The sequence below is a fragment of the Nymphaea colorata genome, chromosome 10, assembly GCF_008831285.2.
Source record: "Nymphaea colorata isolate Beijing-Zhang1983 chromosome 10, ASM883128v2, whole genome shotgun sequence".
Lineage (NCBI taxonomy): Eukaryota > Viridiplantae > Streptophyta > Magnoliopsida > Nymphaeales > Nymphaeaceae > Nymphaea > Nymphaea colorata.
The window spans coordinates 21,338,201-21,597,048 of NC_045147.1; the positions used below are offsets into that span (position 1 = coordinate 21,338,201).

General features: G+C 38.5%; 24 protein-coding genes, 2 long non-coding RNA genes, 1 other non-coding gene and 1 pseudogene across 41 annotated transcripts; 15 read left to right on the top strand and 13 right to left on the bottom strand.

The window, feature by feature from the left end:
- Positions 1-649: 649 nt before the first annotated feature.
- On the bottom strand, positions 650-5,602 carry LOC116262928 (uncharacterized). 2 transcript variants are annotated; one of them, XR_004174538.2, is made up of 5 exons: positions 5,244-5,602; positions 3,796-4,405; positions 3,640-3,700; positions 3,426-3,503; positions 650-1,503 (listed from the first exon to the last, which is right to left on the bottom strand). It is a non-coding gene; the product is annotated as an uncharacterized LOC116262928 (long non-coding RNA). The 2 variants fall into 2 exon arrangements; XR_007574504.1 differs by lacking the exon at positions 650-1,503 and adding an exon at positions 2,908-3,162.
- Positions 5,603-9,020: 3,418 nt separating this feature from the next.
- LOC116263212 (uncharacterized) lies at positions 9,021-11,448 on the top strand. 2 transcript variants are annotated; one of them, XM_050080234.1, is made up of 3 exons: positions 9,021-9,655; positions 9,780-9,852; positions 11,167-11,448. In XM_050080234.1, exons 1-3 carry the CDS (start codon positions 9,062-9,064, stop codon positions 11,265-11,267), a joined length of 768 nt encoding a protein of 255 aa, XP_049936191.1. In that variant the 5' UTR covers positions 9,021-9,061; the 3' UTR covers positions 11,268-11,448. The 2 variants fall into 2 exon arrangements, with proteins under 2 accessions (XP_049936191.1, XP_031498719.1); XM_031642859.2 differs by having other exon boundaries at positions 9,780-9,848.
- A 397-nt stretch (positions 11,449-11,845) lies between these two features.
- LOC116263318 (transcription elongation factor TFIIS-like) lies at positions 11,846-15,389 on the bottom strand. The gene is made up of 2 exons (XM_031643009.2): positions 14,980-15,389; positions 11,846-12,863 (listed from the first exon to the last, which is right to left on the bottom strand). The coding sequence occupies exons 1-2, from the start codon at positions 15,154-15,156 to the stop codon at positions 11,928-11,930; spliced, it is 1,113 nt and encodes a 370-aa protein (XP_031498869.1). The 5' UTR covers positions 15,157-15,389; the 3' UTR covers positions 11,846-11,927.
- Positions 15,390-21,380: 5,991 nt separating this feature from the next.
- LOC116262088 (phospholipid-transporting ATPase 1-like) lies at positions 21,381-32,424 on the top strand. 3 transcript variants are annotated; one of them, XR_004174413.2, is made up of 9 exons: positions 21,381-21,733; positions 21,941-24,675; positions 26,864-27,194; positions 27,287-28,154; positions 28,588-28,711; positions 29,057-29,276; positions 30,537-30,995; positions 31,117-31,430; positions 32,014-32,424. XR_004174413.2 is itself a non-coding variant. In XM_031641157.2 (8 exons), the coding sequence occupies exons 2-8, from the start codon at positions 22,917-22,919 to the stop codon at positions 31,316-31,318; spliced, it is 3,963 nt and encodes a 1,320-aa protein (XP_031497017.1). In that variant the 5' UTR covers positions 21,381-21,733; positions 21,941-22,916; the 3' UTR covers positions 31,319-31,607. The 3 variants fall into 3 exon arrangements, 1 of the variants encoding a protein (XP_031497017.1); XR_004174412.2 differs by having other exon boundaries at positions 32,022-32,424; XM_031641157.2 differs by lacking the exon at positions 32,014-32,424 and having other exon boundaries at positions 31,117-31,607.
- Positions 32,425-32,871: 447 nt separating this feature from the next.
- LOC116262565 (uncharacterized) lies at positions 32,872-42,382 on the bottom strand. The gene is made up of 6 exons (XM_031642040.2): positions 41,951-42,382; positions 39,919-40,852; positions 38,156-38,251; positions 37,079-37,215; positions 35,806-35,959; positions 32,872-33,350 (listed from the first exon to the last, which is right to left on the bottom strand). Exons 1-5 carry the CDS (start codon positions 42,169-42,171, stop codon positions 35,845-35,847), a joined length of 1,503 nt encoding a protein of 500 aa, XP_031497900.1. The 5' UTR covers positions 42,172-42,382; the 3' UTR covers positions 32,872-33,350; positions 35,806-35,844.
- Positions 42,383-45,499: 3,117 nt separating this feature from the next.
- Positions 45,500-47,721, top strand: LOC116263057 (uncharacterized). The gene is made up of 2 exons (XM_031642638.1): positions 45,500-45,738; positions 46,883-47,721. The coding sequence occupies exons 1-2, from the start codon at positions 45,571-45,573 to the stop codon at positions 47,393-47,395; spliced, it is 681 nt and encodes a 226-aa protein (XP_031498498.1). The 5' UTR covers positions 45,500-45,570; the 3' UTR covers positions 47,396-47,721.
- Positions 47,722-48,250: 529 nt separating this feature from the next.
- On the top strand, positions 48,251-48,359 carry LOC116263470 (small nucleolar RNA snoR100). The gene has a single exon (XR_004174676.1). It is a non-coding gene; the product is annotated as a small nucleolar RNA snoR100 (small nucleolar RNA).
- A 4,999-nt stretch (positions 48,360-53,358) lies between these two features.
- LOC116262247 (trans-cinnamate 4-monooxygenase) lies at positions 53,359-55,733 on the top strand. The gene is made up of 3 exons (XM_031641421.1): positions 53,359-54,222; positions 54,503-54,636; positions 54,891-55,733. Exons 1-3 carry the CDS (start codon positions 53,438-53,440, stop codon positions 55,487-55,489), a joined length of 1,518 nt encoding a protein of 505 aa, XP_031497281.1. The 5' UTR covers positions 53,359-53,437; the 3' UTR covers positions 55,490-55,733.
- A 342-nt stretch (positions 55,734-56,075) lies between these two features.
- On the bottom strand, positions 56,076-60,201 carry LOC116262248 (adenylate kinase isoenzyme 6 homolog). Of its 2 annotated transcripts, none has more exons than XM_031641422.2 (4): positions 60,110-60,201; positions 57,592-57,809; positions 56,558-56,703; positions 56,076-56,471 (listed from the first exon to the last, which is right to left on the bottom strand). In XM_031641422.2, the coding sequence occupies exons 2-4, from the start codon at positions 57,781-57,783 to the stop codon at positions 56,279-56,281; spliced, it is 531 nt and encodes a 176-aa protein (XP_031497282.1). In that variant the 5' UTR covers positions 57,784-57,809; positions 60,110-60,201; the 3' UTR covers positions 56,076-56,278. The 2 variants fall into 2 exon arrangements, with proteins under 2 accessions (XP_031497282.1, XP_031497283.1); XM_031641423.2 differs by having other exon boundaries at positions 57,592-57,804; positions 60,110-60,195.
- Positions 60,202-61,473: 1,272 nt separating this feature from the next.
- Positions 61,474-66,105, bottom strand: LOC116263122 (transcription factor WRKY19-like). 2 transcript variants are annotated; one of them, XM_031642725.2, is made up of 4 exons: positions 65,958-66,105; positions 65,468-65,806; positions 63,493-63,606; positions 61,474-62,344 (listed from the first exon to the last, which is right to left on the bottom strand). In XM_031642725.2, exons 2-4 carry the CDS (start codon positions 65,779-65,781, stop codon positions 61,867-61,869), a joined length of 906 nt encoding a protein of 301 aa, XP_031498585.1. In that variant the 5' UTR covers positions 65,782-65,806; positions 65,958-66,105; the 3' UTR covers positions 61,474-61,866. The 2 variants fall into 2 exon arrangements, with proteins under 2 accessions (XP_031498585.1, XP_031498586.1); XM_031642726.2 differs by lacking the exon at positions 63,493-63,606.
- Positions 66,106-75,395: 9,290 nt separating this feature from the next.
- LOC116263395 (rhodanese-like domain-containing protein 7) lies at positions 75,396-80,697 on the bottom strand. Its single transcript, XM_031643132.2, has 5 exons — positions 80,165-80,697; positions 79,540-79,791; positions 79,336-79,434; positions 78,112-78,375; positions 75,396-75,983 (listed from the first exon to the last, which is right to left on the bottom strand). The coding sequence occupies exons 1-5, from the start codon at positions 80,681-80,683 to the stop codon at positions 75,621-75,623; spliced, it is 1,497 nt and encodes a 498-aa protein (XP_031498992.2). The 5' UTR covers positions 80,684-80,697; the 3' UTR covers positions 75,396-75,620.
- A 6,667-nt stretch (positions 80,698-87,364) lies between these two features.
- Positions 87,365-94,711, bottom strand: LOC116263327 (protein FATTY ACID EXPORT 3, chloroplastic-like). The gene is made up of 6 exons (XM_031643018.2): positions 94,395-94,711; positions 92,636-93,029; positions 92,359-92,526; positions 92,176-92,222; positions 89,483-89,520; positions 87,365-87,628 (listed from the first exon to the last, which is right to left on the bottom strand). Exons 1-6 carry the CDS (start codon positions 94,638-94,640, stop codon positions 87,547-87,549), a joined length of 975 nt encoding a protein of 324 aa, XP_031498878.1. The 5' UTR covers positions 94,641-94,711; the 3' UTR covers positions 87,365-87,546.
- Positions 94,712-102,314: 7,603 nt separating this feature from the next.
- LOC116262275 (probable LRR receptor-like serine/threonine-protein kinase IRK) lies at positions 102,315-107,231 on the top strand. The gene is made up of 3 exons (XM_031641486.2): positions 102,315-102,859; positions 102,988-104,642; positions 105,487-107,231. Exons 2-3 carry the CDS (start codon positions 103,267-103,269, stop codon positions 106,952-106,954), a joined length of 2,844 nt encoding a protein of 947 aa, XP_031497346.1. The 5' UTR covers positions 102,315-102,859; positions 102,988-103,266; the 3' UTR covers positions 106,955-107,231.
- Positions 107,232-113,465: 6,234 nt separating this feature from the next.
- On the bottom strand, positions 113,466-125,524 carry LOC116262276 (probable methionine--tRNA ligase). 4 transcript variants are annotated; one of them, XM_031641487.2, is made up of 12 exons: positions 125,367-125,524; positions 124,243-124,350; positions 123,997-124,167; positions 123,003-123,068; positions 121,671-121,736; positions 120,946-121,103; positions 120,782-120,872; positions 120,349-120,417; positions 117,080-117,171; positions 115,556-115,619; positions 114,173-114,323; positions 113,466-113,999 (listed from the first exon to the last, which is right to left on the bottom strand). In XM_031641487.2, the coding sequence occupies exons 1-12, from the start codon at positions 125,442-125,444 to the stop codon at positions 113,986-113,988; spliced, it is 1,128 nt and encodes a 375-aa protein (XP_031497347.1). In that variant the 5' UTR covers positions 125,445-125,524; the 3' UTR covers positions 113,466-113,985. The 4 variants fall into 4 exon arrangements, 2 of the variants coding, with proteins under 2 accessions (XP_031497347.1, XP_031497348.1); XR_004174440.2 differs by lacking the exons at positions 113,466-113,999; positions 114,173-114,323 and adding exons at positions 117,560-117,691; positions 117,892-118,034 and having other exon boundaries at positions 115,574-115,619; XM_031641488.2 differs by lacking the exon at positions 114,173-114,323.
- Positions 125,525-127,191: 1,667 nt separating this feature from the next.
- On the top strand, positions 127,192-132,278 carry LOC116262274 (probable LRR receptor-like serine/threonine-protein kinase IRK). Its single transcript, XM_031641484.2, has 2 exons — positions 127,192-129,598; positions 130,430-132,278. Exons 1-2 carry the CDS (start codon positions 128,208-128,210, stop codon positions 131,907-131,909), a joined length of 2,871 nt encoding a protein of 956 aa, XP_031497344.1. The 5' UTR covers positions 127,192-128,207; the 3' UTR covers positions 131,910-132,278.
- A 7,397-nt stretch (positions 132,279-139,675) lies between these two features.
- On the bottom strand, positions 139,676-142,281 carry LOC116262070 (receptor-like protein 20). The gene has a single exon (XM_031641109.2). It carries the CDS (start codon positions 142,227-142,229, stop codon positions 139,851-139,853), a length of 2,379 nt encoding a protein of 792 aa, XP_031496969.1. The 5' UTR covers positions 142,230-142,281; the 3' UTR covers positions 139,676-139,850.
- Positions 142,282-158,613: 16,332 nt separating this feature from the next.
- On the top strand, positions 158,614-161,226 carry LOC116262750 (two-component response regulator ORR5-like). Its single transcript, XM_031642241.2, has 5 exons — positions 158,614-159,142; positions 159,607-159,668; positions 160,399-160,476; positions 160,588-160,658; positions 160,764-161,226. Exons 1-5 carry the CDS (start codon positions 159,004-159,006, stop codon positions 160,888-160,890), a joined length of 477 nt encoding a protein of 158 aa, XP_031498101.1. The 5' UTR covers positions 158,614-159,003; the 3' UTR covers positions 160,891-161,226.
- Positions 159,150-167,267, bottom strand: LOC116262751 (uncharacterized). 2 transcript variants are annotated; one of them, XR_007574377.1, is made up of 6 exons: positions 166,951-167,267; positions 166,728-166,866; positions 165,301-165,481; positions 164,768-164,890; positions 159,587-159,644; positions 159,150-159,491 (listed from the first exon to the last, which is right to left on the bottom strand). It is a non-coding gene; the product is annotated as an uncharacterized LOC116262751 (long non-coding RNA). The 2 variants fall into 2 exon arrangements; XR_004174522.2 differs by lacking the exon at positions 165,301-165,481.
- A 2,597-nt stretch (positions 167,268-169,864) lies between these two features.
- Positions 169,865-173,706, bottom strand: LOC116261912 (uncharacterized). Of its 4 annotated transcripts, none has more exons than XM_031640850.2 (6): positions 173,253-173,699; positions 172,620-172,768; positions 171,907-172,068; positions 171,716-171,831; positions 170,317-170,366; positions 169,900-170,117 (listed from the first exon to the last, which is right to left on the bottom strand). In XM_031640850.2, exons 1-5 carry the CDS (start codon positions 173,659-173,661, stop codon positions 170,336-170,338), a joined length of 867 nt encoding a protein of 288 aa, XP_031496710.2. In that variant the 5' UTR covers positions 173,662-173,699; the 3' UTR covers positions 169,900-170,117; positions 170,317-170,335. The 4 variants fall into 4 exon arrangements, with proteins under 4 accessions (XP_031496711.1, XP_031496710.2, XP_031496708.2 ...); XM_031640848.2 differs by having other exon boundaries at positions 169,900-170,243; XM_031640849.2 differs by having other exon boundaries at positions 170,302-170,366.
- A 3,036-nt stretch (positions 173,707-176,742) lies between these two features.
- LOC116262691 (agamous-like MADS-box protein AGL80) lies at positions 176,743-177,468 on the top strand. Its single transcript, XM_031642173.1, has one exon. The coding sequence runs from the start codon at positions 176,743-176,745 to the stop codon at positions 177,466-177,468; it is 726 nt and encodes a 241-aa protein (XP_031498033.1).
- A 2,289-nt stretch (positions 177,469-179,757) lies between these two features.
- LOC116262764 (glutaredoxin-C1-like) lies at positions 179,758-180,503 on the bottom strand. The gene has a single exon (XM_031642257.1). It carries the CDS (start codon positions 180,291-180,293, stop codon positions 179,982-179,984), a length of 312 nt encoding a protein of 103 aa, XP_031498117.1. The 5' UTR covers positions 180,294-180,503; the 3' UTR covers positions 179,758-179,981.
- Positions 180,504-188,588: 8,085 nt separating this feature from the next.
- On the top strand, positions 188,589-189,186 carry LOC116263015 (putative glutaredoxin-C14). Its single transcript, XM_031642580.2, has one exon. It carries the CDS (start codon positions 188,723-188,725, stop codon positions 189,035-189,037), a length of 315 nt encoding a protein of 104 aa, XP_031498440.1. The 5' UTR covers positions 188,589-188,722; the 3' UTR covers positions 189,038-189,186.
- A 4,152-nt stretch (positions 189,187-193,338) lies between these two features.
- LOC116262692 (glutaredoxin-C1-like) lies at positions 193,339-193,650 on the top strand. The gene has a single exon (XM_031642174.1). The coding sequence runs from the start codon at positions 193,339-193,341 to the stop codon at positions 193,648-193,650; it is 312 nt and encodes a 103-aa protein (XP_031498034.1).
- Positions 193,651-197,436: 3,786 nt separating this feature from the next.
- On the top strand, positions 197,437-203,235 carry LOC116261781 (membrane-anchored ubiquitin-fold protein 3-like). Its single transcript, XM_031640636.2, has 4 exons — positions 197,437-197,627; positions 199,173-199,701; positions 201,175-201,345; positions 202,731-203,235. The coding sequence occupies exons 2-4, from the start codon at positions 199,572-199,574 to the stop codon at positions 202,784-202,786; spliced, it is 357 nt and encodes a 118-aa protein (XP_031496496.1). The 5' UTR covers positions 197,437-197,627; positions 199,173-199,571; the 3' UTR covers positions 202,787-203,235.
- Positions 203,236-214,776: 11,541 nt separating this feature from the next.
- LOC116262253 (serine/threonine-protein kinase PBL27-like) lies at positions 214,777-219,705 on the top strand. The gene is made up of 5 exons (XM_031641430.2): positions 214,777-215,384; positions 215,990-216,180; positions 216,477-216,666; positions 217,976-218,367; positions 218,613-219,705. The coding sequence occupies exons 1-5, from the start codon at positions 215,258-215,260 to the stop codon at positions 219,219-219,221; spliced, it is 1,509 nt and encodes a 502-aa protein (XP_031497290.1). The 5' UTR covers positions 214,777-215,257; the 3' UTR covers positions 219,222-219,705.
- Positions 219,706-220,662: 957 nt separating this feature from the next.
- On the bottom strand, positions 220,663-228,104 carry LOC116262537 (lipase-like). The gene is made up of 11 exons (XM_050080150.1): positions 227,779-228,104; positions 226,936-227,005; positions 225,940-226,019; positions 225,719-225,784; positions 225,550-225,597; positions 224,212-224,279; positions 223,198-223,270; positions 222,949-223,110; positions 221,853-222,047; positions 221,164-221,252; positions 220,663-221,067 (listed from the first exon to the last, which is right to left on the bottom strand). Exons 2-11 carry the CDS (start codon positions 227,000-227,002, stop codon positions 220,851-220,853), a joined length of 1,065 nt encoding a protein of 354 aa, XP_049936107.1. The 5' UTR covers positions 227,003-227,005; positions 227,779-228,104; the 3' UTR covers positions 220,663-220,850.
- A 2,727-nt stretch (positions 228,105-230,831) lies between these two features.
- Positions 230,832-244,703, top strand: LOC116262210 (ISWI chromatin-remodeling complex ATPase CHR11-like). 2 transcript variants are annotated; one of them, XR_007574407.1, is made up of 25 exons: positions 230,832-231,238; positions 231,862-231,990; positions 232,464-232,570; positions 233,498-233,610; positions 234,567-234,664; positions 235,835-236,014; positions 236,620-236,841; positions 237,316-237,450; positions 237,544-237,826; positions 237,907-237,980; positions 238,497-238,717; positions 238,808-238,895; positions 239,014-239,107; positions 239,202-239,390; positions 239,577-239,608; positions 239,753-239,829; positions 239,938-240,027; positions 240,122-240,191; positions 240,299-240,356; positions 241,241-241,299; positions 241,381-241,546; positions 242,198-242,376; positions 242,473-242,688; positions 243,222-243,410; positions 243,557-243,664. XR_007574407.1 is itself a non-coding variant. In XM_031641347.2 (25 exons), the coding sequence occupies exons 1-25, from the start codon at positions 230,927-230,929 to the stop codon at positions 244,100-244,102; spliced, it is 3,321 nt and encodes a 1,106-aa protein (XP_031497207.1). In that variant the 5' UTR covers positions 230,833-230,926; the 3' UTR covers positions 244,103-244,703. The 2 variants fall into 2 exon arrangements, 1 of the variants encoding a protein (XP_031497207.1); XM_031641347.2 differs by lacking the exon at positions 243,222-243,410 and adding an exon at positions 244,082-244,703 and having other exon boundaries at positions 230,833-231,238.
- Positions 244,704-247,588: 2,885 nt separating this feature from the next.
- LOC116262775 (protein argonaute 4-like) lies at positions 247,589-256,960 on the top strand (annotated as a pseudogene).
- Positions 256,961-258,848: the final 1,888 nt, after the last annotated feature.

Sequence of the window (258,848 nt, forward strand, 5' to 3'; positions counted from 1 at the left end):
ACGAAAGAGCCCCAACGGAAATTGTCCGTGGTAAAAAGTCGGACCTCCTCAGCTCCAACTTTTTTTCCGCGCTAATTTTTCCTCTGTCGTACAACTTTTGCGGGTTAACTTTTTTTTATGTTTGATGCGCTCGTGTCAAACCAGCTTAAAATTTCCTTCGTCGTACAGTTTTCAGCCGTCAAACGGGGCCTGAATTTAGTAAACAAATATCCAAAAGAGGATGTCCCTTCCCTCTTTAGTTCCTTGAATGAAGAAATTCATTGTGCCAGAATGGTCTCATGCTTCGAGACTGAAATTATGGTATGTCAACAAAGAATTTGTTTAATCTTTGAATCTCCAAATCATGTGCAGATCAAGCTTTGAGCAAGCGCTAGGTTGGGGAAAACGCTATGAAACAGTAACTGGCATCGATCGAGGCCTTCAATAACTCCACCAACAATCAAGGCTGAAAGTGATTCCCAGAGACCTAAAGACCAGCAACATGTTGTCGGATACCATGATGAATCCAATGATTTTAGGTTTTGGATTGGGTAGAACATTTGGTGGAGACCAAACTCATATTGGTACCAATAAAGTGAGAGGGACATGGTGAGTGGGACTATATCTTTAGTCAACATTATACAAATAAAATGATCAGTTCTACATAAATTACAATCAGATAACAGGTTCCATTCAAGAGCCAGACAGTGCTTCCAAAAGCCTTCGTATCTCTAATCCGAATGCCACCATACAAAAAGTTGAAATCGAGCACTCCTATTAACCATCTAGACTTCTTGTTGCAGCAATTTCAAATCCTCATCCTTCCTTCTCCAAGCTTACTGTGATTCATTCACAAACATGAGGAGAACAGAAGACATGGTTGGTAACAACCACCGTTATAAATCTATACCGGTGAGGTAAGCGACCGCTAGTAATCTACACCGGTGACTTTGGTCGTCGCCATTCTGTTTTATATCGGTGAAGAGCTTCCCCGCTGTACGACCTTATACCGGTGCTTTATGTCACTGGAATAAGCTATCACCGGTACAGGTCTATAACGGGGCAATTTAGCACCGGTATACGGCGCTATAACCGATTAAACCGCCACCAACACATGCTCCATGTGTTGTTTGAGGCGTTTGAAGCGCACGGCTCAAGCGCGACCCTCAACCACGGCAAGGCACACACATGAACTGCTCACCTCAGGTGCCTGCTTCTCTCTCTCTCTTTTGTGATTAAAGCTTATACCCTTTTCTATTTTCATATAGTTATATTTTTGTTTATTTTTTGTTACAGCAATCATGAAAAGGGATGCTAGCATATCCTAGGAGGTAGAGGGAGCATGTTGCATTTTCTATTAGTTATCAAATCAATCTCGCTCTCTCTTCCGTTGGTTTCTTCAAGTTTCCTTCCACTTTGCTGCTTGTGTGCTTTGTTGAGTTGTTGTTTTATTATTGCTGGGACATTGCAGGTTAGATCTTGGGTGGAACAACAAAGTTCCAACATTAGTATCACAGCCCTAGCCTGCAGGATCAAAAGCAATGAATCAAAGCCTCGTATCCAAAACCAAAAAGCAATGAAACAATAAGTTAATAAAAAAGCCTCAGGCGAATGATCAAGGAACTAGCATGATCAAATATGGACCTCACATCTTTGTTTTTTCTTACAGAGCTGCACATGAATCTAAAAGCAACTATAGTACAGGAAACGACACATGACCAAAATCAATGCATCATCTATCAAATGGATAAACCAAATCCGTAGTTTACCTTAATTTATGATTTCAAAATTGCAAAAACAAGAGGTTTCTTAATTAAAAAGTTAAACATTAAACAGACAATCTAATATATCATAAAAGACCTTGTCATTGTAAACAGAGGTCCATGAATTGAAAAAAGTTACACATGCTGGGTTCTGGTTCCTGATAGTTGATTGAGTTGCGGTTCAACATCAACCCAACAAAATTTGGTCGATTTTCAAGGCACTCATAAAGCATTGCCAAATTGGATAATGGAGGTTACATTCAAAGTCGCATATAAAAAATAAGAAAAATTTCTCTCCATGAACGTGCATAACAGGTAAATGCTGCCTATGCTACCTACTGAATGCAAAGTCCCATTAGAAGAATAAAAAATGACCAGTAAAATTACTCTCAGTACTTAACAGTTACCGAAACAAATAAGTTCTTATTATGAATGATTACTCCTCGTAATCTTCAAATAACTTAATGATAAAATTTGAACTTCTATCAAATCTTTGACAACAAATATAGACTCTTATATACCATGGAAGTTTTGTGTTAGCTTAACCTTATAAGTCAAAGCCCCTTATGAGTCCCTTATAAGTCATAAATCATTATTGAAATAAAAAAAGTAAAAAAATGAATTGCAATAAAATTAATTTAATAATTTTAAAAACATATAAAATAGTTGAACTATCAACTGCTTTCTGGTACACATATTGCGTGAAGGTAGATCCCTTAGTGTGTTGATGGTCATGGTCTAGCTGATTCATATTGCTATTGCTATGCAATGTTTATTCTACTGTGCACGGACGCACATGAAAGAAGAAAAACCAAGTACACTTGTTGCTATTTGCTGGCTTAGAAATTTACTAGGGACCAGATGAATGTCACCATTTCAAATGCATTCTGCACACAAAAAAACTACGGATAAACACACTGACAAAATTTGAACAGGAGGACACTTACTTCAGGTTAAAACAGATTATATACATATATAATATATTATATATATATATGACATGATTTGCATGTTGTTTTTAGCTTTTAGTGTGAAATATAGGTCAAAAAACAGGGCCATTAGGAAATCAATTAGTCAGAAAATTAATTTTCCATGGGAACATTCACACCATTTTCCATAGGAATATTCACACCATTCAAACATATGTTTGTGCTGCTGGAGACATCTAGAGACCGAAGTGATTGTTTATTATTTTGTTTCCATCGCGCAACAAAAGTTATCACCTTTGGCAACAAAGGTCGAAGCGCCATAGCTGTATTATATGGACAAAAAGGGTAAAGCAGCAGAGATCGAGCCATCTCTTGTGCTAATATAGCAGCAGAATCCATCTCTTGCGCTCTGGCGCCATGCCAGCGACATGTGACACGAGCGTTTGTTCCACAGTAACCCGTTATAGTTCATCACTGATATGTATTCAATCCTAATCCCAAACAAAATCCAATCAAATAACAAGTCATGCTTGAAGATCTCACATAACAAGCATAACATAATTAAATTGTTGGCAGCACCTCTCAAAGAAAAACTAATCTGCCAGAAAACACTAAAGAAACAACCTATTAAACTCATATCCTATTAGTCAAAAAGCCATTAACCCAAGTGAAGTAAAAAAGAAACAAATTACCATCATAAATCCACAGAAATAAATGAATATAATGCAGCAGCAATAGAATGGAGATTGCTTACCTGACAGATTTTTACGTGGAAGAGTGTAGGTCTAGGCATTGGTGCATTCATGTGGAAATGCCATACATCAGACACAGACTAGAAAAACAATCAAAGCTAAATGTTAGTTTCATCCATTACTTATTCCAGCAATTCAGCATAAAGCTACCAAAGCATAGAATTGAGAAATAAACAAACAAATAATATCTACCAATCATTTGCATATGGCCCTTACCTTAGCAGCATTTCAGACAATTTTATTCTTCTTTCAGAGAAAAAAATGAAAGTGAAAACACCTAAAATTTTAGACGATTCATATAGTTAATTACCGATGTTATCAGTAATGAAAAAAGAGACAAACAACTCAAAAACAACGATAGATAATCAAAACCTTCCTTCTTTGGCGCTTGCTTCTTCGTCGCCTTCACGTATAGCTTCACCTTCTCAAGCAAGATCGGAATGCCAGTAGCAACAAACACCTCCTTGGTCCATCTCCCGATGTCGTCCTCATCCTTGATGCTGATCTTGATCTCACATTCATCATCTGTGTTCTTGTCGGCAATGTAAGGAAGTCGACGAGGCCGTCACCCTTGAGAAAAGTGTTAGCCCTGCCCTCAAAAGAAGAATCCTGGGCCTCGCCCTCACAGGAGAACTGGATGGAGAGCTCGTACGGGATGACCTTGCGCTTGCGGATGTTGACGCAGGCCTCACCCTCCACCATTAAATCCCTTTTGTAAAAAGGATTTCATCAAGGATATAAAGCAGAGACAAACATAAAGTCCTTACACAGCTGAGTCGATGAACAGGTCCTTGAGATCACTTTTAAAAGCCAGCAAGGTGAGAAATGGTTACAGCTGATAGGTAGAATGCTTCAAGTCATGCCTTAAAGTAGCCACACAGTTCACATTTTTAACCCGTGCAACTGTCTCCTCAAGGCTCAAACACAGAAGGATAAACACCCTTGTCTTCCTGAATTTTCCTCCTTGCTGTATACATTCTGACTGCAATTAACCATTCAATTTAGAACATTGGGAATGGGGGCTAAACATAAAAACAGAAGATAAATGTCCTGAAAACCCAAGATAATCAAAATAAAAGCCACTTCAACTTCAAATAAAGACACCAATGTGTTCTACTACCTCAGGAACGGTAAATATAAAAAGACAAAATCCACTGCAAGGCACCAAAAGGCAACAGGTTTTTCAAATTCTTCAGTATTCCATTCAAATAATCACCACTCCCTGAAAATTTTCGTCAACACAATAATAACCAGATGATTGTAAAGCTGTTATCAATATGTGATGATTCTGATTGGAAAAGGGTCCGCCATGGTGCTCAAATACTTAACGAGAACTTCAAATAAAATGGAACGTTCTACATCTTGCGAGAAATTAAAAATTCAATAGAAATCGGTACTACAAGATAAATCAATTTTTCGTGGTCACATGTTCAGCGCCTTTTTCTTTCTTTTCGGCTTATTAAACCAAGCCTACATAAAAAAATTGTTCCAGAAAGAGTACATACAGGAAAAAAAAAAGAAACCCTAATCTTCTTAGACTAAAAATCATATAGTGTCCATAGTTTCTTCGGTCAAAACAGATAAAAAAACTTAGCCATCGAGTTTCATAAGAATGACTCAGAAACAAGCCGCGGATTCGATGCTCACAGCCTTCTCCGACTCGAACGTCAACGTGGCCTACCAGAGATAAAAGGGTCCAGAATTTGCTGCGCAATCGAGTGCCAGACCAGCCAAAAGGAAAGAAAACCAAAATAACCTCAAAAACAAAAGCATTTGATCCATGAAAGGGTTTTGAGGGGAGGGGGGAGAGAGAGACACACCTGATTTGGCGAACTTCAGGAAGGGGTTCGCTGCTGCAGACGAGACGACGACTACGCACTCGGCACTCCGGCTCGGCCTCAAAATAAGAAGAGGAGAAGATGACATAGGAGGTGCGACGCGCCTCTCGCGGAGATCTCCAGATCGCTGGGGACAGACGGAGGAATGAGGGTGGCTACGGTGAAGCTGCTGGGAGAACTGTTCTCTCTCTACCCAGCCCTAACGGGCAGAAAAAAGTTTTCCGGGATGTTCGTCCCACCGGAAAACCTTTTTCTGAAATGTGCTCAACAATGTCTCCTATCGTGTGTAGCGGCGGCCCACCATTTCTAGTACTTCCTTTTCTTGGACTTGGACTGATTGCAATCGAAGGACGTTCCAATCCCTGCTCAAACAAACCAATTGTTGCTCCCGCAATTCAGGTTGCATTTGGTATTTCCAGAAAATGTTTTCTACATTTTCAAATGTTTGGTAAACATGGAAACATTTTGTGTTTGATGCACCCAAAAAAAATTATGGATTTTTGTACCTTGGATTTTTTTTCCATAGAAAGTGAATGAAAATTTGTTTTCCATGAATTCTGATTGCATTTTGTAAGTCCAGATAATATTTCTACAAAATATTTCAAATGTTTGAATCTCTACTCTTATTTAGTTCATTTTGTGTTTGATGCATCTGAAAAAAAAAATCTCTGGATCTTTGCACCTTGACTTTTTTTTCTTAGAAAAAAAATTCTGAAATAAGGCGAAAGGAAAATTTTTTCCCATGGATTCTGATTGTGTTTGGTAAGTCCAGAGAATATTTCTACAAAATATTTCAGGTGTTTATCAAACAAGGTAAAATTTATTGGACAAAAAATTAAATCACCTCTTCAAAGAACATTTGGATTCATCATCTTTCCAGCAGAAAAAGGGCCGATGCTTTATTCTTACAAGCATTGAACTGCATTCGATATGAGAGTGAAAAAGAAATGTTTTCGTTAATAAACTTATGTCAGCAACAAGAAACAAGAAAACGTTTCCTATGTTGTTTCTTAGGCTATCTAATAAGGAGATTGTGTTTACTTAGTTAATTTTGTGAACGGATTCTTGTATTTGTTCATTTAATAATTTAGTTTTCAAAATATTTTTTTTTTCTCCAAGTTAGTATAAACTCATCCGACGCATTATTTTTCACAAAATTTTAAAACGGCGCAGCATCCCTTTTAAAAAATTACCTCGACATCCCACTACTTCTTAGACTTTTAACAATACTCTTAGTTCCTAACAAAATTTTACACGAACAACGTACGACCTATAAAAAAAAAATCATATTTAAATCTTCTGTTATTTTTACTTGAAAAATACATCTCAAACATGTTCCCCGTTTACATGATTTTGATATTGATTTGATAAAAATATTTAACAAGATGAAAAAATAACTTTTTCTAACCCTTGCATCCCCCACTTGGTTTATGGTAAAACTCATTTATGTTATCATTCAAACGCGCCTGAAATGGCGTTTTGGAAGCAAAACTTTTTTTTTTTTTTTTACCTCTGAAAACTAGTTATGCTATGTCATTCAAATGCTCCCTAAGACTTGGATCATCTGTAGACATTACTAAAATGAACTAAATAAGAGTAGAGATTCAAACTAGAGTTTCCGAACCTAATTTCAAATCGAGATGCTCTCATGTGGATGAGATTTCCTACATTGGGACTTGATAAAGTATCTTGTATTAAAAAATTCATTTCCTTGGTATTTATTACAAGAGCCCTTTTCTCCCCAAACGGAAAATGGTGTCAGATCACCACCATGGCGTCGGTCTCAAATATTTAATGATTTTTTTTCTACCCCCGTAATATGATTATTTATACATAGAATCTCATTATAAATTTTAAACTTTTATGCTCAGACTTATAAGTATAGAGTTAGTCATGTGAATCACCCAAATGTGAGGTGCGTGCATCAGAATTTGGTTGGTACTGAAATGCGTAAAATTTTGTAAGATAAAAAAAGTAGATGGATTTTCGGACTTGTTGAATATATTTATGCCGTTGGATTATACATATATAAACTTTCCTGGTAGTCATCCATCTTAGGTGTGCATATCGATAGCTGTTAAGATGGACGGTTTGTATGTGAACCTCCAGGTGTTCCCGCTCCAAAAATTATGAAAACTTCAAATCTTTTGTTGATGATGTGTTTACTGTGAAGCCTGTTTTGTTGAATTATATATATATAGTTTTGTCAGAATTATCCAGCCATCCATCATTATAGATGGTTAAATAAAAAAACAAAAAGAAATAAGTGATGAGCATTTCCTTAATCTAATACGATTTTATACCTTTTTTTTGTTTTCTCTTAATTATTTATAATCTTATATAAAGCAGATGGATTTGATTAACTGGGTAGGTGACTCTAGTTACCATATATATATATATATCAACGAAAAGACATTTAAAAATCCGTTTTTAACAAAGTTATGTTTCCATTCTGAGTAGAAGGCAAATTAATTACTTTTGACCGCAGTAGTATCTTTCTGTTGTTTTTCTGTTTTTGTTTTCTTGTAAGTCCGGCCGACTCTACGTCTGGCCTAAAGATGAAATGTGGTCCAGTCGACGACACTTCTCAAAAAGAAATGGAGAATTTGACGTCTAGCCACCGGTGGCGGTGGGGCGGACCATATCCCTCCGCCACTGGTGAGTCTGACACGCCATGCAAATGCATGGCTTGTGCGAATCTGCTTTCCTTTCTCTCTTTCTTGAACTAAAAAGATTCTGCTCCGATAGTCGTTCCGACCACTTAGCTAGAGGTTTTGGACTTCAAAATCGGAAAAAGTTCAAGTCTTGCCCCATCTCTTGGTACAAAGTCACATACAAAGTGTGACGATGCTTTGCCAAGAGAAGAGAGTTGCAGAGAATATCATTAGTGGTTTTCAGTGTTCGTTTCAGTCTGTTTGTTTTGGAAAAAACCGTGGATTGGCAAGGCACAGTTGTTGTCTGCAGCTTTTTGGCATCAGGACGAAGGATGCTGCAAATACAGTAAACCTTCTCCAGTCTGGCCTTCTGCTCAATGGTGCAGGGAGAAGCACTTGTGGGTATGAATTGATCATACTGCTAAGCCTCAACCTGGTTAGTGGTCGACGCTGTGATTTTCTGAAACTGAACCCCAACTCAAGCTATTTAAGAACTTACTTCTACATTAGATTAAGATTCTTGCAAATCTCAGAGCAGTCTAGATTTGAGCTCAACTACAAACTATAACATTATAATCCACTTATTGATCCAATAAGCCTGAGCAATCGGATCCAGCCTCAGGTCAGTGGAACGATAACTGTGGCCCATTTGCATCTCCATCTTTAAAATCTGAAAGTCCTGAAAAACGCATATTCAAATTATTTTACCACGTACTAACATGGTTTAACCAACTCATCCTTTCGAGTCCTGGATATGGTTCTGACTGGATTTTGATTTGGACCCATGTTAGTACTTTGGTCCGGCCTGGATTCACCCGTGTCTGATGGAGGCTCAAGTTTGGGATTGGCGCCTGGTTAACTCTGCTGTACCATACCGGATCTGAGTCCGGATCTTTTATTTGAGGGGGCTGTATTTAGTACAAGGGTCCATCCAACCACTAATATTAAGCTAAACTGCCAACAATGGACCTGGTTCAAAATTATTGCAGCCCCACATTCTGGGGCTTCGGTTCCAAAACCTGCTGAAGTACGGTTCGACAAAATTCAAATATAAGTAGCCGTTGCCGCCTCCCCTTTATTTCAAACTACTGACGGTGGTTGACGATCAACCTCCTTGACCCTCCTTCAAGCACTCTGCAGAGAAACATGGCCTCAACCAGATCTCGCATTACTCCAAAGGGCACTTTCAAGCCTAAAATCCGACGAATACCATTGGCCCCAAAGAATATTCCGGCTACCAACATCAGTAATCTTGATGGAAACTGTGAGACAGACTGCAAATGGATCACCATTGCTGTTGCTGCAACCGCAGACAAGGAGAACAAGGATGTTGGTCGCATTACGGCATCTGCTGGGAGAGATCTCCAATGGAGAAAACGTGAGGATGCGTCACAAATTGGTCCTGCAGGTCGTCGGTGCTCAGATGATAAATGGATAATCATTTCATTGGCTGAAGACAAGGGAAGCGGAAAATTTGTCTCCAATGTCGATCCAGGGAAGGTAGCATTTCTGCCGAAAAATGACATGGATGCATCTCTAGCAGAGGAACTGGAGATGATTCGGCAGAAAAATGAACGTCTTCGTGTTGAGAGAGCGAAAACGGATGATATTTTTAAGGCGAAGGATCAAGTGATGAAGAGGATGGAGGAACAGTTGGAACTGAGATGGAAGGCACAAGAGAGGCTAGAAATGGAGCTCGAGAGATTGCTGAGTTTGAAGGAGCTGAACGATTGTTTGTTAGTAAGCATTTAACTCATGAATGAATTTCGATGTTCTGTTCTATGAAAACCAGTTCAGTCCTACATTCTGTTTGCTGTTTAATAATCAATCTGAGTTTGATTCCTTTTACCTTTTTCTTTTTCAGGGTTTCCAACCAGTAGTTCCACTTAGAGAGAAGCATCGACCAAAACCAAAAACAGGAGACCCGTCGCAGGTAGGTACCTAAACTACATTCTCTTCGACAAGCTGAACCTCACACTGTAGTTTCTTAGACAATAATTTTAGCTGCCTAATTGGTGAAAAACAGGGCGTCCGTATCCCATAAGTTTGATAAACAAGAAAAAAAAAACTTCTGATGATGTGGTACTAGAGTACATCTTGAGCTGCCCAAGATGCAAGCCCACTAATAGTGCCGAACATGCTGTAAACCCACTAACTGAGATGATCCACCCCATGCCCTCATGAATTTGATGATGGTTGATCCTCTTTCTTGTTGAATGCAAATGGATGCCTAGTTTACAGTTGACAACCAGAAGAGAGAGTTTTCTAAATTTCTTGGAATTTGTCACCACACTAGTTTAAGTGCACGCCTGTAGGGTGCCAATGGCTCTTTGCATCATCAAAATTTCATGCTAGACCCGGCACGTGCTAGCCCTGCAGTTTCAATATTTAAAGCTTGTTTATATGTAAACAGAGGTGCCAACAGTTCTTTCCATTTACCCCAAAAGAGTTCTCAAGTTGAAATTATTTTTGGAACAGCCTCAAGAGAGGAACAATAAAAGAGGCCTATTTATTTAACCTGCCGGAAAAAGGGCAGCAAGTGGATCAAGTTTCCCCCCCTGCACCAGCGATCTCGGCACAAATTAAGAGAACTGCTTCTTCAACTGCAACTGGACTCAGACCTCCTCTTTGGCACAGCCGTTGAGGAAATTCAAACTTTGTCTGCTGCACAAATGTGAATTTTTCACCATGGCAAAGTTAACTATGAGAAAATATTAAATATGTCTTTTCGATTGAAGGCCCCGGAAAATAAAACAGTGATTAGGTTATAGTCTTCCCCATGGCTCTTTCCTCATAAGTCGTAACCCCAGGGCATCGTCACCGCAATAGAGCTTCACCACCAAGTACAGGACGATTAGGTAATAATTTTCTAATTTAGCAAGACATGAACTGTAGAATGAAGAAAGACGGGAAGGTTACTATCTAGAAAAATTTAACTTATTTTTAGTGCTCGCGACGAATGTTAAAATAGAACCACATCATGTTTTCTGTTGGTAGATCAGTGTCAACGAACAAGGTACCCTTTGTCCAACTCGTCTCACCATCAGATGTTCTACTACACCTTAAACTATCTCAAAGAGATGTTAGTAGCGACCTTCTTTTATACAATTTCTGTTCATTAACTGCTGCAAATTTTAGCTATTAATGGTCTCTGTTTTGGAAAGCCCCGACCAACTGCTTGTGAATTCTCACAGCTTCTTATCTTCTTTGAGGGTATCACATAATCACAAACCACTTTTTCCTTTAATCAGGTAAAGCTGGAGAATGCAGAAAATCGTGTGGCGGTGGAAGCAACAGGAGACAGGATAGATCAAATTCTGTAATTTCTTTTTTCTTTTTTGCCTCTGCTTGAGGCTTTACATGGCCTACCCCTTTCATATCACGGTTTCGCATTTTTTATACAAAGCAATGCAAATGTTTTCTGCATATTCTTCAGCACTTGAAGAATAAAGAACTTTTTTTGTTTTCATTTGTATAAAACATGAATTTTCATGTTCATGCTATACGTGACTTCCCTTTGTTTTTTCTGAAGTGCCAAGAAGTTGTGAGCGATTTCTGTTGGATTTCCATTTTATGCAAATGATAGGCCAGCAGAGTATTTTCACATCTATTGCGTCTCACTCTCCCATGTGATTTTCAAGCCATGGAAAAAAAAGGGCTCCCTCCACCTGGCCTTAATAGTTGGATTAATGACCTTCAAGAACGTCGATAGCCATCTGAGTCTTTATTGCATACCCTGGTAAGAATCCTAGCCTCGACTTGCCCATCTAAAATTTGGAATATATATATATATATACCGAGGCACTGGATTCTCACGGCCCACCGGGCAGCTGTGTAAGAGGGCGGCGGAATCCAACTATATATATATATATATATATATATATATATATATTGTGGCTCGAAGAATGAAAGGGAAACAAAAGACCAGGGTAACCCAACTACAAGTGCCGAACAATAATAAATTCATTCTTTCACGAGTGAATTAACAAGTAGCAAATACACTACAAAAAAATTAACAAAATTTCCAGTGATTATTACAGTTCACACATGTCACAAACGTTGTCATTGGTTCGTCGGCACTCCGAGTTTGCAACTGGTAGTATGTGGTTTTCCTCTGTCCGCATCGGCCGCATTTGAACTGATCAGTTGTGGCTTTTGCAGGTCCTCCACGTTGACAATCAAAGAGTGCCTTTTCTTTGATCTGTTTGTTCTCTTGTTTTCTCCTTTCACTAGCCATTTCTTCTGGCGTCATAGTAATAAGCTTTTCTGGCTTCACCTCTCCTAGAAGAACTTTCCTACGCAGATCTGGGTTGTTGGCATCTTTCAGATTAAACATGACGGATCTGTACTTAAATTTTTGGGCACCATTAGAGCGACCTAACTTCTCAAACATGACAGACTCAACAGTTACAGCAACACGAATGGGGTCACATTTATTCACTTCATCGATCGTATCATCTTCAGCTTCACTTGCAACCTTTGTGAAAGCTTCAGCAAGAAGTTCCCGGAGCTTATCACGCACAGGATCATTGCATTTCACCATGGCTGACAGCTTAGGCGGAATGACAGAAGAGGAGGCGGGTTTCTTGTCGTTAACCAGTCCCTTGTCCTCCTTGGCCACCTTCACGACTTTGACATTTTCAGGCCTTTCCAATTTCTCCACCTTACTTATTTGTGGTTTCAGAAGCTTTTCATCTCTCATGGCTTCCACACTCGAGGTGGTCTTCTCAGCCTTGTCATTCTTCAATTTCACAACCTCTACCTTTTCAGCTTTGTTACCAGATTTAACTGAACTCTCACCTTCTGAGCTCAGTGAGCTGCTACTTTTCCTATTGTTTCTTGCTGTCTCCTCCATGACTACATTTTTCCAGAGCTCAATCAACTCTGAAGCCTTTGACTGGATTTTCTTCCTAGGGTGCTTAGTCAAGCCTCGAAGCCGCTTTCCCACCTGAAATTAAATAAAATACCACAAATACATGAAACAAAATCAATCATTAGAATTTAAAGAGAAAGATGTATCAACAACCCTTGGCTCAAAAAGACCTTGTTAAAACCCACAAGATATCTTGCTGAGGAAAAATCAAATCCAAACATAATTTATGCAGACTTGGACTCAGACCAGACTCCCTACATAACCAACCAAGTAAACCACAGCCCTACAGATCAAATTTTAGATGCATAACTAGGGGGATCCAAAACGAGATATTCTACCAGATACGCATACAGGACTACATTTAATTTCCTCTATGACTCTCTTTAGGAACCCATCTTCATCCCCATAGAGTATAGTGAACTCCCCATAAGATTTCCCATCATAGTAAATTTCAAAATTTCAACATCGCCCACAGAGTCATCTTTTCAGTCAGAGATCCTCAGAGCATGGATATTCAACTTATAACTCTTCTCCATTGATGCCAACATTGCTTACAGATATTAGTCCTTTTGACCCAAAAGTTTGGAGTCACTGATGGAATTTTAAGCTTTTGCCCAATCTGTGCATTGGTTCCTGGCACTGAGGAGACATTCACACGTAGTCTTCCTAAACTTAGATCAAGTAAATGCACAAGAAAGCATGATGAATGGCAGAAATTATGGACTTCAATCGCTAAATTTCTCATCTGCAGGAAAGAGAACAAACTAACCCCTATTCCTCATTCATCACCATGGCGTCCTCCCATAGGTAGAATTGTACTTAGCCAAAACAATTAAAGGTTTCTAAGACATTACAATGAAACGAGAACAAAAACGTTGCTACGTTCCGGCTATTATTTATTATTTATAATTTGCCCACCATGGAATCGGTTCTCCACAGTCTTCCTCATGTAAAACTACTCCAATGTGAGTGAGGGTCGGACTGAAGTTACCAAAAGAGACGAGTAGCATTTAGGCAAACAAAAAGCCAAATCAAGAAGAGCTCACAGCTAGAGTCTATTATAATAGCAACATTGAATCTGAAGATCCTAAGGTTTAAACTCCATGGGCAGTAGGAAGCCAAGTAGCCAACAAAGCTAAAAATTTATGATGAGGTCTCCAGCATGCATCAACGGACAACGGTCTCAAGTTCATATTCCAAAACAAGCATCTTTCTAGCCGAGCCATTGACAATTTTAGAAGTACAATAAAATAAACATATTAACACTAAAGTTCTACTTGTGGAAAATGTGACAGCAGCGAAACGAAGATGTTATTCTAATGATTGCCCTGTCGATTCATGGAGATGGAAAACTGATTCCCCTTAAAGGTTTTCCATTAAGCAAGTTGGAAGAAGTTGCCAATAATAGATTACCGTCACAGCATTTGAATTCCAAATGTAAAATGAGAGGCAATGGAAATTTTACCTAACAATTGAACATTGCTACTTGGTTATCTTTTGGTCCATGTTATGTGGTAAACAACGTAAAATCGAATTCCATGGATTGCATTTGCGCTTCCGGTTCCTTCAGCCAGACACGCTTAACGGGAAAGTAGCTGTAAGGGAGAACACGAGAAGCAAATAGTCCGATGATTCATTGGATCAGACGCAAGAACTGAACGAGCTTGATACTAGTTTTCACAAAAGATTCAGAATTTTCTTCTCGAAACACCTCATAATGATACATAACTGGATGACTGAAAAGATGTGTTGGATAATCAGAACTCGAACTGAACCACAATTGCCTTTAAAAAAAATGAACTTCCATTACACGGAGGGTTTACATTTGATGCACCTAAAGAGTTAGAGAAGTGGACAAATTGGGGCATCTACAAACGAGATGCAGTCAACAAACGATATAAAATCTTAAAACAAGTAGAGCACTTAAAGGGAACGCAGAGGAGACAACTTAAACCATGCCAACAGCTCCCGTCAATCACGCACTCAAGCACGCCACTCAATTTTTGGAAAAGAAAAAGGCACCAAAAATCCGCAGGCCGAATGACTGAAGCACATCCAATTTGCAAGAAAAGATCCTCCCCAATCAATTTGCATCGAAAGAAACGAAAGCAAACGAACAAAGGGGAAAATTCATAATTCCTCGTTTTCCCAAAGACTGACTGTTAGAAGTGTCGATTAAAGAAATCCTTGCCTGAGTGGATACTAGGATCGACATGTTGACGGGGAACTCCTGGAGCAGGCGGAGCGCGTCCAGGCATCGCACCTCATTCGCGTCGACCGATCCGCCGCCGGACGCCGCCAGATCGGCCGCTTTCTTGGCCTCATCGAAGAGGCTCACGAGCTCCCTCTCGGCAGATTTCCCGGCCATCCTGCCCTCCTCCTCCTCACAACCTTAATTGGAGGGCGAGAGAGAAGGAGCAAAGAATTTTGCCCTAATTGAAGAGTCAAATCGGCAGGACGGTGAATAACTCGAAACTTCGCTACCAGGTGATTGATTTGGTAAACATTGTCCGATTTGACTTGGACGAAAAGAGCTCGTAACTCATCAATTTCCGTAGAAAAAAGAAAGCAGAGTAAGTTCCATTCGGAAATTGGAGGAAGTTGACGGCTGGAAGCTTTTGAATAGACGGTAGGCAACGTGATCATGTAGTTTTCTCTCCCCCGTTTCCAGAGAAATTCCATTTTCGTGCTTAATTTTATTGGTAATATTTTTATTCTCTTTTTATTTAAGGGTGGTGTCCAAAAAGCCAAGCTTTTTCATTTCTGTGAGTTCGAGATTCATGGCTGTTTAGGAACCTAGAATGAAGCACACCTGTCAACTAAATTGTCGCTTTTTTTTTTAGTTGTAGAAATATTACTAAACTTCACTTAACTTCTCTTTTGAATTGCCTAATAAAGTTCCTTAAACCGGGTTTTTCTGAGAATAACTTTTCCCAAATGCTTGACATTTGGTCTCCAAAATCTTTACTCGAAAAAGAAAGGTTATATTGCACTTGTTACATATAAGAAAAGGGTAGTTTTGCTTCTATAATTGGGTCTCTCAATTTGGAAAACACTTTAAATTGTCCCAAAAAAACTTTTTTCTCGCTAGTCTTTCAACTCTATCTGAATTTTCAACGTTTCAAACTTCTTCTTTGTTCTTATCAAATAAATATTAAAAAAGATTCTTCTTAACTTGGGAGTGAGGAATATGTCGCCTGTCCAGTAAACATTGACACCCTTGGCCCCTCCTTGTCCCTACAAAAATCGACATGATATTTACATGCATTTCAAAACTACTTTTACATAGTACCCAAACAATACCATATAAAAATGTAACTTTTGTATGCATAATTCGCTAATTTTTTATAAAACCGCTCTATAATATTTTACGTGGAAGGTGAAACTTAATTTTTCTTTTTTCAATGGGACTAGAACATCTATATCCCAAGAAGACTCCTCCCGATATTTGTTTCTTCTTTTCGAAGGCGTTAATTTTTTTTTTTTTCATATTGTTTGAAAAAAGGGGTAAAGATTATCATATTTAATTCCATTGAATCGGCATTTAAACTAAGTTACGAGACAATGGTGAAGGTAAACCTTATATGCCTGTGCCACTAGCCAGCTAAAGTTAGATTCTTCGTAAAAGTATACAAAACATGTACTTTTCGCCTTTAAAAACAAAGAACAACATCACAATCTTTTTTCTGTATAATATAATATAATATAATTCCTTTATCCTAAACAAACATAGAGAACCCCCAATTTTTATACTAAAAACCTGTTTATAGTTTGACTAAAGTCGGCGTTAGTGATCCGATGGTGTCGAGACCTGAGCTAGGCTTGTTCACGGCGACTGTAAAATACCCTAATCTTGATTTTGCCACACCAACAAAATGCTTTGCTTTATATTTTTTTTTCTGCCATGTTTTGTGAATCTGAAACCATCAAAAGAATAAGAGAAGAAAATAAAGGCGTTGGTCTCATCAACATGCACAAGGAAAAGGGCCAGGTCATTTCAGAAAAACCGACAAATGAGAGAGGTTGATAGTGACAATTGAGCTTTTCACTAAAGCATGCTTAATGTTGCATTTCTTTCGTTTAACAGCCTTTTTTTAAATGTAATTTAGAGAGCGTAATGAATTAAACCATAACTTAAGGACACCTTTTGTTATTTCAACAAAACTTGAGAATGTTTTTGTAAAATTTCGGATGACAATTCAAGAAATGGAAAGAACAAAAGAGAGCAGATGAACTGAACAAGGAGGTGATAGTGAAGAATGAGCAAGTTCGTGGCTGGAAGTAGCCAGGGCGCTTTCCCGTGTTTGGTCGGGGGAAACCTTATTCCACCATTTTGAGTAGAGGGGTAGTTTTGTTATTTTATAAGGGGACATTTCAGAGAAGGGTCTTCTAGTTTACCATTAAAGATGTCTGGTCATTTATGGTTCCAAACATGTTGCTCAATGAGTCTCGCTTTAGAAACTTGACTCACTCAAACTTGACTCGTTCATTAAACCAGTCGAGTTCGAATTAAGAGTTGAACTCAACAACCTAAACGAGTCGTGGGCGCAGCTCAGTTAAGCTCAAAAAAGAGAATATATAAAGTACGTTTCATAAAACTGTCAAAAAAGTAAATTGCTCAAATGGGTATGCATTCGAGTTTGTTTCAAGACACTCAAAGCTGAATTAGAACTGGCCCAACTTGACTTGAACTTGCTCGTGAACTAGCCCTAAATGCACAGTCCCTGCTATGGGCCATAACATATAAACAGCTCCACTAGTAGCGCCCATCTTGATGACATAAATATTTTTCAGACAATGCTTGACTTATCAGCTATTGCAAAACCCTGCTGACTTTTGAACCTTTATTGCAGTTAACCACCTGCATTTGTAGTTGAGGTTTGAAAAGCATTATTATCGATTGTCACAAGAAGGGTAGCATCGCTAGTGGTGCTGGTGCTGGCGGTGAGAGCCTATCGGTCAATGCGATTTTTGTGGACACTATTCCTTTAAACTGCAAAAGATAGTAAAAACTGCTTTCAAATTACTTTTTAACTTTTGAACCCAAAGACAAGAAGGGGGCTTCGGCCTCTTACTCAGCAGTGGAATTGCCTCCCTCTCACCTAAAAAAAACACTATTATCAATTCTAATATTTAGCTTCAAAATAAGCGTTTGTAGATCAACTACTTTCAACTTAAAGGCCTGTTGGTCAAAATGAGCCATATGTCTAACGGGCGCGTAATGAGATATGAAAAAACTGCTGGCTTGTTCAACTTCCTAGTTCAACTTCCTAGTTTAAATTTCTAATAGGCGTATCGATAAACATTGATATTGCTGAATTATATTTTTCATTATTTTAGCTCAAGTTTTAATTCATGTGATTAAAGTAAACTTTCTTCAAACTTGTATTCGATAGTCTATATGAAACATGTGGACTTTATTTAAAAAAAAAAAAGGATGCCCTTGCCAGTGGAGATGATATTGTTTTATACATTTTTATTTTAAATTATTTTAAATATGAAAATAAAAACGTCAGTGGTACGTGGACTAATGTTGCGACGACGATCAAATAGAATTATTCCGTATCGGCGGCAGATACAACCCGTATCGGTCCTCCGTCTCATCAAACAATCATCATAAATAATATTAAAGCCTTTTTCCAACTTAAAATAAGGAAATGCGTATAAGCTCGATTCGATACAATCAATGCGGGCTGTATCGCTTTGCAAAATGGGACACATAAACTATCCGATACGGTGCTGTACTTGCGATATTTTATGTGGTGAACAATTAATTTGGGGCTTGTTGGGACACAAAACGGATTGATATTTTATATGATCCGATCCAAGATCCAAATCCAGACGATTGAGCAAGCAAGCAGCCACGCCACCAGTAGGCCTGGGCATCGGCCCTGCCCGACCCGAACGGCCCAGATAAGAGTCTGGTTCGGACTGGTCCGACATCTGAAAATTGAGTTCGAGCCTGACTTGATACCCGATATTTAAACTTATATTCAATTCAAACCCAAATCCAAACCTGATGGGACTTACTCGGATATCCGATGCCCAGGCCTAGCCACGGGTTGTGACCAAAGAGGCACGTCGCTGATGCAAACGGGGTACTGTGTAGTGTCAATTTAAACTGCACCGGAACCCCAGTTCTGGGTCTGGGTCATGAACCGGGTCTACAGTGTTGTCTTATCAGTCAAGTAGGCAAGCTTTGAGGGGGAAGGCTGGGACGTGGTCATAGTCACACGCTTCTTTTTGTGGACTCTTTACGTGGACTCCACTGCACAACCATAAACCACCGAGCGACGTTGCGGGCCCGGTTTGAAAGTTCCTCTCCCCCCTTTTAAGGCATGGCCTCCATGTCGCGAGGAGAGAAGTGGGATCCCACTCTTCCTCAACTCAACTCTGTTTGGAGAGTTATGGCCAATTTGAGGGTCACACGCAAACACACACAGGCGTGCAGGCGGTAACCTTAGATCCGTAAGAATGATCTTGACTTGAATATGCATTTTGTATTAATATGAATTAATATTAAACGATTAAAAAGGACTTGGTATCTTCTTCCACCAAATATATATATATATATATATATATACACTCATGTCTATATTGAATTACGCTTTGTTTATTTATATATATATATATATTTTGAGCGAGAAATCATACTACTATGTAAATTTAATGTACGTTCGTCCGTTGTTGTTTAGTGAGAGTAGACGTTCAAGGAGAGGACCACTTAATGGACCCACTTGGCAAAGGACCTGACTTTGTTGCAGTCAGCTTGCTCAGTTAAATGATCATATCGCTCCTTACGCATTGGACCCACTTAGCAAACGGCTTGATTTTGTTGGGGGCACGATGTCGAGGTAAATGATTGTATCACTCTGTATATGAATGTATCTTCTTGGAAAACTCATGTGGCCGCACATGCTCAGCCTTGGATGGCAAATTTCTAGACGTGCCACTTGACCGACTCAAAAGAGAAACACTTTGTGAACTCGATTGCGGTACTGAATTCTATGAACATGGCTGCACAGCTTTTCTTATAATTAGTTTATATAATTCGATGGGTAGAAGCTAGTTTATATAATTACAAAAACAATGAGAAGAATGAAGTATATATCCAACATTTGCATTGAACTCCCCTATGCATATCCAAATAACCTTGGGGCACCAACTTATGAACCAGTAGGCGGTTGAAAGAGTCAACCACCTAACATATGCGGCGCCAAATGCCGTTAACCGGAATTCATGGCGATCCCTCGTAATACACACGACACGAAAAGGAAGAAAAAATGATACAAGCTGATGCCGCTATCGCACAAAGAAACATAAGGACTTTTTTTCCATCTCAAAGCCATTTGCAAGAACCCGAATTCAAGATCGTTCGGTTGACTTTTACAATCTCTTGTCCAACGAGTCTTAATTATTTAAAATAAAGTTTCAAAAGTATCTGAGTCCCTTTTCGTTTAGAAGAAAAAAAAATCACTTGTGAAGTCTAAAAATCATAGGCAGAGTTTTTAATGCAATTTTGATATTTTTATTATTGAGGAATTAGTAGTTCTACCTTCAACCTAGGTAAAGACATAGCATTCATGAAAATCGAACTAGAGACATACCTTGTTACATGTTTCTAGCCTGACCAATTACGCTATGCCATGGAGGCTGTCATCGAGGGACTTGGCACCAGTACGTGCCAGTGGTTTAACCTCTCAACCCAAAATGGCCTTCCATACACCCAAAAAAAAAAAAAATCCAGAACTTCTAACATGGTTTTTTTATGCTTTAACCTAATGCTTCAATGCTTCAAGTGGACGAAAGTAAATTAAATGGTCCTTGCAGCTGCACCAACCAAATACAACATCTCAATGTCCCACCAAGCAACAATCATGCTTAAAAAGTCTTCAAAAATTATGATCATGGCCCCCCTTATGACCGATCCTACGTGGCCACCAACTTTCCCGATTAATTTTATAAATCAAGATTAAATTTACATAGAACAATCACTAATCCTCCTTGCTACAAACTTTTTATAAAATTAATAAATAAAGAAAAATTGTCGGTTCATCTTCTAGACGGCCAACACGTCGCTATCTAGGAGAAAAGTAAAGCTAATAGTATAAGATCAACTAGCTATTTTAACAAATAAAAATTTGGTATTTATTCAAATTTCTATTTGTTGAAGTAGTTGATCTTGTATGTATATTGTTAGCTTCATTCTTCATCTCAGGGGTTTTACATTATAAAAATGATGATCGTGAGCACGTCGCGCTAAATTAACGCCACTTGGTTTCTCACCTTGAACATGCTTTTTGTTTTTGGGGGCAGCAAAGTCGTTAAAATAAATGAAACTAAAGCTTTAAAATAACGTGAAAAAAGTTAGCAATGTCGTGGGGTTTCGCTACGACTTGCTGGTTGAACCAGCAAGCGATTAAAGCGTAAAAGGCCGTCGCTAGTTCTTTACCCAACCCCAACAATTTTGTCCGAGTGGCCGAGGACATGATCGTCGTTGATCCAAAAGATTTGGGGTGTCTTCGTATTTTTGGCTTAATCCAAAATATAAAAAAGAGCGAAAAGGAGAAAAGGGAAGACGACGCAGACGCCGTTCCGCATCAAATACGGACGCAAGAATTGTGCTTCGCCACTCATCTCTCTCTCTCCCTTCCTGTCCGTCGCTCTCCTGCGATCGCTTTCGCTTGCTCTCCCTTGCTCGCTAAGGTCTCTCTATCAATTCTTCTCAGACTTTTGCAGCAAAAACCCTTAGTTCCGATTTCTGGCCATTAGATCCGGAAGAGAGTCGAATCGGAAACCGAAGAGTTTCGGATCGATTGCACGATAAGGGAGAAGGAGACGGAAGGGAGGAATCGGTCGGATCTTCGTTCTCCTTTGGTGTTTTTGCTGCTCGTGCAATGCTGATCTCTTGATCGGCTCTGATTTGTTCCCGGCGTCGTCTCGAGGTACTGCATTTTCTTAGATTCGCATCTAGATGCTTGATTTTACGGGGATTTCGATGGCTGTGCGGTTAATTGTATGCGCGTTTCCGGACTCGGCGTGCTTGATTGCGGTTTCGTTCGTTTTTTCGTGTCGATTTGGGTAGGTTGTTGTTTTCTTGCCTTGATATTTTTTCTTTTTGTTTTTCTTGGATTTTATTGTGATTCTGACAGATTAGAGATCGGGGAGACCGAATGGAGTTTGGATTGGGAGTTTGAGAGACTCAGGTGGATCCGTCTTGGTCTGCCTCACCCTCGTTCGTCCGGTGCTTTTGTTTCCTTTTTTGCGTTCTTGGGCGAAAAAGCAGGATGTGGAGATGTTGATTATCACTTGCGTTACTGAGTCACCAGCATTGAATGAAACGCATCGAGCATGTAGACAGAGTTAAGTGATACCTGAGCCTTTTCTTTTCTCTGCACCCTTGGTGTTATGGTTTTCTTCTGAAGCAATTCTTCTCTCCTGGCGCTTCGTGTCCCGCATATATTTATTTCTCCCCAAGACAGTCCAGGGTTTAGCGATAAGTATGCTTAACGATATGTTTTGGCGATGTTTTATGGTTAAGGGGTCCTGGAAGGTATTGGCTACTGGACAATCCTGTGTTATATTTGCTTATATTCAGTAGTCAGCCGACTGAAGTCAGGGAGCTAGTAAATCTGTGGAAATTAGCTACTATTTCTTATTTTAGCAAAAGTGCATGATACAGATTAGTAGTTCCTCTTCGTGAAACAGATTTTGTATGCCATCGTTGAAATCCATATTTGCGTGCCAGCTCAAAGGGGAACTCTTGTTTCCTGATTCGTTGTATCTGAAAGAGTAGGAGATCGGATATCTTTTTTCAGAGAAGCAGCGCCAAGACACTCATATACTGTACATATCTACTTTACTGGAAGAGCTGATAGGTTTTCAAATTGGTGTTATCTGTGAGGAGCTCTTTGAGAAGTTAATATGGTAGACTAGATGGAATGGCTTGGTATCTCCTCGCAAAGGAACATGAAATTCCCTTGGCTAATGCATTTTGGCCAAGGACCGAAGGAGAAGAGATTCACTGGGGGCCTCCTATCTTCATAAAATTTAGAAACCCACTAGCTCTTTTGCTCCAAATGATCTGCATTATTTGTTCATTGAGTTCTTGCATTAAATTTAAATATTATGACTTCCAACCAGCCATTGTTATGCTCAAAAGGAAGTGCTGAAGTATCTTCTAATGGATCTTCTCCTCCGCTAAGACGTGGTTCATTCAGCTGCCTCTGTCACACTGCTTCTCATTCATCTTCCCACTTTAATTCTTCAGCTTCTGATTTTGAAGACACACACAGTAATTTTGCTGATTCAGTTGTGTCTGGGTCAAGGTTCCAATCAGCAGACTCTCAGTACTTTCAGGGTATTTTTGAGTGCCCTTCACAAAAGATGGTCACAGAACCAAATAAATTGCTGGATGTTGTCAACAAAAGTTCCCTTGAGATATCTGGGCCTGCAGTGTACATTTCACATGAGAAAAGATCTTCTGTTTCAGGTATCGAAAAGTCAATATCTCAAAGGACCCGCCATAGAAGTTTGGAAGCAAATGAATTTCTATCTTCAGAAGAGAATTCAAGATTGATATATATCAATGATCCAAGGAGGACAAATGACAAGTATGAATTCACTGGGAATGAGATCCGGACCAGTAAATACACTGTAATCACCTTTTTACCAAAGAATCTGTTTATTCAGTTTCATCGGTTGGCATATCTATACTTTTTAGCAATTGCTGCTTTGAACCAGCTTCCACCCCTTGCTGTGTTTGGTAGGACGGTGTCTCTCTTTCCACTTCTCTTTGTTCTATTTGTTACGGCGATCAAAGATGGATACGAAGATTGGAGAAGGCACCGTTCTGACAGAAAAGAGAATAACAGAGAGGCTGAAGTACTTCAAGGTGGTTCTTTTCATCATGAGAAGTGGAAAAAGATAAGGGCTGGTGAAGTCTTGAGGATCCATGAAGATGACACTATCCCATGTGACATGGTGCTTTTGAAAACAAGTGATCCAAGTGGCATTGCTTATGTTCAGACAATGAACCTCGATGGGGAGTCGAACCTAAAGACCAGATATGCAAGGCAGGAAACCACAATGATGGATTTTGAATCTGATGCAGTATTTGGACTCATTAGATGTGAACAACCAAACAGAAATATTTATGAATTCACAGCTGCTATGGAACTTGAAGGACAGAAAATTCCACTGGGACAGTCTAACATAGTTCTGCGAGGTTGTCAGCTCAAGAATACAAAGTCGATTGTCGGTGTAGTTGTCTATGCTGGTCAAGAAACCAAAGCGATGTTGAATAGTGCAATTTCACCATCAAAAAGGAGCAAACTGGAAGGTTACATGAACAGAGAAACATTGTGGTTATCTGTATTCCTTTTCGTCATGTGTGCTGTAGTGGCTATTGGAATGGGTCTTTGGTTGAAAAATCACAAGAATGAGCTTGATACAGTGCCTTATTACAGGAGAAGATACTTCACAAATGGAGCTAATAATGGAAAAAATTACAACTATTATGGCCTTCCCTTGGAGACATTCTTTTCCTTTCTAAGTTCTGTCATTGTTTTCCAGATTATGATACCAATATCCCTTTATATATCTATGGAGCTGGTACGTCTTGGGCAGTCATATTTTATGATTGGAGATAGAAGGATGTATGATGATAATTCAGACTCTAGGTTTCAATGCAGATCATTGAACATTAACGAGGACTTAGGTCAGGTACGGTACATTTTTTCTGATAAGACAGGAACTTTGACTGAGAACAAGATGGAGTTCTGCAAGGCTAGCATATGCGGGAAGAGCTACAGTGGTGGCACTTATGTGATGGATCGTTCAGCTCATGATACTTCAGACACTCATTTGGACAAGATAGTCATCTCAGGTATTTTGATTGCCCGAAGAGTGAAGACGTTAACACTGCTCCAATTTTGTACAATTTACCATGAACGAAAAATTTATTTTTTTCTTTTAGATCTTATAGATCTTAAATTAAGAATTAAGATGCATCCAGCTTATGAGATTGTTATTATTTATGCTTTATATTTTTCCATATTTTATGCTTTCCATTTTTCCATATTTTATGCTTTCTATTTTTCCATAATCATTCTTCTTTTCGTTTGCTGAACACATTGGCAATGGCAACCCACTGTTCTGGGATGCTGTTGCTGAGGCTCAGCCACTCTTGAGTGTGGAGTTTCCATCTTCCACTGACCAGGCATAACATGTGCTTCCATATAACAAAACTGGTTCACATCGATGGAATTGAGAGTATAAAATTTGTTTGTGGAATCACATGAGGAATGGGAAGTGGTGATTGGGGCCTTCAATAACACCCTTTGGTTGTTTGTACTTTGTGCAGCATATTAAATGTTGCTAGTTTTGCATTAAGATCTGATTTATGTTATAACTTCTCCGTGGCATGTTCTGCTCATTTTTCACAAGCAAGCAGTTAATATTAAAGGTGCCTTTGTGCCATTTTGCTAATGAGCCGAAACCTTGTTTATCAGTGTTTAAAACTTTAAAATGTATCGGCTTTCAAACTTGTTGCTGCCTTATGCTTTGAAATAGATGAGTTCAAATTTTGTAAAACATGGACCTGTTGGGCAGGTGCTTTTCTGCCTGTATAGCTGAATATAGTGGAAGATTTCGTCCTTTGAGAATGAAACTTGGACTTGGGCTATAAGTTGGCAGAAAATATTCTAGGATGTTGAAACTGCAGGTTGGCTGGTTTTCTTGAAGCTTTGACAATTATGTATCTATGTTTCCTTATTGTTGTAACTTGTAAGGATACATAGCTTAAAAAATGTGCCTTCTTTTTTCTGCAGAAAAACGGATACCCTGTAGATTCAATCTAGTGGGATCTCTTTGGCAGCTATTGTTGATGCTTGCTAGCTAATTTTTAAATTTTTTAGGGATAATTGGTGATAACAACTCATTCAAGTCTTGTTTGTTACTCCCATTAATAGATATCTCTCTCCTTGCTTGCTGACAAAACAACCTTAAGCACAGTAGTTGCTTTTATGGGATGGCCCAATAATATTTATTATATAAGGTTTGATATTTTTCAACAGATTTTAGTAAATGGAGAACTTAATAGAATCCAAATTGAGAAATTGATAAAATCTTCTATTCTTATTTGTAATAAACTTTTACATTTCTTGACCTCCAATAAGATCCATCTCCAGCTAGAAACTTAAAATGACAACTGGCAAACATGACCTGTTATATCATATTGTTAACGGTATGTATGCATTATTGTGACCAATGCAGATTCATATGCACTTTGGGACTAATAAGAAGTAGTGTTCCATTTTCTCTCCTTAGTACCAACTTGTGTTTCTACTATTCATAGCAAAAGCAAAAAACATCACCATTTGTTGGACGTGGTTCAGGGTGTCTTCCATCCATGTATTAACTTGATCAGAAATAAGCTTCATGTATCTCCGTTTAAACTAGACACATATTAAAAATGGACTCCAGCTAATTGTAGTGGTTAGCCAGATTAGTGGCACTAAAAACGAAACAATGGAGATGACCATCATTAAGATATGCAGACTTACAGTTTTGGCCATGGGGTTGTAGGTCCTAGAAATGCAAAGGCATTTTAGATGGTGGAGATTGAGCATTTGTTGGTTGTTGAATTTGCAGGTGGATAGAATTGTGAAGATGGTATTTACTTATCAGACCACAGTTGTAAGACTTTTCTATGACCTGATGATATAGTTGGTGAGCTCCTATTGGAGGGTGAAACTGTTTCTTGTAAACTGTGCTCAGCCAATGGCTGCTTCTAGGAACATGTGATATACATGTGATTGTAGCTTATGTTGTCTTGTAGTACACATGCCCACTTATATGCTTATATAACCATGATGTGGAAGCACAAATCGACAAAATTAGCTGTTGAAACTTGAAAGGAGAACTAATGGTGCTCCAATAGCTGCAAATATTATGTGCTTATATACGCCAACTTTAAGAATATGCACATGAATATTATATATTTTTGAAGCTTTTACTTAGCGGCTTGGCAATGGTGTTGATATGTGGATTATTTTATATGCTTTGTCGAACAGAAGCCAAAGAAAGACACAGATGGAAAACCAAGGCAGAAATCAAGATTGATGCTGAACTTGTCTCACTATTACAGAAAGGTTTAGTTGGAGAGGAGCGGAAGGCTGCACATGAGTATTTTCTGACTCTGGCCGCTTGCAATACAGTAATACCTATCATAACCCAAAATGCAGCTTCTGAAAATGGTGCTTCCGTTGTTGATGAAGTGGTTGATTATCAAGGGGAGTCTCCTGATGAGCAAGCTCTGGTTTCTGCTGCTTGTGCTTATGGATACACCCTTATTGAACGCACATCTGGGCACCTAGTCATTGATATCCATGGTGAAAGACTAAGGTGGGCATTTTCTCATTAACCAACACTTTATGTCTCTTTATTTGTTCTTTATCTATTATCATTGACTTTTTTCCTATCTGTTTTGTGAATAGGTTGGATGTACTGGGCTTGCATGAATTTGATAGTATACGCAAAAGAATGTCTGTCATTGTGAGGTTTCCTGATAACTCTGTGAAGGTTCTCGTAAAAGGTGCTGATAATTCCATTCTCAGCATTCTTGCTAAATCTTCTGATAGGACTGGTTCCAATGGAGCTCTTTGCAGTGGTATTAGAAATGCCACTCAGAACCACTTGAATGAATACTCGTTACAGGGCCTGCGGACACTTGTAATCGCAGCAAAGGATATCACTGAGTTAGAACTAGATGAGTGGCAGTGCAGTTATGCAGAGGCAAGCACTTCGCTCAATGATAGACCAGCAAAACTCCGTCAGACAGCAGCTCTAATTGAGAGTAATTTAAATCTTCTTGGGGCAACTGGAATTGAAGACAAACTACAGGAAGGTGTCCCAGAAACCATAGAATCGCTTAGGCAAGCAGGGATCAGGGTTTGGGTTCTCACAGGTGATAAGCAAGAGACTGCAATTTCTATTGGCCTTTCGTGCAAGCTTCTGACACATGACATGCAGCAGATTATTATCAATGGGACTTCAGAAGAAGAATGTAAAAACCTTTTGGCAGATGCAAAAACCAAATACAGAATCAAAACTGCAGGTTGGGCGAAAGATGTCAACAGGAACAGGAGTATCCATGGTGATCATCTGGTTACGCATGATGGTAGTGTCTCTTCTAGCATTGGCATTGTTGAAAACGAATTTCAGTCTTCTAGATTTAGTAAATCAATTAAAGATCTTCCTGAGGAGCAATCTAGGAGAGTAGCAGCCACGAAGAGGTCCTCACTGGCACTCATAATTGATGGTACTAGTCTTGTTCACATACTAGCAAAGGACCTTGAAAATGAGGTTTGTCTTTCTTTCTTCAATGCTTGTTTGCATCTGAAAAAATATATGATGGTAAATTTGTCATTTTATTTCAACATACCTTTCAATCCCACATTGTAGTTGTGGTAGTTGACTTGCTTACACTAGTTGGTGCTGGTGTTCCTGTGTACTGCACTCACCCTTCTTGGAGGCACACATTCTGTCCATATTTATATTTATCATTTAAAATCTGTCATTCAGTAATTAAATCAAATTTGGAAAACCATTTTGGCAAGAAGATTTAGAGAGGTGTGGTTGCCGAAGTAGGTCTCACTTTAGTATTCTGAATTTATGGGACCTGTTTGAGGTGAATGTTCATGAACTAGAGTATTGTCAATTGGTACATCTTTTGTCTACCTGAATATCTGATTTCTGTAATTTGTCTGTCATTCTGATAATTTGTTCCTATCTGCAGCTTTTTGACTTGGCCATTTCCTGTGAAGTAGTGGTTTGCTGTCGTGTTGCTCCTCTACAAAAGGCTGGGGTTGTTGATCTAATTAAGAGTAGGACCAATGATTTGACACTGGCTATAGGTGATGGTATGTAGCTTGTAAAATGTATCTCCACTGCTGATGAATTTTTAAGTTCATCTGTTTCCTGCATGGACTTGTTCATTTTTCTGGGTGTCCTTGCATTGACAAATGCTTGCGTCCCTTCTGAGTTCTGAGGAATGAAACAGCTGGGTTCAGGAACGCTGGCAATATAGTGGTGGACTGATTCTTTCCTCCTCAGATTAGTCTTGATTCAGTTGATTGCTGATGTGTGCATGATTTGCAGTGTTATCTTACAGTGACTGTGTCAAAGTGTTCATTGATTCTTGTGGAAAAAAAATTTCATTGTCCAACCTTAGAGAGTTACCCTCATTCATCTATGGTCACTTGCAGGGGCAAATGATGTTTCAATGATCCAAATGGCTGATGTTGGAGTTGGGATATCTGGTCAGGAGGGGCGCCAAGCAGTTATGGCATCAGATTTTGCAATGGGGCAATTCAGATTCTTGAAAAGGTTATTGCTAGTTCATGGGCATTGGAATTATCAGCGTGTTGGCTATTTGGTTTTATACAATTTCTACAGAAATGCTGTGTTTGTCTTGATGCTTTTCTGGTAAGTTATTTTTCCCTATGACATATCTACTGGAAATCATTTGATTATCAGTTTCTTTTGATATGTTGTGTTTCTGGAACCAGAACCTTTACAAATTCGAAATGTTATATTTTCTGTAAATAACCTAAGTATGGTTGGACTAGCTCCGTTAGGTGTATGCTAGCTTGATGAAAGCCATATCCTTTGTTCTAGGGAATAGCATTTATTAGTGACTTGTATGTTTGTAAATAAAGGTGCTCCTCAATGTGTGTCCTTAGAAATGCTCTCTGTAATATACTTGTGCCTAAAATTCTTCTAGAATTCCTCTTTTAATACCTTTTAATAAATATATATTTTTTATAGGACTTCTCTTTATGAATTCTTCAGGAAAATTATAACAAGTATCACTATTACAAGCCATAGCCTCTTCTCCATTTTAAGTTCTATTGTAGAGCAGGGTAGATTGTAGGGTTGGTGCAATTGGGATCTGTGCTTGGAGATGTGTGTGTGTGTGTGTGTGTGTGTGTGTGAGTGTGTGTTATCGAGTATGGGGCAATATATCACCATGGCTGCTTCCTATCAATCTGAAGTTGCACCGTCCCATTTTTTCTGAGGTCATTAAAGAAGATGAGGATTAGTTACTTTCTTAGGATCTCTTGGTAGTTTCATGCGAGAGATCAATTTGTAGATTTATTCAAGTGAGTACCATTAGATCCTTCAGCTTTAGTGTTAGTCAAACCTTTTCACAATGAATTAAACCTTTGACATCCCAAAAAGTTTTCATGATCAAGAAGTCTGGGGAGCATATTGGGAACATTAGTTTTTTGAAGTGAAATGTTGAAGCTATACACACTGACAATTCAAAAATACTACAAAAATGAAATTTACTGCAGTGTTAAGTAGGAAAAGTGTTCTGTCATATTTTTTTCTTTGATTAAAACTGAATGATTACTGTATCTGCTTCCAGTGTGGCTTCAAGAGATCCAGTGAACTCTTAAAATTCTACTTAGATAAAGTCATCCCCTATCCTGGAAAGGTAGGCATTAGATCGCCTCATTCATTGAGAATCTGAGATACTTTCTTTGCTCCTCTTTGACCTCTTCTACATGCTTGATCATTGCATATGGTATTTCATGAATAATACTTTGTCTATCTATTTTTCAATTCACAGAGAGTTCTGTATGAGGGTTTACAGACTGGTGTTTCTGAATTTGTGCTAATAACTCAGGTCTCTTTTTTGGCATATCCAGTGCAGTAACCTGTACTCCATTTTATTTGTAGGTATATCTTGTATACGGCATTTTCAACTACTTCTGCATTGACAGATTGGAGCAGCGTCTTCTATTCTGTCATATATACCTCTGTGCCCACAATAATTGTTGGCATTTTTGACAAGAACTTGAGTCACAAGACGCTGCTTGAGTATCCAAAACTTTACAGGGCTGGGCATAGACAAGAGAGCTACAATTCACGTCTTTTCTGGCTCACGATGATTGATACGGTTTGGCAAAGTCTTGTTCTTTTCTACGTTCCATTTTTGGTTTACAGATTCGGGCCAATTGACATTTGGAGTATTGGAAGCCTGTGGACGATTGCAGTTGTTGTTCTTGTGAATGTTCACTTGGCTATGGACATACATCGATGGGTATTCCTTACCCACGCTGCTACCTGGGGCTCCATACTCATCACATATGTTTGTCTGGTGATCCTGGACTCATTTCCCAGCTTTCCTAATTACTGGTCAGTGTCATAATTTTAGCCTTAGAGGATATATCCGAAACTTATTACTGACTCTAGATACTGGTGCCCACAACAAACTCCTGTTTATTTGATCTGCCTAAAATTTTGCTTATCCTTACAGGACGATCTACCATCTTGTGAAGTCACCAACCTACTGGTTAACCATTTTGTTGATAACGATTCTGGCTCTGCTTCCACGGTTTCTTCTGAAAATCCTCAAGCAGACATTTTGGCCGTCAGATATCCAGATTGCCCGTGAAGCTGAAAAATTCAGAAAGCCACCATACTATGTGGCTGAGTCGGAGTCAAGACAACCAGCTTGATATATACTGCTGCTGCACTGAGACAGTGAAACACGACTCCTGTGTCATCTCTATCGACTCAGTGGTCACTGGTCAGACGGCTCTCCTGCCGGTCGGGAAGTTGTGGATAGACGTAAGTAAATTATACACTTTTTTAGCACATATTTACACGTGTTCTTTGTGGAAAAAAAATTACACTAAGCAAAATATTTACGGAAAGGGTTTGCTCCTGGGAGAACGGAAATTGATTTCCAGCTCCCATGTAATCAAGAATTGTATCATAATAGAAAATGTTGGATTTTCTGGCTAATCTCACATCCTTCATTGGAAAGGTTGCGCGATTTACATTTTCTTCTCCTCACTGTCGTCCGATGTGCGACTGCAGCATTTTTTGGTGAGGTTGTTTTTTCGAATTGTTCAAGTGTGAGGGCTTGTGTAGACAATGAAGCTTTGAGATATTGACTATAATGAATCTCAAAATGATGTCCATGCTTCCACCGGCCATTGGCCACTGAACTTTTGTTCGCAAGTGGCTGCAATTTAAAGGTGATTTTTTTCAAACAATTTGCAAAAACATTGCATATTTTCTTTGTAAGGACCAAGGGTCTCTTTTTCAAGTACTTGTAAAGCTTGCGGAAGTTCGAGAAAAGTACATGTTTTAATAGGCGAGAAAGCTTATAAAGATGCCAGCGTTTTTAATTTTAATATCTGCATAGTCTTGCAGGTACAGCAAAGTTTCCGGTCCTTGCAGATGATTCTATGCTTTTGACAGGAGAGCCCATTCAGAGAAGAGCCATGGTCATCTGCTAAAAAGATTGTATAGATCAAGATGATCCTATGCTTTTGACAGGTGGGATCACATTCAGAGAACAGCCATGGTTATCTGCTAAAAAGAGTGTATAAATCAAAAGGTGCATCGAGGCTAAGGGAGTCGCTGGCGTTCCAACTGCAGGACTTTGTTCGTCGTAAAAAAATTGTACCAATTGTACCATATAAATGGAGTTATAGAGGTACGCTAATGGCAAAAAGAAGTTGGAGGCAATTCGATTTTGTATCTTCGTGGATCCTTTTCTCAAATCCACTTGTATGTAGAAACACTAATTGAAACGCGAAAAAGCTTCATTCGATCAGGCTATTGCAATAGCTATGGCTTCTTTCTTCTATCCCACGTCAGAACCATGAAAAAATACCGGCAGATGGATGTTGTTGATTGGAAGGATAAAAGCCTCCTGAATCATGGCAAAAAAAAGCCTCGTGTATGCCTGGAGATTCCTGTTGAATATTATTGAACGAAGACGTCCAGTGCATGTTCAGCATTCTAAAAATACAAATGTTACACTACTCACACAGATCTGCTAAGCCTGCCTTCTAAATAATACCGACTAAAACGAAGGCAAAGATGATGAACATGTTAGACTTTCCACAGACCACACGTTCATACTATGCACCCATACATTTCAAAATTTATAGACATAGAGAGCTTTATGAACTACACGTACAGCCAAGAAAAGGGAATCATGATTAACTTCAGACAACATTTCATGTGGGATTCTGCTCACTTTTGGTGGCATCCGTTGCGGTAAAAGCAATGCAAATAGCACTTTCTCTCCCCGTGTAAGACTCTTGGTCAAATAATGAATGTTTACATAGGCTATTAAATAAAAAAAAGAACTTTACCCATCTAGTCCTACAAATACAAGCTCAAGGGTATGCGGAAATTTGCTTTGAGAAAATATTCTTATTTTATGATTCCCTGAAAACCTTGCCTTATGGGTGGTTGGGTAAAATGACGAGATGCCAATAATTACATGTAACACAACGTTACAATGAAACATATGAAAGAACTCGGACATTGTGAGCATGTAATCAAGAGATGTGCTGACTTGGAACAGTGGATCATATAAAGGCTGAGTTCCTCAGCTTGCCTCAGTGTTGCCCTCAGCCGGACATACGCCATTTGCTACAACCAAATGGAAAGAAGAGGATCACAATCCATCAACCAGCCATTGATAACGTCACACCAACATAATGGAACTTGGAAGTTCCTCAACCCCTGAAACAAAACAGTGGTCAGGATGCAAAACCATATCAGAAATGTTCATCCCTAATCCCACCACCAGGTATCACAAACTTTGAGGTCCTCCAAATCCTAGCATCGCAAGCACAACCTCAGAAATGGAATAGATTGTATATAATTTTCACGCAATCTCCATCCAGATAATATGCACAAACACTATAAATCAGCAAGTTCTGTCTTGAATAATGTTAGATATTCACTAATGAAGCATCCACACTCTATCAGAGATCCAACTTCAAATTTAACATGCGATGAACAAATTGTGCAGTATAGCACAAGATACTCAAAGAAAAAGCCGTATGGGACTACTTGGCCAATCAGGTCAAAGTAAGCAAAAGGATGCTGCATGTTCCCTACTTGTACACCCATTACAGGGCATCGGTGCGGTCACTCATACCATTTCCAGAACCAAGGTCGAAGACCCTCGTGACACATGTTTGACGATATATGTTTTCTTCCAACTGATAATAGATGACCATTTTGCCTACCAAGTCCATCCTTTTAGTATTGTCTTCATCCAAAACCAATGATGATAATAATTCACATTCCTTATTGTGTTTGACCAACAAATTCCTGGACCATCATGTACCTATCTATGTTCCTTTGAGACTATCATTTCTATTGCTTCATATGTGAAAGAAAATCCAAAAAGAAAGATACAGGTGCTGCAGATTATGCGCTTTTTCATTTCTCTGATCCATGTAGTCAACATTCTTTAGAGTGTGCATAACTACAAAATGACATGCAAATGCATTGGAATGAATTAGTTCACTCAGAAATGACTTACAAACCAGCTTTGAGAATTGCTCAAGGCAGTAAAACCATTACCTGTGACCAGGGCAACCCAGAAAATAGCAATTTAGGAACTTCTGAAGCTTATTCCTTCAGTAATCATATCACTAGAAGCTCTTGAAACTGGTTCACTTTCAGACATGCAACTTATGGTTCTAATGGTACAACTCTGCCCTTTTGAAAACTTATCAATACAGCTAAAACACCTAGGACAGAAATGTTCTGTTAACCTCCTCATAATCCTACTCTAAAGGCCTCAAATATTTTAGCATTTATACCAGGAATAGGGTTAGCATCAAATATGTGTTCAGAAACCAGATCAAAACTTTCACGCAGTGTAATAACCTGGCCCAAACTGACCGAGTATCCAATCTGGAGGATCCCAAACTGCCCATGGCCGGCTACTGTTTGCACCAAAAAAGAAAACTCCAAACCAAAATAACTGGCAGCATGAGATACAGGTACATAAGCCCATATAAGTTTCTATTCTCAGGTCCTCTCAATGCACGTGCAGACTGCACAATAATGCACATATACAGACACCCAGTTAGGGTTTAATGATCCACCCCCTCAAGGAAGATAAGTTTGAACATGTTGGACCTTGAGTCTGAGTTTTGAACTTGCTTTTGATACCAACTATAATGACCTGGTCTTAACTGACCTGAGTGTTTGATCTGGTAGACACGAACCCATAAACTAGCTAGCTTGGGTTCATATGGAAAAGGGCTGCTAACCAAGACTAGTTAATGTGAGACAGGTATATATTACACTTAGGTGATCTCTAAATGCTTTGCAGTGACAACATTTACTTTAAATTAAAAAATTAAAACAAATCCTTGAGAGGCAACAGATGAACTCTCACCATATTGCAAGTTGCAACACAAAGAAATTGGTACAAGCACAAAAAGCTATGTCACATGGGTGCAGGATGTGGGTGCCAGTCAGGGGTGGAGCCGGGAAGGCCTCATGAAAAATTCCCAATGGTAATCTAGCTTTTGTCAATTTTATTGATCTTCGTGATTTAATCTTCGTGATTTTGATCCGTATATGCAATCTAGCTTTTGCCAATTTTATTGATCATATTTGGGCTATATTACATAGACCTCCTGAGTTATACAGTTAAATACAACTTAGATGTTTGATTCATGCATGCCATGGGCTTGATCTCTGGGTGAACAGAACTTTGATACAAGGATTATCAACATCATGAACTCACTCTAATCAACTGGTGAAACTGTAAGGGAATACATCCCTTTCTACTTACTACCCATTCTATGCACCATATGGAGCCTATGGACATGGTCAGCTTGATGAACCTTAGCAATTTGCACAATGATTTACATCAATTTGTTCATTTCCTTGTTTAACTCTAGAACAAATTATTCTGAGAAACAACAGACAGCTTTGACATCCATCCTCCAGAAAATTCAACGAGAACATATACTTGAATTATGGGAAAAATCAACCTGATTGGCATTCTTTCTTTTTCCATTATTGATGTCCATTAAAATAGATTTTCATCATAGTTATGGCTTTCATTAAAAGCATGGATACTGCTATAACATGACCATCATTTCTTTCATCTCCTGTTTGTAGTGATTTTTCCTTCTTTAAAAGACAAGCAAGTCAAGAGACTTACCTTCACCAAATATGCAACACTTTGGAAATATGCTGGTATTTATGCTATCTTATCCTCCTCACGGACTTCCCCTGAAGCTTTTGAACCACTTCCAGTCAATGCAATTGCCTCTTCATCGTCAAAGTCGTCCCCAATCTCCTCAGAGAACGCATACCTAAAGATCGGTCAAGAACGTCTAAGTTATTTGAAGAGAAAGGTTACTATTTTCTGCACATACAGGATAACCACTCCAACAATACAACAAAAAGGAGACAAGGATACTAAAAAGATGCCTGCTGCCTTGCAGAACAAAAACCAGAAGAGTGAAGAAGCATCTTTTATTCTGCTCAAAAGTCAGCACATAAATCTCATATGTATAATTGCAAAAAAGCATCTTTTTTCTCATTCATCAGTAAGTTTGCCATGCACAAAGAAATGCAACCACAATTCAAGATCTCTCTAACAAGAAGGAAATATTTATAAAAAAGGAAATTTTGCTCCTTATGGTTCACTTCCATGAAGATAGTTAAATTAAATGAATCACTTCGGGTAAGTAGGAACCCCAAATTTTAGGAATTAAGAAGTGGAATCCACTAGGAATCCTGATCCATCAACATAAGGCTAATTCCCAGCCACAGGAATCCCGTTTCTTATTCTCACTTACACAGCTGTGGCTGTTGTATCTCAAATTGTATTTTTATTTTTAAAGTTTTACTTATTGATAGCAATTTGCTATTATTTCTTATGACACAGTCACACAAGATATTACCTCCTAAACAATTCCAAATGTCATTTCCAACTTGTTTCCTGCCTCTTGAAACATACAAAGATCGAACTGAAAGCCTCCAACCTCACCTGCCTCTGGTATACAATTCCCATGAACAGTTCTAATAAGATCTCATTATTAAACAGAAATACATCTTGTGATTTATTCTACCTATTACATAACCAAAACACAGGGAGATACACATCACACCATGATTTTGGATCAGAAGGGACATTTCGAGAAACAGCAGATGTATTCATTTTATCAATAACTGAGCCTGATCTGGTGTATCGTAACGGATTTGCCTTTCTCGTTGATCCCTATGGGTTAGATAAAAAAAAAAGAGTGAGGCATTCAACTCCAGGGATGAATAGAAAAGAAACTCATTCTGGCAATTAAGGTCGTCACTAATTGCAAACTTCTGATAGTGATGCTACAATGATAACATGAATGAATATTAAAGTTTCAACAATAATGTCAACATGAAGGAAATACAAAATTAGATCATGTGAGAATCATAGTGTGTACCTGGTAGAGTTCTGAGATGGGGCCCAAAGGACGCATATGACTGCAAGTAATAAGTAAGCAAGAATGTTCCAGAAAGCTGGAATAAGCCATGCCCTTTCCCAAAGCTCACCAAGTGGATCTGATGCATTGAAGTACAACTGGAAAATGACAAAAGACATGATGATGCCGTATTGCATAAGAAGTCCCTTTCAAAAATTGGGCTGTTTGACCAATGACAAGCCTAAAACTTGGATTAAAAGGAAAAACATGTGCAAGGCAGTAAATAGAATGTACTAGTTAGAAAAGGACAAAAGGAAATCCCAGTTTCACAAATTTATGCAGGAGCAAGTTTGTATGCCTGTGTGCGAGTGAGAATGTGTGTGTGTGTATGTAAGGGAAAAAGGAAAAGAAAGAAAGAGAAAAGGCCACATCAGGATCAGGACAAGAATATCTTTAATAGTGCTACTGTTAACTAAAGGATACCCAGAATGTTGTTCATCTTGGCAATAAGCTTAGTGCAAGCCCTGCCTTGGATGACCTTGGTCATCCATTCACAGTAACATTAATATTTTGCCCATCCAAATCATGAATGGAATAAGGAATGAAATTTGAGTGTCATCTGAAAGAGGGTACATGATCCACACGTTTCAATTGCATGCAGAAGAGCCACTGGGGGGCAACCTAGACCAGGTATGCTCTTAAATTTTAAAAATAATAGGTACACACACATAAACACCTATTTTTTGTCCACCAGAAATAGAAATATAAACTGACAATTATTGTGGGATACTGGGATCACTGATTCAAGTCTTGAGATTACGCTGTTTAGATTTTAAGGAACTTTCGAAAACTAAAAAAATATAATCCACTTTCGTAATTCCCTCAGTGGACAAAAATCTTTATGGAAGATAGTTACAACTTACTGCACAGTTCACAGAAAACCTATACTCCAACCATGTAATATAACTTAACGCATGAAAGCCAGCTATTGATGATTGTGCACAAAAAGTTAAAAACAATTGCATAGTTGGCATCTATTTACAAAAATTCATGCCACCAAGATAAAAAAGGAAAAAAAGTGACTAATAATTCTTGTACCTCGTAGCCAATCCAAGCAACAGATAGCAACACCGATATAGCCAGGCAATTAGTGAATTTCCTGTACAGCTCAAGTTTTGCCGTGCTTCTCCGCATCTATAGATTAAAAAAATTATCCTTAAGACATGACTAACTTACTAAGGAGCCAGTTAAATACAGTATAACTAGTTCCATTTAGCACCCAGTCCACTTAAAATACTTGCACCACAAAAGAAAAGATTGCCAATCATGAAAGACAAATAAAAATATTCTTCAGATATGCAAAACAAAAGTAAGAAAACTAGTGGTTGTTTTCCCTGGTGTAAGGGTATCATGCTCCTGCAGACTAGGATGACTGGCTAGAATAGTACAAGTGTTTGTTTCCCTTCAGCAACAGAAATAGGACATTTACAGATCAAAAGAGGACATATAATTACCAAAGACAAAAAATGGACTCTCTTCTGGATACTAACATGAAAAATAAAAGGCATGGTTCCTGTTCCAATAGGCTTATGCAAAAGCACAGAAATATGCATTTATCAAATATCAACCCAAAGGTTGTTTGAACATGTTTCAGAAGATGAAAGAGTACACACATGCATTTTCTATGAAGTAATATGAAAAAAAATGTCTCAAAAAAGGGAAAAAATGTCTCACTTAGATTCCAAACATTAATTAAAAAAGGTGGTTTACTATCTTTAACTAACTGATGGGAAGAGCAGTTCACTATATGCATTCCTAGTCAGTCAGGTGTGAACTAATCTGTTTTCTTAGTTAATATGCATTCTGCCATTCCCTACTCAATTATGAACTAATCTCTCCTTAGCTTACTATGCCTTAGAGAGTTTTGAACTAAACTGATCTTTCTTTTTTCAAGCAGAAACACCTTTCATCTAAGGAAAATTTTCCTCATACAGCCCGTTAAAATTGGTGCATCTCTTTTCTTAGTTTACTATGCACCCCCAAGCCAATCAGGTATGGATTTACTATGCCTTGGATAGGGTTGCACTCTACGTCACATGGATGCGGGTACGGTGGTACGGGTTCAGACACGGCAAATTTCGAAAATCGTAGGTACAACAAATTTTATGTTCTCAAAAATGATAAAATGAGAAAAAAGACATTAATAGTTCACACTTACAATCTCATAAGAAAGTCCCAAACAAAACATTGTTTATCATAAGAACCCATACAAATGGTGCAGGACCCATACAAATGCAGTTTACCGAGCAAGAATTTTTAGAAAATTCGGGTACGGGGTTACAACAGAGTGTATATATAAATATATATACTATATAATAATCCACAAAAATTCTCAAAATTAAAGAAAAATGGGAGGAAAATATAGGATCTTAATGGAAGGGAAATATAAAAGAAGGGAAAAATCAAAATTAGAGAAAAAAATTAAGTTTAAAAATATAATTTTAAATGTTTTAAAATGCAGCCATACCCTTGTACCTGTGTCGCCATACCCGCGTACCGACACGGGTACCTGGGCAAATTACACATACCCATGTCACATAGGTTGCACTAAACTGAAATTTTCATTTTTCTGTTTCCTTAGTTTACTATGGCTTAGATCACACTAAACTGAACTTTTTGTCTTTTCAAGCAATAACAAAATGGAAACCACTGCCATAAAACCAGACAAAAATTGGTGCATGCTGAAGAGGAACTGAGAAAAAACGCATGTAGCATATCCACAGAAGCACAGAACATTAGCACATTGTCTTCAAGACTGGAACGCAAAAGTGATGGTACTTTATCACCAAAGTCAGAAGTACCTGAAGCTTTTCCAAAGTCTTCGATAGTGAAGAGAATATCCAAAGAATAAAACAAGCATCTAAAACTGCAACAGGGAGCACAAAAAATAGCCTAACTTTTCTGGAGAAATCATTGATATTTCCCAAATTCTCGAAGAGCTCAAGAGCCTCTGATGCGATGAAGTATATAAATCCAAGAAGCGCAACTTTAGAAGTTATACCACCCAAGGTTGGTCGCACAACACCAAATCCCATTGATACCACAAGAAGAAGAAGGCGAGACACAGTCTTCCTCACAGCACTAAAAGTAACTGCCCAGACTGTAATGCCCATAGGCCGGGTACCAGTAGAATTAAAATTTACATATTCGAAGTACCAAAGAGCCATTTCACACATTCCAAGGGCAATAACCATAGTAATGTAATACTGCAGTGGCAATATGTCTTTCCAGAATCGAACAAACTGCAGGAACCAAATCAATCCTAGCACAAGATATGCTAAAGACATTGAGCCATAGAATGTCATCAATGGTGCCATTTTTCCTGGAAGATAACCTGTTGGGTTTCTCCAAATTGTTTTCCCACTAATCACAGTTCCCTTCAGTTTTGGGTCACAAAACATAAAATACAAATAATACATTCCTGTGTGGTTTATGTACACAGTTGTTGTCTCCATTTTAGCCTCGTCATCAGATCCAGAAAAAGATGTCCTTATACGCATTGGCCAGTCTGGGTTGTCAGAATTCCGATGAATGATCACCTCTCCTTTTTTACAAGAACTATCCTTTGCAAGCTCAGACGTACAGCATATTGCATCAGAGTTAAGGTAATTACCACCAATCCTTTCCCTATCCCTAATTTCAACTATTATTGCTTCAATCAGGCCATTATTCTGCTCCATCTCACCATGCTGAGCAGCAGCCTCTTTTGTCCTCCTGAAGGTGACAGACTCAAACCTGAAAGGATAATTTTAACTTTTTTATCAGTAAAAAAGAACTGAGGTTTCATGTAGCGACTGAAATGATGAAATCCTTGCCTTTAATTTGTTTTAAATAAGAGATCACAATACAAGGAATTCATACAAACTGTTTGCAGTGAAAAGAAAAAGATAGGGACGAGCAATAAAAGCTAGTATGTCAATAATATACAAGCTATAGTCCGAAAAGATCAAATTACAGACTTTGAAATGTGAACTTCTTGATAAGAGTAGAAATATTTTTCTATTGTCAAGTCACCCATAAAATGATTCCATATTATCCAAATTCACGTTGGAAAACAAAGCACCTCAACTAAAAATTTCCAAAATACGTTTTGTTTATGCAAGTTACTGAATGCACTCTTCCTCCTCTTAATTGTCGCATTAGCATTCATTACCGAGAAATCCTACCTAAGTCTTATTTAACAACTTGCATTTTCTACATATATGTACGAAAAAAAAGGAGCAGAATCCATAATGTGTAAGAGTTCCTTTTCAACATGGACAATACAGTGCCAGTGATCCCCTCTTAGGATAAGATACGGATGCACTAAATTGATCATACTGCTGAATTGAGGATAAGAAACGAATGCATTCGCTCGCTGATGGTAATGAATTTCACCATCAACATTAGACCTCGTATCAAAAGCAGGCAACTTATCACCTGACATCATCAGGCTCCCAAAGCGAAAGAAACGTATCATATCTCAAGATAATCATCAACCGAAGAATGAAGCACGCGAATCACCAAACCGTCAACCAACTGTACAGATCTAACGCAGAACAAGAAAAAATCCCATCTACCAAAAATTCACATTGTCCGACTGACCAGAAATAATTAAAATGCAATGAGATGGGAAGAAAACATGAGGCTAACACAAGGAATGCAAAGAAAACGAGATGAAGACAGTGAGACGCGAAGAAAACGCGATCGGTCCAACAGATCATAGATTTTTCCTGCTGTTCGCACAAATCGAGATCCTTCCGAACTCTCACCCCCGTTCTTCCTAGAAAACAAGGCAGTTCCGAAGGCAAACCCAACCCTCAAGAGAGAGAGAGAGGGAGGATCGGCGCTTACTGAATGAATGATCTGCCACTGGGCGAGGTGGCGTTCTTCGGCGCGTAGAGCCCCTCGCTCCCGCCATGGAAGAAGAAGGAATTCGTCTGAGGCGTGAACGTCCCTTCCTCGTACTCGTGGATCGAACCCTCCACGCCCACGGACAGGGAGAATATGAAAAACCCTAACAGTACTGCCGCCGCCCCTAGCGCTCCCCTCCCCCGCCGTCTACCTCCCGCCATTCCTCTCTCTATCTCTCTCTCTCTTTCTTTCTCTCTGTAATAATTCTGAGCAATCTTGACGTCGAAAAAGCAAAATTCAGCCGATACTCGGAAGCAATCTCTCCACCCTCCTCCGTACTCTGCACGACGAAGATCGCTCTGAAAATGCCACAATATTCACCTTTCTTTCAGCATTTCCACGGCGACAAGGAGAACGCCCTCAGGTCAAGCTCTTCTTTCCGATGCCGTCGGTTCCGAGTTATTATTCTCTTCGGTCACAAATGAAAGTGCAATAAAAAAAGAGAACATGTTATCGATTTCAACGTGGCACACAGCGGGGTGAGAGCTTGAAATATACGTTACACCAACTTCAATGGTTGTCTAACATTTTCACGTTCTATGACATCGCCCCCTATTTAACGTTAAAATTCAAAGTCCGCGTGGTTGGGGGCGATGTCATAGAACGTGAAAATGTTAGACAACCATTGAAGTTGGTGTAACGTATATTTCAAGCTCTCACCCCGCTGTGTGCCACGTTGAAATCGATAACATGTTCTCTTTTTTTATTGCACTTTCATTTGTGACCGAAGAGAATAATAACTCGGAACCGACGGCATCGGAAAGAAGAGCTTGACCTGAGGGCGTTCTCCTTGTCGCGTGGTCTCCTGCCCCTTGTTATGGGCGCATTGACCTTGATACCACCGCTGCCGTTGACCCTCTTACACCATAAATTATTTTAGCCGATTTTTTAAGTATAACAAATTTAACGCTATAATCACGATAACAATCATTCCCGCGAAAAGTTTTACCGGACGAGCTGGAACTTCTTTCACAGCGTGCTCGTTGCTTGCGTTAAGGTGTCATGAGATGCTCTGTCTCGGACAATCAGTCATGGTGTACTTTTCAACATGAAATGTCTCAAAAGTATATAAGATTTTCCTGCATGTACTTCTGAGACATTTTATCTGCTCATTCGACAACGCATAAGAATCGTGCACTCGTATTCAAGTGGTGCTTGGAGCTCGAAATTATTTTATTTTAACTTTGTTGGTTTTTTCTAAAACTAGTTTGGGTCATTAAAATTTTACAAATCGTATCATGAATATTAAATCATGTCTTTCAAACATTAAAAGGGTGTTTGAGATTCTCGAGTGGGGTGTCAAGAATACTCTGTTTAAGACTTCCTATTTAAGACCGTGTCATCCAATCTTGTCTTTTTTATCTTAAAAGTGGAATTCCAAAAAAAAAAAAAGCGAGCTATAAGTAAAAAATTGATTAAAACGTCAATTTAGTGCGATTCACGTTTAGTCTAGTGTTTGTTTATTCCTTTTTGCTCAACAAGAAATTTTGGGTGTTGACCAATCACATTTGCACTTAGCTAAGAGATCATTCAATTTATCGTACGATAAAAACTAAGAGAGAATGGTCTTAACATAAAAAATGTTTCGCACATAATTACGGTTAATAAATGAGAAACTAAAAGTGTTCAAAGAGGTTGGCGCAACAATCGGGGCAAAAGCTGGTAGAGAGTTAGTTCTTGTTTCGAATCACTGAAGCGTCAACTCTCTCATGTTGTAAACACGAGGATAGAGGGAGAGACCACAACGTGCGCCATGTACCTTAAGAGACACGGAGTTGGGTGGGAGTTTCAGTTCTCTCTCTTATGGTAGGATGAAATACTCTTCTTACTCACTCAAAAATAAAAAACCAAAAAAGTTGAGATGATTTATCTTGAGGTCTATGTAAACAAATAATCCCAAATACTTCTAATGCCAAATATTATATTTAAAATAATAAAAATGCAAGTTTGTTCATATCATGTCTTCTATCTCTCGAAGCAAGTAACCATGTGAAACCCTATGAATAATGGACATGAATGGGTCATGACCTCTCTTAAGGAGAGTGGAATGAGCCACTCACCTTTAATTCTTAAACTTATGTAATTGACTTTTAAGTCTTTAATAACTTTTTAAAACTAACTATGGTGTTTTTTTTTTCCAATGGACAGAGTCAATGAAATTAAATTGCTAAAGACTAACACTTGCAGCAATAGCAACTGAAAAGCCAATGTTGGTGAGTCGGCCAATTCAGTTATTCAGCCCAACCAGCTGTGGGTTGGTAAAAAATATTAAAAAAATAACTCTTAAAGATAATGAAATATTATATGAATACTTGAAAATAGGAATTCTTAAAAGGAAAAGGCATAAAGTATCTTAAAAGGAAAACTCTTAAAAGTATCATGAGAAACAATTAAGAAACATATGGCGCATTGAAACAAATTGGTTTGAAAATAGTTTGCGACCCGAACCAGCCAATTTTTACTAATATTTCTCGCCCTATACCTGTATCACAAATTGTGGAGGGGGGGGGGGGGGGGGAGATTCTCCGAAAAGGCCGCAACCCTTCTCCATATCTCCTTGTTCTAGGTTCATTATTGTTTCAGAACTTGGTTGAAAAACGAGACACCCGTCAACTAAGTGTGGTGCACCCACGTTTGCAGTTTAGAGGAGTAACACTCATGGGAATTAAAATATTAACATCTTATACAATGTTTAACAATAAAAGTTGTAGCATTAGATGCATACAATATAATAGACTGCTTTCAAAAGCGATATGCGAGATTGTATGATTTACTTGTCTATAAAGCATGATCATGGTGTGTTGGGAACTTCTATAGCATGCTTTAGTTGCACCAATTTCATTACTAAAGAATTGTTAGTTGGTGATTATGTGTCAAACTCCACTACCCAATGCACCTAGATGCCATCACGGCCAAGTTACAGCCAGGGCCCAATGAGAGAAACAAAGAAAATTGCGTCACATGCGACCTCATCAAAAGGGCTACATGCATGTAAAGTTTTCAAGTAATATTTGTCGATATATTGCATGAATAAAGGAGACATTTACATTGAAAATTACTAAATATAACAGTTAATTAAGACCTTAAACTTAGCAAGATTGACGGTTCATGATCTATTGGAATAATCTCATTACTTTAGATCTCTAGACCTAGAACGCGGGCCCCTTCGATTTTAAGGTCTAACACATCACGTTATCATATATATGAGAAGAGCAAGGGTGTGTGCGTGTATATATATATATATATATCATGTGTGAGAGGCCGAAAGCATACGAGTCCACATGTTTTGTGCATATGTGTGATAATACCTACCTATGTGTTAGTGGATATTGCAATATCGTGGACGTGACACCATTTAGGGTTTCTGTCAACATTCCTGAATAGAATATTTGGTGAATGACGCATTCCACTAGCCAGCATTAATATTTAGGACCAGAAGGAATGTTGGTCATTTACCAATTGAAAGCCATAAATACCGGTGACTCTGCACTGCCAAAACATCGTTACAGCTTGAGAGAGAGAGAGAGAGAGAGAGAGAGAGAGAGAGAGAGAGAGAGAGGATGGGATTGATGAAGTTGCCTCTAGACATAATCTTGGTGCCTCCAAGCGTTGCCCTCATCATTGGCTACCATGTAGTCTTGTGGTGCATTCTCAAGACACAGCCTCTCCGCACCAGAACAGGCATCACTGCAATGCGAAGAAGAATGTGGGCTCTCACTCTAATGGAGGTACTGTAATAGCATCGTCTTGTTACAAGCAAGATAGAAAGAGATAGTTACTGTGCTGTTGGCAGTTTCTTTTCATGTCTTAAAACTATTGCTTCTCGCATACAAGTCGAAACAAACGGATAAATTTCATGAAGGTCGGGCAAAATAATGTGATTTTTTGCCATAGAAACGGCATCCGTCTAATATCTTTGGTGTAAGCAGTTGGTAGGATCTCCTTTTAGCAGTAACATATCTGATATTTATCTAGCTGGTCCGAATATGAACCTTTCATTCTCAATCCCATACCATAGGGCTATTTTCTACTTTTAGGGTGATACTGAGTGAAAGGGATCCATATCATATAAATTTCCCTATCACAACCTTCTAAAGCTAGAGGGCTTCATACTTAGAGGGGTCTAATATCCTAAAGCACCCGCCTGTCCAATCTTAACTTATCTTGATCTCTTTTTTTTTTTTCTTTTAATGGTGGGTGGTTCATTTCACCACCCCTAAGAGAGGCCGCCGGCTTCCTCTTTGTGCCGCTCTTGGGTTTCATAGAGTATGCTTCGAAATCTTTTACGGTCCAGAAATAAAACGCACTGGGACGTGATAGTGACCACTCCAAAATTAAAAACATGAGTCCTTAGAAGAGTCAGACCACCCATTGCACTTAAAATAATAATATGAAAAACAAGCATGTATCAAACCCCCTTCTACCAAACTTGATGGGAATAATTTAGGCTAACGATTCAAGGAAATTAAATGATAGACATTCAGATGCAATTTTGAGAATGATAGATATTCAATTGCAAATATAAAAGACAGGTTTTTTTTTTCTTTTTTTCAAGAGGCTAAATACTCTTCAAATATCAAAGGATGAGAGGGAAAACTAAAGAGAGAAACAAGTTTGTCTCTTTAGTTTTAGGGCTATTTTAAAATCTTAAAAAACAGTTTGTCTTCAATATTTGCAACTTACCTTACTGCTTGAAAAGGTAATTTTGTTTCGTTAATTGAACTCCAATTAGATATGCTTATACATAGAGATGCGCGTATGTGTATGGGGTGCATATTAGAGTGGTTGAAACCCGATAACCGAGGCTGCAATCTAACGTGACAGAAGAGTTTCAATATGTTTTCAGTTTTTGTATGGTTTGAACAATTTCAGAATGGCTCCGAAGGCATGTTGGGAGTTCAGTCACTCAGGAACAGTTTAATGGCAGCCATACTGGCTTCGACCATAGCAATATTCACAAATTCAGCCTTGGCAGCAATGATGAACAACATCTACAATGCTCACAAGCTGCTCCATCTCTCCCCGTTTGGCTCACAAGGAGACTCCATTATTCTGCTGAAGTACTCGCTGTCGTCCATCTTCCTGCTGGCGAGCTTCTTCTGCAGCTCCTTAGGCATCGGCTTCTTGACGGAGGCGAACTTTCTGATCAACGTGACAGAGGGAGCTACGGCGAAAACTGCACATACCATGCTCGAGCTAGGATCCGAGCTCGCCTCTGTAGGTAACAGAGTGCTCTTTGCTGCAGTGCCCGTGCTGCTGTGGATGTTTGGTCCTGTGTCCATGGCAGTATCGTCCGTGTTGCTTGTTTGCTTCTTTTATGATCGTGATTTTAACTCTGGCTGTCGCAGTGGGGATGCGAACCACGATTCGGCAAGCCAGTTTTAAAACGACCATGCGTGTTGACTGTGACAAAGAAGAATTTGTTTCTTTTTTTTTTTTTTCATTGAACTTGGTGGATTTCATTGGATCAAGAAAACTTAGTAAAACCAGTTTAGAATGCGATTGAATCATGGCATATCTTGACTATGAATGGGATCTGCCGATTTCTCCATTCAGATTTCAGCTTTTCACAGCATGAATATCCATTTGTATGTGTGTAGGCACTGGTTGTGCAACGAAGCCGATCAAGTTCATAACAATATATATGGGTATGGTTCCAAATAGGCCATATATATATTATTGATCTGTATTTTTTAATAGTTTTCTTTATGAAAAACCAGAAACCAATCAACCATAGAGTAACGTCTGAAGGCAAAAATTCAATTTCTCGCCCGATATTTATGGATCTAAAGGAGCGAACTAGACAGTTTCGTGCACATGCCAGCAGGGCGTGCCCCTTATGGTAATTTAGGTCTGCCAACATCTCTTTATAAAGTCCTCATCGTCCCTCTAACCCTAGTAATCTCCCTTCTCTTTGGTTTCCCCTCTCTTTCTGGTTGGTGGCCGTTCTTATCTAAGGTTTATCGGCTCCGTGAATGCGGAAAGGAGCAACTTCGGAGGGGACCCCGTTTCATCTTTTCCTCATTCATGGCGTCAATGAGCCTTTCTTCTTCTCCTGGTTTCTTGTTCAAGGGTTTTTCTTTTACTAGGGTTTTGGTTGTCTTCCTTCTCTTTCTTGGTTTGTGGTAGTGGTTTCGACTGCGAAACGGAGAAGAAAATTGTTTTTTTTTTTTGCTGGGGTTTTTAAGTGTTTTGGATTCGCTGGGTTCTGTGCACAATAAGCCGATGCTGTGGATGAATAAATGAAATAAGCATGGTTAGGTGCACAGAGAGTAACCTTGAGTCATCATGTCTGCTCACTTTGATGCCTTTTGGCTCTGATAAGTGGGCCTGGATTAGACTCACATCATTTGATTACAGCTCTTGTTTATGTATTTATGAATGCTTCTTCTTTTCTGAGATTCAAATGCAATGACGGTGATTTGCAAAGCCGCTTCATTGTTATAGTTGTCTGTATAGTCTTATGTCTTGGGGTTTATGTCCAAGTTCTTCTGTGGTCAAGTTTTATGACTTGTTATGGATTTCTTTGGCTTAATCGTATTCAAAGTTGTGGTTTTTCAGTTGTCATACGATTGCTCTGTTTTTTCTTTCAGCGTGCTTCTTTTTTCAAGTTTCTGAGGTGACTCTGCAACTACAAATTCGTTTGGGACGTGGCTTTCTCTTTCATTCTATGTTAAGTGTCAACAGAATAGTGGGTCAGTTGGCATCAGATATTGAAACCCTAATTTTTTTTTTGCATCATGTCTTTCCATCTGGAGAGTGAATGATTGGATCAGGGTGTAGAAGGGATGGACGGATTAGCGTGTAGAAGGGATGGACTTATCTCAAACTGGCCAATTCATCTTTTCCTACTGAATACCACCATCAATTTCAATTATTCAATTCGATTCTTTAGCACCAAAAAACTCATATAAAGTACCTTAATAAAGATCCATAAAGAATTGTGCATCTTTAGGCTGTATTGGGAAACCACATAAAAATGGAAAATTGTTTAATTGTTCTGTTCATTTCAGAATAATGTTGAGAGGTTTCATGAAGTCACCCAATTGCAAAAGAAAATTGTAACTGTGTTTCCAAAGAATATGGGTTCAGTTTTGGTAAGTTTTCCTCCAACAGAAAATTTGTCACTGTTTCCTGACAAAGAAAGTTCATTGGAGAAATTGGTAGGTTCAAGACTTATATATATGTGCTTAGACACCTAACAAGCAACGTGGAAATAATGCTAAATTACTGAAATTTTTTCTCATTTTTCTTCCAAGTATTCATCTCCATCTCAAGATGGGTCGCCAAATTATTCCTTTTGGCTAAGATTTCTTTCAACTTAAGCTATGTGTCGCATGTTTATACTCTACGGAAGAACTATGTTGAAGAGGAATTTTAACCCCAATTTGATGATCTATTGGCTGACCAATATAACATATTTTCCAACTCTGTAAATGAGAATTGGGCTCAATGGAAGTTCCCTCCACACAACCAGTGTTTTCATTTTATGACATTCAACTTTATATTTCTAGCAACAAATTCTGGGGGCTAAAGATTTTGAAAATTTTGTAGTTTGTAATTAATATACATGGGAGTTGGACAAAGCTGGAGTTAAGTTTTTAAGGGCCAAGAGTTGAGCTTGAACCCCGACTGCACATGGCGATGTTGGGACACAAACAGACCATGCACTTGGTGCACGTAAATTGCTGTTTGATTCAAGTAAATTCGCTATTCAAAATTACCAATCTGAAAAAGTGGGATGCCAACTCCTTACATTGGGTTCAATTGTTTGATCACGTTAATCGGGCTGTAAGCGGACTTATTCAAACAAAAAAAAAAATCATTCTTTCTGTGGAAAGTTTTCCAACTGCTAAAATCAGACCACTTTAGGATGAAATAAAAAATATATATGTACTTGCAAAATGGGTGAAGCTGGCAACAGATTCCAGCAAATTCATAGGCATTTGAATTTTGAACCCGCAAATAGGGACGTCCCAAACACTAGACCCTTCGAATGCACCTGCCTGCGTCCCGTTCGTCCTGAATCCTGTTCCCACAGGAACCAACGATCCCGGAGCATCCTGTTCCGCTCGGCATGCGTTTGCTGTTTTGGTTCGGAGCCACAACACAAGAACAGGAAATCAAATGTGCCATGGGGAAGGGGTACTGGGCTGCAGACTTGGGCCGGCGGCCAGTAGGCTTAGTTCGAATCGCATGAGCACCCAAACTCATTGTGTTACACAATGGGAGGAAGGAATGCATGAGCTCAACCCTAGTGGTAGGCAGGGGCGGAGTTAAAAATTTTGATGAAAGAACCAAATTAAAGTTTTCAAATTTTGAGACGAATCGAAATATCAGTTTTCGAATTTTTATATAAGACAAGTAAATTTTTTTAAAATTTACATGTAATTCTTTTTTTTAAGAGGAGACCAAGGCTCATGCGGACCTGCTCATTTAAGAAGAGCATGCAAACAATTGAAATTTCCTCCCACCCACTAGAAAAAGAAAGGAAAACATATATATAAATTTGAGGGAAGCCCTTGCTTTCTCCTACATTGGCTGCCTCCACTTATTATTGACACCATGAAAAGGCAGGTATTTGAGAGAAAATCGGGGGATTTTTCTGTGTAATCTTGATGAAGAAATCTAACGATTTATTTTCCTCTCTCTTATATATATATATATATATATATATATATATAAAAGCATCGATATTTTTTACAAATGGAGAGGGTGATCGGAATGGTTAGTTGGATGACATTTTCCTGACTTTCCGAGATGGCAAAATCTGTTACCTAATTTTATAAGGTAGGAAACTTCTACCAATGACAAGGACATTTTTTTTAATAGTTGGATTTTTGTGGCATCGTTATGAGCACTTGGAACCATAGAATCCTGTTCATATTTGAAGTACCAACAAATCTCTTTTTATTGATTGTGTGTGTGTGGGCCTATTCTATCAAATGTTGCTGGATGGATAAAAAATAATACTTAAAAATACCATAAATTTATTAAAAATACAATGGACTACAACTGCATCATAAAAAGAACCGGTAACACTTAGGTGATGGTTTTTTTAGTGATAAATTTTTTATTTTTAGTGATCAGATAACATCCTTTTATACGATTCTCGTTAAAAAGAAAAGGAGTATTTACAAAGAAAAATGTATACATCTTATATTATAAAGAAAAAGTAACATAAAATCATCAAATTCCAACCCGGAAACTTATCTTTCCACATCCGCCATTTTAGAGAGAGAAAAATTTTCCAATTTCTTATGGGCCCTGCTCGGATACACGTCGCTTCGTGAGCAGAGGCGTTCCTACCACGAACTCTTTCCTTCGGTGACAAACGGCGTCACTTGACGCTTTCCGTCACGCCCTCTACTTGCAACGCATGCTACCTACCTCCCTTCTCTTTTATATTTATGATATATTTTACTCTTTGGCCAGGAAAAGTTTACATTATTCGAAAACCTTAACAAACTTTTCATGTTTACTATTTAGAGGTTAGGTTGCCCTTAAAAGGTAAGGGAGTGAACACCAGCCCAGTCGAACGTGAGTTCAGCTCGACTCGACGTGTTAAGCTTGAATTCGACTGGATTAATGTTCGACAAACTCGTTTGAATGTAATTGATATTCATCATTACGTGTTGAGTTTGAACTCGACTTGATTAAAACTCGACAAACTCTTTGAATAAAATTGATATTCATTGTTAGGTGTTGATCTCGAGCTCGACTTGGTTAAGGCTCGACAAATTCGATTAAAGCTCGAGTGTGATTGGGCAGTTACGTGTTGAGCTCAAACTTAACTCGAATATTTGAATGAGTGGACTTCGACTCGTTAAGCAAATGGCGAACTCATTCATTAACCGAACTTTAATAGCTTGATGAATTTTCGGAAAGTTAAATGGATGGGTTGGAAAAAGTAGGAAAACGAGAAGCAAAAGTAAAACCTACCACGATGGGACGTGGCACCTGATGCATGGGAATGCGTCAGCATTACATGTAAGCGCTGGTGTCAGTTTTTCTCTTGCAGTTCAAATGTTCGAATGTCCAAGTGGTTCCATCTTCCATGTTGCCAAAAGAGTCCTATTTGGTGTTTGCTTGGTGTTGTCCAACGGGTTGATATGAATTAGATTTAATAATAAAGTCTTTTTATTATTTTAATTTAATATTTGACAGTACATGTTCTAAGAACATTAAGTCGATAACGGCATGGCATCATTAAAGTAGAATATGTTGGTTTTATCAAATGGATTGTGACATTTAACTTTTTTGTTACAAATTAAAATCCTGCTAGCCCTAACTACTTTGGTATAAGAGGTTAGATTTTGATACAAAAGCCAACAATGATAAAGCTTGAGAAACTGCGCTTTGATTACCAAGAAAGTGGTTCAAGCCCATAGTCCATGGTTGCTTCTTTTTGCACATATCCAATCCCAACTCAGGTGGCGGATCTAGGTGTGGGCAGTTGCCCACACAGACCCACATAATCTGTTTTATTTACTTGTTAATTCACTTACGTATTTTAGTTTGTTCCACATTTCATCCCCCAAATCTACAATTTCTTTCATTAATATTTCTCAATCACAAATTTCTAGGCCCACCACCACAATTTCAACTACAAGTTGATGACCAAGTAAGCCTGAGTACTAAATACTCATTGGGTATTCTTGAATTTTGTGGTATTTTATATATAAACCAGAATGATAGGTTAGAGATAAAAACTAGACGCTTTAATTTTGATGTTTAAAATGTTTTTTTTTTCTATTATTGATATATTAACATTATCATTTGTTTGGCCTCCAATAGAATCAAGATTTAATAATAAAATGATTCATAAAGTTGAATCAAAGCATGCATTATATCAAAATAGTTCTATAAAAATATTAAAATGTTTGTACTTTTATTTAAAATAATATTTTAGCAAAAAAATAAACAGCCTGACTTGAGCATCTAATTTCTACCAATTTCTCTCTCTCTCTCTCTCTCTCTATATATATATATATATATATATATATATATAAGAAAAATATAATTTGAAAAACCTTTCAACCGACCCAGAAAGCAAAACATCATATGAAATGTGGTTGCGGAGTTGTTAGACGTTGCTGACCTCGGGTTCGAGCAGGTTCGTTGGCGACGTGTGCGGTCCACATGAGGGTATCACCATACTTGGGTGATAACGCATACGCAGTCCCCCAGCTACAAACATCACTATCCGCTGACCCCAATTCCAATTAGATAGAACCGGGCACGCCCCAACTACCCGCAGCCGTCACCGTTAACGTTACCGTCACCATGTAACGCCGTTAACATCCCCTGCTCTATAAGACATCCCCCACCTCCTCTTCCTCCTCCCAACTCTCGGTGACTCCGCCAGCTTGAGTGCAGAGGCATCGAGAGTGGCAACTTCGCCGAGAAAGTGAGGTCAGTGGAACCATGGACTTAGTATTAGTAGAAAAGACCTTACTGGGTCTTTTCGCAGCGGCGGTCCTAGCCACAGTAGTGTCGAAGCTCCGGGGAAAGCGGCTCCGGCTGCCGCCCGGGCCGCTTCCGGTGCCCGTTTTCGGCAATTGGCTTCAAGTGGGCGATGACCTAAACCACCGGAACTTGACCCAGCTCGCACGCCGGTTCGGCGAGATTTTCCTCCTCCGAATGGGCCAGCGCAACCTGGTGGTCGTCTCGTCCCCGGAGCTGGCCAAGGAGGTGCTGCACACGCAGGGCGTCGAGTTCGGCTCCCGGACCCGGAACGTCGTGTTCGACATCTTCACCGGGAAGGGGCAGGACATGGTGTTCACGGTGTACGGGGAGCACTGGCGCAAGATGAGGCGGATCATGACCGTCCCGTTCTTCACGAACAAGGTGGTGCAGCAGTACCGGCGCGGGTGGGAGGATGAGGCGGCACGGGTCGTGGAGGACGTGAGGAACAACCCGAAGGCAGCCACCGAAGGGGTGGTGCTCCGCCGCCGGCTGCAGCTGATGATGTACAACAACATGTATAGGATCATGTTCGACAGGAGGTTCGAGGGGGAGGACGACCCGTTGTTCCTCAGGCTCAAGGCGCTCAACGGGGAGCGGAGCAGGCTGGCCCAGAGCTTCGAGTACAACTACGGCGACTTCATTCCCATAATGAGGCCATTCCTCAGAGGTTACCTGAGGATGTGCAAGGAGGTCAAGGAGATGAGGCTGAAGCTCTTCAAGGATTTCTTCGTAGAAGAGAGGAAGTAAGATTCTTTCTCTCTCTCTCTCTCTCTCTCTCACACACACACACACACACAGAGATTGCTTAGAGGAGTTTTGATTAGAAGTCTGAAACGCCTCTCTTTATAGAAGCGAATTCATTGTCACTAGTTTACCTGCTCCCTCTGTCTGTCCCATTGATGGGTAGTCCTTCAAATTTGGAAAAAATAAGTAATTTAAGGATCATGTTATTTAAAGATTATGCAATTTGTTCTTACACTATTGAAAGATCTGAATTATGGAAAATTTTTGGGCGCTATTTAGGAGGCTGGCTAGCACGACGACCTCTACTTCAGGCGAACTAAGATGCGCTGTAGATCACATTCTTGAAGCTGAGAAGAAGGGCGAGATCAATGAAGACAATGTTTTGTACATTGTGGAGAACATCAACGTTGCAGGTATTTTTCACATTTATTAAGGCTCTATTCTTTCTTGTTCAATTCATTGTTGTGATGATTACTATCAAAGAAGAGAAAAATCATGGGGGTGTATGAAGAGAACTGCAGTTTTTTAAGGTGTAACTTGGTGGATTCATCCAAGACATTGAATACCCTATGTTAATACGCCAATAATATGAATACAAAGAAAGAAAAAAGAACTAAACTTCTACAAATATAATAGCTGATGTTATGCTTTCTGGTGTAACTTACAGCAATCGAGACAACCTTGTGGTCAATCGAGTGGGGGATTGCAGAGTTGGTGAACCATCCGGATATCCAAAAGAAGCTCCGATCCGAACTGGATTCAGTACTGGGAGCTGGGGTCCAGATTACCGAACCCGATGTGGCGAAGCTGCCATACCTCCAGGCAGTTATAAAGGAAACCCTCCGGCTGCGCATGGCGATCCCCTTGCTCGTCCCTCACATGAACTTACACGACGCCAAACTCGCCGGCTACGACATCCCTGCTGAGAGCAAGATCCTGGTCAATGCGTGGTTCCTCGCAAACAATCCGGATCAGTGGAAGAGGCCTGAGGAGTTCCGACCTGAAAGGTTCTTGGAAGAGGAATCAAAGGTCGAAGCAAATGGGAACGACTTCCGGTACCTGCCTTTCGGAGTCGGCCGGCGGAGCTGCCCGGGGATCATCCTGGCATTGCCCATACTAGGGATCACAATTGGGAGGCTGGTCCAGAACTTTGAGATGCTGCCACCACCAGGACAGAGCAAGGTGGACGTGACTGAGAAGGGGGGGCAGTTCAGCTTGCATATATTGAAGCACTCTACTATTGTATTGAAGCCCAGAGCTTTGTGATTCATTTCTTTGTGTCTCTTTTGTTTGTCTATATGTGTTTGCTTTGTTGGTGTAATGGCCTAAAGACGAGAGAGAAGTATGAAAGGCCAAGCGAGTATCGAGTGGAGGAGACAGAAGGGATGAAGATAGAGAAATGTGAAGGGAGAACGTTCATGGGTGGGCTTGGTCCATAAACTTTTTGTATCCAGAGGAGTTCTTTCCGCAAACTTCAGTGAATTTATAAGGTCTGGTTAATGAGTTGCAAGATTTGTGTCGAAACCGGCAGGTTGCAATTCTGGGGTTTCGGTTGTATCCAGTAGCAGAGCTACTGTGGCTAGTGTGGTCCAATGTCCACACCAGACCTTCCAACATCCCATTGCAGCGAAGTTAGATCCAAGTCCAGTTACATGCAGTGCCTACACCAGACTCGGGTTTGGTGACTCAAAATTGCCCCTCGGCCATCTCTAACAGTGTTTCCTAGCCTCATGGCCAATCTCAGACCTGCAGGGCTCAAGACTGAGTTGCAAGCAACAGCAACAATGGAACTGGACGGCTACACCCAGCATTGAAAATCGTGAGCACAAGTGCCATGTAGACAATTTACCACTAACAATAATAGATGTTTGGCATGTGCATATTGAACTTCCACAAAATACATAGCTCGAGTAAAACTGCCTTACAAAACTCATTAACAACATGAGCATAAATTTGGAAACCTGATATCAACTTTAAAGGATTAAAAAACAAACTAGGCATTTTGTCAGCCAGACATCCCAACATACCCGAGAACATTTTGCACTACAAACTATGTTACTGCATTGACTTCTGCGTCCAATTCCTGATCCATTCCACTAGGGTGTTCACATTATTAGTAACATCATCTACGCAATCACTCCTTAGGGCCATTATAATATCTTCTGAATAGTTCTCATGAGCCTCCTCCAAAAGCACTTGAAATATTTCACATTCTATGTTGTTTGCAAGCTTTGCTCCAGTATAACCTCTGGTAGGACATTGTTCACAACCAACAGATGGAATTAACTAAACAATAAGAATGAAAGGGGAAGGACCTGCGGCAGGAACACTGACCTTTTCTCAAGACGATCATAAAGTGCAGTATTATCTGTTTGCAGAACCACCACGCAGTCGAACCAGCGCTCAGGGAAGAAATCACAGCCATGGTAGTCAACAATGTTTCCACCTTCTTCCATCAGGTTTTCAATCTCGTCACACAACTGCCATAAAAGCAGTACAATTAGATGAGAACGGGTCACAAGATGTAATCAAGGAGCAAACCTCACAAGTGATCAACTGACGACCCCATTGACAGTAAACTCAGCCTTTCTAGCTTACCAAAGATCAGGACAGACCAAAAGGAACAAAATGGATACACATGCTAATTTCCCATCTAAGCTTTTAGTTAAACCCAAAGGATAAGTAAGCTCAATTGAAAACTCTAAATAACCAAATCAGAATCAACTTTATAAAGCAGCCACCATAAGCCCAGGTAACATTCAAGCCTGTGGTACATGTCTAGTGGGCAAAGTCACAGAAGCCTGCAGCTATCTTTTTCCTTTTCAATAGCATCTTCTTAGTAATAGCTCTTTGCTCTGTTAAGGGGAATATTGACAACAATATATGATTCATTAGATTCTATTTTCAACAAATGTGCTCCTTTCAGGTTACAAAGTAAAAGATATGCATGTTAATTAAAGAATGATCAAAATAACTTGAAGAAAAACCATAGGAAGAAGATAGAGACACATCTAGGACCACAATAGAAAACCAAGGAACTGGAATGTGCCTTATCCTTTTCCCCAAGTAGCCCTTGTTTAAGATGCTGAGACAAGTTGTTTGTAGAAGTTTGCATGTCACAAACTTATGGAAGTGATTCAATTTAGGTGAAAGAAGCCCACATAAATATCAGACGAGCACAACAACTGAAAATCACCAAATGCTTGTAAACATGTATGCACTCCACATGTTCGAAGGGGCTGTTGAAAGCTATGGGGGTTATGCTATCAATTTCTCATATTGTGAAATTGAACATTATTTGACCAATTATAAATAACAAGTGATATCCATGATTGTAATTAAATTAAAGAGATGAAGAACCAAATTACCGCATCTTCATCAATGACATGACATTCAAGCTTCTCATCCCATCCATCATACAAGTTCTTTTCCTTTGCCACTTCACCAACATTAATATGGCGAAAGTTGGTTGCTTCAGAGAGCAAAGAACAAGTTGTGGTTTTGCCAGTGCCAGGAGTACCTGTAACGAGTATATTAGGCTTGCTGCGGTGCCTACTCATCTCCTCTTCTCTTACAGATGCCTATACTGCAGAAAATTGACAAACATATCTTGATCAAAGACCAATTTACACAATTGGGAAAGCAACCACGTGGAGACAAATAACAGAAAAGTCTAAGAAAGAAGCAATTATAGAGAAGACAGGTAACAAAAAGGACTAGGGAAGGAGCAATTAGTAGAGTGAGATCGTATTAGATATTTTCATTGAGTAAGCACATAAATATGAATTCAGGTTGGTTCAATTCCTTGACATAGAAAGTTAGAATGTGGTACATGTTCATCTGGTTAAAAAGTAAGAAAGTTCTTTCTGTCATGGATTACCATTGCCTCGGAAGCTATTTATTGCTAAATGCGAGCAGTTTCCTGCAGCAAGTTTGTTTCAGCAAGTTAAAATTTAATGCCTAAGACAGTTCACACCACTCTATAAGACGCACAATACATGTAGAAACAATTGGCAGGGCTGGTTACTCTTTCCTAATAGCAGCCATATAAAATGAAAAGAAATCACAAAAGACAACAAAAAGGAAAAGGCATAGAAAAGGGTGAAATCATATGATGATCACCATGTGTTTACTGTCTTACGACTAGAGGAAGTAGCAGAAAGAGAGAGAGAGAGAGAGAGAGAGAGAACCTAGACTTCTGCCTTCTTCTCCTTCTTTTTCCTAGGACAAACGACACAAAATGCAGGAGGGAGGAAGGAAAAGAGAAACCTAAGGAGCTTCATTTGTTGATTCAGATGAGTAGTGACTCATGAGGTCGGCTTTGAACTTGGACTGTCCAACATGACTCTTAATGGGCATCAGGCTGGACTCAGTGCCAAAACAGATTAATTGTTTGGACTGGATCATATTCAGCCACTATTTTTTACTAAGCTTGTTAAAGGCAATGAAGTGCTAGGAGTTTCTCGTACCAATATCTAGGAGATTCATCCCCAAATCGCAGTTTGCTAACAATACCTTCTAAATACAAAAAATTTTCAATCTTCAAGTTAGACAAAATGACTCCAAAATGACAAGCTCACTTGACATTCCATGTCTCAGAACTGCCATAACAAGAGTTTCTTTTTATGTATCTGAATAAAGCCGTGCAAAGATCAAAATTAAGAAAATTATATCTGCCAACATGAATCTTGACTTGGTTTTCTGAAGAAAAAGCTGATATATGTGGAAGATAGATGTAGCTAGAATTTGACTCCAGAAATTACTCACAAACAGATACCCTACAATAAAAGCAATGCCATCAAAATGCTTTTCAAACAGAGCGCCTGAAATTGAAACAATTACTAGAGCGAGCTTTTCTGTAGATACTTTGAGAATAACAAGGTGCACCAAGCATTCCAAAAAACATATCCTAGAGTATTCTAAATTGGAACAAATTCCAACAAAATTATGGTAGGACAACCTGTCTACTGTACGTGCAGCTTTATAAAATCCAAGAAGCTCAATTCAAAAAACCTTAAATTGTTTTTTTGAAAATTTTGAGCAGCTAAGGGTCTTAAACCAATAAGGACAGCATATTTTTGAAAACTCACCCAAAACTTAGATGTTCAGATCAAAGAATTCCGGTTCAGGAGCAGAAATACATATTCAGTTAATCGTAAGGCAGGAAATTAGAAAGACAAAAAGAAATGCAGTTTAATGTAAAACGAGCTTCAGCAACAAAAGAAGAACCTTTAGATTGTGCAATCAAGAAAGCCAGAACCAGTCAGATACACATTGATACCTTCTTCAATAACATGTGTAATGGATTCAACTCTTCAAATACAGAAGGACATATCCAATAAACAAAATAATCAGTTAAGGAGAAAAAACGATGGCAAAACATAATTAGAATAGCTTTAAAAGTATCAGAGGAGACTTTACAAAAGGTGCACGTTTTGCTTTAACGGAACCAATATTTTTAAATGCGTGACCAAAAAAAATCAAGTCCTTCGGTGTCAATAATGGCAGAACAGGAAATTAACGGTTTTCCAATAACAGGAAATTGTCTATAGATTAAAACATCATGATTAATTGAAAATAACAAATTACAAGCAACACAAACGATAAAAACACTGCAAAACGAGTTGTTTTTCAGTTAGCCAGGTGAGTTGAGGGTAGGGATTCCTTGCAGCTGTATCTGATGCAGTGGCAAGGAGACCCTGTTCGGGCAAGAGCGAGAGAGAGTGGCGAGAGCTGTCGGGCGGCCATTGCAGGCCGGCGGCCTTCGTTCGAGAGAGTGAGGGCGAGGGGCAAGAGCGGCAGCCTTCGTTCGAGAGAAAGGAAGGAGAGGGGTGGGCGCACCCTTGTCCGAGAGAGAGAGAGAGAGAGAGAGAAAGAGAAAGAGACCTGCGCACACAGTCCGGCGCCGGCGTGAAGCTCGTGGATGCAACAAAGAAGGGGGGAATACGATGCGCAGAGGGCTTCGCGGAACAGAGGCCACGAAGATCGAACGTTTCTTTATAAACTTATAGGTCGCTATTTGTAAATTATTTTATCCCATGCCGTTGCTTGTGATTTCCAAAATCCTGGGGAGTTATTTGTAAGCACATCAAAAGTTGAGCTTTATTTATAAATTCCTCGTTCTCAATAATTAGTTGTAAATATTTTTCATTAACTAAATATTCCAGCCGCTTAAAGGGCGGTTACAAATGGATCAAATCAGCGTTGAAATAACCCGTTTCTGTTTTAAGTCGCAAAGTGCCGTATGTGGGGCATTTGGATCCGTATATGATGGCATTTTAAAACTAAAAAATATATTACAATTTTATTAAACAATGTATGTTGTTTGTCATAGCATTCTTCTTCCTACGATGATGAAATATGTAAACCACTTGATGGAAGGTGCCCTGTAACACTTAAAAAAAGGAAAAATTAAAAGTCGTTTTTCAATATAATTTTATTAAAATATATGCTATTTAATAAGAGTGGAGTCAAAATAATTTATAATTAATAAATTTTCAATTGATCTTAGAATAGTGACCCAGGTCTAGTGGAGCTGCCTCAATAACTAGACTTAGATCCACGTAAATCCAACATATAAATTTAAGGTTTAGATTTCACAAGATATGCGCCCTATAGAAATCCCACCTGTCTCTGGTTCTCCGCCCTTTAAAACTTGATCAAGTAATACAAACGAATACAGCTTCAATACCCTAGGCTCTTCTTCATTTTGAGAGGTGTAACCAAAATATTTAAGATAAAGATTATATCGTATATCACCAAAATAATTTGAACAGATGACATTGCATTCCAGATTGCGTGGTATGGCTGCTTGCATGCACATATATATATATATATATATATATATATATATATATATATATATATATATATATATATATATATATATATATATATATATATATATATATATATATATACATGTGTGTGTGTGTTCCATTTTGAGGGGTCATATTTTGATTACGATTAAAGTTTCAAGTTCTCCATTTCCTTCAAAAGACGCTGACTTTTGCTGGTAGTTAACTGCCAAATAACGGGCGGTTGAACTGCCATAGCTGATGCTTCAAATGATACCGAATGACTACCTTGTTTAAGTATTGCAGGTTGTTCACAGTGTCATAACATGATAACGAGGCCTGATCACCCACCTCTTTCACAGAAATATGATCGATCACCCTGTTGAAGAGCGAAAAAGACAGAAACTATACACAATAGGGGAGGAAACAATGTTAAGTAATTAGCTCCAACACTTTGCATCGCGTCAAGCTTCTTCTGCAAGAGAGAGGAGCACCCTTACTAAAGACTAACCAGAACAAGGCTTTGTAGAAATAACTCCGGTACAGTGAACGAAGTAAACGCCTTATTCCTCACAAACTTATCATTTAGCAGGAGAACTAAAACTTAAAGTTGAAAAGAACAGGCTTTAATTGCTGCTAATGGTACACACAGATTCTCTTCACAAGCAGTTTCTGGGGTGCCCCCAAAAGCACTTATGGTAATTGGGTTCCACTCAAAACCAAGAATTTGCTCATCATTTCCACTGCTAGCAGAGCAGTTCAGTAACTCCAGGAAACTCTCAGATTGTGTTGGATGAGATTAATACATATCTTGCTGCATAGTACTGAACAGGGCCATGATCTCACTTAATCGATATCATCAAATTCCACAAGCCTCGCCAAGCCCATGTCAAACCCCGGGAAACTGAAGTCCCCCGCACCTACTTCACCACCGTAGGAGCCCAGTCTCAGCTGTTTCAAGAGATCAAAGGGCCCGTCGGCACCGAGATGCAGCGAAGAGTAGTGAGCGGCCGGCCGGTGGCCGTGTGCAGGCTCGTTCGGCAGGTCTTCATTGTCTTCTTGCTTGAAGATGGGAAAGGAGGAGTGGGGAGGGAAGCAGGAGGAGGGCATGGAGTTGGTTTCAAAGTTTAGAAAAAATTCTTGCCTATCGGCTGGGTCTGCTGCTGCTGCTGCTGCTGCAAGGTCCGGACTGCAGCGCGTGGGCTTGCAAGTGTGGCTGCTCATGTAGGTGATCTGCAGGAGCGAAGGGTTGTGGTCTAGCCTTTGCACCTGCTTGATTGCTGGGCAGCCTTGGTCGAACTTGTGGGTGCAACGGAAGTAGCTCCTGATCAGTCAAAATTTCAGGTCAGGTCGACACATGAGAGGTATTTAGAAAGAGAGAGAGAGAGAGAGAGATCATGCGGACTTTCACTTTATACAGTCACCGGATCAGAGAGAGATTAGTTTCAGGACAAATAGTACATGTCCAGTGTATTGGTTAATAATTCTCACCACATAAATGCTCTCATGTTCGAATATTTTAAATGCAGCTGCTTAAGTTAAGGTATATATCACAGAAAAGAGACTGTTACATGAGAACTTTTGTTATTTCACAAAAGGCCAAACTTCTCTACGTGTGTGTGCACACGATAGATGTTCTAGGTACACCTACACCCACTAAATAAAAATATATATATTCTTCATCATAGATGCCTCTACATACTGTTTTTAGTAAAGAGCAAGTTTATAAAACGTAATGTATGGCTTCGCATCTCAAACATCAGCTGGTCGTGTGCCAATTATTAAACAACGGGCATGAAACAACGACATTATTCCCAGCAAACAGCACAAATTCAATGTACATATAAGATCTGACAACGCAGTCTCACTAAGGTTTCAGAACATAGATTTAAGCACTTTAAGGGTCCAAAATAATAACTATCAAATAAAACACGTCTCTCTCTCTCTCACACACACACACACACATACAAAATTGAAATTAATTATTCTTGGGTGGTCGAATCGATTTGAGGAACTCAATCCAAAAGGAAACAGAAGTAGACGAGCCCTGAGCAATCATTTCGTCTCTTAGGCTTTGCATGGAGGAGAAGATATAGTTTAAGGACAGACGCAACGGCCGTTTGTTGAATGCATACTATTGTCAAATCATCACCAATTACTTGTGAGGCTGTTGAAGAAAATTTTGTGAAAAACGTAGGTCGATTTTGTCATTACTTTGGATCACTCAAGTAATCAAAGTTAGCTCACCAAACAAGTAATTGCTTATAACACACATACAGACACACATAAAATAAATTTTATATATATATATATATATATATATATATATATATATATATATAGACAGGCACACTCTCTGATGATCTGAGATTCCTTAATTTTCTTGAGTTGGAAGCGCAAAGCTTCTACGTTTTAACTCTAGATTTGACCTTAAACATGCTTTATAGATCAAGATGAGGGGAATGAGAAAACCTTGGAAATTTAGACCCCAGAATATCCTTTTGTCCGTACTTTCGCCACGCATATCCATCCTCCTCATGGACTGCGGAGATCGTTGTCGTAGTTGCTGGAATTTGTGACGGTTTCCTGCCATGCAGAATTCGTGAGGAAAGGGAAGACAAGGTTTAAGTGAAAGACAGAAAGAGCAAAGCCGCTAAAAGACTTCTGCTACTAACGTCCATGGCAAATGAGAGCAGCATGATCTTCTACATGAGCCGCGTCCGTTTTAGATTTCCAGGGCATCTCCTTGGTTAAGCTAGAACCCATTTTTCTTTAGCTTTCATTTATTTCATTGTGAGAGAGGAGGAAGAGTTTGGACGGGAGAAAAGTATTCTCTGAGAAAATATATTGAAGCTTTGCCAAGAAAGACAAATATGCTGCTGCTGCTCTGCCAAGAATGTGGAGCTACAGAGAAAACATAAGTGTCTTATAATGGACTCCAAGTAGGGAAAATGTGGCTTCTAACGTTCGTTTACTCAAGAACAATCACCATTTTTCCTGGAAACCAGAAGATTTTCATGGCAAAATAGTTGAAAAAAAGGGTCTTTGTGTATCATTCAATGAAGGAGACTCTCTCTTGTTTAAATCTTTTCCCTTGAAATATTTCTTCTTGAAGCTTCCCGATTCCGGGGCTTAGGCGAATTGTGAGAAAAAACTTCACCTCGCCTGATTGAGAAAATAAATTATTTCCAGAACTAAATTAACTCCGAATAAACTTTTACTCCATATGTTCAAGCATGTACATGCGTTTAAGACGAACAATTCCTCATGGCGTTCGTCGTTCTTGCACCAATCTAATGCCTATGGAACATATATATAGTGAAAATTTGGTATGCAAATGCAAGGAAAATGTTGTCTTCCAACAATTTATATCCTAGCTTCTTCGGTTTTTGTTAACCCAAAACGACGTAAGGTTGTGCCCACTTTGAGTTTCCATCATTGTTTTGGAGAGTGAAGCAATTTCCACTGATCAGGATCGCCCTTCCCCCGCCCTACCTGACCAGAGGCTGATCGCCCGCCTTTGATAGAAATTTTTTATTTATAAAAGCATCTTATGTTTAGATGGATTTTTAGAACTTAAAAAGAAAAACATTTTCTGAAACACTGTTTCACAAAAAGATAAGGTTGATCTATCATAAATGATTGAGAATGAATGCATGCATAATGTTCGGAGTAAGTAAAAAGTACTCTTCAATTGTTTTTTTAATTAAATGTGTCAAACTGAGATGAATTGGACTGAAACATGTGCCTGCAGGCGCGCGTTATCTAGATTAATTGCAGTGCATAAGGTGGCGAGTTCAATTGCTTTTGTGAATCTAAAAACCACATCAGACCTGATCGATCTGTTTGCAAACGGTTTGTTTAGGTTAAAAAATATATCAAGATAAAGAAAAACTAACATGTCCCAGCTCTTGAAAGTGGGCATGACCTAAATACAACTGCTTTATTGAATTAACGATGTATAATTCATAAATTTATCACCAATGTGATAATTAATTTTGTATAAACCGAGTACTTTCCACTATATGGAGTTATGATTCAATGTACCAAAATAAAATGCTAAAATCCACCGCTTTTTCAACCTCACAAAACATTTGTTGAAAACAAATAAAGGATTATAGCCCCACTAGGACTAGTTCATCAAGGAATGCGAATTTAGAACCCTGAAAAAGGTGATGCGATTAGGTTTAACTCTCTATAGTAAAACCACAATGCCCACTAATTATCTTTACAAATAGTTAGCTATATGCCTTGAGTTGCATACGGAAGAAACCTTGATTTCATTTTAGGCATTTAGACTTCATCTTAATGCATTCATAACATGAAATCAGCTAAAGAAAGTTTCAGTAAGATACCAGAAAGATCGCTAATCTGCCTCTATGCACAGTTGGTACATAAGCAAACTAAACTATACCATGATCACCATTGTAAGAAGCGAAAACCTCACCTCTTTTTACAGCTTCCCCGCACTTGAGCCTCTGCATTCTCCCTCGCAGGGCTCTCCGAGAGCTGGACAGCAAGAACCGGCTCTCCCGCCGTCCTCCGGCCGCCCTCGTCGGGCTTCAGGATGCCGATGGCCGACTCGAAAGAGTGGACGACGGCCTCGATGAGGACCCTCTGCATCTCGTGCCGGCCGTCGTCGTCCGACGGTGCTGCCATCAAACTCAGCAACTGTCGTGCATACCGGTGCCCTTCGCTCAGTTCCCTGATCAGCTTCCTTTGTTCTCTAAACTCTTCGTCCTCTCTTGACATCATCGTCATCCTCTCTCCCTTCAATTATTGCTCTCTGAAACAAAACAAAACCATATTGAATCGACAAAAGATTGATCTTCGAAGAAAGCTTCCGAGCATGAGATCAGCAGGTTCCTGGAACGAACTGATCACTCTTGTTTCTTCTCCAAACGCGAACCTTTTTCATCACAAGCAAAAGAACATACCTAATTGCAGTTCGGTAGCGTTGCCGTCTATATCACAGACAAGTCACAGTCCCTTCCGTTTACTTCTTCTGTCCAAAAACCGACTGCCCATTAAAACTCAGAACTCCATCACTCTGCTGACAGCTCAACAAATTTATTCAGAGCTGGTATTCCGCTGCATCCCTCTCTCTCGCCATTCATAGAGAGAGGAAGGCAAGGCAGAGGAAGACAGATGCTCGAGTGTGATGTAAGCAACATGACGTCATGGAGACCTAAGGGTCGCCATATGGGCGGTGGACAATTTTGCCCTTTGACTTTTATGGGACAAAACTGCCCATGCTGCGCTTATACTCGTTGGCGTGATTTTGATTAGCGGAATTAATAAAGAGAGATTAGGAAGGTTACTGGATAAGCATGCAGTGTGGACCATCCAAGTTGGAGATTGATAATGGAGAGATGTGGGTGGTGGTGGCGGGACTCTATGTTTCGTGAAAAGTAGTGGCTTTATAAACTAATCCCTTAAATCCCCACCGTCCGATTCCAACGTGATCTTTGTCACGAGCTCTCAGGATGATGCACATTTTGGGCCAGGTTGTCGGACCAATAAGATGCTAATTACCCGGTTTTCAAACTTGTTAATGTTGCAATTTACTATGAAAACAACCCATGTGCCTCTCTTAAGAAGGGGGTGCAATAAAGGCCCAAAAAACTATATACATATATAATATATATACATAAAGAATCTTCGCAAAGCTGAGTCCTTGTTGAGGTTGCTTCCTAAGAGGTAAACCTTGTGTAAAAGCTTTGATCATGTTAATGAATTTGTGACATGACCTATCATGTTTGCTTTTACTCCTGCCAGCTTAAGTTTATCGTTGTAGTACATTGAGTGGTAAGGTCGTCTACCTCCTAAAGCAAATTGTATGCAAATCTTAAAGTGGTCATTGTCACGGTTCAGTATGCTCCTTCTTTGGATCGTAATAGGTTTTAAACCCTGTAAACATAAAGGTGGCGAACTGAAGGTAGTAATCTCTCTTAAAAACTGACCTTAAAAGAAAAAAAAAATTCATCCATTTGTGGTGGTACGTTTTAGACATTGTGAGCAATATAACGTGATCATTGGAAAGGAACATCCATCCTCACATTCTTATATGATGTTGTCTACACCAAAAAAAAAAAAAAGGAAAAAAAAAGAAAGGGTGTCCGTATCACAATGTTTGGTTTTATATTAGCAGGACGGAAGGAGTTTGCAATCGAACATAAAATTTTGTTATAAATGTATTTCATGTTTGCATGTTCTACTTAGTTTCTTTTGTTAACGAGGAAATTTATTCTACGGCCGGATGGCAAAAAAAAACTTAAAACTGTTGCTAAAAGTCTTTAGTCACATTGGCATCAGTGACAGTCATTTATCCCTCGGGATCGTGTTTGTCATGCTTTGATGTATCTGCAAAAAAATCATCAATTAGAAGTCTCATTGGGCTGGGCTACGTGCCCACTATTAGAACGGAAGAAGGTGTAGAAGTTAACACCTTTGAAAAACGGGGAATTTTATCAGGCATTTTTATCAATTTACAAGTATATATCGTGTCTGAATACCGCGATACCTTGAAATACCGGTTCCAGGTCGTTGTTTGCATGATGGAAAAAGTTGTCCCGTAGCGCCTTGCCCAGCCTGCGAAAATACTAAAGCCGGAGCCGGAGCCGGAGCCGGAGCCGGCGGGCTGGCCTACGTGGCTGAGCCCAGCCGAATCGACGTGATGTGCGGCCACGATGCGCCTTAGCTGTTGGATGGACGGCTCAGGAAGCAATACCAGAAACGGATCTGGCAAGCGGTTCTTCAGGAAAGCGCGTTGCTCGCCCAGACGCAAAGTTACGGAAATGCAACAGGTGGATTCGGTCAAGGACGAAAAAGGGTCGCACGAGGCCGCTTGGCTGGACAACCCGGAGGGTCCTCCTGATCAGTTTTGACTTTTGAGAGGATCGAGAGGAATTTGCCATGGCGCTCCCCTGGCACGCCCGCAGGTAGGCGCAAAGATGTCGCCTCGCTTTTGATTCTTCTGCGAATCGCAATTAGTGGTCGCCATGAGCTCCTTCACAAGTGGGCCTCTTTAATTAGTTAACTAATCAAAGCCAGGATCCATAAAAATACTCTATTTTGGCCCAGTGCAGCGTGCACCTCCTTCTAAAAAAAACAAGCATAATAAATTTAATTTTCATGAAATTACCAACGTTTGTAACATATATATATATATATATATATATATATATATATATATATATAAGACCAGCAAAAAAGACTGTATTTTCAGTTCATAATGTGAACTAAAAAGAGAAAGTCTATAAGGTGCTGTCAAAATGCATGTGAATCGGCCAGCCTAACTCAAGACCATTTATTTCCACATATGAATTATGAAAGACATATGGCCCTCAAATTGCCATCAATTTAAAGAAAAGCATGTCTATGGTCCGTGCTGTCGAGCTTAAGATCCCTTTATCTTGTAATATAAAATGTTCTTAAATTCAAGACACCATTGGGCGAGTGGATTTATTGGCTCCTGGGATTTGTTAAGAACCTTTATACACCTTGCAATCACATGGTTAAAAAGCTGCTGCTTGTTAAAATAATTCACCAAGAATGCATCCATATGGTTTTCATATGCAACATGTCAATTGCATGCAAAAATTTTAAAAAAAAAATGTCGTGATTTTGTATATTCGATTTATGTTTTCACACAAAAGCCACTTACAGAAGTTGGTAGGTGCGAGGAATTAGTAGCAATTAACTACTAACAGCTTGTGCACAGCAGATTCCTGTAGGTATTAGAAAAACACATTCTTGTATATATATATATATATATATATATATCCACGTGAACAGTACACCGTAATAGGAAATTCTTGAATCAAGTCTCAATTCCGTAACCTTGTATCATAAACAAGACGTTCCGTTCAGTGTGTTCCACAGGGATAACGGAGAATGCCTTCCAGTAAGGAATGGAGCTAGAAAAAAAAAATTATGAGGCACTAAATATATAATTATCAAATTTTCAGTTGACCTTGAACCAGTGATTCGGATCTTGTAGAGTTGTCCTATATAACTAGACCTAGATAAGTGGCGGAGGTAGAAAAATTGGCTGGAGGGACACTTGTTTAAAAATACTCAAATCTAGAGGAACACTTATATATATATAAGGACAAATATTTAAGATTTTCATTTAAAAATAAATAACTTTTAAGAGACTCGTGTGGGCTAAATTACCCAGGTCCAACATGTAAATTAAAAGTTTAAGTTGGGCTCAGTATGGCATATGCCGGACAAAAACCCAATGTATCACCACTCCTGCCTCATAGACCTTCTTCTGTTGCTTAATTTCACCTCTTGGTCGCCCTACCATGAACGCATTAGTAGTAGCGGAATTACATGTGGACTGGTGTTGCCTACACCATCCCATTATATTGCAATAGGAGCTGGAGTTAGGTCCCGACACATGTAGTACCCACACCAAGCTTGGGTCCGTGACTTAAGTACCCCATTAAGCCAAAAATCCTGGTTCCGCCACTGTTCACTAGTGAAATAAACGAATCCTACTAGTGTTTATGTACTCAATAAAATTTGAGCTCCCAAATCTTTTATTTTGCTTTATTTGTCACCTGAAAAGATCTTTGAGCCCGGAAGTACAAGTAGATCCCAGATCACTCTTGATATGGTAGATCTCTTCCGCTAGAATTCTTTCTCAGTTATGTTTGTACAAGATAATGTAAGAAATGATAAAACCATGACTACCCATGTGACGGCTATAGAAAGCCTATTTCCAAAGCTTATATTAAATAATCCTCTTAACAGATCAAACACGTACCATGGCTACCCATGTGACAGTTATGGAAAACCTACTTTCAAAGCTTATTTTAAAGTATACATTCTCCTACCTATAAGAGATCGTACACGTGTTAAAACCATGGATGCCAATTTGACGAATTACTCCCCAAGCTTTTATTTGGTACGATCTTGCATAATAATGCGAAATTAACGAGTTATAATGACTGTCAAATATGACTAATATATATATATATATATAGACTCTCTGCCTCCAAAGTCTACCTCCAAAGTCTATGTTAGAGGATCATCTTCCATATATATATATATACCTCCAAAGTCTATGTTAGTAGGATCATCTCCCATAGAATGACACTCATGAGAATATATATTTATATATATATATATATATATATATATATATATATATATATATATATATATATATATACCTTTGGTCATAGACCTTACGCTCCAAAAGTTAAGTCGGTATCATCCATCTTGCAAGAGAATGACATTCATGAAAATTGAACAATGACTGCCATAGAATGTACTCTTGAAAGGCTATATTGTTACTATTTCAAAGGAAAATAACGCCCATGAGAATTGAACCATGACTGTCCAAATGGCGGCAGCAGTCATGGTGGCCGCTCCCATTAAGTTGACTTGCCTCTAAGGGCTCCCCATCTTTTTATTTTTAACATTTTAAATTGAAGTAAGTACTTACATTTGTTAATTAATACAACTATGACTTGGCTGCTTTTAGTTCTGATATTTTAACTAATTAATGAACGCATCCCTTCTATTTCAAGTAAAACAGCCCAAAAAAGTGAGTGAAGTAGACAGGTGAAAGAAGTGAGGAACGATGAGGGAGGAAGCTCCTTGGGCCTTGTTTTCCTCCTGAGAGACCGTTGCATCCATTATTAGGACGTTCATTGACGCAACAACTACTTAGATCGTGGCTTCATTAATGTTTGATGATAGAAAACGCGTTTGGTAGGTCTCGTGTCTGATGTTCTAAAATATTAATCCTTCCAATCTCCATTTAAATTATTCAAAACTAAATTAAGAGAGATCAAGGATCTTTTAAACTACAAGCAATTTTAAACTACAAGCAATTGACATGATACATATTTAGCCAATTTATACATTGATACTAACCTATTTATACATTTAAAATAAATTTTCAGTTTTTTTTTTTGCTACTTTAACATTTGCGGATCTATCTTAAGTGAGTAGAAGGGTAACAACCCACCACCCAAAAAAGAAACCAGAAGGTCTCTCCCATTCCCTCTACCTTCTGGGTCTTGAATCAAGACCCTGAATGTGGTACAATACACACTTAATTGAATGCTGTAATCCATTGTTTACGATTTTAAAAGAATAGTACCCACGGGAATCAGACTCCATCAAACACAATATTTCTGTTTCCAAAAACAAGAAAATTCTTATTTACGAGCTTTCAACAGTTTACAAGTTATGAAAAGCTCACTCTTGACAAGATTTCATTTCTAAAAGGCATGAATCACCTGTCCCCCTCCCTTCTAGTTATTTGCAGAAAGCCTTGTAATTCAAATACAAACCCATGTTTTAAAAATTGATTGAAAGATAAGGTTGTCATAAACCCTGGTTTTAAATATATATATATATATATATATATATATATATATATATATATATATATATATATATATTTGAACGTGTCGACCAAACACAACATTAATTGTTTCTTTGAAACATCAGTTATGTTAGTGTGGTTATATTTTATCAGGAAATTCGACCAGCATTATTATATCACCATTCATTCTTTTACAGTTTTTCAAATTAATTTTTCTTTAAACATTCGACGACCTAAAAATATCGGGTGTTGTTAAAATCCAGATTCGGATTCAGGTGCGAATATAAAAATAAGATTGGGATTTCGGATACAACATTTCTTCATTTGTATTCCATTCGAATTTGTGAATATCTAAAAAAAAACTTAGGATATGGTTAAGAGTATATTGGATTTGGATCTGATCCACGGACGCTTCTCAAGTTCGAACCAAGATAAAGTTCAGTTTGCAAATGGAACCGGCAGATCTGCTGGGTTTCAGGTGAATCAGCTGTGGATTAGTAAAAAGAAAACATATTAATTTTTAAAATAAATAAATTTTAAAATCTTGGAAAAATATTTAAAATAAGTAAGTATTCCCCATGCAAGTACTTTCGAGTTGGCCTCGCAGATGAATCGGTTTGCATATTCGGCTTAGCATTTATACACGAAATCAGAAATTAAAGCTTGGTGCGGCCGAAATTTTTTAAATAAGTAAGTATAACTTGTACTGCAAAGTTCTACCTGAAGTTGTACTGCAGATTCTAATTTGAGGAAGCATTGTACTCTCCCTTTCTCTCTCTCTTGAAGAGGAAGAAGATAGGTTTGCCAGCTTGCCGGCCAATGTGATGCGGTCAGAAGCTCCGCAAGCGCGAACTCCAACGCGGGAGAACTGGCCGTAATATTCCCCGGAATTTCCTTCCAACTTGTTCCGCGCCTGCCGCCGGCCGGCAGATTCTTCGCCGCTACTTCGTCGCCGTCACTCCCCCTTTCACCGTCCTCTGAAAGCTAAGGCCAAGGCCTCGAAGCCTACGAGATGCTCCCTAGCAATAGGCCCTGCGAAGAGGGCAAACTAATCGAGAGGGAAAAATTTTCGTTTGAAACCTTTCGGTTTGATCGTAATTTTCAAAGAGGCCTGAATTTTTTTAGTTTATTGTACTGAAATTTGCGAGAACAAGGCCGTGAGACGCGCGAAAGTTACAGCATTTTATATTTGCTCGTTTTAAATTGTAGAGTGCTTGTTTGTTTTTATGGAAAAATTTAGTTCAACATTCTTTTTAACCAAATTAATCGCAGTGGTGATGATAGTTAATTAATTGTTGGACAAGCGCCGGGGAAAGCAATAGCTGCACAAAAACGAAAATGAAAAAAAAGTGAGGCCCTATTTTATTTTAGGCTTACAGGAAAAATAACGACGTAAAAAAGAATTAAGTAAGATTTTTATTTTTATTTTTGGGCTTCGCTATTAATTTTAGGGGACTTTCCATGAATCTTCAACTTTTCGTAAAAATTATCAGAATTTCTGATTTGAAGTAAAATCCAATTACCACGACAAATAAAAAAGAGTTAGTTAACATTCTTTAAGGGGGCATTTGATTCACTGGCAACCAGTGGAATTTGATTATGAAATGATATGCATATTCAAAAATCAAAATTCCAGAATTATGATCTCAATCTCGAAAGGTGGAATTATAATTCCAGAATTTTACATTTTTTTCATTTTTCTTTGGAGCAAGGCATGAAGGTTTTAATTCCGTAAATTCTAGAATTTTATTTTCATCATAAAATTAAAAATTTCATGCTTCCAAACTTCAATGGAAATTGGAACTATAATTTTCATTCCAATTTCTGATTAGACTGAAATTTGATTATAAAATTTTGATTCCAAAATCGAAATTCTAAAAATCAAACGCCCCGTGAATTATATCGTATGAGATAGAGCACGGCACCAAGTGGATGGTTTCAACTAAGCACCCTGAACTTTTGCTAAATTACATTCTGATCATTTGGACTAACATTTTTTTTCATTTCTCTTGCTATTAGTACGTAGCAGCCTTTACAAAAAAAAAATCAATATCATTAGAAAAATTACAAAAGACGGTTCTGTTTTTCGAAAATTACAAGCAAAAAGCAAGCCCTTAGAAGGAATAAAAGTAAAATGATGATGGTTATGAAAGTTTAAGCCCGTGGGTATTAATTGTCCCGGAAAGAGTCGAAAACAAGGATCCTAATTGATCATCTCGGATTGAGTTGTTCCAAATTGGTAAAATAAGTAAAACTGACGCTCGCCGTAAACCCGAACACCTGCAAACTCATTATTTAATTGAATTCCGCCCTACGAAGATGGCTCGGCCGGCAAGATCCCATAATCAGGCCACTCTCTACTTTAAATGCAGAGAAAAAGAAACCGAAGATCACATTTAAAGCATTCACAGAATAACGAGAATGGTAGTTAAGTTTTCGATTCAATCAAAACTCACATGCTGCCTTTCTCACAATTCTCAAACATTTATTGCGGGGATATTTTATCTCGCGATGACTTGTCGAGGACAAGTCCGTCCGGTAGGTTTGACCTCCCAAAACAATTCATTCTTTTAATCTTGTACTAGACTCCAAGTAGGGAGCAAGCTTCTCACATGACATGACATCGTTGATTTTAGGTGGGGAGGTCCACATCGGAGGAATTGGTGCGAACACGTAGCTGAACTTTCCACCACACAAATTCTAGGTTCTTCCACGTGATGGATTTACGTGGTTTTCTAATCCCAATTTGAGCTCCCAACAGTTTCAAGTTTTATGTATTATATGCTTATAAGATTCTTGCTTAAGAATCGTTTTTTGTTTCTAAGTTGGTAGGAGAAAAGTTGGTTCAAAACCGATAGAAGTAACTTTAAAACCTTTTGAGGTCCTCCTGAACTTGAGGAGTTGGCCTATGAAATCATTTTTCTTTAATATTTGTATATGAATTTACATATGCCAGTACATGTACTGGAAACTTAATAATTTGATTATGTTATCCCTTCACAATGTTAATGAAAGTGAAAGGCATATGCTAGGAAAGGTCAGCAGAGAGGTGTGGCTGTTAAGGAGGTGTTTGATTACTTCAAGTCTCAGATTCGAGGGTCTAACCTCACGTGGAATGTACCTTAAATTAATTGTTCTAGCAAATTTGTGGATTTCGGAACCATAAACTCAAGATCTTCAATGAATCTCAAGTTTGAAAGGGGGAAGAGGAGGGATATTGGCGGATGTTTGATTAACTTTGGTATACTTTGATTTAAGATCCTTAGGATTTGAGATCTAAGGATGTAAGGTCAGACCCCTCGTCGTTGTCATCTTAAATCAGACTTTATGTCAAAGCAAAAAGTAAAATGAAGAACTTAAGTGTGGAGTTTAGGTCTAAATTGAGATCCTTAGTTTGATTAACCATACAGACTTTAGTAGGGATCTTGTGCCGCATCAGCAAAAAAGAAATGTCACATCATATTCATGGATCTAAAATTTGAAGCAACCAAACATCGTCTTAGATTTTAAGATGCATGGATTAAAATTTTAAGATACAATTCAAACAATTTTCAAACAAAATATTTCAGATCCTAATCAAAAATCAAGGGTTTCAAATCATGGAACCGGAGATCCTAAGAACTTAGGTCACCTCGAATCTATCTACACACCCTAGGCATCTCACAGCATAAGTGGTGTAAACATTTTATTAGATCGTTACATGAGAGTATGGTTTATGTATAAGATTGCTGAAACACTAGATATCTCAAAGCCACAAGATATGACTGTATGTTTTAGGCAGAAAATACCAGAGTGAGTTTTGCACCATAACACATTGGCTTGAGCTTCCTTACTCTCGTTATTGATTAATCTTCACGAGGTGCAGAACGCCATGTTCAAAATTTAATAATAGCCACATCGATGCAGCATTTTTTGGACAAGCCATTTTTACATGTTCGTCTAAAGAGTAAGTAATGTCTGGATAAGCCTGTGTTCACAAGTTCCCATTGAAATAAAAGGACAAAATCTCACTAATACAGAACAATGGAACCATAACGGGTGTTACAAAACTTTGCATTGAGATGAAACGAAGAATTCATAATACACAACAATGAAAACAATGAACACAGAACACAGACACAAAATGTTCACAATTTACCAAGCAATTAATCACTAAGACAAGTTAGCAACTTCTACAACCAAATATTTGTCATGATTGAAGCTACATAACCCAAAAGAGAACCAAAATATCATGTTTCCGATGCTTCAACTAAATTGATCTGGGTGATTCAGACAGATTCACTGGAACATGTTTACGGACACCTCTATCTGGACCACCAATAATTCCCCATGTCTCATACTGCCTTTGTCGGGCTCTTGCCCTCGCTACCTCTTCAGGAGATTTTTCTGAGATGCAATAAGGACATGAAACACCCTCCTCCCATTCAGAAGATTCCATGTCCACATCACTAATGGGCTTCTTGCATCCATAGCATAGCTTGTATGTCCCCTGCTTCAACCCATGTTCCACAGCAACTCGCTTGTCAAACACAAAGCATTCACCTTCCCACAGGCTCTCTGTCTCGGGGATTTCTTCAAGGTACTTCAATATTCCACCCTCAAGATGGTAAACCTAGCATGCAAGGGGCACGTAAAACAATAAAGATACAAAATAATTGCAGGCAACCTTCACATTCTCAAAAAGACAGTAGCAAAGGAGTCAATGCCAGAACTTGTATAGTTCTGCAGCAACAAACTAAAGCAAGAAATTTATCACCTCGTCTAAAGACATTGGCCAAATCCTCGACCCTAAGACTTGTTAAGCATACCATTTAGACTCTCTCATTTAACGTCACCACTAGGCCAGGGGACAACTGGTATCATTTATATGCCTTCAATATCAGATGCCAAACCAACAAACCACACCAAGTTTTTCCAAGTCCATGAAAGCTTGCTTACGATTGACGTTCAAAAACCCATCCGAGTCAGCCAACTTGACTCGGTAATCAACCTTGTCAAAAATGGAAAAACCAGGAAGTGTCAAGACTTGGCTGAGCCACCCAAGTTTTGGAAGAGTTGGAGGTGGGTTTAACTGAATCATTCATGGATAGAATCTAAGTGCACGTATTATACAAATATACTTGTAAATGACACCAAAACTTATATATATATATATATATATATATATACAGACACTCTACATAACTGTAGTAAATATATTACTAAAAATTTGTATCTTATATATCCATATACATTATTATACATGTTATGTGTAATATATCAGTCTTATAATGAATTGGAAACACTATACTTCATGCAAAAGTAAAGTTACCAAAACCAGGACCAGTGACTGAGTTGACCCAGAAAGTCACAAGTCAATTTATTCCGACTTGAGTCCTAAACTGGGTTCTAAAACCTTGCTTAGGATATATTGCAAGTGGGAGTCACTTTCCACTTCGCATCCCAGATTAGTGAATGGAATTGACCACAGAAACACCAAATATCGAGCTATTTACAGCAAATCTGCATAATCCAATCCATTGCAAGAATCAACAGTTTGCTATTCTGGACTTCACCCTTACAACCCAGGAATATTTATGACATAAAGTTCAACCTCACACTTAAAGCAAGGTTAACTGCATGTAGTAAGTCCTTCCTCCACCTACATGTGTGTGATAAAAAAGGCATTCACAAGAAAAGGAGAGAAAATTCCTTTTAAGCTAAAGCCAGGCACAGTTTCCATCAAAACTCTCGTTGTTGGATCTGCCTCTTCCAGCCTTAGTTTTAGATAACAGCAAAATCCTTTGCTTAGTTTTCTTTCCTGATGGAATTTGAAGTTGATATTGCCAGTAAAAGCTAGTACAATTGATTCAACATCTACAAATGATCCAGTAGATTCAGCTTTCATGACAGACCATGGCATCAATTTTCAAATCATTGACACTGAATAACACTATTCAGATTTTCATTGGCCTAAATTTTAAGATGTACACAATGATATGACACATTGAAAATGAATACTAAACATTTCATGTATTTTCTATGTTAATACAATCAAAACGTTGGTCATGGAGGAATAGCAAGAGCAATCATACAGAATATTACAAACTAGTCCACATTTATTTGATTGCTTTCTTTAAAGAGGATATCTGTTATTGATACTGTTGAATTACAGCATATCCCAGGTCCCAACTCCAAATTTACACCTGTATAGTGCAGCAACAGAATGAAGGGAAGATGCCAACGTTTCACCTCCAATTTAAGAAAGACTCCATTACATGACATTGATTACACACATATTTTGGATGAAACCACATGAAATTCAAATTTCATTACTTGATGTGGCAAACATATACATGCAATAGTAAACATACCCAAACATAAACATGATGACACATATTAATTGCCAAATCAAGACATATATACGCATGGTTTTCATGTACAATCGTTCGTCTTTTACAAAGATCTCATCCTACTATGTCTGCAACTGGCTAAACAATGTGAACTTCAATTTTTCAGGATTAGACTTGATACACCATGAAAAGGAATACAAATTAAAAAAATGTTCTCTATGAACAGTATAAGAAAGAATAAGATTTTTTCTATAACGGTAAAACCAACATTCGTTTGGATGTACTAAAAGCAATATTGTGATCGCAATAGGATAATAAATGAAATACTCTACTTCTGATATTTCTCAGCAGGATTAGATGTCAAGAAATTTGAACCCACTAAGTAACTGACTCTGAATGGCAACTTACCTCTTTGAATCCTTTGCTTAGGAGAAAACTTGTTGCTTTCTCACATCTGATTCCACCAGTGCAATACATGGCAACACGACTGGGAAGTTTGACTTCTCGGGACTCAGAATTTTCTGCGGTAGCATTATCCTGTTCATGTTCAGCTAGCTGAAATTTCTTATCGACCCATGATGAGAACTCACGAAATGAAGTAGTACACGGATCAACCGCTCCTTTAAACGTTCCAATGCGAGTTTCATAATCATTGCGTACATCAATGACCATCTGCAAGAAGATTAAGATAATAATATATTATCAAAGGAAATACCACATGCAAATAAGGTGTGGATGCTAAACCGAAATTTGAAACTTCAAGAAGTACAAAATTCAAACACAAAAAAAATCTCAAGTTTTGACCAAAACAGTTTGATCCAAAATGTTTTCCTAGTAGATAATAAATGAGAAACTGATAAGCATATTCACGAGTCTATATTACATATGATCCTTGTAGACAAGTTCACATGCTTTAGTCCTTGCATCTCTAGATTAAAATCTTTATTTCATATCCTGTCTTTTGAAGTCTCTAGCTTTGGGACTGGCTTCAAGCAAACTAAAAATTGATATCATGTATCACCTACCAAGTCTGCAAAAACTAATGTCAGAAACATGACAGAAGTGCAAATTTATTCTTATTATCAAAGATAAGATACATATATGTTATGTTCAAGTGGGCATCCTTGTACGAGATTGAGTTCAGACTTGACTGGTTACATGTAAATTTTGAACAGGTGGTCCAACATGTGAGCATCCTCTCGCATGTAGGCAAAAGAAAAAAAAAATGCACATGATGCGCATGCAAAAGCAACAGATGCACAATTTATATTTGGTTGGTTGCATGTATTAATGATTTTATTTGCCACACACAGACACACAAACTCAACCATACCCTCCCAGTGAAACTACAGTTTTGTTAGCAAATTAGACAAAATCTACACCTTTTTAATGTCTGAATTTATTTCTAAGCAAGAGTCATTTATCGTCATCATAAAGAATATTTTGTTTCTCCAGAACACATTACTTTAACAGAAACATATTCAAGTTCATATCACTAGACGCTCAGAAAGACGGGTTACTGTTGTCCTCACACCAATCATATGCATCCAAAAGGTTAAGTACCGGTAATGGAAACTCATTCTTATTTAACAAGAAAAATGAAACATAATCATTCCAAGTAAGAAAACTTACAGTGTTCGGATCGCTGATCAAAGAATTCCATTCCTTCGGCTTCACATATGTTCCAACTTGTTCAATGGGCGAAACTTTTGGATTCCCAAAAGTAACTATCTGTAATTTAAAGTTTAGACAATCGGTTACTGCATAACATGAAGATGACTAAATGGGACAGATACAAGAGAAGAAACTTGTGCCCATCGATTGTCATAAACTTACTTCTTTCTTAAGCTTGACTCGCACATGATCCCACCTAAAAGGTGCATCGTCGCCAGCCCCAAGAGGGGACTTGCTTGTATGGCCATGATGAATAGCCTCCTCCTCTGGGCCAACAGGCGATTCAATCTGTCGTAGACCACTTAGGCGCTTATCCGATTGTATAAATCCAATAACCTTTTCCACTGATTCACGTGTCCCACAAATGCTTCCATTAATCCCTTCTGGAGCAAGAATTATACCCCCTGAGACACGCTGACAAGGATCAGCTTGGTAAGAATAACCCATTGTAGTATGTATTTTACAGACAAAGGATCATGATGGATGAGAGAAACCTCGGAATGTCGTTAACCAAGGGGATACCAAAAGTAAAGAAACCTAAAGACGAAAAGAAGATGAAGAAAAGAACGATCCCAACGAGGTCGGCAGCTCGTGGATAAGGATGTGCCCCTTATCCGAGTTCAAGTTCCCTAACAGCGGAAGTTTTGCCGGCTGTTGGCGACCCCCTTTCAGTAAGTCCATCGTCTTAGGCGCGGTTTCTCGACATAATAAATAAAAAAAAAAGATGGAGGAAAGCCGGAGAAAGGAAAAGAGGATAGCGAAGGGTGACCGAGAGTTATATTGTTACCAGTTCTTCGCAGAGATTCCTCAGCGGCTTCCTCAACGACTCGTAGTCAGGGAAGTCGGCAAACTTGTAGAACGAAACGACCACCAAAGACTGAGACCATTCTTCCGTTTCCGGCACAGATTCGTTGGGCTTCTCGAGAGCAGACGAAATGGGTGAGAGAGCGGTGAAGATGGGCAGACCAGAAATGCGTTTTGAGAGAATATCGACATGGTTCTGTGGTCTCTGCTGATTGTTTGGAGGGTCTGGGGAGTTGGGTATCTGCGAAAACATGCTCATGGAGCTGGTTAAGGGCATTTTGGAGACCCTAGATAGCGACGAAGAGATGGCAGGCAGCATTGCTACTGCTGATACTGCTGCACTTGCTCTATAAAGAGAAAATGGAGGGAGCGATGGCATTATCTGCCTTCGGAAGAGGCATAGGCCCGTCGGATGAAAAGGGTGAGGAAGGAAGAGAACGAAATTTGGTGTTTGGATCAGGAGAATTCCAATGACCATCGACTTTCCTGTCGCGATGCACATATACAATGGGCTCGACTTACTCTTTGAAAGCGATCAACGATCTCAACCGTTCATACCTAAAGTTGCGCCAGCAGGATCTTATTTCATACAAATGAAACATTAGAAAATGTATAAACGATACCAATCGGCGATTATCTAAGACGCGGGATCCCTTTTTGAAATTACAATTTGTGATATGGTTGGGTTCGATTTGCAGTAGAGGCAAACCAAACCGATCCAATTAGCTAAACATTCACATAATAATACATTATACATTTCCTTCGGACTCGGTACAGCGAGCCCGACCTGTTTAGGTCCTTGCACATTTCATTTTGAGGATCGGTTCAAGTGGTAAATCGTTGAACAAGCCATGTTGATGTTAGCAACATGGGCACCAAACAATTGGATCAATTGATGAATCGTTTCTACGAGAAGAATCGGTTAAAATGCACCTGTTCTTCTCAGGCCATCCAGATGCTTCTGCTCCTCACACGCATCCAAATGGCCAGAACATTATCTATATGTGGAAGTAAAATAAATATCCAAACAAGATTGAATTGACAATCCTCCATCCCTTTTTGCGATCAAAAAATTATAAAATAGAGACTATGGATGTGAAAACAAGAAAAATAATTAGGGAGCTATGAAAAAATAGGTGAGGTGAAGAAAAAGGGGAACTGAGGTTTTATTTGTTTATTTACTATCTGGGATAGGTGAAGCCAATCTTAGAATGGTAGTGATTGAAGTCATTTTTCACATTGTGTATGACATCATATTTCTGATGTTATTATGTTTATGTAAAATTAGTATATTGTGTTGAATTTTAGGGACAAACATAAAAGGTGCACTTTAGGCGATAGATTTCTCATTCTCACATAAGTTTGCAGGTATGAAACTCAAGCCCGAGATTTTTTTTTTTTTTAATATATCAAGATGAATAGGTCGTTGTCCAATCGTGTGGACTAACCTTCTAAAGTGTGATTTTCATACAAAAAAAATATGGTTAACGGTCTTATTTCAGCCTTCAAAGAAAACCATAATATTTATTGAAGTAAACGAATAACAATGATGTTGAACCCCAATCTTAGCTAAGTAAACCTTATATAATATCTATACGTATAATTCAATTTGATCGAAGCAATGCCAAGTACGAGTATAGAGGGAGGACAAACTCAAAGGTACAAGATGAAATTCATACACAAACCTACTGGAAGAGCTGGAGGCATGAAGCAATCGTGATAGAACAGACATATTTTTAAGGGTAACATTTTTACTATATTTGGTCTTAAGACAAGTTATTGTTGAAGTATAAGATAAAAATGTCTTATGAGACGTTCTGGTTCATTACAAACTTAGTTACATAGTAATTAAACAGATGTTATAGTATTGAAATAGAAATTAACTTTCTTCATGACAAGTAAATTAGAAACATGCTAACGTGTCATGTGACATGGATTTTTTTTCCCCTTTCCCGGCAACCTGTCCTTGTCGAGGGGATCCAACCACGGTGAAATTATACCCATCGGACGGGATGGTACGAAGTAAATTAGGTTCCTGGTTAGGAAGACAAGCGTCATTTGACCGAAGGAGGAAGGGCGGCTAAGAAACCAAAGTTTCTTGGAGAAGACGGTGAGATTTCCTTCTTGCTACTTGCTAGGGTTTCTTTCTCTGCTGATCGGGTGGTGATCGAGAGGGAAGAAGACGATGGCTGGTAATGCTGGTCTCTTCAAATTCTTGAGGCCGAGTCTCCGTCCTCAATCAACTGACATCACGGCTGCCGCCATGTGGGGCGTTGCCTTAACCTCCGGCGCAGTCTGGCTCATCCAGGTCTCTCTTTCTCTCTCTGTCTGCTTCTCTCTGTCTTATAAAAGAAGCATTTGTGTAGCTTTGAGCTAGTGTGGTCTAGAATTTGTGGTCTACAATTCGATGAGATATCTCGCATCTGCTGTTGTTTCTGGTTTATAATGCTTACTGTTGATTGGTGCTGTTCCTTTTTTTTTCTTATTTCTCATCGTTTTCCCTATATGAAGTTCCTGCGTAGGAAGAAGGCGATCTGATTTAGTCCTACGGTTGATAGTTATGAAATTATAGAAACTGAAACGTCTGATCGTGCCTCCCATAAACCCCCTTACGATCCACCTATTCCTTCACAAACTAATCAACAGTCACTAAAATGGACAGTCGAAGGATTTGGCCAATTGAGGCACCACAACGGAGATGATGAAATCGTGCCTCCCCCATATCTCCTAGCCGCGGATCTTCCAATTCACAAATGATTCATGAATCAACAAACACTAAGAACGGGCATTAGCGGGATATGGTGTTCTTTGGTAAAAATTGATAGAAATTGTTTCCTATAGATCAAGCCCCGTAATATTTCACATTGGGGGCCACGTTCTTGTGGGCATTTCAAACACCTGGGTATCTTGAAGCTGATTCTGAAGAGAATGAAATATCAAAACTGATTCCTTTTTCTCAAAGATGTGCCTATGTTTGTCAGCGAAGCAGGTTTTCGGTCCTTTTCTAAAAGAGGGGCCTTTTGCTCAAGCCTGCATATCAGTCATGTTTAATAGGCAATTAACTTTAGTACGCCAATTGCATGTCACATGGATGTTAGATTGCACTTGCTTAGACAGAAAGGTACCACGAGTCGGGGAACTGCATACTGGAGTAGGGGACAATTTCCAACTTGTCTAAACGCTCGAGCCAAATTCAAGTAGAAAACTAAAATCGAGCTCGTCGAATTTGGGCTCAAGTAAGCTCATTTAAGACGTACTTAGAGAACGTTTTTCAGAATGTTAATACAACCCGACCTTGTCAGTTGTACTCATGGTCTCGTTTGCCTCTTTAAAATGTCAATATTTGAAATTCGCCTTCTGCTGTTCTATTTTTAAATATGCTTTTTCAATGCTTGGAAGGCTCGAGTGTAGCTGAGCTGAGCTGAGCTCAAGCTCGAGCAGGTTGAGTCAAGTCAAGTTCAAGTTGGTGAACTTGAGCTGGACTCAAGTCTGACTCATGAATACCGAGCAGCACTGTTTGGACATTGTACGCAATGTTGAGTACTCTTAAAGAAATGACTACTGATGTGAACATCATCCTAAAATGTGAATGGTTTATATCATTCACACAATCTCTCTGTAGGATAATTGTCAATGTTTTTCTCCTTGATCGACAGTAAAAACAAAATCATTATTGTTTAATGATAGGCCCAAAGAGACGGTTTGCATTAGATTTAAAAGCTTAATTGGCAAAACTAGGTCAGACTCTGGTTGGATAAGGCCCTAACGAGACTAGTAGGGACTAGTTAGCTTGAGTCAGTCCAAGTCCTTTGACTAAAATAAAATTAGTAAGGAGTTAGAGAGACAGAGACAGAGAGTGAAAAGGAAATATTAGAAAGAGTCAGTGCCAAGTGAGATGCAGTGAGATCAACTCATCAAAGTAAGGGAGGTTGTATATCAACTTGTACTCCAAATCTTTTCCCTGATGTGAACACTTAGTTACAAATGCTTACTCCTGTGGCTGCAATTATCCATATATTTCAGAGCCTGCCCACTGCATTATCTTCTGACCATGAATAAGGAATAATCTCTGGTTTGTGTTACTGTCACTTTTTATTTTCTGTATGGCTCTTAGAATATAAGTTTTTTTATACAAGTTGATATCTTGGTGATAATTATAACGTGAATGGATATCTATGTTCCAGAGTCCGATACGAAGTGGCCTTTGAAGCTCATTTAGTGTCAAACTTTAAAAATTGTCAAAGCTGAAACATCAGTTACATGTGTATCGGTTATGAATTCAATTAAGTTGTGTTGTGTATGGTCGGATAAAACTGTCTGATCCAAGGGTTTGTGAAACGTAGGTTCGAATGGAAGTTGGATTATCTTCTAAAAATTTGAATTTCAATAGTCTTCGACTGGATTGAAAGTATATAAAGATGCTTATGTTATAACTGTTGCTTTAGATGTTCAGTGGTGTTGCCTAGATATTTCTGTGGATTCCGTCAATTAGATTGATTGCAAAACTATATGCATTTGATATAGATAAACAGCTCTTAGTGTTTGGTGATGGTGTTCTGATGGGCAAGCAAGGAATTGTTATGCATCTTTAGACCATTTATTTTGGCTTCAAATGTTTAGATGAGAAGCTCATTTTGTCTTGAAGTGGATATGATAAGATCACCAATGGATAGAGCCTAGTTTCTTAATCTCTTTTTACACTCGAAGATCATGGCCTTAGAGCTTAGAAGCTTCCTATCCAGAGACAAGATTGTTCATTTAGTCTGTTTGTCATTCTGCTTTATGAGCTAGAGCAACTTACCAACCATTTCCTCCTTGTGGTCCATAAATCTAGTAGATTCAGTCATGTCAGCACGGGATTGTGGATGCTGATTGCAAAGCACGTAAAAATTACCAGTACTTCTAATGCAACTTTATTCTTCCTTGCTAGGAACTTCTTGTCCTTTCTTTAGAAAGAAAGGGAAAGAACTCACTCGTGAGGGATGGTCTTTAGGTTCAGGGCATGCTTATTGCATTTTTTAATGATGCTTCTAAAAAATTTCTTACTTTTTGGCACCCGATACATGCTTTTGTGCTTGGAATGCTGTAATGGCATTTTTTTGGAGCTGTTGAAGCATAAAGACCCTTCCAAAAAACACGTTCACAATTTGAAGCAGAAACACGCATGTCCATGTTTGTGGACAGACGCATGTATATAAAATTATAAATATATGCTATGCAGCATATACTTCAGACAAATTCAGCTTCTGAAAATACATACATATGTTCAGTATTGCTTGTTATGAAGTGTGCTTTTGTTTGCATACATTTGACAATAAACTTGAATTTTGAACGTCAAGCTTTCAACATGTAGTGTAAGCTGTTGATTTGTTTTCTTACTAAAAAAATCTGAAGCATGAACATCATCAATTTTTAACATGTTTTCTCTAATAAATCAATGACCATAAAGTTAAATTACATTAACGACATGCAAAACCATATAAAAAAAGGTGCTTGTATTTGTCCGAGATGGTGTAACGACTATCTTAAAAAAGAAAAAATCCTTATACAATTTATTTTGCTTTGCCGTCTTATTTTCTTTCTCCTGACTTTAACTCATTTCACTTTTTCATTTGGATGCCTTTGCAGCCATTTGATTGGTTGAAGAAGCAATTTGCTTCTCCACCTGCAGAGGGAAGCGCATGAAGCTTCTGGGTATCTTTTGGATTGTCAAGTTTCTTGGATAACTCAGACTTGGATATTCTCAAATAATTTTGGTCCTTGAGGTACAGAAGTAGCTTTTGGAGCCTGTTTAGGTAAATAGGATATGATCCAAGGCTCCTGCTCAATTGCTTTGAGAAATTTGTGTCCACAACTTTGTTCTCAATGCTTGCCTCTGGCTGCTTCTTTGAAAATTTTCCGAGTTGATGAATAAATTCACATTCTATTTTAAGCTTTACTTGTTTCTGTCTTTTTTTTTTACTGCAAAGTCTAGCAGTTGGACATTCCTTGTGCCAATAAGCTCGCGCTGACGGATGTTGAGGTTTTGCACCATCGCGTGTCAATTGTTTCACACCAGTTAGCAATTGTGTGGATGATCTCTTAAATTTTCTACTCTAGTGCCTTCTGTCCCTCTCTCTCTCTCTCTCTCTCTCTCACTCGCACATGGAGGGAGGAACATGCATTGACCAGGCTTGCTCTCTTTGAAGTTCCCATTGATAAGCCCGCATGGGTTAAGCTAAAAGGTAATGACAAACTGGGATGAGCAATAAACAAGCTTGCTCTTAGTATTTAGGCCTCCTCATGGTTGAGCTGTAGACGTGTTCGTTAAGGTTTAGTAACAAATCTCGTTAAGCATGACTGAGTCGAGTGCATCCATGTTAAGCATGTAATGGCTCGTTTCGTTTCCATGACTATTTCAGCTTCCAGTGGATGATAAAAACTTAAGAATGATAATACAGACGGCAACCGATGCGCTTTAACTGATAGAGGGTTTTTACGGAGGATCAAGAATGGACTGTTTTGATAGTTTGATGTTTTTGACCGTGCGCCTTGCAGCCCGTCTAATACGATACAGACGACAACCAATCGACAATATTGGAAAGTAAAAATATTACGAGTTCCAATTTCATGGAGAATGAAAAGAACATTTTGTTTGTCATATTTCTTTTTGTCAATAAAACTACTTAAAATATCCTTTAGCTGACTGCTATAGATGAGAAAATAAGAAACAATTTGGTTTCCTCACGTTGTAACAGACAGAATGGGCTCTTTTAAGAATTCAATGAAGAGAAACATTGCCAAAATTTGGAAGAAAAAGAAAAAGGAAATCTAAGAAACCTTTTGTAAATCACTCTTTCAGCTCACATAAAAACTCATAACCTGTATCTTATCAGGCATCAATTTTTTTTCATATCCGATTTATTTAAAACAGTTCAGGTGGATATCCGGTTCAAATCGAATATAAATAACATTTTTATACCAGCAAAAGAAAACGTCGTGCAACGTCCCCTATGTTCCGTTTAGAAGCTCGATACGGCTTCAAAACCAAGCACAAGCCAACTCCAGTAACATGTCTCTGCATTATTCATGTCCTCTTGAATAATATTTTACTACCAGAAAGGGAGAAGAAAAAGAACGTCGTGCATCGTCTTGTCCCACGTTCCGCATGAACACGATATAACTTGAAACTCAGCACAAGACGGCAGGGAACACATCCAGCACACTTTCTAATTATTTATGTATAAGGGGCAACAATTACATGAAATTATGAACTCAAGTGAAAGGTATAAGGCACCCAGACTTCAGGAACATAACCACGCACCAATTAGGAAAAGGCAAATAAGATCCCTTCGGAGTGACGCTTATTTACAACGTACCCTCCAATCACACCAACTTCTTGCTTTCACCACCTTCTGTATGACTCTCTACTTTGATTCTATATGCATAAAAGGCAAGGACGGAGCCACTGCATGAAAAGCATTAATTTCTCAGAAACTGCGGACGATTAACAAGCATTATGTTTGAAAATTGGGAAACCTCAGAAGCACCCATCTATTTATAGCGCATGACGGATGGAACACAGAAGTTAAAGAACGCAAAAAGCTACAATAGCTGCCATCATGCATTACTCGGAAAAGGTACCCACAGTTCAACCAGCAATTGACACGCCTCAGTTTTACCTCATTAGCTGCATATGCAAAGATGGTACCCATGCCAAAGAATTTCAAGGTAGTGCTGTATCACAACAATGATGCCTGCTTGTAGGTCACAAACTTCAGTAGAACTCGTGCACATTGATCACAAATATGAGATGGCAAGATACAATGTGATTATTTTCATGCCCATGATAACTGACTTGATTGTGTCAAGGCTCAAAAAACAGTAAAAAGAACACACACACATACATAATTACATATATATCAAACAATATAGTCAGTATTTGAAATATATGTGAAATCACGTGAATACTTTTGTAGAGAATACTTTTTTCTAATATGAGAAAAAATGAGAAGATTTTATTAATTATTTTAATTTACAAGTGAAACCCTCATGGCACCGTCTCTCCCCCTTATCTCTCACTCTATCTGGTGATATTTTTTGCCTCTCTATCCCGCCAATCATCCTCCAGCCAGAGGTCTTTCTCTTGCCCACAATCTCTCTCTCTCTCTCTCTCTCTCTCTCTGGTCAGCTCTTTGGTCACCAGAAACCAGTCCACCTGCACTCTGGCTGCCGAAATCCTCTCTCTCTCTCTCTCTCTCTCTCTCTCTCTCTCTCTCTCTCTCTCTCTGTGTGGGGTAAGTTCCTATTGATGTGGTTTCTTCACTGTCGACATCCATCACTGAATGTCGACCACCTCCTCCATCGCCATGCAACGTTTGTCAACTAGGTGGAGCATAACGTAGGGAAAATGACACTGTAAAACTACAATGGACTGTCAACTTAAAACACTTAAAAAGGTTTTCCACGTTAATGTTTGGAATGGGTCTGAACCAGACCCTATCCAAACATACCCAATTGGTCTGACATACCCATCTCAAAGAGAAGCCATATCAACATGGGTACACCAGGTCAACCACCGTACACCAGCCTAGTCATGAGGGTTACTAAGCTTAGTACATATTATCAGTTTATATGTCAATTCCATCAAGTTACATCACCTTTTCTGTTGATGCCTGTTAATCAAATTACACGTTTCACATTGATAGAAACTCTTATTTGTTATTATCCATCCTCTTCCACATACAACACATTCAAAACGACATTTATGCCAGACATATCTAATAGATGCTTTTATTCTCCAAATTATCTCAGTAAGATTAATTTAGAAAAAACATCTAGTTACAGAAGAAGCACTCAGTGTCACCTATATATGTTCTCCACCAGCACCTTTGTACAAGAAGTCCTCAAACAAAATTATTATTCAATGCAACAGAAGTTATGGTTTATCTAAACTAAATAATGCCTTTTTCTTGAGTAAAGAAACCACCTTAACCAAAATCTACAACATGCAAATTATACACGCAAAGAAGCCCACGCCAGTAACACCATCAATTAGGGCATAAGCAGGAACAGCAAAGGCCAAAGCTGACATAAGCAAAATTGTTCTACCATGCTCTAATGGAACTTCTGCAAGCCTATGCAATCAAAATTCATCAATATGATGAGTTTATACTAATTTTACTACTAAATAAAGATGATAATCCTTGCATCATTCTTCTGAATTGATAGGAACATGAATAATTTGCTGAGAAAACCAATAAATCAGCATCAGCGCGTAAATCAAATATAACAAAAAGATTGAGAAAAGGCATATCAGGACCTGATAAGAGCCACAGCTGCAGTCCAAATGCATGGTCTCTGCAAGAAGGCGCTACAAATAATGAGTTACCAGGTACTTTATTTTCCGATATAGTAGAGTCAATAAAACACATGTACATCGAGACATAATCTTGGGTCAAGTCCGGATATGCATGTGTCTGTGTATGAGAGAGAGAGAAAGAGGAAGAGAAGACCAGGAATCAACTACAAGAACACTGAAAAATAGGTGGACAATAAATTCGATCAAACTAAATAAACAGGTACTTGCATTGGCCAGGATTGTCAAGACCTGCATCTATCCCTAGATACTACGAATTTTTGGCTCAAAAAAGTCATTAAGTTCATCCAAGCTCGTCTACCAACCTTCTTAATTCATATGGTTATGACAACCATGAGGCTTCACCAGCAACTTATTGCCAAAACTTAATAAACTACAAGGCTCAATCCTCCTTTGAAGCTCTGCAGCTAAATCCATGTTCCCCATACTGGTAGGCACATTGGAACCACCAGGCCCACAAGAAGAATATATTAAGAAGGTGATTTTCCAAGTCATAGCTACCAAATGCAAACAAACATGACCTTAGTCAAGGTCAACATCAAGTCAATAGAACTCAATTTAGGGCCTTAGTATCATCTTCCTTATTAGAAAGTTGAAACTAGTCAGCATGCTATAGCTGGACCTCTACAATTTCTGCATGCCAACTTCCGAAGCTGAGTCTTCCTTACAGTATGTTCCTGATCAGCCATGAGATGCTCAGGGGAGACTCTAAGCTTTTCCTTAGTATCATCTTCCTTATTAGAAAGTTGAAACTAGTCAGCATGCTATAGCTGGACTTCTACAATTTCTGCATGCCAACTTCCGAAGCTGAGTCTTCATTTCAGTATGTTCCTGATCAGCCATGAGATGCTCAGGAGAGACTCTGAGCTTTTCCTAAGAACAACCTATTTTAAGTTCCTTGGAAATTGGCATGAAAAAACATTACAGAAACAAACTACATGAGTAAAAAGATGAAAATATATAAAGACCCATGAGATTTTCTCTTATGCATATTGGAGATACTCAGTTTGCTATACCCAGGAGATCTGAGGTAAGCAAATGTAGCCTAAAAGAATTTTGATACATCATATCAAAATCACCTTAGATAAATCATTTGATAATGATATGGCATGCTGATATTCTTTGTGAATGATGCAGTCTTCTTGTTCCTTCAGTTTCTCCCTTTAACTACTACTGTTATACCTTTAGCTTTTCCCTCCTATGACTAACAGTCATGACCATAGCAAGAAAATAATGTCAATTGTCACCTACTTGTATCAGCGCCATCAATTATTATATAAAAGATATGTCACATGGGTACTGCTTTTTATGGAGCAGTACCCGTACGATACGGGTATGATACCATATGGGTACTGGTCCACCCATCGATATGTCCCGGGTACGATAAACCATAACAGGTACAGTCAACATACCCAGGGCCAATTCATCTTTTTTTGGACTCGGTCAACATTGACCAAGTCCCATCTCTGTCTGAAAATTAGGGTTTTCTTTTTTATTTTTTTGCATTTCTCTCTCTCTCTCTCTATATATATATATATATATATGTGTGTGTGTGTGTGTGTGGCCATACGCATGTTTTTTGAAAATGGTTTGTACCAAACATCAGCACCCGTAACCGCACCCAGTGCTATCTGTATCGCACGATACGGACCCATATCGTATGATACGTATCGAATAGGTTTGAAAAACCTATTCGACATGCCTACAATACAAGGGCCCATATTGTGAACCGATACACCCTTGTATCGTATGATACAAGGATAAAATGACTTTTTTGTATCTTTTACAAAAAAACCCTCGCTTCATCTTTCTAAACAAGTCTAAAAGTTGTGAGGGGGAAGTTTTACTAGTTCTTCTACAAAAATTTCTCATTTATGTGATAAATCATTGATTTAGGGGAGAACTCACTGGTGGAGAAGAAGGTTTACTCATGGCCCCATGGGAGAGACCTTGAGTGATGATAATCACGATATATTATATGTTGTGAACTTGTAATGTAATCTAAAACACTTTAAAGTTTAAAATTTAAACATTAAACTTGTGATAGACGCTTATTATGTTATTATGAATTTCTTATTTCTAATTTCTAAATGTGTTAGATGTAATGGTACGCTACATTTGTGATACGTTACAATAGAGTGCATAGGTCGGCCCGACCGATACACGTTATGATACGCCTTTTACAACATTGACCGTACCTATGTGCCATAGCATAAAGATCATTGATGAGCAGCACCCTAGAGAAGCCACTTGAACAACATTTGATCCTAGCAAGCAATGCAAATCATTCATTTCCTAGTAAAGTATGAGATCATGTACAACCATCCCAATTTAGTGGAAGCTGTTACAAACTTACAACACAACTGATTTACCACCAAACTCTCAGCTCAAAACTGAATTTAGTTTTTATCAATTGTCTCGAACATCCCATCCCACCCATTTCTACACAAACCAACCACACTGTTTCCTACGAGAGCCATCTCATAGTTTTCTACACTTTTCCAGTTGCCAGCTTTGTCACCTTCTTTTGTAGATTCAAGCACAAGCGAAATTAGGTATGCTGTGGCTACAGTCAAGCAATGAACTAAAAAACTAGTGATTTTGGTATGACTAGCTCAAAAATCAGGATAATATACCTGACAAAACAATAGGAGCTCCCGAACAAAAAGGATAGCTGCAATTCCTGTAGAAACAACGCAAACTTGTAAAGGCTTCTGACACATAGTATTTATCACATGCTTTCACCTCTAATGCATGTTGCACTATCATGCATGTGGACGCAACTTATGTGCTATAAAAGTCCAGGGAAATACACCTACCTGTTTGACCCTTCAAAAATAAAGGAGAAGATTTTCCCTCTTTCCATGCTCTTAAACTTAATATACTTAATGACAAAAGAGCACCACCCAGAACCATGCCGAACCGAATAGAAGGAATGCTTCCAGTAAGCATAAAGGAAAGAAAACCTCCAACAGATAGAAGTGCACCTGAATGACCATAACAAGTTTAGCTAATAAATCATTTTCAAGAGGGCCTATCATTAACAGCTTTTGCAAAAAAGCAAATAAACTGCACAATAGATGTCGTCATCAATACCATAGGGAATGCCGATGAAAAAATCACGAACTTCAGATATTTCTCTGAGTTCAGGAGCTTGAGAAGCAAAAGTTTCTACAATATCCTTCACTGGCTCTGGAGAATTCTCTGCTGCAGTAGAAAGATATTGTTTGCCCTCTGTGCTAACTCCTTCTGCAAGGATAGCCATATCTTGTCTAGCTTTCTCTGCCTGTCCCTTCAACTGCTCAGACATTTGCTTAAGGATTACTACCGCTTGCTGTGAGTACAGCTCATATGCCTCCTGCGACATGTTCTGCATGTTTATTGCATACGATTTAAGGGATTCTATTGTCTTTATCCATACTTCTTTTGTTTCCTCTGCCTGCTTCTCGATCTCGCTCTTAACCTTTTCCACATCAACATCCGAATGCTCCTGGGCAAACAATTATGATCACAAACACTAAACAAGAATATTTTGAACAAGAAACTCAAATATTCACAACTGAAAATGATCAAGTTAGTCCTGAAGACCTCTGTATGCACCATAAGAACATATTCTTGAAAAGGCCATCAAAGATAGAAGGGATTCTAAAACCAACTCCTGGTACAAACTACAAACACATGGGCTCCAGCACATTCATATTCACTAATCCATAAAGGCAAACCCCAGAAATCATATATACACCATTTAAGCATCACATGACGAAAGTATTGAGAGAATCCCCATCAGTAACCAAATTATAAATAACTTTTAGCTCTAGTCAAATTTAACAAAAAGGGAAAAAAAGGGTGGCAACATGCCTATTTCTAAAATAAACCAGCTCAAACTTATCAGCCTTAAAAACACCCCAAAACAAAAATCCTTAGTTTGACATAACAACAAAAAACGAATGTAATCATTCAAACGGAAAAGATGTATAATTCGTTTCATGTTACACTACACATACAATTAGTATTTTTTAAGCTCATCCGTTAAGGCGTTCGCAATTTACATGGTCCATGCAACCCACCTGTCGGAATCATAACTCCTGACTCAGTTCCGTATCCCCAAAACATGTTAGGAAAAAAAATCGAATGCTAATCAAGTGGATATTGGACAAAAAATGCCAAAATGGAACATATGTTGGGCTAAAGATCCAGCTAACACCAAGAACAACCTAAAACCTTAGCGCGCAAGGCAACCATGATTTATTTACAGTTCCAGCAAATCAAAAAGGAACTGTCACATCACTTCCTGCAAGGGAAGAAAGCAGTTTGGCTAAACTTACGCTAGCAAATACTTGAAAGCTATTAAAAGTGTATCCGTTTAATTTACGTAGTAATCCCACAACAAAAATCTCCTTAAGTAACCAAGGAACCGGTGCATTTCATTTCCTTTTATCGCCAAGGGCTTCGTTTCGAGCCCAAAACTCAAACAAACGAAATCTTGAATCACGAAAACCCGAATGATCTTTCCCCTTGCAAGCGGCAATGCATCCCCGCCTCATTTGAGAAGCAAATCATGCCCATTTCGGACCAACCAATGCATGAACACAATGCACGTGAAGCATTACTAAAGTCAGGATACTCAAGAAAACCTAACAGAGAAGCAACGGAAATTATAATCCTTCAACTGCAAAGACCAAGGCAAGAATCACAACACTATAATGTTTCCTGAGAATGAGAATTCAATAAATTATACCACACCCTTTTTGGCTCTTTCTTCACAAGTGTAGTAAAATAACGTTCGAAGAAATGATTGAAAGTAAGCAAAGCCGAAACCCTGCACCTAACGACGATAAGAAACTAGAGGTGATACCGATCCTTCGCGGGAAGCGGTGGCCGGAGGGATCACTCGACCATGAAAGAGCGTCAGCCTCCGGGTCGGATTGACTAGACAAAGGCGACGGTACTCTCCCACGCCCTTCCGCTTCAGAAAGGATCCGGCGCCGGGGAAGGCGAGAAGAAGCGGACCGCCGCTCGCCCGTGGCAGAGCAGGCCCGGTTCCTCTCGCAGTCAAACCAGGGTTTCCTTGAGAGACGAGGAACTCAGAGACGGCGGTCATGGCGACAGACAAGAAGAAGACTGAAGCAAGAGAGGGAGGACGGCTATGCTGAGATCTCTCTCTCTCGGGGTTTTACTTGTCGAATGGGCGGGCTCCATCTTGGTCGCTTTCCCTCCTGACAACGACAAGAGTCGTTGCAACCCAACAAAGAGAATTTATCCATCAGGACCAAAACGTTTCTACAATTTAAAAAAAGCGCGCTCCACTTACATTTATTTTGATGTAACACAGTGCATTTTGAGAAACTCCTTTTTGCAACTTCTGCAATCATCACCAGTTCTTTAAATGAATATGGAGCAGATCTGGACCTTAGTTGAACCCGATACAGTCGTACATATATACGATTAACCTCATCTCCCAAGTTGAGGCTTAAAAACCGATCTAGGATGAAGAAACAAAACAAATCGCATCACCTATCTCACCTTATTATGGTAAATCTTTTATGAAACTTAACAGTGTTTTCTTTCAAAGATAATTGTTGCTTTTGATAGGCCAAATGTGTAGTAGACCTCATCACATTTCATGATGAATCCCCGAGTTTCAAACAACTTTGTCTCCCTGTTTTCTCTCACGAAAGTCGATCAAAAGCTCTCTACAATAATGTGTATACAAAAAAAAAAAAAAAATGTTGTTAAGGAGCATTAATCCCAAGGTGTTACTAAAGATATAACTATTGTTTTTGCTCCGTACTCACCCCTTGTACCAAATAACTAGGTTCATGATGTATCAAATGTTTATGGCGTTTTCAGTGACAATTTTAGTGTTCTAGTCATAAATTTTTTATTTTTAATCACTTGACAAACAGCTACATATAATATATATATATATATATATATATAATGTTCAATACTATTATTGTTGCTCTAAATCAGTTATTATATTGGTATCTGCAATGATGTATGGCGTGGGAAACTTTTATAGTAATTTATCGATTACTATAGAGAGAGAGAGAGAGAGAGAGAGAGGGAAAAACTAGAAAAGAAAAACACATCTTGCATATAACCTTTTTTGGATGAATACATTTTCTCACAGTTCCAAAGAAGGTGGAAGCTCCATCCAACTTCTTATATTTTAAGAAAGATGATCTGCTTTCATTGTCTTGAGGTGTAGCCCTCACTATGTAAATTAAAAATATAGTAAAATTGCACACATTTTTTCTGTAAGTTTGCCCAGCACGTTTTGATACGCGTTCCCCAAAAAATGGCTTTCGTAGCATCAACGTTTTGATAATAGAAAATCCAATATTTCTCATAAAAACAACTTGATTGAAAACATGTTTTATTTCAAAATAACTTTTATAAATATATTAGGACATTTATATTTTATTTAAAATAACTTTTTAACAAAAAACTAAAAGGTCTGTTTTTTTTTATCCCTGACATAATTGTTATGTATTCGAAAAACTACGAACCCAACAATCTTAAATAGTTTTTCTTTTTATCATTTCCTCCATTGAATATTTACTATTGAGCTTTGATTGGATACGCTCTTCCTTGGATCAAATTTTTCGTGAGCTTGATCTCGGCTTGACACTTTGTGATTTTTTTGGGGGTTAAACTTAGAAAATGGGTGAGTGATTTGAATTTCTGTATTTTCATAGGTATCATTCAAATACGTCAAATGAAAAACAGAATAAGTTTCACGTGTCACCAACGAAGAAGCAAAGGCAAGCGACCCTCTTATTCCATGACGGCGGACCCCGTCTCTACAATACATACGGAAAAGCTCAAGGCCAAAAGCCTATCATTGCCAACAACTCTGGACCACAAGCTTCTCAATAATCGCAACTTTAGGTTGTTTTGGGGCCCCGTGGTTGGGGTTCACCATATATCCGAGTCGTGAGTCGCCGGATTTCGTCGTAATTGAAGCTCATCTTTTTTCATCTGCACTATAAAATTTTATGACCTAGCCCAGTCGAGTCACCGAATCAACTCTCTGATCCAGTAACCTAGTCTTCAGTCGATTCGAGTCCGAGTCACAAATTTGATTTTTACTTCTCTAAGTCACTCACGGTCCGCGATTCGTTCAAAAGAGTTTCTTAGCATAAAAAAAAAAAAAAAAAAAGAGAGAGAGAGAGAGAGAAGTTCAATAATAGACCTTTGCATAAGTTAGCATGAGAAGGAATTTTTTGAGTAATAAGTCGCTCACGCTTTGGCTTTTCCAAAGGCAACAAAGGTAGTATGGGCTGGTAAGGCACCTAATGCTTGTCATGCTTTGCAAGTTACAACCCCACATGTCACTGCTCAATTTTCACTTTTAAGTCAGGACATGTTAGCAATGGAGATTAAGTCACCATCAATTTTACTTTAAAGTGTAATCATTGTCATATATATATATATATATATATAGTGTATGGGTATTATATGGTGAAAATTTTCTCGGGTATAATACAGCAAAGTTGTATATATCCATAAAATCTTGACAACTTTTTAAAAAATTTAAAACATTTAATAAATCTTGAAAAAATATAATAAATAAAAATATTAAAAACACCAAAAAACATGTATAATATGTATTTTTTTCACGTTTTTTTATTTTTTGAAATTAAAAAAAAAAACATGTTTTTTTTCACGTTTTATATGACTGAGTTGTTTTTCGGTGTTTTATGTGACAATGCATGTAACCCAACCATAATCATGCAGCTGACATTGTACTCTCATCAATATACTACCGCCTTTGTTGGGGACACGATACATGTTACTCTCCTATGCTTTAAATGGTGGTTGCCCAAGCATAATTGCCTATTTTATTTACATAATGGTTTTTTTATATAATGTACTCTGTATTATATTAGTGCCATTTGAAGCTACTTCGATACCATATATCCAATAAGCCACTGCAGTGAATATATATCTCTGCTATTAGTTGTCTGAAATATATTTTTTTCCTTTGAAAATTGCCTACCTATTTGACTTGTTGGACAATTCCGGACAAGAGATTACGTATTAGGCTTGTTAGACGATTGATAGCGTGCATGTAGGCGTATATGACAATGGATAAAAGCGTACAAATTTACAAATTAGTTAGATCTAATCAATTTTTAGATTGATGCATTGGACAGTGCTACTATTCTCAAATAGCCATTTAGGGAAAACTTCATTCTCTATTATAATTTTGCTTACAATTTTAATAATAAATTTAACTTTTGCAACAAGTGGCACACATTGATCAAAGGTATCAAGTAGTTAACGAAGGTAAGCTTTGTTTGAGGATTATATCTCCACCATTTTAATTATCTTAATTTTTTAAATTATTTATTTGATTATTCTTTAGAAAAGTACAATTATCACTAGAAAAACATGACAAAAAACTATGCCGGCAATTTTCTTGCATGATGTCGTTGCCCTTGAGCCAAGCTAACGTAAAGTTGTTTTTGTTTGATCGTGAAACTCATATCCACAATAATTTGAGATATGTTCTTAGGATCTCAGATCCATTTCCTTTTATTCCCTTGTTAATCTGACCTTATAAATTTTATGATTTTTAACATGTATTATAAACCGATGACCTCTCAACTAATAATTCACATCCTGATGACCAAAATCACGCAAATTTCGGAAGCCAAACAGGATTTCGAATTTTCTCAAAATTCAAAATATGGTTGGAGGTGGAGAATATTTCGGTACTCACGTAGAATGATATTATAACAAGAAGGGCATTGAGGGTGATGGCGGCCACGACCGAATGAAGTGAAAATAATGTTGTTGGTCTTTGCTTTAACGGCCGGCTAATTGGGGGCAGCGACTGCAAAGGAAAGAAAAACCAGTCCCAAAAAAGGAGGAAGCCGATCCCGCCATCCTTCCGTGTTTGATTTTGGTTCCTCTCTCTCCGCGCCAGCGACGGCACTCCGCGACCTCGTGCCTGCGGCTCGTGACCACCAAAAGGAAGAGAGAGAATGACGGGACCTTGGAATTCTGAGAGGCCTCAATGACGGCAACTGCGTCGGATTTAAGTGAGATGTCGATTCCCTGCCGTTTCAGAAGATTCTGATCCCCGCGGCTTGAACTGAAGAAAGTTACATCGATATCCTCTCCGGGAATGCTCTTGAGAATCATTTATTAAGAGCAATGCCGCCGGCCGCCGGTGACTCGATTCCAGGGATGCTCATTTCTGCATATAAAGGTAAAGCAAGTTTTAGTTGTGTGATTTTATGTGTCTACGTCAAGACGATCTCCCTTTACTTATACCGTCGTTTTCAAGTAGAAGAACGGGAGACAAAAAGGTTAAATGACATATATGTGGAAAATAAGAAAATTCGGTCTCTTTTTAGTACTGTTTTTCTCAAGTTTCCGCTCATTTTTAACCCGCCAATTTTAACGTAAAACGTTTGTTAAAGAAATGAAAAAATCAGGAAAAAAACTTGGTTTTAGTTTTATTTTGTTTTTCCGCAATTTGTTTTTTAGGAACAAAGTAATATCTAGCTGATTGATTCATTTTTCCTTGTTTCAGAAGTTTGTCAACTTTTATTTTCAAATTTTCCCGGGCTTCTAAAATTAACGATGTAAAAAATTCAGTTCCATTTTGCGGTTCAGCCTTGGAGGGCATTTTTTGAAGTGACATTCACGTTTTACCCTAAAACTTTTTTTTTTTTTCAAATGAACGGCGCTGCGACTCAGGAACGCAGTTGACTGGTGGCCAGGCCGCCAGAGGACGGGTCGTTACCGAAACCCTAACGGCAGGGCACCACCCTCGATATAAAAATGCCCTTCACTTATGAAAATCGGATTGTTAAACGTATCGGCCAGGGCGCCGTTCCGGTTAGTCAGCCAATGCGGCGAATCAATTGAACCGATGGAAAAAAAAAAAACGTAAAGTGTATAAAAATTAATAAAACCTTAAAATATTATTTAAACAGGAAAAGGTTTTCAAAAAAAACAAGTGTATTTTTTCTTTTAAGTGTATTCAAACAGCCCCCACCCCAAAGGTGTTGTGAGTTTATGTTTATGGGAGCAAGTAGCTTTCCATCGACACCGATATATTAATAAAATAATGATAAATGTCTGACTTGATTCGATACACCAATACGTTTTAATCAACCGATATGGGAAATCCGATACTCGAGCACTGCTTCTAACCGAGACATGGTAACCGAGTCCAACAAGAAAGGTGAAGCGTATGTGAGGGCTAATGGCGTTTTGGGTATTTCGGCACAACATGCTTCCCCCTTTTCAGGCCCAAACAGCAGAGCACCGAGAGGCACGGCGGGAGAGCGTGGGGCCCACGGCTAGGGGTTAATGCAGTTTCCCCGCATTTATTAACCCCCTTTAAATGCGCCTCAAATAAAGTTGGGTTGGCGTCTCCATTTAATGGGATTTAAGAGCGAAGCCTTTTCATTGTGAGCCCTACTTTTCACATCTAATTTCAAATAGGGGCTTCATTTTTGCACTGAAATAAAAAACTTAACACGCGGTTGCTTTTATAAATCTTAACAACTCTTTCCTTCAAATTTACACATTTCATAGAAATTATTTTGCATAATTCAACAGCAAAATAAGCAACGCTGTAAATATTAATGAATATCGGCTAGATATATTATTTTATATAAGTTGTGCAAATATTAACGTGTATTGGCTCCCTTTTGATGTAGTTGGGAGCAAGAAGAAGCTAAGATTTTTTTCAGGAGCGGGCCAAACAGTTCATAGAATTTGTCAGGACAGAGACAAACTAAATCCGAATATAAAAAATATATTATTCAATAAAAAATTTTCAATTTTTGTAATATATATATTTTTTTTCAAGTAGTTGGAATGAAGCCATGACATAGGCGACCCCCCTCCCTTCGCCCTTGAATACTAGTCTATGCCGTTATGACTTTTAACTTTGGTTTTTACACAAGTAGGAAATTAATATTTACAAATAGGTGCAACACATGCTTATAATTGAAAACGTGTTTTGGCTTATGTTTCTAAAAATAATTTCATATTTTGTATATGTCTTTGATTGTTTACTACACATAAAAATGGTGTGAGTTCAACTTATTTGTTAAATGAAGTATGTAAATCACATCTATTAATTTACTTTAATCCTCTATCAGTTTGTAACCCATTCTATACACGATATTCACTGTTCAAATATTTTAAAACAGCTCACTCTTTTCTTAAAATTTTTATTACAATTATGATATTTTACGTGATCTATGTAGTCAGGGTTATTAAAATTGCAATAGTCAATACCTAGGTTATATATATATATATATATATATATATATATATGTCGGCTGCACAAATATACGTGAGTTGTTTATAAACAAGTGGAGCTCGAATTCAAATATATGCGGAAATGTAAAACCAGTCGAGTTCTTTAATAACTCAATTTTGAACTCGACTTAATAACATTGAACTATAAGGAGGAAATAATTAACAAATAGCAACTAAACAGGTCAACTAAATGAGATATGCTTAACATAAACAAGTTAAACAAATCAAGTTTAGGCTCGACGTTGTATCAACAAGTCAAGGTCGAGCAAGTTCTGTCGAACTTGACTTGAGTTCGAGCTCGAGCAAGTTCTGTCAAACTTACTTGAGTTCAAGCTCGATTTGGTGAGTTAAGTCTAGTTTGAAACGGGCCCAATTCTAACTGGACTCAACTTGTGTGCAGCCCTTAATCTGTGTACGTGCCAGTTGAACAAATATTCTTAACCAACGATATGATAACGTGTTGAGTACCGATCTGACGGACCTCCAAAAGCAGTTACGGTGGATCAAATTCTAAAATGCATAGGCCTTCTTTTGTTATTTACATAAAGATATGTACTTTAATGTCAAATTTCTATGTACAGATGAGAGTAGGGCTATAATTTGCTCCTACCTTCTCTTTGGTGGCATTACTGACGGAGTCGACCCTTATTGCCCGCCCTCCTGCCATAAATTTCAGGAGCGCCACCCGCCGGCGTCTTCCTCTTCCGGCCACTTCATTTCATGTGGAGCCTGCCTTGCTCTTCGAAACGCTAATCGGGTACTTATTTTTTAAAGGAAATTTGGAAGCAAACAACTGACTGATTTTTACCAAAGACTTGTTTATTTGTTCAAATAATAGGGTTTTAAGGAAGAAAGGGCAATTAAATAAACCATAATATAAACTTACAGTCGACGCATGGATAACGAAATGAAGTAAACGGATCGGGTTACCAGATTAACGGTGTGATTATAGATCTATTGGACAGAATTGTAATATGTAAATTCAGATCTCTTTATTAATTGGATTCAAATTCGTCGTGTGGCTTCACGGACCAATCCGAATCTGAGTAAGACAGGGAAGGCGTGAAACGGCGGGGGTATTTTCGTCAAATGGGGGCCACATTATTCAACCATTCAAAGGCCACCTGTATACACATGGCAAATGCCCACATCAAATGACCGCTGAATATCACATGCCACGTGTCTGCCAGCTCGGACGGAGCCAGTGGACGTATTGGCAATATTATAATCAATTTTTGTTTTCAGTTTTCAGATTTATGCCTTCATTTTTAAATATCTGGTCACGTCTTGGCATTGATATTACATTGCAGTTTACCCCTCGAATACACTAATGCATAAGTTTAGCATTGTTAGGCAGAGGTAGTGTGTAGTTAAGCAAAGGTAGCGGCCGGATTAAGAAAATTTTTAAAGTGAGGGACCTTTTAGGTAAGATTCTGCATTATAAGAGAGAACACGACGAGAAAGAGAGAGCGAGAGCATTCACTACCTATTTTTCCGGCCAATGCAGCGATTTGCCGGCGAGTGTGTTATCGCCAAAAGCGTCTCTCCTCTACGGCATTTGTGACCGAGATCTACTGGCATTTCAGTGCACTCGGAGGCACGGACTCAACTGAAGGCGAAGCTGTTTAGTTGCGGGCCTTCCCCTTTTCTTGCCTGAAATATTTCGACTCTTTTCTGCGAGTAGAACGGGTTTTCTGGCCGTAGGGGTGCTCGTGGAGTCAAATGGTGCTCCGAGGACAGGCATTCGCGTGATTTTCTCGAGTTTAGGTGTTCTGAAGAGTGGCGTTTCCTGGCCGCGGAGGAAATCTCCAGCTTCCTGCATTTGCTCATTGTCCGTGGACTGGAGCGCAAGGAGATAACCGAGTTACATAGAGATTTTCCGATTCTGCGGAAATCTGAAGGTTCAAACAGGGGAATGGAATGTTAAGAGTCGCTGTCCTTACAACACGAGCTGTCTCTGTTTCGAATAGTTCCTTACAGTAACCCGGTACTGTGGAGTACCCTACCGCGCCCAAAATCTCGGTAGGTTCTTGACTCATCCCAGTCATTTTCATCATCGTTCTGAAGAGTCGTCGCCGAAAATATAGGTGATTTTCGTTGTCGGAAAGTTAAAATCTTATCCGTTTCGTTGAATCCTTTCTGTTCTACAGTTGCGTGTTTCAGTCTTATGTTCTCATCTGATGATTGGAAGATCTCCGAGCTTCTAGAGCCAAAACGTATGAGCAATCGCTCTTTGAGGTAGTTTATTCCGTTTCTTGTTGCTCCAATCAAGCTGAAACTCACAGAATGACAGTATTCGCTTTCTCTGCGAGCAATAGAAACCTCACCTCTTTGTAATCTTGGACACTAGGAGAAAATAGTGGAGGATTTTTCTTTTCCTGGTCGTTTTCAGTTCCCGCGAGTCCGACTCCAAGTTGATGGAGACCTAGATGGTCATCGTTACCTTCTCGACGATGGGAACAATCTTGAACACTCTAGAGCTTTTCTTGCTATTCTTCCTCCTCGGCGTCCTTGCTGTACACCCGGCGATCTCGGCCGTCCCCTCGCTTAACGATGACGTTCTTGGTCTCATCGTCTTTAAGGCTGATCTACACGACCCAAGCTCTGCCTTGACGACGTGGACAGAAGATGATGACTCGGCCTGCAATTGGGCAGGAGTGACGTGCGATCCCCGTACAGGCCGAGTTACTGAGCTCGTTCTCGACGGCCTCGCCCTGAACGGAAAGATCGGCCGGGGTCTCTCTCGCCTTCAATCCCTGCGCAGATTGTCTCTTGCTAGGAACAACCTCACAGGAACTATTAGCGCCCACCTTGCAATTATTGAAACCCTGAAGATCATAGACCTGAGTGAGAACCAACTGTCGGGGACAATACCCTCCGAGTTCTTTGAACGATGCGCATCTCTTGAAGTCCTATCACTTGGCCACAATGCCCTACAAGGTCAAATTCCGGCGAGTTTGAGTTCGTGCCTGACTCTAACTGTTCTCAATTTCTCCTCCAATTCTCTTTCTGGTGGGCTGCCCGATCGCATTTGGTCGCTAACTGCGCTCCGAACATTGGATTTGTCCGGAAATTCTTTTGAAGGCACGGTCCCTCAGGGGATTAAAGCTCTTAGTAACTTACAGACGTTGGACTTGAGCGGGAACGGGTTTTCCGGCAATATCCCGGACGATATCGGCGGCTGTTCGTCTATGTGGACCTTGAATTTTGGCGACAATGTGTTCTCTGGTGTGTTACCAAGTTCGATCCAGAAGATTAATCTGACTTCATTCAGAGTGCACAAAAATCGGTTGAATGGTGAAATCCCAAGATGGATTGGGGACCTCAAAGCATTGGATACATTGGATTTTTCAAGCAATGGCTTCTCCGGCGAAATACCGGACGTAATCGGGCAATTATTAGCGCTCAAGACGTTGAATCTTTCAGGTAACCTATTAGTTGGCAGTATACCAGAGAGTTTGAAGAACTGCGACAAACTTTCGGTCGTTGATTTTAGCCGGAATCGGTTCGTTGGAAAAGTGCCGGCGTGGATTTTTAGCTCGGGTTCACAGGGCTCTCATTCGGGCAATACCGGGAGTGTTGAGATCTTGGATTTGTCAGGAAATGGATTCTCCGGCGAACTGCCAACGGAGGTCGGGTTTTCGCTGAATCTGGGGCTTTTGAATGTGTCGGGGAATTCACTTGGACCAAGTATTCCAGTGAGCATTGGTGAACTGATGGTCTTACAGAAGTTGGATCTCAGCAAGAATCAGTTTGGTGGCAATATTCCATCTAGTCTGGGAAAATGCTCGTCGTTAACTACATTGTGAGCCTCTCTCTCCCCCTTTTCCTCCCTCCCTCTCTTTCTTTCTTTCTCAATCACACATTACGGTACTTGTCTTTACTTTGAAAATGTTAGATATATTTTCTGGTTACATATTTTATCGTTTGACATGCATAGAAAATTACAGTTGCTGCATTGTTTCTTTTCATCTAAAACGTGGATTTTGTTTGTGTGGTTACAATTTTCATCTCTTTGGCCTGCATAGGACAATTTGGAGCACAAATCACGATTGCAAGAGATGCTATATGGCATGATGCTGCCATCTTTTAAGCATATAATCGGTCATTCAGTAATGGGACCAAGTCTATTTGGCATTATCTGAGGAGTTGTTCTGAGTAGAACACCTGAATCTATGGTTGTTTTAATATAGTAAGAAAAGGACCACCCTGTTTTATACCACATGAAAAAATTCCTTTCATGTTCTGTTTAGGCGTTTAGTATGCAGGTGCAGCATAGAACTTGCTAGTTCCCGAATTTCAGTTTGATGGCATTTGCTTGAAATACACTGGCAGTTTGCGTTTTTACCTATGGCGAATTTTGTACCCTAGTAGCTGCAAGCAACCAGCTACGTGCTCCAACTTTCACCATTTACCAAAAGCATTTTTTGTTTGCCTTGACCTCTATTAGGCCAGGATTCTGTAGCCTGTGGCGGGTTTAACTTGATGACTTTCAATCGCATCATGTTGATAGATTCTCATTGACTAATTTCATATCTTTCTGACTATGTATAGTCTGTTCTCACCAGTTTCTTGCCTAAACAATTTTAGAATTGATTGAGAATCTGATTTTCTATTTTATTGTTTCTTATTTTCTCTGGTTTCTTCAGGATTTTATCACACAACAACCTCACTGGACCCATGCCAAGTGACTTAGGCAACCTCTCCCAGCTCCAAATACTAGACCTGTCTGACAACAACCTCACTGGCCAAGTTCCTCAACAGCTTGGAAATCTTTCCCACCTGCAGTCTTTCAACATCTCCCAAAACAATTTTCAAGGAGACCTCCCAGACTCTGGCATCTTCCCTAACCTTTCCCCGGTGGATTTTTCGGGTAACCCTTTTCTCTGTGTTTCTCGCTTGAACAAGTCCTGCCCTCCTGTTCTTCCCAAGCCCATTGTCCTCAACCCAAATGCCACAACAGATGCCCCATCCTCAACTTCAGAGGCCAGGAATGCCTTTTCTGCTATCCGACACAAGAAGATCATCTTTAGTATCTCTGCTCTTGTTGCAATCTCTGCAGCAGCAGCAATTATTCTTGGTGTTATTGCTGTCACCGTCCTCAACCTCCGTGCACGCACTGCATCTCCTACTCTTACACATGCTAATCTCGACTCGCTTAGTGGCTCTCCAAGTACGGATGGAACTGTTGGTGTTGCTGGTGCCTATGGGAAGCTTGTCATGTTTTCTGGTGAAGGTGATTTTAGTGCTGGTACTCATGCTCTGCTTAACAAAGACTGTGAGCTTGGCCGTGGAGGTTTTGGCACTGTTTACCACACTGTTCTTCGTGATGGTTGCCCGGTTGCGATCAAGAAACTGACAGTTTCCAGTCTGGTGAAGTCGCAGGAGGATTTTGAAAGGGAAGTTAGAAAGCTTGGAAAAATCCGTCACCCAAATTTGGTTCAGCTCCTAGGCTACTATTGGACCCCTCAGTTACAGCTCCTCATCTATGAATACGTCTCTGGTGGTAGCCTTTATAGCCTTCTTCATGAAGAGCAAAATGGCAATTGTTTCACTTGGTCTGAAAGGTTCGACATAATCTTCGGCATTGCCAAGGGCTTAGAGCAGCTTCACCAATCTTGCAGGCCACCAGTCATCCACTACAACCTTAAATCCAGCAATATACTCATTGATGGCCGGACTCGCGAGGCAAAGGTGTCGGATTTTGGGTTAGCGAAGTTGCTGCCCATGTTGGATCGCTATGTGCTTAGCAGCAAGATTCAAAGTGCTCTTGGATACATGGCACCTGAGTTCGCCTGCAAGTCGGTGAAGATCAATGAGAAGTGTGACGTGTATGGCTTTGGAGTGCTAATTTTGGAGGTGGTTACAGGAAAGAGGCCTGTGGAGTACATGGAGGATGATGTCGTTGTGTTGATTGATGGGGTTAGGACAGCTCTAGATGAAGGGAGAATTTCAGAGTGGGTGGATGCTAGAATGGCTGGGAAATACCCGGCAGAGGAAGTAGTGCCTGTGGTGAAGTTGGGCTTGATATGTACCTCACAGCTGCCATCAAACAGGCCAGCCATGGGGGAGGTGGTTCACATACTCGAATTGATACGTGGTCCGGCAGAAAGCTGAGAAGGATTATAATTAGTTAAAAGAAGAATCTGGGTTTTCCGGGGAAGCGGAATCCGAGATCTGCATTTCAGCCACGAAGTCAACTGTACCAAAATTTTTTGGATCATAGAATGGCTGGTCAATGAAGGATGACCTGCAAATTGTGTTTGTTTGTAGCCAAGTTTGTGTTCGTTTTTTACTGGTTTTCTCACCATTTTGTATTTCTTTTTTCCTTCCGGAATGTGTCTATTCCGACTATCGGATTCCTTTTCACCGGATGAAGGCCCTTTTAGTTCTACTTTTCCGTTTCTGATAAAAGTTTCTGCTAGTGGCGGGGTGGACGGTCTTCATATGTTTGGCTATTATGAGTTGCAATTTTACAGGCGACAAAGTGAGTAGTAAAATGTGCGTCTGCGTCTGCATCTGCAACAAATGCTTCAAGAATCTCTTTTACCACTTGGAACCTTTCCGTGTACTAACTAAACTTTTTTTGCCTCTTACCATCAGGTTGCGAGGCCGGACGTAATAAATAGATTGGGGAAAAATTAACTTACGGTGGCAGCATGTGGCTTCTTTAATGATTAAAGTATTCTCCCTTGAAGGTACTGGAAAACCTACTCATGACGCACATGGGCGTCTTTTCACCAAGTAGCTTGGGCATTGAATGGCTTCTAATGGACAGCAACTGCCTAATAAATGAGTATTTCGCAAAGCAACGATCTAAAAGAAGCAAGGATGATTTATTTTCACCTGGGAGTGGGGGTGTTGGTCTTGCGTAGCGGCAATTTTTCCCTTTACGGATCAGCTGGGCTCTCAATGGCTTTCAAGATGATAGCAACTGCGTGTTGAGTCCACCAAAGTTCAGAATCCTTAGATATCGAATCTTCTTGTTTAGGTTAAGACTTTCAAACTTTTGATACAGTATATAAGCCAATTGTATACGTGAGGGGGAGAGGGCTTGCAAATGTGTAAAGGAACAGCATTTGCTGGTGGAATCATTGTGGGTGGTCCCCTTGCAGGTGCAACTGTGAATTTTTTAAGTGGGTTGGGCCACTTTATTTGTTGGTCTCCCAAGACCAAGCCCACCTGAGCCCATAACTAATTCTCTTGTCCATGACCTCTCTACATTGGAAATTCGCACTCTGGCAATGCGCCAAAATTGATTCCTCAACTTTTTTAAGTTTGTTTGTTCTTGCTTTCTTGATATGATAAATATGGACAACCGATCTTTTTTACTTTTGAGAAATCCAATCCTTGAGTTCATTTGCCAATGCATCCCAGATGGATTGCTCAAGTGGGTCTGATTTGGTTTTGTCTTCACATTTGGAAGAACCGACTTGCCTCCTGGAACAACGTTAACTCGCGAGCAAAAGTTTCACTGATCATGGGCTACAAACACGGCCCATTGTGGCCCGTTTGAGAGATGATGAAAGCGTCTACCTTTTGGTCCCCTATCCATCTTCTTGCTTCAATTCTTTTTCTACTAGAAAATTTATGATCAGATAGAACCCTTTAAGATTATGCGATAACTGGAAAGAGGCGTGGTGGGCATTCACGTTACTGAACTTGAAGATGCTGAACGATCCCCATCAGGATGATCAAAGCTCATGTTAGTTTTCATATAGTATTAAAACAGAATTCAAAATGGAGAAAAGATGAGATCGTGCTGTTGGCGAACCTAAGGCCGTGTCTGTTAACCGAAGGTCTGAGATCCGATCGAGACTGTTGACATGAATCTGAATCTTCATTTTTACATGATGTGAAGTTCAACTGTCTGTTTGAATATGGATCCCTCCAACGTGCGGATTTCAGATTCCCTTGAACATCAGAGGAAACAAACATGCTCTAAGAGGTTGCCCAACAATTTGAGTCATTCACAGAAGATTACTTCCATTAGTATATTGCGAACTTGGGCCTCACCTCTTGCGTAGCTTAGATTGCTGGGCGACTCACTAAATGTTCTTCATTCATTTGAGCCACTTACCTCATGTATGGAGTGCATGTGAGGGCAATTAGCCCTCACGCTATGCTAAGGTGGCACAAGTGCCCGACAGCCAAGTTGAAGGGTTCTCGGGTCAGGCGTTCACCTAGGTTTCGAAGCAGTTCTGGACGTTGGACATTGGAGAGAGGGAAAAAAAACGAGGTTTCTCCCTCTCCATGCACTTCATGTTTTTTTTTTTTCTAAATTTTTAAGAAAGAAACATGTATGTATTATTTTTTCTACCTTTAACTGCTATTAGACTGGGATGATAGGATGCTGACTAACGAATAAGCTCTAATGTAACTGTTTTGCCAGCAAAATTGTGATTCATATCCGTAAAGAAAAAAAAAAAGATGAAGGTGAATGTGAATAAGATGTGGCTCCAATAAATACAAAATTTCCCAATTTCTAAAGAGAAAGGTAAAATACACCTTTCTTTTCAAGGATAGTTACTCTCAAGAACTTTTGAGAGAAAAACAATCAAGAATTGACGTGTCAGGCCAGCTCTTTCCCGTGACATGGAAGAAAAATGAGAAAAATTATTCTCCGTCCGGAACCTGCACAATCGCATGTATCCAACAGTCCCCTCCCCTCTCTCTCTCTCCTCACATTTCCTAAGCAAACAAATTCCACCAAACCCAGTCAGAGCCAAACATGTGAAGTCCAAAAATTTTCTTTCCCTTTCCTCTTTGTTTTTCTCCCTTGCATCTTCCCAAGAAAGACGCGTCCTTCGAGCCCTTTTGTTTCTATTCCTCCGTCTGTTCCATTCTTTACTAATTCCCCGCACGCCTTTTCTCGTCTCACCTCGTTACTTAATTCGAATGAGTTAAACACATACCTGCGTAAATAATAAAGAGGGCAAATGTGGGGGGCTCTCCTCTCCGGCCGTTGACTGTAGAGATTCTCTCTCTACACTCCCCAACAGCAGGACGCTGCTTGTGACGACTAAATAAATCCAACCAGGTGATTTTAAATTTTTTTTTCCTGACTGCCACTTTTTCTTTGTTAAATTTCCAAGTAACTCTTCCGTTCTGCTTTTGACTCCTTCATCACAGAAGCGATTCCCTGCGCCTTAATTGTTGTTTAATTTAAACATGATTAACGACAATGAAAGGGGAGTAAGATTCTGCAGTGTGGGGCAGAGGGAGCAGCAGTCTGCAACTGCTGTGTTGTCTTGAACTCCTACCAATGTGAGAGAGACAGCCATGGATGTTTCTGAGCTTTTTCTCAGTGAGGAAGAGAAAAAATCATCAGTTTAGATGAACAGCCGAATGAATCAGATCTTCGTTGTATGCTTTGAAATGACGGGTGTAATGTAAAGCGCTGTGGCATACTTTTCAACAATAAGGATTCACTATTGCTTGAGCCTTACTGAAAAGAGGAGGGTGTGTGAAAGGTGCCATGTTGAAATTTTTTGATCAAGTTTCAACCCTACTGCTAAAAAGAAAGAAGGAAAGACCATTGCATATGGTTCTGAAGTTAAAATTATTCGTGAATTCTTTGTAAGAAAGCAACTCGCTCGCAAAGGATTGCATTTTGAGAAGGGCAGATTCGTATGGAACCTACAAAGTAAGGGAAGATTCTGCTGCGGACACGATTTTCACATCCTGCGAGCACTCCATGCAGCAGACAGAAAACTTTAAAATCCCACTGCGCTAGCTTTGAAACCCAACCGTCTTTCTAATGTCCAGCATAGTCAGTTTAACCCTTTGAGGAAATGCCATCGGATATCCATTTCTTGACCATAATCACAAAAACCATCTCATATATTTTTTGAATCCTTTGATACGGGCCCTCGTTTTACAGAGAACTATTCAATGAGAATCTCCCTTTCACCATATATTGCCCGTTTAGCTCGAGATTAAAACTGCCAAGCAGAGTAAAACGATTTACACCTTGTTATCAGTTGTGGTAGTAACTAAATGTTCGGAAAATAGCGCTCCTCCACCTGGTCCTGATGCAGCTATGGACGCCGGAAAAGGGGCTTCTGGCCAGATTTTCACCTGTTCACTTCCAATTTGGTGGTTCAAATATATCAGGTCCAGGCATCGGCTTTTGGAAGTTTTTGCTGGTGTTAGTGCATCCAGAATCCTATTCCCCCATGTGTTTGACTCATTCGAATCTGATCCTCTTAGCACCTGTACATGCGGTGCTTTGTCTAACATTTTAAATAAATGAGGATATTTCTGTCAGCTTAAGAAGCAAAATCATGGCCTCCAGTGGACACCAATGACCCATGCTGCAGTCCTTGAGTGGGTGACACTTAGATTCTCATGGCCACTCAAGTGGTAGAGGCCTTTAGCTGCATAGGCAAAATGATATAGTGCAATGATGTTGATGGCTGAGCACTCAAGAACTCCACTCTCTATGGGTTCCCTCCATAGACTCTCGCTCTCTTTTTCTCTCTACTGTATACATTGGAGGGAAACCAACTCATTTGAAAATGGGGAACCCAGACCTTCCTGTCCAACCAAAAAGAAGAGGAAAGGAAAAAAGAAGAAAAGGACACCAGACATATGGTTGTGCTTCAGCTTTTCCTTTATTAATGAGGGAGACTAGAGAGTACAGTTTGAGTATTCCTGACTCTTTGGTACCCAAAAAATTCCAAAGCAGTGGCATCAAAAGGTTCAAATCTAAGAGGGCAAACCCCATTGTCAGACTAGATAATGTTAGATCTGTGTCATGGCCTAAGCCTCAATGCAATCTTTTTGCATTGGGTTCTCTGCCTTTGATCTTTTAGTATCTGTCATTTTCTTTTATGCTTTTGGGTAGTGAAGAACTAGACCATATCATCCAACAATCCTTTCTGAAACTGTTTTTTACAAAGAGGATTTATCATTATGAGCATTAACCATATATTTCTGGTGGCCTTATATGATGCATTGTAGTGGCTGAATGAGACCAACCGACGTTGAGGATGTCAGATCACTTAAACAAAGTGATTTGCCAGGTGAGGGGATCTGCTGTCTTCTATCGCATGCTGAAGGAGAATCATGGCCATGCCTTGACGGTGAGGCTCAAGTAACAAAGCTAGTTCTGGAATCAATGCTCTTCCTTTTAGGAAAAGCTTTTGGTTGCTTTGTGGTAGTTGTCCCCTCGCTACGGTCTGCGCCATAATGCTTTGCCACATTATCACCAACACATGGCATTGGACAAACAAGTAAACCTTCAAATGTACCATGCCCGCTTTAGGGTTGGGACCAAACCTCTGAGCATTACATGGAAAGGAGTCACAGGACCATGGGAATGCTTAGACAACAGAATGGTAGGGGTGGGACTCGATCCAAGGTCTTCAAATTTACACTTGTTTCGAAATAAAACAGGAACACTGGTAGAAAAAAAATGTTTAAAATGGATTTTTCGGGTTTTCTCAAGATTTGGATCTGAATCTCAGTATTGGATATGGATATCCACGTAGCTTGGGCCCCAATCAATAAACTTAATGGCATGTTTGAATGATGCTAAAATCAGGCTTGTAGATTGGTATTTAGGGTCATCCTGACTGTCCTTCAACCATTTAAATGGTCAAAATAAACGCCAGCATCACCGACAGGGGTGAACGAGGCATCAATAATCCTAGCCCTCTGAGACTGTTGACCATCGTTTTGCTCTTAAAGGTTTCTAGTCATTCGGTTTACTGAGTCACATGAGCATTCCTTGATGGGCTCAATTGATCATTCAACCAGGGTTCCTTTCTCAACTACAGATTTGGCCCCTAGACTTTGCCTGCGCGCAGGTGTATATGCACGTATGCGTTGCATGTTCATACATGTGAGGGTGTCTTTCTCTATCCATTTTCTCTGCTTTCAAAATCTTTGGAACTTCATGTCCAGGCATTGAGCGTAGAAAGGAAGTCATGCCCATATTTAAGATGCAAAAAGAGCAGATCTTTCAATATTTACGCACTATCAACCAACATCATCAGATTTTTGGTCCCACATCTGCATGTGGGTCTAGCTTTCTCGGACAAGGATTTGATTCTTATCAGTAGTTTATGTCCAAGTTCATTGGGTTCAGGTTGAGCTATCCAAAGAAATGTAAACATGTATGTAATAAATGATTGGCCCTCTCTCTCTCTCACTCTCTCTTCTCAAGAGTACCTTTACAATTACAATAGTGTAAAGTGTGAGGTAAATCCCAGTTGGCTGCCTTCCTCACTAAGCAAATTCAATTTCCGTGCTTTTAGTATGCGGGTTTCAGGCCTAGTGATAAGTGAAAAAAGTAGACATGGAAGACATAAATGTCAGTTCTCTTCAATATAACATCGCTGGCCCACGCCCTTTACAAGCACCTATGCAGCGCTAGGCAGAGGAGAAAGCACCACGGCCAACAATTGAATCGGCACGCCATTCAGGGCAGGCTGGACAGAAAAGGGGCCATCAGGCCTCAACCAGAGACCGCCTCAGTTAATTGGTCTTGGGCTAGCACAGGCTGCGTCGGCCGCAACATATCAGGTGCTAAGTTTAAAATGGATACAGACTAAATATTGATTAAAAAAAGGATAAACCCATCAAAGTTTGGAAAAATTCGTATTCTACTATTTCTAACTGCTGAAAAATATGGATCGACCGACTTTTCCTTCAAGTGAAACAGGAACTGATAACAGACAGCACATACGGAGACCAGAAGGTAGACACATGTTCGCTTAACTGATGACGACCACTGAAATGGGGAACTACACAATACTTCCAGATAAAGTCATCTGATGCTGGAATTTGCCATAAAAACTTGGAAGCAAAAAACTACCATGGCTACCTTCACCATCTTAACAAAGTAATACAATTCTAAGATACATGCCTTTCTATTTCTTCCACAAACGTGACCGCACAGACATGAGATCCACAAATGTGCTAGTCCAGGCAGGAGAGATAAGTATGGATCTAGATTGCGTCAAAAGCCCATAAACAACAAAAATCGACAAAGATGATCAGAAAAATAGTCGTCGCCATCTTGTTTCACTCATCTCAAAAATCAGCATCATCACTTTATGCCAACCTTGACAAGAGAGGATGTACAAGGCCCAGCAGACGTCATGAAGGGGACCCCTCTGTATGTTGCAACACCATTCTCGTCAGTGTAAAGATCCTGCACCATTAAAACCCACCCCAACTTAATGTGTTTACCACATCCAGACAAAGACACCAACAATGATAACGAAAACCTTACAATTTAGTTCTTAGAATGGCATTTTATAAGAATTCTGATCACTGACATGCATGCAATTGACGATGAGAATGCAGAACTACTTGTTTGCTCACCAAAAATACCATCTTTTTTTCTGGGAAGATATCCAACCCCAAAAAATGACAGCCCATTTGGAAGTCCGTCCCTACCGAGAGAAGTGGGAAAATGACTTAAGAGCAAAGCTGCTGTCTTTTGTACGCAGTGCTTTGTCAGCAATGGGCATTCCTTCGTAGTACATAGCAGTAACGAAGTGGTCAGCCCATTAGATATGGTGGTGGGTCAACATTTTTCACACGACGTTCAAATGAAAATTAAAAAAGCTCAGCCTGGTCCTAAAGGAAACGCATGGACCGGACCATTCACTTGTGACAAAAACATTTAGTAAAATAACAATCTAAATAACGTGAAAAAGCTCAGGTACCTGAGTGCAAGAACTAGGCGCTCGCACGCTCATCGACACGATGTGCGTGTGCGGATTTGCCTCGGATGCACCACAGACGCAGCACGGGTTTAGACTTGAGTTTTTTTTTTTACGCACATCGACTCGGGTGAGTTCTGTTCGCGCGTGCGCTGAGGACAATTTTCCCCCTTTTTTTAACTTAAAACTTTTAAGTTTGATTTTTTAAAGCTCACGCGTTTAGGTGTAACCCTTTCACGTCTGATTTTTCAGGCAGTCCTCCCTCCATCCCCTGGCGACCTCAGCGTTCGACAACGGTGATTGAATCGGTGACAGCACCGGCAAGCATCAAATCAGCAACAGCACAAGTGATTTTCAACAGAGAGTTTGTGAATCGGCAAAAACGACGTGATTTACAAAGTTTTTTTTTTTTTCAGAATGTTTTCATGCTTAATATCTTGTTTATTTCGTTTTTTTTCATATGTTGGCCTATTTCCTACTGATTTGCCCCAACTTGTGCATGCTGTTCTGCTGTTTTTCACTTTTTCATTGTTGTTATTTTTTTTTTCGTTAAGATATATTGTCTTCTTTTGCTCCTTTATGTCGTAAGTTGTAATAATATTATTTGTTAACTTATTTAGTATTTCTGTTCTGTCCGAGTCATGGCTTTTCTGTTGAGGAATGCTGTTCTTAGTTATATATTAGTTATTAGCTTTTTTGTTTGTGCTTGTATGAGTTTTATCTGGCAGCCGTGCAGCTAAGAAAGTCATGTGAGATGCTGCTTTTGAGTTATATATTAGTTTCCTACAAGTGCTGCTAATATATATTAGTTACTACCAAATGCTGTTTTTTAGTATTCTCTAGAGTATTTTATATATATATATATATATATATATATATATATATATATGCACCCGCACTGAAACTTTTTTGGGATTTGCCACATCCCGCAACCGCACCCTGCACTCAGGTGACAGAGACTTTAACACACATAAATTGTGATATTAGCAGCCAATATACAAGCATCCATACAAGAATTATGTTTAAGAAAGCAACATACCGTTGAAATTTTCTCAAATTGTTTTTTCTTGGGATTTAGAACATCTTCTGGCTTCCCATCAAACCTAGATAATAAGAGAAATATTATTAGTCAATAGTTATTTCACCAAGCTTGATGAAAGATACAAGGAAAATCTTGTACCGTTACATATTGTCCAACTTCTATGTCAAATTCATGGAACGTACTTATTGTCAGTATATGAAAGGGCAACATACAGAAACATTAAATGCTCCTTTGAAACCAACATAACCAACCACTCACTAGGAATTGGGAGATCCAAACGTTGGTGAACTAAGGGATTGCCATGAATACGAATATGGTGTTGAATACACTAAAGGTAAGAATGAGAACACACAATTAAAGCGTAGTGCATCATAAGTAGTAGGATTTACTAGTGAGGAAAGTTTTAAAAAGGAAGTACTAAAGCTTTTATGCTGAAACACACAACTAGAATAACCTAACATAAACATGTGGCCCCTGCTCACTAGTTCCTAAACATCCCTCATCAGCTCTCCTCACCTCCCACTCCTCACAACAAAAAAACGAAAAATGAAAGTTTCCAACCCAAATACACTAAAAATGCATTATTTGAAGTTTTTGAACCTTTAATACTCCAGTCATGCCATATAAAATCAAGTTGTCGCTGAAATTGAATATCGATCTATGTCCATACCATCGCCATCCTTATTTCTAATCCAAGTACTAGCTAACTCTTCTTGTTCCATCATTCACAATACCAATAGATCATGAGAGGTTTGAAGCAACGGTTGGGGTGAGGGCTGATAAACGATTAATTACCATTTCAAATCTTTTAAGCGTCAACTCTTTCATACAACAAAAAGGAGACACTGATGCGCAAGTTGAAGCATGGAGGGGATGACATCTCGAAACATCGAAAGTAGGTCCTAGACATAATTAAATTGAAAAGGACACAAGAAGCAACTTTCATACTTATTAGCAACAGACAATTATTCAACAAACATTATAATGGCCGCCATAACAAATTTCCTTGGCAGTAAAAGCACAGAGCTACAAGAGACCAATCTTTAACTAGAAAACTCTGTAGATGCTCCAGTGAGGAAGAAAGTGAAAATCTCCAGAGGAAACAACTGCCTGTAAATGCTATTTTACAAAACCTTACAAGGTCAAATGTGTCACCTAAGCCACAGAAAGCTTTTGGACAGCCTGGAAAATTGTGACACTTTGTAATGTAATCTCAATTTTTGCTCTCTCCCTCTCTCTCTAACCAGGCATACCCTAAAAAATGCACAAGCAAAATCATATCCTTTAGGCCTTAAGTATTGGACCGTGCCTCAACATATAAGCAGGATGAGGACAACCAAATCTTAGCTCTAAAACAGATCTACCGAGGCTGACAATCAAGGGTGACAACCTTTTAAGTACAAAGCGCATATAGTAAACAAAACAACAAGCATTAATACACCAGGCAATAAAACCAAATCATAAATGCCATCAAGAATGGAAATGCATCACAAATGAAGGAAGCATGAGCTTGACATGTACCCTGCAAATGTAACACGTTCTCCAATCTTAGTCCCCTCAGGAGGTACCAAAGGCTCCACGGTAGTATGATCTGCATTAGATGCACAAAGGACCTACAGGACACATTCAAGTAATAAAACTGTTAGATGAGAAAAAAAAAACTTAATTCACTTAGACAACTAAACATTATCTATCAATATCATGGAAGAGATGTACAGAAAAGACAAATGAAAGATGAATTTAGTAGCTTATTGTAGTGCAATAAAAAATAAGCTTCATAACTACATGGTGAGATAGATGCAACTTAAAGCTAGAAACGATGCGGCTTCATAGATTATGCACAACTTAATGATAGAAACTACTATTAATGCAAATCAGATTCATCACATCACAGGCAGTCCAGAAAAAGTTCAATTTCACATACACAAAGTTGAGGATATAAAGAACTAAACATTTAATAGGCATAAAACAAGTACAGAACTAGCAAAAATTACAATGTACCATGTGTGCATGTGCGGTATTGATTTGCATGCTTATGCTTGCTTGCATGTATGGTGTTTACAGATCAGCAATATTGTTACTCTCCTAGGCAACTGAACGAATTGAATCATAGAATTGTAGATAGAGATTATCCTACAGGACAGACAAAGATATTAACCACAAAATGATGGCAAAAATTCCTAACCAACTCTACATAAGGAATTCAGTTAAATAACTTAAATCATTTTACTGGTTACAAAAAATAGAAGCAAAACAATACTAATTAATGAAAAGAAACCAAGGGTAACCAGTTTGACAAAAGCATCACAAATCCTATAGAAGGGTTTCATTACCTCTTGTCTTAAATACCTCTGGATTTGAGGTCCATGAATTTCAGATTGAACCCTCCCCCTTCAGATCTTAGATCAAACCTCTTTGCCAGTGTCAAATAATAAAATGAAGACCTCAACGGCTCATAGATATGGCCTGCAATCCTCTATTTGATAAACCATGGTTTTAGCATGGACACTTTGCAACATCAGCAACAGCATGCCAATCAGGACTAAGGACCCAAAATCAAAGGTAATAAAATGCCCGGTAAGGTTTTTGTGTCCTAAAAAACCTGATTGAGAATATGCCTGAATCAAGGACATAATTACTCACTGTTGGGATCTGTGTTCTACTTTTTTGAATTTTCAGACTCACCAAAAAGCCTCAGAGCATAGACCTAAAGCTTTGAAGAAAAGGAAATGAGACAGCCATCTATATTGCAAGATCTCAATCCTAAAATCAAGCAATTTTCTTTGGACACCACTGGAAATAATAATTCACGGCCACAGTCAATACCTTACTATACTAAAATGAACTAAATAAATTATAAGATTTTCCTGCACCAAATCAGAATGGTCAAAAACACACTACAAGAGAGTTTTTCCAAGATGATAGCGTACTGACCACAACATCAGAGAAGGACGACATGATGCATGAGAATGCTCAAAATATGAAAACATCTTGAATATATTGAGTAAATCTCCTTATGATGCCACCATACTCTAAATCCCACCAAGATAGAGTTCATGAGAAATGGTAAAGTTTAGTTGGATTGCCTAAAGCCCTTCCCTGAGCCAAATTATTGTCTATAACTTTCTGTCTCAAAAATGTTTCAGCAAAGTTTTCCGTGCTCTTCTAGACATGGCTTCTTTCAGAAAAATTTCAGAAGATTTTAAGAATTGAAAAATATATAAAATAATCTCAAAAGAATAATAAGTTTTGATGTAGCAGGTTTTCTAGTATTTTTCTTGCCAAACTATAAATAAACAAGTAAAAAAACTTTTTGAAAACATGACACAAGTAAAAGAAAAAAAAATCATATGTTTAAAATATGATCAAGGGGCTCTTTGAAGATCTCAAGAAGATAATAGGATAGTATTTGTATATGACAATATTTTAAAAATAACACGACCTTTGCCAATATTATCAGCTGCCTCCAAAATGGTGCAAATATCATCGTCGATTTTCATAATATTGGAAATATATGTGACTATGGTGTAGATTCCATATATCCAAGATTCCAAAGTTATGCAACACCTCTATACTCATGGAAACGGATCATGACACAACTGATCAGAATGCTGACAACAAACAAATCATTTCTCCTCTCCCAAGCTAGTAGACGTCAATGGAGTCCATAGTCAGCAAGCATCAACCGTAAGCATATACAAACTTTCGGTTCTGATGAGGAAAATAGAGATATTCAACCAAGGAAAATTTGGCTTCCAATCGCCATCCTTTGAAGTTTGAACTCCCTCATTGGAGAACAAAAGAATTCCATTAAATTTAAGTCATCAATTTCCCCAGAAGAGATACAAGAGCTTACATGCTAGATTTAAGACAACCTGGTGACACCAACACAGATACCCAAGTGTCTCCAAGGCAACATCCAAGAGAACCTGGTACACCAGTACAGAGATGCCCTACGTCTAAAGCAATATCTCAGGTTGATGGTCTTTCCCACTTCATTCTGTGTATCCAAACGATTTCACCTAAGCTTGAAGCTTAGCAAATAATCATCATGATGGCTTCAACCAACGTGATGGGCAACACAGGCATTATGTCAATCTAATTCATTGGTTAGTGGTCATTTCACAGAGGTAATTCAATAATGAGTCACAGGCAAGTCCTAAATGACCTGCACAGCCTTTCTCAAGTTGTCTTCCACTGAGTCAGTATACCTGTGCATCACAACTGATTGCACATAAAACCATTTAAGCAAACAACAGGCTACCAGGGAAGGGAAAAAAAAAAACAGACTTATGTTACAGAAAGCACTCTAGTGAAAATACCATGTCAAGAATATGATTATGACACAAAATAATTACAAAGTGCAGTCAGCACAAAGGCATATAAAGCACCATGCAGTTGGCTATTTAATTGAGGTCAGGATTATAATTGGTCTTTGCAATCAAAGCTGATCTACAAATTCTCCACCTATGATTGATCAACTCCATGCTTAAAGAATCGGAAGCTCAAGTATGCAAATAATTACATTGGAACTGAGTATGCTTACAATGCTAGACATGGTTACTATCATTCCTCAGAAACTATAAGCGTGAAAAAAAAAATGCCAAATAATTATTTTGGAACTGAGGATGCTTTATATAATAGACATGTTTCTATCATTCCCTAGAAAATAGAAGCATGAAAAGCAAGAAAGAAAAACAAATAACTGAAAATCTGGAAATCCAAAACGATCAGAAGGTCATCAAAAAACAACAAAGTAAAAGACCCGTTCCTCAAAGGTAGAGTAATACCAGTCCAGCTGAAAGGACGTCTCTCAATTTCCCAGGCTTCACATTGGTGATCAATACTACACGCCGATTCTGCATAGTAAGTAAACTTTTACATGAATTTAAGAAAACAAAAAAGTCAATAACAAATAAACCAAAAGCATACAAGTAGAAATTATGAATAAATAATTTACAATCAGCTTATTTTCGCCCATACAAATTCACCGGTTAGCTTAGCTGGTTACCAACCATGCTTTCCAACATCAGAAATCCCATAAAATCTTTAATGTCGTGTAGTTGTTCCAGACTTCCAGTAGTTTTTGGAACATTTCAATCATGCGCCAAGATTACAAATAATCAGACTACTAACTGACATTAACTTCATCTTTGATGTCATTCAAAAGTTACATAAGGATGATACACATAAAATGTACAAAGGATTCTCCGAGGACCATACCAGCAACTCATCAGCATTATAAAATTTGGCAAGACCACTGACAACCTGCCGAGTAGCGTCCTCTCCCACATCTATCTCCTCAACTAGCAAGCTTCAGAGAAAATAACAAGTGTAAAATAAAATATCTCAACAAAAAATAAAAACACATTACTCCTGTTAAATACCTGTCAGCAGATGGATGCTTCCAAGCTTTACGGATGACACCAACCTGAATATTAAGTACTGAAACACTAACTTCAATTTCTTTTTCAACTTTCTCCTTCTCCGGTTGTTTCTTCTTCTCTTCTGCCACCTTCTCGCGAGCATTCTTTTTTGGAATGCACTAGAGGAACAATGTATGCCAACACAGACGGTTTTCAGCCAATAGAACAAATAGTAATTAAATTAGATTTCTATCAAATCAGAGGATCAACCACTAGATAGTTTGTATGATCATAACAAAATATGCTAAGTGACATTGTCAACATCGCTTGGTCGTCTATGCATCAATTAGACATTAGGTGATAATGTGGAAAAGACCCTTAGTGTCCAAAGACTCCAAACCAAGAAGTCTCTGGTTTCAGCATGATGGGTCATTACAGTTCCATAATCTACAAACGTAAGCTAAAAATTTTCCGAGATTGGGAGCTAATGAACTTACAAGTGATCATTAACCAGCCATTTATGAGGATAGAATATCATTTATTAGATTCATATAACATATTCTATCCCAAAAACATTAGCCAATACACATCGTGAAGAATTAAATGGCCTGACCCATATCTAACCAAAGGCCCCATGTCAAAGTAGTTAATTCCACAATGATTACCAGTGTGGAACAGGATTTCTTATGGCTACAGAAAATCACATGACAACCTACCCAAAAAAAAAAATGAAAATAAAGACTTACACGAGGCTCAAACCGAGGCTTCTCCAATTGAATAGTTGGGAATGCTCCACCGAAATCTTCCTTGTGCTACACAGGAAAAAGTGCAGATCCAGAGTGCATGTACAAAAAAAGAAATGCACCATAAGGTTCAAAGAAAAGAACATCCAAACAAAAGGGCAATTCAAAAACTCCAGACCCATATTTGATGTAAAAAAATTTATTTCCAAAAAAAATTGCTCAAATTTACACACATCTCATTATCCAAAGCAAATAAACCTCACACTATCCCCAGGAAATGCAAATATGACATAGGAGAGCTTAACCCGTTTTAACTAAATAAGAAAATAAAACAAAGCAACTATTCTTCTCAATTTAAGATTGTAATAAAAGGCATATAATCCAAGTTGTTTTGACTTGCCACAATGGTAAATGTGTCCAGAATGATTGAAAAACCCATAAATCAACTATTAACTCATGCTTTTTTAATTTTTACCTTTCTTTCTTTTGGCATGAAAGCTGATACTGGATCACCAATAAAACACTGATACACCTAATTTCCACTAAAATGACCTATAGATCACATATATAGGGTTGAATTTAAGGAAAAAAAAATGAAAATGTGAAAAAATATATAAATACACAATATAATACACACACAAAAAACTCAGAAACAAACTTATATTCTCCTACAAACTTATAAGCATAAGTTCTTTCTAAGGTCTAGCATTTATATCCTCAAATACTAATTTGAATTCATAGCAATCCAGAATACCATAGAATTAGCATCTGGGTTCCTACTTTTCCATACATTGGCCAAGTTAGAATTTTTTCTCCTTTACTAATTAGTTGGTTTCTCTGCCATTACATGTGTAAAAACAGGATTACTTGGTTGCTATTGACTTATTGTATATCAGAAATTTGAGCATTAGCAGATACGTTTTATTAGATGTGACTAAAGAATTCTAAGTCCTGCGGGAATTTTCATCTTATCATTTACTTCTTTTTTCCTTTTAATATGTGATTTCCTTTTTGAGTCACATTGTCCCAGGGTCTCTCCTATGCAATTTTTAATTTCCACAGAACAGTTAATGACATTCTACATAAACCTGAAAGTACATTGGACTTCTTACAAAACAGGGGCGATATAGAAGCTACCAAACTAAGAAACAGAAAACCCTTGAAAACAAAGAGAACAGCAGTTTATCTTATTTCATACTGGAAACAACGTTTGCAAAGCAGTGAAACACATGTGCAGGAATTCAATACTCATAAATCACAGCGATGCAGTTCAAACTTAAAAAATCTCAATTTGCGCAGTCAAAGTATCCAAAAACCACTGGTCCCATCAATTACCTGAATGTAGTCCATCCACCTCATCAAATTTGGGATTCTCTCTTTCTCCGTGCTAGACAAACCAGACTGCAATAGTTATAATAGCACAAAATTAGAAATTTGTGTCTAAAATCCCCAGTAAACAACAGTGCTTTTAACTACCCAAAAGATTATTGTTGCAGATTTTCTTGCTATATATCATCCACAGTAAGCACCTTTTTTTTCACTGGAAGTAGTCTGATTGCATAACCTATGGTAAGCTGATAATATATTCTGAGCCAATCTTTTCAAGTACGTATGTAAAATGATAAAGGGACTACCAAAGCTACCACGTTGCTTGCTTCAAAAAGTTACACACATAGATGCATGCTTCCATGCTAAACCAAGCAGACTCATACAAGCTATGTGAGCACATGCATTCATGTAAAAATAAATAAGAAAATAAACAAAAGTTAAAAAAGTCTTCGTGCAATTACCTTATTGACAGTTGACAATTCTATTCAAAGGAAAGGTCATAGACTCATAGGTAGAAGAAAGAACTAAGAAGTAAATCATCAAACCAAATGGTCTGTGTCCTCTCTACAAATATAAAACTTTTCAAACTCCATTGAATTGTAAAGGCTATAAAAAATAATTTTCTTGAGAAAAAAAATATTAAGCCGATTTTGATGCAATGATGTTGGTGGACGCAATCAAAAGCTCCTATTTAAAAAACAACGATCTGTTTATCATGGAGTGAAACAATAGCAAGGTCCAGAGGCACATAGGCCATAACTTCCTTGCGAAAAAAGATAAGTGGGTCATGGTGTTGGCCACTGGTCAACTCCGAGTATCTTCTCCAAACTATAATTGATGAAGACGGATAACAGATTACTCTACAAGATTACATGGAACGAAACACATTGAAAGACATGTACATATACCATAAAGAATAACAATTCCATATAAAAATTGAATTCATTTCGTTTTAATGCTCACGGCAAAGAACAATATAACTAACAATTAAAACACATACTATTATAGGAACTACGACTGAAAAGACTACAGTATCTGCTTCTGAAGGCTCGAGTCCATTGCCCAAAAGAATGGACCCCTGACTCAGTTTTCCATCCAACTCCTGCAATGCCTTGATTTGTGCTGTAGCATCAATCGGAAAAGTGTCTGCAAATGTTATCCATTCTGTTACCTACAGAGGAAAAATCTCAGACAAGGAAGTAAGGCAAATACCCAAAATAGTTAAAACACTCGAACAGTTTATTACCCCATCACCATGATCGCTAGGAGCCTCTTTTGATCCAAATTGTAGCAAATGCAAGTACAAGCTCTTTATGCTTTTCTCTTCCAAGTTTGCCACTGCAAGGAATCCAGCCTGTGACAATTCACTTATAGCTTAGTTTCTTTATTATGACTAAAATGCACTGGAAAACCACAGTCGGAAACAAGTCCACGAGCATAAAATGCTGAAACCTGAACCAACTTCACAGAAAGGTGCATAATAGAACTAGGGTAAGCATTCTTTTGGAACATTCGAAAAACTAAACCAATCCGAAGTGGGCGCCAGAAGGACAGCAACATTTGTAGGAACAAACCATAATGCCTAGCGGATTACGAACTCAGTAAACAACTGATGATTATACAGCATAATAAAATGCAGAATGATGGCCCAACTTCCATGTCCCATCATGCAAGGGCCAATCTGCGTTGCCATGGATAATGCAGTACATATCATTGACGCAAACCAGAGTTATGTCCAAATACCATTTCAAAATGGTTAAAAAACTTAAAACTAAAACAGCAGTCACCGATACCTTGCTCGACTGTTCAAATTTCACAAAATGCTGGTACCAAGACTGCCGCCTAACTTCTTTTTTGAAATCTTTAATGCGTTAAACTTGTCACGCGTCCCAGATAACCCATTACTCGATTGTTCAAATTTCACAAAAAATCATGAAACCAAGACTGCCGCGTAACTTCTTTTTCGAATCTTTAATGAGTTAAACTTGTCTCGACAGGCATCCGAGATAACCCAATTCTAACCATCACTAGCGGTCGATATCTTGCTCGCATTTACTATTTCCACGAAAATAAAAATATACATATATTATCCAACATTGCCGCCTAACTTCGTTCAGCGTTCAAACTCCACACTCGAATTCGAGGAAAAATATAGTAGAACCTGAAATTTACGAACAATAACTACGGAACGATCAAAACAAGATAGGACGAAAAGATTGCTATCTTGATCGTCTTCGACTAGTTAAAACCCTAATATTACATTCCAAGAATGCTTCGAACGATTGACTTCTCAGAGAGAGAAGATGTATCGCCGATCGAACCAACAGAACGAGGCTAGGGTTTCTTGAATGAGACGCAATTCTCACTTACAGGGTCGAGGGAGAAGCGTCTGCATAGCGCGAAGACGACGGCCCGGTTGCGCGCGGGAACGTCAGCCGCCACCGCCATTTCCTTCGCCTTCAATTGGGTCGCCTTCCCTCCTGATCCAGTACATTTAAAGCCTGACAAAAGGATCGGGTTTGTTTCGCTTTTGAACTAAATCCCAGATAGTAGACCCGACAGATAAGGCTCCTTGTAGAATGTAAATGTATACATTCGACGCTGCCGGATGTAATGAATGGTTAAAATTTTTAAAATTTATTACTAGAAAAAATTTATTAAATTGGTATCAACCACCGTTTATGATACAATATCCTTGTGGTCTTAGCCATGATTTATTGCATTTAAATTAAATCATTTTTATTTTAAATATGTAAAATATATTATTTTTATAACGTTGTGATTTTATTAGTAGATAAATCAATATTTTTAACAAAAATAGCATGAATAAACCATGTCTTATGTTAAATTGATACTAATGGTCGCGTTAGTATGTTCATATTTATTTAATACGAATTAAACAACATTTAAATGGTCTATATTTATATATCTTAATACATTTTAGAATGCTTATAAACACTAACTCAGCATAGAATGAGTATTTGTTCAATTAGCTTATATAAAAAAAAATAGATTTTTTTTACTTGGGAAATTTTGACACTGTAAGAGCCGTTGATTTTTATAGTGTTATAGAAACATTGTTCAACTAAAAAAATTGACTTGGCTTAATATATATTTTTCAAAATATTCTTCAATGAACAAATCAAATTTTAGGGGTCTAGTTTTTATCCCTAACACAGACAAGTACTTATATATGGTAGGTATTAAACCATCAAGTATAAAAAATCATTATGAAGATTAGACGATAAAAATTAAATTGTAAATTTAAAAGTAAAGTTGTTATCTCAAAAGTCTAAAATACAGTAAAAAGGAATGAGAAAGATTGAAACAAATAAGTTTTTAAAAAATATAAAACCCTATGTCTCTTTTAAGAGGTATTTTAGACTCTTAAAAATAACGTTACTTGTATATTTAGATAAGCAATTTCCAGCCATCTGACCTCATTAGAATCTGCAACGAAAATGGTTTGGGTTTTTAAGAAATAAAAAAATGAAAGTAAAAGAAAAAGTTGAAAATAGCAGCGGATATGAGGGAGAAAGCTAATACCGTTGAACATAAAATATTTATTTCAAATATTGCCATCCAGACCCGAGTTCAGATCCATTACAAGCTCAACTTGGTACCATTTCGGATCTGAAACGAGTCCCTTTTGGGGTCCGAACTCCGAGGCGCAGTGGTCTCGAATGACAACCTCAATCAAGATGCAAAATCGTGTCCGTTCGATTCAGCGATGGACGGTAGACGATCAAGAGCATTGATGCCGCAGGACGTAAGTTGGCGGTGGGCTCGCGGTTGAACGGCATTGAAAGCGTGATGCCAGGTCAGCACAACGGGGTCCCCCACTTCCCCCCCCGACCCCTGACCGCGGTTGAACCCTGGTCAAGGAAAAGTGGTTGCATTTATTAACCATGGTAAACGCCCTGGAGAAGTTGAGTTGCCGCTCATTTAATGGAATTTAAAGAAAAAGCAAAAGCCTGCAGTACGGCTCTTATTTATTTCTTCCCCTACCTTCTCTTTTCCTCGCTTTAATACCTCTGGGCTGCAATTTCGTTGCCCCTCGTTGTATAGAAAATTTCATTACCGCCATCACTTTTCTCGCTTTGGAGAATGTTTCTCAATTTTTTCTGGCGTTTGGTTCGTCTCATTTCCTAGGAAATGTTTTTACCTCCATATATAAATATGCGAGACGAGTGCTGATTTGCGCTGTCCCCTGACGGGAGCATTGCTCTCTACGGACACACTCTTTACACTGCTGTGTCTCTTTCCGGCGAGAGCTAGCGTTTTTTCCGGCGTGCGTTTTGCCGGGACTGCTTCCCTTCTACTGCATTTGCGGCCGAGATCCGCCGGCATTATATGTTCTTCGGAGCCAGGAAACCACCTGCAAGGGAAAGCTGCTTCAGGTTGATGTTGCGGTTTCCGGTGAGCGCCGGTTTTCTGGCCGCAGAGGTACCCGGAAGGGAAATGACGCTTGGCAATGCAGGAGTCTCGCGGTTTTCTTTACCTCGGGTGCTCTGAAGGTGCGCATTTCTCCGCTCGGTTGAAGAAATCCGCGAGCATTTCGTCTTCTTCCGCGCACAAGGAACGGGGCGAAGCCGCCGTGCTTTACAACGACACCCCGGCGTTTCGATATCGTTCCGTAAAGCAGCTCCGCATTGTGGAATACTGGTGGTTGCCGGAAAACGTGTCGCATATTGACTCTTCTGGGAGGTTTTCGTACTCGGTCTGAAGAGTCGCCAGGGAAGGCAGGCGTTTCCGGATCTCTGCGAGACGAAACCGTCGCCATTGCTTTAGATCATTTATAGCCCAGGCCATTCTTTTGGCTTATCTCGCAGGGCCGGGCGAAAAGAAAATCGTCGCTATCCGGATCCTAAATCAGAAAAAAGTAGCCGTTTCTCCTTGCTTGACTTGCAGTTAAAAAAATCAGCATTTTCGTCTCTTCTGAAGACTGGAAATCTTCAGCCCGAGGGGTGGAGAAATCTTGATCTTTTCAGGAAGTTTGTCTGTGTTTCCTTCCAGCCAAACAGGAACTTATGAGATGACCTTACTCTTTCAGTTCGGGAGCAAAATCTCATCCGCTTGCAAGTTCTAAACAACCAGGAAAGTGGAGAAAGGAGGTGAGGGACTTCCCGTTCTGGTTGGTTCCTGACATATTTTGGGAATTCTGGGTCGGGAAGATGCAGTGGTAGCTGGGGCCGTGTCAAAGCCTTGACGATGGGAACACTTTGGGGCCTTCTACAGCTCTTCCTCCTATCCCTCCTCCTTGCAGTTCCCTCGGCGATCTCGGGTGACCCCGCGCCTGCGCTCAATGACGACGTCCTTGGTCTCATTGTCTTCAAGGCCGACCTCCACGACCCGAGCTCTGCCTTGACCTCCTGGGCCGAAGACGATGACTCGCCCTGTAACTGGGCGGGAGTGTGGTGCAACCCTCGGACTGGGCGAGTCACGGAGCTCGTCCTTGAGGGCCTCTCCTTGAACGGGAAGATCGGTCGTGGGCTCGCTCTGCTTCAGTCGCTGCGCAAACTGTCGCTCGCCAGGAACAATCTCACCGGAACGATTAGCCACGACCTCGCACTACTCAAATCCCTAAAAATCGTGGACCTGAGTGGGAACCGGCTCTCTGGTTCCATTCCTGCCGAGTTTTTTGAGAGGTGCTCCTCTCTCCGGGTCCTCTCCCTTGCCCATAACGCCTTCGAGGGTCAGATTCCAGAGAGTTTGAGCTCCTGTTTGACGCTAACCGATCTCAATCTCTCCTCCAATTTTCTCTCCAGTGAACTGCCGGATGGTATTTGGTCCTTAACCGGTCTCCACACACTCGATTTGTCTAGGAATTCTTTGGTGGGAGCAATTCCTCCTGGAGTTAAGGCTCTAGGTTACCTACATACATTAGACCTGAGTGGGAACAGGTTTTCGGGCAGCATTCCTGACGACATCGGTGAGTGTTTGACTCTTAGAACTCTGAATCTCGGTGATAATGGGTTCTCTGGCGTCTTGCCAGACTCGATGCAGCAGCTATCTGCTCTCAATTCAATGAGAGTACATAGAAATCGATTGAATGGTGAAATTCCATCGTGGATTGGAGGACTAAAGGCGTTGGGCACACTGGACATCTCAAGCAATGCGTTCTCCGGCGAGATACCAGATATGATTGGGGAGCTTGCATTGCTCAGAAGGTTGAATCTATCATCTAACCAACTTATTGGCAAGATACCGGATGGTTTAAAGAATTGCCAGAATCTTTCTCATGTTGATTTTAGCCGGAACGGCCTCATTGGCAAGGTACCAAGTTGGATGTTCGGCTCTGGATCGCTGAGTAGCTCTCGTTTGAGTGAGATGGTGAAGGGAGAGATTCTTCCTTCAGCTCCGGGGTCTGGGACTGTTGAGTTTTTAGATTTGTCATTAAATAATTTATCTGGTGGGCTGCCATCTGAGATTGGATTTTCGCCGAAGTTGGCAGTTCTGAATGTCTCAGGAAATTCACTTGGTCCAAATATTCCAGCGACGATTGGAGAATTAATGGTCTTACAGATACTGGATCTTAGCAGGAATCAGTTTGGTGGCAGTATTCCATCCAAATTGGGGAAGTGCTCATCTTTAACTACACTGTGAGTTTCCCTCTCTCTCTGCACACGCACACATCGAAACATTTAGGAGTTTAACCGTTGGGGAGTTTTCCCGTTAGTATGCGTCTTTGAGTATGCGATTTTTAGTTAATATTTTGTTTTCGCAAATTTTATTAATTATTCATGCATAACGTTGATTTTTCCTTGTTACTTCCTATCCAAACATATAAGCTGTTTGGTGGTCAAAACTTGCATTGCTTTGAGTTGCATAAGACGATTGTGGCTTCCTTCCCAAATAACGATCGGTAGAGCAACAAAATGACATCAACCTTTCCAGCTGTTGCAAACACATTCTGGCTTTCAACTATAGAAAAAAAAAACATTTGATTTAGCCCACTTGGCGTTTTCTGCTACTTGTAGCATAAACCAAGAACTTAACATCAGTCAACTACGTCGAAGCAGCAGTAAGAAAATAACAACCCTGTTTTAAAATTTACAAAACGTCTTTCTTTTACAATCCGCTCATGTGATTAGCGTGTTCAATATAGTCCATGCAGCTTGCATGGCCGTTTTGATGATATTCAGTTGACACACAATGATGAATTCGACGAATTTGTATTTTAGTTGTTTTAAGAAAATGATATTCAACACTTGAGACAAAACTTTTTATCCGTTGTTTATGCGATGAATAGGCCCAGCTGTATGTTCAGTTTGCGGGTATTCGATTTTTGGATGTGGGTAAATGCTTATATCTGGTCGTTCTGTTGTGCCTAAAAGATGCTCTGTGAATCAGTTTCTGATTAATCAATCTAGACATGACTGAGGCTTTGTTTTTTTGAATTTTCTGATCGTCTTCTTTCTTCTGCATTTCAGGAGCTTATCCCATAACAGGCTCACTGGGCCCATTCCTAGTGACTTAGGTAACCTGTCCGAGCTACAGATATTAGATCTCTCTGTCAATAATCTCAGCGGCCAAATTCCACAGCAGCTTGGAAATCTCTCGTACCTGCATTTTCTCAACATATCAGGAAACAACTTTCAAGGAGATCTCCCAGCCTTTGGCATCTTTTCCAAGCTTTCTCCTTTGGATTTTGCTGGCAACCCTTCCTTATGTGTCTCTCGCTTGAACAAGTCCTGCCCTCCTGTTCTTCCCAAGCCTATTGTCCTCAACCCCAACTCCACAAGTGTTTCCTCATCCCCTGCATCGGGCACCACAACTGCCACCTCTGCTATCAGGCACAAGAAAATCATTCTCAGCATCTCTACCCTTGTTGCGATTTCTGCAGCAGCTGCGATTATTATTGGTGTTATTGCTGTGACCGTCCTGAACCTCCGTGTACGTTCCTCATCTCCTACCTTTATGCATCCTCCTTTGGACTCACTCAGTGGCTCACCAAGTACGGATGGAACGGTTGGTGCTGCTGGTGCATATGGGAAGCTTATCATGTTTTCTGGTGAAGGTGATTTTAGTGCTGGTGCACATGCTCTTCTTAACAAGGACTGTGAGCTTGGCCGTGGTGGTTTTGGCACAGTTTACCGCACTGTCCTCCGAGATGGTTGCCCAGTTGCAATCAAGAAACTGACAGTCTCCAGTTTGGTGAAGTCTCAGGAGGATTTTGAAAAAGAAGTTAGGAAGCTTGGGAAAATTCATCATCCAAACCTTGTTCAACTCCTAGGCTACTATTGGACCCCTCAGCTGCAGCTCCTCATTTATGAATATGTTTCTGGTGGTAGCCTTTACACCCTTCTCCATGAGGAGCAAAATGGCAATTGCTTCACATGGTCAGAAAGGTTCGACATAATCTTAGGGATTGCCAAAGGTTTAGAGCACCTGCACCAATCTTGCAGGCCACCAATGATCCACTACAACCTCAAATCAAGCAATATACTCGTTGATGGACGGACTCGGGAGGCAAAGGTAGCTGATTTTGGGTTGGCAAAGTTGCTGCCCATGTTGGACCGTTATGTGCTTAGCAGCAAGATACAAAGTGCTCTTGGATACATGGCGCCAGAGTTTGCGTGCAGATCTGTAAAGATCAATGAGAAGTGTGATGTGTACGGCTTTGGAGTTCTAGTTTTGGAGGTGGTGACGGGGAAGAGGCCAGTGGAGTACATGGAAGATGATGTTGTTGTTTTGATCGATGGGGTCAGGAGAGCTTTGGATGAAGGTAGAATTGCAGACTGGGTGGACGGTAGAATGGGTGGGAAATTCCCTACAGAGGAAGTTGTGCCTGTGGTGAAGTTAGGCTTGATCTGTACCTCACAGCTGCCATCAAATAGGCCAGCCATGGGGGAGGTGGTTCACATACTCGAATTGATACGCGGCCCGGCCGACAGCCGGGAAGAGTTATAATTAGTTAAAGAAGAATCCGGGTTTTCCGGAGAAGTGGAATCCGAAGTTTGGGCACTTGGGCATGGAAACAGCATGAAGGATGATGACCTGCAAAATGAACCGGGACCTCATTGTTGGGTTTGCGTTTCTCACCATTTCATTATCCTTCGGTTGGATGCTTGAAGTTCTTCTGATTCTCGGATTCCTCTTCACCGGACGATGACCCTTCGGTGTTCTCTTTTCCTTTTGGTAAAATTCTGCTAGGTATTTGTTCTTTATGTTTGTTTAGTATGAGTTACATGTTTACTGAGGGAACAAGATGAGAGAGTAAATGTCTTAAAAGAAAAGCTTCCCTCTTCTAAAGAAAGGAATCTCTTTTTCCCCTTCCAATCTTTTTGATACATACATATCCACGTTTTTGCTTTAACTTGTGGGGCCTGAAATAATTTAGACTACCGTGAGTTAGCATCCTTGCTTCTTTTAATGATTAAAAATTTCACCCATCGGGTGGAAACTCGCTCCCTGCACGCACATGGGCATTCGTCCATGTAGAAGCTTTATATCATGAGCGTGATAGCGACAAGTGGCGGAGGTTGATGCCTTATTTACGTGCAACTTCGTAGAAGTAACAATGATGTTGGGAAAAGAATATTGCTTATTGCTTATTCTGATTAGTACTCTAATGTTTTTTTTTTATTGTTTTTCACCTGTCAAGCGTGTATAATGTCAGTTTTATTTCCTCCCACTGAACTAGGCATTCATTTAGTTTTCTTTACAGGGATGTGCTCATCTTGAAATATGTTACCGTTATTACCCTGGAACAAGTTCATTGAACTTCGAAGTTCTTTTTCTCACTGTCTTGTTAAAGAGGCTATCTGCAAATTAATTGAGTTGAAGTGTGACGAACAAGTTAACTAGTGAACAGGTGGGGCTCAACATTTAATGAAAACTGACTTTCATGCTCATGTCATTATGATGGTTAAGTTTAATTCCAACTCATCCCATGTGATTGTTTTTGTCATTGAAGTCTAAGTTTCAGGGCACCTTTTTCTGTTGCTTGTGATTGAAAAGAACTAGGCCTAAGCCTAAGGCATGGTGAACAACGGAACAAGAACTTCCCCTAACAAACACTTGGACTTGGACTTGAGATCTCGAGGTTGAAGATCAAGAGATCAGGTGCTTCTAGGGCACAATTTGATAGAGATTTCAATTAAAGAGTGAGGAATTAAAGCCTTACATAAATTTGGGGGCAGAGAGATAGAGAGAGAGAGTCTAAATGCTTTCAAAAAGTTGGTTATTGCTGTAGAGTTACTGTGGATGGTCCCTCTTTAGGTGCGTTGGTGGTTGGAGTTTGGACATGGGTCGTTGTGATCTTTTAAATGGCTTGGCCCACTTTTACTTGCTGTTCTACCGAGGTCAAGCCCTCATCAACCTGCAACTAATTTCCTTGTCTTTATCTTCGCGACATAGCACCCTTGCATTCTCATATGTTCACACGCTACTTCACAGCATCAGAAACGCACACATACAATTATGTGAAATATATTAAAGAGTTCTTTAAAAATAATTTTGTGTAATACCTTCATGTTGGACAGGGTCGCCGAGGCACTTTTTCCCTCTCGGGTTTCCCTGGGAAAACGATTTTCCCAGGCCAGGCCAAACACGTGAAGGACAAAAGGATTCTTTCCCGTCTCCATCGCGCGTGTCTTTCGAGCCCTTTTGCTTCTATTCCTTCGTCTCTGTTCCATTCTTTATTACCCTCCATTCCTCGCACGCCTTTTCCCGTCCTCTGGCATTTCTTAATTCCAGCAAGTTAATCTAAAAAAAGGAGAATTACTAAAAGGGAGGGAAATTATGGGGGAGGAGTACTGGAGTCTACTGACCATTCAGGCCGTTGACTGTAGAGATTCTCTCTGCACTCCCCAACACAGGCATGCTGCTTGGGGAGATTAAAAAAAAAAAAAAGTTTACTCCAGTAAATTTTCATACTTTTTCTGTCAGCTGAATATAATTTTTTATAGAGAAAAAAATTACATTTTGACCTGTCCTTCGCTTATAATTTTAAAATTACCTCTTTTTTTTTTTAATATTCTTTGACGCAAGCGACGTTGGGTGATAGTACTATCAGACGGCTGTGTTCTAAAATTCCAATTCTAAAGACTAACAACTGTTTTGTGACACTTTTTCAGAAAACACGTTTTTATTTTGAAAAAAACACGAAAAATACCTGATAAATTAAATGATCATTTAAAACTAAAAAACACGATTTTTTGAAAAAAATGTTAAAAACGATTAAACATGTTTTTTTTATTTGTTTTAATTTTTTAATGCCAAACAGTTTTTTTCATTTTTTATTTGTTGCAAATCTCTTTATATTGTGATGTTTGTCTTATTAGTTTCTCACCTATATTTTTATTATATTTTAAATGTTTTAAAAATTTATCATATTTTTCTTATTTTTTTCAAACTCATTATATTATATTCGAAAAAAACCTCGACGTTTAAAACTTCGAGACATTATTTGTGACTATGAATTAAATAAAATAGTTTGGAACACGAATCTGCCTTAAAATAAGTTAACCAAGCACATTTTAAGACATTTCATGAATTTGCTATAGTTTTTATTAGTAACAGTTATTCTATTTCTCATACCAACCCTTACATGATTGTTTTGTCTTTAAAATGATGTTGGTCTAAATTGGGTTTACGGTAATCTAATTTGGACAAAATGATGTTTTCCAAAAGTCGTGTAAGTTGGAGCTATCAAAATATTAGTAACAGTTATTTCCTTTTCTGGGGCAATGGTAGTTAAGTACTTCTAAAAACTTGAAATAGTATGAAACAAGTATGATCAAGAAAGTGATGGCTGTAGAGAAAAAAGAATATTTGATTTCTACTGCCATGTAACTCTTTCTTTTTAAGCTTTTGATCCTCTGCTCACCGCCTCGATGACGGTAAGAACTGTCCTTGAGATTTGGTTTAGAGCATCGAAACCTATTTATTTATTTATTTTTCCACTGCCTTTGATGATAAACTAATCTTGGCAACACGATCTGAAGTGTGAAACAAAGCTGGCCTTTGGCCTTAAAAAAAAATGATCTCCAGCTTGTTGTTACTTAATATAATATGGAGAAGAGAGTGGAGGAAGTAAGATTCTTGGGAGCGCTGAGGAAGCAGCACTCTGTAGCTGCTATGTTGTCCTAAACTCGAACGCTCGTCGCTATCAATGTGGGAGAAACAGCTACAAGACGAAGAGGCAATCTCTTTTATTTCTCTTCTGAATTTTCTTTTCCAGTCTTTCCGAGCCAAGGGCGACGAAGGCTGTCGTGTTTGAATGACCTTACCGACCTTGGAGCTTGGAGGTGGAATGCTTTCCTATAATCTGACAATTTTTTTTCTTTCATATTTTCGGCATTTCTTACTCAATAAAAACATTTTTTTAGTAAAAAGTGTTATCTTTTAGGAGAAACCATCAGTTTGGTAGCATAATTAGTTGAAAAGGCGTTTGGATGACACCCAAATCTAATTTATTTGTTTGGATGACACATCTAAATCTTTGTTTTTCAATAATTTGAAAGGGGCCGCTTGATGATCAGTCTGGGAGGGTGGACAACACAACCAGTGGTGTAGCCACATTGTGACTGGTGTCGGCAGTTACCCACACCAGTCTTTTAAGAGTATATATATATATATATATATATATAAAAGTGTCTCACCATATTTGAGTATTTTTAAACAAGTGCCCCTCCAACAAATTTTGGGTTGTCATATAAAAACACGCCAAAAACCGGATTTGTTACTCCCAAAACCGAGTTTTATAGTGTTTAAAAGACACCAAAAACCTAATTTTGTGTTGTCATCTACTGCTTTAAAGGGGTTAAGAAAAATTCACACACACATACAAACAAAGAGAGAGAGAGCCGATAAAATGAGAATCAATACGAAAATTTGGGGACAAAAAGTCCTTCAGTTACAATAAAAAACGCAAAACATAAGCAAAAAGATGAAATATACAATACAATGTATAAAACAAAATAAGAGGAGTAGGGAGAGAATGGTGAGACAGAGCGGTACAATCACCTAACCGCAGACAAAGGACGACGTGTAACCAAATGACAAAATGTATATCCCCTGCATAAGACAAGCCACAGACTCCGACAAAGAAAAGGTGCCTCTGCGGAGGGAGAAAGAGAAAGAGAAAAAGAATTTTAACTTGTATATGGGCAAAGATTGTTCCACCTTTAGTTCGTGGAGGTCAAAAGACTGGTGCATCCCAGCAGCTCTTGTGAAGTGTGGTACTCATCAATGCTGTAAAAGTTGGTTCGAGTATCATTTGGGAAACCCAACCGATACGGCTTTCCTGTATCGCCTTTTCCAAATGATTTCTTTTTATTAAAATTTGGATAAAAAAATTAAAAACATGGGACCCACGTCTGCCTATATTCCGGGTGGCCATTAAGACCACCTGTTTGTTTCAAGTTCGGCGCCATGCCCATTGTATCGGTTGGTACAGGCCGATACAGTGCGATATTTACAGTGGGCATTGTATCGGTAGGTAATGGGAGTGTCTCTTCATTGGTAGATCTTGGATTTAGTTTATAGCAACATGTCGGCTTGGAACAAAATCTTAAGAGAGCTCAATTAGGAGTGACAGGTTCAAACCTGATACAGATTCAAAGTTAATAAATTTGCTTCATAATTTTATTCTCGCCGACGCTCTGATCCCACTGAATCAACCTTAGGCTAATTTCGCGAACCTAACATCGACCTCTTGGGATGCCAACAGACCGCATTCAGATCGGATGGATCATCTCATTGATCTGGTTAATCGGTTAATGAAGAAAAAGTTAAAAACACACCCAAGTTCTTTCCTTAAAACTGCAACCAGATCTGATCCAAGATCTGACTTTGGTTGTAGGTCCGACGTCTTCAAATTTGATAATGCGCATTTGATAATGGAGTTAAACTCCGGTTTCTAAAATTGAATTCATTATGGATATGCAAACATTTGATCCATCATACAATCAGGCGCTGACAAATGGGACCTGCTTTCTACTTAGGTTCTCAAGCAGCCCTGGACCTTACGGCCGAAGGAAAAAGGTGTGAGAGTTTCGACCTTTTATCGAATCACAAAAACGAAGTCAGAATTTTTCCTCAAATTTTCAGGTTCAAAACCTACCATGCTGCAACCTGTCTTCTAAAAACAAACCATTTTCTGTCAATTAAAGAAGCAAAAAAAAAGGCCTAGCTTGAAGTGGGCATGAATGAGCTAGGCAGTCCTTGAGTGGGTGACACTTAGAATATTTAAGTGGTAGAGGTAGTACAATGAGGCCTTTTAGCTTCATAGCCAAAATGATTCTGATTCAATGATGTTGATGGCTGCACTCAAAAACTCCCACTCACTCTAAAAATAACAATCTGTTCATCATGGAGGGAAACCAACCCATTTGAAAACAGAGAATCCAGTCTACCTGTCCATTAAAGAAAGGAGAAAAGAAAAGGAAGAAAAGGACACCATGCACATGGTTGCCCTTCTGCCTCTCTCTTTTCTTTTTTTTTTTTTCTAGAGAGCACCCATGTGGTGCATCATGAGTTCATGGCTCTTTCTTTGGTAGCCAACTCTTCAAGGAAGGAATCAAGAGGCTCAATCTAAGAGAGCATCTCACTGTCAGATTAGATAATGCAAGATCAATGCCATGTTCTCTGTCATAATGCTTCTTTTGGCGTTGGGGTTTCTGCCATTGATGTTTTTAATGAATGGTAGATGGAGAATCCAGGCAGTGCTTTGAATGGTGGGGCTAACTTAGCCAAAAGGGTTTTTATTCCTCCTTTTTCTGAATTCATCTCTGGTTTATGGGCTATTGACATACTACAAATTCATTCAATGAGATTTGCTTTTTTTTTTTTTAAGGTGTATCCATTGATTTGTTTCTTTAACGAAGCTATTTTTTCACCGATTAATCAGTTTGACCAACTACACTATGTCCCTTAAGTTTAGATGTAAAACCTTTAGTTTTTCGTTATTTTCACACGGTTTTATGAATTTTTCAAAACTACAACATATATTCTCATGAACAAAAAAAAAAATATACTAATTCTTGACGAAAAAGATTTGCTTGTCAATCTCCGAGAAAGAAAACCTTACATTTGAAGCCCTAAATCGTTCTGATCCCAACTGCAATTAAATTAATGAGGTATGAAGCCACACGTTAATGAACAGTGTACAGCAGTGGCTATGAAAAGCCTACTGCACACAGCTCGTTCAGATTTTCCGCGATTCATGCACAAAATTTCAAACTTCAAACGCTAGGTCACATGTACAGGATATTTACTACCATCAAGTCATAGTCAACTGTAGGTTCTGATACGAGAATTTCTTGTTTTCCGTTTTCTTTTTCATTTTATTACTTTTAAGTTTCTCGTTGGATATACACACCGTGCATACGTCTCTCTCTCTCTCTCTCTAAAATCGATGAGAATATACGCACGGCCTCTGTTCTCGCAGCAAATGAGCAATTTGTCAACGAGTACTGTCGTTTTAGAAGATCTTATACCTATTAATCACTATGACGTTTAGATTCAATGGTTATAATGACCTATATACTAATGCAGATCACCAGCCTTCCCATGTTTTGAGGAACATGGGAAGAAGAAAAAATAAGACTGCCCAAGAGATATTTGTCGCTAAAATGTACTGAAATGATCCAGCCTATATATGTTGTCTGACAAAAAAATGTGAAAAGCATTGTGAAAGAAAAGCTGCAGAATATTAATTCTTAGTTTTTTTTAAAATTTTTATTTATGAAAAATCACTTTTGAGTTGAAATCCTTTAACACCATGTTCCAACTTGGGAACTTGGGTGGACCTAGCGTACATCATTGAATTTCGAGTTACACTTGTCACCATTTGCAACTCAAACCAATAACACTAAAACGTGACAGTGACTATAAGATTTGAACAATGGAGCACTTAAATATGCGGCCCCTAAAGGCTTGGTCACAAACAAATTTTAGTTGGGGATGCACCTAACAAATGAAAACATTTTCCAAATTCTTCTGAAAAATGTTCCCCGACTAAAAAAAGCGCTGCAGCTGTGCTCGGTGACTTGGTGGTGATAGGCTTAAAGGCTCATTTATGACGCTCTCGTGAGATGATGTGAATACAGAGTGATAGGATATGGGCTAAGAATTTTCCACATCAATAGGTTTTGCAACTGGGCCTGGAAAATTGATTCAGAACATTTGAAAATAAAAGTTGTTCTCGATGACAACTGCTCTTGATCCAACCGTGGTTCAGCTAATAATTCTGCTAGAATTGAGGCCCTCTTTTTTGGGGGACCTCACTGTGCTTTAGTGAATCTGAAGGTGGTATATGGTAATGGGAGAGACAAAAATTGGACAATACATGGATCCTTGTACTATGGATGTGAACTAAGACCAGAACAATAGAAAGCAACAAAAGCTGAATCAAAAGTCTAAACTCTTAGAGTTGGGTTTGGATCTGTTCTACAATTGCTCTGCGTCATCTTGTAAGAGCATAAAGTTCTTTTACTCGTCTCCTTTGTAACTCTTACTAGTTGCTAGGTTTTCTATAACAGTGCGTTGAGAGCAAAGTCAGAGAAAATGGTATGCTTTGATAAGAAAAACTGAATTGGCCATTAGGTGTTTGATTAACCTCAAGACCTGACTTGTGATTCCTAAATATGGGAGGATGAGAGCCACCAATTCTTCCTGCCTTCTTGGTAGTAATAAGCATAGTAATAAGCACCCTGATTTTTTATCAAACAGCATATATTCCATAAAAGTAATACATTGGAAAATCACAATACCTACAATCTCAAATGCAAACACGAAATAACAGGGGATAAACACTCGCCCTTCTAAGAAGTAGCTTCATAAATAAAGATTACGGCGTAGAAAACTGCAGCAAAAGAAAAACACATATTCCTTGCACAAACCAAATCAATGATTGAGTAGGAACATTAATGCCTCAAGCGCCCTGTCCACACGATCCCAGTACCAGATTTCCACTCGTCTAATGAACAAGGTGGGTAATGCCATTGTCAACAGACCTACTGCAAAGCCAACTGATCCTGTTGCTACATACTCCCAGCACGGATGTGGAGCCTTTTCTTCAACACGGTGGATGGACTCTTGAGAGCCATTCTTGCTGGTTGGACACGATATTGGCAACGGTGGTCCACAGAGCCTTGGATTCCCATCAAATGAAGTAGCATTGAATGTGGCGAGTTGGTTGTCTTGAGGGATTCTCCCTTGAAGGTCGTTGTACGACAGGTCCAACACAGAGAGAAATGTGTCTCTCGTTAGCTCTTCTGGTATACTTCCCGATAAATGATTGTGAGAAAGATCAAGTGACTCCATCTGCTGCAAATGTCCCAATGACTTCGGGATAGGGCCGTCTAGGTAGTTCCAGGACAAGTTCAATGAATAAAGTCCCTCCAATAAACCGATCTCTTCAGGAATTTTTCCGGCAAAAAGATTGTTAGAAAAATCAATAAATGTTAAAATGACCATGATCTCTTGCATTCCGGTCTGCCCCTTGATGGTTAATATAATCTCTTCTTCATATGGAAGCAAACTTTCAAATTCTTGGTCAAACTCTGGTTTCTTCCTCATCATAGAGTAAAAACTTTGAAAAAGCTTAGGTGGGAGACTTCCGGTAAACTGGTTCCTTGAAATATCTAGGATTTGTAACGAAGGAAATATATGCTCGGAGAAGGGAGACAAGATGGAGCCATAAAATCTATTGGTATGTAACAGCAACACATGCAAATGATTCAAATGACTGAGCCAAAAGGGAAAAACATCACGCAAATCATTCTCAGCAAAATTTAGAACCTGTAATTGGCTGTAGTTAGAAAGAGATCTTGGAAGCCTACCAACCAATTTATTGTCATTTAGGTTGAGGACACTTAACGGTGCAGCAGAGCTAATCTCAGACTTGTCTGGAATTGGGCCATGAAGTTGATTGTTGCTCAAGTCCAACACCTCTAACTGACAAAAACTTGTAAGCCAATTATTTGGCAAGCTACCTCTGAGTCTATTATATGAAAGGTCGAGTACACGCTTGATCTTGCTGCTGCAGTTGTGTAGTAATCTTGTTAACTTGTCAGTTAATTGGTTGTTGTTTAATTCAACTTTTTCTAAATGGTTGAGACCACAGATAAGCCCTCTTGGAATCTGCCCCCGAAGTTGGTTCTCATTGAGGTTCAACATGGCTAAGTTCATCGAAACACTAATATTGACTGCTTCCTCGAAACCATGGATCACATTGTTAGACAAAAACAAAGCTTGAAGGTTTGGTAGGCCCCACACCCATGCCGGCAGCTTGCCGCTTATGTTATTGTCTGAAAGGTCTAAAACTTCAAGGCCCTTTGCATTTTGGAGAAACCAAGGAAACTCCCCCTCAATGTTGCAAGCACTTAACTGGAGTACTTCTAGACGTGAAAATATTTCAGTTCGGTGGACACGGTCAACCAGTTTGGGCAACCTAACGGTCAATTCATTAGAAGAAAGGGACAAATATGAAAGATTCTTCATGTCTTGAAACAAGGAGAGATGCAAAATACCAGTAAATTTATTCCCTGTTGCTTCCAGCAACTCAAGATGTTGCAAGTTGCGTATTGAAGCAGGAATCCCCCCATGCAACATGTTGGGGGAGAAGTAGAGCACCTTTAATGCGGAAACTCCATTGTCAACTTCGGGGAGCGAACCGTTTAAGTTGTTGAAGCCGAGGTACAGCGTCTGAAGGGTTGGGTGGTTTAGGAGACATGGAGGAATTTGTCCCCTTAAACCATTGCCGCTAAGGTCCAGAAGGTTTAGGTTGGAAAGTTGTTTGAAGAATTCAGGAATGGTTCCAGTGAAGTTGCAATAGGAGAGCCCAAGATTGGTGAGTTCAGTGAGGTCTGTCAGTCTTGAAGGGATCACACCACCAATAATATTGCGGCCGAGTTCAAGATGGCGAAGGTGACGAAGCTCAAACAAGGAATCATCTGGCTCACTTACTTGTACTCCGAGATTATAAATGTTGAGCTCGGTGACGAAGCCGGTGGTGTTATCGCAGGATACTCCTTTCCACATGCAACAATCACTTTCGTTCTGCCAACTACCTAACAATGTCTGCGATCCACGAGATAGACTCCGCTTGAATCGTAAAAGGGCCAACCTTTGACTGGAGTGGCAGGGTGCTGCTGCTCTGACTCCTGTTCCACCCTCTCCTGCATGAAGGACCACGAAAAGGGCGAAGATGATGCAAAATTTCCATGTGAATAATGGTGCAAGGCCGAAAGGAGGAGGAGGAGGTGCAGCACGATATTCCATGAATCTCACACTCTTATAAGTGTGGGATCTCAGAGACTGGTTTTCTTGCTCGGCTTAGTTGTTCAAAAGAGTTGCAAATGAGGAGGCCGAAAAGAAGGGGCTTATATAAACAAACTTGGGAAGGTGAAAGAGGCCCGCGCCTTGCAGCCCCACGCCTTAATTAGAAACGTGAATCGTGATTCTCATTAATAGCGTTGAACGTGTTCAGCAAAAAGTAAGCCTTTTACCTGCATTAAATACTGGGCCATTATTCATTTAAGACAAAGAGCCTGTACACACTGTGGTAGTTCGTGAATGTCCAAACTTGAGTGTGTGCTTACTGTTGCATGATTTACAGAAACACCACCATGTAAACTGACAACCCAAGTAAAGAATATTGAAGAGGAAAATGCATAAATAAAAGTAAAATGACTGTAAAGCAAAAGGTTAAATGAAGCAAGTTGTAGAAACCTGATGAGACAAGAGTCGAGATTATTGAGGACAAAAACCAAACCTGCAAGAGATTGACTCATGTAAAAAAGCAAGACGTGCAAGGGATTGTTGATTCTCAACCATGATGCCTTTGATTTATGGGGGATCTGTACTTTGTCAATGGGAACGGAAAGAGCAGCGTTGAATTCATGAGTAACGATGGTCGACGTCCCAACCACGGCAACCCATGTTGGGTTGACACCTGATCTCGGGCCATTGGGCATTTAGAACTTGAAAGCGATGGAAACGTTTCTTTCCTTAGAGTTATGTGTAGAACAAAGATGACAATGGTGAAGATGTAGACGAATTTGGTTAAGAAAATGTAGAAAAAATAAAGAAGGGGAGAATGATATCCTTAGTGAGATCAATAGGACTCAAACATAAAGTTGCAGCTTTTGCTGAAAGTAAGCGCACACCACCATGTTGTTCGTGTACCCATTTACTTTCAAAAGTTTAGTCTCCTGCTTAAAACTAGGCCGAGATTGACAAAGTGTAGTGCTAACCTCATTCCTATATTTGTTTGGGCTGTAACAGGAACTGTGAGGGAACAGGTTGGAATTTGCCAAATAGAGTTGTGACAGTTCATGATAACATCACTAGATTGAAGCTTGGTCCATGGATTTCAATTTCCAGCTCTTTTAAAAAGAAAAAGATAAGCGTTTCTTTCATGCACTTGAAAAGCCAAAAGTGAAAGTATACAAAGTGAGTCTTTCAGCGGCAATGTTAATTTGGATCCAAAATGCTAACAGACCCAATTACTTTTAGAGTAAACCTAAACTAAATGGCTAATTATCCTCAAAATTTGAAGAAAGTGCCAGCAAGGTAGTGCCCACTCTGAACAATGGGCCAACCAAGACGTCTATGACGTTAATGTCAATCAATACGTGGTGCTTAGTCAAAGTCTTCCAAGGCAAATAAAAATTTTAATTATCATTTTTAAATCCATTATTCTTTTTGAAAAAAAAAGAACGGAAAAATAAGCCAATATAGGCGGATAGGTACTTGCCGTATCAAAGAGGAAATCGAGGAACGCCTTTTTTGGTTTACAAGTACCTTTGCATGCTAAGGTTGCAACAAAGAACCTATTTTAAGCGCAATGGTAACTTGATTAACGAAAATCAATGACTGGTTTTTCTGAAGCACGCACACTCATATGGATGGTACATGGATAAATGGGTCGTTTGGTTTAGGAATAATAAGTGACGGTTTCATAAATCTCTTTTAAAATCCAAGCAGATTTATGTTCCATGAATCTACTTATATTTTAAGACATTTATTTGAACTGTGTTGCTTTCAGGAGCAAAGCTAGAAACTTTTGATTATAGGGGCCGATCAAAATTTTAACAAGTCCAAAATATAAATTTTCAAAATTTTTATCTAAATTAAACTAAACTTTCTAAAAAGAAAAAGAGGGTGGGGGGCAACGTGCCCCCTACCGAACCCTTATTCTACCTCTGTTTATTTCTAACATCAAATGACTCCAAAATAACTGTTTTGCAATGGTAATAGTTACTGTCACATCCATCTACCATAAAAAAGAAGGTAAATTCGTAAGTATTGTCACAAATGTTTCAGATCCATGGGACATTTACTCTCACATCCAAAGGGGTTGTTTTGCAATGAAAATAGTTACTTTCACATCTATTTACCTTAACAAACAAGATAAATTCATAAATGTTTAGATTAGTAACAATTTAACAAACAACTCTAAATAATTAGATTTAACAACTTTTTATTTCTTCTTTGACCATGCCTCAAGACAGCCTAAAAAGGTTAAAACATGTCGTATTTGCTTGAGTAAAGGCCTCTAGAGCTAAAAAGTGTCTTTGCCTCAGCCTCTTTCTTGTCAAATCAATCACGATGAGTAAATGAAATAGACAGGGACAGCGGTACCGAGCAGCGGCTTTATTACCACATCGGAAGGGAATTTGAAAATCCGTTCGATTTTGCTTGGGTTGGACGGTTGAGTTTTTTGCCCCTCTCCTCTCTTCTCCCTTGAGAGGGAAAGGAGCTCTTCTACGGTACGGCGGCGGTGGTGGTCGACGTTGCAGGTGAGTTTCTACATCTTCCCCATTCACGTGGTGGTGTGTGGTGCAAAATAAATAGGAAAGAGAGAATACGACAGAAGGATTTACCATATATGCAGTTCGGTTAAAGATAATCACCCGTTTTCCTTTTCTTTCTCATATTGAACAATTGGATGCATATTTAGACAAATCCAAAATCATGGCATTTGAAAAGTTTAATCTACAGTAGATAACAATTAAGATTTTTTGAAATCTAATCATATCTATTCATTAAACTTATCACGATTGTAACTGAAATTTTGTAGTGATTATCTTTTTTATTTTGTATATAAATAACTTATAACGTTTACACAATAGAATTTACTTAAAATAATGCACTAAATTACTATAATACTACTTTAGCACAAGAGGCGAAGATGTGGTTTCAAAAGTTCCGTTCGAATTGGGTTCAATTTGGCTATGGAAATACAAAGTTTTTTCACACTACCACGATTATTTGGAGGAATAGAAATAAAATTTTACTCTTGAAAGTAGAACATAGTGATTGGATTTGGATCCTGACCTTATCAAGCAATTGGTTATTTCTCACTTTCAAAAGGTGTATTCTGCAGAACCTGTAGATAATAGTTTTGAGTCTAATTGTCGGAAGACTAGAGTACCACTTGGGGATCAACTCATGCTCAATCTATCTCATGTTCCATAGGAAGATGAGATTTTCAAGGCTTTGAAATCTATGACCCTTTCAAGGCACTTGGACAAGATGGTTTTCAAGCTGGATTCTACATTGCTAATTGGAACGTAGTTAAATCCTCTATTTGCAAATTTGTTCAAGTTGCTTTCCTAGCTGGCAAATTTGATGCTACTTTATGTCAGATTTTGATTGTTCTTATTCCTAAGGTTGAAATCTCAGAGTCAGTTTCTCAATTTCGACCTATATCTCCGTGTAATGTTACTGTTAAGCTACTTTCTAAATTGCTTGTTAATAGGCTTCGACCTTTCTTAGAGAATTTAATTTCCCCAACTAAGAGTAGTTTTATCCTATGAAGAGGACCTTCTGATAATATTATTGTGGTTCAAGAGGCTTTTCATTCTCTTAAACATAAGAAAGGCAAATTCAGTGGTATGATATTGAAAATTGATTTGGAAAAGGCTTATGATCGAGTGGATTGAGACTTTCTTACCAGGCCACGTATGTCTAATGTTCACAATAGAGACGGGCGCAGACGCGTACAAGATTGAGAGCGTGTCATATGTCATACGTATAAAGAAGCTAATATGTATGCGGATTTTCTTGCCTCATGAACTTTTCAATGATCATTTGGAGTGACCATTCTTACCAGGCCACGTAGTCATTTGCATCGGTTAATTGATGAGGATATGATTGGTGTAGCACGACCTCATGCTATAGTAAGTTAATGCAGTTTTAAACGGCTCCTATGTACCAAAAAAAAATTACTATTTTTTTTAAAGGATGAAAAGTTAGAATTTTGAGAAAAGGAAAAATGCTATGACCCATCTCCATCAATAAAAGAGTTTGCATCATTCAATGATTTGACTTGCAGATTACCATGGTGAAGATAAGGACTGGTCTACTTAAACTCCACAGCGACACTCCTAGTTCCAAGATCAAAACTCCTTAATACCATAGCACCCTCTAAAACTTGAATTGGAGATGTGGTTACCACAGGCCACTTAACGCAATCAATTGCACTATCCCTCAGTTGGTGAGAGTGTTTGTTTCCGTCTTTTTTGAAACAACAAGCCAAACCTTTTCTCAAGCAACTGCTGACTGAGTAAGCTTCCTCAAAGTTGTTTACCATGAATTGCACATCAAAACCTATATCCGCTGCTTAAAAAAGCTAACCCTGCAACTGTCCAAATTGTCTGGGAATATAAAGTAAAATCCCGACATGTTTAGAGTTGCAAGAAAAATCGCACTCAGTTACATGTTTGTCAGTACTGCGCCGTGTCGGCCCTAAATTTCATTAGAAGACTTGGATGAAGACAAGCTATTTGTCTTCTAATGCTGATGCAAACCACTTTGATTTTCATATCTTTTTTGTCCCCTTTCTTATAGTTTTACGATGATTTTAGTATTTTTTTTTCCATCACCCGGAACCGAACAAGTTCACAAGCACAGAGACTCGCAAATCTTGTCTCGGTAGTCGGTAGTATGAGTCACTGGGTATGTCTAATGTTCACAATAGAGACGGGCGCAGACGCGTACAAGACGTGGTGCCGCGACCACGAGAGATCAAGTTAACTAAAGGTTCTTCTTGTTGTAACGTTTTTTTAGATGGTTCTGATAATATAGTACGAGAGGCTTTTGTAATTGGATTTAAATGGATTGGATTGAACAATTTAAATCATTGCCATAAATATTGTTGTTGGATTCTTTTGGGGTATTTTTTTTTGCAAAATTGTTATTTTTCAACAGAAATAAGTTCGGAAAACTTTAAAAGAATAAAGAATTAGATATAAATGAATTAAATCAGAAACTAATAAGGAAACATAAATAAAACTATAGAAAAGTGATAAAATGAATGTTTAATGATAAAAAATGATGAAAAATAATTTAGTTTGAGTTTAAATTGGAATCGATGATAATACCAATGTTAAAAATAGAAAAAAATTATACGAAAATACTGCAAAAAACTCGAAAATAGCGTGATAAATATATTTTTCATTTTTTTCAACATATCATGAGTTTTTTTCTTGTTTTTTCATTTTTTTTTTATTTTTCAAGTTAATATCGTAATATTTTCAAAAATATCACGATATCTGGAGCACTGAATTAAATACAGTGGTAATAAAGCCAAGATCCAAAACCTACCCGGTTAAATCCCTATATCAGGTGGAAGGCCTACACCGTTGCCTTCTAACGAACCAAGAAGTGTGGCAGCTTGATAATTCTAAATCCAAAGCCAACCAACCAAAATTGGCAGGAAAGAACTCATTCGCATTCTTTGAAAAGGTCACCACGCGGAATGCACTGCTACAGTTCCATGGCTTTGAAAGGCCAAGCGCGGAGTGAATGGGGTTTGGTTGGACTGGACCTGTTTAAATCCCACTTGAGTTTGGATACGAATCTCTAAACATTCGCTCTTCTATATTAAGAGTGGGCATTGTGCCGTGTCAGGTCAGGCTGGACTACAATTTCATATATTTTTCATTATCATATATGTTTATATATTAAATTTATATATTTTAAATGTTTATTTTTTCATTAGAATCGGGTCGGGTCAGGCTGGACCCAGAACAACCTGAGACCCGACTTTGAATCAGGCTAGGCTGGGCTGGCCGGCCCCATGCCTAACCATGAGATTGTCTAAGATCATATAGCCTTCCTTCCAAGAGAGCACGTCTTGCTAACGCACTCCACCCAAGTTCATAAACCCAATCTCTTGACAGTTTAAGTCCAGAGATGCGCTCTACTTAGTCGGCCCACCTAGTCGTCGGGTCTAGGGGGGCCGTTATCAGCTTCACGGAAGTACCACATAAAGGTTTCAGTACTAACCTTTGGCCGAGGCGCTTCAACTTGATATAGATACAACCAGATTCCAGCAACAGAGACTGTGTGCACTTGCGATCTGAAAGCAGACTCTCCAAGGTGCTGAATGAGGTTGGCTGGTGCAATTTCATCCAACACCAAACTACTAAAATGAATCATAGATCTATACTACTTACACTATATAGGACTTTAATATGTGTCGTTTCATTATCATCATTTTCACTTATCCAAAAAAGCAAGCCAAGTATAGGTAGACCTTACCAGTTTATATGCAAAAGAACGCGCTGGGTCTTCAACTTTCCATCGCCTTCAGCTTGAAGGCCTTTAAATCCAACCTCTCGACCACACGGTTAGTCTGCCAGAGGATGGCGGTATACAGATAAAAATAGACTGCCAACATGTGGAAAGTGAAACGAGTGGCAACTTGACTGTATTGAGTAGGTAGACTCAAATTGCAGGATGAGAGGCAAAATATATACTTGGGTTGTATCAATAAAGGAGAGGAGTAGAGAAAGCCCATACGGGACTCACCACCCTGGTAGGGTTTACGGAGTTGTTCAGTAACGTATGTACACATAGACCAAATATACCAAGGAATTAGATCAGACCATAAGCTCACAGATAAACTGTTGTAAAGTGCTAATTGAAAGAGGAATGTACGATTGACTGGCACGCTGGTTCTTTTACCATTCGACCAACCTGCCTAACCCAAAAAAGTGAATGAACACACGAACAAGAACAACGAAACAACACAAGAGACGACAAATGTTCCATGGCGAAAAGAAGAGCTCCAGCTGTTGTCGGTGACTTGGTGGTGACAGGCTTAAGGCTCATTTATAATTGCTCTCGTGATGATGTGAAAGCAGAATGATAGCATTTGGGCTAAGAATTTTCCACATTAATAGGTTTTGCAACTGGGCCTGGAAAATTGATTCAGAACATTTGAAAATAAAAGTTGTTCTGGATGATAATTCCTCTTGATCCAACCCTGGTTCAGCTAATAATTCTGCTAGAATGGAGGTCCTCTTTTTTTGGGGGACCTCACTGTGTTTTAGTGAATCTGAAAATGGCATATGGAAGAGACAAAAATTGGACAATACGTGGATCCTTATACTATGGATGTGAACTAAGACCAAAACAATAGAAAGCAACAAAAACATAATCAAAAGTCTAAAACCTTACGTTGGGTTGATCTGTTCTACATTTGCTCTGCGTCATCTTGTAAGAGCATAAAGTTCTTTTACTCGTCTCCTTAGTAACTCTTACTAGTTCTGTAACAGTGCGTTGAGAGCAAAGTCAGAGAAAAAGGTATGCTTTGATCAGAAAAACTGAATCCCCCCCAATCCTTCCTGCTTTCTTGGTAGTAATAAGCACCGTGATTTTCTATCAAACAGCTTATATTCCATAAAAGTAATGCATTGAACCTACAATCTCAAATGCAAACACGAAATAACAGGGGATAAACACCTCACCCTTCTAAGAAGTCGCTTCATAAATACAGATTATGGCGTAGAAAACTGCAGCAAAAGAAAAACACAGTATTCCTTGCACAAACTAAATCAATGATTGAGTAGGAACATTAATGCTTCAAGACGACCTGTCCACACGATCCCAGTACTAGATTTCCACTCTTCTAATGAACAGGGTGAGTACTGCCATTGTCAGCAGACCTATTGTAAAGCCAACTGATCCTGTTGCTACGTATCCTCTTCTAATACCTTTACTTTAAGCTACTTGTATATAACACTCATGATTTTTTTTTTCATTTCATTTTATTTTTCAAGTTAATATCGTAATATTTTAAAAAATATCACGATGTCTGAAGCACTGAAATTTTAAATACAGTGCTAATAAAAATTGGGTGCCTACAAACAGACCCAAGATCCAAAACCTACCCGGCCGGTTAAATCTCTATCAGGTGGAAGGCTTTCATAGAGACCTTGTCGGTAACTGCAGCAAGCCTGCACCAACGATCCACCGCTATCCAGGATAGGCCTACACAGTTGCGTTCTAACGAACCAAGAACTGTGGCAGCTTGATAATTCTAAATCCAAAGCCAACCAGAATTGGCAGGAAAGAACTCATTTGCTTTCTTTGAAAAGGTCACTACGCGGAATGCACTGCTAGAGTTGCAGCGGAGTGACAGGGTCTGGTTGGACTGGATCTGTTTAAATCCCACTTGAGTTTGGAAACGAATCTCTAAACATTCGCTCCTCTATATTAAGAGTGGGCATTGTGCCGGGTCAGGTCAGGCTGGACTATAATTTTAGATATTTTTCATTATAAATATATGTTTATATATTAAATTTATATATTTTAAATTTTTTTTTTCATTAAAATCGGGTTGAGTCAGGCTGGACCCAGACCAACCTGAGACCCGACTTTGAATCAGGCTAGGCTGGGCCTGGCCGGCCCCATGCCCAGCCATGACATTGTCTAGATCATATAGCCTTCTAAGGGAGCACGTCTTGCTAACGCACTCCACCCAAGTTCATAAACCCGCTCGTTTCTCAAATCTCTGACAGTTTAAGTCTAGAGATGCACTCTTCTTAAGCATTTAGTGTTTGCCCTTAACCCTAAGGTCTGAAGTTCTACTCCCTAGCCGGGTAGATGGAACTCTTGTTCAAGCCAGCCCACCTAGTCAGGTCTAACCGTATAAGGGGGTCGTTATCAGCTTTATGGAAGTACCACATAAAGGTTTCAGTAATAACCTTTGGCCGAGGGGCTTCAACATATTATAGATACAACCAGATTAGACTGTGTGCACTTGCGAGCTTAAAGCAGACTCTCCAAGGTGCTGAATGAGGTTGGCTGGTACAATTTCAGCCAACACCAAACTACTAAAATGAATCATAGATCTATACTACTTACACTATATAGGACTTTAGTAAGTGTCGTTTCATTATTAACATTTTCATTTATCCAAATAAGCAAGCTAAGTTTAGGTAGACCTTACCAGTTTATATGCAAAAGAATGCACTTGGTCCTCAACTTTCCATCGCCTTCAGCTTGAAGGCCTTTAAATCCGACCTCTCGGTCGAGTGGTCGCAGTTCTTGTTGACGGTCTGGAGACTTTGCGATTCTGCAGCGAAGGAGAAAGTGAGAGAGTTTACTCTGTTCCCAGATTCGGCGTTTGTGAGGACACAGGATGTGTACAGAAGAACGCATTGACTAAGGAAACGGAAGCCACAAATTGAGGGAGCGGTCACCACGTCTCGAAGACCGCGAAGAAACGACCGAGACTTCTAACCTTTGCGACCTAAATAGTAAGCTCTATTGATTGCCTTTGTCTTACCAAACGCGGTCTGCATAAGGAGATGACTATCTTGCTCACAAAGACAAAAAATCACAAATCCTATACATTTATCTCAGACCTTGACCAAAAAAGGTATTTATGCATGCATAGATAAAGTCTAGGGGACATAGTTTTGGATATTCTTTAATAAAGATGAGACTGCTTCTATTATTCTTTAGTAAGATGAGACTTTTTAGCATCTCTTGCCACCTACCTCCCTAGGAATGGATTTTTAACGCACCCAACTTCTACTTAGATGGACACCCAGCCCATTTAATGGTTGTTTGGTATTAGCATCTCATAAATGTACTATAAAATTGAGGTAGATTCATAAGACATTTGTCAAAGTCTTCCATAAATCCACCCTAATGTTAGGCCAGATTTGTGAACCACGTACATTTCACATCTTGGTCCTGATGCCAAACGGACCTTTATGAAACACCATGTGCTTGAAGGGAAGTGAGTTATGCTTTGACGTAAGGCAATGTGTTATAGGGCTAACAATACTTTGGCTAAACAGCCAAGCACAGGAATTTGCCGGGGTTAAGTAACTGGAAAAATCGAGATCACGACCACACGGTTAGTCTGCCAGAGGATGGCAGTATACTGATAAAAATAGACTGCCAACATATGGAAAGTGAAACAAGTGGCAACTTGACTGTATTGAGTAGGTAGACTCAAATTGCAGGATGAGAGGCAAAATATATACGTGGGTTGTATGTATGGCTGTCGAAAATAAGAGAAAGCTCATACGGGACTCGCCACCCTGATAGGGTTTATGTAGTTGTTCAGTAACGTATGTACACATAGACCAAATATACCAAGGATTTAGATCAGACCATAAGCTCACTGATAAACTGTTGTAAAGTGCTAATTGAAAGATAAATGTATGTTCACCGCGAAGGCACGAACCCCGTGCCTAATTCTTCAACAGTTCAACTCAACTGAACAACGACGTAAAGAATCTAACCATATCAAGGCACAGGTACCTTACGTATTGGAATTCTCTGCGCCTGGTCTTTATGTTTAATGCTTTTAACCCGCATCATACTATTCAACCAACCTGCCTAACCCAGAAAAGTGAATGAAAACACGAACAAGAACAGCGAAAGAACACAAGAGACGACAATATTTTTAACGTGGTTCGGAGTTAATCTACGTCCACGTTCTCTAGCTCTCTCTCTCTCAATCAACTCGAGAGCCTAGGGTCTTTTCATTTACAGCCTTTGCAATCTCCGTTTGACTCATTGTTTTTAACATTTGGACATGCTTTCCATCTTCTTGGGCAGTCCGGCTGAGATTTACCCTCCTTCACTGAAAAGCTCCAGTGCTTCGTCGAGCGGTCAAAGTACTCTCGCTACATACCAACGGCATCTGTCAAGACTCAAGCACACGACAGAAGCCACTTCTGAATACGACACATGGTGTTCCATAGAAAGGCCAGGGTGTTTGTCTGGGAAGCTTGAATCGAGCGCTAACCCATCTCTAGCAAGATAGGATCAGAATGATTCTAAAACATGACTTTTATTAAACTAATATTTATGAACCAATGTCAATATAAATATATCTTCCTCTCTTATGAAGAAGAAAGATTTTGTTTTGTGGGCGTAGGCGTCTACTGCAAAACTACGTTATGAACCAATGTCAATATAAATATTATCTTCCTCTCTTATGAAGAAGAAAGTTTTTATTTTGTGGGTGTAGGCGTCTATTGCAAAACTACGTTAAACAACTTGAGTTATGATGTGTTTCCCTATCTTTTTCCTTTTGCAAGGTCAACTTAGATATCATTTGCAACAAGAAATGTCTGCAAAACACATGCTTTTGGAACATCTATTCCAAGTATAAAGAGTTCTTGTCAACGTGGATAAGTTGTAATTCAATCCAGTATTTGTTTGGTTGGATAACATATTCAACTTGTCTTGAGCAGTGCTGGTTTAAATCATTATATAGACATGTTTAACATATGTTTTGATTTTCTTTTCTCCCTCCCTTTATACACGACGCAACTATTTAAAATCTACACATAATAAAATAAAGCACTTGATAAAATATATAGAAGACATGAATTAATAAGATTATTTTCTTTCTTTTTCTCTCTATACATACGAACAATCTAAAATTCACATATGATAAAAAAGATAATTGATAAACTATATTAAAGAATATGAACCAAAAAAAGTACAATCTCGTTCTCTTTCTCTCTTTACATATTTGAGAGACCTAAATCCAACTTAAATAAAAAAAAATACCTAATAAAATATGTGAAAAAACATCAAGATTAGATTTTTAAATTCAATCACTACTGAGTTAAAGACCTAAAAGAAAATACAACGGTAAAATATATGACAGTAGTCTGGAGTGAAACATGATATTGACAACAGAAAGCTTTCTCGCAATGGCATTAAGCTACGGAGATAAAACCACACTTTTAAAGGCCAGTTCAAGGAACTACTGATGGACAAAATCAAAGCTTCCATCTTTCTTGAATAAAAAAAAAACCGTAGCTGGAAAAGGACAATACAAGCACCTCCCTTTGAAGAAAAAACAAAACGAAATAGGGAAAAAAAAGCCCTCAATCAATCTTTTCACACACACTGAAAAAACAAGGAGACAGAATAGTTGCTCTCAACAAACAAATAAAAGAAAAAAATCCGAAAAAAGATCGATCTGACGTTAAATTCCTAACAAATTCCATCTGACTTCAACAGAATCATTTGATCATTTTTGTTAATGATTTCAGGTTCGTTAGGCCCAAAAGGAATTTTTAATCTCAAAGGATACCAGAGGGTTCTGCAGAAATTATGAAAATTCTATTCTAGGTGCGATTAGAATCTCCTAAAAAGAAAAATAATTGCACAATATCAGCATTTCACTTTTTAAAGGACAAATTTATATTCTGTTTCAAATATACTATTACACTACCCAATCCATCTTGGATCAAAATCTCCGCACTCGGATACGAGATGCACTTTCTATGGAGATGTTTTCTACACGACCATCAGAATTGGAATAGTTGCTCTCAACAAAAAAATAAAAGAAAAAAAGCCGAAAAAAATCCATCTGACATTCAATCCCTAAAATCAACTGCTTCTCCTTATTTTTGACAAATCGGAGCTAGAAATGAAGCCCTCCTCCGCAGAGACAATAGCGAGGAATCTCCATCTCGTAGCCTCTGGATTCAATGCTCCTCCACAGAAACGAAGACAAATCGAATTTCCTTGCAATATGCACGGAGAAGCCAGATGCATTCATCACACCTTGGAGCATGGGAATGCTAGATCTTCTTCATTCTGAATGATTCTCTGACGAGGAAGACGAAGACTATTGTTCCTCATTCGCTCCAACCACCATTGGATTGCTCCATGGATTTTGCACAAGCTTCGATCAGAACTCAGATGATTGAGTCGCCATTGACAACAGAAAGGCGGAGGGGAAGGGTGGGGGGTAGGGGAGAGAAATGATATAAATGAAGAAGAAGAAAACGAAAACAGTGAATTAAGAAGAAGAAGAGGAGGAGAAAACATATAGTGGAGAAGAACTAAAAGTCTGAATGAAGAAAAAGAAGGGCGACAATGAAACGAAGAATATGAAAAGAAAGACAGAGATGGTCTACGAGACACAAAAACAGTGATAAGAGAGAGAGATCAGATGGTTACTTGCGCAGCACTTTGACAGAGAGAGAGACTTGAGAGAAACGATGCCAGGGTTTCAAGGGAAATGATCAAAAAACAAAAAACCTCCCTCGAGTTCCGAAGGTGGAATTGTTTGAAAGAACACACATTTTTGCGTTCATAGAGAACACAAGAACACTTTGTCCTTTCTATCAAGCGTTTGATGGCGTTATAATTCTTACTGAACGTAAAACTCATTTTACTGACAATAGTTAGATGCTCAAGACAATAGATTTGCCTTGAAGTGCATATATGAAAAATGAATCCATCAACGGTAACAAGGCAAGGATTAGTCTTTCAGTTATCCAAACGTCTGGGATGTATTTACACTATTTGAAAAAAAATAAAACGAAAAAAGAGAACCCCAATGCACTAGCAACCTAGACATGTGTTCATCTCGTTAAAGAGAAACTGACGGATGGAAGTTGCATACCAACGAATAAGGTACATCAGATTACACTGCACGCCTCTTTTTTAAATAAAAAATACTCTGGATGAGAAAAATTCGACTTTGATACGCTGCAAAGCATCACCATACAGATCGAATATACAAGTAATCAAGAGCACAGTATCTCACAACTCGCTCTTTTAACCAGTAGACGGGAGAATCAAATAATGAGAAGTACGAATCAGGAAAAATTCCATATGCTGCTGTGCCAAAAGAAAAAATAAAAGATGCACGAAGTTGGCAAAACGAATAAAAGAACATTAATGCTACTCACTTCAAGTGCCACACGTCAGGAGAACGCGGTTCTTCTAGAGGAATCACGTCTACGGGCGGACTTAAGTTAAAGTAACTAGAAATTTCAATGGAAGGAACGGTTCAGGGTGTGCCAATGCCTAACCCTAGACCCAACTCTATCCAAGTAAAGTGCTACACGCCGCTCCCATGGCCTTTAACTATAAGTCTATAACACAGTCTACTCTGCTTCACATTCCTCTCCCCTTTGTAACTGTTCATTAAGGTGCCTGCAATTCGAGTAGTAGAGAGAGAGAGAGAGAGGGACCTTGGGCTACTAAACAGTAAACACTCTGGCCTCCATAAAAGCAAAGAAGAACAGGTATTGCAGGAGCGCCATAAGGTTGATAAATATTCGACAACTATATGTCTGAACATTCTTAGTTGCAAGTGGCCCAAGTGAGGGATATGGCTGCTAAAGGCGTACTAAAGTAGCAGTACAGAAAATAGAACTCAATGTTATTTCGAAGTACGAACATCAGGAAAGCAGAAGATCAACGTGAAATCTTAGTAAAAAAAATGCGTATAGTGACAAGCAAATCCGACTTCGTGCATCGATTCAGCACAGGCGGTTTCTTATTAATCGATTTTCAAAACGATCTCGTGTTGAAGGACTAGTATTCCCGACGCAGACAGGTATACCATCAGAAACCCATATTGTCTCTGATTCGGTGGATTATAATCCATGTTTTTCTCCTCGCAATTAATTTGAAAGAATCCAGATCAAACGGTTAAGTATACATGATAATCCAATAAATAATCGAACACGAAAGCTACGCACGAAAAAGTTTAATCGTTGACAAAGAAAGATCGGTTATTTTTGCAAATCTCTTTCGTTTGAAGAGGTTCTCATTGGCTGCTAAAATCCTGAAAGTATTATGAGATTCTCAAAATCTGGGGACCTTCAATTATATCGTGATCTCGTCATAACTTTCAGTTTTCTGGCTTCAATAATAGTTTTACCTGGTCTAACTTCTCTATGATTTGTTTTATATGGTAGTTTGACACGCAGTCCTCCAATTTCTGATAAATTTATGTTCGATGCCTTAATTTCTAAATATTTCAGGCCATGATTATTGTTTTTTACTAGAATCGTTTAGATGGCCATTGAATTTGCATTTATGATTGTAACACACATTTAATAATAACACCTTAAAAAATTTATCCTTGTGAAAACCAAGTCTACGAAACCTGGTTAAAAAAAATCTAGTTTTCCAAATCCAGTTTAGATGTTTGAATGATGAGACAAAAGCTTGGAGGTGGCTCATATCAGTTTTGCAGAAAAAAAAAAAAGTTTTGAGGCCCTTTACAGAAACCAAGTTTTGTCAAAACCCTAAAGCACACCTGAAACAAAGTTTTGGAAGCAAAACCTGATTGTGATTGTGGCTGTCATCCAAATGCTTAACTTTTTATTTTAATAAAGAAGAAAATTGTTTTAATTAGTTCTGCAACTGCCATTTTTGTGTTTCTACAGTGAATTGCAAATAAACTATTCCTAGGGGCAAAATTGCGGCGATTGAGATGTTATTCAATGCAGTTGTTTGCCTGAAATACCAATAATCAATGGCGGTTAACACAAGCTAGTACTAATTTCATATCGTTTTCGGATTTCTAAATGCTTTCGTCAAAGACAACTTCCATTCATGGGCTGAACTTCTCCCATAGTTCCTAGAGTAGGATTCATTTTTCTGAATTTTCTGATATGGATGAACAGGATATCCCGCTTTGATTTTCTAGGGGCTATCAGATAGCCGTAGAGGATCTGTCAGGTGGGCGTCGCGGCATTATCCATTAATTCAGCTGAATTTTCAATTTAATCAAAACGAATGACAACATTCCCCTCCAAATTTAAATATTTCTTTCAAACGCTGAGAAAATAAACATGTTCCTTTAATTTGAAATCAATAAACAAAACAAGGAAAAAGATTTAGTTTCATTAGATAGACGGCTAAACAGTTTCGATTAGCTAAGTTTCTAAAACTTTTACAGCCTATATTAGAGAACATACAAAAAAGTACCACATAGTTTTTGAACAGTTAATCCATAAATGAAAATTAGCCTTCTATTATCTTCACCAACAAATTTTTTTTTTCTGGAAATAATGAAACCTTAAATTTAAAGAGATCTTCTCTAGTAAAAAATCTGTGGAGACAGATCTGCAACAATCTTTCTGAGACAATTAAGAAAAGGAACGAACCAAATCTAACCACTAAAGGCCAAATTAAGAAACAGATCTCCAAAACTGTATCGGATGGAATTCCAGTCACACCGACGGACACTCGACGAGTCGACATATTTGTACAATCTCAAGAAAATATGAGATGCATCTTACCATTAAAAAAACTTAAATCTTGCACAGTATATATTTTTTAAAATTACAATTTCTTAAAAAGATTTTCTTGTTCAACGATGTTCACATTTTTCCTAATTAAAGCACGAAACACGAAACAGATTCGCTATTTCAATCCTCCACGAGAGTTCGAGTGCCAATATTAATGTCTTAAATATTCGAGCACAGTGAATGCACAAGAGGGTCAGAGGCTACAGTGACTTGGTGAGGCTGAAGACAAACCTAGGGACACGTGGGTGGGGGTGTCATAAAAGCAGAGACGCGAAAAAAGGAGAAAGAAATAAAGGAGGAAATCGGCAAGGATGGGGAGCAAAATATGCAGGCTGAGTTGGGAGATCGGGAGAATATGATATCAGGAGATCTGGTTCCCCAGTGTTGGCAGGCGCCTGCCACCGAAATGCATCACGAAATATTTGTGATCGGATTTCCTCCTTTTCAATTTATTTTTCCTTATAAAAGCACCGAGGCATTCACTCTTCTTCACTCTCCACTTCACCAAACACCTTCCCCACTTTGGCCAGAGAGAGAGTGGGAACGAGAGAGAGAGAGGTTCCGGATTTTCACCCGGAGCCGGTTCTCTTTCTTTCAGAGGTCATCGTCCTCGGTGGGTTTCGGCGTTTCTAGCAGAGAAAGAGGGAGAAAAAGAGGTGTTTAGTCCTTGGACGATCACATTTGGTTGGATCTTTTGTATCTGATTTCATGAAAGCATGAAAGGCATGGCTTCATCTTCGGGTTTGTCACACAAAGGTTCCAGTGACGAAGATAAGCCCCACGTACTGGCTGTCGATGACAGCCTTATTGACAGAAAATTCGTCGAGGGTCTGCTGAGGAGATCCTCTTACAAGGGTGAGTTTTATTTCTTCTGTCATCCCTCCGCCTCCAAACGAAGAGTCATGTTCTTTTTTCATCCTCTCTCCTTGTGCACGGGTTGAGATCAGGTAGCAGACGTGTCTCTCCCACACATCTGCCAACCCTAAAAGAATGGCTTCTGTGGCTGGGTGAGAAAAAGTGAAATGGAGGTATATATATATATATATATATATATATATATATATATAGTGCGTGATTGTGACCACACCATAGCTTATGAGAATAATACCATTAGAAGCTGAGCTTCATTAGAAATTTCAGCTTAACACACTCGCCGCCTTACGCGAGTCCCCACCGCTTGCTCGCTGTCTGCAGGATGGTGGTGCTGCGAAAGTAGATAGAGAGACAGAGGTCCGTCATATGTTCTTTTGTTAACATGTCTTTCTTTTTTTCTTTGGTGACATACATAAATAACTTTACCTTTGTTTCCTTTTCCACAGTAACCACGGCCGACAGTGGATCAAGGGCATTGGAGTACCTGGGACAAATACAAGATGCAAACGTGAGCTGAGAAAACAGTCTTCTCCATTAAGAATAATTGAAAAGATTAGAAGTGCTTTATTAGAGTTCTATCTTGGAGGCATAAAAATTAGTTGCAATCCAAGAAAGCATGAGGATTTCAAAATTTTGAATATTTACTTGTATTATATTATTTTTATATGCTTATATTCAAAATTTATACAGTAAAGGAAATTCACTTCACCACAATATTTCTCCTTGGGTTGTAAAGACCAAAAAAACTGATATGCAAGGAGCCATTGTGAAACACAGTAGAATGGCAAGGCATCCATTTTCTTTTCTCTAGTGAAAATTTTTATTATTCACCTACCATTAAATCAGGCTTCAAATCCGGGCTACGTCAGTAAAATCAAGCAAGTGTCAAAAACTTTTAAGTTTTTTATTATTACGGCCAGGATATGAAGGGGCAACCTATTCAAATTTTAGAAAATACATTTTCATTCCGCTGGAAATCTGCCAGGGCGAAGCCCTCATAGAAAATACATTTTCATTGTTACGTAGTTGTTTCCATCGGATGCACTTCTTTTTTCCATCCGCATTTTTCAAAAAATCCTTTTATTCCGTAGTAGGTCACAATAAATACGCCAGGCCATTAAAACCAATATCAATTCTGTGCCAACTCTCAATTTTAAATATGTTCAAGAGTTTGACCTTTTCTTGTTCCCCCATTTATCGTTATATACATATAAATCCTTCCCAATTTGGATTTTCAGGGCTCCAAGGTAAATCTGATAATAACAGATTATCAAATGCCTGGCATGACTGGATATGACCTGCTGAAAAGAATCAAGGTAGGGAAAGGAAAGAGGTGTATACATCTGTAACATGCCTTACAATTTTTTATGTTAGGCACATTACAAACTATACTAGAATTAGTGACATTTTTTCCTCATCCTATGCAGGAATCTTCTGCTCTAAGAGAAATTCCAGTTGTGATCATGTCATCTGAGCATGTCCCCACGAGAGTCAACCGGTAAAACGCATTCTTGTTTTTTAGTTTTTAATTTATTTTTCAGAAAAATTGATTAATGGTCTAACTTGTAAAAAAAAAAAAAATCTGCTACTGTCATACTGTCAGGTGCTTGGAGGGCGGGGCCGAGGAGTTTATATTAAAGCCACTTCAGCAGTCGGACGTGAAAAGGCTAAGGGGCCATATAGCTCATGTGGGCCAAGGATGTAGCGGAAGGCACTGTCGAGGAAGATGAGCGGCCAGAAATTATTCCACTAAGATCACGATGCCCTGTTCTGTTTTCTGGGAATTCACTGTGGTCACGATGCCCTGTTCTGTTTTCTGGGGATTCACTGTGGTCGTAGGAAAAAAATGGAAAATTTTCCGTGTTAGTTGAGATGTGTTATTATAGAAATCAACTGCGAGAATCCCCGATTAGATCATAGAATCCGGGAGGATCTCATGAAAATGATGCATCTTTAGGAATTTTTACATTTTTTAGGAAGTTCTCAACAATTAAATTTCTTAGTTTGAATAGAGAGGAAAATATTGGCTTTTTTTTATTTGAAAATAATCTCTCCCGATCCCGTCATCTCTCTTTCTTGGCAGTCTTAAAAGCCTGACGAGAGAGTTCACGTGAGGCACCAAACAGAATAAATTCAAGAATACTGAGGCTCACGAGACACCTCGCAGGTCATTTAAGGAATCTTGATACCGCAGAAGACCGAGCACGCGAACGTTGTTCTCGCGTACGGTTCGGATTTTGATACCGACCCGTACCGAGCACATAATCCAAGTGGATCCAATATAAAAATTGAGCCGGACCCGCAATATCCAACTTTGGGTGAGGTAGGGTCTTCGTAATTTGTGGTTCGGAGTTAAACCACTTGACATGCATGGCCAGATCCGCTTTCACCGTCCATCCACTCAGCACCTGAATAACATCCGTCTCGGACCAACTTGCTTTTCCTTTCCTTAAACCAATCACCGCCTTAACTTTGTGGTGCAGCTCATAGGAAATAGAAACAGTCCCCGGTTACCGCGGCCTGGGATGAATACAAGCAGCGAGAGGCTACGCTGAAGTGACAGGGAGAATCTATTGACGTGGGAAGAGAGGAACAGATAGAAGTGAGACATATCTTTAAAATGCATTCTTCACAAGGAAACCATGCCTTGTAAACTCTTCAAGAGCAGCGACCAAACTTAGAACAGTGCGTTAGATTTGACCCGTGAATGTTCACACTTCAACTAACATCCAGGAAACTATGCAGTATAAGATATATATTTTTTCTGACAACCTTTTATGTATAAATATATAAATTAAATAGCAGCTGATGAATCATAAGGTTTAAAAGAAAAAGGTGATCAACATTTTTGTGCCTTTTTCTTGCCTCTCAAGTATCCATCAAAACAAATCAAACAACCTACATGAGCTTTGGTTACTATATATATATATATATATATATATATATATTAACTGATTATGATTAGATGATGTTTTTTCTTTATTTTGCACTGTTAAACACTGTTATAAAAGTGCATTGATGATAACAATTGCTTCGCCATTGTTTTTAGCGATGTAATGTGTCTTCTACATCGGGTTTTACCAACACAAAAAAAAAAGGCTACACAAGCATCCGACTGATTCAATTTTATTAGCAACTGCCAAAATAAAAAAGGTTCTATTTTCTTTTAGTTAAAAGAATGAATTAGGATGAAAATACTGACTAGGATAACATTGGAAAGTAAAAGCTTTTATGCGTTCTCATGGTTTTACCGGTGACCCTTTTTGTGCATGTTCAGAAAACGAAAGTCTTGTATAAAGAAAATCAAACATATGAGACCCGTGTATGCAATTGGGATCAAAAGGTAGGCTTATATCGAGGAATACATTTGGTAAAATTGAACGAGGGGTTTCATGGTATTAGCGTGAAAATAAAAGCATTGAGGAAGCGTTTCATGGTCTTGAATTTTGATTGTAGAATGAAAATTAAAGAAACAAAATTTCACCTCAAATTGAAATTGAAAGGAAATTTCTTGTTTCCTTTTTGTGTTTGATAGTATACAATATGATGTGTTTGATAAAAACATGATTGAAATTATAGAATTGAATAATTAAAAGCATCATGACATGTGTCCTAAAGAGAGACATGTGTCCCAAAGAGAGACGAAAAAATTCTATAATTCTAGAACCATAATTCCACTCCCTGTGATAGAATCACAATTTAAGAATTTTGATTCAAGAATGAACCCGTAATTCTCATTTCAACAAAAATGGAAATTTAATTTTAAAATTCTACAATTCCAACCTCATCAAACACCCCTGGAGGAAGGGAGATAAAAGAGTGTGAAAAGAATGATATAAAATACTCCAAATAAAACATAGAGATATTCGACAAGTGAGTTTCTTTCTTACTCGTAGGGACAACTCATCTGCATTGTGAGGGTTGAAAATGGTCCGTCATTTCAGGGGCAACTCTTTCTCTAATTGTATGGTGAATTGGGAAAACAAGAACAATTTAGGAAGAAACTTAGACACGTTTAATTAAAAATTAACCAAGAAATCATATCTGGTGTAGAAAGGTGTGGAATCATAAGGCCCCATGTAGAGCCCGTTGGTTCACCTACACTGCCTGCCAAAACCACCTTCTTATTTTGGACATGTTTAAAAAGTGAAGATGCCAATTAGCCAAACGGTGTATGCTATGTGAAAGGGCAGAGGAATGAAATGATCATGTAATCCTGACATGTCCACTGGCCAAGTCGCTATGGGATTGGGTGGTTGGCAGGTGTAATACAAGAAGGATTCCGTGGACAACTATTTCCGAGGAGATGAATCATTGGGACTCCATAACAACTACTACAACATGGCTCAAAAAATGCTGGGATGTGACTTATGAAAACGTTTGTTGGTAGCTATGCCAGGGGAGGAATATGCCAGGGGAGGAACATGAAGTCGCATGACCGTCGGGGCTTAGGAGCAGTTCCCTTTTGTTAAAAACCATTGTATGAAATGGATAACTATCGAGGCATAAAATGGGATGAAATTGAGCGAAAGCTGTTCTATACATTGCTGAAGTCCGCCATGATCTGTGAATGCAATGAAAATCTAGAGAAAGTCCCTAACGTGCTGGAAATGGTCACTGCTAGGAGGCGAAATATAAACACATTAATGGCTCTCTGATATGATCTGAGCCATGAGGATCTCAAATGGAGCTGTCTTCGGGAGAGTGATCAACCCTACCGGGCAGGGATTGATCTGATTAACATGTGGTTGGAAGGTCATTCCTGGTCTCGAGGGCGGAAACAGCTTATTATTCCTAATAAAAACGGTCGTAAACGCATCTACTCTATGATCAAAGGCAGGAGGCCCACCACTGTGACACTGTCTGCTGGAGAGGTCTTCTCCACGCAGGAAGTCTGAAGATTCCGAACGCCCAGCCCACTCAGGCAGCTGGAGTTTTACTCAACAGATATCGTATTTTGGATGGTAGAGATGATTAAGGCTGATCGTTTTTCTCTTCTGTTTGACTTCCCTTTGTTGATCTTTTCTAGTATTGGTGTCTCCGGTTTTGTGGGATAGCATGAGCTACTTAGAATCAGTAGCTTGGTCATTGGTTGTACATATCCCATTTTTTTGCCAATAACAAGGTCGGAAGCCTACCTAGCAATCTCCTTTATTGGAAATTATATTTGCATGAAATCTTTTCTTTTAAATATGCAAAGGAAGCGAGCTCACAAATGAGAAACAAGCCTTTCGAAGTTCCCCTTTCCGAAACATGCCTACAGTTCCTAATTTAAAAAGCAGCAAAAACTACTAGTTCATTACATCTGGATAACTTATCGTAGATTAGGGTCACAACAGCCTAGATCGCAAGAAAGCACAGGCACAGTCTTGTAGCTCCCAAAATTTCCAAGAAATTGATTTAGGAGTACGATAGGCTATCATGCACCCAAGGTCCCAAACATCCTAGTTTATCACTAATCACCCTTGATCTTGATCTTATGGAATATACTAAGGAAAAATAAAAAGAAATAATATAATAGAACAATGATATAATGCTGACGATCAAATTCATACAATAAAATAAAAAAACATTTAATATTTCCCAAGATAAAATGAATAAGATTACCTTTAGAATGAAAGAGCTAGCGTTGATTGCAGCACTTGTGTCACAACAGACGAAGGAAGAACTATGAACAATCTGTCTCCTCCAAACATTTGCCTACACATAATTGTGGCTGTTGTGCTACATCTACAATAAACATGATAAAATCTGATTAATTATCTAATTTATTTAGTTCTAAGCATCAAGTATCATCCCTAACATGTTCTGAATTAACATAACGAAAACACCATACAGAATTTATTACTACTATATAGAGCTTGAGCGAGGAAATCTGTGAAGACTAGGACCAAGTCATTAGTTGCAGAAATACAGCACCAGTACATGAGTTGCTGATTCGACTGGCTGCATTTATGAACGGAGTTGAGTGAGATGTACAATCTTCACCTACTTAGAAGACGAAAGATTGTTCAAAGGGAAGAAAACACAAAAGGTTCATTCTGCGGTCCGATCCGATGATTAAGGTTGTCTATTCTCAACTTGTCGATTGTCGCCCTAGATTTAACTAGATAGGATTTCCTTTTCAACAAATCTCTTACCCTGGTGTTCAATTATGGCCAAACGCAGCATGCACACCTTTTCTTATCTACTCGGTGGCGGACTTAGTGCCTTGGGGCACAAATCATTTTCTATTAAGGTCCATTCCAGCGAAGGGCACACCACAGAAAAAACTTTTCTGCTGACGTGATGATGGAGGTTAGGGGTATACAAGTGTTCATCCTGCAGACATTTCAAAATGAATCAATTTGGTCAACATGGTGATCGTTTGATATCGTTAATTCAATATTAAAGTACGAACCCATCGAGCTTGTGTTTGAATTCCCATCTATCAAGCCACTGACTGAAAGTTGCCGCTCTGTCAGTATCATTTGAGAAACAGCGATATGAAGGCAAACAACCAAGTACTCAAAGTCACTTCTGCTTAACATTTGAAGAGACAGATCCTTTTACTTTGCTAGTTGCTTTGTTTCAAGTAATTAAAAAAAAAAAATTATCCTGTTCAGATTTGAGAACACTAAGCTGCTTTGATGAAAAAAATGATGTAATTTTAATCAGAACAAAGTCATGTATAGAAACTACCAAGGACCATTCACTAGGAAAAGATGGATAAAGAAGGTCCTCGTTAACAGATTTACCCCACTAACGGGCAGGATTTAAATAATTGACAGGACAATATAAAATGAGAGGGATGTTATGAACATAAAATGCTGATCTTCGAATAAACATCATATGCACCTTTTCTTGCACCGCCTTCTCCTGATGACAGACAGGAAACGTCAACAAAAAATTTGCCCACTTTTGTGAGACAAAGCAAATTGATTCTCAAACATCATGATTACATGCTCTTTATGTTTCTGATAATGGCATACTCGCACATCCAAACACAAACACCCAGAGCCAGAGGGAACTAATGTCAGGATTTAATTGCCTCCGATTTAGTCTAATTCTAACCCAATCTTAGGCGACCTAAAATCCTGAATTTCATGAACCATAATTTCAGTGGATTTTCAACTACGCGAATGAAAGGAGGCGAATCAGATCCATGGATCTAAAGCAACTTCTTCACAAAGGGTTTGAAATGGTTTAATAATCAACTGTTTAGTGATTCCCTAGTTCACTAACCATAAACTACCGGCAAGGGCGATTTAACCTTTCAGAACGGGTTTCTGATAAAATAGGAACTCGAATTCTCTCACGTGTTTGAACATTACCTTTCCTCTAGAAAATATAAATTATGGCACTTATTGTATTGGGAAATTGATGTCAACAATAGAAGCGCAAACATGAAATCTTCATCTCTAGATTCTCTATTTGATGCAGAATTTCATTCGATGATCAAGCAAATGTAGACTCTCAATCAAAACAAATAACGAAGAAAAGGCGGATCAATGGGAAAAACAAGCAGTAGAACATCTTAGTAAGAAGATTTCTGTTCTTCAATAAGAATAGAAGGGGAACTGCTTACCAGAAAGATCTTCGGTCATCGATCAAGGTAAACCTCACCAACTCGTCCAAATTCCAACCGAGACATGTAATTATTCTCCAAAAACGAGCAGATAGTGCCCTAGGTAGACTTTAACAACTCGTCCATATCCAACAGAGACCTGCAGTTATTTTTCACAAAGGAGCAAATCGTGAATGTGAATCGAAAGAGATATAGAACGCCGGTAACTAAGCAAAACTCTTACCTGAAAGATCAAGCAAGATCTTGGACTAATGCACAATCGAAATTGCGGAAACCTTCTATCGTTCCCAGAGAACACAAAGACAGAGGAAGAAAAAGAGATAGGGCTCTCACGAGGTAGATCTCCTTAAGAATTGATCGAGGGAAATCTTTTACAGGAAATATCTCCAATCTTAGATTGCAAAGCCGATCGCCGATTCTTCCAAATCCGATCAGAATTCGCAAATTCATTGGCCATAAGCACGAAGATATAGATCGATCGACCAAAGGAGAGAGCGAAATAAAGAGAGAGAGAGAGCGAGGGAAGTCTGGCCTCTGCGAAATTGGTTGAACCCCGCCAATCCAAAACCAAGCGGTTCATATAAAACGCGGCACAAGCGCGGGAAGCAGGGTTCGTTCGGTTCGGGGCCGTTCGCATTGTTATCCACAAACTAAGAAGGACGGGTCTGGTTCGTCGGGATGACTCGTCTTTTTTTTTTTTTTCTGGTTTAACGTTCACGATAATAGAAAATAGACAAACATATTTTAGTTGTTCCCTCATTAAATGAAAATATTTATATGAATTTAATTTTTTAATAAATTAACTTAATAAAAATCGCCGTTTCGGCTTCTGAAGAAAGATACATATACCCGAGTTTTTGAACAAATGCAGGACTGTCACACATAAATTTCTTAATTGCCATTGAGGTGTTATTAAGAAATCCGACCAACTCGAATTTAGTTAAGGACGTAATTTTGTGGGAAATGGTTTGTGAAACCAATGTGAACTAAAGCGTGCAAAAATCATTAACTTGAGGGTGTAATAGTCATTTTAACTTGTGATCTCATCTAAGGCGCGTTTCGAATGAAGTTGTGAAATGCGACGCAAAACTTTCAGCGGTAGATTGAAGTTTTTTGTTGTGGCTTTTTTTTCTCATAATTTTTGGGTTTTTGTTTCAGTCGTGACATAGTAATTATCTCACAAATTTATGATTTTCTAGAAAAATGACTTGAATCAATCTCATTTTAAATTCGTGTCTCATTCTTTTTCTCTAATGCAAAATGAATGACAATTTATTTGTGCCCGCGTCGCACAGGGGGCATGAGCGGATGTGCCACTTTTTAAATGTAGGACTAATTTTCAAATCATTCCTCGCATACTTTAGATGCATTCTATTTAATAGCTCAAATATTTATTATATCAATTGGATCAAAAATCAAGTTTTCTGCCTTCATAACCAATTATAAAAAATGAAATAGGTTGAAAATACATATTTAAACTTTTTAAAAAATTACATAAATCTATAGTCAAATGCTCTGCGCCCTTGCGTACACCTCATCATAACACACAAGCTGCTTCGATTGGGCCTGACTGGTCATTGATAAAAACTAACAGTGCCTAAATTTGAACCAACGGCTGACCGCTTACCTGCTGCTAACTCAACCACGCTTACTAAAACCCCCAAAGGGGGTGGCGGAGCCAGGAAAATTGGCTGGAAGAGCACTTGTTTAAACAAACTCAAACCTGATGAGGCAGTTATATATAAGACTGAAAAACTTTTAAGAAGCTGGTGTGGACAACTGCCCACACCAACCACAATGTGGTTACGCTACTGCCTGGAGGCCAACTTGAGCTTGAGATGAAGATAGCTTCAAGAGTGGAGCCAAAGGGGAGCCAGCAGGGCCTCCTACACGTAGATTTTAAAAAAAACTACCTATCGTATATAAAAATTTTGAAAAAATTATATTGGTCCGTACTGAAAAATTTCTAACCCCACCCCTGCATAGCTTGTCTCATTTGGAGTAATTTCAAATTCAAGACTTCAAGTGAGGTAAAACTGTGGCATGCAAGGGAAAGTTCGTACCAAGGCGAATTATACCAAAAAATTATCCCTTAAAATGTAATTTTTCTGAAAAGGAATTGAAAACGGAGGTAACTTCAGATAACTGGCTTGCTTTCTTGTAACACCATCTTTAGGTACAAAACTTTAGGTACAAAACTGCAAAAAATGTCCTCAAAAACTCGTATTGGTGCACCGGTGGATTTCAAAGTAACGATTTCCGTATGAAAGGCTACCGAGCTTATCTATTTAGGTGGACTTTCAGGCATTTAATTAAAGAAGAAATGGAGTTGGGCAGTTCCTGAAACCAACTCTGTTCGTCTTATCTTCTCTTTCTTTCGGCCATAGACGTTAAAGTGTGCAGGAAATAGTCATTCTGGTATAAAAGCTGTCCCGGTACTGGTACGCTCTAGAGAATGATTTCTGCTTCTTTCTCTTTGAGTCTTTTCTTCACTCGTTTCAGGAACAATGGGCCATCGTCTCGTTTGTCCTACAGTGGACGTTCAGCATGTCCACCACCACGTTGTTCATCCGGGCGGCGAGCACCACCATCATCACGGTGACCAAGAGGCGGTGTAATGGCACGTTCAGTTATCATTGCTGCTTGCTGTCGCTTCACTACTCCTTTTGCTTCTTTTATCTCTGTTCTCTTTTAAGAGATTCGTAGTTCCGTGCTTTCAGCAACAACTTCTTTTAAGTTATAGGCAGATTTTAACTTATAGACAGATAACCCTTGATTAGTCTCAAGAGGCTAATCCCACCGCCAAGTGAAACCTGAAACTCTCCTTTCCTCATCCTCTCTGAAAACTTTCACTGATCCCTGCAATTGATATTCTAACTTTGAAGGCGGATCACCAGGACATCTATAGGCCTACTCTGAAAACTTTCACTGAGAAAAGACTTCAAAGATACTCGTCTCAAATCTTGCTATCAGAGAAATTTTGCCATGAGACATCAGCAAAGTCCCATTCTGAACAGGAAATTTCAGCACGGATTATATGAACTGATCAGTGGCACATTATGTTGACACATACAAAAAACTTCACCGTGCTCATAAAGAAAGAGCTATCCAGCAGTTCCGCAAATTAGCCTTGTGGATATGGATAAGGACCCAAATGATTTTGCAATTAGTCTAACAATTGAAAATGCTAATGCGCATTCTGTAATGAAATTGAAAAGTAATTCAGAAAGTATGGCTACAGGCAGGAGAGACTAGACGAGAATGCATGAGATCGTGTGCACATTTCTGCACCTTCCTGTGTGCATTTGCCTAGAGATGCTTGCGATGGCATGCCCTATGCAGTATACAACAGACATTACTGGCATTGCTTCCCTGCTTTTTTGTTGGCTCCTTCCTCGTTCGGAAAAAAATTATCATCACATAAGGCAAAAGAAGATGTTATCTTGTGAGAATTAAATTGAGAATGGCCTCATGAAAAGGACCTCTTCTTAAATGCTGTCATTGTAGATTTGTCAGCTGTAAATAGAATAAGAATTAAATGTCAAGCTGTTCCAATTGACCACTGCATTTATACCAGAAATTTGAGTACCAGGGTGCAACTTTAGTATTCAGTCCTTTGATGAATCCTTTCCGCAGCACCTGTTCAAACATAAAAATATGGACATAAAAATATGGACACTGGTAATAATAAATAAGCAACATAGGCTAGAGTATGTGATTGAGTCTAACAAAACACCCAAAAGAGGAATGGTGAGAGCAATCCAGTAAACCAAGTTGCTGGCCATTGTCCTCCATGTGCAAAGTAATATACAAACACAGTTCATGACCGCACTTTTTTTTTCTAGCGAACCTGGAATTTAAGCTCATAGAAGTCAAACCAAAACATTCCAGCTATCATGTCCAACTGAACAGTAAAACGAAAAATTTATTATTTTTCCAAAAAGGTTCTAAAACAGGGGTGGAGCTAGGAATTTTTCATCACAAGGGCGAACTATAGTTTCAAAATCTTAACAGAAGCTGAATTTTTAAAAAATTTTATATAGGTTAAACTTAAATTTTCAAAATTCATAAGTTTTTTTTTTTTTTTAAATCTGAGGGACCCTGCCGATCCCCTCTTCTCCAACAAAACAGTTTTTGCTGGAAATAAAAGACCAAATTATTCAAACAATAAAAGAAGTGTTGAAAGAACCTGGCAACAAAGAATCTATAGTTATTTTACTTGATGCTTGTGATATATTTCCTTCAAACAAGGACATAAAACCTCTAAATTTGCCAGCCAACACAAAAATTTGAATCCATGAAAAAACATTCTCAAGGCAGTTTTCCTGTTGATTGCATTAAAAAATGGTCAAGAATATTGCATCGAAGTAAAGAAGCAGAATGTTTTTAGCTGGTATATTGTACAGGAAGAAACATTTAGCTAGATCCATTCATTACATCAGGGAAAACCTTTGAAAGCTACAAAATATTAATTCTGAAAGCTTGAAAGTAAATCATTTAAAATATCACATGATGTCCTTAGGATTGAGAACTTGTGGCAACACAAATGACTAATTACTTGGAAAAAAATAAATCATAATACATCAAGTCATAAGTTTGGATGATCAAAGGAGCTAAAAGCTTTCTAGATATTCATATTGTTTATTGCATAACGTTGCTACCGAATGAAGTAAGTTTGGTGAAAATGTTTGTCTTCACCACAGGTCCACAACTATTATATCACCAAAGCTGCACCATCTGACCTCATTATGTCTATTTACATACTAACAGGCTGCTTAGGTGTCATCTTCTCTCTTTGCTGTGTTTCCTGATCAATATATTCGTATTAGATTTATAGAATGAAAGGCTTACAGCGAAGCAGGAAAAAGACAACTTGCAGTCAAGGTACGAAGAAAGCAGGCATTTGTGCCAAGAAGAAAGAAACAGGCATGACTCACGTAGATTACTGGTAAGAAATTCCAGGTTTTCTAGGACAAAAGTAAACAAACCTTTTATATTTCTTGTTGGACCCACATGGACACAGTGCATTTCTACTTATTTGGCCACTCTTTGACAAATTCGATCTTGCAAGATCTAGTGGTGATGAGCCCATCATCTTCTGGACCTGCAAGTGCAAATGCATGTTATTTGTAGTTTCTGAATCATTCCCAACAAAATTATAGCAAGCACATGTATGTACATCAGCCAAGGTCTTAGGCATTGGCTTCCCTTGTTCCTTCAACTTCTCCATCTTTTTATGTGCTTCCTTTGCCCATACAAATTTTGATAATGCATTTTCGACATCTGCAATTGTACAGTTGCAATGTTCTGCTGCAATTCGTTTTTGGCTTGTCTCCAGATGCTATAATAAAATAGGAACAAGGAATTAAGTTGTTTCATAAGAACTTTAGATGAACTCAAACATGTGATGGATGAACCAATTAAGACTGTTGCCTTTTCTTGATAGTAGACTAAGCAATAACACATTCAATTAAATAAATCTGACATAAATGACCGAGTTGTGGCCTCCAAAAACAAGCTGTGGATACTGGTATTTCTATATTTGTGACTACAACAAGGTTACTGGTTGCAACCGCTATATTTGCACCAGAATTAATCAGTAGGCAATTTCAATCGTTCAGCTAATTATTTTTTTTGCTGAAGGCGACCGGCAGTACGATAGAAGATCAGAGAGCCGAGAGGGAGTTTTCTTGTAGAAACAAGAATTTGAGGGCATAGAGTAACGCCAAACTACAACAAACACTACATGTTTTAACCACACCTGAGAGAATGAAAAGAACCAAAACCTATAAAACTACTGTTTCCTGCCAATTGGAGAAGTAGTTCTATCGTCTATGAACTACATGGAAAATAAAAGCAAAGCCAATAATACAACAAACAGAACCAGGGAACCTCTCCAGTAGGATCAAAGGAGCCGAGGTGCCGAAGTATTGCTTCCTGCTTTTCAAATGCATCCTTAAAAGTAGCCGCACTGCTACGACCTACAATATACTGGTTGAAAGATCCCATTTTCCTCGCCCTCTTCATCTCATCAGCAAAGTCTGTACACCAAATTCGTAGAAAGAGGATAGAAGATTCATCACATTGAAGCATTCACACAATTCCCACTTTAAAAAAACATTCAAAACTAATCACAAAATTTGAAGACAGAAAGAGAAAACTGGAAAAAGAAAAAAAAAATCCGTTACGAAAAAAATTAATAGATCAATCCAGATATCAAAATCGTTCACTCTATTTCAGATTTGAAATGCAGAACCGGAAAGGGAAAACGCAACAAAGACACAAATAAGCGAGATGTAGAGCATGAGAACGGTGAGAAGTAGTCTCCTGACAAGAACGAAACAATGAATATGGAAAATAGAATCATGGGTCGCAGTGAAATCGACGAATGAAACTGATGACATTAAATAGTGCGAAATCAATGAACAGAACAGCATACAGAATAGAAGACCTTCACAGGCAGATAATGATTTATTTAAAAATAAGACAGGAAAGCTACCAATCAAAGGAATAAACAATGCTCACTCAACAAAGTGAAATCCTTAGAAGATATCTGGGATTCTGTTGAAGTCTTCTGGCCCGTGAATACACCCTTGATCTTATCGATCCAGCTAAAACTTGCGGGCGTCGAGGAGATCGCTCGACACTGAAACAAGGAAGGCTGGTGATGCGGAAAAGACTGATACAAAGAGGGCTGGTTATGAAATCCATCGTATTTAACAACAGAAGCTAAGCATCTGCGTGCGCTTATACTTCGGGAGCCCATTCCCTTTGTGTGAATGACGGAGGGGAAAAGGAAGAAAACATCAGTTTCGGGGGAACGGGGTTTACCGGAAAGTTGCTGGGAAACAGATTCGTAGGGTTTATTGGTAGGCAAGGGGAAGAACAATTTCCTGAGGCGCCCGTTTGCTTGCCCCATGGAAAAGTTATTCATCGGAAATATTTTTCTAATCCCTCGATCCGACGTTTGCATTGCAGGAAAGGAAAGCTCTTTCCATGAAGTGAGCGTCCCATAATCACCTTCTTTTCTTATATCTCAAAGTTTAGGGCTTCTTTAAGGTTAGAGTAATGGTAGTTTCATAATATATCATTTAACTTGTACTGCAATACAACCTCTTAGGAAAATCAAACTCAGAGCATCGTGCATTAAAAAGAATTGCATCAACGAAAATCAAATTGAAAGTGTCGTTCGTTAAAAAAAATTGCATCGACGAAAATGAAATTAAGTCAAAATGCATATAGGTTTGAAGTTTGAACTAGAAGATGCATAAATATGCAGTAAATTTATTTTATACAATTATGCGAACAAAATTCAAACTTATCCATTTTTTATATTAACGAGAAAATGAAAAATAATCAATCAATTTATTAAATGAAATATTCTTAAAAATAAGATACATATTCATAATAAGAATTTATTAATATGTTTGTTGCAACTAGCGTACACCTTAACATTATGCTCAGGAAGTACCTCATTGTCTAAGTGCAGGGAATTCTTTTGTCTTGTATCCTTAATAACAGATTAACTTTGTTACATATTTCATGAGAACTTACATGACCCATCATTTAAATACTTTATAGCTTTAGATTTACCCACATTAATCCTGTTAATGGGTTCCAGTTTATCTTAGGTTAAAATCATGAAACGCTAATCTGTGTATTAATATTTAAATGTGTTTCCTAATGTGGTGCCAATCAAATTACTAATGCTCACAACACACACATATATATGTATAAGAGAGAGAGTGGGGGGAAGGAGATGCAACACTCAATCCTAAGTCTGGGCATCGAGTCGGCCCGACATCCAAAAATTGGGCCCTATAAATATAATTAATTATAATAAAATATTATAATAAACAAATTAATAAAATTTTTAAAAACCAATTATCGGACCCGAATCAGGCTTATCGGGCCAGGTACTGGGTACCCGGTGGCGGCTCGGCCCGATGCCTAGCCTTACTCAATCCTTTGAAACCATAGTTAGCAAACCCATGACTTGGACTTAAATTGGTAAATGACCGTGTCATTGGGTGAGTGAGTTGACTTGTCGAATCAGCTGAGTATTCAAATAACCATAATGTATTTTTACTGCAGTCTAATCCAGCAGATCTAGGAGAGTTAGGCCGACTCTAAGGGAGTTAGGTAGAGTTGGGCCTAGTCAGGTTCTTCCTTTGCCCAAACCTTGACTCATGACCGGATTTTTAGGTGACCCGAGCTGACTCGAGTGATTCTCGAGTCAACCCGGTGAGTTTACCAAATATGATTTCAATCACTTTTATATTATATATATATATATATATATATATATATATATATATATATCGTTGGAAACATACAGTGGTAGACAGCAGCAAATTGAGGGAGTCGAAGGGATCACTGTTAATGTTCAAATCGGCAGATTTGAATCCGATCATTGGTACCAATTAAGTCTCATGGCCCATTTAAGAGTCCACATCTCAACTGCGAACTAATTTTAAGATTTATAAAAATTTTCAATTTTAATTTTTTTAATGCAAATTTTCTATTTAATTTTTTAATTACTCTTTTAATATTATACCTCAAGAGTTCGGCCAAATTTATTGGATTGGCCGATTGGCCAAATTTGGTTTAGAAATGGATTTTACAAGAGAGAGAGATAAAGAGAAAGAGAAAGCGGTGACGTTCACTTTTTCACGCGCGGGATTAGTTGCCATCACTATGCAAACATAATTTACTATAAATTTAAACATAATTTCTAAGTGTGACTTGACTCATATTCGCATGTGAATAAAATTCCTCAATTGCATGGCCACTTTAAGAACTTTTTATGAAGAACCAGGCAAGATTTATCCCTGATCTCAACAAATCCTTTTCACTTGCTCTCGTGTTTGGGAATTAATTAGTGGCGTCTCTCTCTCTCTCTCTTATCTGTTCCTCCACCATTATAGAGTGGGGAATCCCTATTCCCATCACCCTAATTAATACTAACATTAAAGGATATTAAGACACACTTATGCTATTTACAAGATCCAAGATATTCCAACGAGAAGAATCTCTATACTGGAGTACGTAATTATATATGGAGGTCGAGCAAATTTAGACCTCGTTTGTTTCACAACTCCTCTTATCAGAATATATCTTTTCCTGACTGGGCGAAGCAAACATCAAAAGAGTCATTTCTGCAAAGTCGCTGCTAAAGACACCTTACTTCGATGTTTGTTTGTTTTCACTTTCCCAAATAAAACATTGCAGGCACTATTTCTGCTCCAATCATTTAAAAGGAAAAAGGAACACTTGCAGAACCAGAAATTTTAGCTGAGAAGAACACTAATTTAATAATTTTAGTATTCCTAGGGGTAATATATATATATATAAGTACGTTTAATCTGCATATTGTTTCGTAAGTTAGTGTAAATTAAAGGGCTAGCAGAAGTGCTACTATGAAAATCTCTCTCCTACTCTTCCTTTTCTCTCTCCTATTTTGAATTTTTTTTTTTTACAACCATTCTCTCCATCTTCAAATTAATTATTAAATCATAGGAGAGTAAGAGGTCTTAATAATTCAGTGTAAAAATAGGATTAGTGTTGTTCTAAAAGAAAAAAGTGTACACGCCTGCGCGGGACCTTGCTCTCATTAAATCTAGATTGCACAAAAAATCATGCACCATTCATGTGCATAAACGCCATTAATTGCGAGCAAAGATACACCGTGTTTAACTCAATGATGAACCAAATCTTGTCTTGGATGCGACAAACAACACTGGGAGATAAAGGCGCTTGTCCAACTCACTTTGATGTGATCAAATATATTTCCAAAATCTTGAAGAACTCAATTTCATAGATTTCTTTTGAAATCTATGCAACAACCTTCCGTATCAAGAGATCATTACAGCAAAATCATGAAAACGGGAGACAACTATGCGTGCTAAGGATCATTTAATTTATTTAATGAGATTTATTTATGTTTAAGATTAAATATTCACATATATATACCCTGTAGGCGAGCGACCTCGTGTATCGAACGATTGTGAGCAAGATGGCAAGGAAGAAGGTGAACTTGGCTTGGATCTCCAAGGACTCGGCTAGGAAAGCCACGTTCAAGAAGAGAAAGAAGGGATTGATCAAGAAGGTGTCGGAGCTGAGCACCCTCTGCGGCATCAAGGCCTGCGCGATCGTGTTTGGCCCGTCGGAGACTACGCCGGAAATCTGGCCGCCGACGGCCGCGGCCATACGTCAAGTGATAGAGAAGTTCAACGATCTGCCGCAGGTGGAGAAGTCCAAGAAGATGCTGAACCAGGAAGGCTTCCTCAGGCAGAGGATAGCCAAGTTGAAGGAGCAGCAGGCCAAGCTGGCCAAGGACAACAAGGAGTTGGAGATGAAGACGAAGCTGATCAAGGGGATGAAAGACAAGGCGGCGTTGCATGGTGCGGGCATGGACGAGCTGCATGCGCTCATGTGCATCGTGGATGCGAGGATGGCGAAGGTCAGGGGAAGGAACGAGTCGTTGGTTTCTTACGGGCCGCCGTGCATGCAGCTGCCTCCCCAACTGATGCCGATGCCGCCGACGTTGCCGCCGGTGCCGGCGGCGCTGCTCAGGGAGGAGGAGCGGCGGCAGGTGCAGGGGATGAGCTTCATGGAACAGCAGGTGCCGGGGGAACCACAGTATTTGGTAGACTTTCTGGAGTCTCTTGAGAATTATCCTACCGAGTGGCCTTATTATGTAGATGGTAACCAGTGGACGTATCCTGGCCCTTTACTGTGAGAGGCTAATTGAGTTCATCCATCGATGTCCGTCTCTCTTCTCTGTGTCTTGTAGATCAAATTGCATGTTTGGTTTCTGTATTTCTGTGAGTTTGAGGAAGAAATCTCATGGATCGAGTCTCAATCTTCACAAGAAAGAACACAGAAAAAAGGAAAAAAAGTATGAAAATAATATATGTTTCAGTTGCCAATTTTCTTCAGGTCAATTATTACGAAGCTCGTTTTCTTCTTGTTCTTGTACTTTTAAAAAAAAAAACCTTTTCATGATAGAGTTCTGTGTATGAGTTGTTGGTGATATGAGGATTGAGGAAACGCATTGAAGATCAGAGTACAGTTCGATCTAATTTCACCCGCTTTACAATCTTGGAAACTGAAATTCTTCAGGAAATACGAAAAAGTTGGGCACAGGAGTCATATCTATCTTTCTTTCTTTCTTTTTTAAAATATTTCCATCCTAACTGTAAGCATGAAAATAAACTTGCTTCAAACTTTTCCACGCCATCGCTTCGCTACTGCAAAACAATGCTGTCAGCTTATGTGGTGAAAGGTCAATGATAGGGAGAATCTGATCAGGCCCTTTTTCAATTTTTTATATTTAAAAGTAGAGAAAATAATTTAAAAATGAGAAAAATAACAAATTTGATGTCGGTTTGTCTTGTTCCAAAGAGAAGCGGGCTCCATCAAAATTCTCGAGATAAATTATCCGGGGCAGTTTATTCCGGCATGTAAATGCCGCCCAAATTCGAAACGGATCATACTTATCGTATAAACTTTTTCCTTACTTGATCAACAAGGTTACGTGATTAGAAGAAGAGTGTTCTGGATCTTGGTAATTCATGGGACTCTTATCCAGATTTCGTCTTCATGCTTTCAACCACTTAATTGATTGTTTTTGTCGATTTCCAGATTCTGTTTTTGCAGAAACTAAAAAGTTCAAAAAGCTAGAGGAATTAGAAAAGGCAACTCTTCTTTGTTACCAAAAACACAGATCATCTTAAGCGAACAGAAAGTGTCTGTTCCTTCCGGTGCCAATGAATTTGGAAACAATGAAATCGCGAGCTCTTTATTTCTCTGCAAAAGAGAAAAGATAAAAGAAGAATGTATTTTTCAGATTATATTTTGATTTTGCATGTGTTCCGTTTGGATTTTGCATCAATCCAAGACTTGTAATATGCAACTCAGAAAAGAGTCTGCTACCGTCTTCCTTTCCGGGGGAAAAAAAAAAAAAACAACTGTGTGAAATATATGAAACATTAATGCTGCCGGATGCACTAAAATCTAAAAATTTTCGCTAAAACAACCAAAAATCATCCTAAAAACCATCATAAACAGTTGCTAATGTCAATTTAATGATGCTTTTTAGCGAGACATAGATGTATATATTCATATGTCTTTGTGGATTTCTTTGTACGTGTTTGGACGGATTTCTTGTGCTTCACTACCTGACGAATGCATTAGATGGAGAATTTAATTGTTTCCACCGGATGCAGCAGCCGTGATTTGACAAAACTCAAGATAGATTGCACGGGTTTTTGCTCTCTCATCTTTTTCTTTTTCACTTTGATTTTGACAACCATTCTCTGCATCTTAAAATCTGTAGATCATAAGAAGGGAAAGAGAATTGAAAATGCAATGCCGTCTTACAATTTGGTTCACTATTTTTTACTATTACTTTCAATAAAAGTTCGGTTATACATATGTATCGGTGCAATATCACAAAAAAAAATTTGAGTTCACTCAATTTTCTTCAACGAATCATTAATGAAATAACATTACTAATAACAAATCATTGATGAAATAGGGATTTGTTTTTTTCTTTTGGAGGAAGAAAAAGAAAAGATCAGGAACAGACAGCCACAGATGTAGCATTTTCATTCCGTCGCATCCTTGCCAAAATGGGATGGGACCACGCCCCACTCGACGGTTCTTATCACAATTTAATGTGCGAGAAATGTCCATCGCCCACTAGAATCTAAGAGCACTAGAGCACTCCCTCTTTGGTTCTGGATCAAGCATTAGTCTGGATCTCAGTTTGTGATTAATACTAGATGAGAAAATGTATAAAAGTAAATGAGAAAATGTATAAAAACAATTTAAAAATAGTAAATCTTTAGGAATATTACGATGGCAATTGACACCTCCGTATCATTATCCGCGTGTTGTAAGTTTTATCAATTTACGGTTTAATTTCTCCAATCCATGGGAGCCTTGCTTTATTTGAGAATCAATGGGATGAATCATGTCAAGCAAAATTTCTATTTTATTTCATACTCAAGTAAACAGTTGCATGTGTTCCTCAACAAAGACGGGAAGAAAAAAAGGAGAAAATTTTGACTGATACTATCAAGCACTGCAAAAAAGTAGAGCCACAAACGAGACCATACAAACTAAAAACTCCATGGCCTTTCAAAGCACCTCTTCTCTCTCTAAGATTGCAAAAGGAAAAAGAAGAAGCCGGATTTATTTTGTGGTCTCCAAGGCTGGTTATTCTATCTGCTAAAAGTTTGCCGAAACTCAGAGCCACAGTGCCCCAGCTTCCTTGAGCTGAGGAACCAGGGTGCCATTAAGGTGGTGAGCCATGACTTTGTCCGTCGGCCCCACCAGCTTGCCGCCGATGAAGACGGCTGGAATCGCCGGGCCCCGGCCGATCAGTCGCGCCAGGGCTTTCTCCATCTCCTTGCCTCTGGGGTCCTGATCGAGCTCGTGCACAACCGGGTGCACGCCGAGGTCACAGAAGAACCTCTTGATGGCATGGCACATGCAGCACGAGCTCTGGCTGAAGATGACCACTGCACTCTCTTTTGCAAGCTTCACCACCCTGTCCATTCCTTCCTGATCTTCTTACTAAATGCAGCACACCAAAGTGACGCAGATCTGTGAATTCTTTGGCCGAAACTCAGAGATCTGCACAACTAATACGGTAATGGGCAGGCCAGAAATGAGAGATCTAGAGAGAGAGACAGAGGCAAAGATTGAAAGCCGGAAAGGGAAGAGGATGAACTCGGCGGGGGAATGGTAGAGGGCTTGAGGATATTGCGGGAGAGTTTGGCTGATGAGTTGAGAGTCATGGAGATATCATATTTATAGTGTCGAGTGGCTGATGGGTGGAATTATTTTATTTCAAAAGCGACGAGAAATATTATTCCCCTAGATTATTTGCAAATGATCAACATGTCTCTTGCAATCTGCCCTACGATAGCGACCCAATCATCTCCTTTATATATGAAGCCCCAAATTTTTAAATGGGTAAAGCAGTGCGTAAAAATATCTCTTTCCTATATAAAATATGAAAGCACCACCTTGTGCAATCTTAACCATATTTTCCTTTGTGCACAGTGTCGATTCGGTAACCATCAACCGTCATTTTCTATTTAAGAATCTCTTCATGAGATTTCTGGAACCCCAAAAAATCAACACTATTTCTAGATAAGGCTATATATATATATATATATATAGAGCGAGAGAGAGAGAGAGAGAGAGAGAGAGAGAGAGAGAGATGGTATTCATCCGTTATCCATATCAATTTTCCTTTATGGATAATGTTGGGACTACAATTCAAATTTTAGTGAGTAGAAAAGGTGAGGAGAATCGAGGGACTGGCACGCGGCAACTCGGTTTGAGGCTCAAGTGGGTCGAGCCCAGTTGGCTTGGTAGTGTAGGACCACAGTCATCAAGCAAGTCCCATTTAACAAACCAAAAGTAGGTCAATGAGGTCCACGGGTTCGCTGTGAAGTCTAAAGTGAAGTCAATACAGAGTCGAACCAAGCACAAATGAAGAAGGCCGCCCTGGGGACGGCTGCTTTTGTAATTTTGTTTTCTTCAAAAACAGGTTTTGTAGTTAGATGATCACATTCAGTAAGAAATATCTCTGTTATCTTGAGAAGAAACAAGACTTTTCAGCAGCTCGACAAAACGATATGGAATAAAAGAGACCAAAATTTTGAAGCACCAATTTAAGATTATTCCCAAAAGGAGGCCCGAATAAAATTTTTTATTCTAATTAACCATCCGTCTAAGTTGTGTTCGGATGACGTCTTCAAAGAAATGATGTTTGTGTCAAAACCAGGATTTGTTAGAATTTAATCTAATTACGAAACATAGTTTGTATGTTTGGGTGTCAAGACAAAAACGATGCTCGACAAAGATATTCATACCCTAATTTAAATAAGTTGTTTTAGGGAAACGGTGTTTTCTAAACATATTTCGAATGCATGTTTTGCTTCCTAAACGGCATTTTCTAGTATCGCCCAAATACGTCTTCAGTGGTCGTTTAATAGCAAAAATACTTTGTAAGTGTTCCGTGAATATGTTCTAGTGTTGTTGTTGTCAAACACCCTATATAGATTTTGTTCTCGATTAATTCAAGCACTGAAATCAACCAGTGGCATAGCCATATGATGACTGGTGTCGGCAGTTGCTCACACCAGTCTCTTAAAATTTTTTTATTTTTAAATGGATATCTTTAAATATTTATATATATATATATATTACCAAAATATTTATAAATACTTCTACTGCCACACTGACTAGTAATTTACAACAAAGACATTTTTTTGTGCTTTCAATCACTCTCGGACTTGTAGAGTGTGGGAGCCAGTTTTTGGAATAGGCGATAAACGAAGGCACGACTTCCTGTCCTTTGTACATTCCATTAGCAAACACGTGGGAAGGTTCGCGTGGTACGCTTTCACTTGTGACGCCTCCTTTTCTTTGTTTGGATTTTTCTTTTCTTGAATCAAATTATTTTTAGGATTCTTTTGCTTGAAGACATATCTAAATGGGGGCATCTTGCTGACGTGGTCAACGAAGATGGGTCTATCCGATGGAGACAACGTCCCCTTCTTTTTTGTTGGCTAAAAGATTCCAATCCCATCAGAAGATGAGAAAAAGGAATGAAATCGCTTAAAAGAAAAATTCTAGAATTAAAGATAAAAATGAGAAAATGGATGAATATTATTCTCTCAAGAACTTGGTTCTAGATCTCGCCAGATAGATAGAAAAATAAAGAAGAAATTTTGTAGAGCCCTCATGAAGCACTCTGGATTTCAATCCATTAATTTTATAAATTTGGATCTACATTTGCATGCCAAGTCCTCCGCTTACTTATCCTTACAAAATAATCTTCTCAACTTTCTCCCATAAATTTTCTACTTCATTAACTTGGTGTCAGAATGTACATAAATTTCACCTTGAAGAAAGCATATTTTAGGACTAAAACGGCCGAGATGGCGATTTGTGATCCTGAAAAAAGTTCATAATCGACCATAATTTTCCATGTAAAGCACGATAAATCAAAGATATTCACAGCAAGAATTGCATGAATTAATTAATTAATTAAGAGAAGCGGAAAAGTCAAAGTGCAAAAAAAACATATTGAGTTATGAGCATCAGACAGCCAAATCGGCAAATGATGAAATAAATATATGTATTTATGACACCATCGAATCGAATTAAACGCTGTAGAAAACAGTGGAAGTGATGAGATATGAAGAATTCCTCCTGGCCACGTTCGACATCATCCAGCTTCAGGTTTGGCACGCAGTTGGTCGACCAAGTAAAGCATATTATTGGAACAAAGAAGAAGAAGGAAGTGATAGATCTTGAGCGGAAGCGAATAAAGGGGGTTGCCTTCGTGTCGATCTGCCTTGCTTTTCCACATTCCGATCTCTCCCCCTTCTCCTTCCCTCCATGCCTTCTCATCTACAACATCTGCCCATCCACAAACAAACAGATAAGAAGAATCCAACCCAACAAAATCTCTTGTTCCAAATTCCTTTTCCCTAAATTTCTTGAGCTTTTAGTTTGTGATTTTTGACTTTGAATTAAGCTTGACAGAAAAAGCAATAGTACACGGGCCCAGCTAAACTTTTTCTTTTAATGAACCGCTAAATATATAGTTAACAAATTTTCAATTGGCTTTCGTGCATGCAAGGATCCAAGTCTCTAAGAGCTGCCTTAAATCGCTGGACTCAGGTCTGCGCTAATCCAACATATAAATTTAAGGTTTTGATATTAGGTTTTGTGTGATGTATACCCCATAAAAACCCCACCTATCTACATTTCTGTAAAAATGTCCTGAGATTTATGTGGAAGTGCAGATAAGGGTGGGTATATACCAGCTTGGAAGTGGGGAGAGAATCAAAGGAGGAAAAAGAATGTCTACTTTTTTTAGGAGATCAAAAAGTAGAGAGAGACGAGAGAGGGGGCGGGCTCGTGTCGTGGCATCACAAAGCCGAAAAAGAAAAGGAGGAGAGTGAGTACGGATCGCGTACAATTGGGCGTCATCCCGCCGACCCACCATTCATCCCCTTCTCACCTCTTTTTAGTATTCCCATTCGTCAGCACACCAACCTTCTCTTCAGCCGAGCTACTCGTAGGCAGTGGGCAGTGACCCACCCCAGCCAACGAGTAGCTCTGATACTGGTTCAATGCATGTCATCGGTTTGATTCTCATAGATGTTATTTCATTAGAATGCAAACAATGATAAACACAATACTTTTGTTAACGGATAGACTATTATCGGTCCACCTAAATCTGAAAGCAGCTCTAGATCATAGGGACCTTTCTTAAACGACTTCTGGTTACCTAAAGAGGCTCTAGCTTCTCCACTTATCATTTTGTTCATACTGGAGATGCCCACAATAAAAAAATGTTTTTTTTTTCTAACTTTTGATACCTTATGAAAAGGGCTGTTTAACATTTACTAGTTCTGCTTTTGAGGTTTATGAGAGTTATTGACATTCACTGTGTTCGGCCCTCGAACATATAACATGGTTCAGATTTCTATACCCGGTGAAATGTGTATCATTGCCCGTATGTCTTCGATACTAACGTCTAACGATGGTGCTTTAACTATTCAATTATTCTGATGGCTTACAAAGGCTTCTTTTAGCAGGCAAATTTTCCTTTTAGGGCCTACCAATAATTCGGAATGCAGAATCACATTACACTTTGGAAGCTGCTGCTCTTGTACATTGCCTTTTAAGCTGAAAAAGTATTGTTTCCTTTATATGTAGAAGGAAAAGTCATCGTTGTCATTTCCTTCCACTTAACAGATTTAATTAGAGCTAAAAAAGTGCCGATCGAGATGGGACTTTAAACTACAGTCTTCACTGAAAAATGAGAAACAAGAGTCCCTTATTTGAGAATGTGGCCAAAAGGAGGGGTCCAATTTCCTTATTAGATGGCTAACACGGGAACTATGTTGAAGTGTTATATATATATATATATATATATATATATATATATATATATATATATGGATTTTTTCAGCCATGATGCTCTAGCCTTTTCTTACATGCAATCCGCAGGCTGTGTGTATAAAGGGTCGTTTGATGCACTGAAAATATGGAGTTGGAAAGAAGTTTTCAGCAACTTATATCAGGAATTCAAGAAATGGAAACAAAATCCAAACTTTCAAAACCCCATTGTGTTTGCTAGACTTAGGTTTATGTTCCAGCAAATAAATTTTGCAGTTTGAGAAGAATGAAAGATGAAAAAAGTAAATCGTTGGATTAAGGAATGCTTTGAGAGAAAAAATTTTGGAAATAAATTTCTAAAAACCAACCCAACGACTACTTTTTTTCATCCCAAGTTTGATAGGCAAAAAAAAAAAAAATTTAAATTTGAATTTTATTTTCAGCGCTATAAGAAATATCCTGCCCATCAAACGGGCTCTAAAGATCTAGTTAACTGTACAAACAAATAGATCTAGTTAACAGAAGACCATGCCCATTTTTCCACGCATTTCTTGCTATTTTTTAGCTGTAAACCAGAAGAAGCACTATGAGAAGTTCACGAATTAGGGCACGCAATGTTCAAATGATAAACCTAAAGCTGCGCCAGCATCCAACCTTGACTTCAGATTCTTTGACAACCTCTTCTTGCATTACAATCTTCCTTTTTAACTAGTGATACAAGATCTTTGTTTATATAACCTTCACTCTAGATGCTATAATTTTTTGATAAAGAACTTAGCTTGAGAACATCTACTATCTTTTATAAATTCTGACGATCATCGATGTGATTTGAGGTACACATATTCTCTGCGCTGTTCTCAACTTGATCCAAGTCAAGTAATAAACAATGTGTCTCCAATTGTACAAGTGAGCAGCTGGTAAGAATACCAACCCTAATCTAAGTTCCAGCATTGCCAATCTATTGCTTGAGTTTTCACTTGTTAATCTTTAGATGGTTTGGTGATCAGGACCTAGCCTCTTCAATACGGTTGTGTTTGATTGGTCGCGAAAATGTTCAACTACTCGGACAACTTTTTCTTGGTCTAGAGGTTATCCAGGACGCCTTTGCGAGTGTGCTTTATATGTCTCAGGATTTGTTAATCCCACAAAGCGTAGAGCTTCGCTCATGATATAAAAGCATACATGTGAAAGTAAACCACAAGTATGCACTAGGTGAAGAAATTAAGTAGGACGGTCCGACTTCTTCATTTGATTGTAGGTGAATTACACCTAAGAGGGCATGATTTGAGAAATCAAAGCTATTACCTTGAGTCAGAAAAGGAATTACTAGTTAATTTCGAGTTTAAACAATGGGCCTTTCTAATCTTTTCTGCATCGTTCCAATTTTATCGGATATAGTATGTTCTCAACAGGCTTCACTTCTAAACTCTCCCTTCCCTTCATGCTTGTAAGATGGTGGAGAGATTTAACCAAACACCAGACGAAGGCTTCCAGTACTGTTGATGATCAAGCGAATGCATTATTCCTGTTGCGTTGTAAAGGTGGATGCTATTCTCTCTCGATTAAGAGCCTCGTCGCTTTTTCCCGGCCAGGTCTGAATTCTAAGGAACCTCTCGGCGTTTTAGTCCTTGAACTAGAACCGCCAAATTTGACTGATCCATACCTTGCTCCCACTTTTGAAGATTAGTACGTAGCATTGTCACATATATCGTATAAGGGGATTATACAGTTTAGAATTTCTCGAATATAATACGGTAAAGTTGTATATCTCAAAAAAATCTTGACAATTTTTAAAAAATTTAAAACATTTAATCAATCCTAAAAAATATAAAAAATGTGAAAAAATGCATATAGTACGTGTTTTTTTCACGTCTTTTATTTTTGGCTTTTTTTTTAAAGATGCATCTAATTGCCATTTTATACGGCTAACTTATTTCTCAAGTATTATTATTTCTCAAGTATTATACGTGTTTTTTTTTTCTAAAAATACATGTTTTATGTGACAATGGACTTTAAACTATCTAGTAACTAAATATTGGGACACGGTGCCAATTTTTCTGCATCTTTCTTCTTAACTAGACAGTCAAAAGTGATATTAATCTGGTTAACATCTTGCTTAGTATGCCCTAGTTAGTAGCTACATATGAAGTTAATTAGTTTCACTTGATCATTTTACGTCATCCTTGAAACGTTCTCATATTCGTTGCCGATCTCCCAATGTTATTCACCATGTCTAAATCTAAGCCCCATCATCTACATATTCCCATATTGTGTGTGAAATAATATATATAGATATGCAAATGTCAGTTGAAAGTGAAATCTAACAAATTAGGACCACCACTACAAATGAAGGTCTGGTTCAGTAAGTTCTAAAATTCGTGTTTCGTGGCCCATTGAGTTCGGTCGGAAGCGTCGAGTACGACATCTGGACTCTTAGTTGAAATAGGAATCCGGAGATTTGGTGGCGAATCTGGATATATATAACTACCTACTTGTGGTCATAGTCCTTGAAACAGGAACACATAGCCTCTTCTGGTCAGGCACATCTGCTCGAAGCTTCCCTAAATCTTCACTGATCTCTTTCTTGCAACACTTGCTCTCTAAGAATGACCCGTTTTATTCGCAAAAGGTCAAAAAAGTTTACGCAAAAACCACAAACATGCAGTATGATTAGGCTCCCCTTAATATTTATAGATCAAACAAATAAGTGCATCCTCCTCCCTTAAATTTTTTCTTTTTTCTGGTTCTGCTGCTGCTAACCAACAATGAAATGAATCTATATCATATTTATGTATATCGAAATTCCCTCTTTCTCTCTCTAAGATTCCAAATCCAGGAAAAATATGTAATGGCACTAATTTTTCATTATATCTTTTTTTATTTGTCATTTTTTGTCTCTTAGAAGTATACCCACCATTGTCTTCACATGACTCTAAATAACCCTTATGAAGTCAGACATACAAGTTTAAATACGAACCGGTTTGAATGAATTTGCTTGTTTAAATCACATATGCACCTCGAAACCTCATGGTTGGATACAAAAGTTCCAATTAATTTGTAAGTTTTAGAAAGGTCATCAGAATGTCCACATGAATAAGATGTTACAAGGTTTCAAAAAACGAAAAAGACTTAATGCAAGATCGATATAAAATCAAATTTTCATTTTTTTATATCTCTATATATTTCCTGTTCTCGTGCAGTTAAATTTAAAAAGAAAAAAGAAAAAAAACAAACACACAGGCTGCTTGATCATGACCAATTTACTGTTCCATTTGACTGTGTACTGGGGAGCCATGATGGTTGACCTCTAATGCCGTGTTCTAATGGTAATCCTACGCGTATTTGATGCCAGGACACCGACCCTTGATCCACCTGTTCCTATGCTTGAGTGAGCGCATCTCTGCGCACTAAATAAGATTCCCCATCTCTCTCTCTCTCTCTCTCTCTCTCTCTCTCTCTATATATATATATATATATATATATATATATATATATATATAATGTTTGAAGTAACTAAGTCAAATTCAAATGATATATAATATGAGTAAGAGTGAATCAAGGAGGTAGCATTAGTTTTTGTCGTTAATCATTGCCCAATTGAGAGGAAGGTTCTGGGTTAGTAACTCACTCTTCAGTTCATTCCCTTGGAAGCCATGTCACACGTTTAAAATTGTCCAACTTTCGGCCCACTAAAGAAGGATTCTACATCACAAGCCCTGTTATATTCGGTCCCTATCAGCAAAGATTGCCAGAATTCCTTTTCGAGTTCAAAATCATCCGATCGAATATTTTATTCACTTCCTTTGAAACGTTTCGAAAAGGAAAGGGGAAGATAACAAAATCTATCCACCAGCCCCGAAGACTGCTATAAATACGTGATTTCCCCATGCCATAGAAGGCATCAACTCACTTCAGCATTTTCCGGCCGACCAAGATCCGGTGATCTCTTCCTTTCCTTCCGTTAAATCCCTTCGGGTTTCCTCCCCTGCCAAGAAGTTCCTGCTTTTTCCGGATAACTGTTTCCTGAAAATAGCACGCATTTTCGGAATCACGCAATGGAGCGGGTGCAGCAGCTGGCGGAGAAGAATGCAGTGGTGGTGTTCAGCGTGAGCTCGTGCTGCATGTGCCACGCGATGAAGAGGTTCTTCCGGGGGCTCGGGGTGAACGCGATCGTGTACGAGCTGGACCAGGTTGCCGGCGGGAAGGAGATGGAGAGGGCGCTCGCCGCCGTCATGGGCCGCGGGCCGCCGGTCCCCGCCGTCTTCATCGGCGGCCGCCTGGTGGGTCCCACTGAGAGAGTCATGGCACTCCACCTCAACGGCACCCTGGGTCACATGCTCAGGGAAGCAGGGGCGATTTGGATCCTTTAGATCTCTACTACCATCCCCTGATCACGACGCCGGAATCCGAGAGTTTTACGTTCACATAAAGCTTCACTTACGATTTAGAGAGAGAGAGAGAGAGGTTGTAAAGAAAGAAGTCTAGGGTTTGGTTGTACAAGTTAGCATGGAATGGATGCTGACTTAGATATCCTACTACTACATAAAGAGAGTGTAACCTTGGACGGGATAAATAAAAAAAATTTCTTCATTTTCATTGTTGCGCTCTGTTTTCTTGCCACCAAGAGGCAGTCGTATTTTGAAAAGTTTCATGATCTTATGGCTGTAATTTCATTAGTGGACGTGATATTTTGACAAAACTGAAAAATAAATCTATAGAGTGACTGTAACTTCATTTTCTAAATCGACAGTTTTGCAGACAATCTAATTTAGCATGGCATTTTCATCACCAAGAATGGCGAGCATCAGAATGTTTTTGGATATGTATCCGCCCCCAATGGTCGTCTAGCTAGCTACTGCATGGCCATCTAGACTTAACTCTTATTGGAATCTGGTAACAAAGTATTCATACTTCTTCTTCTTCTTCTTCTTCTTGCCACAGGAAGTTCCGGAAACTTGTAGCATCCCCAAGTCAATATATCAACAGATCGACATAATACGCTTCACATGCAGAGGCTGTATCAGTGAGCAGATTGATATCGCATGCACAGGTACCGACATTCACAACACAAGATCGAGTTTCCTTTGAGAACATGAATTCCAAGATTTGCAGCGCATCCTTATCCATTGAAAAACAAGATGTTGATTCCATTTTTAAATCAGAAAGCCTTCAAGTTGGCAGGCCCCCTGTAGATTCCATATCTGGATATTTCCAGACCGCCAGAATCCTTAGAATACCATTCCATTCCGTCAGTTTATTTTTTAACTTTACAAATGCTAATCAATGGGGAGCACAGTACAAATGAAAGCTGTTAAGTTGTGTATGGATTAATTAGTTAAAGGGATCTCATTCTAGGGACATAGACAGCAGGATTCGAGTGACGGGGCCTCTTTTTTTCGAAACCAATTAATTGAGATTATTAATTTGACTACTATAAGATGTGGTGCATATGTAATGTGGTCAAAACTTGATCAGATCCTAGCTCGATTTGGATCCAAATTTCATATTTTTTTTTACCAGATCCACGTAAACGAATTCAATATTCAATCATACCATTTGCAGGAGATGTGCATGTAACCCGCTTAATTTGAAACCTTGAACATCATATAAACCCTAAACCCATTAAAACATTTCTATAATGACCAAAAAATGGACAGCACTTATGACTTCAAATTTTTAAGACATATTTTTTGTTCAAATAATACTCATAAACACATTAGAATGCTATATGTTGTTCAAAATATTTTTTTAGCAATAATTTAAGAGGTCCGGTATATATATATATATATATGAGTAGCTAGCTTGTTTTGTACTCTATTTTGCTTTCTTGTTTTGATGCGCAGGAAAAGGTAAACGGAGAATGACATGACTCATGAATGTGGTGTTTGTTGTATCCACGCGAGGCAGGTGAAGGGCAGCAATGGGGAGCTCCAAAACGCCGTACAGTGAATTGGGTACCCCATGCACTCAGGCAAAGGTGAAAGGACGATTTTTATGGGAGACAAAAAGGAACTCTTGAGTCTTTATTCCAAAGAGTATCAATGCTCAACCATTGATCGCATTTTTATCTTTCTTCAAAACTCACCGTACAGAAATTGCATGATTCGGAAAATGGGACTGCCTTTTGTACAATCCTTCCATTATTGGATGATATGAGACATTTTAGATTTCTAATAGTTTGTCACACATTATAAACAAACCCTTTACTGCCGCTGTAAAACGTTAGTAAAGAATCCGTGAAGCTTTCACTGATGTCACACATATCGGTGCAAAAAACGTCACTAGAAGTGCTGCCGCTGTAGGATTAATATTACTGGCCATATATATATCATATATGGAAAATTGGAAATGAATAAAACCAGTCTCAAAATGATATTGACATTTCAAGATTTTTTTCTTCCTTCCTAGAATTTACCAATTTCAAGGTGAAGGGAATTGTCATAAAAAAACAAGGAAAACGAGGAAAAGTGGCCCTTGATAGTGTGTGCAACTTTTTACTCTCTCACCAGGGGTGAAAATACATGCATGAGAGCCCAAGTCACACAGGTATGCCAATTATGGTGGAGCACCCGCACCCGCATCAGTGCGAGTGCCGATGCTGGTGTGGCCCGACATAGCATCAAATGAGTTTTGCCCGTTCTGAAAAATGTTTTGATCGAGTTTTGATTCAAGGTAACCATGATAAAAAAAAGTTTAAAAATATAGACAAATAAAATTACTTATATAACAAATAACATATATACGTATGTATATATATATATATTTTTTTATTTATTTATATTTATATGATGTCACCACACCTGCACCCATGTGATATAGATGAGAGCTGGTGCCGACCACTGCCCATGAAAAATTTCATTGAAAGGGCTCGTAATCGCACAGCTAGAACTTAAAAATTACATATGATGCTTACACCAGATGTGGGTTTGCAACTCAAGTGCCGCTCGACCAAAAAATCATAGCTCAACCACTGCCTCTCCTCCTCTCATTTCTCTCTCCCCCTCTCTATTAATTTTTCAACAAGCAAAGTATACTCATGAAAATTGTATACATTGAATATCAGACATAATTTATTTATCAAAATGTCAACTTAAACTTCATTAATCCTGACTGACTTTTCTAGTTATCTATAGAAGATTTTATGCATTGCGAAGATACGATAACTTTTTTTAAGAGGCCAAGTCAATATTGATCATTGATAAGATCCATAAAATGCATGTGGGTGGTCCTACCTTCGTCTGTTTCCGATCCACCAGCAAACTCTGATGTAAACGGAATATATTTATATTTATCTTCTGTTTGCACGTGCTTTGATGTGTAATGGAAGCACGATGATGATCAATCTCACTACTGTTGGAGATGACGGTGGCGCCGATCCATCGCCCCGTACGTTCATATGATATGTAGAATATTTGGCGTCGTTTCTGCGCCCGCCTTTTCTTTTTAGATAAGAGTTATCTGTTTCAGTGCTCTCATCAAAACGTATCACACGCGCTGTGAATTAGATTCCGCACATCAATCCTTCCCTTGAAGGGAACCTTCCAAATGTTTCCTCATCAAGTTATCCTAGAGAGAGAATTCCATTTCCAGAGGTGCGCCTCAAAGTTTCATTCTGCTAGAGGAGCGCAGGCTGGCGTGTCCACTGTGTGGGCAATTGTCTACACAAACCCACCAAACAAAAAAATATTTTTATATTAATACTTCATGCTAACCTTTTATTCATACATTGGTGTTTCATAAAAATTTTAAATGGTCAAAATTTTATAGCTTATATATATATATGTGTGTGTGTGTGCGCATGTGTGTAAGAGGTGCATGCATCCAAACTACTGAAAAAAGTAACTATATATATATATATATACACATACTATGTCTGGTGACACGAAGAAAGCCGATAAAATGAGAATTCATTCAAGACAAAAACAGTGACAACTGACAATGTGTCACCAAACAGCAATAATAAAAGAAAAAGGTAAAAAATACAGCAAAAAGAGAAAAATAACATAAAAAGCAAGAATACAAAACATGAACAAACAGAAATCTGATCATATGAACAACAAAACAAGAACAACAAAACAAGAAGAAAAGAAGGAACTGAGAAAGCTGTAATTTAATAATAATAAAAAGATGAGACTAAGATATGATATCCAATTAGAAGTTAGTCAGGGAGCTGGGAAACACTTGAGCGTACAGCTATTTCCGGACTGGGGCGCACTTTCACTTGTTCTCACTACTCTTCTCATTATTTTATATATATGATTGCACCAACCTTATTAAAGGAGGATTCCACATGGTGTCTTATATATATATATATATATAGTAAATAGCCACGTCGTCATATTCGGTATATATCGCCTGAGATTGCCCACAATTTTTTACATTCAAAATAATCCAAATGGAATCATTTTTTCTTGTTTGTTCTTTTGAACTTAAAAACAAGGCCATCCACCCAACCTACACAGTATAAATACGTGCCCTCTTCACTCTTCTTCCAAACCACTTTCAAGTTTCAACCTCCTCTTCAAGCCTCCCATCTAAACACAACTCTTCCTTTCTCAAATCCAGTTGCCTCTCATTCACGTTCAAGATTTGCAAACCTTTTCCCTACCTTGTCCTACAAAGTTATTTATATATATATACATACATACACATATACATTTTCTTCGCGGGAATGGAGAGAGTTCAGCAACTGGCGGCGCAACATGCAGTAGTCATATTCAGCGTTAGTACTTGTTGCATGTGTCATGTGATGAAGAACTTCTTCCGCAACCTCGGGGTCAACGCGATCGCATACGAGCTGGACCAGGAGCAGGGAGGGAAGGAGATGGAGAGAGCACTGGCCATGCACCTAGGCCGCAACCCGGTCCCGGCTGTGTTCATCGGAGGCCGGCTTGTGGGTCGCACCGAGGTAGTTATGGCCCACCACCTCAACGGGACCCTGGGGCACATGCTCCGGGAAGCAGGGGCGCTCTGGTTACTCTAGATCAATGTATTGACTAATCACTAGGAAAATCTATAATATGAAGCGAAATGTGGGTGTATGTTTTCTATAGAGGGAGAGGAAGAAAGGGAACCAACTCTGCCTACAGGCTACAACTAAAAGTGTGTGTAATCTAAGATGAGTAAAATAACTAGTTTTCTCTTTTCTCTTAGTCTCTGCTCTGGTTCTCCTTTCACAAGCGCTGATGACATTTGGAAAGATACATTGAATGACCGCTCCTAGAAGACTCTAAGAATGTGATCATTTAATATCCTCACATCCAGCCACCAGATTAAGGACTTGGTTTTAGTAAGGTGCCGAGCCAAGGTAGGGCCCACATGGGCCCTGGTCCCACCTCAATTTAAAAAAAAAATTACATCTAACTTTTATAAAATTTCACTTTTTTATAAAAAAAATTTGAAAAATGATATTTCGGCATTAGTCGAAATTTAGAAACTTTAATTCGGCCCTTCTCGTGAAAAAATTTCTGGCTTCGCCCTTGATTTTAATGCTTATCTGTGTTGTTGATGGCATTTTCAGAATTCTATTTGTTTGCGTAGGCGATTTGTCTCTTGAGATTTTCACACCGAATTGAACCGGATGTAAAATGAATCAGACATGAGGGTTCAACTTTATAGTTCCATTTTAGCTTGCTTACAATTTACTTATCTGTCAATTAGGCATCCTTAATTATTATAATGATATTGTTTTTCGATATTCTTACGGACGTTTGGTTTCAAGAAATGGGCACAAAACATACGGCAGATGTGATATCTGCCAAATTATTTTTTCTCAAATTAAATGGTGTATATATTCTCGAAAGATTATGATAATAGTATAGAGATTCTTTTTTAGCTTTTGCATATCATTATGTTGACTCCAGTGCATTTTTTTTAAATAGATAAAGTGTGCACCAATGAGATATTCAGGATTAGATCGTGGATGAGGCAATTGCGTGCTACACAACTTTGCTCGTAGTTGAGTTCTTTTTTTCAAGGAAATTATGTGGATCTGGGTGACGTTAAAGATATGACGGGGTATTTATGGGTAAGAAGATTCTTTTTCTGGAGTGTTCATTACATAAATTTCAAAATGTCTACAGGGGTCAAATTAAATTTTTTAAAAATATTAAGTAGTAGGATTTTATTTTTCAGAAACTTATGGGGGCCGTGGCCCCCTGGCTCCATCTGTATTTTTATGCATTCTTCAACTTAAAGCCCTTGATTAACAGTGCCTAAGAAAACTGATGCTCATATTAGAAAAAATTAATCACAAATCTGAACCTTGTTTTTAGAGTTATGATCAAAAGGTGTGCAACCCTGAAAGCACTAAAAGCAACCATATACCCTAAAGAGATAAGGGATTGTAAAAGCTTCTTTTTTGTACTGGGCTGTGGTCCTCCAAAATAATATTTTTCTTTACTCCGGCAGGCTTTTTTAGGGTTTCGAAGCCTAAATATTCTTAAGAAATGAAAGATATTTTAGCCTTCAAAACAGAAGCAAATTGCCCAAATGAAACTGATCTTGGATTACATGAAGGACTACAACAGCCATCACCGTGGCTGCTCCAGAAGTGAATTGGTGCTCCTTGCATTCAAAGCAAAGAGAATGATCAGTAATGGGAGACAAACAGTACTGCTATCCAAAGGAGTATCAATGCCCATTCCTTCCTATTTGGTATGCCCCCTCTTGTGCTTCTTTTTCTTATGCCCCAAAGAATTTTCATTTCCATAATCGTTTTGGTGATGTTCAAAAGCAAGAATTTGAATTTCCCCTTATTTTATTCCTTTGAATCGAATTTGGTTTAACCCGACCGACCTGAGAAAGGGTTCGAGCTCAAATGAGTAATCAGATCCAGACTCATATTGAAGCTAAAGTGGAAACATAGCATCCAAGCTGCCTTAAGGCAGCTCTAATTGGATATGACAGAAAAAATCAGATTCAGATCTAGTGGAACCCGACTTAAAGAGTCTCAAGTTGGTTGTCTCAGTAACAGTACTTTCGAATTCATAAATTTTGTTAAACTTCACTTTTTTTTCTATATTAAAAGGGTCCAAGACTTTTTGGAACTGAATGATCTCAAGACATGAGGTCCTCATAAATTTTCTCTCTCTGGATATATATATATATATATATATATATATATATAATCTATAATCGCTTACCATTTTCAAAAAATTTTGTAGAACGACATCCTCTATTTAAATATTTTACCTACATAAATAATGTATATAGTTTTGTTAAGAAATGTAGGAACAGTTCCGTGATATTGATAAATGATTTAATCTTCATATCAATCGACTTGATCTACCATTCCTCTTTTTGGTGTACAGCCAAAATAGGAGATTTCACCAAATCAATGTGCCCCGTGCCCTTGCTTCAGCAAAATAAGCCCTTCCTACAAAACCTTTTTATCACAACTCCGAAGGGCATCCTCGGGATTTAGAAAAATCGTCCGGTCAACCGAATCACGCAAACGCCGCACCGATTTCCCCTCCGCACCCTCACTTTTCCATTTTTTTACTAATTCACCCCCGATTCATGGTTCTGGGTCTATAAAAGTATTCTGATCCAGACACCTTATGGTTCGTCCACCATCAATTTACAATCGCAAAATATACAATAAAAAATATACTGTATTTTTTCATGTATATATATATATACATGGATACTGAATTTTTCACACACACATATATATATATATATATTACCAATAATGTTTTAAGTAAACAAATATATCTTAAATATTAAAAATAAAAATAGTTAGCCATGTCCGGTAGGTAGACCCAATCCCAAGTGTATCGATAGAGGTAGGCGTCCTTCCAACAACGTACCTGAGTTCTTCACCCAAAATCGTCATTTTGCCTCTGCAGGTTTCTTTCTTATATTATTTTTTAATCTATAAAATAAAACGATACTGTTTTACCTGCTCTTAATAAAATGACATCTAACTAGTTTATTACACACGCTGGTTTTGCCCACCATTGTAACTGCGTTGTCACGCATGCAGTTTTTTTTGCTTAAGGTCGACCACGACTTCAAATCTCTGCTATTTCAAACAGGCCACTTCAGACCGTGTGCTATTTCTAAGAACTCAATCTTAGTTTCTTCAAATTTTTTTAATTAATGAAAAAAGGTAATTATATATTTAATGAGGTACACCGGCCACTATCAATTCATTTTTAACTTACAACATAAATATTTTTTAACATCTTTTAATCCTCATATTTAATTTATTTGCGTGGTTTAGTAAGATACACCGGTGTATTTTTCATATGTTGGGAGAAAAATAAAGATGATGAGTCATTTTTCACCAGTTCACACATTTTTTTTCATTTTCGTTTTCTTTAACTGCGGATATAAACACGGATCAATGGTTGAAACAACCCCAGCCATTGATCTTTTCCAAATCCATGAATAAGACAGTGATACTGAGACATTTTCATTATTTAATATTAATTTACAATTTAAAAAAAAATAGAAACATGAATTATTTTTTATTCATATAACATCCAAATTTTCTGTACTCTCTCTCTCTCTCTTTCTATATATTATATATATATATATATATATATAACTTTGTTCTCATAAATCGAGCGTCTGTTTGTTAATTTTCAACAAACAAGTGCTACTTCCTCACGGACAAACCATAGGCGCCTTTTTATAATTTTACGGTTTGGCTCGTTCACCGTTGCCTTCTTAGAATTGAAGCGAAGGAAGTTGAAGAAGAACAACAGGAATGGGCGTTTAGGTAATTTGGCGCCACACCGAGGAGTATAAGAGGGAGGCCGCTTCATCTCCGGATCTGCTGTTGGGCTTCCGACGCAGATGACGAAGACCGAAGGAGAAGGCAGACGGGAAGGCGAAGTCTGCAGCCTCTAACTCACACCGTGAGAAGATAGTAAGAGGAGGGTGAAGGAGAACCGGAACCGGTGTTTTCGTCGTTCTCGGGATTCTGGTGGACGATCGCCTGTTGGAAAGGTAAGGGATCATCATTCAGTAGGAATTCTCGATCTATCACGCTTTTATATTTTATCTATGCAAGCAATTCCGATCTGCTTCCTATCTATTCTCTTTCGGTTCTTTTTGTTTAAATCAGTTGTGATCCGGTGAAACTATAGACCTTTGGTAGTATATGTGGTTGTGGCTCCGTTTGGGATCGATCTTCTCTTTTCCGTCTTGGTAATTTTCTTTTCTATTGTGTAATGTCACTTTTCTGTGAAATATTTAGGTTTCCATTCTTATTTTGACGGTCATGGAAGTGTTTCTTGATGTCCATCTTCTTGTTTCTTCAGTTCTGTTAGTTCGGACTTCGGATCTTCATATCCCTGTGCCTAGTAGTCTCTTTCAAGTTTAACTTCAACGGTGTTCGGTTATCTGTCTAGTTTGATGATGTATCTTAACTCCATTTGGTTCATGTATCCGATCAGATCTTCTTTTTCTTGTTTGTTGTTGCTAAGCTTTGCAGCGTCATCTTTGGCCTTTCGATGTTAGCTGAATGTTTCCCGTTATTCTATGGAATCTATCTTGCGTTCATGGTCGCTTACACCTGGAGATTTCGATCGTCAATGTCGAAATAGATCAAGGAATGGCTATCATTTCGTTTTTGAGCAAGTTTCTTCTAATTTTTTAGAAATATGGTGTTTTCGATTTTCCAAACTTGTGTTACTTTTCTGACAAGTTTTAGCATTCACAATTTCACTTTTCACTTGCTATATATTGCAGATTGTAGCTTGTTTAGCTGTTCACCTGCTGATTATTTCTGTTAACCTCGTCTATGTTTTTAGGTTTATCATTATCATTTTAATTTGTTACTGTCTTACAATTTCATGTTCGATCATGTTTCTCCAGCCTTCTTTTGTATCTTTGTCGCCCGTGTTTATATGGATGTCAATCAGTTTTTTTTTTTTTTTTTGGCAGCCGATATGAATTGAATTTTTTACTGTCCTTAATTTAGTGATAGAAACATCTGGCCTAAAATGCTGTGACTTCATGGACATGTAATTTTTCAGCAACCTTATGAAGAACATTTCTGTACTCATCAACACATCTGATGCCAGCACTCGTTCTGATCAACTGGTGGGGAAATTTAGTTCCTTACTGAATTTCTCTGTCATCCAAATAATGTAATCAATTTAGGTGAATTTTGTTCTTTTTCAGGTGTTGACACTGTTTGAGTTTTGCATATAGTCATGAAGGTTTTGTTGCAGCAAATGTGGATTTTGATGTTTATTTTGGTAGGTTCATTTTTTGTCACCCGGAAACAGTGTTTCATCTGAGATTGAATTTTTCTACTAATTTAGTAGATTAATTAATAAAAGTTGTTAGGGTCCTTCTGATTTCATTCTAGGATTTTGTTATTTCAGTTTTATGCATGAAAAAGTAAGCTGTTCATAAGTTTGGGCAGAAGAAGAAGATTTGCTTCATGAACTGAGGGCATGTACTTTTACGGTTTTACCTTCACATTCTTTTTTGTCTATTTTGGATTGAAACACAAATTGAACCTTTTCTTGTTCCTTGTTGCAGGCTTCGCTTTTCTACCGTGACAATCTTGTGCAACTGGTCTGGTCCTATGAAGTGTCTGCACCGTTGGATTTCTTGGTTAAACGAATTTCCAAATGTTGTAGACTCCTTAATATGCGTGAGGGCCACTATCAGAATTTCAACTGTTTCCCTGGGCCTCAGAAATACAGGGAATGAATTGCCATTACGATAAGATGTTGCGACAGACAATGAGAGCATCAGATTCCCAGGCGTGAACAGTGTACAGAAACACTGTTATGTTTTAGAATAACCTGTAGAGGACAAGTTAAAGAATTAATATATATTTGTTCATCAACTGGGCCCACCAAAGCATCAGATTGTTCACTCTCAGAAGAGTGCATTTAGTTGGAGAAGGACATTCACTGTTGAAGAATTGCCTCAATGTCAAGTGAAGGTCAGCTTGAGATCAAATTCCGTCTCTACGATGGATCAGATATTGGTCCCAGTTTATATGCACCTGCAACCACAGTCCAGGCACTTAAAGAAAAGCTTGTTGCAGACTGGCCACAAGGTTAGGTTTAAAACCTTAACCTGCATTTTTCTTTATCGTACTGTTATGTGGCTCTTTCATATATTTTCTTTATTTTTAAAAGACCTCTACTTTGAGTAGAATATCAGTAATGTCTTTTGATAATGGTACTTTTTCTGGTAGTAATTGTTGGTCCATTTAGTTTATTTTGCTAGTTGAGTTCATAGCAATTGCTAGTTCTGTATGTATGTGCATAGAAGAAGATGTAAAAACTCTCTGTATACCAATATGTTTTAGTAGCTCTGCTGAAACATGAATATAACTTCTCTTAAGAATATTTACCTGAACGCTTGGATTCAACTCTCCAGAACATGGACATAACAGCATGATACTTGATCTACAGGATTTTATGCTGATGTTAGTTAAATGAAAAATATCAATGATGGAACACTGTATAGTCGGCAGCTTCAGCTTTTACAAAACCGTGTTTATTCTTTCCTTTGCACCCTTTGCAAAACTGTGTGGATTATTTCCTTTCCTTAACTGAAAATGTGCTTATATGGTTGAAAAGATGGAGTTTTAAAGATCAAGCACCAGATGAGCGGGTTGACATTATTAGGAGGATCTTTCTCTGAAAGATAGTAGCTTGTCCAGGATTACTTTTTCTTGAACTAACAATAGCACACATAATTTCCATTTTCCATTGAGCGTTTCTCATGACTAGAGATGGCAACTACTTTAATGTTGTAGTTCTCACCTTTTTAATCAATAAAACACCAGTGGCTGATGCTCCACTAGTTGTAAGTTGTAACTTGTAACTATAAATTATAAAGTTATATCCGGCACTATAAGATGTTGGAATTAATTCTTTTCTAATTATTGAATTTCTTTTGTCAACCTATGCCACATGCATACTGGTACAGATATGCAGCTTTAAAAAATGTGGGTATGGGGGTACGGCATATGATATATATATACGTGTGTGTGTGTGTGTGTGTGTGTGTGTGTGTGTGTGTAAAATAACACAAAACAAGCAAAATCAAAGCAACATTTAAATAAACAAGTGATATAAATAAAAACATTACATGTTAATGAACAATAACTCTAAAAGCTGAACAAAAAGAGAGTTGGAAAAAATTTAAACCAGCAAAATTAAGTAGTTTGGATCAGTTTCGATGTAAAGAGTACCCAAGTGTGTCTAAGTACCCACTTTGGGTATAGGTACCGCGACACAGGTACGTGGACCTTATTGAAGTACTCATATGACTTGGTTGTCAACATGATATCCCAGAAGGATTTTCATGGTCATTGGGCCATGTGAACGAGCCTTCATTCACATAGTCATTGTAAACTGGAATATAATTATTTCATTCAACTGTTTTTTTTTGTGGGATGGAATTGCAGAATATCTGCTAATTTTGTTCTTGTATTGCTAGGCATTATAGTCCTTATTTCAGGGATGCAGTTGTCACTTTGTTCTGGTTAGCATCTAATGGCATGTTTTATCATCTCCAGATAAAAAAATTGTGCCAAAAACCGCAAGTGACCTGAAGCTCATCAATGCTGGAAAAATTTTGGAGAACAATAAGACTCTTGCTGAGTCTACAACACCCATGGGGGAACCTCCAGCTGGCGTGATCACAATGCATGTTGTAGTCCAGCCTTCATTACCAAGGAAGAAAACAGGTACCTTCATTTCCATAACTTATTGAATATGCATGAGTTCAAAAAGATATATTTCTCTCTTTTAATTCATCCTGTGCTCGATGATGCCTATCAAAAGAGAGGAAGATTACTATGTGCTACATAATTGTATGCATATATACATATAAATAAAACATGTTCAGGTTTTTGTTTCAGAGAAAAGAAAGCATTGTCAGCCTGTCTGTCTGGGTGAATTTTTTCGTAAGCCATGAGAAGAAACTTCTCAAGATTCATAGGCCTAATAAAAGGAGATATAGGACTTCAATTTTTGTTGGATTGATCATATGGACTGGAAACTGAAGCTGATTTCCCCCAATGTGTATTTGGCACCATTCCTTACTTCTTCATTTATCATGTTATTCATGAAGATTGGTGCCCATGCAGCAAACTTCTTTTTTGTCTAAGTTGTCAAAACAGAAGATGGATGCAGGATCAAGTCCCTAGAAAGATTAATTGGGACTAGTCTCTCCAACCAATCCAAGTCAGTGACTATCAAAAGATAAGTACATATATTTATATGGAAATAAAGACAGAAACTATATATTTATAGGTTTGGAATTAGTTGGTTTACTAATGATTAGGTGGATTAATTGACTATTCCGACCAACTAGTCACTAGCCTGAAATACTCGTCCGTGTATAGCCTTCTTAACTGACCGGTCATGTCTATAGAAATTTGACGATGCCATCTTCTTTATCTGGTCGGCTGGGGCTCTCCATTTTTCTTGGTGTTTTGGTGCTGATTTTGATTATTTGAACTGCATAGATGGTTTTTCCATGTCCAAAAATATTAAACTTGAAAAGGCCATGAAAATATAATCTACACAATAGGATTTAATAAGAGTTTATCAACAGTTTTATACTTGTGAGTTTTTATAAAAATCTGGTCTATGCATCAGATTTTTATTATTTTTTCTGGTCCATCATTTGGGAACATTCTAACTTCATACATGCAGTTTAGATTTATTAAAATAGCTTTAAATGCTTATGCAGTATGCTGTAAATCATACTTGACTCTCACATAATTCTTGTACACCCTTACATGTGCTCACTCACTCACTCTTTGAATTGAAAATTTGAAACTATTGGACATGTCTAGGGCATGTGAAACTAGAGCACTTATTCTTTTATAGAATTTTCTGCATTCTGTTAACTTGCTCTGAATCTGGTGATTATTTGTGCTTTTAGGAAAACATAAATGTAGATAAACAGTAAGATAATGAAAGTACCTAAACGTGGAGACGCCTGCTTTTGTCTGTTTTGAAGGATATACGTTTTCCATTTTCACTTGACTTTCTTCTTCGGGAATCCCGTTCATCCAGTTTTGTGCAACAGAAGTTAAAGTAGTTTTGTATTGGGATTTTGCAGAGAAGAACCTGGATGACATGCCAAAGAAGAGCTTCTGTTCCTGTACCATCATGTAGAGTTACTTTCAAATTGGCCGTCTATCACAATTTTTTATCCACTCAGGTTGGTGGGTCATCATTCTGTTGTGCCTACTGTAGTTTCGTGTCAACTTCCAGGTATTTGTAGAGCCAGGGCCAGTTGGTGCTCTTTCCTTTTTATCTGCCTTTGTCTTCTCTTTATTAGGCTACTCTGATTAAGCAACCAGATCTTCACGGAATGTGCAGATTACACATCCACAAGTTAAAAGGTAATGATAGCAAATTTTATATTGTGGCGACCAGATTTAGATACAAATTTGCTGCGAGTTAGATAGATTCTGCATGCTTGCTATAGGTGTGCTCCCACCTGTTGTACAGTTTATCCGTGTATACATGTCTAGGTGAAGTTGGGCGCTTCAGATTATTGTGCTCAGATTTGTGATGAACAGCCTGGTTTTTATAATGCGAAGGTGTGTGTTTTATGTTCATGACATTTTTTGCTGTCATACTGACTTCTTCGCCCTGTATTCGAGGTCTGTCGGTTGGGTACGGGTTTTATATGGAGTAATTTACATTATGCTAAGGCGATGCTAGAAATAACTTGATATATGAAATGTGGCACCTTAAAGTTGGAAGTTATTGGAGTTGGATTCTAATAAATGGTTTGCTGGACTGGTACCTATACCTTCGAATAAGATGGTCATGTCTGGTTTTCTTGATTTCTCTATAATAGAAAAACGGCCCGCTTGTGGGTGAATGACCCAATGGTGTTTTGGACGTCCAGGTGCGTGCTTAACGAACATCATCTGAGAATATTTTTTAATGGTCTTACCTAAAATTTCCTTCTTTTTGTGGGCTGGATTAAATTGCCTTGTAAGTCCTATAGTTATTTGACAAAACCACGTGAAAAATGCAGAATTGAGGCGAATTCAGACACGTTTTAGACTTTTTTTGCAGATGCTAAGTCTATTAAATGCAAAGGGGCCAGAGTGAGTGGCGTTGTATCGCGGATATGATCAAGCCTGAAACGAAACGGGTGCATCCAAAATCTTTTGTTTGTCATGATGTATGTAAAAACCTGCTTTTCGGCAGATCGTTGTAATGGTAAGTTTTAACGACGGTTTTGGCATCGCAGAAGGCTGCTGAGACTTTCTCGCTCGCTCCAATCAAACTGGGTCTTCCCCGTAAAGGGTGTCCCACTCCTTGTTGTTACCCTTGGGGCACTCGCATGACAAATCAACTCCTTGTCTTTGATCGTTCAAGGAATCAATAAGGGTTCATTGATGGCTTTGAATTTTTATTTTAAAATTAAAATTTTGAAAATAAAATTCCATCTAAAACTAAAATTAGAATGAAAATTCTAGTTTTAGTTTCCTTTGTATTTGACAGTTTAAAAATTTTGATTTCAAAATTGAAAATAATGTGCCTGACAAAAGGAATTAAAAATCCAAAATTGATAAAGTAAAACTATCATGACACGTGCCCTAAGATATGAGATCCTAGGATTTTAGGTCCATGGAATTTAGATCAGCCCCCCACCCCTCAAAAAAAAAAACATCCAACCTTAAATTCATGGTGGATCTTAGCTATCAAACGCAACCTCATGGTAGAATTACAGTTCTAGAATTTTGACTAAACAATGAGCTTATAATTTCGAAATCAAAAATTCTACAATTTCATCCTCATCAAACCAACACCTCCACTACCCCCAACCCACAACCCACAAAAAAAAAGCCAAAAAAACTTAAAAATCACCCTTCTCTGTGCAAAATAATATGCCATCGTCTGTTTCCTTGTGTTACGGTGTATTTACTGCACAGTGCGGGGCATGGTTCAGTCAGCCAACCCAAGATAAGAAAAGAAAGGCTCGCATAGTTCACTCGGTCCAGAGGCTGCCATCGAGCCAACCCCAACAACTGAACCCAATTTTATCTGAAGAGTTTCATTGACTTCTTCACCCTGTTGGGCGCTCTCCATCGAACCGAATCCTGTTTCTGACCCCTTGGTGGATACCATTCCGAGTCGAGGCCGCGCCTTTCATCTCCGAACTCGGGTGCCGTGGCCCGTTCGGCGAAGCGCCCAATTTCACCAATACACATACACAGACTGTACTATAGGTGGAAGCACACGTATAAAAGCGTGCAGCATCTATTCATGTCTATATAATTTTACTCTTGGATTAAGCTGTTGCATCGTTTCGTCGTAGCTCCGAGTGGAAGTTCGGATTAGAACTTTGGATTAGGGGATGTTCATGGATGGGATCCGAATCAGATATGTGAGCTGTTTCAAAAAAAAACTTAGATATGGAAAAACATTTTAAAAAATGCGATTGGGTTCTAAGAAATAGCACCCAATTGGATTTTGATGTGGTTTTAATTAAATATGTGATCGGATAATAAACATCATGTTCAAATCGCCAAAATCTTACCTATCTGATCAAAACCGGTGGCTTCCATTTTTTTTTTCACTTTTCTTGTGAAATTTTACAAGTAGCAGTAGCAGGCATATGAGAGAGGCTAGTTGGCAGGGGAATCTTATGTGTACGTTTCGTTTAAATACATATAACGTGTCTTATTAGATTGTATAAAAAGACGCTGACCCAATCCGTTGACAGCCCTCCGGGTTTGGCGGACCCCGCCGATCCAGCAGAACAGCGTTGCTTAGTGGGCAATTGCTCCATCCACCATTATCATGTTCTTCTTGGCTGCAACACCACGTTCAGACAATAAATGGTCTAACGAAAACCGCGTTGCTCCCTCAACTTATTCCCCCCAACAAACAAAACCCATAATCTTTTCTTTTTTCTTCTTCTTTTTTTGTAACTATGGAACTCTTGCCGCCGTACAAGAGCTATTCAACCACTTAGTCCTCCTCCTTTAACGTTTCTAACCTATGGATTTTATGTAGAACATGATCCCGACAGGGGCCAAGATAGGAATTTTTTGAAATATTGTTTTTTTTAAATTTTTTATATAAAATAAAAGTACTTTTTTTTTTAAATTACATGTTTTTTTCCTTGAAATTTTGAGGGCGACCATGACCCTCCTGGCTCCGCCTCTAAACCGAAAAGTATCCGACTGAAAATACAGAACTTTTGATTCTTACTAGAACTTGGCCTTAAGCATCTACAACAGTGCCTACCCACTGAAACTGCATAAATATGCTGATCTTGGTTCTGCCCTTGGCACAGATCCACACTGTCTTATTTACATATTAATTCCATCACATAATTTAGTGTGGTGCATGCTGATGCTCCTTAGACCAAAGTTTTTTTATGTTAACGCTACTTAGCCATAAATTTCTCTAGCTCCAATGCTGCCACCATGCAGGCCGAACCACAAGAACTGTGGTCTACCTTAGATTTAGCACGAGTCCACATCATCAAGAGCACTTTCTATTTAATTAGTTGAAATCTCAACTGCCTTTTTGTTGTCGCTTGGTTGTGCTATGCCCTTTAATAGCTGAGCTTTTACATCAATACTCAAACTGAACACTTTTCGTAATTTGGTAACAACAGGCAATTCTAAAAAATAAATAAAGACAGAAAAGTTCTACCCATTTTGAGCTCTTTCCTCCTCCTCAGAGGGGCGGAGCCAAGGTAGCGCTTGCTTGACCCTGACCTCAGCTCAAAAAAAAAATACGTGTAAATTTTAAAAAAAAATATTTGTTTTATATAAAAATTTTAAAAAATAATATTTCGGCCCTAATAAAAAATTAAAAACTTTAATTCGGCCAAAAAATTTCTGTCTCCTCCCTTGCTCAAAAAGGTCCCCAATAACAACCACAACATTATGATGTCTGTAGGGATCTCTGAGACAGCTATGAAAGAATGATTAAGTTTTGTTAGCAGAAGTATTGTGTCACGTCCCAATCAGATGACCTTTTTTTCTTCAATGTTGACAATTTGCGATGATCGTCGGTCCATCTAACTTTCTTTCTTTTATTGTTCAACACTTGGAAGACGCCAAGACGGACACTTGATTTGGTTCGGACGCTCTTGTCCGGACCCAGATGTGCCACGTTCAACACGACTCTACTTCAACGTCTTGTGCAAAGATCGGTTCGCCGTTCCTTTCGGCCCAAAATCATCAGTAGGTCGATTTCCATCGGTGATGTAGAAATGATGAGGATGTCGATAGATGTAATTCGCACTGGATGATCTTTATCATTATCGGATGTTCATATATTCATATTTAAATGGTGTACCATATCTGAGTTTGACTCTTAAATTCACAACCAAGTTCGATTTAGAATTCGAAATTCAATTTAGCCGCTAATTCTTAAATAACGAACTTTTGAGATGCATGAATATTATATATAGAAAAAAAAATTATTTAGTCACACTGATGCTTATCCAATCTTCCAGTCAGGTATTTATTTAAAATTGAATCTGATCGGATGTCATTTCTTTAAAAACTGAACTTCGATTTAATTTCTTGATCAAATGTTTAATGTTTTTCATATCCAGCTGATTGGAAGCAGTTCAGCCAAATACCATACCTGACTCTGATCTATTGACATCCATAAAATTAATGTGAAATGAAGATAGAAAATTAAATGAAATTATTTTTATATGTATTCAGCAATGTTGCTTAGCTAAGTTGGCATTTGACCGCATCCATCTGATTAGCTTGTTGAATCGATTCATACCATGGCGACGAATATCTAAGTTTTTGAAAGCCCTTCACGAAAGAAGTGAGAAAAAGGACATTTTAAAATCATTTATTTGAGAAAAAACATATATATATATATATATATATATGTGTGAGAATTGGGACGGGTCACATGTGGATCCAGGCAGATCCGGGCCTACGACTTGGCCGTACTTTTATCATGAATGCCAATGTCAGATGTGCATTGAATGGAATAGTCAGGACTTTCCGGTGCATCTCATCCAGCAAACATTGGAGCCATCTTAGAAGCCAATATTTAACAAAAATGCTCATTGATTTTTTAGAAACGAACAAAATACTACCTCATGTTTTATTAATGTACGTTTTGCCGCTTGAGTTGAAAGATATATATTGCTTTGATGGGCATAACTCAAACGGGCCAGCTTATTTGAACCTGTGGGGGATCATGCTCTTATATCATAAGGGAGTGGGTCAGTTGAAGCACGCAGGGGCCGAAGCCAAAAATTTTTCATTAAAGAAACCAAATTATAGTTTTGAAATTTTATTAGACGTTGAAATATAATTTTTTAAAATTTCATATAAAGTTAAATGAAAATTTTTAAACTGCTTGTAATTTTATAGCTCCCCGACTTTGGAACTATCTCCCCACTTATTACTAGTGCAGCTCCGTAGGACAATGAAGGGAGCTTTGGCTCTCCTTAGAACAGTTGGATTAACTCTCTCATCACTCGCCCAAGATAAAGTGTACATCACATTGAAAATGAAATTGGCAGCTGAGTGAATCTTCTCCAAAACTTTGGCAACTTTCCTTCAGTAAAATAGTCATTCTAGAACTACCATGATTGTGAATATCTAAGAAAGTAACCTCATTTTGTCGCGGCAAGTCACAAAGTAGTAAGAAAATGACAACTGTGACAACACTTACCTCCTCCGCAACTCATAATTTTACTTGTCTCAATAGTTTGTAGGTTATTTTTACGATATATTTTACATTTTTCCATACGTAACTGGTGATTCGGGGAAAAATATTGAAATCATTTAAATAAAATAAAAAGAACAAAACTTTGAATTATTTAACCATAATAATCATATGTAAACTATATGTGACACATTGCCCAATGATTTGAATTGGTTTGCCACTTGTTCAACTCAAATCAATAGATTTTTGTTTTAACGTCATGTCATTCGTGTTGTGCCTTTATCTCTATCTCTAACCAGTAATGAACTGGAACAAGAGCCGCTAGTGTAACCTCACAAATTTAGTTTAATATATATGTTAATGTTTTGATATATTATTATTATTATTATGCATGTAGTGCTCCAAACAAATTAAAGTTATTGAATAAATGCCCCGTAGAAAAAATTTCTAACTCTGCTATTGTCTAAGGGGTGCAGCATAGATAGTTGGGTAGGTGGTCGCATATAAAGATGTGTCATCGGTTTAATTCTCATGAGTATTATTCTTCCATACTGTATAGAGTGTGATTGTGACATTTTAGTTTTTGCCTTGTTCACCGAGAACCGAAAAAAATAAAGTAAAATCATATGAAGTCGAAGTTTTGCTCAATCACATCAAAACAACTTGGATCCAAAAGGACTGAGCCCCAAAACTGGACCATTTCAAGCTTTTGTTTGAAGGGGTCCACTGGTGCTGGACCACACAAAAGGCACCAATGAGTTGGGGGGAAACTATATATGATCATGGAACCTCCTTTTCTTTTGTGACTACTACTTTTTTTTTTCCCTCTCTTTTTGCACCATTAAACAAAAAGAAAGGTTGATATTTCTTACTGCAATCATGAGCCACAACCTTCTTCCTCAAATTCATGGAATAGTCAAAACCAAGGCAAGACTTCTCCCCCTTCCTCTCAAGGAGTTCAAAAAAGAAAGGAAGAAAGAAAGAGAGAGAGGAGATATAAAGTGTTGGATTCCTTAATGAAATATTCTTCTATGTGACACAAAGCAACAAGCTACACCCTGACTTGAATTCAAAGCAAAAAATTCTTTGTCCTTTTGAACTAGTATGGACTACTAGGATTATTTTACTATGAAGGGGATTTTATATATTTTTTTTTAAATTTTTATAGGTCAAATTAAAAGTTTTAAATATTCACAGGTAAAAATCAAAATTTTAATTTGCAAAATCTCAATAGCAAGCTTCGCCAAGCTACCAAAAGAAGACCATGTATCATGTCACTTATACTTTTCACTCTTAGTTTCCTCTTTTAATCATGGAATCCAGGCTTCCAATTGAAACATTTCAAATTGATCAACCATTGTCCAAGTCTTCAGTGGAAAAAGGGAAAAGAAGGTGTGAGGCATGCTCCATTATTCCTTCTTGAATGCCTTTGCAAAGGGTCAAGATTAGTTAAACTACTTATAGGCCTCATCAGAAATTTTTTTATTTTATATCATTTTCTTAACTTACTTACTTAGACATAATCTGTTTGGTGTAGTGTCATTATAGACAAGATCAGAAAAAATGCATTCTTTTCTTACTTTCTAGAAGGTGCCCTTAAATCAAGTAAATTACCTTTCAAATGAGCTATTGCAAAGATTTTTCTGACTTATTTTCTAAAAATGTTATTTTAGTCATTCATTCATATATATATAATATAAGCACAAACTTGAAAAAACCAAATGATATCTAAATCCGAGTGAAAAGATCTGAACTCGAATGCAGGTGCGGTTCCAATTTTATCTGATCCGGTGAAACTGGATCCGGAATGTGTGTAACATCAGACAAGTTAGCCTAATCTGGTCTGGATCCGGTTCCCGACTTGCATGAACCCATTCAACGTTGAAGCTCGACTTCAAGTATGATTAAGCTAAGATCATACTGGATCGACTTAGTATTACACACATCCTATCCGACCCGCCTCTGGTTGGCTTCTTAGGAGAAATACATAAGGTTTGAAGTCTCAAATCAACAACAGCAGAACTTCAATGGAGGGAAAAGTTGGTGGTAGCCCTAACAACCTGAGATATGCTACTCAATGTTGCCACAGCATATCTTTTCTTGAATTAGGTGGTCTTCCATTAGCCAAAAGCCTCTCTCTCTCTCTCTCTCTCTCTCTCTCTTTATATATATATATATAAACAAAATTCAGCAACACATATATATATATATATATATTGTAAGATCCATTAAACCCAATTTTACAAAATTCAGCAAAAGAAAAGACAACAAAATATAAAGAATATATATAAGAGAGAGAGGAGAGAGGGGCAGAATGGGGTTAAGACCCGGCCACATTAGCCGCAAGAAGGCCAAGCCTCAACCCAAATCAACATTCATCAAAATAGCACCTTTGAGAATCGAATCGAGGATGTGATTAATGCACACCGCACCGCACACCCTGAACTATTGCGCTACCAATCACTTGGTATGAGAGAGAGAGAGAGAGAGAGAGAGGGAAACTTTGCAGTGATGATTGGAGTGCAGACAAAAGGAAAAGATGGGTTGTTGCATATTGCACAAGATCAAACAATGCATTCAAATAAAAAGGCAAGGCAACGTTTTAAGCAAGTGCTTCTTCCAGCCATTTTTGTCAATTGCTAAATGCAAATGTAGGTGTCTGTCTAGTTGTTAGCCAACACGCGCACGACGACCCGGATATCCCCCCACTCATTTACTCTCTCTCTCTCTCTCTCAATTAAATCCAAACCGCATCAAATTCGGCTGTAATCTTTCCGCAAAAATATTATTTGCAAGTTGAAAAAGCTGCTGCATCCTTCCAAAAAAACAAAAATTGTTCCCAATAATTTGAACAGTGATCTTCACTTAACTACTGATCGTGCCAAATCAAGCCGTGTGGGTCCGTTTTCTTTTTCTTGTTGAGATAATGTGCAACTGTAACGCGTTGGTGCATGCATGCATGCACACGCACACACATATATGTTCTTGTTCCCTGTCATCCCCAAGTGTTCTATGTGTGACCAGACCTTTTTCGCGGAGAAATTAGTTCAATATGTGTTTTGGAAGAAATTTTAATCCGTTTAACCTTTCGGCAGTGTAAAACCTCCGAGGTTTAAGCTAATAGTATCGTCAAACTAATGATCTCATTTTTTTGTCTCACTTTTCATTGGAAAGCTGACCCTTCTTTTATACAATGAAGCGCCATCTCATCAGGGGCCAAGTTAAAAATTTTTCATGAGTGGGGCCGAATTAAAGTTTTTAAATTTTGACACCGACCGAAATATCATTTTTTAAAATTTTTATATAGGACAATTAAAATTTTCTAAAACTTACATGTAAATTTTAAAAAAAAAATTAAGGTAAGGCCAAAGGCTCATGCGGGCCCCCCTTTGGCTCCACCCCTGCTTATGGTGGGTGGCAATGGCTCCAATACTTCCTTCTAAATTTGAATTCGATTGGTTCGGTCCAATGGCAAATCTCAATTTGCTTAACGATTTTCAAATATGGTTCAAATCTACCTAACCATTATCTGGATTTGATTTCACATCGAATCTGGTTCAAGCAACGTCTGGTTAGTTGAATATGATAGATCGCCGCCACGTCAATAGAGGTGATTTGAGAATATTGGGAATCTCAGATCAGATCTGCTGATTTATTACATCTTGATAAAAACCAGTGTTTGTTTAGGGATCTTAGATCGGCCTTGGATGTAAAATCCAATACTTATCAAACACACCCTCGGCCATGCATGCGACATGAAGCATTTTGTCAGTTGGAAACTTGTCAGTCTATGTCAGGAAAAAAAAAAAGTTATGAAAGTAGAAGAGGTAAATGGGAGCAATATTGTGAAGACAAAGGCTGGATTTGATAGCTTTAGATATCGGATCCAAGGCCGATCTGTAATCCGCATCAGAAGAAATCCATGGCTTAAGCAAGCAGTGGATTCCATTCACAACGTTAGATCTGAGATTCAAAACTATGGTAATTCGTGGTTTTAAGATCTCAATATCAGTTGGTGGAAAATTTGGAAATGTCGGGTCAGTCTAGCGCTCCAGATCCAACTCATTTGAGCCGGCGAGCAAATGGATCGGGTATTCAGGCTTCAGATTACGCTAGTTAGGTCCAAATTCGTCAGATCCCGACTCACCTAATGGAGATTTATTCTATTCGCTCGCGTTTTCCGTGTGCACCGGGTCTGGTTGCTCTTTCCAGCCCAGATCCGGATTCATTTTGGGATTAAACTTTGAAACACGTATCCAACCAACCATCACTTAACAGATCCAAACCCGAAATATTGAGATCCACGTTACCGGCCCTGAAACCCAGGGGGACGGTCAAAAGCCAGAAGCCGAACATGGACATCTTGTAAATATCTGTAAAGTTATGGGTACTTGTGCATTTCAGCTTTGGATTTCCGTTTTCCTGCTCAGATGACGTCTACGTTTCGGGCGTTGTGCGAGCACGCACGTTCCAAAACCAACTTCGTACTTCATACTAAATTTCAAGAATGCCATCACCTTTTGATCGCCCGTACAGTGCGCGCACCCTGTTCATGTGACCAAAAGCTCATGAAAATAAACGTATTATGGTCATGTTGCGGTTGATGTTCCCTTTTGGGAAAAAGCTTTTTCTATATCATCAATTTTTTAATAAATAGTTGATGTACTATGTCCCTTTAAAAAATGTGGTGCTGCCCAACTCCTGAGCGAGAAAAAAAAAAAATTGGGAGGCATTTTACATGTAAATATGCAAAAATTTGGAGTTAACCAATATGCAAATAAGAAATTTTTATTGAGCTGTGTGGGCAATTGCCCCCATGTGGCTCCCCATGCCTTGAAGCAAATATATTAAAAATTGAGATGACAAAACTCCACGTCAAATTCCGCTTTTTTAAATAAGCTTGCGACCGATTGGGGCCTAATTAGATCCAGATGTGACAAAACTCTCTTACCAGACTTCATTCTTTTGCAACGGATCGGTTGTAATGAATGCCCTTAATATATTATTCATTCGAATAAAATTAAGTATTTTATTTTTTTGTTACGTGATTATCTTAAATTTAGAGTTCTTAATCGGTTTGGATTCAATGCTCAAATAATGTGCTAACATTTTTAAATTGTTTTTGATTAAATATATCGGCCGATGCAGAGTTGTATGAGTTGATATGGGCCGACTCAACGTGTTATGTCGGCCCCTATATTTCATTGACAACCTGCATAGTATCCATATGTTAAAAAATGTGACCTTCACTAACTAAATGGGCTTAATCGGTTTTATTTGGTATGTATGTATGTGCGTATTATATATATATATATATATATAAGGTCTCATTGCACACTAAGTCGTGACACATTTTAGTTGAATATTTTTGTTTTAGGTACTATTCTACAAAGTAACTGTATATATTGACATAATGTTATTATTAAAAACTTGGGAATCAAAAGGAGAAGCATATTTTTCAAGATGTGGGTTCTAACCTGATAATGCTCACTTTGTTAAATTTTTAATAAAAGAAGATCTATACATTACCAGAAAGCGAGATATGGGCGGAACTTGTTAAATTTCTAAATGTTTACAATGATCTACACATTAGAGAAAACCTGAGAAATTTTAATACTCAAGTCTCAAAATGAGGAGACGACATCCATAAAACTAGTTTTGCGGACATAAAGTAAAGATCTGGATGCATTATCAGAGCATGTTTCGTTTAGGCAGACAGTATGCTGATGATTAATTAAATCCGCAGATTTAATATGCAAAGAACCAGAAAAGGCTGCTCGACCAAATCAGAAATATGATAGCAAAGAAATTGCTCTTGAAACTAACCTGTTTTCATCAATTGACTTAGATTCACGTCCCACAAGCGATGACACAAGGATTTGGCGTCTGCACCTACGACTCTCAAAACTCAACTCTCTATCTATCCACAGTAATTGTTCTCAGCCATTCAATACCCGTCGAGTCAAGGAGCATCGGATGCTGCCTCAAGGAAGGTTGGTCAAGCAAGGAAACTCGAGCAATGATCTCACGGAGGACCCACTGAAAACCAGACACCATACATGGTGCTTTGTATCATAACCATGATGCCTTGGGTTCTGTGGCCGCCCTGCTACATCATCTCCCCAGCAGGTGATCGTAGGCCTACCACCTCTCTCACACACACTGGATTCTGACAGGGCGAAGATAAATTTTATACTTCAAACTTTAAATTATTTTTTCATGTATTTAAATGATATTTTTGCAATATTGTCAGGTGGAGAGGATCGAGTTTTATACTTGCATCAGTGAATCGATCTTTTTACATAATTAAGAATAAGCAAGAAGCTATTTAAAGTAATTCAACCCATCAGGGAAAAGGTCAGAGATCAAAAACCATTTGCTTTTTTGCTTTTGCGGGGAAGAAAAATCAATTCAAAACTTGCTCACAATATGAGGCCTCCGCGAGATCTTGGTCCTAGATTGCCGTCTACCCGTGTGACAAAAGAATATGCCTTTTTTGTTTTCCCCTTGGGTGCTTCTTAGTTGGCTTTCAAGATGCAGGGGTATTACCATAATTTGCCATTGGGCGTGCTTCATTTTTGTCTAAACTGATTTATACTCCCCCGAACATCCTTATTCTTTTCTTGGCATCGATGCCTCTTTGGTGTAACTTCATTTGAGGTGTGATCTTTGTAAGAAAGGTGTGATGTTGGGGTAGCCATGACGAAAATAGAATTCTGACTTCCTCTTTGGAAAATGGGTGTCAGGCAGTTTTAGTGGCAAGTAGACGTGAAGGGTGGGAACAAGAAAAGTTGAGTTTTCGGCTTTTGGTGGGGAGTGTAGGGGTCAGGGAGGAGGAACCCTAATCATAAAAGGGTCAGATCTTTCGTGGGTGTTATGGGATTTCATGATCTGGGCGTTGCTTTATTTGCGGGTACGGTTGTTGGGGGCTCATAGTTTCTTTTGGAGGATTTGAAGATGAGTTGCTTCCCGTGCTTTGGATCCAAGAAGGAGGATGTGAATCCTGCGAAGCCTGAGGGTGGGAAGGATATTAGGAAGGATGGGCAGGTTTCAACTGGTTCTCATATCAGCAGAGTTAGCTCAGGTTAGATTGCTTTGGGCAAGAAATTGTTGCGCATTCAGTTAATTATTTCTCCTGCTTGTAGCTTGTGTTGTTCTTGTTAGTTGCTTGATGGGCTTTGCTTTTCATGTGCGAAAATGATGGTGGCGGTTGTTGTAGCTGTTGCACTTGTTCGATACATTATAATTTTCAAGCACTTCTTTTCCTTTTCTCTACAGAAAGCGTGTCCTCGATCTATTAAAATTGTAGAGTGAATTGCTTCTGCAGCTCTGCTCTTTAATCTGGAATCTGGTTTTTTAGTTGGTTTTTCGTTTATGGCCAAATTGATATGGTGTCCACTTTCATTGTTATCTTCTTCCACTTGGATGGATGATTTGCGGTCCTTTTACTTTATAGAGGACGTTCATAGAGAGAAAAGTGGATTTTGATTTATGCGTACTGTAAATTATCGGAATTGGTAATGTAATGAATGTGATGGAAGTATACTTTTGTCCTTGTAAATTTTGAAAGTGCGTAAAATTTAGGTGGGTGTTGCCGATTTCAAAGTTTAATCTGCTATGACTTTATCTGATTCACTTTAATCTTTATATCAAAATTGTGAAATTGTTTTTGTTTGAGTTAAAATGCAGAAAAATTGAAATCTAGAAGCGTCAATGATTCTAAGAAGGAAAGTTCTGCTCCTGGATCTACGCCAAATATTGCTGCTCAAACATTTACCTTTCGGGAGCTCGCTGTGGCAACCAAGAATTTTCGGCAGGAATGCCTTTTGGGCGAGGGTGGTTTTGGCCGGGTTTATAAGGGTCGGCTGGAGACTGGACAGGTTTAGTTCTTTTCTCGTTTGATTGTTGTGTCTACAGATCTGCTAATAATTTATGGGTAACGAAAAATGACAGAAGCTCCTGTGTGAATTGGGAGTACCTCGGATAATGTACATTAAGCTTCCTGTTTCTCAAGGGTGCATTACCTTTTTAGCTTGTCAGAAGCCATCTACTTGCTTTCACGAACCATGTCCATCGAATTTGTTCTTCTAATAGTGTGCAACTTAGAATGGTGTTGGACGGACTAATGCTTGAGCCAATTTCTGGATGGTGACCCAAGTACTTGGGAATGTTGCAGGTGGTTGCCGTGAAGCAACTTGATAGAAATGGCCTACAGGGAAACAGGGAGTTCTTGGTGGAGGTTTTAATGCTTAGCCTTTTGCATCATCCGAATCTTGTGAATTTGATTGGTTATTGTGCTGATGGGGATCAGCGGCTTCTAGTCTATGAGTTTATGCCATTGGGTTCATTGGAGGATCATTTACATGGTGAGATTTGAACTTGGTTTTTTGTATCATACTCTAATTTTGTCAGTTCTTCATTATATTGTAGTCTATATTGGGAACTAAATAAGTTTTTGGTGTTTAATTGTGCCAAACTATTAACTTTGTTGCACTGTGATGACAGAATATGGTCTAAAATATCTATCATTTGAATCAACTCAATGATGTTTCACCCTTCACACCATAGGTCCTGTTACTAAATTGCAATTGATTGTCTTGAGGAAGGATCTTAAAATGCATTGTCTTGCATGTCATTCATCCAATACTCTTCTGCAATTTAGTCTGATCTGACTGACCAGATTGCTTATTAGCTTTATCATACCCTGAGAGACACCCATGTCAATGCAGCTAGACGTGGGTACAGAATGGGATACAGTTGACTGATTTGTGGTATTTTATTTGGTATTTTTTGCTTGATAATCTGTATTTATGAATACAAATAATGAATATATGTATTGTTTGCTTAGAATCCTTTAGTTGCTCTCTCTCTCTCTCTCTCTCTCTCTCTCTCTCTCTCTCTCTCACAGCTGATTCAATAGCTGCCTACTTAGAGAGAGAGAGAGAGAGAGAGAGGCTGTGTCTATGCACCCAAGCTTTTTTGAAAATGTTTCACACTGGTGTCCGCACCCATGTGACATAGTTCTCAAGCTTTCCTTATCATTCTTCTCAGGTTCATTGCCTAGTTATCCTCAAGACTATCCAAACGATTCTTTGATTGAAGGCATATGACAACTAATAATGAAATTACTGGTATTCAGAAACAAATATTGCTTTTTCCGTGGGACAATACTTTTTCTGATATTGGAACTCACAGATGCATCAGCTCCTTTATTCTGTTTCTCTTCTTCATTGCCTCTACAAATCTCTATGTTCCCATTTCTGGAAATTTCGCAAATACTAAGGTATACAAAGCAAGTCTGGTTTCAACATCTGGATATACTTGGTCAGTTCAGCAAGAATGATTAAAAGAGTCATTGACGTTTTACCAAATTGAATCTGTATGTTGCAATCCAATCTTATTCTAGGAGTAGCTGTATGTTATAGGTTTGCTGTGTTATATGTTTTTAAACAATAAAGCAAAGTTAGTTTAGAAGCCTGCAAGTTACTATTGTTTCCTCAAACACTTAGGGTTGGACCCTAAATTCATTTCTGTAGCTTATAGAATTTGATTCAGAAGGACAGCAATTCCGGAGTATTTTCTGTGGTTCTACAGTATACAGAACCACCTCTGTAATTCCTGAAACCTTATAATGCTTGAGGTTCAAATTGTAACTATTTGCTTTATTTATTTCAGATCTTCCACCAGATAAAGAGCCACTTGACTGGAACACGAGGATGAAAATTGCAGCAGGTGCAGCTAAGGGTTTGGAGTACTTACATGACAAAGCAAATCCTCCTGTTATCTACAGGGATCTCAAATCATCAAATATACTACTTGGTGAAGGCTTTTTTCCAAAGTTGTCAGACTTCGGTCTTGCAAAGTTGGGTCCAGTTGGTGATAAGACTCATGTCTCCACAAGGGTGATGGGAACATATGGTTACTGTGCACCAGAATATGCTATGACAGGACAGCTGACGCTGAAATCTGACGTCTATAGTTTTGGTGTAGTTTTCCTTGAACTTATTACCGGGCGTAAAGCAATTGACAACGCTAGAGCTGCTGGAGAGCAAAACCTTGTTGCATGGGTGAGTTTCTTTTATTGGTTCAAAATTGGCTGGAATCTGGATTTCCTGTAATGTGAACAATAAGTCCAGATATTTATTGCGGAAGTACCATTTCTTTCGTAGCTGCTTTTGGGAGGCAATCACAGTTTTCTAGTCTGTCTTCATTCTTCTGCCTATATGAACAGATGTTCTTTAAGGTAATGCCTGGTCAAGCTATAGATAATTTTTCTCACTTATGCTTTTCTGTACACTGTGCACCTGTTCAGGCACGTCCACTATTCAAGGACCGCAGGAAATTCCCGAAGATGGCAGATCCACTGTTACAAGGGCATTATCCTATGAGGGGTCTTTATCAAGCTCTTGCTGTTGCTGCTATGTGCCTGCAAGAGCAAGCAGCAACTCGTCCTCTCATCGGGGATGTCGTGACTGCACTCTCGTATTTAGCTTCCCAAACTTATGACCCAAATGCTGCTGCTGCTCAACATAGCAGAGGTGGCCCGTCCACTCCAAGAGCAAGAGATGAGAGGAGGGCTGCAATTGGTGGAGCTGATTCACCGGCTAGCAGACACTCTGTCCAATCATCACACCAGAATTCTCCCAATTTTCGGCACAAGGACTCCAGTCAGGGAGTAGTGTTTGGACCAGAAGTAGGTACAGCTGAATCAGGAGGTGGTTCTGGAAGGAGATGGGACTTGGACGGTTCTGACAATGCTGGCTCTCAAAGGGACAGTCCAGTTCATGGAGGGAGAGCCAGGAACCTCAATCGTGACCTTGATCGAGAGAGGGCCGTCGCAGAGGCAAAAGTCTGGGGAGAAAACTGGAGAGACAGGAGGCGGTCCACTGCACAAGGAAGCTTTGACAGCACAAATGATTGAACGAGAACAAAAACAGTTACACATGATTACATGTTCTGTTTGTCTTAATGATCCATGGTGGAGGCACGTGATTGATGCTGTTTCAGAAGTGGCCGCTAACCATAAAGAAGGAACAAAATGGGATCATGCAAACCAGTGAATCAGTTCATTCTTGGTTTCCATTCTCAAGCCAAGGAAATAAGGTAGATAGTTGTGCAGCAGCAGCAGGTTCCACTTAGTTGGTTCCTCGTGTTGTGTTGCCCCTCTTCTTGTGTTGTCTAATCTGATGAGATGTGCTGCCTGAAATTCATGCTTTTGGTCGGAAAAGGGTGCAATTTGGGAGTCATTCCCTTGTAGACAAGGAATGGTTGTACAATGTAGATTTATGATGGTATATTACACTGGACGAGTTGAAACATGCCACTGCTTGTACTTTCTGTTGTATTTAGGGCTTCACGATGCCCAAGAGAGGATGTCTTGAATAGGATGCTTTTTCCAGTTCTCATTTTGTTCCCATGGGATTAGAATTTGTGTTTCTTGCTTGGCTGTTGCATTCGCTAAAAACAAAGTTCTGCTGATGTGCGGGTAAATTTTTCATTTTCATGTTGTAAGCATGTCTGCGAGCCGCAGTAAAAAATGTAAATGATTTGAATTCAATACCAAATATAGGTTGCACTGGATCTAACTTGATTAGATTTTATTTAACCGAATTTGGAGTTAGATATAAAGTCAAGAATCAGACATCCATTGATGGGAATTTAGAATTGGATTCGGTTGTAGAACTCCAGACCGACTCAGACTATCGTTCATTTAGTGCAGTCTATCAGGTCCAACTAAGCTGGCATTTAATTGGGTTTCCTAACTCTTTGCCGCCCTACAGTTTGATCTGTCTGCACTAAATCTTCAACTATCTATATGTTCATGCCAAAGCTGAAGTTCATGAGGCTGAAAGATCTAGCGTAGGTTGAGCATGAATATGTGTAGGTTAAATAAATTGAAGGCAACCGGATGTAGGCTGGCTTGGATTCATTCAAGCGCGGCCCGGACGTCAAATCAAAAGATTGCACAGTAACGTAACTAAAAGACGAACAGAGTTTTCCTATGTGCACCCTGTCAATCATAAAAAGGTAAACGGCAAAAAAATAATTTACATGCACGGATGAGGCCCAAAAGAAAGGGATATTTGTAATTTTTCGAAGTGGCAAGAACTGCTGGAAGATAAAACCGGTTTGGACATTAATTGAATGTATATAAGAAAATTAGATAAGCAGGCAGGGGAAAGGGGGAGGGCCTCTCCGTGTATCTCCCCACTGTTAGTTATGCCATTACAACTCTTTCTCTCTCTCTCTTGAATACTTCATAATGAACATGTGGAGGGAAAGAAAAGGTTCAATATCCAGAATATACCGAATATATATACATACATATATATATATATATATATAGTCATCGACGCTTATAATTTGACAATTTTGATATTTTATTTCCATTTTATACAACATATGAACAATTGTAGGGTCACAAATCTGTACATATAACGTAGAAATTTATGACTGGATACATCAGCCTTTTGAGAGTGGAACAAGGAGTGGCTCTTAACGAAGACCGTCCTCCATTTCGAGGGGAATTTCTCAATCCTTGGGAGCTTCGCTACAACGAGGAGCTCAAAGCATAGCCATCTAGACGGCTGTTTTTCAACGTTATAACCGAAGAATCATCCCTTGATAGAACAAAATCGGTGCTCTCTGTGCCATCTTTCTTGATCTTGTCGCTATCAATTATAATTTTGCATGATCCCCAGGTCTCCGCTTGTAATTCCACACCGAAGTATTTCAAATGATCAGAAACACTGTTGCCATACACAGACCTGAAAAGCACATAGACGAGAAACGATCCAACATAAGAAAGACATTAAGCAGCTTTGCCTATCGACAACAAGGGGAAAGAGGTATCAAACCGGCACCTGCTGCAAGTTGGGTCTTCACCAGAGCCATCACATACTTTCTCAACCATATATACCAAGCTACCCACGCCAATATTGTAAAGCCATACCTGCATATTTGGACATCACTGTGATTTGACAAAATTGTCATGCAATGGAAAAAAGAAAAAGAAAGAAAGAGAGAATTATTTGTGATGATTCTTTGGCAATGCTTGTAACCAAGACATGTCAACCGAACGTGCAAGGCAGATATCCACAAGATTATGCAAGATAATTGCAACCAAGGTGTTGAACATTGACCTCATTCAACTGGCAGGTCTAAAATTCAACCCCATGGGTGGGCAAAAATCCAACCGTTGAAATTTCTTGTTGTCCAAGGTACTTCTACCATTTGACACTCGCCATTTGTTGTTGCCAAGCTTCATAGCCTTACCAAGGTGTCTGAGATAAAATGTTTCAGATGTTCTGTATCAAAAAGCCCCAATACTCCACTACTCATTTACCGCATGGATGGAAAAATGATTCCATTTCATAGAACTACGACAACATGCATACACTGATCATCTCATGAATGGTTCAGATGTTCTGCATCAAAAGGACCAATTTCCATCTCCACTACTCATTTACCACATGGATGAAACAAAAATGATTCCTTTTCATAGAACTACCACCAGTTGCATAAACTGATCATCTCTTATTAATTAAATTACCTCACGTGGAAAGTGATGGTATGTCTTCCGGGGAAAATAGGTATAGTATGGAGGTAAATGTGGCACCATATCATGATCATTGATCATCCGAAAAGCAGTAGGAATATGGTCACTGAAGTAGGAAGCAAAAACTGAATTCCCGATGCGTGGTTGACCAAATGTAATTACTTGACTGATGTTTGCTCCATAATTGACCTGGGAAGGACATGAACATAATAAATTATGCTTGAATCATATAAAGTACATAACTTTCATTCTCAACAGTAGTAACTTTAACATAATGCAAAATAAGAGAAGAATCAGAACATAAACGGCATAGTATAAATCATAGTCACAAATAACGTTTCGGAATTTTAAACGGCAAGGTTTTTCTCGAGTGTAATACGGGGAGCTTGAAAAATACAGGAAAAAATGGTAAATTTTTAAATTAAAAAAAAAATACTAAAAATGGGGAGAAAATAAAATAAGTGAGAAACTAATAACACAAACATAAAAAAATAAGTAGATTAACAACAAATAAATAGAAAACGAAAAAAACTGTTTGGCATTAAAAAACATGAAAAAATGAAAAAAATGTAAACAAAACACGTTAAAAACATGTTTTTTTCGTTTTTAACATATTTTTTCAAAAAAATGTGTTTTTAAAGTTTTAAACGGCAATTTTGTTTATTGTGTTTTTTTCGATAAAAAAAAACACAATTTTTTGTGACTATACTATAAATGTAAAGCCAGTCTTTTCTTTATATTTGTATTGCAAGAGTTCCCTCACCATCACCACATCATAATTTCTCAACTAAGAGAATGTGCAAGTCGAGCCAATTCAGGTTGAATCGATTAAAAGCTCAATTTCGAGAGTAGGAAACAGGCCAAGCCTTTTCTGTTGTCAGCTTAGAAAAGCCTAAGTGCCAGCTAGATCAGGCTTGGCTTGGACTCAGAAACTGCACTGAAACTGAAGCAGTTGACCATTGTAGTAATAAGACTGACCCAACAGACAAAACCAGTGCCATTTGTGGGCTTGTCTGAAGGTGTATGGGTGTGTCATGACATGAAAGAGGAAAATTATAGATGGCCCTTATTGCTCATTTTTCATGCTTACTTTAAGATCAAGTGCACAAAAGGCAGCCATAGCCCCCCCCATGGAATGTCCAGTAGTCATAACACCAATGTTCCCATACAATTCCCAAGCTCTTTGTACAGCACTGACAATTCCAGGACGTATAGTTGTGTTGTGGTAAGCAGAATAAAACCCATGGTGCACCTGAAAGGTGAAAAACAAATAATTACTTAATTACTCCTCCTACTCTTCTAGTTCATAATTAACCTTACAATGTCTGATGACCCTCACCATTGAATCAGGCATGCCAGGATAATTTAGGTCAAGCTGCTTCCAGAACAGATCTTCAATCCAATTTTGTAAGCTGGTCATAATATCCCAATAAGCATGTCAGAAATATCACAAGTAGAGGGAGGGCATGCATATGAATATGAAATTTCAGGAGATCTAAGCATATCCAACCAGAAGGAAGATCAAGGGGAGTTGTGTGGAATAGAAATATAAACTTCAGATTATCCGATTGATTTTGTTATAAAGGATAAAACTCTCATGCACATCCTGCAGCAAGCAATGCTCGTTCAGTTTGCCAATCAAATCAGAAAACAAAAAACCCAATCTCCAGCATCCTTTTCCTTTTACATATTAGTTAAGTATTTACTATTAAACCAACTGTTCATTATAGTTTTTTGATAATACCATTAATGCAAGTATGGACTTGATTTATGAAACTTGCATTCTTGAAGGAAAAAAGTACATCCAATCAAATAATTTTTTGTGATTTTCTGGTTCATAATAAGAAAAGCATCCTTGCTTAACATGGACGATGAACCTGAGTTTATCTATATAAATTGATCCAACTTTTGGAAAATCGACGAATCATTTAAAGTGCTTGGTATGCACTTCACAGATTGTCAAATATAGATCCAAACACCAACCAACAAAAACTAAAGGCAAAAAAGGGGTCATTGTTGTGTGCAGACTAATATTAGGTGCCATCCTTTCTTTAACGCCACTGAACAACCAGAAACATAATAACAAATTTTCAAATAGTTGAGTATCTTCTTACTGCTATATAAAGTCCCTCCATATGCAGTTCAAAATACTAGGTGAAGCCTAGTGTCTCCTGGCTACCAATTTTAAAATTAGTTGTCAAGGAAATGTAAGAAACAGGAAGGTTCTGTAATTCATGATTGCATGCTTAGAAAAGATTATTACTTTCTTGCAGGCTACCTTGGGCCACAAAATGCACTTTCAGAGATTTAAGCTCATGATGGTTATTGTACAAGTCCAGCAAAGATAGCATACCTATTTTCCTGTGTCCCTCTGAATGCTATCACAATAGCATTCAGATCTTCAGCAACCCCTACATAAGCCTGCAATATCCATATGTTGGCTAAAATTTTTTACCAGCAAAAAGCAAACATGCACACAAACACACACAGGCTACTGAAGTACAGAACACATAAATAAGTACAATATATGAGAAGTCGGCATCTGGAGAGGAAACTGAAACTTAAACTTCGTAGATATGTGATTTAGAAATTCCTACAGCCAAGAAAGCACTAAGCCATGATATCATGGCTTCATATATATTTTTCAATAACCTTGATACAGATTGTTATCATCCTGTAATATGGAAAAGTAATGAACAACACATGCAAAATGCTTATACACCGTTTTCAGGTTTCTATTAGTAAGATCTTCTCAATCATTAATAAAAAACTTTGTTTTTCTCAGAAAATCTCAGCAATTCAAAAAATCAAAAAATTAATAGTTAAAATTATGAAATTATAAACTTTCCGCTATTTTATGACATAAACATTAATAAATATTTAAAATAGGTACCTAAATACTAAAACTTAAAAGAATCTCCAAATTTTATTAATTTTTTTGGATAAAAATAATGAAAATGACATGATATTTTCATTTTGGGATAATCAGAATATCATAATATTTCTCTTTTGCTTTCACTTGTTTTTGACGTTCCTATTGTAATATTTTGAAAATATATTTGTGGCTATTATTATATACTCTCTCTCTTTCTCTCTCCAACTAGTCACTTTGCTCTCCCTCCCACAATAAGGTGTACAATGCACATAATATGCCTAATGCCTGATCCATGAATTTATTGCTTAAGCAACATCACAAATCTTCAAAAAAAATCAAAGCATGAATAGCATTACAAGGGTTTTAAAAGGATCATAAATGAATCAGCTAAACATAGGAAATCAGTTAAGGCCAGAGATGCTACATACAAAAATAGGAAAACCACAAAGAAAAAACCTATCAGTTTACACCGACAAGCATTACCAATCTCCAAAAACAGTATGTCCATGAATGTCCAGCCAGCAAAAGTTAAACCCAACATTTTTTTTCTTTGTGTCATTTGATTACGGATCCTTATTAACCAAATGGACAGAGATCATCAGTTGGAGAAAGTTCAAAAGGGTTAATTTGAGAGAGGGAGAGAGAGAGAGGCTTCCTTTTGCTTTAACTTAACAGGAGGAAAAAAAAAACTTAAGAGAAGTAACTGTATCCAGCCACGTAAATTAGATTTTGACATGCGCATCCATATTCTTAAGGTAAGATGTAAGTTGCCTTCCAATTTCCTAGGCTTCAAAAAGCTCAAATGAAGAACTGCACCTGAAGACAATGTTGAACGTCAACTATAAGCTCTATCATTTCAAACCCCTGTAAGCAACGTAAAAACAAATATCAATTTCCCTGGCAAGTGGCAAACCATACAGATTGTTAAATGCTTAAGCATAGAGAGCCAGGCACATCTGAATCTTAATTTACGTTCCAATTTTACCTCTGTCATGCCAGTGCATCTTGAGCAGGTCCAAGTAAAGAGGGCAGTCAGATCTGACATGTAGACCTAGAAGATGGAACAAAACCAATTTCATGAATACTGAGAACATAAGCAGGAAAAACAAGGATGAAGCCTACAACTTAAAACACCCACATATCTGCAACAAATTTGGTAATCACCAACTGTGAAGTAATAACGACATATTTATTGTTAAAGCTCACCGCAGAGGCGTACTCCACCAATATTCTTGCAAGCGTTTGGTTGTAGCCAGCAGTATGATGTCTATATTTAGCATCAAGCTCTTCAAACATGGAAAACATAAAACAAGGTGCTCAGTCAAGGATCTAACAAAAATAAGCTCCATAAAGTTTGATATATAGATGTTTATTTGTGCATTAAAGCCTACAGACATATATTGCCAGTTCTCACTCAGAAGTATGACGTGCATCGGGGGAAAACGTTGAACTTTATTACTAGAAATAGAAAGCCTTGCATGATGACCCACTTATAGCTCAAGGAGATGAGAAGGAAACGAAAACAGTTCCCAAAATACCAAAACAATCAACTGCCAAGAACTACCTGACCAGTTGTGATGTTTAGACTTCAGATCCCTATATCCCCAACACGTAACAGCAACCCGAACTAATAAAAAAAAGAGCAGAGAGAAAGCGAAACCAAAAACAAGGAAAAAGGCAGACAAATAACAAGAAGAAGGTAGTCCGAGCAACAAAAAAGCAAAGGGAGAAAAAAGGTCTGTCACAATGCATGCACACATTGCCTACTTCTTATAGGATGATAGACACTTGCAAAAGTTGTGTCTTCTTTTTTAACTAGTAAAAGTGATTTCGTAGGACAAAAGCCGACAATGGAAAGATGTCCCCTCAAGCAAAAGGAGGGAAAGGTACTGACAAGCGCAGAAGAAACATCGTCAGGTTCACTTGCTAGCATGCTAGTTGCCACTGCCTAAGCACCAGATCAAATAGCTAAAGAACTATTAGTGAGCTTCAATGTCACGCCAAACACGCCTCTTTTGTCCACGCATAGGTGATTACAGCCTTTAGGTCAAACTACAATATGATGGCATCAGAAATATAAACGCAGCATGAGAATCTATGCATCATCAACTACAAGGGAACATAGATGGCAACAAGGTTAAAACAGGCACTGTGCTCTTGCATCAGCAATCAAAGGTATGGGAATAAGGAGGAAGAAAGCACCTCTTCCACTGGAGATCAAAGGGAAGCAGATAAGAAACGCCAGAAGCAAGCATCGAATGGAGCCCATAGCCTGAGACAGGAGTACCACCGACAAGTTAGCTCCAAAATAGCCAGTTACAAAGTATGAATAGACGAGGAACCTTCAATGTTGCATGTGTCCTTTTTTGGACTAAAAGGGAACGTTCACCAATCAAATATGCGTAGTGCCGAAGATTGAAGAGAATTCACTACTCCACAGATACAAACTCGTTTTTGTCTGTCCAGTCGACCGAGTGAGACGAGCGACAATGTCATAGAAACTAATTACAATGTTTACCCAACACCTCAGAAAACAAAGGAATCTACCAAGTCATCTCACATTATAGGGTTAAGCAACTCTTCCAGATGATCAAATAAAGAGTTCTATGTACAACAAATAATAGTCTGACCCTATGGATACATCTCATAGCTGATAAATTGGACAATCGGGTTGAATGGGTTAGACCACTAAAAAAAATGTGCTCTAACCGAGCAAAATACCAAAGCCAATATGGAGTTTGGACTTAATTCTGGCCGATTATTTAACCTACTTCACTCTCTCCCTTAAAAACTAAAAAGGCGTGCCAACACGCGAAATTCGCGGATCCAAACTAGAACGCTTGGAAAATAAACAACAATCAATCATCTTCTGCCGTTTCTGTTTCCACCAAAAGTTAAACTAACAGCGCGTCAACGCCAAAATATTGCAATAACATAACCAATAATGAATCCCCCAACAACAACAACAAAGCCGTTTCTCCGATCATCGGTAAAAGAGAGAGAGAGGGACAACAAAACATAAGAAGAATAACAGACAGAGATTACCCCCCGGTTCAGACGATCCGACCAAGGGAGAAACGATAAATGAAGTGATCGCTGCGTCCTGTATCAGCGAGGCGGATGAACCTCGGTGCTGCCGGGCCGTTTCCGCCGGGGCTCGGTGCTCTTTTCCGGCCGCCGGTTTCTACCCACCGACGAACGATTGCGTATGGGGTTGAGCGTGCCCGATTTCGCCTCGTCTTAGTCGCCTCAGGAAGAAATGTTATTTGATGTTGTTCGATTATTTCCGACGGTTGGAAATTGGCATGAAATGTTGCGGCGGGGCGAAAATCTAATGGGCATATGCTCCGCGAATTTCGCTCTCTCCTCTTTTTCACCTCCCCGTTTTTATCCGTCGACCTTTTGTTCCAACAGGATGTCCATATTAAATCCAATCCATTGCTTGATTAATCCAACTTAAAGTCACGATTGAATCCGACAATATAAAAAAGTGCATTTTCTATTTGGTTGTTCCTCATATCCATCGTTTCGAGTTCAATTAACTGAAAGCATTAGCGTTTAAGATTTGGGCAAATAACAAATCGCATATTTAACTTCTAACAACTGGCAAACAGGTGCTCAAATTTTGAAATTAAATTTCAGAGAGCCGCTTATTAATACAAATATTGTGGTTTGGTATAATTTATGAGAATATCTCTCCTAATGAATTGTTGACCAATAAAATATATATTTGTCTGAGAAGGAATCTGTTGATTATTTTATGTCAAAAAATAATGTTTGTGCTGTTAAGCGACTCTTTGTCTCGAAATTTGAGTATCTGTTCATCAATTTTTGGAAGTTAAGCTGTTTGTTCTTATCCATCAAAAAAAGTTAAGTGTCTCTTTTATTGTTTTTTTCTCAACAATTATTTTGATTTGATCTTTCGTTTTTTGTAGCTTACCTTTTTCCCCGTATAATTTTTTAAAGTCAATTTAGCTTTTGTATAAATCCTCATATTATGGCTTTGAATCTTTTTTAGTTCATCCTAAGAACCACACTATCTTAGCTGCAACCTTTTTTTCTCGATATTATATTATCACTCGCATAATTTTATCTTTATTTCGTTAACTTCTGCAAGTTTTTAGCATGCCACCTGACAGGGTGTGAGTGTTACTTAGTTTTAGAGGATAATATTGAAAAAAATAAAAACTTTTTCCCATTATCAATTCAATTTTATTTCGAGCCTTTTTTACCAAATTTATGAAAGAAAATGCATGTTAACAAGTTTAACAAAATTGACTCGTTCGATAGAATTATATGCAAGAGATAAGTGCGAATAAGAAGATGATGAACTTAGTCAAAGTGTGTGGTGCCGTCAAGGAAAACTAGTTTGAGTCCTGTTCAATTTTAATGCCGTAAGTTCGAGCAACTCTTCCCAGAGTGACGTGGTTGAATAAGAATCCAAACGGGTCACAGTTGTTTTCGATTGACCTGATTTTTATTGTTTGAAATTGGAGTTGGATTTGGATTATGATTTGGATGGACATGGTATCAAACAAAATTTCGGGTGCCAGACAAACAAAATTTCGGGTGAACGGATAGTTCAGAAAAAAAAAAAACTAAAAATCTTTTTTATTTTTCATAGATGGAGTACGGTACACCTGTCAATGAAAGTGTTGTGATTCCAAATCACTTATAATGTAAGAAAATAACACCCATAAAAATCAAACCAATAACACTCGAATTAGTGCATTAAGAATCAGATCCATGTTGATTTGCCGATCTCTCGATTTGGATTTGTCAACGAAGATCTCATGCCAGTTTTGAGTTCACTTGATCATTGGACGAGGAACCTATTGATGGTTTGAGATTTGAATTAGATATTATCCAAGCGATCAACATGATTCGTGACAATTTTTTGATGATAAGGAGCTTGATATCTCGACTGGCCAAACACTACATGATAAAAAAGGTAATGTATTCATCCCCAACATTATTTTTAAATTGCACGCAATTTTTCATTTCCCCTTTTCAAGCTGTCACTACAGCTTGTTAGCAGTGAAGTTAATTAACCATATAATAGCCTCATTCATGATAGTCAACCTTTTACTACCTTGCTATTTTTTTATTATTTTGTGTGGTGGGAGAATTATGAAAAAGCAAAGGCAGGTGCCTACTCTTATTTTAACGTTTAGTACAAAATCATATATATATATATACAAATTTTTTTTGCCATCGGATGGCAAAAAGAAAATGTATGTTGTCAAAGAAGTCGTCACAAAAATATTAATTGACGGTTATTAGTGATGGTTTATAACGCAACAATAATTTGTTGTGTTTTTGTCCATTATTTAGTTGGTGTGTTATATTCATGTTAACTGTGGCTGTTATGTTTGTTCCAAACTACATGCATGTACGGAGCTAGGGATGTTATATTCACCTTAACTGGGGCCTAGAGAAGGTTATATACATAACACAAGAGGCACAGATGTGAAGGTCCATCCTTTCTCATTGACACTTTGACGACGCTGAAAATCAAAGCCAGCGTCCCATGGGGCTGCCTTCCATAAGGTTTAATGAAACAATTGTACTTCTTCAAACATGGTATGCTACTATTTGCAGTGTAATTTGAAAATCGAACTAACGACGAAACTTTCACCAGCCGCTAACCGCACCAGTTATGCTATGCCTCTTTAAGACATCAAACATAAAAAGGAATAAGAATTGAAAGGTTGTCCTCTTATATGGGAAATTCACCGCACCAGCTCGATACATCTCACATACGTTCACTTCATATAATGTTTGAGTGACTTGCGCCAAAGCAAACATAGAGAAGGGCATTGGATGTATGATGATGTCTGCGATTCTACGGCCGGTCTCATAGAAGGTCCGGGTAACTAACGAGCCCAAGCCAAACCCGATCAGAATGGGGCCGGACCCGCCGACCGACCGGTTGCCTGCCCTCGTCGTGTCTGGTTCGCGGTTCGAGTCGAACCGTGACGACGCGAATCCCCAGTTCATGGTTTCCCACAACGAAGGACTTGGCGGGAAGCAGTTCACCAAAATCATTTTATTTTTCCCGACGTATCGGCCCAGCTATAAATACCAGTGCGTGCCCCTCTCCTCGAAAAGGAGTCACCCGTGTGTTAAACGAGTCCCGATTTCCCTCTCTTTTTCTCCGATCGGGTTCTTCGAGTTCGCTAGGGTTTCCGCCATGGCCAATCCGAAGAAATCCCGGCCGTTGTCCGACGAGGAGGAGGAAGAAACACCTTCCCGCGATGGATCCGACGGCGGATCGTCCGAAGGAGAGGACTCGGAGAGGAAGAACGAGGAGGAGGAGGAGGAGGACGAGGAGGAAGCCGCGGTCGCGGAAGAGGAGGATGAGGAGGAGCTAGAGGCGGTGGGTAGGACGGCTGGTCCCGGTGAGGACGAAGACGAGGAGACGGTCAATGAATCGGCCGAGAGCGAGGACGGGGATGGAGATGGCAAGAGGAGCGAGACGGAGGACGACGGGGAGGGAGAAGAGGTGGTCGTTCGTCTTCGAGTTTTTCCCTTTTCCGTTTTCTTGCTTCTTTTTTTTCTTATATTGTTGCATGCTTTCCATCTGTTCACGCATCATTTTTTGCCTCTTCACGTAATGCGTATAACTCACGTGCTTAGGTTGTCTGATATTCGTCTGCTTTTTGACAGCGCAGAACTTTTATAGCACATTGTCCGCGGATCTTGTTCGGTCTGCAATTTTCACTTTTCCATTGTATTGGAATCACGACCAAAAGAATTTATGAATTTTAGGTTCTTGTAAAATCTTGTATAATTTCAGTGTTGCCGTTAATTTTCCAAAATTAATGTAGAGCTTATTGATTTCTATTCGTTACTCTTCTGTTTCCTACAGCGTGAATTTTACCAAACCCAGCTACTATCGTACGACGCTGTTTATTTTTTTATTTTTAAATTGGTATTAAGGTATATGTACGAGGACAACTACTTCGTTGCATCTTGTTCACTATTAGCTATCTATTTATAAGCGATACTCGTATAAGCGTGAGATTGGTGGTGCATTGCTTATTCTTTGGTCGAACATTTTTTTATCTCAAGAACATTTCTTACGAATCATACATCGCAGAATATTGACACTCGATGTTGTCGTAGGATGGGAAACGGTCTTCGGAGGATGTCGGAAAACGTGAAAGGGCTAGGCTGAGGGAGATGCTGCGGCTGAAGAAACAGAAATTTCAAGAGATACTGGATAGACAAAATGCAGCTATTGATGCGGACATGGTATTCTGTCATATTTATCTGCTGCATTTATGTTTTCTTCTTCTTAGCATATAACACATATAGAGTTGCAAACATGTCTCTGCCCACGATAGATTGAGCAAGCCAGCAAACGGGGAAAAAAAAAAGAAAAAAGAAAATGGGACGTGGTTTCGAACTATGCCACCTTGTTTGTGGGAGACTGGGTTATCTCCACAGTGTTAGTTGTCCTGCTCTGGTCATCTGTGCAGCTGTAGAGCTTCAGAGAAATTCTCAGAGACTTCTCAAGTGATGTTTATTATATCGCTGGTGCATTTGCATTATTGAACAGCCTTTCTTGGTTTATGTGGTTGATTATATAAAGCTGTCTCTGTCTTGTTATTATTGCTTAGGCTGCTATACATATTTTGAACCAATTAGAAAATTTGGGTCATAGCCTGCTGCCTTTTTCCCACATCATAAGACAAACTCATCTAATGCATTTGCTTTTCTTGCAGAACAACAAAGGCAAGGGTCGTTTGAAGTATCTTTTACAGCAGACAGAAATATTTGCACATTTTGCAAAAGGTTCACAGTCTGAGTCAGAGAAAAAACCTAAGGGCAGGTAATGGAGAGCATATGCCCATGAATTGGGTATTATCAAAGAACACAGTGTGATTTTTTGCTGACTCATTAAGCAATTCTATTTCATTCATTAAGCCAATAAAGCCAATGCGGGCTCCTGTATGATACGGTTCTACATGTCTGCCATGATGTTATATTGGCGCAGCATTATGCAAATGCTTTAAGGAGGTCACCATGCCATCTCTCCCCTTCATTGGGTGCTGGTCAATGTCTGGTTGCTTTACTAACTCGCAAAATTCAAGCATTAGACATGTGATTCTGTGAAGTGCCTCAAATGCCCTTAAAGTTGGTTATGATGACTCAGTGGTGTGCACACAATGTTTGCTTTTGTATTAAAATATGGCACCATTCCCACATCTATCTTGTGTTTTGCACACATACATGCATGTCCTAGACCTGCAACTCACCCATATCCACATTTCTGTGTGATAGGCATAACTCTAAACAAAAGAGTGACATTTTAGGCTTCTTGAGTGTTGACATATCTTGAGAGGATTCTGACCATAGAATACAAGAGTAAATAAGAACAAAGAAAGGGTTCAGCGATGGTTATGTTTTGTTGTTGGAGATGGGAACAAAATATGAACAGGGTTAAAAATTTATGAATGTTAAATGACCAAATCAACAACAGGTAAGTGTCTAAAAAGATATTATTTTTTGAAAATACTCAAATAGTATAATATTTTTGACATATCGGTCCATTTTCTTATAAAAAATTATCCATTATGTCACGGTTTCTTCAAGTTTGATTTTCCATTGCAATTGTGTTTCTGGATGGATATTTTCTTTCTCTGGCTCTGCACATTTAGAGTTACCGTAATATTTCTTGTGTTAATGCTCGATTCAGTCACTGAAGCTCTTTCTTTCTCTTTATTGGTGGATGGTGCTCTCCCTTGTTCTTTTGAAGGGGTCGACATGCTTCAAAGGTAACTGAGGAGGAGGAAGATGAAGAATACCTTAAGGAGGAAGAGGATGCTTTTGTTGGTGCTGGGAGCACACGACTTGTTGCACAGCCTTCATGTGAGTTTTATCTTTTCAGCATGAAATATGACTATCTTCCTATTCTGTAGGTTGATCAATTTTTTTATGTTTGAAGATAGTTTGCAACTTTTCCTAATGTTATAACGACTGTAGATGCTACAAAATAAGTGTTCACAAGGCTGTGTTGCTTAACATGATTTAGGGAAAAGAGTTACAAGTGAGTTTGCACACTTGAAGCTTTTGACATTTGACACAACAATCTTCTGAAAGCTATATACATGACAATTTGAAAACAACCCACTGCTTCTGTGGCCAGATGGTTGTTTTTTTTGTTTTAAGTTTTGTATTACTAGAAAACGCGGCAAGAGATGCATTGGTGATGGCAGCTACTTTGCCACGGTTTTTAGCGATGGGACCCATCTTTGGCGATGGCTTTAGTAGCACAAGATTTAAAAAAATCATTCTCCCTGGATATATATATATATATATATATATATATATATATATATATATATATATATATATATATATATAATCAAAGTATTCATTGTGCAAGCTAATGATTATGGTCCTGCACTCAACTCTCTATGGTTAGGCTAAAATCCAAAATTTAAAATCGGGAATCATCTTCCCCCTTTTCTCTGCTGCATCCATATCATACGATATGGGGTGCATTTGCACCATATTATACGAAATGTGGCACCCTTTTAACTAGTTAGAAAGCTGTAATGATCACCCATAATAAAAGCTACGATACATCATAATCATACATATCATACCGTGCAGCCCTGTGTTGTATGGTTCACACAATATTGCCCTCTTCAGTGTGACATAGTAATGTCTTTTATTTGTGTTTTCTATTTGCCTTTATGCTTCAGTTTCTTGTTTGAGTAGTTTTATGCTTGATTGCTTTCTGTAGATATACAAATGATATTCATTTAATTTTATATTAATGTGCACACGTGGAAAATTAAAGGTTATATTTCTATCTTCAGGTATAAAAGGAAAAATGAGGGATTACCAGCTTGCTGGGTTGAATTGGTTGATACGCTTGTATGAAAACGGCATCAATGGAATTCTTGCTGATGAAATGGTAATTGTTGTTCCTATTCTGTTTGTGAATATGTTTATCTAGACTTATGTTGCTTTTCCATCTTAAGGCAAGGGGAAGAAGGAAGACATGGCATTAAAAAAATCTTGGAAGGGGAAAGGCTCAAGAAACAACAAAAATTCAAGTGGATGCATGAATTAAATTGACCTTTTGAAATTCTTGCCATGGGGGCCCATTATGGTTTTCAAAATTTTAACTGGGGCTTAAAGATGATAACAGGTGAAATTTTAGTTTTCAAAATTTGAGGGGAGCTGTGGCCTAGCCCCTGTTTCCTCCCCTTGGCTCAGTCCCTGTTGAAAAACACACATAGTTTTGGCCACTGTTGCTGTACCATTTTCCCCCCTGATAATTACTTTTCTGTTCCTATTATATTTTTTATGGACCATAATAAAGTAATTAAGTTTGTTAATGACGTAATCACAATTAAGTTGGAATTCATGCCTTTTTCTCTGTAAGTGACGCAAATAATCTGTATCACAGCAAAAAGTATTGCAATATTAACAAGAAAATTAATAAAAATGAAAAATTCTGAAACAATGTCTTTTCTAAAAAATGTAAAAAATATATTTATCATGGTTTTCCTGTCCTTTTCTTGTTTATTTGTTTTTCTCTTTTTTAAAGTTAGTGCCATCATGGATTCACCTTTAAGCTTAAATTAAATTATTTATTATCATCCTTATCATAATTAAGACATTATTTTAACATTTTATCTAGTTTTTTAACGTCTTCTTTTTAGTTGTTCAATTGGTTTATTTTTACCTCATTTCTAGGATTTCAAGAATTTGCCTAGATTGTCCCAAAATCTTCGTGAGAAAAACAACTTTGCTGAAAAACATATGAGGAAACCTCACTGATAAAAACCCAAGCATGATATTTGCGACTATGATCTGTATGGATCATTTGTGTGTGACAATATGTACATGTCGGTGTGTACACTTGCTTGCGTGCATGATAGATAAATACATTGATGTAAATTTGTCTATTATCCTGTCCATTTGATATGTAAAAGTGTAATGTGTTCTTGTATGTGATCATGCTGAATTTTGTCCATGATTATGGTTTTTATTACCTTTGCAGTTCTGTATTTTCATGAAGGAAAATGCTATACTTACCAAACTTGGGACTATCTTTTTTTTTTTTTGTTGTATTCAGGGTCTTGGCAAAACTTTGCAAACTATTTCTCTTCTTGGTTACTTACACGAGTTTAGAGGAATCACTGGCCCTCATTTGGTTGTTGCACCAAAATCAACTCTTGGTAATTGGATGAGGGAGATTCGGCGTTTTTGTCCAGTTCTACGGGCTGTTAAGTTTCTCGGTAATCCAGAAGAAAGGGTAAGGAACTGGGTTTACTGGGATGCATTTTTTAGTTCTTTGTAATTTGTTCTACTTCATACTCTTGTCCAGTGCGTGTCCTTGTAGATGGGAAATGGGTTGGTCCACTCAAGTATTTTGCTTGTCCTACCAATGAGAATCTGGATCCCTAGATGGCCTCATCTTAGGGTCCAGATGTCTACCTTTTTGAAAGGAAGATAGTTACCAGGTAAGTACTAGGACTTTTTTTTGAAAGGAATGAAGATCTGGGAGATTAATGCTTAACTCGTCCTACCCACCGGTATTCTCTCTCTGTCTCTCTATAATATATGAGTTCTGGGTTGACAGCCCGATTTTGGACTTGGTTATTTCACTTCCTATTTATCTTTCACTCTCTCCTCTCTCCTCTCTTTCTTGTTTCATCCTCCTCACCATAGAATTGGTCTATCCTAGGGAGGGGAAGAGACCTAAGTGACCAGTCCCAAGGAGTGATTGGTTTACTTCATTTCCCATATATGTTAGAGAGAGATTGAGAGAGAGAGAGAGAGAGAGGAGGGGAGTGGAAGATTAACAAATTACTTTTATGCTAAATGATATCTAAGAATGGTTCGTTGTTGCTTTTGCAGAGGCATATTCGTGAGAATCTTTTAGTGGCTGGGCATTTTGATGTATGTGTGACCAGCTTTGAGATGGCTATTAAAGAGAAATCGTGCTTGCGTCGGTTTAGCTGGCGTTACGTTATAATTGATGAGGCTCACCGCATTAAAAATGAGAATTCCCTTTTGTCCAAAACAATGAGACTCTATAATACCAATTACCGCCTTTTAATCACAGGAACTCCCCTTCAGGTATGATCATCCCTTTCTATATTTCTTGGATCTGATTCATCTATAGGCTCTGTGTATTTTTGTGCTTGGTGAAGGTAGGCACATCATTGACATTATGGTATATCATTTTGTTGCACATTGGTTCCGGTGGTTATGAATGTCGTAGGAACTTAGTTATCAGTATTCATCATGATACTAATTTTGGTAGGATATATGTGGTCTATTTCTATTGGTTTATTAGGATATGCATATCAAGTTTACTGTTTATAATGCATCTTGTTGAATGCTTGTTTCTTTTTGAGTTTCTTAGAGTAGCGCATCTGGAATATCTGTATGTTTTTGGTTCAGAAGCCTTATAGGTCATGCATGCTACTTTGATATTTAGGTAGAAACCACTGCTGCTTTCACTTGATTATATCACTGCCTTCGTTTATTACGGGGGTTTACTATCCTTAAAATTATGAAATTGTTCAATGCTGCTTCTCTTAAATGCAGAACAATCTCCATGAGTTGTGGTCGCTTCTTAATTTTCTTCTCCCAGAGATATTCAGCTCTGCTGAGACTTTTGATGAATGGTTTCAAATTTCTGGTGAAAGTGATCAACAAGAGGTCGTTCAACAGCTCCACAAGGTAGTATTTGACTTTATCACTCGTGTTATCTAGGTTCTAGTGTTATACTTTGAACTTCTCCACTAATGTTGTTTGTTAATGTCTGTCTTTAAGGTGCTTCGACCCTTCCTTCTTCGGAGACTGAAGTCTGATGTTGAAAAGGGACTACCACCAAAAAAGGAAACCATTCTCAAGGTTGGCATGTCTCAGTTACAGAAGCAGTACTATAGGGCATTGCTTCAGAAGGATCTAGAAGTTGTCAATGCTGGGGGAGAACGCAAACGTCTTCTTAATATAGCTATGCAGTTGCGCAAATGTTGTAATCATCCATATCTTTTCCAAGGAGCTGAACCTGGTCCACCTTATACCACAGGAGAGCATCTCATTACGAATGCAGGTAGTATTTGGTATTCATAATGATTTTAATGGATGTTTATGTTTGTTTGTTTACTTACATTTTGTTTTCTCTGTTCATAGGCAAAATGGTTCTTCTTGACAAGCTGCTTCCAAAGCTAAAAGAGCGGGACTCACGGGTTTTAATATTTTCACAGGTAATATTTATTCTTAGGGACTTAAGCTGTTGGATCTGGGACAGCTAGCCATGTCGGGAATCGGGTTAGGATTCAATCTGTTATACATTAAAAAATGGCAAGGATCCCTTGCAGATCTAGGCTGTTTCATTAGTTTTGTGTATTAGATATCTATCATGTGTAGATTGATGGACGAGGTTTCTTTTCATTCCAGTTTTCTATATATGAATATCGAATTTTCTTTGCTACTACAGTTGAAATTGTCCTCTCTTTTGAATCATGAAAACACGTCCTTTATTTCTTTACTATCCTTCAATGTAAAAGTCCTGTCTTTGGAGTCATTTTTCGTAACACATGGAATGTTTGTACTTTGTAGATTTCATGGCTGACATCATCCTTCAGTTTCACAACTTGATTGTAATCCATGTTCATATTTCATTTCATTTCCTTTCTTTTTTCCAGTAGATAAGGCTTGCTATCTGCTTTGCAAATGTACTTGACACTGGATTCTTATACTTCTTTTTTTTTCTTTTGAAGATGACAAGGCTGTTGGATATCCTGGAAGACTATCTTATGTTTCGGGGTTATTTATATTGCCGTATTGATGGGAATACTGGCGGTGAAGATCGAGATGCTTCCATTGAGACTTTTAATAAGCCTGGAAGTGATAAATTTGTCTTTTTGCTTTCTACTAGAGCAGGTGGTTTGGGGATAAATCTTGCTACTGCAGATGTTGTGATTCTCTATGATAGTGATTGGTATGGCTTGTGTATTATATTGAACTGGCTTCACTGTCTGTTACTGGTTGTGGATAAAAGTATAGAAAGTTCTAACATGATATTTATCAGGAATCCTCAAGTTGATCTGCAAGCTCAAGATCGTGCTCACAGGATTGGTCAGAAAAAAGAAGTTCAGGTGTTCCGTTTTTGTACGGAGGTTGGTTTTCCATATTGTTTTGTGATATTCCGATCTCCTGCATAATACTTGCTATAATGTTGTCTGAAATTACATTATTGTGGCACTTTCCTCAGTATTTAGTTCTGCTCAATTGCAGTATACAATAGAAGAGAAAGTGATAGAGAGGGCCTACAAAAAGCTTGCACTTGACGCTTTGGTTATTCAGCAAGGTCGATTGGCAGAGCAAAAAAGTATGCATTTTTATTTTTTTATTTTTGTTTTTGACAATTATTGATTAATTTTGAGGTTGAGATGGCCTTATTTTTCATTTTGCTGTTATTGCAGCCGTTAATAAGGATGAATTGCTCCAAATGGTGAGGTTTGGTGCGGAAATGGTCTTCAGTTCCAAAGATAGCACGATCACTGATGAAGATATTGATAGAATTATTGCCAAAGGTGAAGAAGCTACAGCAGAGCTTGATGCAAAGATGAAGAAATTCACTGAAGATGCCATAAAGTTTAAGATGGATGACAGTATGTCAAATTTCCTACTTCTGTTGCAAACTGTCCCCCCATTCCCTCCCCACCCCAAAGAAAAAAAAACCCCTCCAAGTTACTTGTTTAGTTCATTTCTCCATGTTTTACTCATTTTTGAATTGGAGCTCCCTATAGTGGAGGCATTCAGATGACATATGTTGACTTAATGTTGTCTTGTGGCAGCTGCTGAATTATATGACTTTGATGATGAAAAGGTATTGTCCTTTTTCTGCAAACCACATTCACTTCTTTGCATTGCCTGACCATTACATCTATACTTCTTCTCCAGCCTATTAGATGATTAGTTGTTATATTTTCTAATACTGGTTATTAAATTTTTGTAATCTGTGTTAATGAAGGATGATAATAAGGTTGACTTGAAGAAGCTTGTTAGTGAGAATTGGATTGAGCCACCTAAACGGGAGCGCAAGCGAAAGTAAGTAGACTTATTGATGGTTGTGCTTCATTAGTAACTTAATTCCAAGACATCAAATTTGTGTCATGTGGTTGACCATCAAATTTACGTCTTGTGATTCTTAATTAGCTATTCAGAATCTGATTACTTCAAGCAAGCATTGCGTCAAGGTGGCCCATCAAAGCCCAGGGAACCTCGAATTCCTCGTATGCCGCAATTGTAAGTTTTCCAGTCTATTTTGCATAGTTTTCCCCCTTTTTCTTAGGGTCTGAAAATGGCCATTGAAATCTGTAATTAACTTTTCTTATTTTAGGCATGATTTTCAATTCTTCAACACACAGAGACTAAATGAACTATATGAAAAAGAAGTGCGCTTCCTTATGGTATGTATTTTAAACACTTCCATCAATCAGAGGGATTTTTTTCCCCCTTCTAATTGTGAGACAATGCACAATGACTTTTTGACCTTGTCTCAATTTTAACTTTGTAGTCCACTCATCAAAAGAATCAGTTGAAGGACACAATTGGAGAGGGGGATGATGTTGAAGGTAGTCTTTGCATTAGAATTTTCACTCTATGCACATTATCTTCTTGAAACTTGATCGTGTTGTTGATTGTATAAATGCTTTATGGTGTTTTTGAGTTTTGACTTGAAACAATCTTGGACAATTTGAGGATGAAGTGTTGAAGTGTGTTTATGAGAATACACCTCATAATCATTGATAAAAGGATGTCTTTTCATGCTGGGTAAAGTATGAGGCAGCTGGAAATCGGGTTAATTCAAGGTTGTGGTGCTTAATTAAGCCAGTCATTTGGAGACTGGTGATTTGTTTGGCTGTGTTTCTTGCTCGTCTGTTGAATGGATGACAGCTCATGTTTGGGCCTCTCTCTCTCTTTCTCTCTCCCCTTCTTCTTTTCCGAGGGGCATGGAGGATTTTGAAATAGGAGTTACAGTTCCTTTGGAAATGGGCCAGATCACAGGTGGTCTGCAGGCTCTTGGAGTGATGCCCACTCCTATGGGCAGGGATTATCTTGGCAAGCTTGACCTTGATGGCAGATAATATATCCAGAGTTGAGATATGCCTAGCTACTGCTTTTGATCTATTTATGCAAGTTTTCTGTCTTGCCTAAGGGATGTAAATGGGACTCGCTAGTATCCCTGAAACCTTTCTGAACCCTGTCTTTCTTTGGCTTGATTTATATGGCTTCGTAAATCAGGTTAGTGTCAGTTGTACTTGATGGTATCCTTCAAACCTTGAACCTGGTCTTCTTTAGCTTTATGTGTATGGCTTCATAAATAAGGTCCCATGTGAATTTCTTTTCCCTCCATCTCAATGTGCACACACACATGGACTATACAGTCTTTCTACTGCTGGTTTAATTTTTTATTTTTTTTTCTAAATTAGTGTTTGATATTGGTAATATATTTTAGAAACTGGGGAGCCTCTCACTGGTGAGGAACAAGAAGAGAAAGAGCAACTACTGGCAGAGGTGATTCAGATATTGCTGTTTTTGTTGCATGTCTGTTTTTCAGTGCTATATAGCAACTAAATTTTTTTAATGGGATTTCAGGGTTTCTCAACATGGACTAGGAGGGATTTTAATACTTTCATTAGAGCATGCGAAAAGTATGGGCGAAATGATATAAAAAATATTGCTTCTGAGATGGAAGGTAAAGCAGAGGAGGAAGTAGAAAGATATGCTAAGGTATTTAAGGAGAGATACAAGGAATTGAATGGTAAGCGCCCAATACCATTCCACTGGTTCGTTGTTGTTATTATAACTAGTCATCCTTTTATTGTTTGTAAAACACATTATTGTTTCAACGGATGGACAAGTTGTCATGAGTCATTTTATATTAGATATCAAGTTATGGGGTGTGGTGAGACATTTTATCCTTTTGTCTTCTGAATTTATTTGCAGCCTTATCAATGCCATTGTTCTTAGTGGGGTTTTGGGTGGTGAAATGTGAGGATTCTTCTCAAACAAACTTTTTCATATTCGAAACAGCATGAAGTGTGGATATAGAAATTTTAGATTACGCATTGCATCAGGGTGTAGTCTTCTCATTCAAGCAGATTCTTAGTGTCAGTCTTCTTTGTTCGTATGCCCCAGAGAACAACTTGCTTAAGTTATGGTCAAACTGGAACTCTTATTTAGTTCTTTCAAATTTTAGATCTGGCACTTTGCGTTGCTTATTCGATGCAACTGATGTAGTTTGGGAGCTATGATTTATCTTTTTTGAGTTTTATGTTAGTATTATCTTACAATTACCAGATATTCTCTATTGGTTTTGTTGTTGTGAACCTGATGCTGCTGCTAAGTCCATTCATTTGCTAAGAGAAGTGCCTGTTTGGTGATTCTTGATTTCTTATTTTCTCTTCATTAGATTATGACAAGATAATTAAGGGTATTGAGAAAGGGGAGGCAAGAATTTCTCGGAAGGATGAAATAATGAAAGCGATTGGCAAGAAGTTGGATCGTTATAAAAATCCATGGCTGGAATTGAAGATACAATATGGGCAGAATAAAGGAAAACTATACAACGAGGAATGCGATCGTTTTATGGTTTGTTTTTTATTCAAATTGTTACATACTGGTTATTATCTTACATTGAAATCCTCCTCTGCCGTTCCATGATGGATGAATTTCATGGTATTGCAGCTCTGCATGGTGCATAAGCTGGGTTATGGGAACTGGGATGAGTTGAAAGCAGCTTTCCGCATGTCTCCTTTGTTCCGATTTGATTGGTTTGTTAAATCTCGAACTACACAAGAACTTGCAAGGCGCTGTGATACACTTATTCGATTGGTTGAAAAGGAAAATCAGGAGCTTGATGAAAGAGAAAGGCAGGCACGAAAAGATAAGAAACTTGCAAAGGTTTATTCCTTTTCCATATCTTTTCAGGCTTTTTGAATGCTTATTTAATTATTTGAAATGTTTCCTTCCTATTCTGATAGGAATTTAGATTCTAATGGGGCCTGGATGATTTGCTTGTGGGCGATCTTTTTGTCAAATTGTCAATAGATACTCCTATGGTATTCGTAGTCTTCTTGCTATGTTGAATCTGTGCCCGTGTTTTTTTTTTTTAACAATTTTTTGTTACTGTAGTACAGATGACCTGATACTTTTTTCCGGCCACTTTGTTTTTTTGCTGAGTATGGACGAGCTAATAGTTTTTTTTTATCTGTTTTGCCACTCAGTCTATGTTGCACGGACAGTGTCAGACACGTGTATGAGTGTTGGACAGGGCAAACCTTAAAAAATTAGATGCTTGGACTGGCTATATATATTATGAGTGTGTGTGTGTGTGTGTGAATGTGTCTGGCTCTGTGTGTGTAATGCAAAAAGAAATAACAAACTCTACAAGCAAAAAATAAAAAAGTGCTAACTAAAAATCTGCTATTCAACAGGCGGTTGAGAGAGGGAAGAAAAGAAAAGGGAAGAGAGAGCGAGAATAGGAGGAAAGGAACGAGAAGTGGGAAAAGACACACCTGCTGGACACTTCATTGTTCAATGTGGAGTGTTGATGAGTGTCGGTGTTGACACAGCTTGATATCGACACTTCATATTTTTGAAGTGCCCGTACAGCATAGCTCAAAGTACAGCTGTTGGATAAGAAATGCTACTTTTATAAATGGCTTAGCCAATTACTTGATCTGCATGTTCTCTATATAGTCTATACTTTTGTATTAAACTATGGATGTATATATCCTTCTCTGATTAGTTGCTCTATCTTGGCTTTCAGAGCCTAACACCATCAAAGCGATCCATGGCAAGGGGTGGAGCTATTGAGTCTGTAACGACTTCTGGGAAAAGGCGGAAGCAGTCAGTGATGGACGACTATTTGACTTCAGTAAGTACATCTCTGTATGCAGCATATTTGGCAATTATCTTATTAATCTTACCATGTGCAACACGTTAACTTATAGTTCCAATATGAAATTGAGGTTTTATGTGATTCCAGCTGCAGTTGTTGCGGCAAATTTAGATTTGGTATCGGATAACTTGTTCTTTTCGGTCTGGCCTCATGGAAATTTTCCTTACGTTGGAGATTGATTTCAATGCTAACAACAGAAATGATGCGACTAATTTTGATTCTACGAGGGCAAGACTTATTTCAATCCAACCGAATTATTTATTGAATTAATTGGACTTAACCAGTTGACGTTCACTGCCTTGATATTGCTATTTGTCTAATAATGCACATAGTATGTTTTACTGTGTGAACGAAGGATGGTCTTTCATGTTTAACTTGCTTCCTATAATGCAGGGTAGAAGAAGAAAATCTTGATTTCAAGGTGGATCCTTGCAGAAATGTTGCACTGCTTCCAGTGCATTTTACTACCAAAGATTCAGGGACAATCAGCAGAATACTTGTGATGGTTGGTTCATATGAATCTTAAAGGGTTTGATCCTGCGGCATCTCCTTCCCGTAATTTTGGCGAATCGTCCTTACTTTTTGTGGTGAAGGCTTGAATGGGAGGGGCACATGCTTGACGTGATGCACTTAATTCACTCTGACATGATCCGCTATTTTGGAGAGGATATCTCCTTCGCGCGTGCGACTTACTGATATCCTAATAGCAAAACAATAGGAATCTCCATGTATATCGTTGTTATCATAGCCTATTTCCAATGAGGTGCTGTATCTTCGTCATTGTCATCAGTTAGTTGGTCATGAACAATTTAAGGCCTGCGACCCTGTTTACCTCGTTTGAGGTTGGGAGTCGCCTCTCCAAATGTGTTTTGCTGGCCAGAAATGTTTGGACGATGGGCCTTTGTATTCTTATTTATAAGTAGGATTACAAAGCATGCACCTTCACAGTATTCACAAAAATAGTGCATTTATTTCTTTCGCGAAATGATGAGGCTTTGAATATGTTTTGATTTTTTGACTTGGTTTTGAACCACCTTTGGTCTCCTTTGGAAACCCATCCGAGCCTCCGAAGTACTTTTTTACGTGCTGCGGTCATTGTCGTTGGAAAGTTCTTTTAGCCTTGTGATTTATGTTCAAGATTGTTGGGGAAATTGATAGCATGAATAAGGTTCGGGTTTTTTATTTTTTTTGGTTCTATACGGCCGTCGAGAATTTTCTGGAGAATACTCGAAACATGGGGTTCTCTCGTTCCCCTTTTTTTTCTCATGTTCAGAAATTAAGCCTTTGCAGACTTCGTTCTCAGGATGCATGGATAACAAAACTCACACCTGTTCAATTCACCTTTTCGTGCTGATCAAAAGCCTTCTTAAAATTCATTTGATGCTTGCATGACAGCATTTGGACAAAAGAAAAAACGGAACTGAGCCTTTATGCTCTCGGTGGCTTTTCTAACATGGCCTTTGGATATGTGCTCTCTTAAATAGATATAATACATATTCTTAACCGTGAACATCGTTTTCATAAATAAGAATCTCAATGGCTCGGTGATTGAACCTGTTTAGTTGGATTTTGTTAAGAAAACGGATCCAAATGCTAAAAACCTGGACTCGAACACGAGATTTGATTCAAGTGCATGAGTTCGTGACGCGATAGAGTTTCAGCCAATTTTATATTTACAGTTTCGTTTTACAGATATTGATTAGGATTGATGTTCAGAAATTCAAGTCCAAGTCTGAATCCGATTTTTAAAAAAATCCGATCAAGTCAAATATGCCTAACAGTAGATTCAACCTAAATTTGAACATCCCTATACCCAAAAAGAAGGAAGTAATCCTGCGCATGAAAAAATATTATTACTCACCTGGCAGCCTTTGACTTCTTCAGGATTCTATATCAATAGTTTACCATTCAGAATGGGGGGCGCAGAATCTTTCATTGCGCGAGAGAGGATCATCCCACTGCTGAAGCGATGCCCGAATTCCCCCCATTAATTACGTGGGGATTTTTATACTACAATTTCAGTGTTTTTGAAACGTGAGCAACCACTGTACATCCTCATAGCACAAACCGACATGCCGAATTGTAGCCCTCAATCGGGCCTTCAGTCACCCGTTTCTTCAAATTGACAATTTACGTAGCTTTCCAGCCTCCGTCGTGTCTTTGAAGTCGTTCTATTTTGAATTAATCACTTGGTGCTACACGATTTACGTTTGGCTTAAAATTCTCTACTTTTGGTGGACGCCTAACGTTTTGGAGACTCAATATCTTCTTGGGCGTTGGGAGATTAAGGTGTTTATCCACGGACTTGATGTATTCGTTGAATGGTTGGTCTCCTCGGGACATCCGGTAAAACTGGAACTCTTTCTTATTTCATTGCGTCAGAGTTTATCAAGAAATCTGAATTTAGTGAAAACGTGCTGAAGGATAGGCCTCAACCTTTATTGTTAAAAAAAGTTGGAGTATATATATATATATATATATATATATATATATATATTAGGAAGTGGCATAAGCTACCGGAACTGCAGATGGCCAGGATCCGAACCACTCGGGTGCTAGCGAGTTTGGTATGCTGATTTATTTATCAAATTTTAAGAAATAAACCTTGTAGTTGGTTGATATTTTTTATTTAGTAACTGACAACGTCCGAAATACTGGTAGCTAGCCGGCAGGGAAGGAGGGGCTGGCAGGGGGTCTTGGCTCCCCTTCATATTTTATAGAAAAACTTTAAAAAAACTATATGTGAATCTAAAATAGTTTAGTTTAATATATATAAAAAATTTGAAAAATTTTATTTGAGCTCCTGTTAAAATTTTAAAACTGTGATTTGACCTCGCCAAAAAATTTCTGGTTTCGTCCTCGGGGCCTGGATAGAATCTCAAGAACTTTATTGAGTCTGCGATTTGAAGTAGTGGAGGGTGATACCTAAATTAAAGGGATGTAAAGGCAAATCGAGTGTGAGATGTAAAGGCAAATCCGAGTGTGAGACTTTCGGGTTTTTTTGGAGAGGAGATGTTTGTTAACCTTCGCTTAGAAAGTATAGTATTATTCATATTATGATTAGTGACGCATTCCGATTAATCACGATGAAGGCAGATCTTACGCGTCTTGGTCACCGTGGATCTTCCTTTACATTCTCATTGGCATGGACTTTTTGATCAAGAGCTTCTATTCATTGTCGGACAAAAGAGTGGTTGAAATATGAGTAGATGGCTGCCTGCTTTAGGCACTTGATTTCTAGCGTCACAACTGCTAAAATAACAAAGACGATTGCTTTTTCTCCTTTTGAGGAACCTGTCGTCATCATTCTTGAACTTGCAGCACTTGCCGTCTTCTTGGAAAGAGTTTATAACAACTGTAAATGCATGAGCCTGGTCTGTCAAATGTTGAGCGCTCTTCTTTAATGGCCAACTAATTATAGGGAGGGAAATTTGTAATGGAATGATATGGGAAAGATGCATCAAATAATTACAATTAAATAACAAAGAAAATTATTAAAGAAGGATGTAAAACCAATTTTTAGTTTGTATATATATATATATAAACAAAACCAATGATGTTAACAGTATTATTATAAATAAATATAATTTCTTTCGTTTCCTTTTTCTTTATACAACTAAACAAATATCATATTTGACATTTAATCTCCTTTTATTTCTTTTCCGCACAAGCAAGCTGGTTAATGGTTTATTTCGTCCCTTTCCATTTTTTTTATTTCTCTTATTCATTTTTATATTTGTTTTTATGTTCATTTCCTTCAATTAATATTATTTTATTCCCCTTCTCTTTCTTCCCCTCACTCTCCCTCGGCCTCCATCCAAACACCAACATTTGTTTATCGACTATAATAAAATATTGAATACTCAGAGTGGCTATTCCGATTTTCTGGCGGGAAGGGCCTCATTCACGGCCTGCTTGGCAGTGGACACTGGACAAGTCTCCCGCCGACGGACAAGCAGGAAGCCCCGGCGGCGGCAACGGCACCGGCGACAGCAGCCCTGCAGCAGTGCCTTTCTTCTCTCGGCCGCTCCTCAATCAGACGGCGCCCCCTTCTCCTTTTCCTTCCTCTTGTTCTTCGACTTTCATCACGCCACGACCAACGTCGACAAGTTCTTGGCGTTTGTCGGGGTCACCAATCTCCCCCTCCCTCTCTCTGAGAACATGGAGGAGCCGAAAGGACCAACCGAGCTTCCACCTCCACCGCCAGTGATACCGCCCAATGTGAGGCCTCTGAGGGTTAACCCTTCTCCTGCGAGGGTGCCGATGGACCGGAAGGGCACCGGTACTGTCGGCCAGCCTTGTACTGTTTTTGCCAACCATGTCCATGTCAAGCTTCCCGCCGACATGGAAGGATCCTTCTTCCATTACAGTGTACATGTTTTTCTCTCTTACTTTCTTTCCCCATATTTTGCTTCTTTAACTTGGTTTTCTGACTATATGTTTCTTACCATGATTTTTAGCTTTCTATTGTCTCGGACGACTCTAGGCCCATGGTAAACAAAAGCATTGGCAGAAAAATCGTGGACAAAGTGCAGCAGGTATATGGTTCTCAACTGTCCAGCAAAAATTTTGTTTATGATGGGGAGAAGGGTCTGTACACTTACGGCGAGCTACCCAAGAAAACGATGAACTTCACGGTCCTTTTGGAAGAGTCGAATTACCGCCGGTAAGTATTGCGATTTTTTCTTTTCTCTTCTGTGGGTATCTTTCTTTTTGGATCTTGATCGTGCAGAGATCTTCAAGAGTTTCTGTTATCTTGGTTTAACTCCTTTTTTTCCTTCGCTTAGAAGGTATGTGATATGGATTTGATCATTTAAATTATAATTACACCTGCGGTGGTGAAAAAGGCAACGGCAACGACAGCCCTGGTGAGGGCGAGAGGAAGAAGATGAAGAAACCTGGGAGGTCCAGGAAATTCGAAGTCGAGATCAGTTACGCCGCAAAGATACCCCTTCGTCAGATTGAAGCCGTTTTGAGGGGACAGGAATCTGAGGAAGATGTTCTGCGTGTTCTTGTCATTGTTTTAAGGCAACATGCAGCCAAAAGGTTGATAAACGTGCACACGAATACACATAAATGAATGCGCACAGACGTGTGTGTACGCATGCATGTACACATAGTGACATAGCCGTTCAGACTCGCATTCACGTTTATGAATTATTAGCAGCTTGGCGATGTGCTGTCTAATTGTTTTCTGTTGGATAGGATATCCACATATGCTGTCAACCGTCCATGGTGATGCCTATGAATGATTGTCTGCTCGATCGATTATGTGTTGTGAAGTTCACTTCTTCTAGACATGATAGGCGCACACAACAAGCACACATCAGTCATGCAAACTGACATAAATGTTTAGATTTTCATGCTTCATTAGCGGCTCCGCTCTGTATACTAATTTTGCTTTCTGCTATAGATTTATTGATACCATCATTTAATGTGGATATGTTCAGGGGATGCCTGCTAGTCCGGCAGTCCTTTTTCCTCGATGACGGAAGGAGCTTTGTGGATATTGGTGAAGGCGCAGTTGCGTGTAGGGGCTTCCACACTTCTTTCCGGCCCACTGAGAGTGGACTGTCACTGAATATAGGTCTTCTGCTTGGTGCAGCTTCTCTTTCTCATTTATGATGTTTAAGATCAGTTGGGTGACGGCAGTGTTTGGTCTTTCTTGCTTTGGCGCAGATGTCTCCACCACAGTGTTGCTAAAGCCCGGTCCCGTGATTAACTTCTTGATTGACAATCAGAACGTTAGGGGTCCTTCTCAAATTGATTGGCCGAAGGTTGAGTACTTTGTTTGTTATGCGTGTTTTTTTTCTTTTTGTGAAAGTTAAAGGCGGTGATGCTTATAATGCACTGGAATAATACTGCAGGCGAACCTTCTGAAGAATCTTAGAATCAAGACAACACACAACGGGATGGAGTTCAAGATCATTGGACTCACTGAACGAAACTGCAACCAAGAAATGTATGTGTTCTTGTTTCATATTTAAATAATTGTGCGCATGCATTTTTTTGTTGTTTGTGCATGGACATGCTTCTCATCTCAATATTATATGGGCAATCCATGTTCTGGAAAAAGACACTGGGATCTGATGCATGGGTTGGATTTTATGGTACTCCGAGTTTTTCATCAATCAAAGTCCATTTATTTGAAACCTTCACAACTCGAATCCAGTATTAGACTTCAAAGATATTTTTTTTGTTCCAACTCAAACTCGGAGCCAGATTGGTACAAATTGGCTGGAATCAAGGGCAATAGTCTGGATGGTAACGTGATTCAAACTCAGTGAATAATGTCGGACAGTGCATATCTCACATTTTCCAAAATAGGAGCCTCTGAACTGGGAGCTTGGCATACCTCTGTGGCAGTTATCAGCAAAACTGTGGCCTATATTTGGAAATCCAGAAGTACGAGGCCTTTTTTAGATTCAAAATTTTGTTCCTAAAGTGGAAATGTATTTGCGTTTACATATTTGGATCCTGCATGTTCCTTTTTGAGATTTCTCATTAAAGCCTAGCTTTGATAAACAATAGTATTTCCTAGAATGAGATTTGCACTTTAGGATTTGATGGTAGTAGTCTTGGCCATCCCTTTTGATGTCATGATGACTTTAGCTACAATGTTTGCAGTTTCCAACTGTGTGTCAAGGTTGCGGACAGTGCTGTTGACTATGAAACTGTAGCGATTTCTGTGTATGACTACTTTGTGAAGGAGAAACACATACAGCTGAAGTATTCAGCAAACCTTCCATGCCTTGTTGTGGGCAGGCTCAAACGCCCTGCCTACCTTCCAATTGAGGTAGAAAGCCTTTTGTCTACCTTTTATTAGTGGTTTACATTTTCTATGTTCCTGTTTACATTATTGTCTTATCATTTTCTTTATTTTTAGTTATGCGAGCTTCTCTCACTTCAAAGATATACCAAAGCTCTCTCTCCTCATCAAAGGGCTTCCCTTGTTGAAAGATCAAGACAAAAGCCACAGGAGCGTGTCCGGAGCTTAATAGATGTGCGTTTTCTTGATTATTGTTATTATGATAATGACGATAAGTAATGTTATTATCATTGTAAAAGATCTAATCGGTCTAATTCATGTGCTGATTTCCTTTTGTAGGCAATGAAGGTGAATCAATACCATGAGGATCCTTTGTTTTCTGCCTGTGGGATTAACTTTGTAGAACAGTTTACACAGATACAGGGTAGAATTCTTCCTCCTCCTAAGGTATCTGCGCATTACAGATTTGCCTCATTTTTGCTGTAATTCTTTATATGGTAATGTAAATTAGAAGTGTACTGACCTTTTAAATTCTTTTGTTTTGGATTCCTGTTCAAGCTTGTCTTTGGCAGTGGGGAATCAGTTATGCCACGAAATGGCCGATGGAAGATAGACCAAATGGTGCGTATTTTTCATATATATGTACACTTGTAATTTTCAATGGAGCTCCTTGTTTCAATTTTATCTTATTTCTGATAGGCATTCATTGTGTTCAGCAAATGCTTCAGCCAGCTAAGATAAAAAATTGGGCCATCGTTAATTTTTCTGCAAGATGTGATACAAGGCATCTTGCTGGGGAGCTAATTAGGACTGCCAAAAACAAGGGAATTGTAAGTTGCGGTTGCTTGACACTTACAGAAATTGTTTATTATCCTTGGTTGCAAATAATCTTGTCTTTGCTAACAAAAACGGTTGTATCTTCAGACTATTGCACAGCCAACTGTTATAATTGAGGAACATCCTAAAAACCTTAATGCCTCATCTCATGGTTGAGTTGAGAAAATGTTCGAGGAGCTTCAATCCAAACTGCTAGAGAAGCCAGAATTTCTGCTTTGTGTTATATCTGAAAGAAAAAATTCATGCATCTATGGTAGCATTTCTCAGTACAATTCCTCAGACTCCCCGCATTTTGTTTGTGCCATTGAAACATGTCTATGATTTGTCACTATGGGTAAGTGTAGTGCTTCTTTCTGACTTTAGGTCAATGGAAGAGAAAAAGCCTTGTTCAATTTGGTGTTCCAACACAATGTGTAGCACCACCTCAGAAGATTGGTAATCTGTATCTCACTAATGTTCTGTTAAAGATCAATGCCAAGGTAAAGACAATCTTGTCTTTATTTATGCTTCATTTATTATTTACCTTTAAGATTCATCTTTAACGTTCTGGTAACATTGTTTAATTTCATATGCTTTAAAAAGCAGCTTGGTGGAATCAATTCCTTGCTTGCTATTGAAGACAGACCATCGATTCCAATAATTTCATCAACACCTACCATAATCTTTGGCATAGATGTCTCTCATGGATCACCTCGCCAGTCTGATGTGCCTTCAGTTGCTGCAGTAATGTTCTAATAGCGTCCTTTACTTTTTCTGAAACCTGTGTCTTGCTGAATGGCTTTTCTATTCACTTGTTTATTTCCTTCATGTACAAAAAATAGGTTGTCAGTTCTCGCAGTTGGCCCTTGTTTTCACGGTACAGAGCCTCTGTGAGGTCACAATCCCCCAAACTGGAAATGGTTGATTCATTATTCAAACTTTCTGCTGATGGAAAAACAGATGAAGGAATTATAAGGTGGGCGTTGTGTTGTGTGTTTCATCTTTTACTACCATTTTTTCCCTTACAATACTGTCTGTTTACTTTCATCAGGTTGTTGTGTTCTTTTGATATGGCAAGTACTCGACATGGTAGTGCAATTATTGAGTTGGAAGGGTCACCTGTAGTGATTCAGTCTGGCCATAGATAACTTCTCATGGGAACACAATTTTTGAAGTTGTTAATTTTTCATTTGGGTAGCATTTCAATGCCTAGCATTAAAATACCAGGTATTTAATTGCAGGTTTTGATGGAGTAGAATTAAACTTCCAGATTCAAAAAAGGGCTTGTGTGCAATGGGATGAGAACTTTTATTCCAGGCATCTTCCTTCCTTGTGTGATGGCGTGGAAGTTTTATCCATGCAGTTCTCTCCTTTGTCCCCCATCCCTTGTTTGTCAGCATCCCTATTTGATGGCTAGAATTGGACTTCAAAATTTCACTTTCTTGCATATATTTAACAGAAATGAACAGTAGTTTCACAAAATAATAAGAAAAAATGTAATCCGCTGTAAGAGAAACTATAATCCCAAATATCAAGGACAACCATCTCATTCATCTTTACAGGAGGAAGCAAATAACCTTCTTATCTAAATGGTTAATTGTACATTTCAATATTCATACATACAGAGCAAAATATAAGTGAAGAAAGTTAACAAAGGTAACCACTTTGCATTCGGTTAGCTGCAAAGTAAATCAATGAATAGAAGAAAAGATTAAAAAAGACGATTGTGCACAGAATCAATGATGTTGCACAACGTCAAAAACTAGTCAAGCAAGGCTGAATTCAGTACACATAATGACTGATATAGCTAATGAGATAGATATGCAACTGATGTAGATGAAGTATTATATGTATGATCAGTCAACAATCAAGATAGCTGTATATGTCAGATCAACCAAGATGTAACTGGAGAAAGAACCACCATCTATATTAGGAAGTGGAAATAAACTTAAAATGAAAAAAAATAGTAACTGATACAAGGACATTTCTCCTCTGGCTAAAAAACAAACGTTAAGGATGGGCCACTGATATAAGGACCCAGAAGCAGCTCCAATTACTCCTGCAATGGCCAGTATGGCCATGAAGAAATCTTGTCCTGACTGAATGAATTCACAAAACAGAAAGCTACATAAGCATGTTGAATATGATTCTCAACAGGGATTATTCCTACATCCACTCATGTTCATGACTTGCCAACAATTTGTCATGTTTTTTGCACAAATTTTGGAACACAGGCAGCAGAAGAAAGGTAATATTAGATGAAAGTGGCAATTTTTTTGCCCAAAATTTGGCCAAATCTGTCCTTTAAATAACCTATTCCAGTCCTAGATTTACTATGACAGGGGATCAAAGAGATACCATCCTGAAAAAAAAAAAAATCAAACAAAGCACAGAAGGAAAAAGTCGAGAACTGAATGACCCACAGTGACTTGAAGAACTGGTGGAAACTTTTTCCTATTTTAGAGATCCATGGCGGACTTCCAGTGACTTTCTGGCCCTCAATCTATCTACATTGGTTGCAAACACCTGAGAATAGATCCTATATCATACAACACAGAGATAACAGATACGAAAAACAGTTTCTAGTGTCCTAAAATTCAGTAAGGTTTTAAGCAGAACTTGAAACAAAATAAGTGACAATGCATAGAAGAAGCCCATGCTAAATCAGAGCTAAAGGAAGCAACAAAGAGAAGAAAATAACAAAGGGAAGAAAACAATGACCAATCGATGCAGTTCTTTTGAGGCAAAGACGAACATGAGGCAGGTTGTGTTGGAGGTGAACTGTTGAGGTGCTTCTTTTGCAGAACAGACAAACCTGTGCAGCAGGTCGGACTTTAATCATGGTATTTTAATTCCAGATGTGTCCCAAAAGCCCAGATTTTTAATTCCATGTTTCTTAGGGCATGAAATTTTTTCAAGAATTTGAATTTTAGTTCCACTTCTATAGTGGAATACCACACATTTAAATGCCCCCTTGGTGAAAAACCTAAGTGCAGACAGACGCATGATTAAAAGCTTATTTCCTGTTAAACAAAAGCAATGTTAACCACATCAATAAAGTTTAATATGTGATATGGAACATCTGAAGTGCTTTTTCTGTTTCATACCACCATTATTTCAGGAGAAGTGTTTGGGGCAACAAAATATATGTTTGTAGCTTATGTGAATGTTCAGGATAGCTTGCAGTTTTTTTTTTTAACGTTTTCATAATGTCTTTCTAGGTAACATCTTTGTTTTTTTCATCTATAACTTTGGGTTTGGTGGGAGTGGTTAAGCTTGGATTTTGCTTATTTTTGTACCCATGCAAGATTTTCCTAAGATGAGTAATTGAATCCCAGTAATTGTATAATGTGATGGTATGATTAGTAGGTTCTTGCTATCCTGTCTTGAATTTACATCAAGTTCTTTGTTTGGGTTTCAGGGAGTTGTTACAAGATTTTTACCAAAGTTCCAGGAAAATGAAACCAGAAAACATGATAATATTCAGGTAAACGTTCCTTTCTTTATGTATTCTTTGGGAACCTCAAATTTGAGTTCCATTGGAGGTCAGTTTTCACAACATGGGTGTGGCACACTGCATCTCCAAGATTTTCTATTTTTGAATGCAGTTATGTAGTTACGACACTATCTTATGGTTGGAGTTTACCATTTCAGGACACTGTTTCAACATCATTCATGGGGGGATCTTATTTCCATCTGTGTCTATAAAACCATACGTTTCAAAATATTTTAACCTCACATTTTGACAGCAAATAGGAGTTCGTCTGATTGCAATCCTACAATCAAGGTCCTCGTCTAAAAGTTTTTGTTTGGTTGATTTTTGTTTCTTACTGAATTGGTACTTAGGGATGGGGTGAGTGAGTCACAATTTAGTCAGGTTCTGAACATTGAGTTGGAATAGATAATTCAGGTAATTTTTTATGTTTCTTATATTTACAATTTGTACTGTCACAAGTGTGTGAGATATACTGTAATTTGCTAATGAAATGTTCTTCACAGGCATGTGATTTCCTTGAACAAGGCTATAGGCCCAAGATTACCGTTATCATCGCTCAGAAGAACCATAACACAAGGCTTTTTCAGAATTCACATGACAATGTTCTTCCTGGTAGGTGTCTTGAACAATCGTGGTTCAATTTTTATTTTATCCTACCAGAGGTTGATTTCAGTTTAAACTAGTAGAAGTGCTTGGACACTGGTCTACCTCTCTCTCTCTTTTAATATATACAATTAAGTAGTTTGGATTACCTTCGAGCTAAAAAGTACCCAAGTGTGTCCAAGTACCTACTTCAGGTATGGGTATGGCAACATTGGTACGTGGATCCTACTCAAATACTCTTGGGACTTAGATTTATATGTATTTGTAGATAATTTATATCTATGCATTTGTTTGGTTTTAAAGCTTGGTTATTTATTTATTTTATTTGATGTTGCTTTCTCGATTTTACTAGCTTAATTGAGTCCTATGGATGGTCTGTCATCTTGGCCTAATATTTCTTTCATTCCATGGCTATAGGGACGGTTATTGATACCAGAATTTGCCATCCCAGATACTTTGATTTCTATATGTGTGCACATGCAGGGATTATAGTAAGTCTGCATCTCATGGTTTCTTTAATTCACACGGTAACGGGTTTTAACTTTTTTTTCCGTCTTAAATGTGTTGTGTTTTGTTAAGGGCACAAGTAGGCCAACCCATTATCATGTATTGATGGATGAGATTGGTCACTTTCGTACGTGTAAGAGTTCGTCCAACCATATCAAGAGGTGAAAATTTTAATGCCTATGTGATACTAAACTAAAATTGGACACCTAAGGAGTACAACTTCCATATCTATAGGTAAAAAGCCATGGTTCCATCTGAAGCCAGAGAAACCGTAACTGTAGTTTTTAAATATTTTCTTGTGACCTTTTAGCCAAAGAGCCCGAGATATAGCAACTTATATTTTCTTGGTTGGTTTTTGTGCACTTGCCCGACAAAATTCTTTTATCCTAGTTTTCTTTTTGTGTCCTTGTTCTTGATTAGTTTTCTTCACTACTTTGACCAAGAAAAATAAGAGTTGCCTTTTTTTTTGCTTTTTTTCCCTTCTCCATTTTCCAACCAGGGTTTTTGTTGTGAAATCTTAGTGTTTTAGATTATTCACCATTAACAAGGTGAACTGATTAATCTAGAAACGAATACAGTCATTAATATGATTGCATTTGTTGATTTGCAGCGGCTCCAATCCGATATGCCCACCTTGCAGCTGAGCACGTCTCACTTCCTAAAGAGTGACGGGGACTCACCAGGCACGCCGAGCGGTAAATCGAGTGATGCCGATGTAACTGTTCCTTGTAGCATTTCCATTCCGCAGATGCCCTTACTGCATGAAGATGTCAGCAGCTCTATGTTCTTCTGCTGATATATCGATCAATGTCCACGGAACTGCAGCAGTTTTGGTCCGAGGATGAACATCATCTATGCAACGAAGACCCTACCCAAAAGAAAAAATTACATTAGGCCGCTCAACCAATGAGCGATTCACATATCGACGCGAGAACTGCGGGAGTTTGGTCTGAGGATGAACATTCTGCGACGGAGACACTACTCAAAAGGAAAGATTACGTAAAGCTGCTCAAATAACGAGCAATTTTGGCGCGAGAACTGCAGGAGTTTTGGTTTGAGGATGTACAGTTTTTAATTGAGACACTATCCAAAAGAAAGAATGACAGAAAGCCGCTCGACTAATGAGCGATTCACGTGAGCACTGCTGGAGTTTTGGTCAGAAGATGAACATTTTTGCAGTGGAAAAACAATTCAAAAGAAAAAATCAAAGAAAAAGCGGCTCAATTGATGAGCGAATCACATATCGGCGGCCAACTTTTAGACGTCCGTCAATGGCCACTCAACTGTTGGTGCTAATTTTTAACGGGGCCGCCGCCTCTGTAAACGAGTTCTTAAAAATGTGCGGAAAAGTATGTCAATGCCCCTTCGCATTTAATTTTAAAAGACTGAAAAAGAAAGAATGCTGTTGCCCACATTTGCGGGATGAACATCGAGTGGTAGAACCTCGCGTGCTGGAAGAACAGCTTCGAAGGGCTGCTTCACCCCTCAATGTTTGTCTTCCTGTGGTGGAATAAAAGCGGCAAGGGGTCGACCGACAGTGAAAAAGATGAAAGAAGGTTATCTGTTTGACGATTGAAGTTGTTAAGTTATTGGCTTCTTCATGCCAGCTCAGGGCAAACGGCCGCCGCGTTTCAAGTTTGAAAGAGTAAGATTGGTTATTAGCTAATTCCACCGGCAACTTCCCTCAGCAGACACCGTCTTCGTTGCCAATCCTTCTCTCTCTCTCTCTCTCTCTTGCAGCAATGTCTGCCGTTGGTGTTTATGAGATTGCCAGATTGATCTGGCAGATACATTGGGGAAGTTGTCTAAGGGGGGTTCTTTTCCCATACGCCCAGAGCCGACCGGCTTTGGTAGAGGTGAAGCCGGAGAAAGTGCATCCCGGGAAAGTGTGATGGTGTAGGAGGCTTCGACGGTGAAATTCCTGGCAGCCAACGAGCGAGTTCACCTCTAAGAAGCGGGGCGAGGTTCTGACATGTGAAGGTTCCGTAGAGGAGACGCATGCAGGTGGACAAGGACTTCATTGTCTTCTGGACGGAGAGGATCTCACCATAATCCAAGTTGATCGCCCTCCGACGAGTGGGGGCAGCCCTTTTTTTTGTTTTTTTTTTAATGTTTAATTTTTTAATAAGTGTTGCTAGTCTGAAGAGGGCTGCACATCGGGCCTACACCAATTATAATAATTTTTTAAATATAATATAATTTATAAATATAATTAATTAAATATATTAAAGATAAGTTATTGAACGGACCTGAATCAGTGTAATTTAGGAGAATATCAGGTATAATAATTAATAAGTGTTTAGCTTGATTCTATTTTGGTGCATTATAAACGGTGGCAGTATGACATTTTAGAGGATAAATGGTGGAGATAGAAAAGCCTGCTGATGAACAAAATTCGGCTATAACTTAAAGTGAACGATAGCAGAACTGGCAGTAGAAACAAACCATCTCAACATCTTAGGGACGAATGGTTGCAGGATCTGGGTCAACAAATCCTTTTTTGCTCTCATCACAATCAGATTTGATACACTAAAAATTGAGGGATCCAGACAAATTTGTATATATATATATAAAACTACCAAACTTTCATATAACAATGCTTTGATGAAAATATCATATAGCAATACTTTGTTTTGATGAAAATATCATATGGCGATAATTATACTTTGATGAAAACATTGAAGCCGTTGATTAAAAGAAAATGTGAAATTGAGTTGCAAATATGGGTTTCCTTCTCTAATTCTATGGTCTCTCTCTCTCTTTTAAGGATATTTCACTCTTTAAAGAAACAACTTTAATTTAATCACCATCCTGAACTGAACTTCTTAGAATCGACGGCCTATAAATGATTTTTGAGAGTTTGGCAGCTACTTGTTTCAATTTTAGAAACGGTTGCATCGGCTATGAGATTTTTAAGTTAGTATGTGATTTTTTTTTTTCCAAAATTTAAAAAACGAGGCATGAACTGA

Bases quoted from the DNA above. Each gene is read 5' to 3' on its own strand.
- LOC116262070 (XM_031641109.2), bottom strand. From the start codon at position 142,229: ATGGAATATCGTGCTGCACCTCCTCCTCCTCCTTTCGGCCTTGCACCA.
- LOC116262275 (XM_031641486.2), top strand. From the start codon at position 103,267: ATGGTCATCGTTACCTTCTCGACGATGGGAACAATCTTGAACACTCTA. The intron at 104,643-105,486 runs GTGAGCCTCTCT...TGGTTTCTTCAG, and splicing joins TGCTCGTCGTTAACTACATT to GATTTTATCACACAACAACC.
- LOC116263057 (XM_031642638.1), top strand. From the start codon at position 45,571: ATGGGATTGATGAAGTTGCCTCTAGACATAATCTTGGTGCCTCCAAGC. The intron at 45,739-46,882 runs GTACTGTAATAG...GAACAATTTCAG, and splicing joins GGGCTCTCACTCTAATGGAG to AATGGCTCCGAAGGCATGTT.
- LOC116262247 (XM_031641421.1), top strand. From the start codon at position 53,438: ATGGACTTAGTATTAGTAGAAAAGACCTTACTGGGTCTTTTCGCAGCG. The intron at 54,223-54,502 runs GTAAGATTCTTT...GGCGCTATTTAG, and splicing joins TTCTTCGTAGAAGAGAGGAA to GAGGCTGGCTAGCACGACGA. The intron at 54,637-54,890 runs GTATTTTTCACA...TGTAACTTACAG, and splicing joins GGAGAACATCAACGTTGCAG to CAATCGAGACAACCTTGTGG.
- LOC116262210 (XM_031641347.2), top strand. From the start codon at position 230,927: ATGGCCAATCCGAAGAAATCCCGGCCGTTGTCCGACGAGGAGGAGGAA. The intron at 233,611-234,566 runs GTGAGTTTTATC...TTCTATCTTCAG, and splicing joins ACTTGTTGCACAGCCTTCAT to GTATAAAAGGAAAAATGAGG. The intron at 237,981-238,496 runs GTAATATTTATT...TTTCTTTTGAAG, and splicing joins GGGTTTTAATATTTTCACAG to ATGACAAGGCTGTTGGATAT.
- LOC116262274 (XM_031641484.2), top strand. From the start codon at position 128,208: ATGGGAACACTTTGGGGCCTTCTACAGCTCTTCCTCCTATCCCTCCTC. The intron at 129,599-130,429 runs GTGAGTTTCCCT...TCTGCATTTCAG, and splicing joins TGCTCATCTTTAACTACACT to GAGCTTATCCCATAACAGGC.
- LOC116262088 (XM_031641157.2), top strand. From the start codon at position 22,917: ATGACTTCCAACCAGCCATTGTTATGCTCAAAAGGAAGTGCTGAAGTA. The intron at 27,195-27,286 runs GTGGGCATTTTC...TTTTGTGAATAG, and splicing joins ATCCATGGTGAAAGACTAAG to GTTGGATGTACTGGGCTTGC. The intron at 28,712-29,056 runs GTATGTAGCTTG...GGTCACTTGCAG, and splicing joins GACACTGGCTATAGGTGATG to GGGCAAATGATGTTTCAATG.
- LOC116262764 (XM_031642257.1), bottom strand. From the start codon at position 180,293: ATGGACAGGGTGGTGAAGCTTGCAAAAGAGAGTGCAGTGGTCATCTTC.
- LOC116262692 (XM_031642174.1), top strand. From the start codon at position 193,339: ATGGAGAGAGTTCAGCAACTGGCGGCGCAACATGCAGTAGTCATATTC.
- LOC116262248 (XM_031641422.2), bottom strand. From the start codon at position 57,783: ATGAGTAGGCACCGCAGCAAGCCTAATATACTCGTTACAGGTACTCCT. The intron at 56,704-57,591 runs GTAATTTGGTTC...CTTTTATGGCAG, and splicing joins ATGTCATTGATGAAGATGCG to TTGTGTGACGAGATTGAAAA. The intron at 56,472-56,557 runs GTCAGTGTTCCT...ATGTCCTACCAG, and splicing joins TATGATCGTCTTGAGAAAAG to AGGTTATACTGGAGCAAAGC.
- LOC116263318 (XM_031643009.2), bottom strand. From the start codon at position 15,156: ATGGCCGGGAAATCTGCCGAGAGGGAGCTCGTGAGCCTCTTCGATGAG. The intron at 12,864-14,979 runs GCAAGGATTTCT...ATTTAATTTCAG, and splicing joins CGATCCTAGTATCCACTCAG to GTGGGAAAGCGGCTTCGAGG.
- LOC116262537 (XM_050080150.1), bottom strand. From the start codon at position 227,002: ATGGGCTCCATTCGATGCTTGCTTCTGGCGTTTCTTATCTGCTTCCCT. The intron at 226,020-226,935 runs GTGCTTTCTTCC...CCATGTTTGAAG, and splicing joins TTTGATCTCCAGTGGAAGAG to AGCTTGATGCTAAATATAGA. The intron at 223,111-223,197 runs GTGAGGGTCATC...TTCACCTTTCAG, and splicing joins CTGGCATGCCTGATTCAATG to GTGCACCATGGGTTTTATTC.
- LOC116262565 (XM_031642040.2), bottom strand. From the start codon at position 42,171: ATGGCGGGAGGTAGACGGCGGGGGAGGGGAGCGCTAGGGGCGGCGGCA. The intron at 38,252-39,918 runs GTACTTCTGACT...TTTAATCTATAG, and splicing joins AGACTTTGGAAAAGCTTCAG to ATGCGGAGAAGCACGGCAAA. The intron at 37,216-38,155 runs GTACAAGAATTA...GTCATTTTCCAG, and splicing joins TTGCTTGGATTGGCTACGAG to TTGTACTTCAATGCATCAGA.
- LOC116262276 (XM_031641487.2), bottom strand. From the start codon at position 125,444: ATGGCGGTGGCGGCTGACGTTCCCGCGCGCAACCGGGCCGTCGTCTTC. The intron at 121,104-121,670 runs GTAAGTCTTTAT...TTGTTCCTCTAG, and splicing joins AGCCTCGGTTTGAGCCTCGT to TGCATTCCAAAAAAGAATGC. The intron at 120,418-120,781 runs GTATGGTCCTCG...CTTACTATGCAG, and splicing joins ATAATGCTGATGAGTTGCTG to AATCGGCGTGTAGTATTGAT.
- LOC116261912 (XM_031640850.2), bottom strand. From the start codon at position 173,661: ATGAATAACTTTTCCATGGGGCAAGCAAACGGGCGCCTCAGGAAATTG. The intron at 172,069-172,619 runs GTTCCCTGGTTC...ATTTTATTATAG, and splicing joins CCTTTGATCCTACTGGAGAG to CATCTGGAGACAAGCCAAAA. The intron at 170,367-171,715 runs GTTTGTTTACTT...ATGTTTGAACAG, and splicing joins TCCAACAAGAAATATAAAAG to GTGCTGCGGAAAGGATTCAT.
- LOC116263395 (XM_031643132.2), bottom strand. From the start codon at position 80,683: ATGTGCATCGCGACAGGAAAGTCGATGGTCATTGGAATTCTCCTGATC. The intron at 79,792-80,164 runs GTAACAATATAA...GATCCTTGTCAG, and splicing joins GGAATCTCTGCGAAGAACTG to CGTGTCTCAGGGGGTATAAT. The intron at 75,984-78,111 runs GTAAGTTGCCAT...CTTGCATGCTAG, and splicing joins TAAGCAAAGGATTCAAAGAG to GTTTACCATCTTGAGGGTGG.
- LOC116262750 (XM_031642241.2), top strand. From the start codon at position 159,004: ATGAAAGGCATGGCTTCATCTTCGGGTTTGTCACACAAAGGTTCCAGT. The intron at 160,477-160,587 runs GTAGGGAAAGGA...CATCCTATGCAG, and splicing joins ACCTGCTGAAAAGAATCAAG to GAATCTTCTGCTCTAAGAGA. The intron at 160,659-160,763 runs GTAAAACGCATT...TCATACTGTCAG, and splicing joins GTCCCCACGAGAGTCAACCG to GTGCTTGGAGGGCGGGGCCG.
- LOC116263212 (XM_050080234.1), top strand. From the start codon at position 9,062: ATGGCCTCAACCAGATCTCGCATTACTCCAAAGGGCACTTTCAAGCCT. The intron at 9,656-9,779 runs GTAAGCATTTAA...TTTCTTTTTCAG, and splicing joins AGCTGAACGATTGTTTGTTA to GGTTTCCAACCAGTAGTTCC. The intron at 9,853-11,166 runs GTACCTAAACTA...TCCTTTAATCAG, and splicing joins AGGAGACCCGTCGCAGGTAG to GTAAAGCTGGAGAATGCAGA.
- LOC116262253 (XM_031641430.2), top strand. From the start codon at position 215,258: ATGAGTTGCTTCCCGTGCTTTGGATCCAAGAAGGAGGATGTGAATCCT. The intron at 215,385-215,989 runs GTTAGATTGCTT...GTTAAAATGCAG, and splicing joins TATCAGCAGAGTTAGCTCAG to AAAAATTGAAATCTAGAAGC. The intron at 216,181-216,476 runs GTTTAGTTCTTT...GGAATGTTGCAG, and splicing joins GTCGGCTGGAGACTGGACAG to GTGGTTGCCGTGAAGCAACT.
- LOC116262691 (XM_031642173.1), top strand. From the start codon at position 176,743: ATGGCAAGGAAGAAGGTGAACTTGGCTTGGATCTCCAAGGACTCGGCT.
- LOC116263327 (XM_031643018.2), bottom strand. From the start codon at position 94,640: ATGACCGCCGTCTCTGAGTTCCTCGTCTCTCAAGGAAACCCTGGTTTG. The intron at 93,030-94,394 runs GTATCACCTCTA...TTGTTTGCCCAG, and splicing joins CCGCTTCCCGCGAAGGATCG to GAGCATTCGGATGTTGATGT. The intron at 92,223-92,358 runs GTAGGTGTATTT...TTGTTTCTACAG, and splicing joins ATTTTTGAAGGGTCAAACAG to GAATTGCAGCTATCCTTTTT.
- LOC116261781 (XM_031640636.2), top strand. From the start codon at position 199,572: ATGTCAAGTGAAGGTCAGCTTGAGATCAAATTCCGTCTCTACGATGGA. The intron at 199,702-201,174 runs GTTAGGTTTAAA...TATCATCTCCAG, and splicing joins TGTTGCAGACTGGCCACAAG to ATAAAAAAATTGTGCCAAAA. The intron at 201,346-202,730 runs GTACCTTCATTT...GGGATTTTGCAG, and splicing joins ATTACCAAGGAAGAAAACAG to AGAAGAACCTGGATGACATG.
- LOC116263122 (XM_031642725.2), bottom strand. From the start codon at position 65,781: ATGACGATGATGTCAAGAGAGGACGAAGAGTTTAGAGAACAAAGGAAG. The intron at 63,607-65,467 runs GTGAGGTTTTCG...TCTGCATGGCAG, and splicing joins CGGGGAAGCTGTAAAAAGAG to GAAACCGTCACAAATTCCAG. The intron at 62,345-63,492 runs GTTTTCTCATTC...TTGACTGATCAG, and splicing joins CTGGGGTCTAAATTTCCAAG to GAGCTACTTCCGTTGCACCC.
- LOC116263015 (XM_031642580.2), top strand. From the start codon at position 188,723: ATGGAGCGGGTGCAGCAGCTGGCGGAGAAGAATGCAGTGGTGGTGTTC.